We start from the raw sequence: 277,726 nt of genomic DNA on the forward strand, positions 1-277,726 counted from the left end.
AGGCCAGAATACTGGAGTGGGGAGCCTTTCCCTTCTCCAGGGGATCTTCCCAACCCAGGGATCAATCCCAGGTCTCCCACATTGCAGGTGGATTCTTTACCAGCTGAGCCCTAAGGGAAGCCCAAGAATACTGGAGTGGGTAGCCTATCCCTTCTCCAGAGGATCCTCCCAACCCAGGAATCAAACTGGGATTTCCTGCGTTGCAGGTGGATTCTTTACCAACTGAGCTATCTTCTGGGAAGACAGACTTCCTTCTATCACTAGACACAGGCTTTATTTTTTTTTCTTTATGGAGAAAATATGCTTTACTCATGATTTAGCTGACTGGGATTAGCAATTTATTTTTTGAAGTTTATTTTTATTTTCTTATTATTAATTAATTTTTATTGGCGTATAGTTGCTTTACAGTATTGTGTTAGCTTCTACTGCATAATAAAATGAATCATTATACATACAACATATACCATACGTATACGTATACCCCCTCTCTTTTGGATTTCCCTCCCATTCTGGTCACCGCAGAGCACTGAGTAGAGCTCTCTGTGTTACGCAGTAAGTTCCCACCAACTGTCTATTTTACACATAGCAGTGATAGTGTGTATGTGGTACTCCCAATCTCCCAATTCCCCCCACCCCTGCTTTCCCCTAGGTATCCATATGTTTGTTTTCTGCCTGCAGGCGCAGACTTTAAAATAACTTGCAAGTTTTCTGACAGGCTTATATCTGCAACACCAGAAAGTTAATATTACACGTGCGGAAGAATGACCCGTGAAATTAGGTCAACAGTAAACGAGTTCCCGTGATGGGGAGTTCTGTTTGTCGGCAAATATTTGCTGAGCACCTTTGTGTGCTAAGCTGTGCGGCTGCAGAAATCCAGACAGCTTTCAGGATCTCTAGAATCCACTCTCCTTGGGAGGGAAGCTGAAGAGAGATTGCAGGGTGACAAGGGAGATTAATGAAGGACCAAAGAAATAGAACCCACTCCAGTGTTCTTGCCTGGAGAATCCCAGGGACAGAGGAGCCTGGTGGGCTTCCGTCTATGGGGTCGCAGAGTGGGACATGACTGACGTGACTTAGCAGCAAAGAAACAGCGTCGGGGGCCTCTGGGCCAGCTGGGAGTCGTCAGTGGAATCTAACCCGGAGCGGGTGGGCAGAGATGACCTTCGAGCTGTTATCTGATAGTTAGGCAGAGAAAAGACAGGGGCAGCGACATCAAATAGTGAGCAGCTTTAATAGCGCTAGAGGGGATCGCAGGAGCTAAGAGTTCCGGCAGACCGGGTGTGGCAGGTCAGATGGGGGAAGCCAAAGCTTCCTCTTGTGGCTTCCCTTCCACAGAGCTCTTAGCTCCCAAACACCAGAGATGACTGGATATGCTTCGTCTGTTTGCCCAAAATGGATTTTAGAATTCCTAGACATTTTTGAAATTCAGCTCCCATTCGCTTAGGTTTTCCACCTCTTTCCCAAAGACACAGCCCATCAGTGTCTGTGTCTTTGGGACACAGTGTTTGTGACCAGTGTTTAGAATATCTCCCTCAGACTCAAAGCCTCTAAAGCACCATCAACAGAGCACAGCATGGAACATGAGAGGCATCCTTTCCCAGTGAAATGAAGAACTTGAGGAGGTCTTATCCATCGCCTTTTTTTTAAAAAATTGATTTATTATTTTTTAATTTATTTATTTTAATTGGAGGCTAATTACAATATTGTTAAAAGACGCTTACTCCTTGGAAGAAAAGTTATGACCAACTTAGATAGCATATTCAAAAGCAGAGACATTACTTTGCCGGCTAAGGTCCGTCTAGTCAAGGCTATGGTTTTTCCAGTAGTCATGTATGGATGTGAGAGTTGGACTGTGGAGAAGGCTGAGCACCGAAGAATTGATGCTTTTGAACTGTGGTGTTGGAGAAGACTCTTGAGAGTCCCTTGGACTGCAAGGAGATCCAACCAGTCCATTCTGAAGGAGATCAGCCCTGGGATTTCTTTGGAAGGAATGACGCTAAAGCTGAAACTCCAGTACTTTGGCCACCTCATGTGAAGAGTTGACTCATTGGAAAAGACTCTGATCCTGGGAGGGATTGGGGGCAGTAGGAGAAGGGGACGACTGAGGATGGGATGGCTGGATGGCATCACCGACTCAACAGACGTGAGTCTGAGTGAACTCCGGGAGTATATGATAGACAGGGAGGCCTGGCATGCTGCGATTCATGAGGTCGCTAAGAGCCGGACACGACTGAGTGACTGAACTGAACTGAACTGAACTGAACTGACATGAATCAGCCATGGGTTTATATGTGGTCCCCATCCTGAACCCCTCTCCTGCCTCCCTCCTCATCCCACCCCTCAGGGCCATCCCAGTGCACCAGTGCTGAGCACCCTGTCTCATGCATCAAACCTGGACTGGCGATCTATTTCACAGGTGATAATATACATGTTTCAATGCTATTCTCTCAAATCATCCCACCCTTGCCTTCTCCCACAGAGTCCAAAAATCTGTTCTTTACGTCTGTGTCTCTTTTGCTATCTTGCATATAGGGTCATCGCTACCATCTTTCTAAATTCCATAGATATGCATTAATATACTGTGTTGGTGTTTTTCTTTCTAACTTACTTCACTCCGTGTAATAGGCTCCAGTTTCATCCACCTCATTAGAACTGATTCAAGTGTATTCTTTTTAATGGCTGAGTAATATTCCACTGTGTATATGCACCACAGCTTTCTTATCCATTCATCTGCCAATGTACAGCCAGGTTTCTTCCATGTCCTGCCTATTATAAACAGTGCTGCGATGAACACTGGGGTACACGTGTCTCTTTCAATTCTGGTTTCCTCGGTGTGTATGCCCAGCAGTGGGATTGCTGGGTCGTATAGCAGTTCTATTTCCAGTTTTTTAAGGAATCTCCACACTTTTCTCGATAGTGGCTGCACTAGCTTGCATTCCCACCAACAGTGTTAACAGGGTTCCCTTTTCTCTGCACCCTCTCCAGCATTTATTGTTTGTAGACTTTTGGACAGCAGCCATTCTGACCAGCGTGAGATGGTACCTCATGGTGGTTTTAATTTGCATTTCTCTGATAATGAGTGATGTTGAGCATCTTTTCATGTGTTTGTTAGCCATCTGTATGTCTTCTTTGGAGAAATGTCTGTTTAGTTCTTTGGCCCATTTTTTGATTGGGTCGTTTATTTTTCTGAAATTGAGCTGCATGAGCTGCTTGTATATTTTTGAGATTAATTCTTTGTCAGTTGCTTTGTTTGCTATTATTTTCTCCCATTCTGAAGGATGTCTTTTCACCTTGCTTATAATTTCCTTCATTGTGCAAAAGCTTTTAATTTTAATTAGGTTCCATTTGTTTATTTTTGTTTTTATTTCCATTACTCTGGGAGACGGGTCATAGAGGATATTGCTGTGATTTATGTCAGAGAGTGTTTTGCCTATGTTTTCTTCTAGGAGTTTTATAGTTTCTGGTCTTACATTTAGATCTTTAATCCATTTTGAGTTTATTTTTGTGTATGGTGTTAGAAAGTGTTCTAGTTTCATTCTTTTACAAGTGGTTGACCAGTTTTCGCAGCACCACTTGTTTAAGAGATTGTCTTTTCTCCATTGTGTATTCTTGCCTCCTTTGTCAAAAATAAGTTGTCCATAGGTGCATGGATTTGTCTCTGGGCTTTCTATTTTGTTCCAAAAATATGGAACGCTTCATGAATTTGCATGTCATCTTTGCACAGGAGCCGTGCTAATCTTCTCTGTATCGTTCCAATTTTAGTATATGTGCTGCCAAAGCAAGCACCATCACCTTCTTAATCAAAAGTGATTTCCCATTTTGAAGAAGGTCCTTCCACTTACAGAAAATCTTTATCTCTTAAACTGTTGCTTCTTACAATAGCTAGCAAGACAGCATTATTGGTGGGTTTGTTTCTGTGTTTTGTCTTTGGAACTCCGAATGGCCCTAAAAATATAGCATATCTTCAACAGTTCAATGGGAGAAAAGGGGGTATGGGTGGTTCACAGAATTAAAAATATATGAACATATTTATGGATTTCCCAGGCGGTGCTAGTGGTAAAGAACCAGCCTGCCAATGCAGGAAATGTAAGAGACATGAGTTCGATCCCTGGGTCAGGAAGATCCCCTGAAGGAGGGCATGGCAACCCACTCCAGCACTCTTGTCTGGAGGATCCCATGGACAGATTACAGGCAGGTTACAGTCCTTAGGATTGCAAAGAGTTGGACACGACTGAAGCAATTTAGTATGCACACACATGCAAGAACACATTTATAACTTGAAAAGAATTCAAATACTTTGATCTGCCTGCTTGATTTCACAATGCGGAATGGCTTTGCCAATTATGTGATGAATATTTTCCGTAAGTTGAATGAAATAATAACTTGAAATAATCAACTTATTTTCCATAAGTTGATTACAGGATTGTTTTAAAATATATTTATGACACATAATTAGATTAAAGTATTTCATAAAAATAAAGTATATGAAAATTTTGAGACTACTGGAATTTTTGTATCTTGGGCCAGAGACTGTCTGAAAGAAGTAGAAAAATTCTGATTTTTTTTAAGGAGTGGGTAAAAGTCTGATAATACCTGTGGATAGAATACTTCAGTTGGATTCAAAGGGGCCAGTTCTCTTTGTATAGATAATAAAAGGCATACAAGGAATGGAAAAATTAACCATAGAAAGAAAGATGAGATGTTTAGGTTGGCAGACTGGTTCTTTACCACTAGCACCGCCTGGGAAATCCATAAATATGTTCATATACTTTTAATTCTGTGAACCACCCATACCCCCTTTTCTCCCATTGAACTGTTGAAGATATGCTATATTTTTAGGGCCATTCAGAGTTCCAAAGACAAAACACAGAAACAAACCCACCAATAATGCTGTCTTGCTAGCTATTGTAAGAAGCAACAGTTTAAGAGATAAAGATTTTCTGTAAGTGGAAGGACCTTCTTCAAAATGGGAAATCACTTTTGATTAAGAAGGTGATGGTGCAGCTGCTATCTCTTTGTATAGATAATAAAAGGCATACAAGGAATGGAAAAATTAACTGTAGAAAGAAAGATGAGATGTTTAGGTTGGTGTCGCCACAGGACCTACGACAAAGAATAACATCAACTTTATCTTGCCAGTCTTCTGTTTGCTTTGTAATTATGCCTTTTTCCCTCCTCTGCTTGGTACTGCTCAGTGCCTAACTCTGGCTTAAATTCTAAAGGCAGTAATTAAGCCCTCGAAACGTCTGGTGCCAAAGCTGTTCTGCAGTGCTGTTAGTATAGTAAATCACCACGCTGCCCGCTGGGGCTCCTTCCCAGAAGCTGTCAGAGGCAACTCCAGGTTTATGGGAGAGGTTCTCCATGCTTTATTCTCATTGAGATAAAATTAAGTCAAAGAACATCCCATTAAAATGGCAGGGGTAGTAAATGAGCTGTACTGGGTCTCTCCATTTAACTAGCCTCAAAGACTTCGAACTGGGGAATTAAGGATGCCAGAACCATGTTCTTGCTGAGCAATTCTGGGCTATAGCCGGTAAGAGTTTGCTCCTTAGGTCAGAGAAGACTGGAAATGTGTCATCCCTTCTGTGGATGGTTAAAAAATAACACAGGGATTTAGGGGCTCTTATATCAGCCCCCAAAGTGGGCAAGGACTGATGGAGCACCAATAAGATAATATAGTCTTGATACCTTGCAGGAGATGCAGAGAAAAAAGAACACATGTGGTTTGTGGCAGGAAGCAGTAACAGTGAAGGTGAAATTAGCAGCTGCAAGGCACATCTCTGTGCTCACTGTATCCCTCATGAGAGGAGCTCCTGGTCTTCAAGCAGAGAACACTCCTCAAAGCCTTGTTGAATAAAATGAATTAATATTATCGTCCCCACCAGGATCAGATTTCCATATCATATTCCACAGAAAAGCATGAGGAGATAATCTTATTAAAATCATATCAAGATTGTAAAAATATTTCTGGCAGAATTAAAGTTTCATATTTCTTTAGGACCAAGAGTGCTATGTATCAGAATAGGCTGAAAAGACAGGATAAAACCTAAATGCCCATTGACAGATGAATGGATAAAGATATAGTATATATAAACAATGGAGTATTATTCAGCCACAAAAAAGAATAAAATAATTGCATTTGCAGCAACATGGATGGACCTAGAGATTTTCATACCAAGTGAGGTAAGTCAGACAGCAAAAGAAAAATACCATATTTCATTTACATGTGGGATCTAAACTATGACACAAATGTGAAAGAAAAGTGAAAGTGAAGTCGCTCAGTCGTGTCCAACTCTTTTCGACCCCATGGACTGTAGCCCACAAGGCTCCTCCGTCCATGGGATTCTCCAGGCAAGAATACTGGAGTGGGGTGCCATTTCCTTCTCCAGAGGATATTCCTGACCCAGGGATTGAACTCAGGTCTCCCACATTGTAGGCAGACGTTTTGCCATCTGAGCCACCAGGGAAGTCCTATGGTTACCAAAGGAGAAAGGTAAATTAGGAGTTTGGGATTAACATATATATACAAGTACATTGAAAAATAGATTATCAATAAACACCTACTGTATAGACAGGGAACTTTACTCTAGTAACATACATGGGAAAAGAATTTGAAAATAAATAGACACATGCATATTTTCAACTGAATCACTTTGCTGTACACCTGAAACTAACCCAACATTGTAAATTGACTCTATTCCAATATAAAATAAAAACTAAAAGAAAAAGAAAAAATAGGCTGAAAGCAGATTAGAAAAATTTCCTGATATAATTAAGAGTTAGCATTACCATGGGGCTTCCCAGGTAGCGCTGGTGGTAAAGAACCCACTTGCCACTACAGGAAACATAAGACAGGTGGCAAGAGAGTTCCAGAAAAACATCTATTTCTGCTTTATTGACTATGCCAAAGCCTTTGACTGTGTGGATCACAATAAACTGTGGAAAATTCTGAAAGAGATGGGAATACCAGACCACCTGACCTGCCTCTTGAGAAACCTGTATGCAGGTCAGGAAGCAACAGTTAGAACTGAACATGGAACAACAGACTGGTTCCAAATAGGAAAAGGAGTATGTCAAGGCTGTATATTGTCACCCTGCTTATTTAACTTATATGCAGAGTACATCATGAGAAACGCTGGACTGTAAGAAACACAAGCTGGAATCAAGATTGCTGGGAGAAATATCAATCACCTCAGATATGCAGATGACACCACCCCTATGGCAGAAAGTGAAGAGGAACTAAAAAGCCTCTTGATGAAAGTGAAAGAGGAGAGTGAAAAGGTTGGCTTAGCTCTACATTCAGAAAAAGAAGATCATGGCATCTAGTCCCAACACTTCATGGCAAATAGATGGGGAAACAGTGGAAACAGTGTCAGACTTTATTTTTTTGGGCTCCAAAATCACTGCAGATGGTTATTGCAGCCATGAAATTAAAAGACGCTTACTCCTTGGAAGAAAAGTTATGACCAACCTAGATAACATATTCAAAAACAGAGACATTACTTTGCCAACAAAGGTGCGTCTAGTTAAGGCTATGGTTTTTCCAGTGGTCATGCATGGATGTGAGAATTGGACTGTGAAGAAAGCTGAGTGCCGAAGAACTGATGCTTTTGAACTGTGGTGTTGAAGACTCTTGAGCGTCCCTTGGACTGCAAGGAGATCCAACCAGACCATCCTAAAGGAGATCAGTCCTGGGATTTCTTTGGAAGGAACGATGCTAAAGCTGAAACTCCAGTACTTTGGCCACCTCATGTGCAGAGTTGACTCACTGGAAAAGACTCTGATGCTGAGAGGGATTGAGGACAGGAGGAGAAGGGGACGACAGAGGATGAGATGGCTGGATGGCATCACCAAGTCGATGGATGTAAGTTTGAAATCCGGGAGTATATGATAGACAGGGAGGCCTGGTGTGCTGCAAGTCATGGGGTCGCAAAGAGTCGGACATGATTGAGTGACTGAACTGAACCGAAGAGAAGTGGATTGGAACTCTGGGTCGGGAAGATCCCCTGAAGGAGGTCGTGGCAACCCACTCCAGTATTCTTGCCTGGAGAACCCCATGGATAGAGGAACCCCAGTCCATAGGGCTGCTCAGAGTTGGATACAACTGAAGTGACATAGCACGCATGCAGTATGACCATAACAAAGCAGTGTTCAGAAGAAAAATGCACAGATATTTTTCAAGATTTATTTAACGGGTTGCTAGAGCATTCTGGTATTTCCTGATGGTGCTTTATGTAAAAACTAACCTTTAAATTTTTTAAATATTTATTTTTAATTGGAGGGTAATTGCTTTACAATGTTGTGTTGGTTTCTGCAGTACATCAACATGAATTAGCTATAGGTATACACACATCCAGGAGAAGGCAATGGCAACTCACTCCAGTACTCTTGCCTGGAAAATCTCATGGATGGAGGAGCCTGGTAGGCTGCAGTCCACGGGGTCGCACAGAGTCGGACACGACTGAAGCGACTTAGCAGCAGCATACACACGTCCCCTCCTTCTTAAACCTCCCTCCCACCTCCCACACATCCCACCCCTCTAGGTAGTCATGGAGCACCAGGCTAATAATCTCCCTGATCTATATACAGTAACTTTACAAAAAATTTTATAGTTTATTTTAAACTTAAATCTGTGCATTCATTATCAACTGAGAAGCATGCAATCGTGATAAAATAGCTTGCTAACTGTAGCTACCAAAGAATTACACAGACTCTATTGTATTATGTAGTTGTTCCTTTGAATATTTCATTTACTCAAGGGAAAAATATTATAATTTGTAATTTCCATATTGCCAGATTATTGTGCACTCTCCAATGATTACTCTCTCTGTTTGGAATCTGTCAATTTCTGCACCATTTAATAAGACAATTTGACTTCCTGAACACCAGAAGAATCTCCGAGGGATGCATTTCCATGGAAAATTCCTTTTTTAGGAACCCAAGCTAAGCGTTACTGTTTGACTTCACTCCTCTCCCCTCCGCTGAAGCTTAACTTTTGGATTTCATCTTGCAATAATACCATTTCCAAGAATATCATCTTATATATTACTTTAAGGCTGAAATAAGAGATGAAGGTGATGCAGTTATTACACATTTGCTCTCTGTTGCAATCGCATCGCAAATGCGCAGAGATTGATAGGGAGATGGGATGCAGTCACTGTCTTGCAAAGACACGAAAACAATTTCCACAGCGTTTCATGTACCAACCGTGTAAACAATTTCCAAAATTATTAAGTTAAAGAAATTCTATTTGGCCCTTGCCTGCGTGTTGTCCTCACTTAACAAGGTTCCCTTCAGTGGCCTTTCAGTCCAGAAACCAAGATGCTCAAATACCGTGAGAGTGCCTTCACATCACCCCATTTAGTTTTGTTTTCTTTCATCAAGTTGTTCCTCAAATAGGTTTTGCAATTAGGTTCCATGTTGTGTCAATCATGAACGTCTGTTTATTTGATTCCATCCAATCAGTAAGTATGGGTTGAAAGTCTACTCAAAGATGGGTGATGAAAATACTCTTTTCTGTGATCTTGTGTGCTTGGCTCCTTTAAGGATTTTTTCAGGCATGTTTAAGCTCTCAGTTCTTCAAATCAAAGAACACAGATTTTCTGTGCTTAACAATGAGCTTTAGTTAACTTTATTTCTCATGCCCACTAGAGTTGTTTAGAGTAATTTTCCTGAGTTCAACACTTTGCCGAGGCAGTGTACAATATATAGGATATAATAAAATTATGAATATATACAAATGGAGAAGCAATCTATTAGACTGAATCTATATGCCAATATATCATTGAGGTCAAGTGAAAGAGCAGGAGAGCTGAACTCAGGTCCTGACCTGTCAGTTACTGGCTGATGACTGTAAACCAACTTAGTTTCTCTAAGTCTCAGTTTACCATCTGTAAAATGGACATAATAATAGAGAATGCCTCAGAAGGCTGTTGGGGGCTGAGATGAGATCATCCCTACAATGCCCTGGGGTGAGATTAGCTAGTCTGGATGCTCTGGAGGCTTACTGGAGTCCTTAGACAGAAACCCTGGCTCTGGGTGGTCGAGTTAACTCAGCAGAGGAAGAGCTGATTCAATTGCTCGTCTCCAGAGGGTCCCCCAGGCTGAAGAGCTTCCATTGTCACCCGATCACATGGTCACATAGCTTTTAGGGGCCCAGAGCAGTAAGTTTGTGGACCACACTCAGGGCAGGCCTTCCTTCCCTTGTTAAACAGTGACCAGAGCACACAGTCCATTGATGCCTGATCTAAACCATAGATTAAGACTTCAAGAGGTGGTGTGTTCTCATTCCTCTTTGCTTGTAAATATTTTATATTTCCGTCTTAATGGGCAGATACTGTGTGTGCATCATCCTTCAGCCAACAAGAAATCAGCACAGAATCTGGCACACGGTAATGCTTGACAGATGTCCCTATGATGTCACCGATGTTGTTGAACATGATATGATGATGTCTTTGATGATGATGATGATGATATTATACTTGTTCAAACTCTGGGTCCTAATATCTTAGGACCCAGGAGGACTGAGTTGCTGTCTGTATAAGATGTGCAATTTCAAACAGACTGAAAAAACATAAACATATTCAATTACTCCAGAGGCTGATGTGAGTGGTATTAAAAAATATTTTTTAAATAAAACAAACAATCAGAATTGGCCTTTGTAAAGTGAAAATGACCCCCTATGTTTTTATTTTTTATAAATAATGAACAGGGAGACCTAGCGTGCCACAGTCCATGGGGTTGCAGAGTTGGACGTGACTGGGCAGCTGAACCACAACATGTTTTTATTACAATTATACTGAACTAGACATTAGAAGACTATCTTATAGATCATCTTATATCTAATTTTTCCATTAAAATGTACATGCCTTGGGGTTGAGGATTGTTACTGTTTATACCCAAATGAGTTTACCATATATCACAAGCATTTGTAACATACTGAATAAATGAATAAAGAAGTAAGTCTTTCCAAATTTAGTCTCAGCCCATGACAATCCTTCCAGCCTTTGAAGTCTTGGCTTCTCAGAGCTTGTACACCACAAAATAAAGCATTGGACTATAAACTATCTTGGATTATTTTCCAGCTCTTTCATGTACATGATTGTCTCATTTCTCTAACTTTTAAAACCCTCTAGGTTAGCTGAACTCCATTTTCCAAATAGGACAATACACAACAAGTGATTAATTTACATTTTTATAGCATTATGTTGGACAGACAATGTGCTGGATCTGGAGAGTTCTTAGACAAGGAAAAATACAGCATCCACCTTCAAGAAGTTCCTAGTGCAGTGCGGAAGATGAGGCAGGAGCCAGAATTTGAAACGCTGTGGGTCAAGCTAAGCCCAGGGTTCTGGCGAACACAGAGGAGGCAAGCTCAGCCGCAGTGGCAGGTTTCACACGGGTGTTGTCAGAACTGGATGATGTCATAAACACCACGCACCGGGCACAAGTGTCTGCTCCACAGATCTTCATTCACAGAACCTTCTCCTTCCTTCTCACCTATCCTTGCTCCCAAGGACTCTAATGCTAGACTAAATTAAGTGTGTTTATGCTGATTTTAAGATCACTGGTAGATGTGACTGGTATTTCAGGCTACATGTAGGCTGGGCTGTATTCAGTTCACTATATGCCTCCCAACACAGTTTGATCATCCTGAAAATGAGGTGATAACATATCTCTGCAAGAGTCTGTTGATTGATTCTCACACCAGCTCGTGTTCCCCTAGCTCATGACTCTTGGAAGAGTGAGCAAGAGCATTCTGGACTTCAGAGACTCAATTTCTACATCCTGACACTCTGGCACTTATTCTTCCTCATCACGGTCAAGTTCATCTCCTAAACCCCATATTCCTCGGGTGTAAGTGGCTGAAAAACAGTATTCAGCTCAAACAATCTTGATGAGTCAAGAAGATAATTCTTCAAAACTGGAAATTTGCCTTCCAATGCAGAGGGTGTGGGTTCGACCTCTGGTTGGGGAGATAAGATCCCACATGACTTGTGGCCAAAAAGCCAAAACATGAAACAGAAGCGATATTGTAACAAATTCAATAAAGACTTTAAAAATGATCCACCTTAAAAAAAATCTTTAAAAATCTTTATTAGAAAAGAAGATAATTTATGTAAAGAGCTTGACTCATTTATTCAGTCAATGAATATTAATTGATATTTGCATTTTAAAAATCTGACAAACATGAAACAAATTGCCACAATGTGATTTACACTTTTTTAAATGTATTTTTTTTATTGTGATAAAAGTTACATAATGTAAAACATACTATTTACAGTACAATCTGTTGGTAGGAGATATATTAAAATAACCTTAAAATTCATTATAATACACATTAGGTGCAGACAAATATAGTTTTATTCCACTTATACGAGGTACCTAGAATAGCCAAGTTCATAGAGTCAGAAAGTACATTGGGAGATGTCAGGAGCAGGGGGAGGTTGAGGAGGAGGGTTTAGGGAATTAATGTAATTTACTCTGGGATTGCAAAATTGTGATAATTTTTGTTGTCTGGAAAGATGACAATTATATTTCTATTTTAAAATGATATACAAGGAGTGTGTTAATTCTTAACAAACACACACATGTGCACACACACACACTCTGTGACAGGTCTGCAGAGACAGTCGAGCCAAAAATCTCCTATTTTGGTACACATTCATTACTTTAGCATTCCAATCTTTAATTCGTCTTGAATTTATTTCAGTTTAATATCTATACATGGACTCTCCTGATGACTCAGTGGTAAAGAATCCGTCTGCCAATGCAGGAGACGTGGGTTTGATCCCTGGGTCGAGAAGATCCTCTGGAGAAGGAGATGGCAACCTGCTCCAATATTCTTGCCTGGGAAATACCATGGACAGAGGAACCTCACCGGCTATAGTCCATGCGGCTGCAAAAGAGTCAGACATGACTGCGTGACTAAACAACAACATCTACACATATATGTATACGTAAGACTGCTTTAAGTAGGAAAATGTATGCAGTATCTTGGTAAATAAAAATGTAACCTTTATCTAACATTTTATTATTTTCAAACACTTGTACAGATAATCTCTTAATCTTTACAATACTTGGAGATTTGGCTCCATATCTTTACTTATAGAAGAAAAAATTAGACTCATAATGATTAAGAATATTAACTTCTACTTCCAGACATGGGGTGGGGGAGGAAGCTATAGGCTCAGCCTCCCACTGGAAGCAGTTAGAAGGTAACATATGGTAAATGGTTATTTTCAGAGGTAGGAGATGAAAGACATGATCCCTGTGGTCACAAGGACTTCCTGTTTGGAGTCATGTCCAGACTGACTACCAGGAATCAGCTGTCCCAGTTTACCCAGGAAGTTGCCTAGACATCCCAGGCAAACTGGAATGGTTGGTCCCCTCCTAGCCTCAAAGAAGGATCTCCAGTACAAACCACGACCTCACAATGTTGACAATACAGAGGTCAAAGTTCAGGAGACCTAGAAGTCTATGATTTATGGCGCATCATCATTCTGAAAGCATTTGAATTGAATGCCAGCCTCGAACAATTTAAGATTTCCCGTAAAACTCTGGATTTCCGGTTCCCCTGGGAAGAAGAGAAGACAAGGCAGCCGCTGGTCTCCAGTCTCTGCAGCTAAGAGGACAGATGCATTAGCTCTGGTTCCCAGCTGCGCACCAGCTCCTTGCAGTCATCTGTTCTGCTGATCCTGTGGGCACTAGAGTTTCAGTCCCACTTTACAGCTAGTAAGAAACACTAGGACCTTGTACAGGAATCTGGGAGTGCATAAATATCCCTTCTCTCCTTAGATTCAGCCTAAACTCCCGTTGTACACACATCAGCTCCGTTTTCCTTGACAGGGATTTCCGGATGTGGTCTACCCACCTTCTAGATGGCTTCTGCCCTTCAAAGAGCAACTAACACAGGGCTGTTCTTTTTCCTAATGGGCTAAGCTCAGTACATCCACTTAGTAGGTATGAAATATTTCTGTTACATGAATTCATGTTTTCTTAAATTTCTCAGTGATTAGCTTCATATACGGTTCAACACATCATAAAATGTTTCCATTTCTGCTCATTCACATGAATTGTTGGGATAGCATCAATCAGCTATTTACATATTAAGGATGCTCTGTTTCAGGCTGATCAGTTAATAGGTGGCAGGTAACACCAACAGCTGTGTTTGACCGTGTCCATACTTAATCCTTCATGCCAACAGTGAGAGAGAAGAGATCGCTTTGCTAAAATTGTGGTAGATAAAAGCACTATTAGCGTGTGGTCTAGAGCAGAACAGAATACTCTTGCATCTAACACCACTTCAATTTCACATCTTTCAGCCACAGGGATTTATGACCAAAAAAGTCACAGGGGATAAAATGTAAAGCAGTTTTTTCAAACGATTTGTAGCAAACTGGGGTTTTACTAGAAGCTAAACTATGCAGAAGAGACATTTAGAAATGTCAACTAGCTGAGTGTTTTGGGAACTGTAACTTAAATGAACCCCATATGAATTTTCATATGGGCTAAAGATCTCATTTCTAAATAGTCTGAATAATGCAAAAATTAGCTTCCTTCTCAGAACATGCTCTAATACCACCTGCTGCTTGGAAGAATATTTTTGAAAGGTGATATTGGACAAAGTTTTAGTCAAGATGGCTCTGGAAGTTAAAACTTGGACACACACCCTCTGTTCAAAATATAGAACAAAAGACGGATAAACTAGGAAATTGAGCATGCCTGAGTTGTCGCTTCAGTCGTGTCTGACTCTTTGCAACCCCATGGACTGTAGCCCGCCAGGCTCCTCTGTCCATGGGATTCTCCAGGCAAGAATACTGGCGTGGGTTGCCATGCCCTCCTCCAGGGAATCTTCCCAACCTGGGGAGCAAACCCACGTCTCCTGTAGTGCAGGCGGATTCTTTACAGAAAATCGTGGCTGAACTCAAAATAAGATGAAGATCTCCACTGACCAGAAAAGGTGAAGACACATATCTGTAAACTTGAACTGTGACCCAGGGGGTGTGGCAGGTGAGTGGAGAAAGCAGAAGTTCCTGGGCAGATAGAGAAGGGTAATTTATCTGCCTTACTCTTCGCATCACCACTCCCTTTCCACACCCATCACACTGGCGATTACTAAAAACATTCCCAAGCACAGGTGAGGATGTGCAGCAGAGAAAACTGTTGTAGGGCAAGACTGGCAGCAGCGCTTTGGATAACACTGGGAATACCAACCCTCACCCCAAAATGAGATAGGAAAAAGGAAAACATACTGACTTTTAAAAGGAAATAAAAGGAACCATCTTAATGTCTTCAAGGGAATAAAAGTAAGAATCATAAAAGAAAGGCGTGATATAGTGAAGGAGATTTAGATTAAAACCTTCCTGGATCACCAAGGACAAAAGGAAGGAAAAGAACAAAAATGGAGTGGAAGAAGGCACTTGCAACACGGGGAACTGATATGGGGTTAACATTATGGAGCTGCTTTTTAAAACCTTTATAGAATAAATCAGAGAGAGCGAGGAGGGAAGGAGGGAGAGTAAGAGCCGCCAGGTACAGGGGATAAGCAAGCGTTCACAAGAGAAAAAAACATAGATGGCCAATAAGCAATCCTAAAGGAAATCAGTCCTGAATATTCACTGGAAGGACTGATGCTGAAGCTGAAACTCCAATACTTCGGCCACCTGATACGAAGAACCGACCCACTGGAAAAGACCCTGATGCTGGAAAAGATTGAAGGCAGGAGGAGAGGCGACGACAGAGGATGAGATGGTTGGGCGGCATCACCAATTCAATGGACATGAGATTGAGTAAGCTCCTGGAGTTGCTGATGGACAGGGAAGCCTGGCATGCTGAAGTCCATGGGGTTGCAAAGAACTGGACACGACTGAGCGACTGAACTGAACTGGCCAAGAAGCATATGGAAAGATGTCCAACTTTACTAGTTAACCACTAGTAATTAACTGAGCTATGCCAATCAAAACTATTTCCACACTCATCAGATGGGCAAGAATGAAAGCCTCCCAGGTACAGACAAGGACGTGGAGCAAGGAAAGCTCTCATCCACTTCAGTTTTGGAGCCTTTCTTTAGAGACTCTGCAACATGTGCGCATAGGAATTGTATGAAAGCTTCATGGCAGAGTTCTTGGAGACAGCAAAAGAACCGAGAATGTAAATGTTCACCCATAAGAGAAAGGATAAGCTAATTGCCATATAGCCAGTGGGATTTATGACACACTGAATATGAATGAATGAGACATATTTCTATTAACACACATAAGTTTCATAAACGTTTAACAGTGGACAAAAACTTGCAATAGGGTGCAAGAAGCATGGTAACACTGAAGTGCTGAAAACTCACAAAGCAGTGGTGAGTGCTGTGGCCATTTTACATTACTATGGCCATATTAATATGCAGTAATAATGAAAATACTGTGCCCAAGAATGGAAAAATTGGAATTGTGGTTACTTCCGGTATACGAGGGAGGGAAATAGAGCTGATAAAGGGGCTTTCAACTCTATCTGTAGGATTTTATAAAATACATAAATCTGAAGCAAATATGGCAAAATGGTAATAATTCTAGAAGCTGGGTGGATGGTGCAAACATATTTGCTGTGTTGAATTATTTAAACATTTATCAAAACATTAAAAATATTAGCTAGATATTTAACTCCACCCCCAGAGAACATGATTACCAAGTAACCGCTAGTGGGAGTTTTTTAAATGGTATGAACAACTGGGTTTCAACATTGTGTTATAAACACACATGGAAACACAATAAACTGGTAATTGGACAGAGTGAGATAACAGGGCAATTTAATAACTGTCCTTTACTTCCCAAATTTTCTTTAATGCACACATATTACTTTAATAACCAGAAAGAACATTTTCAATTTAAACTTTCAACCCATGTCGTAAAGTCATTCCAAGAGGGTTCATGTTACAAACAGTCCCAATTACACCAGGCTGGTAGGCTGCCTGGGCTAGATTATAGGAGCGTATTTTGTCTTTATTATTTGCACATTGGTTGTGCAAGTGTAATAATAGCTGCCTCCTGTCTCGGGCCTGTTCCCTAGAAAACTGATCCAGAAGATAAGCTTACAGACTGAGGCTTTATGGGTGGATTCCCAAACTGTGGGAAGGAAGAAAACTGGGTGCAGATCCCTGCGTTATGGAGCTGGCCACGGTCTCATGAGAGCAGGGGTAGTTGTTCAGACATGAGGGATGTCTCTAGACCACCAGATGCGGCGAAGTCCACCTGGGGGAGGGCAGGAGGGGAGTCTCCTTGCTGGCTACATCCTGTCTCCTATGGACCACCATTCGCCCATGAACCTGAACTCTGAGCACATCCAGGTTCCATCGTCTGAAGCAGCCACAGTCCCCATCCCCGCACTTCAGCTGGGTCCAGGAATCAAAGCTTTGACGGGTCTGGGGCAATGGACCCCAAGTGCCAGAGGGCTTGCCATCATGACAGCCCTCACCCCAGAGGCGGCCATGACAACTGGTGAAGTAACAGCAGCAGAGGCTGGATTTATCCATATGGGACAGCAAGCCTGGGAGAAGCGGAGGAACCAAACCTGGGGAGTGGCATTATCTTGATGCGCTATTTTTTCCACCCACCATTAAACATCCAGTCTTTATCCTGCAGTCACCGAAGGTCAAGTCCATATAAACAGTATTTTTAATGTAGTCTTTACATCCTCCTTAGGCAGGATACTGTCCCACAGGCGTGCATGCCGAGTTGCTTGAGTCATGTCCGACTCTGTGCGATCTTATGGACTGTCCAAGGGATTCTCCAGGCAACAATACCGGAGTGAGTTACTATTTCCTACTCCAGGGGAACTTCTCAACCCAGGGATCTCAGTCTCTTACACCTCCTGCATTGGCAGGTGAGTTCTTTACCATTAGAACTTGGAATGAAATAGTAGCAGCACCAAAAACCAGTTCAAAGGGGAAACAGCTTCTAGCAGACTGGGAGCTGTGAACAGCAGTGTGACATGGTGATGAATTAGAAATAGGCTTTTGGAGGCAAAATGGAGAAAAATGCACATTTTTTTTGGCATTAATTCATTCAGTTTAGACATCTGGAAAAGTGTTTGGCTTCCCTTATTATATATTTGGCTTCCCTTATTATATATTTGATCTGTAAACTTATCATCAAACATCTTCATCACAAATAGAAATGCAATTGTATGTATGCAGCCATATAATCCTGACCTAGATGCTGCTAGAATATTTTGGGAAAATGAACCATATGCTATTAAATCTTTACTAAGAGCAAAAGCTCCCATAATTAAAAGCAAAATAAAAAATTCTATAAGCAGAATTTGATTGCCAGCAGGGTAAATGAATACATTTAAAGATGTATTAAAGATGTATGTATGCATTAAAGATGTTCTAACTGTAAGATGCTGAACAGTTAGAACTGGACATGGAACAATGGACTGGTTCAAAATTGGGAACATCAATTGAGAACATTGATTGAGTACATCAAAGACATGAGTCTGAAGAAACTCCGGGAGATAACAAAGGACAGGGCAGGGAAGCCTTGTGTGCTGCCGTTCGTGGGGTTGCAAAGAGTCGGACACGACTAAGAACTGAACAACAAGATGCTGGAGACAGGCTGCGGTTGGAAGCAGAAATTGCTCAGCACTCCCCCACCTCCGTTCCCTAAAAGTCTCTCGTCCCCTCACCTTATATGTCCCTCAGTGATGCTCCCCAGGCAGTGGTAGGGGAGGAGAAGGGACATTCTAACCTGGAGACAGAGACCCCAGGATCTGTGCAAAAATCTCTTCTTGCGACCTGGATGCTTGTACCTATCTGTGTCACTGAAGGGCAGTGAAAAATTTAAACATAGTTGCTTACTTATCACTCTCACGGCCATAAAGCAGTGTCCCTACTAATGCACAAGGTGATCATAAAATAACTGAAAGAATGGAAAATGGGAAGGCTGGAGGCGATTGTGTGAGGATATAATGTTTTAATTAAAAGAATAAACACAAGTTCCTGAGTAAAAATATCCAGAACAAGCAGGCGACCTTGAGAAGTAACACAGGATTTTGAGAGCCAAGGTTACTAAAACCCTATAAACATTTGCTTCAGTGCATGGTGGGAAATAAAACATGAGATAATCTTAACTCAAACCTTAAAAATAATATTTAATAACTTTCCACATAAAGACACAAACAGAACCATAGAATTTATTCTTACTTTATTAACAAGGTGGCTTACAATTTTTTCAAGTAAAAAGGGGTTTTTTTCATTTAGAATAAAAATTAAAATATAACTCTGATATAGATTTTCATTTATTTACATGAAAACATATATACAGAATATAATCTTACAGCAAATCAATGACATGCCCTTTTGTCCTGCAAATTTCAAAAGTAAAAACACCAACTTTTCTCTTCTACGCACCAGAACAGACACAAGATATGAATCAAGTTCCAATACAAACTATTCAAACCGGAATTCAGAGCAGTGAAACAGCTTTCGATGTCACGACTAGGGGTGGTTTATGCTTCTAGACCTCATGCAGGCTCCCATTCTGAACAACAAATGAGATGATCTTTTTTTTCTGTCATTTAAAACACTTTTTGTTTTCCATCTCCCACTGTAAAGTGGTTTTCAGCAAATGCCGATTAGAACTTTTTCTTCAACACATCCCTCTGGTCCACATGAAGCACCCAATCTGTCTGGCGATGCAGCTATTGACCTACTGGTCCTCACTGGTACCCAATCCTAGCCATTTTTAAAATAAAACCAGTAAGACAGAAAGTCTGCAGCTCAGGATACTGTGTTATTAACTGATCCTCTAAACCAGAGACGCTTTTCTTAACCAAAACCCAAGGCAGCACCGTGTCAGCACTTACAATTTTTAGGTGAATTCAGTGGGTCAAAAATAGCACAGATGGAGACTACTGCCTTGGGTCAGGATCTGTGCAAATCAACCCTAGTGATAAAAGCTCTGAGAGTTGCCGAACGTAAAAACCACCCAGCTGAAAGGAGTAAAGCAATTTCCAGAGAACTCTTGAAAGAAAGAACAAGTGAGGGAAGAAAGAGAATCATGACACTGTCATTGTTGCCAACGGACCTTCTCTTGTTATTTAGTTATTTCATAAACCGTGTGTATGTCTCCGTAACAATTGTTTTTTCCTTAAAAACTACAGATACCTGAAAATTAACTATTTTTACCTTCAAAAAACTGTAGCTTTGATCTCAGTTTTCTAAAGACAAAAGGATAGAGCAGGACTTGGAGCCTAGATTCACCAAAAGAACAACAATACTGCTCAAATCACAAAGACTCTACTTAACGCAACTGTGTCTACAGTTCTATCTACAGAAATAAACACAAATGGGTGTTTGACAAAAGAAGTATGAAACTTCTAATGCTTCCAAAACGAAGGGAGAAGACACCCTTAGATAGGGACATTTGGTTTAAGATAAAAAGCAAGGCTCAGAACTCGCCTGATAACAACACTCCAGATTCTCTGACACCAATTAAGGAAACTGAGACCAATCTTCAAAGGCTGATCAAAACCAACCTTCCAGAGACTGTCGTGTGGGCCAGAGGGGCCAGTGTGAAAGGTCTGAGTCACTCTAATTCATTGAGACACAGATCAAACACAGGAAATCATTGTTCAAATATGATCAAATAAGGCAAAGAAACCTAACAGCTGTACAGCGCAAACTGTGAGTCAAACTTTGATCAAATGAACCTAATTTTAAAAGTGACAGATTTCTCCATACTATGCAACTTTGTGGTGAAGGAAACTGGGTTTTTGCCTTTTTTTTTTTTGATAAGCAAAAAATGAGTTGTTCTGTAATGGGGGTCATACCTTACTTACTCTTTCTAGGTTTACATTTTTGTGGGAAAGAGATTTTCCTAACACAGGACACAAACAGTCAAGAGGTCAGAGGTCAACGGAAGCGTCCTCAGCTTTAGGGTGGGACTGAGAGATGGAGTCTCAGCCTTCGAGATGAGGTGGTACACTGCTCAGACTGAAGCCTCTGCATCTCAGGCAGTTCCCGAAGGGACCAAGCGGTGTGGTGCACACAGAGGAGAGGACTCCGGTCCCAAAGCATCTTCTGGGAGACTGCGGGGAGATGGCAGCATTTGGAGATGAAGAGGGAAGGGGGCATCGCTGGGTGGAGCATTTCAACCAATACGGGTTTATCCCAGGGGCCGTGGTACGCTGGCGGCTACAGGTGTGAGATGAACTCTTCCCGCCACAAGGGACAAAAACACAGTAACGACACAGTCACGACAGGCAAACGTTCCTCAAAAACTGGCCGTTTCTCTGAGATGGAAGCTGGTGAGCGGTGAACCCTACAGAGACATGAACGCCACCTGACACTCTGCAGCTCAATCCTGCTGACTCGAAGGGGCACAGAGCCAGCAGGGAATTCCCAGAGAATCGGAGCCGGAGGGTGCATGAGCAGCACTCAGAACCAAAAAACACATCTTCTTGACCCTGAAGAGTCTCCCGGCTCCTAGCAGGGCGGGCTGACAGCACCTTGATGGCCCCAAGCTGCAGCTGGACCTCCCCTGGCCCAGCACGGCCGGCCCCTCACCAGGCATGTGGGTTGACAGCGCTGAGCCCTCAAAGAGGATGAGGGGGGCTCTGCGCACCTGGCCCCTCACGAAGAGGCCGCGTCCCCAGCGCCAGCAGGGTGTCTTCCTCGGCTGCCAGGTGGGAGGCCTCCAGCTCCTCGGGGTGGACTCCAGGGCTTACCCCTGTCACGGGCACCAGAGAGCACCTGACTCCAGAGCAACCCGCCCCAGTGCCACTCAGGGAGGACACGAGAAGGTGACACGCATTCTGAAAGAGTGAGTGTCCCCCGCTTCATTTGCACCACATGTGCAATGGGACGAGCTCAGCTAGAAAAGGCCACAGTGAGGATCACAAGTGTGTCCGAGGCAGGAAAACACCCAAGGCCTTTCAAGGAAGCCCTTCTCAAGCAGCTGACAGAGCTGGACAAAAGCCCCAGGACTAAGGAGACAAGAGGTGAAGAACAGAGAAGGGGTGGAAACTTGAGCCCGGAGACGAAAAATCAAACCACAGGCCAGGCCTGACTCCCCACGGAACTGCCCGTGTTCATGGGCTGAGAAGACGGGGCTCTCGGCCGAGGCGCCCAGGCAAGTCCATTGCCAAATGTTTAAACCTGCCTTAGGGTCAGTCACGGGGGAGACGACAGCCTCAACCACTAAATGCGTGTTTCCCCTTTTCATCAGTATTGGTGACAGATGACAACAGAAGGTTAGCCTGCGTGATTGAGCCTCTCAACATCTGACAGGACGCCGGGCCTCCGTACGTTGCAGAAATACAAGCAGCTCATCAGCCCGCCCAGGACGTTATTCCTGGAACTGTTGACACTCTCATCAAAGAGAAAAGGTCAAGGTAATAAAGGAAGAGAAGGCTGTGCACCCCCGCTTCTCCTGGGCAACGTGGAGGCTGAGCTTCCGCGCACAAGTTGAAAAAGACATTTGAGCAACAACCAGCACAGAAGACAATGGTCCATTTGGGACTGAAAAAAATATAACAGCTCCTTGCAGGGTACATGTGGACAAGCGCCTGGTTCCAGAGACCAGCTGGCTCCTGGAGTCATGGATCTTTCTATAAATGACGAGCCCCACTTAATGAAAACTGCCAAGGGACATCCTAAGTAAACCAGAGGCAGGGTGGGCTGCAGCATTACACGGTCCGTCTCTTTGTCTCCTGGCCAATCCAGACTCTCCTCTGGCAGCAGGAGTGCGCTGGGGACGAGGGGACCCATGTCCCTGCCACATCGTCAGAGTTCACACCTGTTGCTTCACCAGGAGGAGGTCCAGGGTGATTCAACGTCAGCCTAGATGATGGGGTCAGTCACTGGCTGACCCAGGGGCGCGAGTGGCTCTGCAGGGGTGACCAAGCTGGGGCTCAGAGGGGACCTCCCCGGGAGACCCGGAGCAGCGACCCCTCAGGGGAGGAGCTGGTGCATCAGCAGCTTTCCCCAGTCTCCCCCGGCCTTGCTCTCTGGAACGAAGCTCTCTGCCTTCAATGCACAAGGCAAGATGCCCTAAGGGATGCAAGAAGCCCCTCTCCCATCTGGTCGCAGTTATTCAGAATGCGGGGGCCCTTGAAGGTTCCATACAGGATGGCAAGCATGCCTCCTCCCTGAAGGCTGCCTGGATGCCCACCGCCCCACCACGACATGCTCCTTCTTCCTTCACTGCCCAACAGGCGGAGTCCCTTTTCCGCTGCCATCCAAAACATCGCCCAGAGCCGTGCGTGAGACCAAACTACAGCGACAGCCACGCATTTCAACCTGAAAGAAGCACCTAGGGAGGCACTTGGGGTAAAATGACTGTGAAGTCACCGGAAGACCTCCTCTTGGGTCACGACGGAAAAGTCATCACCTGCGCCTGGGTTTCTGAAGCATGGGCCTTGGCTTAGGAAGCTGCCTGGTTTGGGGCAGGAGAAAATTGGGGTGTGGTCTACAGAGATGCAGGTCCAAACCCGTGGGGTGTGAGCGGTAACTCACACCCTGCAGGACCACTGCTGTGGGCTCGGGTGCTCTGCAAACACGGAAATGTCGAGCAGGCTGGTGGGCGGAGGAGGCCCTCATGTGGACACCTGTTGGACGCACCATCACACACGTCTGGGGAAAATGGAAGTTCCAGCCCGGGAAACCTCCTGAGACCCAAGACGTGGCATTCGTTGGGCCGGCTGGCAGCCTGGGACCAGGAGGGGTCAGTTGGCATACTGGGCGTAGAAGGCCACCTTGACCCGCTCAATCTGGTGGCAGAGTTTGATGGCGGGGCCCAGCTTCAGCTCCATGCACTCCTGTACCGTGGGGAGTGTCAGCAACAGCAGTGCCTGCCCGTCGATGTCCTGCTGGGAGAGAGAGAGGGTTAGAGCCAAGACAGATGGGACAGGACTCAATGGGGTGCCTGGGCCGTGGCGGGCTTCATCCCCAGCCCAGGGCAGGAGGGGTGGCTCTCGTCCCCTCCGAGCCTGGTGAGCGCTGGCCAAGATGGTGATTTGGCTTAATGGCTGCCTAACCCCTTGTTGAGAAAACCTTTCTGCTAAGAGAACACTGGCTACTGTGAAATTCACTAGCCTGGACCGGGAGGGACAGAGGGCTGGACTGGGCTGTCCCCAGGGTCCAGCCCTTGGGGCTGTGGTGTGCGAGCTTCCCTGAACCCCAGGTCCAGCCCTTCCTGGGCTGTGGTGTCCCCCCGCTGCTCTGCTGTGACTCTCTGAGCCCTGGAAAGGGCTCTCCACCAACAGGACACCAGCCCTGACAGTTCCCATCAGGAAGGGAGAGACGACCTTACCACACAACACGATCCTCCACGGGAGAACACATGCACGTGGACATGTGTGTGCACACACACCCTCACATCTGTAACCTGCGCCACCCAGAATGAGCCCTGAGGCCTGCCTTATTTAGCTTTCTGCTGAGTAAGCCTCTGGGCTGTCTTATTTAGCTTTCTGCATCCATACACAGGGGCCCCACAATGGAGAGATTCACTCAATGGTGGGTGAACCGCAGTCACTGTAGAAAGAAGAGCAAGAGGGCTCAGCCTGAGGCTTTAGGACCACCCCCATCGGGCAGCTCTGCCTCTTGACCAGCCTGCTTCCTGTAAGGACTGGGTCTATTTATCTGGATGCTGTTTGACTGGGTTACTGACTGTCACTGCAACCCCTTCCAGGGCACCAAGCCTTCACATTCGGAGGAAATGGGTGAGGGTCCGAGAGCCTGCAGGCCCGAGGTAACGACAGAGGTTGTGGTGGGCAGGAGCAGACACCCTGGGCTCCTGCCAGCTGGAGGCGCAGGCACCCCGGGGCTGCCAGGAGCCCCAGCACTGACGCAGGCAGGCACCTCAGCAGGGGTCAGGGAGTTTCACAGAGGCAGCGTTTGTTCTTAAACTGATGGCTTATTTAGCTGTTCTGTAAACCTCTAAAGCAAAAAAAAAAAACAAAAAAAAAAAAAACCCTAAATTCATAAATTAATTTTGGGGGAGGTGCTATAAGCCTCTTGGCTTCCCTGGTAGCTCAGCTGGTAAAAGAATCCTCCTGCAATGCAGGAGACCTGGGTTCGATCCCTGGGTCGGGAAGATCCCCTGGAGGAGGGCATGGCAACCCACTCCAGTATTCTTGCCTGGAGAACCGCCATCGACCGAGGAGCCTCGTGGGCTGAAGTCCATGAGGTGGCTAAGACTCGGACAAAATATATATAGAACTAGTTGAAGTGTCAGCACCCCGAGAAGTTGCAGGAGACACAAAATGAGTGAGACCGGCTTTCTCCTGCAGCCTGGGAACAGACACACCTGTGCAAGGAGCCACCCAGGGCACAGATGAGAAAGGTCCCCAGAGCTGGAGATGCTGAGGGGCCAGGGACAGCCTCGTGCTGAACTGTCTGTCAAAGCAGCGAGCCAAGCAGGGCGCGGGGTCTTTGCTGCCCCTGCTCCACTCTCAGCACCCAGAGCAGTTCCCGCTGGCACATAACAGGGGCTCACTGAACACGTGCCAAGAGAATGAACGGGAAGAACTGGCCGTGGTGAACACGGAAGTCCAAAGATGGGGAAAGGAAATGATGAAGAATCTGGAGGGTGAGCAGAAACGGAGGAGAAGGAGTTTGGGCAGTTTGCTTACTGCACGGCTCTGATTCACAAAAGGTGAGTGACTGGCAAAATTTTATGAGTTCTGTGTTTTTATACATGTGTGGCGGTTTCCTACATAATGTACATGTTTGCAGCATGAAATTATAGAGTATAGGTTTTTTAAGCAGCTGCTGTAACATTTCAGAATTAAAAAGCATATATTCTGGTAACAGGAAACTTGTAATTTTTGTAAAAGCTCCTGGTGATTATGACAAGTCTCTGAATTTACCACTCAGAATCAGGGGAGGGAAGGCATGTGGCTGTGATTCCATGTGCTGTGAACTCTCACACAGGCTAAACCCCCAGCTCCTCCTTGTTCAGCTAAAAACTCATCTGACACCTGAAGTGACCCCCTGGAGGCCTCATCAAATCAGAGCTGTGGCATTTGGGCTCAAAGGTGAAAGAACAAATTAGTAATTGAAGGTCTGAGTGAACAAAACACCCACAAGTGCCCACAGACTTCAGGTAGCCCCACGACAGCCTTCTACTGTGACAGAGGAAACAGCCTAACGTAGAAGCTAAATACAAGTAAGGCTGCAATCAACTGAATTCTACCTATTTTTCTCTCTATAAGAGAAATAAATAGGGACACAGGGCCGAGTCTCTCAGTGACATGCGAAGATGTACCTTGTTGATCCTAAGAGAGGCCAAGGGTCAGGAATGTTTCAGACGTCTTAACTTCGGAAGGCACGGAACTTTCTGACATTTTACTATAAACAGGGGTTAAAGTCTAATGCAGGATGACTCAGGATAAGCAGTATTTTAGCCTTTTCCTCATATCAGCTTTGTTTTCGCTTCCTTGCTTATTACCAGATATTTAGGGAAGGAATCAACACGGCTGAAGAACGGTGATGAAAGCAGTGCTCAGTAAAACGCAGTGTTCAGTAAAACGCAGAAGCCTGAGGGCTTCTGCCTCTGGGAAGATCAAGTCGACTTTTCTTTGTTTTCCCTGAAAGCCCTGGGGGTTACAAATAAGATAATCACAGGAAGACTCGGGAGGGTGGAGAGAGGAAGACTGGCCAGGGCCGTGGGGCCCCAGGTGTGACTCGGTGGCCGGAGCTTCAGGCTTCTGTCTGCCTGCTGCCCTCCTGTGACTGTGTCATCCTTGCTGGTCAGCCTCTCCGCCGTGTCCGACTCTCTGCGACCCTGTGGACTGCGGCGCGGCAGCCTTCTCTGTCCTCTACCATCTCCTGGAGTTTGCTCAAACTCATGTCCTATGACTTCACTACTCAACAAGCGGGCAGCCCGGAAGTGCCAACGGGCACCAATGAAGCAACCAACCAAAGCCTCTGCTCTCTCTCCTGGAAGGTGGAGCTGGGAAGGCAGAAGCCTCTCAGATGACAACTGGTCGAATGGGGGACAGAGCGTCCCCCACCCGCCAGCAAAGGCAAAGCCGGGAGCACTGACCACCAGCCTGGCCAGGCCACCTAAGACCCCCCAGCGCCTCCTCTCCCCCACCAAGGGGAATCCGAGAATGCCCAGGGGAAACCCGAGATGTCATCTCCATCAGATGTCAGAGCCCCCACAGGCGTGCTGGTGGGACCACGTGCGGAGCCCTGGCTTCCTGCTCTCCTGCCCCCAGTGGCGACAAGCCCCTTCCCCCTGGCATGGCCGACTCCAAGCCAGCTGACACAGAAGACCCAGGACAGAAGCCCGTACCTGCTCCTGAAATATTTTGGCCAGGGGCGCGCAGTCCGTCAGCTTGATGAACCTCACCACGTCTGTCACCGACCACTCCAGTGGGTTGCTCTCCAGAACCAACCTTTCCTCCTCCTCCTGCTTCACATCCTGCAGACAGAAGGGAAGCGAGAGGTCTTTTCATTGCTTCCCAGATGGTGGGACACTCCCAGCGGGCTGCATCCGGACTTCCTGGACTGCACGCGGCCTCCTCACTGGGCACCCGGGCAGACACAGATACAGCCAGTGTCCAGGGAGGCGCTAAGCAACTCGTCTGGGCTGTGACTTCGCTCCTAAGACTTGTGCGTCTTTAGAGGTAACTGAAAAAAGGAAAAGGCATGGCGATGGTGACAGTGACTCCCACGCTCAGGAGGTCTGGGGCCAGCCCGTCACTGGCTCCATCCCTGGGGGAAAAGAAGTGGCAGGAGACAGTGATGGTCCGAGAGGCTGCTCCCCGTGGACATGTGTGATGCTGGTGCCGGCGACCTGCCAGCTGACTGTGTAACACGTGCGTTCAGGGGAGACCTGACACCCCGATTACACATTTTATAGCATCATAAGGTCTCCTAAGGAAGGAAAGCCCAGGGTTTAACGGAACCATGAGGACTTGCTTTCTGTTCCCCTGACAAGAGTCCCTGTGGCTTTAAAGTCTTCCCCAGAACCCCATCTTGAGGCTCACTGCTCCCTTCATTGGATGCGGAGTACCAGGATTTCTGGGCCCGATTCAGGAACTCAGCGGGAGCAGCTGCTAGAGATTTATCTTAAACCAGGGGCCCAAGTGCGCCCGGAGTTGTCCCCACTGGGGACACCAGACAAGCCAGTCCATGCGACCCACGCTTCACCTCTGCTGCCTCCTGGCTGGTGGCTGGGCTCCGGGGGGCTCCTTCGGCCTGCGGGGTGGCCGGCGCCCTCCGGGCCCTGCGCGACCTCTCCACAGGGGCCCGGCGCTCGGCCTCCACGCTGCTCCGCAGGGTCACGGCCCTCCGGGGCCGGGTGGAGGGCACCTCAGCTGAGGACGTGTCTGTCTGGTCATCACGGATCTCGGAGCCAGTCTCCTCACTCCCAGAGTCATCATCCATGGCGTCTGCATCCTCCTCTTCGCTCTCCTAGGGGGATGGGAGGTGTGCTGAGTCGGCAGAGGAGGCAGGAGGGGGCCTGCAACTCCCCCCAGACCCTCTCCCACCTGGCACCTGTGCTGCCCTGCTGGTGAGGTCTGTCCAAGGAGGCCCAGAAGACGGACCCCAGGGTCCCACCCAGGGCCCCAGTGGCACCTCTGTCTGCCAGAGACGCTGCAGTTTTAAGTCTGTTCTACAAGTAAGACAGGGTACCAGCTCATGATCCCCACCACTCAGCATCAAACCACGGCCTCGGCAGCAGCAGTGAAGCTGTGGCCCTGCTTCCCGATTGATCGACGGTCAGCAGCGTCCGAGCCGGACGTACCTCTCCGGAGCCTGCGGCCAAGTCCACTGCGGACGACCTCCGCTTCTTCTGCACAAACATGGATTTTCGTCGCTTCCTGCGTCTGGCCGGTTTAGGGTGTCCACTCTCAACGCGGCTTTCCCCAATCGGGGGCTTGCTAATCTTCCTTCTCTTCCCATAGTAATAAGCTACAGGGAGAGAGATGGTTAAAGTCGTTGTTAAAAGGTTACATCCAGGGCATATGTGGAGGAAGAGGGAGGGAGGAGAGATGGAAAAATGAAGGGAGAGGGAGGGAGGAAGTGAGATAGAGAGAGAAACACTTGAGTTGAAGCTTCACATCCCGTTCTCATCTCGGGGAACAAGTCTGACAAAATAGCTCACAGGGAGGAACCCTGTCTCAATGCCCTTGTGGTCACAGGTATCAAGGGCAGAAGTGGTCCCTCTCAGAACTGGTGGTGAACACACAGGCCAAATTAATGGGGCATCTTTCTCCTTTTCAAATAGTGTTCCTTACCGGTTATTTACTCATTCAGTGGACACTCGCCTTACTTCTGAATTCAACAGCAGAGCTGTATGTCTGTGTTACCCCCTTAGAGTGCTACTTAGAAAATTTCTCACCAAATTTCAATAATATTGATGTATTTTATAAGTTGAATGTCTAATCAACTAATTAAAACCAACTGCGATCCAGTTTCCAATGATGATCACCATCCAGAACACTTCCCCAATTAACTGAAGCTTCAACTGTTCCGTATGGAGCTCTCAAAAAAGAACCAAATGCACCAAAGGAAACTTCATCTAACGGCTGGAGGCATCAGAAAGAAAACACCCAGGTGACAGAAGGGGGTCCACACATCTTCACGGTGACTGTGTGGCAGAGGAAAGTCACCAGCCTCCAGACTGCAATTTCCTTGGATGCAAAATGACCAACCAAAACTGTTTATTTCCAGTACCTCCCACTAAGTCCATGAAGATGGCGTTTATAAAAACCATCAAGAAACCCCCTGGGGTAAGTGAACAAACACTTATACATTAGTGTCTGATACCTAAAGAGAACCATGGTGCAGCTCATCCAGGGCTGTGGTCCCCAAAGAACCAGAGACAGCCCCTCCCATTCTTTACACCAGGAGAGAAACGCACAAGTATCTACCAAGCAAACCGTAAAGAATTCTCCTGCAGCTATTCCTATGAAAAGCTATTTGAAAGGTCTGGGGGGCAAAAAAAGAAACACAGCCCACCAACTACATCACCCTGCAGTGCAGACCCACAGGTTCCTTTCGCTTGCCACTTACTGTACTTGGTTTTGGTGTGAATAGAGCAGTTCTCCGGGCAGTTTTCAGAAACCAGCACAGGACTGAACAAATTTGGACAGCACTCGAGCTTGGCACAGACCCGGCGGCAGAAGTCCGCTACTTGGTCGGAGGTGCGGACGATCTTGGCCACAGCCCGGTACGTTTTGCCTCTGTACCTGGAAACAGAAGGAACGGTGATGAAGAGAGCACGGGCTCGCTCAGATCTCTTCCACACAGTGGACTCCTAAGCAGCACATTCGCTCTCTAACAGCGGGGTGGGTGGTGTGTGGTTTCTCTTCCGTCTGCTTCCATTGTTCCTTATGAGCTCACAGAACTGTTTTTAAGAAATGCCCAGTGCTGTGGGCAACGCTCGTGGTGACCCCACACATGGTCACTGACACCCAGAAAGAACCTGGGATCCTGAAAAAAAGGCTTCCACTTGGTGCATTCTCACTAGTGAGTGAAGTCAAAGTCACTCAGTCATGTCTGACTCTGCGGCCCACCAGGCTCCTCTGTCCATGGGATTCTCCAGGCAAGAATACTGGAGTGAGGAGCCATTCCCTTCTCCAGGAGATCTTCCTGACCCAGGGATCGAACCCAGGTCTCCTGCACTGCGGGCAGATCCTTTACAGTCTGAACCACGTGGGAAGCCCACTCTCACCAGGGTATATGTGACTGAACACTGCTTCAGAATGCTTCTGGAATCCAAACAGTGTCATTCATGGCTCAAGACTCTTGAGAAAAAAACTTTCTCCTGCCCCAGCAAAACCGTATGAAATCACCAATGCAAAACTAAAACCCAGTTCTTCGGAAAAGCAGGTTGGATGGCTTCTTGTCTTAAAAGTAGGTCCTGCAGCCCTCATTCAAATGCTGTAAATCACCCTGGCTGAAAAGGTAAGTTCTTGGAAACAGGTTTGAGTCACCTTTCAACACAGTTTTTACAACTATCATTGGTACAAAATGATTATAAGTCTTTCAGTTGGCAACAGATCCCAGGTCTTCATTTAATTCACATCTCACTAAACTTAAGAGTCCACTGAAATGAGGACCCATCAAAACAACTGGGCCTATTAAACTCTGCCCTTGAGGAACCCCCTAATTGTTAAGAGGAAATCCTGAATAATAATTGATTTTCCAGGAAAGATGCACGGAGTGGTAACTGGCTGAGAACACTTGTGTTACTTTTAGGAAAAACTGCCCGAGAGAGAAAGAACCACCAGGGAAGGCCGGCCTTGTCAGTTTCCACATCAGCAGGGCCCAAGTGCCCTTTTATACACTTGTGTACAGATCTTCCTTGACTCCCGATGGGGACTGTGTTCAGCCCCTTGGTCGTGTCCGACTCTCTGTGATTCCATGGACTGGAGCCCGCCAGGCTCCTCTGTCCATGGGATCCCCAGGGAAAAGTCCTGGAGTGAGCTGCCACTTCCTTCTCCAGGGGATCTTCCTGACTCGGATCAATCCCGGGCCTCTTCAGTCTCCTGCACGGGCAGGTGGCTTCTTCACCACTAGTATTAGCAGCGCAGTCATGTCTGACTCTGTGCAACCTCATGGACTGTAGCCCGCCAGGCTCCTCTGTCCATGGCACTTCTCCAGGCAGGAATACTGGAGTGGGGAGCCATTCCCTTCTCCAAGGGATCTTTCCGACCCAGGGATCGAACCAAGAACTCCTGCACTGCAAGTAGATTCTTTGTACCACTCAGGCTACCTGGGAAGCCTCTGATAAGAGGTTATATCTCAATAAACCCATTTTATGTTGAAAACATCCTACATTGAAAATGCAATGTATTAATAATACATCTAATGTACCAAACCTCACAGCTTTACCTGCCCATCATAAATGTGCTCTGGAAACTTACATTAGCTTATGGTTGGGTAAGACCATCTGATATAAAGCCTATTTCATGATAAAGTGTTGACTATCACGTGTAATTAACTGACAACGGAAGTGAAAAACAGAAGGGCTGTCTGTGTCCGGGACAGCTGGAAGAGTTCGGGTTCACCCTCGTGGTCTCGTGGCTGACGGGGGACCGTGGCCTCCGCCCACCACCCCAGAGGGCAGGGCAGCACAGAAGCCGGGGGACGATCAACAGTCTCACGTCCAAGTACAGTTTCAGCCTAACGTGCGTCACTTTCACATCGTAAAGCTGAAAAGTCAAGTTGAACCATCTTCAGTTGGCGGGGTATCTCCAACAGTCAGCCTCAAAACACGGCAGGGACCACGGGCAAATTGTACAAAGGAAAGTACAACATGAGATCGTCACTGCTGCAATTTGTGAATTAGATATTTCATGTTCAAAACCTAGATCTGGTTCACTAAGAACAATGGGATAGATAAGCTGCCTCTGAGTTTATGTCAACTTGTTTTCCCTTCCTGTTCTTCTGAAGGCTCAGCAACTGTATGCCAGTGACATCCTCCTTTAGGAAGGGCATGTGGCTGCAGCTCCAAAGCAGGGGCCAGTGCCTCTCTCTCACTTTATCCCAGTGTGAGTCCAGACGGACAACACTTCACCTTGGGAGTTTATTCAGTGCCCAGCAGGGCTGCTGTAAACCTGAAGCACACAAGACAAGTTGTCTGAAGAAAAAGGGGGAAATGTTGAATGAGACCGTCAGGCAGGGCGCAGCAGACACTAATAACACTCCTGGAAGGAAGGAGGGAATGAGGAAAAGGTCTCGGGGGGTAAGGGATGAGGTCCAAGGATAATGAAAAAGACGGGGGAGGAGAGAGCCGCAGGAGGACACTTGGGGGAGAGCAGACCCTCGGGTCAGATGGTCCTCAGAGAGGAGTGCTGGCTACATTTCTGCTTTCTCAAGACCTCTTCCTCTTTCTCCCACAGCGCGGCTGCATTACCAAGGTTCTAGAGAAATCCCAGTGTGAGAAAGGAATCTGCTGAGGGGAGCGGGTGATGAGCTGACATGGGAGTCAGATGCACACTGTGAAACAGGACAGGAAGGAAGAGGACCTCAGAGGGACAGGCTCCCTGATGGCCACGTGGGGACCCACGCAGACCCCACAGTGCACAGAAAGGCTATCTTAAGAGGAAGATGGCTCACCATTCAACAGATTCAGAAAGAAGCTTTTTCGGAGATTCCATTATCGGACTCAAAGCAGAAACTTCTGAGAAACAAGGATCATCATAAATCCCCTCTTTGGGGCATAAATCCCAGGGGTAAACCTACTATAAATCTCCTGGAAAAGTTCCATGGCCTTGAAGAAGACAGACCACTCCTGCCTGCATAAACTATCCTGAACTTTCTTATCTCCCAGGTTTTCTCTTAAAAAACCCATTAGTATTTCCCAAAGAAACCTATTTGTCTGCCCCTAGGAGAAGGCGATGGCACCCCACTCCAGTACTCTTGCCTGGAAAATCCCATGGATGGAGGAGCCTGGTGGGCTGCAGTCCATGGGGTCGCGAAGAGTCGGACACGACTGAGTGACTTCACTTTCACTTTTCACTTCCATGCATTGGAGAAGGAGATGGCAACCCACTCCAGTGTTCTTGCCTGGAGAATCCCGGGGACGGGGAAGCCTAGTGGGCTGCTGTCTAAGGGGTCGCACAGAGTCGGACACGACTGAAGCGACTTAGCAGCAGCAGCAGCAGAGGCCTCTTCTTCCCATTCCGTTCCCCCTACCAGGTTATGCCTGACTTAGGTGTAAGCTCCAACGTCAGCATAGAGCACTCTTGCGTGTGCGTGCATCCTGCCAGCATAGAAATGGTTTTTGTATTTTGCTATCTTTTGTCAGTTTAGTTTACAGGACCCTAGGCACTGACCCTAAGAGGGCAAATGAAGAGGATTCTCCCCACCCAACATCAATAAGGAAGTGTGTGGCCTTCCAATAACTTCCCACCAACTAAAGAGTTACATCCATGTGTGAGTGCAAAATAATGCTCAAAGTTCTCCAAGCCAGGCTTCAATGGTACATGAACCAAGAACTTCCAGATGTTCAAGCTGGTTTTAGAAAAGGCAGAGGAACCAGAGATCAAATTGCCAACATCCTCTGGATCATGGAAAAAGCAAGAGAATTCCAAAAAAACATCTATTTCTGCTTTATCGACTAAACCAAAGCCTTTGACTGTGTGGATCACAACAAACTGTGAAAAATTCTTCAAGAAATGGGAATACCAGACCACCTGACCTGCCTCCTGAGAAATCTGTATGCAGGTGAAGTAGCAAGTTGCAACTGGACATGGAACAACTGGTTCCAAATTGGAAAAAGAGTACATCCAGACTGTATATTGTCACCCTGCTTATTTAACTTATATGCAGAGTACACCATGCAAAATGTCGGGCTGAATGAAGCACAAGCTGGAATCAAGATTGCCGGGAGAAATATCAATAACCTCAGATATGCAGATGACACCACCCTTATGGCAGAAAGTGAAGAGGAACTAAAGAGCTTCTTGATGAAAGTGAAAGAGGAGAGTGAAAAAGCAGGCTTAAAACTCAACATTCAAAAAATAAAGATCATGGCATCCAGTCCCATCATTTCATGGCAAATAGATGGGGAAACAGTGGAAATAGTGACAGACTTTATTATGGGGGGGCTCCAAAATCACTGCAAATGGTGACTGCAGCCATGAAATTAAAAGATGCTTGCTCCTTGGAAGAAAAGCTATGACCAACCTAGACAGCATATTAAAAAGCAGACATATTACTTTGCCGACAAAGATCTGTCTCGTCAAAGCTATGGCTTTTCCAGTAGTCACGTATGGGTGCGAGAGTTGGACTATAAAGAAAGCTGAGCACTGAAGAATTGGTGCTTTTGAACTGCGGAGTTGGAGAAGACTCTTGAGAGTCCCTTGGACTGCAAAGAGATCCAACCAGTCCATCCCAAAGGAAATCAGTCCTGATGGTGAAGCTGAAGCTCCAATACTTTGGCCACCTGATGTGAAGAACTGACTCATTTGAAAAGACCCTGATTCTGGGAAAAATTCAAGGTGGGAGGAGAAGGGGATGACAGAGGATGAGATGGTCAGATGGCATCACCGACTCAATGGACATGAGTTTGAGTATGCTCTGGGAGTTGGTGATGGACAGGCAAGCCTGGCATGCTGCAGTCTGTGGGGTCGCAAAGGGTCAGACATGACTGAGCGACTGAACTGACCTGTGAGCGCATGTGACGAGTCGGAGAAAGACACACGAGATAAAGGAACAAGAGTTTTGGGCAAAACAGTCTCTTCTCTTTCAGTTAAGAGTTGAGAAAATCCAAATGGGCCTTGAGTCAAAAAGAAATACAGAATGGAAACACCAAAGCGAGTTCAAGCAGAATGACTTCAGTGTGGTCTAAGTTCTATCATCTACAAAATGACCCATATTGGGACCTTTAAAAAAAAAAGTTTGTGATGCAAGATTTACTTGTGACAGAAATATGACAACGGAGAATAAGGTTCCAGTCTGTCAAGCTGAATTTACCTTCTGAAATATTTAAGGAAGAATTAAAAGGGAAAAAAAGATGATGACTGAAGAAAATAAGGATGCTTGGCAAGCGATGAGAAAAACCACTCTTCTCACTAGAAGTAAACAGTAAGGGATGACCCCACCTTCTTTCAAAGCAAAGCTTGTACTTCCTAGGTCATGTCTTCTTACTTGAGAACTCAGGTCTAGAAAGTGCAATGCTGGCTTTCAGTCTTAAGATACTCAGCTCCTCAGAAATTTCTCTCTTCTTTCTTGATTCCTGTCTTTCAAGTTATGGGAACTCTGAGTGATAAACGGGGTGTGTATTTATTTTACAAAAGACGATTCTGATTCAGAACACCCTCAACTGGTCTGTGTGACCCAGGAATGCTGTGCCCAATCGTGATGAATTTATTACACATCAAAATTTCTGTCTTTTCTTTAGAAACTGGCTCACCTGCTTATCATAATGTTTACAGCATACATTTTCAGGAGAGCAGATTTCTCAAGTCTGAGCGAAGTAAAAATGAACATGAACAGACAAAATCTTTTTCAGTGAAAAATCTCTCAGGGAATCCTTTTTCAAATAATTCTCCTTGATAGCCAAGTATTACATCTTACCATTCACAAAGTATGGGCATGAATAAATGCCAATAAATGAAAACACATGCAAAATTAGTCATTGCTTGTGGAAAAATGAACCAAAACATCATTGCCATAGAGCTGAACATGACTCACCTAAGGGTAAAGATTTGACTTTTATCCGATTTTATCCCCTTGTTTCTGCCTATGTGATTAAGAAATATAATTCACTCAAAAATCAGGATATTTCCTCTTAAAGTATTCTGCATAATTGTAACAAAAGACTGGGACAATCTATTAAAACTCCACCCAGCTTTTATAAAGACTGTCACAAAAGTCATTCACACAAGAGCTAACTGTCTTTTTTCCCCCTCAGGAAGATCCTATATACATTTTGGAAAACATATGTAAATGTCTCTAAATGCAGAGGATAGGAATTCTTTTAACTCCTCCTAAGGTATAGCCAAGCATAGCCTAAATTCTTTCTCCTAATATTCAAAATAATGTAGGTTGATTTAGTAATGTCATACATCAGAAACAAGCAACTTTCTCATCTAGAACTGCTGAAGTGAGCTAACTAGTATGCCTGTTTCCCTTTTCCACAGAGCTATTCCTGGTTTTGCCTTTCAATCCATGTTGTAGACTCACTGTATCATAGACTCACACAGTCTTCAAATAGTTCAATAATCTGTTCTCGTATAAAAGATACGCAGGCATGCTAAGTCACTTCAGTTGTGTCTGACCTTTTGTGACCCCACGGACTGCAGCCCACCAGCTGTTGGATAAATAGGCAAAAATTGCTGGGGGAAAACAACAGATGACAGTGCTTATTTTTCTTCTATTTATGGGTCAGATCTTGTCACTACTGTCCATGCGGTTCTCAGCAGTCACGTACAGATGTGAGAGCTGGACCATAAAGAAGGCTGAGTGCTGAAGAACTGATGCTTTTGGACTGCGGTGCTGGAGAAGACTCTTGAGAGTCCCTTGGAGTGCAAGGAGATCCAACCAGTCCATCCTAAAGGAAATCAACCCTGAATATTCATTGGAAGGACTGATGCTGAAGCTGAACTCCAATACTTTGGGCACTTGATGTTGACGACTCACTGGAAAAGACCATAACGCTAGGAAAGACTCACACTAAAAGGAGAAGGCGGTGGAAGAGGTTACAGATTCCATCACCATTTCAACAAACATGAATCTGAGCAAACTCCAGGAGATAGTGAAGGACAGGGGAGCCCAGTGTGCTGTAGTCCACGGGGTCACATAGAGTTGGACATGACTTACGGACTGACAACCACCACCTTGCCAATGCCACCCCCACCTTCTTAACAGGTCTTTACAGAAGAGGAAAAAACCAATCAGAACTCCCAGATGATAAGTGCCAGCATTTGCAAAATCCTATGGATGAAGAGCTCATATTATTTCTTCTTGAGAACACTCTCTGTGATGTTATAATTTGAGGACCACAGCCAAGACAAGTAAATGCATTAAAGCAGCTCTCCCCCTCGCTGAGTTAATTTATTCATGACAAAAAGCATTTCAGCCTTTCAGCAAAATGGGAAGAAGTCATCTTTCCTCCCATTCGCACCGGCGAAAACATCAATGTTATCCAGATCTAAAAAAGTTGTCGTTTTACATCAGAAGGAAAGGGGTGAAGCAACACAGTATTATAAGGGGTGTTCCTGCTGACTATAAATCTGTCATCATTAGCAGCTGCTTTGAGATGCTACTCTGATTCAGACGCTTGAAACCCACTTCAGACGCACATTTTCTCATTACAAGTTGCTATGTAAGATTCTGCTAAGGCACACGCTGTCGTGTTTGATATAATCGGTAATACACTGCCTTTACAAGGCAGCAAGACTGGGTCACACTGTGTCTGTTTTGATTGTGTCAGGCTGGTTTCATAAAAGCTCTGATCGACTTTGGGAACATGAAAATGAGGGCAAACAGTGCAAAATAAACTCTCCCTGTCATTTTGGGAATTTGGAGCGAGTTTCTGGCTTGCTTATGGAGCCGGGGAGATCTTAACGGAATTTAAGATTCCTGTACTTTTACTATTTCAATATCCTTATGTATATTTTAGAGGTATTGAATTTTACAGAAAAAATTTAAAACTAGAAACAAGGGTTTTCTGTGTAAATACTTGCCCGGGTTACCTGCCACCTCTACCAGTAGGAACTGACCTTGCAAGAAAACATTTTACTGTGGCTGCTGTTGCTGCTAAGTCGCTTCAGTCGTGTCCGACTCTGTGCGACCCCATAGACGGCAGCCCACCAGGCTCCCCCGTCCCTGGGATTCTCCAGGCAAGAACACTGGAGTGGGTTGCCATTTCCTTCTCCAATGCTAAGGACCACCAACTTAAATATAGTAGAAAAATAAAAGATTATCAGATTTGAAAAAAACATGTTTTGTTTTTGGGGGGGCTATAGGTGAAGCTCATTTAAATATTCCTTGGAAAAGAAGGGAAGGGTGAAATATGGTGTCACCCTTTATCAACATGATGCTTCCAACAGCTCAACACTCTCCTTATTTACATGTATTATATATTCACTTTAACTTCTGTGATTTTGCAGAGTATCACTGGACCTTAGATGACTTTTATTGTATCTAAAATTATAGAGATGCTCAAAAAAGACACAAGGAAAGTTTGAGTGGATAACTAACAATGAATGCAACATAACTGCAGATTTCACCACGCCTACACTCAGTCCTCGTGTGCGTTAACTCCGGAAGAAACCACTGTTGGCCACAGAAATTCTTCAGGATTCTTCAATTTTCACTACTTTCTCTAAAAGAGGACTTAGGTATGCTCTAGCCATTGAAAAGTAGTTCACTGTTTAAAACAGCATCATTTTCCAAATGTTACAGCAAGATGCAGTCTTAGGATACCGTGATACAGGAAGGGGACCGGTGAAAATGTATTCCATTGGAAAAGAATTAAGTGAATATTAAAAGCCCTCTGAAACCATCAAAGCAATTATTAAACATCAAGCTATTTTTGAGAAATGGGTCTTTTTCTATCCATCTCCTCAGGAACTGAGTTCTCACATAGGAAGCCAGTGAGTGTGCTCAGTCTGAGTTCCAGAAACGTAAAGAAAAGCAAATTAGCACCTTTCCAATTAGCCTGTTTCCAAATTAAGTTAGTAACCAACTATATGTCCACCCACTGTGTTTTAAGCAAAATCAAACAGAGGTACTGGTTCTTCCTTTTCTAAAATTCTCAACTCTAAAGATAAGAACATCTGTGCCTGCCATGGATTTGACAGTATCAGATATTAAGGTCTGTTAATGAAAAATGTATAATAATGTTAGGAGAACTCCTCTCTTTATATAAATGCTTCCCTTTGGATTGAACAATTCATCAGCACATTTTTATTCTGAATATTTAACACAATAAACTGCGTGTAGCCAGCACAGCTGTGCGGGGCACCCAGAACTGCGGAACAGTCCTGTTGATTCCACTTCTCTGGGCCACGCCAAAAACAGGAAGGACCAGTTTCAAACCGGCAGATAAAGAAAGCTGAGAACCCACGTCTTCCAGAATTGAAGACACTTACTTGGCCTTCAGCGTCTCCTCCTGAAAGTTCCAGTGTGGGTCTTCCACCAGCTGTAATTCCCGTAACACCCTCCCAGGCTTGTAAGCTGCGTTGATGAGCATGCTAAGAATCTGTTGGAAAAAACAAGGAATGGCCATGAACTTCAACTGCATCCATTTCTGCTGAAACGAGAAAGCACCCTGCTGACACTTCCGGGGTGTGTGCCCTGCACCTCTATTCAGTGATAGGCTGGATGGAGTCGGAGACAATATTTCGCAGACTGGCACCAACGATGTCTCCCATCAATGGGATAGGAAGGCAGTGAAATCCAAGGCCTCTGCCTGGGAGAGTGTGTGTCACTGGGGGGCAAGAGGGGTGGGGTGGTCAGCTCTCGCTAACCTTCCAGATTGCAGAAAAACTATACTGTTTTCTCCAAAGGTTCACTGATCATCCTTCAACTAGATTCCCCTTCAATACGAGTGGTTACTAAGAATTCCATCTTATTCTTTAAAATATATTTCAAAAGGAATCACTAAAACGGAGATGATAGATTTGTGCCCACACTTTTGGAGCCTGATGGGCTGCCGTCTACGGGGTTGCATTCAGTTGGACACAACTGAAGTGACTCAGCAGCACCAGCAGCAAATATCTATACAGAGGGTTAACAAATTATTTGAAACTCACCTAATGCTGACCCCACTTATGCATATTTAACATTAGGACAATTCTCAGAGATGAGAGTGTTTCGAAAGGAAGTCTGAGTATCTAATGTCATCTGACAGCTTTCTCAAACTACCCCTTCGGTCCCAAGTCCCAAGTGCAAGAAAATAAGCATATGGCCAGAACCACTGCAATACGCCCAAGGACCAGCTGCTGCTAAGTCGCTTCAGTCGTGTCCAACTCTGTGCGACCCCATAGACGGCAGCTCACCAGGCCCCCGCCGTCCCTGGGATTCTCCAGGCAAGAACACTGGAGTGGGCTGCCATTTCCTTCTCCAGGCATGCACGTGAGCCATCACTACTGGGATACAGAGCGCAAAAAGAAAGTGAAGGGGCAACACAGCACATAAAGGAACCCTGAGATCTCGGGGGCTTGTTCCATGAAACGCCCACTCACTGAAGACCTGCGCTGTGCTGGGTCGCAGAGCGCAGAGACAGGACACGGAGCCCCTGCTCCCGAAGTCCCTGCCCATCCAGACGAGGAATGAGCCAGGCTCTGCGTTCACGCGCTGTGTTTCGAGTAAAAACCCAGTACAAGAGTGAGAAAAATCTCTCCCTGAGGTGGGAGGACACTGGCCGTACTGCTGAAGCACCTACCACTCTGCGGAGGAGATCGGCACACTACCTATGGGAAGGGAACAGAAGACGCGTGCACGTGTGCACGCGTGCGTGCGTGTGTGCGTGCTCCGTCGCTTCAATCGTGTCTGACTCTTTTTGACCCTATGGACTGTAGCCGACCAGTCTCCTCCATTCATGGGATTCTCCAGGCAGGAATACTGGAGTGGGTCACCATGCCTCTCTCCAGGGGGTCTTCCCAACCCAGGAATTGAACCCGAGTCTCCTGCAGTTCCTGCAATGCAGGTGGATTCTTTACCACCGAGTCACCTGGGAAGCCCCCAGCTGAAAGGTATGCTGCAGAAATGTTCAAGTCTCAGTTTTCATGTACCTGGAGTGTTCCAGGATGTAACTGGCATGGTCTGCACCCTGCTTTAATTCTGAAAGACAAAGCTTTCTCATCACTGAGGATTTGATCTTAAAATATTCTTCACTCTCAGCAGTTAGCCTGGCGAGTGTCTTTTTCTCATCTGGGCAGCATTTTGCTGTGTTCCAAGGTGCCTGTAAAGCCTCACCAAGAGAACACAGCTCTGCCAAGCACTCAACGGCCAGAACACAGCAATACAAGCAGTTCTGGTGTGTTTATGCTTTCTCTATTAGAATAATCATCTGGTTTTATTATTTATTGTCAGTACAATTTACAGAAACTGAGTTTAAAAATAAATCCAATTGGCACTGGCTGAAATCACACACCAAGTGTTTATCAACAGACAATAAAATTTCACCCCAGTCTTGTCACTGTGCTTCACTGAGAAAAACCCCAGAGCTACATCTTATTTGTACATCAAAATGCATTTTGTGACTGTGAAAAGCAAATGCCTTCCAGACTTCAATTCAGAGTGGAAACCGCCAGCAATTAAATCGTAAACAGCATGAGATATTGAATAATTTTTCCTATGGCTTCTCCCCATGTCACATCATATGTCTCTAAAATTCAACAAGCTCTCTACAAAACCTTGGAATTGTGAGCGGAATAATTTGTGTGTACCTGACACAGTGGTGCATTAGAGTTCTCTCCATGAAAATAGTGAAGTTGACAGCTGTTACAACGACCCAAGTTAGCCTGAATTACTGAACCTTGCAAAGCATCAGAATTCATGCCACTGTGCTCTTGACCACAAAAGGGAGCACACAACTTGTCCCCAGATAACCAACAGGGTATTCACTGTGAAGCCGATGAACACTATTCCCAATAAACTGGCGTGAGACTGGTCTGAGTAGCTCAAGGAGGAAACTGGCGCTACAGCAACGTCTCACAGGATTTCTTAGGGTTCATGAGGTGTGTATTTATCATCACAGAGAAGCAATAGCCTTTATACAGCTGGATGGAGCTGGGATGGGAGCTTTCCCTCCCTCTCAGGCATATGGGGACACAGCAAGAAGGTGGCTGCGTGCAAACCAGGAAGTGAGTCCTCACCCACCTGCCGGGCTGGCCCCCGATGGAGGACCTGGAGCCTCAGACCCGTGAGCATCCATGTCTGCGTTCTGAGCTGCCTGGTCCACCCCACTGTGCCCTGTGACAGCGGCCCCAGCCCACTGGACGCCATCCCCTCCCACCTCCTCCTCCCCTCCCTCTCCCCTGGACTGTCACCCTCTGTGTGTGCACTGGGCTTCAGCCTCCTGTCTTAAAGGAGGAAAATTACTCTCTCCATCTCTCATCTTCGGCGCCTCGCCTCACTCCTGTCTCCACCGAAGGTAAAACCCTCAAGAACTGCCTACACCCACGGACTCCTCTCTCTCTCCTTCAGCTCCTCAGCGGCACAGTGCAATGGGGCTTCCCGGAAACAGGTCTTACCAAGATCGCCTGAAATGCCGGCTTTGCCAAGAAGGAGTCCTTCTTGGCCTTGTCCTGTTTCACCCCGTCAGCAGCTGGTGGCACTGCCTCCTCTGCAGACACTTCCTACCCTTACCCTCAGGACCCGAGGCTCTTCTGATCCTTCTGTGCCCCCCCCAAATGACAGCGACCTCAGGGTGCAACTGCTGGACTGTCCTCCTCCACCTATACTCACCCCACGGTGCACCTGGCTGCAAACACTGTCCACACACTAGCAAACCCATGGTCACCAAATGTGTGCTGGACTCTCACACCCATCTCCAACTGGCTGTACAACAGGCAAACCTTCACTTGCCCGAATCATTTACCCGGTCCCACGGCTCCCTCCCCTTGCTGTTAACGCCTTACTCTCACAGTCCATATCTAGGTCAATAGGAAACCCTCCGTGTATCCAAAACATGTTGATTTATTTGTTTACCATCACTCTCTCTAGAACCTAATCCTCGAGAAATCAGGATTTTCAGTGAAATCAGGGGCTTCATTTTGTTTGTTGCTTGATTCATCGTAGCTAGAACCATGCCTGTGCTCAATAAATAATTTGGGGGATTTCTTCAGTGAATTTCAAGATGGGCACTGAAATCAAATTATTCGGCACACCTAAAAATTAATGAATGATTGATTCACGCCAAAAACTTGTTTGGTACCATAAAATCTACGTCAGTAGAGGGAAGCTCAGGAGGTAGCACTTGCCACTGATTTTCTTTCCTACAAAATCCTACCCTATGGTACAATGAGAAAATCCAACAAAGGTATCTTATCTTCTTTATAAAAAACCTTAATAAGAAAAAATTACATTTTTCCCGACCTTCCTGGACACTGTCTACTTAATTCCTGCGTCATACATTACGTATGTGCTACAGTTTCCATCACCCACATGCTTGGTACACAGTTCTCAGTGGTCAATGTTCAGTATAAAATCCAGAAAATATCGTCCAGAGGCACGTCTGCATCTCTGACTTTGTTGACTGACTTAACCAGGTGCCACGTAGGCAGGACTTTTCCTCTTTCCAGTATAACCTGAAATGCCTAAGTCCTTGCTCTGAGGCCGTGGGCAGGGGGGAATCAACTCACCCGGGGGGCACAGCTCCTGCTCACCTTGACCCCCACCCCTAGCTTCCAGCACAGCACCCACCAGCACATGCTTATGACTCCTGAATTGCTTTGGACCTGTCTAAATGGACAGAGGGATCGAGGTACGATGTTTCATTCTCTCCTCGGTTCCCACAGCTAGCAGACTACCTGACATGACAGTAGCTGCTAAGTGTGCAGTAATGGATCGAAAAATCCTCGGAAGGTGTAGATGGGCAAAAAGAAATATACATGGGCCATTCAGTCCCCACACCGACTTCTGCACTTGCTGAGGCTAGAGCGCTACTAAGCCCACAGACGCAGACTGAAGGAGATCAGTCTTTGGTCCACCGCCCTCTCAGCGCTCAAGACCACACCCCCCTCAACAAATGCCAGCATGGCGACCACATGCACAGACCTCATCTACCTCTAGAAGAAGCAGGGGGAAAACAGCCATCAGCCTACATTTTCCAAAGTCTGAGAAACCTGTAACTATGAACACCCCTGATGGCCCGATAAAGCACATGCTCTGTCTTTGCTCCAATGATCTCATTCTCCATAAGTGAAACGCAACCTGAAGCCAAACACAGGTCCAGGGCAGGACTATTAGCATAAAGCCTGGCTTGGCAGACTCACCCTTTTCTTGCACTCACAGAACTAAAGCGCTTGCTTCTTTTTTCTCGCTCTTTCCTGCCTCATGCATTTTCTGAACATCAGCAAAAAACTAGTTTTGTCATCAAAAACTGCTCTGGCCTGGCTTTTAAACTTAGCTGCTGGCACCTCTCAGAGAATCGATCGGGGCTAACTACTGTTGACCAAGTATGTAGCAAAGCAAACTAGTCAAGCCTCAGAGAGAGACTGGGCTCTAAGGTCCCCATGTTTGTTAACAGGGCCCCCAGGTGGCCACGGACCTCACAATCACGTGGGTGTGACATGGCCTCACAGGGACTTTAAACAAGTACCAGGTTTGTGCCAGTCTCCCGTTCCATTCTGATCGCTGGCAACAAAGTCAGGCACAAATACAGGCAGGGGACAAGGCTGTGGCAAGGATGACCGCTTGGCCTGAAACTGCTGGGGGACTTGGGAGCCCATTCCTGGTCTAGGGGCCTTATTTTACACTGTGACAGAATTCCCGTGTGTAAGTTGGGCTTGGTTTCTTCCCTGACCAAGTCTAACATCTGCAGGGTCTACAGTCTGTGTCAGCTTAACACAGCTGGAGCTCACCTCCCACCCGCATCTCCCTAAGGCCCTTGAGAGGGGCTGCCCTCCCCCCGCCACCATCTCCCTTTCACTATCAATTTCTCTTCAATGGGGTCCACTCGCCACTTAGGCTGGGCCAGGCCTCCAGTAATTTGGGGATGTAAAACATGAAGGTGATGGGTCTAAATAAAAGCAGGCCTAAATAAGAACACAGGCCAAGCGCCAGGGACAGGGTCCAGGCCCCAGGACTCTCTGGACTCAGATTTCTGCACTTTCCAGGCCCGGCCCTGTGGTCCGCACGTTCAAGGCGCTTCAAGCGTTCCTTCCCATGATTCCGCTGATGCTCCAGGCTGCTCAGACGGCTTTTCCGATCCCTAGAGTGGGCGGCCCCCTTCCCTGAGCCCAGGCCCCTGTTCTTGATACAAAGCCCAACTCACGGAAGTCTGTTCAGTGGCTAAATGGATGGATAAACAGACCCCTTGTGCCCAAGGAATTACAACACACTCATCATGGTGCAGGTGATGTTCTGGACATGCTTTTTTGTCACAAAAACAGGAATGGGACTATACGAAGGTTCAAGACAGGTCACCTTTTTAAACAAAAAAGTGATGACCCACCAAAGATTTTACTCAAATGTAGTGAGCGTGTCCGCTGACTTGGGGAGGGAGGAGCACCCCCTCCAATAGAAGGGAGTGTTCTCCCTTCCCGGGCTAGAACACTGTTCCCATCTGTGTATGACTGCCTTCAGCGTGCAGGATGGAGAGGAAGGGGGTGTCTGGCACATGAATGGACCCCAACTCCTGTGACTCCCTCAGGGACCGTGCCCAACCCCCCACCGCCCCACCGTCTGTGGCTGTGGACGAGCTTTACCTCCTTAAGGACCAGCACGCATTTGCCTGGCCCCACCGACTGCGGCAGCTCGGCGATCCTGCCCTTGTTGAGGTAGGGGCCCGAGAAACACCGGTGGTTGATGAAAAGCTGAGGACAGCAGTACTTCCCGTTCACCGTTCCTACGTGGAAGAGAAACACGGTCAAGGCTCCAGGACCCACAGCTTAGCCCGCCACACCAACCGAGTTACCCAGAGGGGCCCTGAGACCCCCTATCAGAATGCTTTACACCCACCATGCTCTGCGAGTCCCCAGTGTACAGCACAATGACTCAGCTATCCACATACATATAGCTGATGTTGTTGACCCGTCACTAAGTTGTGTCCAGCTCTTTGCAGCCCCATGGACTACAGCCTGCCAGACTCCTCTGTTCATGAGATTTTCCAAGCAAGAATACTGGAGTGTGTTGCCATTTTCTTCTACAAGGGATTTTCCCGACCTAGGGATCAAAGCCATGTTCCTGCATTGGCAGGATTCTTTACCACTAAGCCACCAGGGAAATCATATATGTATATATATATATATATATATATATATATATATATATATATATGTTCTTTCTCAGAGTCTTTTCCTTAAAAGTTATTACAAAAACTGAATATAGCTCCTCGTGCTCCACAGTGTCTGTCAGTTACGTACTTTACATATGATAGTGTGTATATGTTCACCATTGCCCCACGCCCAGGCCAACACCAGATACGGCAGGGCTTCCTCATTTTGCCAGTCCCAGGGACATGAGCTGTGCCTCCCAGGGACTTGAATATGCATTTCCCTCATTGGTCTTTCAGCTTAGAAGGTGAACAGGCAAGGTGTTGATTTAGTTGTGTCTCAAGGTGCCACAGGGAAAAGCAGAACTAAATGGTAAGGTGTCAGTGGAACCCATCGGCCATCTACACACACGGGATGTGGTCACAGGACCAGCTGAGGTCCACTCTCTCCTACAGCTGCTCCGAGCCAAGCTGCACTAACAGTGGTCTTTCTGTGCAAAAACTTGTTATTGAGGGAGTAAGACTGACATATATATACAAAGAAGGCTGAGCGCCAAAGAACTGATCCTTTCAAAATGCGGTGCTGGAGAAGACTCTTGAGAGTCCCATAGACTGCAAGGAGATTAAACAAATCAGTCCTCAAGAAATCAACCCTGAATATTCATGGGAAGGACTGATGCTGAAGCTCCAATACTTTGGCCACCTGATGCAAAGAGTTGAACCACTGGAAAAGACTCTGATGCTCGGAAAGATTGACGGCAAAAGAAGGGGGTGGCAGAGGACGACATGGTTAGATAGCATCATTGACTCAGTGGACATGAATTTGTGCAAACTCTCGGAGATAGTGAAGGACAGGCAAGCCTGATGTGCTGCAGTCCATGGGGTTGCAAAAAGCTGGATGTGACTTAGCAACTGAAAAACAACAAATTAACATATACACACATATATACATGGAGAACCATGTGTAAAACAGAGAGCTAGCGGAAAGCTGCCGTACAGTTCAGGGAGCTCTGCTCAGCGCTCTGTGATGACCTAGAGGTGGGATTGGGGGAGGAGTGGAGGGAGGCAGAGATGTATGTATCCATATAGTGGATTCATTTCACTGTACAGCAGAAACTAGTAACACTGGAAAGCAATTATACCCTAATTAAAAAATAAGTTTTAAAAACCTTGTTATTCATCTGGGATGGTGATTTGATAGTCCAGGAAGCTTTGTTCTCATAGGACTTTAACTGAGAACCAATAGGTGAGGGGGGAGATACGTTATTTTTCCAAGACAGAAGGAGTCAAATAACAATTACCAACTCTGAAAGATGACATGGTTCTTTTAAAACAATTCTGAAGTTTGAATTTTATAAAAAAGGCAAAAAAAAAAAAAAAAAAGAAGTCCACAGCTACATTTACATGGAAATTCGAGGGTAGGATTACTCTGCCCAGCTCTTTAGAAAAAACAATCTTAGTAAATCTACTCATAAAACTGCTCTCTTTACTGCAAAGAAAACTTTGACTAATAGGATTCTTCCATGGTACACAAGTTTTAATCTTGGGTTCAGAGCAGACTTCCTTTCGGCTGGAAAATAGAATACTTAATCAAATATATTACTTAATGTACAAACATGTCTATAATCAGATTTGTAATCCAAAGGTAATTCACATTTATGTTTTTAAAAGTTACTGTAAGACACAGGACTTTATACATTAAAAAAACATATTATTCCCAACCAGCCACTCAAACAAGGTTTTAGGGAACAATTCAAAAGTCTATGGGGACTTAAGGATTAACCACTAGTGTAAAAATGCAAGGGTCACTGGCATAAATGATATAAAATGTCCAAAAAGAAATGCCTAATAATATTTCCAACTCTTTTCCAACATGATTATTCCTGATACACAGTTCTAACTGGACATGTAATTTCCAAGTGATGCGTGGACCCAGCTTCTCATGCCAAGCTCAGTGTCTCTAGCTACTGACCAAGAAACAAAAAGGGAAAGACACCGAGAATACAGCTTCCAAAAAAAATTTTAAAGGAGTAGGTATCTGTAAAAAAAAAGATAGTTGGCTCGAAGTTGAGTATTTTCATACTGACCTAAAAATATATCAAAGTTGAGTATTGTCATATTGACCTAAAAATATACCCATGTCTCCACTCACAGTAACGCACTGAGAAGGGCCAGGGCATCCTGCTGGTGCCGCTAAGCCACATCAGTCATGCCCGACTCTGTGCGACCCCACAGACAGCAGCCCACCAGGCTCTGCTGTCCCTGGGATTCTCCAGGCAAGAACACTGGAGTGGGTTGCCATTGCCTTCTCCCAGGGCATTCTAAGCAGCTGATTTACCTGTGGCGTCCAGGTGAGGGAACAGACAAAGGTCGTGAGGTATTTTCTCAACAGGCACTGTGGATGGTGATCTGTGGATAAAGGAGAAACGCCCGTGGGTCCCAAGCTATAGAAGAAACCAGTACCTTCCAAAGTCTTTTCATAATTTACAGGAATCTAAGCTATAAATATGTAAGACACAATGCGTGCATGGATAAGAACAGGTAAGATCATCGGGGGGCAATTCTTAACAATAATTCCAAGGAGCCTGTAGGTCACCCGCCCCTCGAGGGGGTCATCACTGATCTCTGAGGCTCCTCTAGGTCACTTCCTGGGCATGTCGCTTGTTAAAGAATGTCCTCAATCATATTTAGGACACGCAGAAACGTCAGTTTGCACTGACTTTCATTAAAGTCAGATTTTCCCTTATTAATGACTTTCTTCTGCTGACTTTTGATTTCTGGGGTCCGTGCGTGTATGGGTTGAGGCCACACTGAAAAGTAGATCCTCAAAGAAAAATCTCAAAATTGACGATTCTTAAAATGTGAAGTAGGCTTATTAGTCTAGGACAGAAGTCTGTGCTGCTGTTCAGCAAAAAGTTGCTGAACAAATATAAAAACTTTCACTCAAGGGGAAAAAGGCAAACTGGGTTTCCAGGAGATGTACAGGTTGATTTCACAGAAACTGCACAGATGAACAGTTATGTAAACTCCAAGTAAATAGTAATAAGGGCTCTTAGTGGGATCATCTATGGCGCTGGGTCTCAAAGCGGGCTCCCCAAGCTGTCAGATCAGCATTACCTGGGAGCCTGTTACACGTGGAGAAGCTCAGGCCCCATCACAGACATCCTGAATCAGAAATTCTGCAGATGGGGCCTGGAGACCTGTGTTTTTTAATGAGCTGTCTAGTGATAGATGCAAGTAAAGATGAAAACTGCCAATCCACAGGCTGCAAATTTAGGAGTCATGAATTCAAACTGAGATTCAATGAGAGGGACTGTTATTTTAGCTTTTACCTCTCTATTTCAATGTTATCCACATAAAACTGGAGTCAGATGATTAGCCTGATACACTGTTAGAAACATACTCAGAATACCCGTGAAACTGTTATTCACATCAATAACAATGAAGCTATTATTTGATTTTAAGTTTAAACTTCAGTACATGAAAAAAGAAGCTGCTTTCAACTCCCTTTCCATCAGTGTATTAAGAAAACAGATTCACTCGGTAAAGGATGTTTATCATGGTGTATTCCAGACATTTATAAACGTGGTACTAACAGTGACAATTTTCCAAAAATATATAGCCAGTAGGTCCACACACTATAGAACATCCCCTTCCTCATAAACTTACAATTGAAACGTGGAGTGACCTGCATTTATTTGGCAATGGAGGGCCCACACATCTTCATGTAGACTCTAATTTAATCTTTCTAAAACTCCCCAAGAAATAGGTGTTTTACAAAGGAAAGCACTGAGGTACGGAGTAATAAAACAACCTGCTCCAGCTCACCGGGCTGGAAGGGGGCAGAGCTGAGGCCTGGACAGGCAGCTCTGTGGGGGCCCTGGGGCATTAAAGACCCAGAGAACTGTCGCAGAGCACCCTGACCAGAACGCAGGACCGTGGGCATCCTTCAGGTCAGCTACGCTGGGACGAAAGTGAGAGGTTACAGTCTGGAAAAGAAATTCCTTAAGAAGCAGACCCCACGTGTCCTGCACAAAACAGACGCTCAGTACATGTTTTCCTGTCGCCCTGACTCCTGTGCTAGGCCGGGACCAGTTCTCTAACAAAAGCAGCCCTATTTCCATCCTCTAAAGATACTTCATAGATTATCATGGAGTTTTTGTGAAAAAACACTTACTGTTTTTCTGGCTGCACAACTGCGATCTTCCTCTTCTTTTGTGCTGTAAAACAGGCAGAAGGGGGGAAAAAAGAAAACCGGCTTTAACAGCGAGTTGGGAATACGCATTTTTTTTAATGGCTCCATAGGTATAGAACTGTGTCTGTTTTTAAAGGAACAATTTGAAAACTGAAAAGTTACTTCATTCCGGCCACAATTTTATCTTCATCTCTTCCAGCACAAAACAGACTTTGACTTTTCAGAAGAAATCTAAAGAGAATTTAGTACATTTTACCTTATCACTACATGGGCTACTTTATTCTAAAATGTGCTTCTAATAAAAAGAATACACATATCAGACCTCCCAGGAACACAGCTGGTGAAATGGACTGGTACAAACACTGATTATCCAGATGACTTTTCCCCTCAGAAAGCGTGATAAGGCAAATAATTTTACCATTGCAGCATTCTCCCAAATTAGGATTAGAGGCATGTTTATAAACGACAACATTTTATCATTAAAAAGCAGATTGGTACCTAGCAAATACATACGTCTGTCAAACAGTGACAGAAACCAGCCAACAATAACCTGAGGTTAAGAATATCTCCAGGTTACATTTACAACTGGTTGGAATCACCTTCACAAAGACAGACCAGAGCTTTTGGCATCTACTAACTCAGACATAGATAATCCTGCATCTTCCAACATTAGGAAAAATTAATGCTCACAGAATTTCTAAAGCTGTCGGAGTTTGGCAGGTTTAATTAGACTTTGCGTCTTCAAAGCAAAATGCGTGTATGAGAAACACCACGAGAACACAAATAAACAAGAGAAATAGTGATTCAAAATTTCATCTATTCTTGATTTTATTTAGTATCCAATTCCAGGACAGGCAGACCTCAGAGATATTGTGGGTTTGGTTCCAGACCACCCGATAGAGTGACTATCACAATAAAGGAGTCACGGGAATTTTCTGGTTTCCTAGTGCACATAAAAGTTATGTTTTATAAGTCTACTATAAATCTGCAGTCTATCAAGTGTGTATCATAATAATATTCTGTCTAAAGAACAGTGTATATATATTAATCAAATATACTTGATTGTTAAATGCTATCATCTGAGCGTCACTGAGTTATAGTGGTGACATCCAAAGGTCACTGATCACAGATAATGACAACAAATACAATAATGATGAAAAAGTTAGAAATACGGCAAGAGTTACCAAAATGTGACACAAAGACACGAAGCGAAAAAGTATTGTCGGAAAAGTGGTATCACAGGCGTGCTGGATGCAGGGATGCCTGAAACTTTCAATGTGTGAAAATGACCTGTGACAACAAAGTCTGCCTATAATTCTATGAGAAAGTACAAACTCTGTGACCTCTAGAGGGAAAGATGAGTGCGCAGACCGTATACGTTGCCTAAGTCGGTCTTTGTTAATTAGGGTGAGATGCCCAAATTGTGTGATGTCTTGATGAGAAGCCAAACACAACAGTCTGGGGAACAGAGATGAAACGTCACTGCGTTCACCTTAACCTGCGTGGGCTTTCACCCAGAAAAACTGAAAATGCTCCTCCCCTCCCAAAGCCAGTGAAGGAGGAAGGGAGAGGGTCAGGACACGAATTTCTGTCTAAGGTACAAGCAGGCACGGAGGATTGGATCTAAACCTGTAGAGCCTGGGGAGGACCTGCCCAGGGCTGTGGGGGCTAACAGCCAAGGACCCAAGACATTTTAAGTGAGAATAAAAGGCAAAGAAGGCCCTCAACGCTGAAATCATTATTCTAAGCTCATAATTTTAGAAGTATTTTAAACTGACGGCAAGACGTTACTGTCATTGGATGAGATTCAGTATGCAGTACTGGGCACAGGGCAAAAGAACCTCTTAGAATCCACCTCTCTCTATAGCTTGGGCCCCTACTTTATTCACATGAATAACCCCATCTGACGCTTGGTAAGAATTGTTAAGTTTCTTGTGTCCTTCAAAATTTCTCGACCTCAGGAAACAGGAGGCCGGCAATGGCAGGGAACTCTCTTTACAGCAATATTCTGAGCATCTATGTAAATGAACCTCACGGGAGGGTGCTAAAAAAAAAAAGTTAGCCAGCATACAAATTAATAAAGAAAACATTAGAAATATCTAACCTATTTCACAAAAAATTAAAAGCCTTATATTTAAGGACAAACAATTTTAAATACTACTGTTGACACATTAGGGTAGAATTATAAATGCTAAGATTTATTATTGAATGAATTATCATATACTATAAATTAATATTTTTTTAAATGGTTACCATTTCAGGATAATGACCTACAACAATTTATATTAAAACACACACTTGTATATATTTAAGTGGTATGTTTGTGAGTGCATGTATGTGTGTATGGGATGCTGGGTTATTTTGACTACTAATATTGGTTTGATTTGGTACTTTTGTGATCAGAAGGATGTAATATAATGCCCCCTTCAAAGTCCAACTGAAATCTCACTGGTAATTTAATGCCAAGAATCAGTTCAGGTCAGTCTCTCAGTCGTGTCTGACTCTTTGTGACCCCACGGACTGCAGCACGCCAGGCTTCCCTATCCATCACCAACTCCCGGAGCTTGCTAAAAATCATGTCCATCCAGTCAGTGACGCCATCCAACCACCTCAACTTCTGTTGTCCCCTTCTCCCTCCTTCAATCTTCCCCAGCATCACGGTCTTTTCTAGTAAGTCAGTTCTTCGCATCAGGTGTCTAAAATATTGGGGTTTCAACTTCAGCATCAGGCCCTCCAATGAATATTCAGGATTGATTTTCTTTAGGACTAACTGGTTTGATCTCCTTACAGTCCAAGGGACTCTCAAGAGTCTTCTCCAACACCACAGTTCAAAAGCATCAGTTCTCTGGCGCTCAGCTTTCTTGATAGTCCAACTCTCACATCCATACATGACCACTAGAAAAACCATAGCTTTGACTAGATGGATCTTTGTTGTCAAAGTAATGTCTCTGCTTTTTAATATGCTATCTAGGTTGGTCATAGCTTTTCTTCCAAGGAGCAAGCATCCTTTAATTTCATTGCTGCAGTCACCATGTGCAGTGATTTTGGAGCCCAAGAAAATAAAGTCTTGACTGTTTCCACTGTTTCCCCATCTATTTGCCATGAAGTAATGGGACCAAATGCCATGATCTCAGTTTTCTAAATGTTGAGCTTTAAGCCAGCTTTTCTCACTCTCCTCTTTCACTTTCATCAAGAGGTCTTAAGTTCTTCTTTGCTTTCTGCCATAAGGGTGGTGTCCTCTGCATATCTGAGGTTATGGATATTTCTCCCGGCTATCTTGATTCCAGCTTGTGCCTCATCCAACCTGGCATTTTGCATGATATACTCTGCATATAAGTTAAATAAGCAGGGTGACAACCTACATACAGCCTTGACGTACTCCCTTCCCAATTTGGGACCAGTGTTTTGTTCCATGTCCGGTTCTAACTGTTGGTTCTTGACATTCATACAGATTTCTCAGGAGGTAGGTAAAGTGGCCTGGTATTCCCATCTCTTGAAGAATTTTCCATAGTTTGTTGTGATCCACACAGTCAACAGCTTTGGCATAGTCAATAAAGCAGAAGTAGATGTTTTTCTGGAACTCTCTTGCTTTTTCAATGATCCAACAGATGTTGGCAATTTGATCTCTGGTTCCTCAGCCTTTTGTAAAACCAGCTTAAACATCTGGAAATTCACAGTTCATGTACTCTTGAAGTCTGGCTTGGAGAACAGTATTACTTCCCTAGCATGTGAGATGAGTGCAATTGTGTGGTAGTTTGAACATTCTTTAGCATTGCCTTCCTTTGGGATTGGAATGAAAACCAACCTTTTCCAGTCCTGTGGCCACTGCTGAGTTTTCCAAATTTGCTGGCATATTGAGTGCAGCACTTCCACAGCATCATCCTTTAGGATTTGAAATTTCTCTACTGGAATTCCATCACCTCCACTAGCTTTGTTCGCAGTGATGCTTCCTAAGGCCCACCTTGGCTTCTCATTCCAGGATGTCTGGCTCTAGGTGAGTGAGTACACCATCGTGGTTAAATGGGTCATGAAGATCTTTTCTGTACAGTTCTCCTGTGTATTCTTGCCCCATCTTCCTAGCATCTTCTGCTTCTGTTAGGTCCATACCATTTCTGTCCTTTATCGTGCATGTCTTTGCATGAAATGTTCCCTTGGTATCTCTAACTTTCTTGAAGAGATCTCTAGTCTTTCCCATTCTATTGTTTTCCTTATTTCTTTGCACTGATCACTGAGGAAGGCTTTCTTATCTCTCCTAGCTAGTCTTTGGAATTCTGCATTCAAATGGGAATATCTTTCCTTTTCTCCTTTACCTTTAGCTTCTCTTCTTTCCTCAGCTATTTGTAAGCCCTCCTCAGACAACCATTTTGCCTTTTTGCTTTTCTTTCTCTTGGTGATGGTGTTGATCACTGCCTCCTGAACAATGTCACAAATGTCTGCCCATAGTTCTTCAGGCACTCTATCTATCAGATCTAATCCCTTGAATCTATTTGTCACTTCCACTGTATAATCATAAGGGGTTTAATTTAGGTCATACCTGAATGGTCTAGTGGTTTTCCCTACTTTCTTCAATTTAAGTCTGAATTTGGCAATGAGGATTTTATGATCTGAGCCACAGTCAGCTCCCAATCTTGTTTTTGCTGACTGTATAGAGCTTCTCCATCTTTGGCTACAAAGAATATAAGCAATCTGATTTTGGTGTCGACCATCTGGTGATGTCTATGTGTAGAATCTTCTCTTGTGTTGTTGGAAGAGGGTGTTTGCTATGACCAGTGCACTCTCTTGGCCAAACTCTGTTAGCCTTTGCCCTGCTTCATTCTGTACTCCAAGGCCAAACTTGCCTGTTACTCCAGGTATCTCTTGACCTCCTACTTTTGCATTCCAGTCTCCTATGATGAACAGGACATCTTTTTTGGGTGTCAGTTCCAGAAGGTCTTGTAGATCTTCATATAACCGTTCAAGTTCAGCTTCTTCATCATAACTGGTTGGGGTACAGACTTGGATTACTATGGTATTGAATGGTTTGCCTTGGAAACGAACAGAGATCATTCTGTCGTTTTTCAGCTTGCATCCAAGCACTGCATATCAGACTCTTCTGTTGACTCTGACGGCTACTCCATTTCTTCTAAGGGATTCTTGCCCACAGTAGTAGATATAATGCTCATCTGAGTTAAATTCACCCATTCCAGTCCATTTTAGTTCACTGATTCCTAAAATGGCGATGTTCACTCTTGCCATCTTCTGTTTGACCACTTCTAATTCATCTTGATTCATGGACCTAACATTCCAGCAGCACTGGACTTTACTTCCATCACCAGTCACATCCACAACTGGGCACTGTTTTCACTTTGGCCTCATCTCTTCATTGCCAGGAATAGTTAAGTGTTTATGTCAGTAAATTATTGGAACCAATTACAACTGGTTTTGGGATAAACCTTTGGGGTAAACCTTAGGAGAATAAGCTCTTTCTCAGATATAATCATACAAATGTATAGTACTTAGCTTAAACTTTTTCATGAATACAAACAGGGAGTAAAGATCCCAGACGCTCATCTCCACCTTGTCACTGGGACTTGGTTTCTCAAGCTGGGAAGTGCCTGCAGACATTCATCTCACGCAGACACTTACAGGATGAATGAGACAGAAGTCCTGGTGTTCTGTGCAAAACTGAGAACACTTTGATTTTTACAGTTTGGCTCCACTCTCTTTACCAAATTGTCTATTTATTCACCTAAGTCCCAGAGATGCCCAGCAAGGCTCCGAGTGGGGCAATACTCACAGGCTGTCTTGTGTGGTGTAGTCAGAGGGTAGGAGTTGGCCTCACACCAACCCACAGGGAAGATGTCCATAGATTCAACGTCCACGATGAACTCTGGAGCCGGGCTCTGCAGGCCTGTGGGGAGTCGAGACAACAGGTGCGAACAGGTGTTAACAACAAAGACACAGGAGGAGGGGGAATCAGAGCGGCTCTGAGTGGGGAGGGGGGAGACTGTTCTGAAAGCTGAACCCAAAGCCATCAGTATTTTACGACAGATAGAAGCGCCAGAGAGGTCCGGTAGCAGGAGTTCACAGGATTCACAAGAAGGGGGGCTTGGAAAAGACATACTTTCCCCTGAAAACAAGAGGAAGGGGAAGGATGATTGGGGACAACTGTAGCATCTTTCTTTCCTAAGAATGGCTCTGAAGCTAAAGAAGGTAGTCCAGCCTGTGGGGTGGGGGCACCAAGACATTCTTCACCCAACACCAAGCAGAGGTCAACCTTCAACCAACGGAAGTTAGATGTTCCAGTTAAAAGGAACTGGGAGGGTTCAGTGACGCTGGTTATAAGCAGTGAGCATCAAAGCACAATTCCCTAGGGGACACGCTCCTTTATCCTTTGACCATGTCACTTCTTCTGAACTCAGACTCTTGCCGTGTGACACCGAAGTCACTTAGGCAGGAGAGTCTCTTTGGTGGGGATCTGCCTTCATATCATAATCAAAACTATGCCTTGTGTTAAGTCAGCAAAACAGCTGAGAGACTCTGAGAGAAAAGATCTGGATACAATATGAGCAGAGGTTCCAAGGAACTCTGGTTACTGAGAGAATAAATTTGGAACCCTGCAAACTGGTAAAGAGAAGGAAATTCTACACCAAATCAACAGTTCTTTAAAAACACCCTTTGAGGAAAGACTCCTGAACCAAGAATCAAAAGGTAAGAAAGAGCTCTATTAATGGAGTGACCCCTGGCCATGACCACTTAATCTTGCTGTGCTTTTGGTTTCTTCACTGGGAATCAAAACAAAAGTTAACACTCTTAGAAACTCCATCACACACCAAGCGATCACACATCACCTGGTGAATTCTGAATCGCACTTCCCCTCCAAAACTTAGCTTCTGGAAGCTCAATACCAGTAAACATAAAATCTCCCCACTATTTCAGTGACACTGGCTCCCAGAGTCCATTATTTGACAAACCTAGGTACCAGATTTAGCGCTAAAACCTAACTTTGGTGTACACAAAGCGCCTGGAACACGGACAGCAGATGCTTATACACACGTTATCACCTCCAGTCATCACACTGAACTTTTGATGTGTTCTCAGAGAAAGTCATTACTATGGTTATCAATCCTAACTTCCTTTTCACTGAATTCTCCGATAATTTGGAAGATATATAACCTACAAGAATGCAAGCAGGTTTATAGGGCTTAGGTTCCAACACAGCTGAATGACTAGAAAGCATTTCCACCCTGCATTAAATGACTCAACCAACATTTAACTAATCTGCTAAAGAAATCATCAAAACTGCCAAAACAGACAAAAACTAAAGAAACTCCCCAACTAGCTTCAAATACAAAACTGATCTTTTCTTGTTGAGAAGGGCACTGGATTCGGCAGACGGGCCAATGAAAAAAATGAAAAGAGTCACCGAGCTGTTTCCCGTTACACAGGGCACTCCCTCATCTCCATGCTCACAAAAATACAAAGATAGAGCCTATTTCTTAGCTACTCAGCAATTTTGCTAACAGGCTGAATTCATCCACTACATACAAATAGTAGATGTGTTTAGGTACAAATCAGATTTTCAAGGTCAAAGTCATACTTCAAGAGGGAGTAGAAAGTGACCTTTATAGATTACTTCTTCCCATCTGCTAGTTCAGACATCACATCATATTAGAGTGCTTTAACATACACACTTCTGTAGCAATATAAACATTCATATATTTCTTTTCCTAAGAATCATTTTGCTTTCTATCTTATTTTTGGCTGTGCTAGGTCTTCACTGCTGCATATGGGCTTTCTCCAGGTGCAGCTAGGGGAGCCTCCTCTCTTGTTCTGGTGCCTGGGCTTCCGCAGTTGCAGGGCACAAACTTAACTGCCCAACAAAAGGCATGTGGGGTCTTCCCGGATCAGAGATCAACCCACATCACCTGCAATGGAGGGTGGATCCTTAACCACTGGGCCGCCGCTCCTCTGTCCATGGGATTTCCCAGGCAAGAAATACCTGAGTGGACTGCCATGTCCTTCTGCAGGGGAAGGACCCCCTGCACACTGGCCGGGGGGATTTTTGACCACTGCGCCACCTGGGAAGCCCCTAACCTCGTCTAGCGCTGACACTAATAGTCGGATGGGTCAAGTGTGCAGTGAGAAGGATGAGCACTGAAAGACAGAAAGCAGGACCTGGGTCCTGGAAGCCCCGCCCAGCATCCACTCCGCACCGTCCATCTGCAGATGCTGCCCACAGAGCGGGATCTCAGAGAAGCCCTCACTCGTCTCAGCCCTGGAGCTGAATTCCTAAGGAATCAACACACAGCAAAACTAGCTGACAAGAGCGACACAGATTAGGAAACCATCAGAAAGAAAACGACAGAAACGGGATTAAACGTGTAAGTGGAGGGAGAGAGCCATGGATGGTGAACTCTTAGGACACTCAGTCTCGTGCACGTACTTTTCAAAGAGTTTTATCCTTACGACCCTAAGAGATCAGACGGTTTCACTCCCATTTTACAGATGAGTAAACTAAGCTGAAGCTCCAATGCTCACACCTGATGCAAAGAGCCAACTTATTGGAAAAGACCCTGATGCTGAGACAGACTGAGAGCGGGAGAGGAGGACAGCAGAGGGTGAGATGGTTGGATGGCATCACTGATTCAGTGAATGTGAACTTGGGCAAACTCGGACAGACAGGGAGGGACAGGGAGGCCTGGCGAGCTGCGGTCACGGGGCCACAAAGAGCTGGACGAGGCTCAGTGACTGAACGACGACGACAAACTGAGGGTCAGGAAAACATCAGACGGCTGGTAAGAGGGGATCTAGGGCTCAAACCCAGGCAATCTCGCTCCGGAGCCTAGGAAGGCATTCAAGGCAGGTTCGTGCGGAGAACACGGTCAGTCAGAAGTCACACTGAGCACAACAGCAGCCTGAAAACCCAAACTCGCCTCTGGTTCCTACTGCAAAGCCTTCTAGGGAGTGATCTCCCTCCTCAGCCTCCCATCAAACTCTTCCCCCAGTATCCCCATCTCGCTTAAGAAAACCAGAGCCAGGGCTGTTGCTGCCCACCCAGAACCTTTGTAGCTGACTGGCGGTCTCCAAAGCCTGTTCACAGAGAGCGGCCCCTGCCTCCTTCCTCAGATGTGCAAGAATATAGGTCCTCTCCCATATATACATATATATGTGGATATATACCCCATGTATACACATATATACACCCATATATATATCCATATATATACCTTCATGTATACACATATATATATACACACCCATATATACATACATATATATATACTCACCTATATATATATACACCTATATATATATATACACACACATAACCATATACATACATATATACTCACATATATACATATATATACCTATATATATATACACACATACATATATATACCCACCCATATATATATACACACCTATATACACACACATACATATATAAACACACCCATATATATATGTACATATATACACACACCCATCTATACACATACATATATACACACGTATATGTATATACATATATACACACCCATCTACACATACATATATATACACATACCTATATATACACCCCATATATATACATATACACACCTATATATACATACATGTATATACACACCTATATATGTATACACACATACACATACACCCATACACATATATATACACACACACACACCCATATATATACAAACACATCATATAAATATACATACCCTATATAAATACATACACATGCACACACATATATATTGTGTGGACCTGCATGTTCAGTTGCATCCAACTTTCTGTAACCCGAGGGACTATAGACTACCAGGCTCCTCTGTCCATAAGATTTCCCAGGCAAAAATACTGGAGTGGGTTGCCACTTCCTCCTCCAGGGGATCTTCCCGACCCAGCGATCGAAACTGTGACTCCTATGTCTCCTGCATTACAGGTGGATTCTTTACCACTGAGCCACTGGGGAAGTCTTATACATATAAACACCCATATATATACACACATATATATACACACAGCCATAGATACACACACATATATATATACAGACCCATATGTACACATACACATATATATACCAAGCCATAATATACATGCATATATATACACACTCATACATACACATACATAATTTACACCCATATATATATACACACACACACACACACACACCCATATATATCTATATATCTATATATATAGATATGAAGACCTACAAGATTTTCTGGAACTAACAACCAAAAAAGATGTCCTTTCCATCATAGGGGACTGGAATATAAAAGTAGGAGGTCAAGGGATACCTGGAGTAACAGGCAAATTTGGCCTTGGAGTACAGAATGAAACAGGGCAAAGGCTAACAGAGTTTGGCCAAGAGAACGCACTGGTCATAGCAAACACTCTTCCAGCAACACAAGAGAAGACTCTTACCCATGGGCATCACCAGATGGTCAATAGTGAAATCAGATTGCTTATACTCTTTGCAGCCAAAGATGGAGAAGCTCTATACAGTCAGCAAAAAGACCAGGAGCTGCCTGGGGCTCAGATCATGAACTCCTTATTGCCAAATTCAGACTTAAATTGAAGAAAGTAGGGAAAACTGCTAGACCATTCAGGTATGGCCTAAATCAAATCCCTCATGATTATACAGTGGAAGTGAGAAATAGATTCAAGGAATTAGATCTGATAGACACAGTGCCTGAAGAACTATGGATGAACGTTTGTGACACTGTACAGAATGCCGTGATCAAGACCATCCCCAAGAAAAAGAAATGCAAACAAGCAAAACAGTTGTCTGCGGAGGCCTTGCAAACAGCTGAGGAAAGAGGAGAAGCTAAAGGTAAAGGAGAAAAGGAAAGATATACCCATCCGAATGCAGAGTTCCAAAGAATAGCAAGGAGAGAAAGAAATCCTTCTTCAGTGATCAGTGCAAAGCAATAGAGGAAAACAATAGAATGGGAAAGACTAGAGATCTCTTCAAGAAAATTAGAGATACCAAGGGATCATTTCATGCAAAGATGTGTACAATAAAGGACAGAAATGGTCCTAACAGAAGAAGATATTAAGAGGTGGCAAGAATACACAGAAGAACTATACAAAAAAGATCTTCATGACCAAGATAACCACGATGGTGTACTCACTCACCTAGAGTCAGGCATCCTGAAATGTGAAGTCACGTGGGCCTTAGGAAGCACTGCTACGAACAAAGCTAGTGGAGGGGAGGGCATTCCAGGTGAGAAATTTCAAGTCCTGAAAGATGATGCTGTGAAAGTGCTGCACTCAATATGCCAGCAAATCTGGAAAACTCAGCAGTGGCCACAGGACTGGAAAAGGTCAGTTTTCATTCCAATCCCAAAGAAGGGCAATGCCAAAGAATATTCAAACTACCGCACACTTGCCTTCATCTCACACGCTAGCAAAGTAATGCTCGAAATTCTCCAAGTCAGGCTTCAACAGTACATGAACCGTGAACTTTCAGATGTTCAAGCTGCATTTAGAAAATGCTAAGGAACCAGAGATCAAATTGCCAACATCCACTGGATCAAAGAAAAAGCAAGGGAGTTCCAGAAAAACATCTACTTCTGCTTTATTGATTATGCTGAAGCGTTTGACTGTGTGGATCACAACAAACTGTAGAAAATTCCTCAAGAGATAGGAATACCAGACCACCTGACAAATCTGTACGCAGGTCAAGAAGCAACAGTTAGAACTGGACATGGAACAACAGACTGGTTCCAAATTGGAAAAGGAGTTTGTCAAGGCTGTATATTGTCACTCTGCTTATTTAACTTATATGTAGAGTACATCAGGCGAAATCCTGAGCTCGATGAAGCACAAGCTGGAATCAAGTATGTCAGGAGAAATATCAATAACCTCAGATATGCAGATGACACCACCCTTATGGCAGAAAGTGAAGAAGAACTTAAGAGCCTCTTGATGAAAGTAAAAGAGGAGAGTGAAAAAGTTGGCTTAAAACTCAACATTCAAAAAACAAAGATTATGGCATCCGGTCCCATCACTTCATGGCAAACAGATGGGCAAACAATGGAAACAGTGACAGACTTTATTTTCTTGGGCTCCAAAATCACTGCAGATGGTGATTGCAACCATAAAATAAAAGGATGCTTGCTCCTTGGAAGAAAAGCTATGACCAACCTAGACAGCATATTAAAAAGCAGAGACATTACTTTGCCAACAAAGGTCCATCTAGTCAAAGCTATGGTCTCTCTAGTGGTCATGTATGGATGTGAGAGTTGGACTATAAAGAAAGCTGAGCACCAAAGAATTGATGCTTTGAACTGTGGTGCTGGAGAAGACTCTTGAGAGTCCCTTGGACTGCAAGGAGATCTAACTAAAGGATTTTAATTGATTTCCTAAAGGAAATCAATCCTGAATATTCATTGGAAGGCCTGATGCTGAAATTGAAACACCAATACTTTGGCCATCTGATGTGAAGAAGTGACTCATTGGAGAAGACCCTGATGCTGGGAAGGACTGAGGGCAGGATGAGAAGGGGATGACAGAGGATGAGGTGGTTGGATGGCATCACTGACATGATGGTCTTGAGTCTGCACAAGCTCCAGGAGTTGGTGATGGACAGGGAAGCTGGTGTGCTCCAGTCCATGGGGTCACAAAGAATCGGACATGACTGAAGGACTGAACTGACCTGATATATATACACACATACCTATACATACATACCCATATATATATATATATATATATATATATATATATACTTAAATACACACCCATATACATATATATACACACACCCTTATATACATACACACACATACACACCTATATATATATACATATATCTACACACACACACACACACATACATATACACACACCCAACCATCTGCTAAAGCAGCCTCTCCCCAAAATGGCTCCAGCAGCCCATAACCCTTTTCAGAGATTTAAAACCCACCCACACTGGTGGGAAACATAATCACTTTCACATTTGCACTTTCCCTTGTCTCATTTTTGCAAGTCTCTGCAAAACGCTTATCAACCACCTGACTTGATCATTATACAGAAAGGCTAAAAGGGCAGTTTTCTTCCACCTCTTCAGAGGTTAATCTTGCCTGAGTTTCTTGGCACATCTGAGGTCCAAGAGGCCCTGACAAACTCCCCATGCAGAGGAATCATCTGGGGAAGGTGATATGAAATGCAGATTCCCAGACCCTGCTCCCAGGGTCAGAAGGGGTGGGAGTGGGGCAGCCCTGGGAACTGGTACTTGCCTAGGACTCCCACGGATTATGATGTGGAAGGAGGTTTACCGGAACTGAGCCAGGCACACAGCAAAAACCAACCAAGGAGATTTTGAATTTCAGCTGATGAGTAGAAAATATCTCACTATCTCAACATTCGATTAGCAAAAAGCAGTTCTTAAGGGGTTGCTCATATCTTAAATCCCTTTCTCGCTCAGGGACACAGCTTTTATTTATTCCTCGCATCCATTCGACAAGACTTTAGCAAGCAAAGTGCGCGTGAACTCTCATACAAGTATTGTGCTCTGTGAAAATTGGCAAAGACAGGTTTTGCTTGCGTTGGACATCACCTGTGGAATCAGGGACCACGTCCGGGCCAGGCCCCGTGTGTTCAGCGCTGGTCAGTGAAGATGTGAGGTTCACGGTAAAGGATGCAGCTTTTCAAAAAGGTCCCATCCAAAGTGATACACAGAGCAGACTGGGGCTGAAATGTTTACAGTATGTTTTTCTAGCATCGACTGTGGAGAAATTTCATTCTCTCCAGATTTTGTTTCAGAGGGCAGCAACGAGAAAAGACTATGAGATACTACAAGTAACAACCTAAGTTGATGGTTCGAATTAAGCAGTCTGGTACTTCTCCACAGACCTGAGGACTTCTGGGTCATCTCTGTGTCTTTCTGTTCTCTGTATGCTTGTTTTTGACAAACCTGAACGGAAACCCCCAGGTGGTGACAAACACTGGGTGGGCCACCATTCCCTCCCCATGTTCAAGGTGCAAAAATGCTAACCCAGAACTTTCTTTCACTTCTAACAGGGCTCCCAATTTCAAAACCAGGTTTTGTTACTCATGTTCTAAAGCTCGCCACAAAAATTCCTGTAGTGGCAACAATGAAAGAGCTAAATAACCCAGTGGAAATAAGGCCTGCAGGTCGTGGAACTTTTGTAACATAAAAGGTATTTTCTACCTACACTAAAAGGCTGAAACACCTAACATTCACCAGACAACTTCTTCAAAACGGGAGGAAAACAGTGTAATAATGGGAATAAGAAAGACCAAGAAAGGCAATCCAAAGGTGTCAAACTTCTTTGAGAAAATTCACACTCTGAGAACACCCACACCCTACATGTCCCATGAGAAAAAGATGGCCAATAAATACAACGTGACTTGGACTGTGAGATGCGGGTGTAACCACTCGTGAGCTAGTGTGTGGGGCTATGACACAAGAGACATTATACCTGAATGTAAATGCATGGAACATGAATCGCTATTGCTTAGTCACTAAGTTGTGTCCCACTCTTTTGCGACCCCATGGACTGCAGCCCACCCGTGGAATTTTTCAGGCAAGAATACTAGAATGGATTGCCACTTTCTCCTCCAGGGGACCTTTCCAACCCAGGGATGGAACCTGAGTCTTCTGCACTGGTAGGTGGATTCTTTACTACTGAGCCACCAGGGAAGCCCAGAGCATGAATAAATGCTGCTAATCAGAGACGCTAACTGACAGCAGATACTAACACAAGAGAAAGCGCCACAACATCCTCTCCCAAACTCAAAACCCCATTGTCAGCAACTGCCCCGGTTCACTGTCAGCAGTTTTTGAAAACTTGACATTCTTCCCAAATATGAATTCCAAATAATATTACACTCATCTCATGGGTTTGATTCTTCTTTTCCTCTCCAACATTAGCTCCTGTAGAGGCACTTAAGGAAGTACCTGACTTTAAGGGAAGTCAAACACTAAATTAAAATGATCATTTAATTACCTAAACTTCGTGAATTAGCTATGTGTTGAAAATATTTCAAATCAATTTAATACATGAAAATGATAAACTGGTATGAAGGACACAATAAACTGTCACATAAACTGTCTATAATAAGAATCACCATGATCACAGCAATAATTTAACTGCACAAAAGTAAGAAGAGTGAATCTCTAATGTTTTGTCTCCAGGACCGAGGAAAGAAAACAAGATACACAGAAAAATCTGAGAGAATGAGAAATAAATGGCAGCCCACTCCAGCGTGCTTGCCCGGAGAATCCCAGGGACCGGGGAGCCTGGGGGGCTGCCGTCTATGGGGTCGCACAGAGTCGGACACGCCTGAAGCGGCTCAGCAGCAGCAGCAGAGTGCCATTAAGATTGTTGTCACTTTCAAAGGTCAATATCCAGAAAGGGATAACAAATCAAAACAGAACCAAAAAATAAGAAAACCCCAAAAGATCAAGAGACTGAATGAATTTTAAATTGGCTTGATGAGGCAAAGGCATAATTCTGACCAATAACACCAGGTAAGCAATACTCAACAGATTTTTTTTTTTTTTTTTGTAATATGTAAGGTCTGGAAAAACGGACAATCAGTTTTCCGACCTGCTTCCTAAAGCTAACTAATTTTCATTAATCCCAATGAAAGCGCTCAGGAGAGTAAGAACAAGAGCTGCCATGAGCTGATTTACATTTCTTTGCTATAAAACCAGAAGTGGACACCCAAAGAAAAAGATCAATAATGAGGAAAGACTGTCAAAATGTTAAATGTACACTAGATGATGCTCATCATTCTTTTTAAGAATTGGGAAGTTGTAGGGTCTGTTGAATTACGCAATAAAGATGTTAAGAGGGATGAAACCAAACCACAGGCACCTCTTAATGCCTCAGCTAGTTTCTCCATCTATAAAAATCAGGACACTCTTAACTGCTGTCTGTTAGCTGTAAAGCACTCTGGAAGCACAAGCTGCTAAATAAATTATGACTGCCAAAGAATTCTAACCATGATGTGCTAACTAATGATGAGGGAACATGGACTTTGAACTTTACCACTTTTTTTTTTTTTTGGTCAAATTTAACTGCGCAAACAAGACTCTAATCTCTCAATAGTATTAGGCTTAGTATGGTGTTAGGTAACAAGCTCTAGGGATTCAAAAATCACTGAAGGGATCTTGTTTTTCCAACAGTTGTTGATTCAACTTTACAGGCAGTAATGAAAATAAGTTTACATCCTACGTCAGTAACTGCTGAAATACCACCATGAAACCTGCGTCCACATTTTGGCTAATTCCAACTAGAGGCCATTCTACTCAGAATTCTGGTAGAAGTGTAAATCTACTAAAAGCAACCACTTTTTTCAGAATTTCCTTTTAGATTGATTTTGAAATCCCAAACCATGGTTATGTTTTAAACTATTTTCTGGGAATTAGGATTTTCAGCTAGAATCACTGTTCTCTGCCCCTTCCAATCTCTTGGACTATAATATTTATTAGATAATAGGCCTATCAAAGAACACAGTCTTTTTTTAAGACTTGTTTAATGAGGAAGAGGATAAAGATACTGGCACCAATTCCATAACCTTCCAAACTTTCTAGGCCTATGGTGGTTGACCATGTCATAAAATTTAAAATCTAAGCTAGGAAAGCTAACATGATTGTATGACTCATCTCTAACACCTTATTCTTTTCCCATATACATCTGAAATGCTATGAAACTGAAAAACAAACAGAAGACCCAAAGAATTTTAAGTCACAGGAAGATGACAAAACCTTAACGATCAAATGCATTTTAGTTCTTCCTCACTGAAAATATACCATCTGAAAAATAAAGTCCACAAGCTCATCAAACTTCTGCTTAGGAAGTGTACTGTTCTGTGAATTATCTGGATGCTTATAAACAAAATGAAGCTATGAAGAACAGTTTAAACCAGGGGCCCCCAACCTCTGGGCTGATATGCAGTCAAGCCAATATAGTAACAGAAATAAAGTGCACAATAAATGTAATGCACTAGAATCATCCTGAAACCATCACACCCCCAGCCCATGCAAAAACTCTCCCACGAAACCAGTCCCTTGTGCCAAAAAGACCGGGGATTGCTGGTTTAAACATCACTCAACAAACAAGTCTACGTTCTGTTCATTATATATTTGGGGAGACAGTCATGTCCAGTTACTATTTTAAGGAAAAACTAAACATCTGTGAAAGAAACCACAGTAAAGGGTAGGATTCACATTAAAATGCAAATATATAATTCTGTCCTGCTAACAACCAAGACCTCAAATACCAGTTTTAGTGACTCATATTAATTTAATTGTGACATTAGCTTGTATAATCAGAGATGTAAAAAGACCACTGTGTTCCAAACATAATTTCGCACCAGCATCTCATTTCATGAAACCATTAGTCAAGACGAGAGCCTCTGAACGAATTTACATTTGATTCGTTTCACTTATTTAAGAATGCTGAATAATTTAAGACAGCTGAAACACGAGGAAAGCGAAGCGGGCGCGCTGAGCAGTGCTGCGGCCGCCGGCCCCTGCCCCTTCCCGGGGGACCCCGAATTCAGACGATCAGGAACTGCGAGTACCTTCCAGGCGGAGCCACATCAGCCTCCCCTTCACAGCTATGACGGAGGCCACACAGAGCTCGCCCGGGTTCCTGGGGTTCACGGCTTCAAGCTTCATGTTCTTCGTGAACCCCCGACTGAACGATGTCTGGAAGAGAAAGAGAACGGACACTGAGCCAGCAGATGCCACAATGAGAAAACGCTCAGTAAGAGTGGAGCCAGCTGGCACAGCAGAAATAAACACACACGCACCCATGCACACGCAAACGTGCACACGCATGCAAGTGCACAGATCGTACTAAGATAAGTGAGTTCACACGCTTATCTCCCCATCACCCATGAGGAAAGAACCACAGATTCTTCATTTGTGTCCCAGAAGAGAGACGTCTGCTTGGCACACAGCAGGTGCCTAATAATACCCGAACGAGCGAGAGGATGAGTCCACTCTCATTTCCCAGTTCTGTGTGCATCCTTCCGACCCCAGAATCACTGTGACGCCCATCACTTCTCTTCCCTGCGCTCCTCACTCATATCACACTGGGTACACTTCAGGGGGAAAGGATACCGCAGTCTCCACCTGCCATCACCTCCTTCAGCATGATGTCTGTCCTCCAGTTTGTTCTTTGTTGTTGTTGCTTTAATTTTTTAATTTATTAATTATTTTACTTTATAAGATTGTATTGGTTTTGCCATACATTGACTTGAATCCTCCATGAGTGTACATGTGTTCCCCATCCTGAACCCCCCTCCCACCTCCCTCCCCATCCCATCCCTCTAACTGTAGGTCTGCGGGTGCTGACTTCCCAGTTTCCTTTTATCAGAAACGGTCCTTATTTTCCCTTTGATCCTTTTGTTTATCTTTATTTACTTTTGAAATTCACTTTTAAAAATACACGTAGAGGGAAATTCATTCTTTTCAGGGTGATGTTCTAGGAAGGCAGGACTGTCAGAGGAACACATGCTATCCTGCAGCCATACTCACAGTCGAGACACAGAACAGGGCCGTCACCTGCAGAAGCCTGGCCCTGGGACTCTGCTGATCAGTCCCTCCAGGACCCCCAGCTCCTGGACCACTGGATCTATTCTCTGTTACTGTAATTCCACTTTTCCTCGAACACCATCTAAGTAGACTACTGTGCTAGGGAGCCTTGCGAGTCTGGCCTTTTCCACTAAGCAAAGTGTTATCTGAGAACCAGGCATGCTGCCACAGGACCGGCACCTCATTCTACTTCACGCTGACTGGTGTCTGCAGAAGCAGCACGGTGTGTCTATCCATCTACCAGCTGGAGGGCAGCTGAGCGGTTTCCAGGCCTTGGTAGTTGTGAACAAAGCCGCGATGAACATTCAAGGACAAGTTTTTGTGTGAATGTAAGTTCACTAATATGCTCAGGCTGCTACAGCAAATACCACAGGCTGGGAAACTCACACAACAGAAATACTGACTCATGGCTCTAGAAGCCAGAAATCTGACTTTAAGTCATCAGCAGGGTGAATTTCTTCTGGGGCCTCTCCCTTGGCTTGAAGATGGCTATCTTCGCCATGTCTTCACAAGGTCTTCCTGCCATGGATGGGGTCTGTGTCCTTATCTCCTCTTCTTATAAGGACACACGTCATGGTGGATAAAGCCCCATCCACATGACCTCACTCTACTCTCCCTCCAAGTAGTCAACATTTCGAGGTGCTGAGAATCAGGACTGTAACACATGGATTCTGGGGGGACAAAATTCATTCTCTAACACTAAGCTCTCATTTCTCTAGGGAAAGAAGGATTGTGGGGCCATAAGATAAATGCAGAAGTCGGTTAAAAAAAAAAAATGGGATGACCACTCCTGCACGCCTTTCTTCCAGGCACCTGCCTCCCCTCAGAATCTGCCTGCTTATGTTCATTCTCCACGTCTCTCGGGTGCCTGGTTTGGTATTCCATCCAGAATTTATAGTTGCTATCTGCAGGAGGATCAAGTATGAGCTTACTCAATACTAGAAGCAACACTCCCTCCTAATATTTCAAAATAAACATGAAAATTTCCCCAAATTACCCACTACTTACTAGTTTTTTATCTGGTCACAATATTATAAATATATCTAATTTGAAATACATAAACTGAGATAAACAGGTTCCTGTAAGTAAGAGTGATTACATCTTTACGTGACTTCTAGAAGGAAAACAAGGTAATTCATATTTCCATTTTTTTTTAATGGAAGTTAAGTTGAAAATGCAATTAAATCTTTATGTTACCAGAACTAAATTATCCGATGTGTGTGTTAAGAAACCCATTTGCTCCTTTCCCTTATGTTTCTCTGGAAATAAAGAAATTCCAGGTTGGCTATTTTTCTGCAAGTCATCCTGCCAGGTTCATGACTATTAGGTATTGAGCTTCTTTTTGATGACACGATCTGATAGGCTGCCTGAAAAGTCTCTGAGTAAGTTAAAATGCATTTTATCCTACTTAATAAGGGAAAGCTAAAACCGTATAACCTCCTTTCATTTTAGCTCACTGCAGGAGGGTAATTTATAAAGGACCCATAGCAAAACTGTTACCTGTGAGTTTATTCTAGTAAGTATTTAGCTGTGTCGATCCATCTCAGAACCATCTCGGATTTTTAAACATCCCCAGGGCAATATCTTCCACGCACCCACTTCCTCATTACCCCTCCTCTAGTACACACAAGATGTGCGACTGAAAAATGAATTCACAATAAGCACACCATTCAAGACCACGTGTAGCCTGCTAACATCGTCCAGCAAGGTCCCAATAATGCAACGCACATGCCACCAGGCAGATACCCACGCGGTCGATTAAATAAACAGACAACCAGACACAAAGTTGGGGGGGGGGCACCTTGATAGCAAGTGCATTCCTAATTAAAACGCCAGTGTTTTCATTAATACAGATCTCATCTTGGTACGCTGAATCCTGAAAGCTCAGAGGCTGCCTGGGGACACGGCTCCTAACTCCCCATAAAGATCCATTTGAACAACGGCTGGCAGAGGGCAGATAAAAAGATGCCTTGGGGGAAGCACGTTGTCCTGGAAGAAATAACTTGCGAATCCAGAACGAGACGGGGATGTGAAGGTTTTCTTTCCACGGCTAAAAAGTTGGGGAAGGATGATCTCCCGTCTGGAAGAAAGCACGGCCTCAGAGGGGTGGAAGGATGTGATGAAGAGTTTTCACAATTAAACGAAAGGCAGTGAGGCCAGTAGATTCCATGACTAGCGATATCAACACAGCACAGAGCCCAGTAAGACTCCAACGGACTTAACACACCTTCAGGGCTGACCAGCTGCTGTCCTCTGCTGGCTGGTCGCACAGCTGTCTCCATACCCCCCACCACACACACACCCAACCCACCCACCGTACAGCCCTGTCAATGCCGTGAAAAGCGACGTCACCCGGCAGGAGTTTGCCGGATCACGTACGGAGCCCCGATTTCCAGCCCTGCCACAGATATGTTTCTGTATTTATGAACACAAGCTGACCTCATCATCAACCTACTTAATTTCCCCAAATCTGATTCTGATTTATGCTCAGCACTGAGCTTCTCTCTATTAAGCCAGCTCTTCCCAACAGAAAGGGCTGCCAACCGAGTCCCTGGAGGATGAATTATCCTGAGGCAGCAATGAATCAGCAGCTCTAGGAGCACGTGCTGGAAAACACGGCTTTGGCGTGGGAGCGTGACACTCTGCAGTAGGCACAGTCCCCAACAGGAGGGCCAAGTCTTCGTTCTTAGCATAAAAAATGAACTTTCATAACTAAATGCATGTTCAACTTATGAGGCTATACCTTTGTGTCCCATTCTCAAGATGGAGATGATTCACGTCCCTTTTTGGTTCCTATGTTTCAATGAATAGTTTATAAACTATTTTGTACAAGAAACTCCTATAACTAAGCAACTACACACGTTTGAACACACACACACAGTCATTTCATGTGTCACTGTGCCTAAAAGCTCTGTTTGAATAGGTAGCTTAAAGTAAGCACAGCAGAAAAGTGTTGGATTTAGCATCTTATTGCTTTAATCCAATAAAGAAATCTAGGAACATAATTTAACATTATTTCTCAGGAGCAGAGACTCTCCCACTCCATGAACTTATCAATATTACACTCCCTGGCAATCCAGTGGTTGAGACACCACACTCCCAATGCAGGGGCCACAGGTTCGATTCCTGGGCTGGGAACTACGATCCCACAGGTCACACTCTGCTGTTGCTGGTTAGGTGCTCAGTTGTGGCTGACTCCTCTGCAACCCCATGGACTGTAGTCTGCCAGGCTCCTGTCCATGGGATTTCCCAGGCAGGAATACTGGAATGGGTTGCCAGTTTCTTCTCCAGGGGATCATCCCAACTTAGGGACTGAACCCACATCTCCTGCATTGGCAAGTAGACGCTTTACCACTGAGCCACCAGGGAAGCCCTACGTGGCCCAGGTGCACAGTTAATAAGGGCCCTGGTGGCTGGCTGTCCACCAAAATCTGTGCTTCTCCTGCCAGAATCCAGGCTCAAGGTGGCGGACCAGTCGCCCGACCAGGGCACACTTCCCACTTTTGCGACATCATGCCACGAGTGACTAGTTCTCCACTATGGAAGGTGACAGAAGTAATATGTAATGTGCGTCAGTATCAAACTCAGCGTCTAGAACCAAGGTTCTCCTCTCCTGGCTCTCCCTTCCCTGTCTGCTCACTAGACTCAGATGGCCAGGCCAAGTACAAGCCGAGCCCAAGGCTCAGCACAAGGAGAAGAACCACCTGCTGATCGATAACAACCTGGACCATCCACCGGCGAGAGAGAAACTTACAACACGTTTCGTCTCCAGCCTGCTATGAAGGCCCAGCATCACCCTAACCGATACAAGAGCGGAAAGGACTTAAAACCAACATCAAGTTTAGGATGCTGCAGTGCAGGGCGGCACTCTAAGCCCACCACGGCCAATAAACAGGAAGCAACGTGCACAGCGTGTGCAACGCCCGGTGGGTAACATACATGAGAAAAGGAGGAGCATGCAGCAGGCGTCTTACGTTTCTGAAGCAGAAAGGAGGCGCCTCCTCGGTCCCATGCTGTTTGTGATAATCTGCCCAGTCGAAGTCCTGGCCGGAGTAACCTGTGCGACAAAACACAGATCCAACCCGTCAGCCGCGCCGTGTCTCAGACCAAAGAAGAGCGCTGCAGGGCGTTAGGGTCAAGGTACGAAGCGGGGCAACTTTAGCTCCGCCCAAAAGGTGAGGCCCTTTCTCAAGTCCGACAACACATCGTATTTTATGATGAATCGTAAAATGAATGAAACACTGTAGAAAGTGTAAAGTTCTAAACACAGGTAAGGTGCCCCACATCACCATAATTCAGGGCCTGAAATCAGATGAAGGAGGGTATCTGCCCACATCATCACAGGCAGAGAGGGAGACTTGCTTTGGGGAGAACAGATGAGAGTGTCACACAAAACACGCGCGCACGAGGCACTATGCAAGAATACAGGAACGCGCCTTCATAGCAGCTCTGAGCTCCCGTGAGCTCACATCTCGACATCTTCATGGAAACCATGGGATTCTATCAGAAAACACCGCTAGAGAGGAATAATCTTTAAGGAGCAGCAGAAGGTGAGACAAACAGCAAAAGAGTAAGCTGAGATTGTAGCAAGAAAGCCTCCACGGATATGCAAAGCGGGAGGAATAAACCTTCCCTCCGAATTGATGAAAGAGGAAGGAAAACGGGGACCTGAGAAGGTGGGCCTCTCGGGGGGAAGTTTTGCGGGCACATTTGAGATGCTGGGGAGTTTGAGAGCCAACTATTCATATGTACTAAATTTAATGTGTTTCTTTATTCATTTCATCTGCGGGTGGGGAGAGCTACATAATTATACAATGTATATATAGATCCATCATGACCACCAGGACAAGACATGTGAGAAGTTTAGAACGTAAAACAAGAAATGTTGAGTGTATGACTGAACCTAGAGAGGAAAATCTCTCTCAATGTAGTGTCATCTGCATTTCCTATAAACTCAGGAAGACAACTGGAAAAAAAAAAAAATACAGCACCAATCTGGATTAACTGAAAGGGTACAAATGTCCCTATAACCATCATTTTCAATTCTCTCTTCACTGGTCCAAGTATATATAAAACAATCTGTAAGGGATTTCTTAAGTATATTCTTAACCCAAGCCCCCCTGATTTCTTTGCCCCATATCATCATAAATTCTGCACCTGCAAATTCACTTAACGTGGGGAATTCTGTTACTAAATCCCACAGCTGCAGAGACTACAGAAATTCCTACATTGAAGAAACTCAAGATACTGTTTGCTTCCAATTTACATGTGTACAAAACAGTATACTTTTCATTAAGTAAGCTCCAGTTACTCAATTGTTTTAAAGATGAGGGTGAGGGTTAACCAAGAAGGCAGCCATCTTCCTGGTCTGGGGACTGACCCTTGACCCTCCCCTCCCCACCATCAGCGGCAGAGCCTCTTCCCGCCCACCTTGTTCCTGAGACATCCCTACAATAAATGATAGTTCCTCCAGCAAGAAGATGAGACGTCTCAGAGTCCTAAGACGCTGGGTACTCTGCAGCTAGTTATGAAGATGCTCTGCACGTTCTTCCACATGCCCTTCCCCCCAGAGCTGCCCCTCCAGCCAGAGGGCTCTGGCAGTAGAGGTTTCTGGAAGCAACCAAATCCACTTTCTTCTGACTATTCATAAACAAAACGTGTCTTAAGTAAGGCACTGCCAGTTTCTTTACCATCAAGGTAATCTTCCACTTCGAGTACTTTCTCTGGGACTGTTCTGGATCAAATCCTTGCATGAATATATAAGAATGGAACAATTTACCAAAAGATGCTTAAAAGCTGGTGAGAAGTCACTAAAAGCGGATGAGACATCCCCTCGCTGAACAAAAAGTACTGAACCAGAAAGGAGAACTAGATTAAGATCCAGTTCTAATGGGACTGGAATGAACCAAGGTCAGAGTAAATTAAGTCTTCCATACCTGACTTTCCCTACCTGCTAATCCACAAAAGGAAGAAATGATCGTCAAAGTCTCCTCGGGTGGGGGGTTAGTCATTAGGTCGAGTCCAACTCTTGCGACCCCATGGACTGCAGCCCGCCAGTCACCCCCACCCACTGGATTTTCCCAAGAATGCTGGAGTGGGTTGCCATTTCTTTCTCCAGGGGATCTTCTGAACCCAGGGCCTGAACCCCCACCTTCTGCACTGCAGGTGGATTCTTCACTGACTGAGCCACCAGAGAAGCCCCACGTCTCCCCTAGCTGTAGCATTCCCTGGCTCAGAGCCACTAGCACTACTTATTACTGCCACTCAGGACACTCTCCCTTCCCTCTGTGGTGAATTTCCATCTCTTCTCCTAGAGAAAAGTGCAATGGGTTGAAGAGAGGTTCCATAGCAAGACATTCCCCAGAAGAGCTCGCACCCGAACAGCTGGAGACAAGCTGAGCCCCGCAACAGAAGGGCCCTGCCTGCTCAGGGCCAGGGCGGACTGGCTGTGTTAAAGCCAAGATCTCCTTTCATTCCGTTTCTCTTCCCTGGATCTCTGCTGCACTCTGGGTCTCAGTTTGTGAGCAAAGGAAAATCTCATCAAGATCGTGGGGTAAAGGGAGAAGGGAGAAATGGGGGGGGGGGACTTATAAATGAATAGCTAACCATTTTCTGAAAGAACATTAAATTTAGGTATTCTGTTTGGTTAGCATCTTGTTCAGATAAAACTTTCCAACTTAACAGATCTCCTCTACTCCTCGAAAAGATAGACTTTTACCTGGGTGTTCTATCACATTCATAACCACCAACTTCTAATGGATTTCAATCCTCTCCATAAACCCTGGGCTCAAGGTTTCTTGGACCTGCAATCAGTCTTTCTCTACCCAGTTGCCAAGACTCTACAGGGAGCGATTTTTATTCTACTAATTTCAGGATATATCCAAGTTTTGCTGGGTACCCGAGCAATAAGTCGTTGTTGTTACCCTGCCCCCAGAACTCTCTCCTTTTCTTGAACATTTGAACAGCTTCAACTTCTCCTCCTCCTCCTTCTCTTAAGAGACCTTCATTCACTGTCTCACTTGAAATTCTTCTCCTTGGAACTGATAATGAGCTCGCTTTGTAAGGCATTTTTGTGACAGCTCAGAAAATAACTGCTACATTAAAAAACAAACTGCTGTGGCTCGTATAATAGAGACAACAGGGGTCAATTATACTCATTAATCAACAAAGACAGAACAAGAAGTACTAAGGCTTAACCACAGCCAGGAAAGCGTGTTTTAAACCCAGGAGGGAGGGAAACAGCAGAGAGGAAAAGAAAATAAAAGGAAATCAAAACCCCCTGGGCTATTAAATTTTGCAATGAGCTGCCATCAGAGACTGTTGAACCTCCACCACTAGGGTTATTTAAGCTTTAATTAGTGTTTATTCTGTATGAAGTTCCAACTGTTACAGGTCCAGAAGGAAACAGGTCGATGACCCATTTCCTTATGATACAAATTAATTGACACAGAACAGCTCCGCTTGCAAACATTGACTACTGGCTGTGCAAGTGGACAATTCTTCTGAAATAGAACTCAGCAGTAAAAACGTCCAGGAACGTTGACACAACTATTTCATTTCTGGGAATGTAGCCCATAAAAACAAACCCCCTCAAACTTATAAAATGTGATACATGAAGATACAATGGCATTATTAGTGATAATTCTGAGGATAAAAAAACATTTTTACATCCAAAAACAGAAAATAATATGAAACTTAGCTGAGTCCGTGGAAATTCATGCAGGCATGAAAACTGCACCTAGTTTACTTAAAAAAAAAAATCATGAAAAAATGATTATTGTGAGTTTAGATGAAAAGACTGCTATAACCATATACAGAATTATTAAACTGACATTAAAATATGCAAAGAAAAGGACTAGAGGAAATGTAAGAAAAACTTACTAGGAAATAGCAAAATAATTATCTGAGTGGTAGGACTTCTGGATACTTTTTCTTTTACCTCTTTGCGTTGTCTAAATTTTCACTCATGTTCATGAATTATTTCAATAATAAAAACATGTTGAAGGCATAGCATCTTTGCTCTATTTTAAAAGATAATCAAAGCACTAACCAATTCAGTAATACAATGGGTCAGTCTTCCACTTCTCCTTTACTAACAGAATCTGGACTGTATCCAATTACAAGAGAAAGTTACCTCTCTCACCACCGCCAGGAACTGAACCCCGAGGCAATCATGGCGGTCTTCCGTCCCTTGCCAGTGACTTGGGATTGGGGGGAAGGGCAAGGCTTTAAAAAAAGATCTCTCTCTCTCAAAAAAAAATTTTTTTTAAAAAAGGGACCACAGGAGTAAAAGCTCCTATTCTGTGTTCTTTTTTAAAAAAGAGCAATCCCTGCCTTCGAAATCTACCACCTCCCTCCATATTTTCAGTTGACATTCATTTCCACAACCTTTCAAGCTGCCAATCTTGAAAATTTACACATTCATTTCCAATTGAATTAATCTGTTTTTACATTCATGGAATAGCACAGAAAAAGAAAAAAGAAAAACAAGGAAAGATGGGGAAGGGAAACAAGTCCAGTTAGTATAAACACCAGCCTTACCCAAAGTCCTTATCTTTTAGAATAAATGTTGAAAGTATTTAATGCATGGAAGGCCACAGTGTGACATGCACACCCCTAAGTAGGGAGTCAGGCTCAAAGTGTTATTCTGATTCGTAAACAATGTTAGGAGATATAGATATGTCCCCAGGATGGAATCTGATATCGTATAAACGTCAACTGTCAAAGGCAAAACTAGCTTAAGAATCCTAAAGAACAGAGTAAATTCAGGGATAAGTGAGCAAGAGGGATGCTTAGCTTGCAACAATCAGGAATGTTTTCAGATGTTAAAAATCCACCCAAAGAGTGGGGAGACCTGACGGCAACCAGGATGAGCACGGTCATGATGGCACCAAGTCAGAACTTGAGAATATGGACTGGATTCACGACAGATCACATGGGGGTGTGAAATAGAAGAGTCAAGGTCGACTGGGTCCCCAATAATACCTACAGTGCTCTATTTCATTGTTTAAAAAGCAGAATCAAATATGGCAAAATGGTAGCCCTCTTTTCAATCAAGGTGGGAGGTCCATGAGTGCGTTTATTATTTTCTGCCCCCATTGGAATGTCTGAAATAGGAGACAACAGTCAATGTCTGAGGAAAAGAGAATACCAATTAGGGTTCATCACCGTGTGTCTTAATTATCATTGAAAAACACTTCTACTTCTTAAACTGTGTTCTGTGTCTACTAAGATGGCCAAATAGGAGAGACGAAGTACAAAGATAATTGATTTACTTGAGCGACTTCACTTTCATTTTTCACTTTCATGCACTGGAGAAGGAAATGGCAACCCACTCCAGTGTTCTTGCCTGGAGAATCCCAGGGACGGGGGAGCCTGGTGGGTTGCTGTCTGTGGGGTCGCACAGAGTCAGACACGACTGAAGCGAGTTAGCAGAGGCAGCAGCTTTTGCTTGCACATTTTACAGCGGAAATATACAGGCTTCACATGCTCTGCAAAGATCCCCTGGGGGGTGTGATTCTGTGCCTAACCTTGGATGCTATGCACCAAGGAGGTTAATGAAATGATTTAAACACAGCAAGTCACGGTTGATAACCTATATGCATTTTTCCCTTCTTGATTTATTTGTTTGATCCCCTTTCAAAGTGGCTGTAACACTGAACCGCTGTTTGTTGGGCTGCAATGAATGCAGTGAAATTGCCCAGATTCTGTCCTTTGCTTACGAAGAAAGCACCTGCTCAAATGGAGACAACGCTAAAAAATTTCGATCCATTCTGGCCTAGACTATTTATATCTGGAATCTGGCGACCGATTTTTTTAAACAGGAATGGAGTCAAAATAATGTGAGCAGGGACGTATGTTGTCTGCACATCTCCTGTATCACCAGGTGTCTTGTTTCATCAGCTGTTTCATACTGGGGAATGAGTGCATTACTGTCTTTTGGGATTCAGACCTGTTGTAATTCAATGCAGTGTTTATGGTTCTAACAGAAATCTAAACAATGTAATGCTTTCATGAAAAACATACCGACAAGAACACATACGAACTCGTTTTCAACATGTATTATAAATCTTGGGCTTCCATGGTAAAGAATCAGCAGTAAAGAATCCGCCTGCCAATGCAGGAGACGGGAGTTCGATCCCTGGGTCAGGAAGACCCCCTGGAGAAGGAAACGGCAACCCATTCCACTATTCTTGCCTGGGAAATCCCATGGACAGAGGAGCCTGGTGGGCTGCTACAGCCCATTGGGTTGCAAAAAAGCGACTAAACAATGACAACAAAAGTAATAAATCCTACACACTCTCAGAATTCAAGTTAAAAACAACAAACTTTCATACATTATTGAAGCAAATAAGGGTGCTGGAAAGCATCCAACAGCGTAACTGCCAGATTAGATGCTGATATATAAGGCTCGTAACAAGTTATCTCAAGCAACCATAAAATCACCACTACCGAGACCACCAGCATCTCTCAATTTTAATTCACTTTAATTAAAAAAATAAAAACACTTTACTACATATATGACACATGTAAATACATAGTCAATATGGTGTCCCCAAGTGGTGTTAAGTGTTAGTCACTCCGTTGTGTCCAACTCTTTGCGACCCCATGGACTGTAGCCTGCCAGGCTCCTCTGTCCAGGGAAGCCCCAAGCGGTAAGGGAGTTCAATAATTAAAGCTGTATCTTTGTTATAACTGCAAACATTTGGAACTTTATTCCCTAGAGCTGAAATTCTCCAAATGCTTTGACCCAAAGACCATTCCAGTCAGGGGAAAGTCACGGTCCACTGACATCACTCAGCCCTGCACAAGGCCACCAAAATGCCCTCAAGTTACTGAGAAGGGCGGATTTTACAAAGTATCAGGGAGAGAAAACAGCAATAAAGGGTGGTTACACAGAAAACACATTCAACTTGGGATCTTAAGAATGGGATTTTATGCCAAGTTCAGCCCCAAGACTTATAAAAAACTTAAAAAACCATTTAACACAACTAAACTTCAATTTCCCAAATATATAATGATTGGAGGTGATGAGATAATCTCTAATACCACTTTCAGTTATAAAAACCCTTTTATAATAACATATGATCATTTTTGAATAAATAAAACATTCATGTAGAGCAAAGAGAAAATAAAAAAGAAAAAGACTTAAAAATTATTCTGTTAAAAGTCTGGTTCCCAGCTGCCCTGGTTGCCACCTTCATACCCTAGGCTCCCAAATACAAGTCATCATTTTCATTAATTTCTTACATAATCTTCCAGACTCTCTTTACAAGACTATGTGCAAACATAAATACACATCCTGGAACTTCCATGGTGATCCAGTGGTTAAGAAATGCAGGTGAATGTGGGCTCAACTAGGATCTCGCATGCCACAGAGCAACTAGACCCGTGCTGCACAACCAGAGGAAAACGTGCTCACTGCAACCAAGACCCAACGCAGCAATACATAAAGAAACAATATATACCCTTACTAGCCTCTTTTCTAGCAAAAAAGGCATGGTGCTGTGACCCACTGATCAGCCCACTCACAGCACACCCTGTAGAGCATCTCAGGTCAATGCAGAGAGATCTGCCTCATTCTTTTCAACAGCTGCACAGTGTTCACTATATAAACACCTAAAATTGAGTTAACCAACCCCATACAGAGAGACACGTGGATTTTCTCAAGTCTTTTGCTATTACACATCATGCTGCAAAAATAACCAAACTTTTATGCATATTATCAGTACATTGTAAGTTTAGGAGAAATTCCCAGAAATGGAAATGCTAAGTCAACAGCTAAATGCATCTGTAATTTTGGTAAAACTTCCCAAACTGCCTTGCATACAGTTGGCACCTACCTGCATTCCTGCCAGCAAGTCTGAGAGAACCTGTCCCTCCATACTCCATCAAAACAGACCTGCTTCTTCCTTTCTCTTTTGGATATCCACCTCATCTGAGAAATCCGTGCCATCTCAGTATGACTTTACTGGGCATTTCTCTTCTTATGATGAGTTCACATAAAAGGCATGATTCTATTACCATTAAGTATCTACTCGTATTTATAAACCTATGTAAGTTTTTGCTTTTCTTCTTACTGGATTATATGTAAAAGCTCTACCATCTCAAGACAACAGTCCTACAGCCAAAGGCAACCCCTAAAGATTACCTCAGATATGCAGATGACACTACCCTCATGGCAGAAAGTGAAGAGGAACTCAAAAGCCTCTTGATGAAAGTGAAAGAGGAGAGTGAAAAAGTTGGCTTCAAGCTCAACATTCAGAAAACGAAGATCATGGCATCTGGTCCCATCACTTCATGGGAAATAGATGGGCAAACAGTGGAAACAGTGTCAGACTTTATTTTGGGGGGCTCCAAAGATCACTGCAGATGGTGACTGCAGCCACGAAATTAAAAAACGCTTACTCCTTGGAAGGAAAGTTATGACCAACCTAGATAGCATATTCAAAAGCAGAGACATTAATTTGCCAACAAAGGTCTGTCTAGTCAAGGCTATGGTTTTTCCAGTGGTCACGTATGGATGTGAGAGTTGGACTGTGAAGAAAGCTGAGCGCCAAAGAATTGATGCTTTTGAACTGTGGTGTTGGAGAAGACTCTTGAGAGTCCCTTGGACAGCAAGGAAATCCAACCAGTCCATCCTAAAGGAAATCAGTCCTGCGATTTCTTTGGAGGGAATGATGCTGAAGCTGAAACTCCAGTACTTTGGCCACCTCATGCGAAGAGTTGACTCATTGGAAAAGACCCTGATGCTAGGAGGGATTGAGGGCAGAAGGAGAAGCGGACGACAGAGGATGAGATGGCTGGATGGCATCACTGACTCAATGGACATGAGTTTGGGTAAACTCCGGGAGTTGGTGATGGACAGGGAGGCCTGGTGTGCTGCGTGCAATTCATGGGGTTGCAAAGAGTTGGACATGACTGACCAACTGAACTGAACTGAACTGAAAGATTACTGATGGATCACTTCTTGCTTTAAGGGTTTAAAAAATGATTATCACTGAGATTTTCTTATTGGAAGATACTAATCACCATTACTCAGTAGTTTACAAATGATACATAATACCAATAGAGAAACATTCCTCCTAGAAAAGATATGCTTCAATTTCAAAAGTGGAAGGAACGGTCTGGAAGACTACATGAAGACAATTTCATTTTACCAAAAATCACAAATACTTAGGTGACAGAGAAGTCATAAATATGGCTGAAGGGTAGGTATAAAAAGCTTAAGATATAAAAAATATTTAATATTATAAAAAAATTTGTACCATCATTTCACTGCACATTTAAGAGTTCAACCATATTAATATAAAACGATTTTCTTAGTATCATAAAATGCAATTATCAAAATAGGCACATCCATTTTACTAGTAAAGCTCCAAGCTATGTGAATAATCTCTTTTTGGAAACATATTTAAAAATTCTCAAGACCTTAGTAAATGTTAAACCTCTACCATCCATCAATCAAACATCCAAATTGCAGATATTTTAAATGTTTTTCCTATTTTTTTAAACTATGTGAGGAAATACCCAACTCATTTTTTAAAATTCTTAAATAGATCCTATTTTTCTAGGAACACACTCGAAATTTTTCAAGTCCAACCAAGCCACATTTTAGATATCTGTGACATTTTTCTTCAATGACAAGAGACTCATCTGCACACACACACTTTGATTAGAAGTTGGGAAGAAACAGAGATGGCCAGAGGGCTTTCCAGCTCTACAGCTGGCCAGCTGCTGACATTTCACAGAAGGAGAAGACTTCTCTTGCCTGAACCAGTAGATGGTTCATAACAGAGCTTGGGGGGGTAGCACTGCTGGTAAAGAATCCGCCTGCCGATGCAGAAGACGTAAGAGATGCAGGTTCGATCCCTGAGTCAGGAAGATCCCCTGGAGGAGGGCATGGCAACCCACTCCAGTATCCTTGCCTAGAAAATCCCCATGGAGAGAGGAACCTGGTGGGCCACAGTCCACAGCATAGCAAGCAGTCAGACACGACTGAAGCAACTTAGCATGCACACGCACAACACAGAACTTGTCCTGTCACGTAAAGAGTTATAAGAACACTGGGATTTGTATCACGTCTTTGATCCTATACAGCAGAGGTCCCCAACCTTTCTGGCACCAGGGGCTGGTTTCATGGAAGACAGTTTTTCCATGAACCAGGGGTGGGGGAACGGTTTCTGGATGACTCAAGTGAATTACATTTATTGTGCACTTTATTTCTATTATTATTACATCAGCTCCACCTCAGAGCATCAGGCATCAGATCCCGGCAGTCAGGGATCCCTGCTATAGAATATCTGTGGAGTACCAGGGGTGCCCCCATTTACCAGTCTAGAAAACTGAGGCACACTGATTTGCAGAGTCATCCACAGGCACCCAAATGGACACAAAAACAGAGGCCACGGGATCCTAATCTTCACCACCCATAACTGAGCAAAGAATCAGGAGCCTGACCGCCTGTCCTGTTACTAAGTGTCGGGTCCTGGGCAGGTTACATAAACTGCCTGGAACTAAGTCTCCTTGTAGGGAAATCTTCATTTTGAAGACTCGATGAATTTGGCACTGGAAACATTGGAAGCAGTGTTTTGGAGAAACATTATAATCAGGCTGAATTCCATTACTGCAGAACGTCAATGAGAAGCAAGGGCCGAGATGGAAATAATTCAAAAGCATCTCTTCCGCGGGGCTGACACTGGAGGATGAATTAGGATAAAAGCCCAGCAAAGTACAGTCATTCCACAATAGTGAGGAGCAACACGACTGATGTACACATAACCCAGCCTCCGGAGATCTGAAGAGATGAGCACAAAAGCCCTGTTTCATTTGAGATTATCTGTCAAAATCTCCCCGGAACTTAAGTTCTCTATTCTTGTTTTTTTTTTCTCTTCCTTCATTCCCCTTCTTTTCCTATCCATCTTCTCACCTTTCATCTCTCTGCATCCTCCCTGGAAAAACCTTAGAATTACAAGGACAAGAAATCACATCTGTAAAGTACAGCACGGTACTCAGTCATACTATGGTTTATGGGTCTCAATTCAAGAGGACTTGAATGCAACCTGGTTCCCAACTTAATTACTGTCATGTCTTATGGAAACAAAGTGCTAAAAATCTGAGAGCAACTGGGCTCTAGGGAAAAGTCAACTTACTGGAAATACCGTTTTAGAGAAATGTTTCGTTAGCAGGTTGCTGCCTTTTTAAAGCCACAGCTCAGACACGTTCCAGTTTTTAATCCCAATCACTTGGCAATTCTGTACCCTCTCTCACCACACAGCAGAAACACAGCTGTCAATCATACAGTAACAGAAGGCTAGCAATGTTTCACAGAGGAGCCCAGGGTCACATGCCTCCTCCGGGGATGGAGCTGTGTGTGTGTGCACGTGTGTGCTAAGTCACTTCAGCTGTGTCCAACTCTGTGTGACCGCATAGAGCCCGCCAGGCTCCTCTGTCCATGGGATTCTCCAAGAAGGAGTACTGCAGTGGGTTGGACGTACTCCTCCAGGGCATCTTCCCGACCCAGGTATAAACCTGCATTTCTTCTGCGTCCAGCACTGGCAGGCGGGTTCTTTACCACTAGCACCACCTGGGAAGCCTGAAGGAGCTGTAACAGACCCTATGTCAAGCTAACCAAGAAACACACTGTTTTCCCACTGTGTCCGAAATGTTTATGGCATAAACGTTTCCACATCAACAAAGGCATCACTTTGCTGACAATACAAGTCCTCCTGAACCACCCAAACACTGTCAGTTTTCACAAAACACAAACCTTTGGGAGGGGTGAGATTGACTCCGTTTTTAAGGCACCACTGAACTGGTAAGATCCCCAGAGAGTCCGCATGGCACAGCATCGAGAGTTTACTAGGCTCTGGTCTGAGGTCGTCAATCGTCACTTGAAAAAAGTGATTGTTAAAAACCTGAAAGAAAAGACAACAGCGCCCGGTGTTAATTCCTTAAGATGAACAAATAATGCTCTGGAGGAAGACTGGCACAGCTTTCAAATGAAGTACATATATTTCACCCAAATGGTCACAGCAATACCTGCTGTTTCAATACATATTCTTAAAGTGGTTCAGTCATGAAAAAGTTTAAGTTGATCGTTTCGGTCATACTAATGGAACTAAAACGCATGTTGGCTAGAATCTAAATGTGCTGGATTCTTCCACCATTTATAAAATTATATAAATAGTGGATATGCTCAGTCCCTCAGTCATGTCTGACTCTTTAGTGACATCATGGACTGCAGCCTGCCAGGCTCCTCTGTTCATGGAATTTCCTGGGCAAGAACACTGGAGTCGGTTGACATTTCTTCCTCCAATAAATAGTGTGTGTGTGTGTGTGTGTGTGTGTGTATGTACGTGTGTGTGTGTATATTTAAAGTAGAAACACATACTGGGCAAGAACACTGGAGTGGGTTGACATTTCTTCCTCCAATAAATTGTGTGTGTGTGTGTGTGTGTGTGTGTGTGTGTGTGTATTTAAAGTAGAAACACATACTTTAGATGTTAGGATAGGTGAGTTGACTGAGACGTCTTTGATGGGGAAGGGAAATTATAATCTTAAAAGACTATCAGCTCGTTAATAAAAATGTCTTTACATGAAATGGTACTTTCATTTTAAATCTGCGAACTGTAGATGTATGACTTTTCCTTTAATCGGTGAAAGCAGATGAAAGAAAGGAAGTGAAGTGTTCTCTGCCCCCTCACTCCGGAAACAGGACTTTGCTTATCACCATTTGCAAGTATTTTCAAAATAGATCACATGGGCTATAATCAGTGTGGCAGGAGGAGCCCAATTATTAGTACAAATACTACGTATGCAAACTTATCAGCAGTTCTTTTCATGAGCACAGACAAATGGTAGGCTCAGTATCATGCGGTTAATAAGAGAAGGTGGCACATATTCAGTGGTTGAGTTCACTGCTATAAACTCAGTTTCTCGTCGGCAGCTTCCTCTAGGACACAAGCATCTGCATTCTGCACTATCAGAGGACAACTGATGTTCACCCACCCATTACAAGAGGAGGCACCTGATCAAACTCGCTCCATGATGTAAGTGACCAAAACAGGAGCTTAAGACAGGGCTGGGCTGCAGAGGAAGCCCTCTTTCCTGGGTTTACGTGGCACTGAGCCTATTCCCTCGGGTTGGCTTCGGAATAGAAACACTTACGATGTGATCCACTCCAGAGGTGGAGGTCAGGAGCAGATGAGGGATGCTCACCTTGGTCACGGATGCAGGGCAAATGTGACTCATGTTCACGGTCTCTAGCTTCATTCCAACTGTGAAGAAATGGCTTCTCAAATCTGCATGGTCCTGCAGGGAAAAGACTGAGACTGTTAAAAAGACCTTGGATTGTAAATTAACTCGGTAACTGTCCGGATGCTTGCTTTGAATGTTTTAGTGGGCGACCTACAACAGACTGAAATAATTAACCCTCTCCAGCCTCTAATTATGGCAAGACATCACGTGTTTGGGGCTTCCCTGATGGCTCAGACAGTAAAGAATCCGCCTGCAACGTCTGAGACCTGGGTTTGATCCCTGAGTTGGGAAGATCCCCTGGAGAAGGGAGTGGCAACCAACTCCAGTAGTCTTGCCTGGAGAATTCCATGGACAGAGGAGCCTGGCAGGCTACAGTCCATTGGGCTGCAAAGAGTCGGACACAACTGAGCAACTTTTGCTTCACTTCATCGTGTATTTAATTATTTTCTGCAGGCTTCATTGCTTTTCCAAGGGAGAAACAAGCCTTGGTGGCCATACTGAAATTTGTCCTACACAATTTAAAAAAAAACACACCACATGGCTTTGATTTTCCTATCATGGACAGACATGTAGCACAGTAATGGAAACCACCAGTCATGTAAAACACAGCAGGGGCATCCTTGGAAAAGGTGGCCTCTTGCTACTGGAGTTACTTCGCAGACTTCGGGGAGGATCTGGTGGGGGGATACAGCTTGTCTTCTCTGCATTCAGTATCAGTGATGGGTACTGATACTGGTTCTTGGAAAAGTGGAGACAACACACCCTGAAACAGCCCAGCACCCAATCAGAACCTGCCTCCTGCTCTATAAAGATGAGCTACACCCCCCACTTAATAGGTGTCTGGCAGTTTTATAGACAATTCACCAAAGCCTTGTGTGTGTGAGCAGAGCCTTCCTGCCTTCTCAAGAAAACACATTTCAGTCACTGCTTCAGCTACCCAGCAACAGATGAGGCTGGTGGGACTCTGGCCACCAGGATTTATCTTGCCGAGATGGAGGTCACCTCGTAACTCACGGTCTTTATAAACAGCAGTGGATAAATAAATGTCTTTGCAGGCTGTCCCTGAGGAAATAAGTGCTGCAAGTAAATCCTGCTGTGCCTAAATACATCAATTGGGTGTGAGAAGTACAAACGCAGCTGGGGACCTATGACTTCCTTTGATCTGCCAATGTAAAGTGGATTTTAAAAAATTTTTTATTGAAGTATAGTTGATTTACAATGTTGTGGTAGTCTCAGGTGTACAGTAAAGTGATTCAGTTACACATACAAACACATGCGAATTCTTTTTCAGATTCTTTTCCATTACAGATTATTACAAGAAATTGAATATTGTTCCTGGTGCTATATAGTAGGTCCTTGTTATCTATCTAGTTTATATACAGTAATGTGTATATTTTAATCCCAAATGTCTAATTTGCCCCAAGCTCTCCGTGTGACCTTGACCACTGACCTGAAGTCTTCAGCCAATTTCACATCCATCCCTGTCTCGGCTCCAAGCCCCACCAGAAGGTTGCTCAATCACAACTCCCAATGCTGGGGTGGAAACCTTTTAATGCACAGGAACCCTACACTAATAACTGCCCCTTACCTGCTTCAATACTTTGGCCACTTGATATGAAGACCTGACTCTTTGGAAAAGACCCTGATGCTGGGAAAGACTGAGGGCAGGAGGAGAAGCGGGGAGCAGAGGATGAGATGGTTAGATAGCATTGCGGACTCAACGGACATGAGTTTAAGCAAACTCTGGGAGAGATTGAGAACAGGGAAGGCTGGCATGCTACAGTCCATGAGATCGCAAAGAGCTGGACACGACTTGGCATCGGAACAACCGCAACAACCTGCTGCCCCATTTTACTAATAGGTGTCTAAAGGTACCTTCTGCTCCTTAGAAATAAAGCATTAAGTCTTAGACAGAAATGTGGTCCACAGACAATCTTCTCTCTCCAAGGCTGTGGATTCTATAATAAATCCTTATTCTCAATGATTTCAGTGCATCCTGAATTAAACTGTGCATCTAGGTTAAGAGGGGATCCCTCTGTGTACATACCACACTCTCATCTTTCTAGAGTACCTGTATGCCTCTGTGAACCTCTGAACACCATCCCCTCTGTTCATACTTAAGAAATATCACCCACATCAAAACCATATGTAGTCACATGAGGGATGAAAATAAATTATTAATGACATGAACATTTTTTAACAATTAAAATACTGTTAGCAACACTTTGTCTTGATGACAAAAAAATATTTTAAAATAAAGCTTAGTGAAAAAAGGTTGAGAAACAAGTTTTCCTTTGTGAATCACAACTTAGGTTTCCTACACTTAAATTTCTTTTACTAGGATTCAGTTGCGAGCACACAAATTTCTTACTCATGGAAATCCATCTGGTTTTGTTCCAACCTATGTGAAAACTCTTGAGCTTTCTTGTTTAATATATTGCAAAAAAAAAAAAAAGGAAGAAAGAAACTGAATATTTTGAGGGGCTACTTGCAACCATAAGCAGGTCATTTATATTCTGGTCTCAAATATCCATGTCTATTGGTCACAGCAAATACCTGCTTCGAACAGTACAAGAGAAAAGTCTACACATGGACATCACCAGATGGTCAATATCAAAATCAGATTGATTAGATTCTTTGCAGCCAAAGATGGAGAAGCTCTACAAAGTCTGCAAAAACAAGACCGGGAGCAGACTGTGGTTCAGATCATGAGTTCCTTATTGCCAAATTCAGACTTAAATCAAAGAAAATAAGGAAAACCACTAGACCTTTCAGGCATGACCTAAATCAAATTCCTTACAATTATGCAGTGGAAGTGAGAAATAGATTCAAGGGATTAGAACTGATAGAGTGCCTGGAGAACTTGGGCAGATGTTCGGGACACTGTACAGGAGAAAAGGATCAAGACCATACCCCCACCAAAAAATGTGAAAAAGCAAAAAAAATGGCTGCCTCAGGAGGCCTTACAAATAGCTGTGAAAAGAAGCAAAAAGCAAAGGAGAACAGGAAAGATCAACCCATTTGAATGCAGAGTTCCAAAGGACAGCAAGGAGTGATAAGAAAGCCTTCCTCAGTAATCAGTGCAGAGAAATAGAAGAAAACAATAGAACAGGAAGGAACAGAGATCTCTTCAAGAAAATGAGATACCAAGGGAACATTTCATGCAAAGATGGGCACAGTAAAGGACAGAAATGGTTGGAACCTAACGGATGCAGATTACATTAAGAAGAGGTGGCAAGAATACATATGCAGATGATATTAAGAAGAGGTGGCAAGAACTATACAAAAAAGATTTTCACGACCCAGATAATCACGATGGTGTGATCACTCACCTAAAGCCAGACATCCTGGAATGCGAAGTTAACTGCGCTTTAGGAAGCATCACTATGAACAAAGCTAGTGAAGGTGATGGAATTCCACTTGAGCTATTTCAAAACTTAAAAGACGATGCTGTTAAAATGCTGCACTCAATATGCCCGCCAATTTGGAAAACTCAGCAGTGGCCACAGGACTGGAAAAGGTCAGTTTTCATTCCAATCCCAAAGAAAGGCAATGCCAAAGAATGCTCAAACTACCACGCCAACTGTACTCATCTAACACGCTAGCAAGTAATGTTCAAAATTCTCCAAGTCAGGCTTTAACAATACATGAACCGTGAACTTCCAGATGTTCAAGCTGGATTTAGAAAAGGTAGAGGAACCTTAGATCAAATTGCCAACATCCACTGGATCATCAAAAAAGCAAGGAGTTGCAGAAAAACATCTATTTCTGCTTTATTGACTATACCAAAGCCTTTGACTGTGTGGATCACAACAAACTGTGGAAAATTCTAAAGAGATGGGAATACCAGACCACCTGACCTGCCTCTTGAGAAACCTATATAAAGGTCAAGAAGCAACAGTTAAAACTGGACATGGAACAACAGACTGGTTCCAAATAGGGAAAGGAGTACGGGAAGGCTGTATATTGCCACCCTGCTTGTTTAACTTATATGCAGAATACATCATGAGAATCGCTGGGCTGGATGAAGCACAAGCTGGAATCAAGATTGCCGGGAGAAATATCAATAACCTCAGATATGCAGATGACACCACCCTTATGGCAGAAAGTAAAGAAGAACTAAAGAGCCTCTTGATGAAAGTGAAGAGGTGAGTAAAAAGTTGGCTTAAAACTCAACATTTAGAAAATTAAGATCATGGCTTCCGGTACCATCACTTCATGGCAAACAGGTGGGGAAACAGTGGAAACAGTGTCAGACTTTATTTTCTTGGGCTCCAAAATCACTGCAGATGATGACTGCAGCCATGAAATTAAAAGACGCTTACTCCTTGGAAGAACAGTTATGACCAACCTAGACAGCATATTAAAAAGCAGAGACATTACCTTGTCAACCAAGGTCCGTCTAGTCAAAGCTATGGTTTTTCCAGGAGTCATGTATGGATGTGAGAATTGGACTATCAAGAAACCTGAGAGTCGAAGAATTGATGCTTTTGAACTGTGGTGTTGGAGAAGACTCTTGAGAGTCCCTTGGACTGCAAGGAGATCCAACCAGTCCATCCTAAAGGAAGTCAGGCCTGAATATTCACTGGAAGGACTGATGCTGAAGCTGAAACTCCAATACTCTGGCCACCTGATGGGAAGAACTGATTCATTGGAAAAGACCCTGATGCGGGGAAAGACTAAAGGCAGGAAAAGAAGGGGACAACAGAGGATGAGATCGTTGGATGGCATCGCGTACTTAATGGACAAGAGTTTGAGTTAACTCCAGGTTGGTGATGGACAGGGAGGCCTGGCGTGCTGCAGTCAATGGAGTTGCAAAGAGTCAGACACGACTGAGTGACTGAACTGAACTGAACTGAGTTATTGATTATATCTTATTAATAAACATGAGCTCCAAATTTCAAAAAGGAACTTGGAAATTTTAAAACATATCCTTTTCTGCTCAGACGTAACTTTCACTTTGTTTAGGTCATTTTGGGGGATGAAATTTTACAAATTTCAAATTCCTTTTTTAAATTTTATTTACTCATTTTTTGGCTGTGCCAGGTCTTCATTGCTGTGTGTGGGCTTTTGTTTAGCTGCAGCGAGCAGAGCCAACACCACAGTTCAAAAGCATCAGTTCTTCAGCGCTCAGCCTTCTTCACAGTCCAATTCTCACATCCATACATAACCACAGGAAAAACCACAGCTTTGACCAGACGGACCTTTGTTGGCCGTCTCTGCCAAAGTAATGTCTCTGCTTTTTAATATGCTGTCTAGGTTGGTCATAACTTTTCTTCCAAGCAGCAAAAGTCTTTAATTTTATGGCTGCAGTCACCTTCTGCAGTGATCTTGGAGCCCAAAAGAATAAAGTCTACCACTGTTTCCCTATCTACGTGCCATGAAGTGCTGGCACCAGATGCCATGATCTTAGTTTTCTGAATGTTGAGTTTTAAGCCAACTTTTCACTCTCCTCTTTCACTTTCTTTGCTTTCTGCCGTGAGGGTGGTGTCATCTGCATATCTAAGGTTATTGATATTTCTCCCAGCAGTCTTGACTGCAGCCTGTGCTTCATCCACCCCAGGTTTCTCATAATGTACTCTGCATATAAGTTAAATAAGCAGGGTGACAGTATACAGCCTTGACATACTCCTTTCCGTATTTGGTACCAGTCTATTATTTCGTGTTCAGTTCTAACTGTTGCTTCTTGACCTGCCTACAGATTTCTCAGGAGGCAGGTCAAGTGGTCTGGTATTCCCATCTCTTTCAGAATTTTCCACAGTTTGCTGTGATCCACACAGTCAAAGGCTTTGGCATAGTCAATAAACAGATGTTTTTCTGGAACTCTCTTGCTTTTTTGATGATCCAATGGATGTTGGCAATTTGATCTAAGGTTCCTCTACCTTTTCTAAATCCAGCTTGAACATCTGGAAGTTCACGGTTCATGTACTGTTGAAGCCTGACTTGGAGAATTTTGAACATTACTTACTAGCATGTTAGGTGAGTGCAATTGTGCGGTAGTTTGAGCATTCTTTGGCATTGCCTTTCTTTGGGATTGGAATGAAAACTGATCTTTTCCAGCATTTTCACAGCATCATGTTTTAGGATTTTAAATTTCTCAACTGGAATTCAATCACCTCCACTAGCTTTGTTCGTAGTCATGCGTCCTGAGGCCCATTTGACTTTGCATGCCAGGATGTCTGGTTCTAGGTGAGTGATCACACCATCGTGATTATCTGGGTCATGATGTTCTTTTCTGTATAGTTCTTCTATGTATTCTTGCCACTTCTTCTTAATATCTTCTACCTCTGTTACATCCATATCATTTTTGCTCTTTATTGTGCCCATCTTTGCATGAAATGTTTACTTGTTATCTCTAATTTTCTTGAAAAGATCTCTAGTCTTTCCCATTCTATTGGTTTCCTCTATTTCTTTGCACTGATCACTGAGAAAGGCTTTCTTATCTCTCCTTGCTCTTCTTTGGAATTCTGCATTCAATGGGTGTATCTTTTTTCTCCTTTGCTTTTTTCAGTTCAGTTCAGTTCAGTTCAGTTCTGTTGCTCAGTCGTGTCTGACTCTTTGTGACCCCATGAAACGCAGCATGCCAGGCCTCCCTGTCCATCACCACCTCCCGGAGTTCACTCAGACTCACGTCCATCGAGTCAGTGATGCCATCCAGCCATCTCATCCTCTGTCGTCCCCTTCTCCTCCTGCCCCCAATCCCTCCCAGCATCAGAGTCTTTTCCAATGAGTCAACTCTTCGCATGAGGTGGCCAAAGTACTGGAGTTTCAGCTTTAGCATCATTCCTTCCAAAGAAATCCCAGGGCTGATCTCCTTCAGAATGGACTGGTTGGATCTCCTTGCAGTCCAAGGGACTCTCAAGAGTCTTCTCCAACACCACAGTTCAAAAGCATCAATTCTTCGGCACTCAGCCTTCTTCACAGTCCAACTCTCACATCCATACATGATCACAGGAAAAACCATAGCCTTGACTAGACGGACCTTAGTCGGCAAAGTAATGTCTCTGCTTTGGAATATACTGTCTAGGCTGGTCATAACTTTTCTTCCAAGGAGTAACCGTCTTTTAATTTCATGGCTGCAGTCACCATCTGCAGTGATTTTGAAGCCAAAAAAAATAAAGTCTGACATTGTTTCCACTGTTTCCCCATCTATTTCCCATGAAGTGATGGGACTGGATGCCATGATCTTCGTTTTCTGAATGTTGAGCTTTAAGCCAACTCTTTTGCTCTCCTCTTTCACTTTCATCACTTCTCTCCTTTCCACAGCTATTGGTAAGGCCTTCTCAGACAAGCATTTTGCCTTTTTGTATTTCTTTTTCTTGGGGATGGGCTTGATCACTGCCTCCTGAACAATGTCACGAACCTCCATCCATAATTCTTCAGGAACTCTTATCTGATCTAATCCCTTGAATCTATTTGTCACTTCTACTGTAAAATTGTAAGGGATCTGATTTAGGTCATACCTGAACAGTCTAGTGGTTTTCCCTACTTTGTTCAATATAAGTCTGAATTTGACAATAAGGAGCTCATGATCTGAGCCACAGTCAGCTCCCGGTCTTGTTTTAGCAGACTTTGTAGAGCTTCTCCATCTTTGGCTGCAAAGAATATAATCAATCTGATTTCAGTATTGACCATCTGGCGATGTCCATGTGCAGAGTCTTCTCTTGCACTGTTGGGAGAGGGTGTTTGCTATGACCTAACACCCAAAAAAAGATGTTGTTTTCATCATAGGGGACTGGAATGCAAAAGCAGGAAGTCAAGAGATACCTGGAGTAACAGGCAAATTTGGCCTTGGAGTACAGAACGAAGCCGGGCAAAGGCTAATAGAGTTTTGCCAAGAGAATGCACTGGTATACCAAACACCCTCTTCCAACAACGCAAGCGAATTCAGTCAGAGAAACATCAAAACTACATGATTTCCTGATATCCATTCCAATTCTGTGTTCTGCCCTTCATCCTTTCATTTGATCAGCATCTGTTAAAAACCACTGGGGCACCACACACTGAGTTTCTCTGGTGGCTCAGTGGTAAAGAATCTGCCTGTAATGCAGGAGACCCGGATTCAATCCCTGCATAGGGAAGATCCCCTGGAGAAGGAAACGGCTACCCACTCCAGTTTGCTTGCCTAGAGAATTCCATGGACAGAGGAGCCTGAGCCTGGCGATCTATAGTCTTTGGGGTCGAAAAGAGTCAGACATGACTGAACAACGAGCACTTTCACCCCAGACCAGGCCACCAGATGATACACAGAATACACACAATGAAAACTGCCTTTGTAAAAGGCGGAAGGAAGAGACTCACAGAGAACAACAACGGAAGATGCAGGCTTAGGAAAAAAATTCAGAACAAACACTGTTTTTATCTGTAGCATCAAAAAGCATACCCACCAAGACACTGGCAGTCCAGGGATTTAAAAGTGTGAAACTTAATTTTGAATATAAAAATCATGAGACTTCGGATGACAGTGAAATGATTCCGGGAAGGTGGGACAGTAAATTCAGTTAGAGAGGCTGGGTCTTAAAATACTGCAGAGGTTTTTAGGTCTGATCCAAGAAGCAAAAGGAGTCATTCAGCACTCCTAATACATACAGAGATTTTTATGGTAAAAAAAAAATTCAACGCCAGTGGATTTCCAAATAAGCCAATACACAGACCTTCTGAGCTCAGTGTGTGTGCAAATAAATGTAGATACACGTCAATGTATGAGAAAAGGCAAAGATATTCTCATTGGAAAACAAATTTAGTTCGAGCCCACTTACCTAGGACTATTAACACAGTCAGAGAACACACGTTCATTTACAGACATCAGCTAATCATTTTTGATTCTAAGGAGAGACTAAGGGGAAGTGTTGCTGACCCCCGAAATGATTCAGAAAACCGATGATCTGCTGAGAGATAATGGGAAATTCACTGTGGGCTGAAAGATACATCCTGGCCTTTGCAAAGCTCCAAAGAATCCTTCACATCTCTCAATTACTGAACCAAGAATGATGCTGCTCCTGAAATGAGGAGTAAGTGGTAAATCCTCAGGACATTTACAGATGTGCCTGTCACATTCACGAAACACTGTTTATTCAAACAAACCAGAGTCCAGTTCAACTGCTTATGGAAAATCCCCTTTCTCTTAAGACAGGCTGGCGATGTCATTCCCATTTTCATTAATGGCTATACATTTTATTTTTGCCCTGAAGTAGTTTTATACTGATGAGAAGTAAAACACCATTCATTTTACTGAAGGGCTGTCTTACCAGCCTACCTTAACAATCACTCTTCAGGGAATCTTATTTTCAGTTGAATGACAATGTAAAAGAGATTTTTATACACATCAACTTCCATAACCCACACGAACTTCATCAGCTTTACTTTTCCTATACCCACAGAGCTTTCACTCTCTCAGGAAATCAGTCCTGAATATTCACTGGGAGGACTGATGCTGAAGCCGAAACTTCCAATATTTTGTCCACCTGATGAGAAGAACTGATGCACTGGAAAAGACCCTGATGCTGGGCAAGATTGAAGACGGGAGGAGAAGGGGACGACAGAGGATGAGATGGTTGGATGGCATCACCGACTGGATGCACACGAGTTTGAGCAAGCCCCGGGAGTTGGTGATGGACAGGGAAGCCTGGCGAGCTGCAGTCCATGGGGTCGCAAAGAGTCGGACACGACTGGGCAACAGCTGAAGAGTCAGAGATTCTGTACTGACACTGACCCTAGCTGGGTCTGGAGTGAAATATTCAATCAGGGAGAAACAGTAACAGCAATGAACATACTGTAAATACTCGTGAGCACTTTCCTTGTATTATTATTTTCCCCTCATAGCGGACTATGGGGTATGATCCATCTCACAGACAAGAAACTAAGACATTTAGACGTTAAGTTACCTAAACCAGGACACGCAGCTGACAAGAGGATGCATGCGTGCCTGCTAACTCTGTGCAACGTCCGCCAGGCTCCTCTGTCCATGGGATTCTCCATGCATGAATACTGGAGTGGGGATGCCATTTCCTTCTGCAGAGGATCTTCCAGACTCAGGGATCGAACCTGCATCTCATATGCCACCTGCACTAGCGGGCGGGGTCTTCACCTCCAGCGCCGCCTGGGAAGCCAGGATTCAAATCGACGTGGTCTGAGGCTAAGAACATGATCTAGCCATCAGATTACCTAGTCGTCTGTGAGTAGCCATGGAACAGACTGAGAAGCAAAGACCAAAATGGCTCTTTTCATTTTTCAACTGCTAATAGCTAAGCAAGCAAAAAAATAATAACAACAAATAAAACCCTTATTTACAACCTATACACTCCTAAGATGCTATTTCAAATAAAGATATTGCCAAATTAAAAAGTGATAGCTATTAATACTGACCACTTACTGCAAACCTCCAATTACTGCTGTCAATTCACAGCACTTGTTGATGGCTTAAGAAAAAACTGTCAAGATAAAATTCTGACACTAGAATTACCTCCCAATGGTTGTATACAATCAGTCTTCATCAACAATGAACCACTATTTTTTTTACTAATTGCTTTCATGTTCTTTAGGGCGTGGAGATTGAAGAAATGTGTACAGCGAATGCCTACAATGCTCTACAAGTTATCAGTCATCGACACCTATCTGTCATATAACGGTATCAGTGCTAACCCAGACGGGTTCCTCTGATAAACGGAGTTCATCCAGGAAACGTGCCCAGCTGCCAAGTCCACAGGAGCCCCAACCTGCTGGTGGTATTTTCAATACCCTGTGTTAAGTGCTAACCTGGGTATAGAATGAAGTAAAAAACATGTGGTTCCCGACACTGAGAATCTTGGAATTTAATTAGCAGATGACTGGAATGTGATAAAGAAGGCTGGAAGAAGAAGTGTGCATAAAACACAATATATTTGGCATTCTGCCCGATGTCTTCCTTTATTTCACCTGTGAGGCAGAGGACATCAGATGACCTCAGAGCACCCCAGGTACACGCTGGTCCCTGAGATCCCTTTAAAGGGAGCCCCATGCCTGGGAAAAAAAGCATGACCTGAAAGAATCAAATATCACCATTTAAGAAACACCGCTGCACAGAGCGGGCTTCCCAGGTGGTGCAGTGCTGAAGAACCAGCCTGCCAATGCAGGAGACGTAAGATATGTGGCTTCAATCCTGGGTCGGGAAGATCCCCTGGAGGAGGAATTGGCAACCCACTCCAGCATTCTTGCCTGGAGACTCCCTTGGACAGAGGAGCCTCATGGGCTACAAAACGTCAGACATGACTGAGCGCACACACTGCGCAGAGCTGCCTGAATATTGGTCACTGGCAGAGCAACAGAGGTTCAGGGTGAACACTGAGGATCTCTAGGACACAGCAAGTGCCAGAGGATTAGCCTACAGAAGGAGGTGAAGAGTACTAACTGAGAGGCAGAAGACAGGGAAAAATAAAGACCATTTTAGGGTCACCTCATTTCCCAAATGCCTCCTTGATCTTAACCCACTGATTGCTCTCCATTTACTTGAGGAGCTGGGAACGCTTACAGTTTAGCACGTGTAACACAGGTTCTCCAAACGGCCAATGCTTCTTGCCAGCCCTGCTTCGTTAGATAAATACACCCCACATGGTACAAAAATAGGAAGAATGTGGCATGGGGGAGAGGGAGTTTAAACTAATTAACATGACACAATTAAAATGTACTCAGTGAAGACTTTCATGTAAGAAAAGCAGTGCCTCACTCCCTGTACAGAAACCAAACTTTTACAGCCCCAGTTCCACAATTAAATACTCCAGGAATTTCCTTCAGCAGTGGCCATTTGAGCCTCAATCTTTAATCCTCTGGTTCTAGTTTTGCTCATGAGGATATAAAAATGGACAAAAAACAATATGCAATTCAGTCCCCTTGCATATAAGTATCAAAATCTTTCAGCACATCATACCCAAAAACACTGCCATTAGACCCAGCAATCCCACTGCTGGGCATACACACCAGGAAACCAGAATTAAGAGACATGTGTACCCCAGCGTTCATCGCAGCACTGTTTACAATAGTTAGGACACGGAAACAACCTAGATGTCCATTGGCAGAAAAATGGATAAGGAAGTTGTGGTACATATACACCATGGAATATTACTCAGCTATTAAAAAGAACTCATTTGAATCAATTCTAATGAGGTGGATGAAACTGGAGCCTATTATACAGAGTGAAGTAAGTCAGAAAGAAAAACAGCAATACAGTATATTAACGCATATATATGGAATTTAGAAAGATGGTAATGATAACCCTGTATGTGAGACAGCAAAAGAGACACAGATGTCAACAATAGACTTTTGGACTCTGTGGGAGAGGGCGCGGGTGGGATGATTTGAGAGAACAGCACTGAAACATGTATACTACCAACTGTGAAATACGTCACCAGTCCAAAACGACGCCTGAAACGGGGCATTTAGAGCTGGTGCACTGAGACAGCCCAGAGGGATGGATGGGGAGGGAGGCAGGAGGCGGGCTCTCGATGCGGAACACGTGTACACCCGTGGTGGATTCATGTCAGCGTGTGGCAAAAACCACCACAATATTGTAAAGTAATTAGCCTCCAATTAAAATAAATTAATTAATAAAAAAGAACACTTCCCAGTATAATTTTTTCAGTTGCAACATGCCAGTTTTTTTTGGTCTTCAGGGACCTCAAACATTGCATAAGCATCTTTTCAAAGGCTTCATTTAATTTGCATAATTTCTAAGAATAGGCTCCAGAAAAGTCCAAGGGGGGTTTTAATTAGTCTTATACTCACATATATATTATCAATACACAATGCCCTAAGCTTTAATTCCTTTATTCACATCAGCATGTTCTGTTATGCTAAAAAAAAAATTCAATGCAATATATCACACTGTTCCTCTTTTGTCTTACCAAAGACCTAGTTCTCATACGGTCATTAGATAATTACCCTCTTTACATTAGTTTCATCTAAAAATGGACATTAAGATGCCAGCATTAATTAAATCAATAGCATTATTGTATTTCAATTCCATTGCACTTAATTAAACTTACCCACGAAGTCTTTATTAAAAAAAGTAATAAAAAATCTATAAGCTGAACACTAATAAGCGTTTTCATTTTTTACTTACAGCTGTAAATACCAATTTTTATCAACTAGTCCTGCATTCAATCAAGTTAAAAAGCAATCATGAGAAAACCTAGTACCACATACTTCAACCCCAACCACAAAAATTTGTTAACAGGTCATTGTAGCAGGACTATTTCCGAAGTTAGTTCCCAAACTGATACACTGGTTGTTTTAAAACAACAGGGGCAAGGACAATGCCTTTCATTGATTAGTACTTAAAACACCACAAAAACACTAAGTGGCTAGAAATTCAACCTTACTTACAGCACCACTATAAGAAAAAAAAAAAAAAAAAAAAACAGGAACACACACACACATAGGTAAACAGTGATTACGGGCTTCCATAGAGGTTCAGCAGCAACGAATTCACCTGTCATGCAGGAGATAAGGAGAAGGCAATGGCACCCCACTCCAGTGCTCTTGCCTGGAGAATCCCATGGATGGAGGAGCCTGGTGGGCTGCAGTCCATGGGGTAGCAAAGAGTCGGACACGACTGAGCGACTTCACTTTCACTTTTCACTTTCATGCATTGCAGAAGGAAATGGCAACCCGCTCCACTGTTCTTGCCTGGAGAATCCCAGGGACGGGGGAGCCTGGTGGGCTGCCGTCTGTGGGGCCAGGAGAGTTAGAGACGACTTAGCAACTAACCAACAATGAAGTGTGGCAAGTGGGATCCTAGTTTCCTGACCAGGCAAATCACAGCAAAGATAACCAAGATGGACTGTAATTCTTCAGTGTTTAGAATTAAAAGCAAGACACTACCTAGCAGCCTGCAGGCAGCAGCGCAGGGCCCCACAATCAAGACATCACTATTTTTTTTTTTTTATCGTTTCTTTACTTTGCCCGCAAAGGTCCGTCTAGTCTAGGCTATGGTTTTTCCAGTAGTCATATGGATGTGAGAGTTGGACTATAAAGAAGCTGAGTGCCAAAGAATCGATGCTTTCGAACTGTGGTGTTGGAGAAGACTCTTGAGAGTCCTTTGGACTGCAAGGAGATCCAACCAGTCCATCCTAAAGGAGATCAGTTCTCAATATTCATTGGAAGGACTGATGTTGAAGCGGAAACTCCCATACTTTGACCACCTGATGTGAAGAGCTGACTCAGTTGAAAAGACTCTGATGCTGGGAAAAGCAGGAGAAGGGGATGACAGACAATGAGATGGTTGGATGGCATCACCAACTCGATGGACATGAGTTTGAGTAGGCTCTGGGAGTTGGTGATGGACGGGGAGGCCTGGCGTGCTGCAGTCCATGGGGTCACAAGGAGTCGGACACGACTGAGCGACTGAACTGAACTGATAGTTTCTTTAAAATGCTGTGTTGGTTTCTGCTGTACAATGAAGTGAGTCAGCCCTAAGTATATAGATCCCCTCCCTCTTGAACCTCCCGTTCCACCCACTGGGTCATCACAGAACAACGAGCTGAGTTCCCTGTGCTAGACAGCAGCCTCCCACTCGTGAGCTGTCTTACACACGGCAGTGTACATACGTCAATGCCACTCTCCCAACTCGCCCCACTGTCTCCTTCCCCAATGGTGTCCACACGTCCACTCTGTGTCTCTATTCCTTCCCTGCACACACCTTCATCACCACCGTTTTTTTCAGAGTTGGTATATATGTGTCTATACGATGTTTGTTCTGAACTCTCGACACAACTGGGCTTTGAGATTTTCACCGTTACCTTTCCTGTTGGACCAAGCTGCCCTCTTCAGCAGGTCTCACAAGATTTTTCCCAACACACGTAAAAACAGGTTGTCCCCACTGTGTTCTGAGCTCTGTAACGCACGGGCTACAGTTCAAGAAGCCAGAACGTGTGAAAAATAACACACACAAGCCCCTCCTCTGGTTTCTCTAAGTGGCAAAGGACAAGCATTACATAAACTGATGTGATTCACCATCCCAGAGAGGCTGTCCTGCCTGAGTCTTTAAAGAGATGAGAAAGAGCAAGATGGTAGGGGAATTGCAGAGACTGAGCTCCCAGGCCTGGGTGTGCGGGACCGGAGTCCACGTTAGGGCAGCCCTGGGCCCACCACTGGGCAGAAACTCTGAGGTCAAGTCAGCAATACCAGCAGGATCACAGGGCTCCAGCCCTCAGGCCAGTGAGAACATGACCTGCTGTGTAAGACAGGCTTTCTTTCAAAGAACCACTGGGTTTTAGTTGACGAGAAAGAAAGAGTCACGATGCGTCACACAAACATTTTGTTGAGTTGCTAAGTCATGTCTGACTCTTTGTGACCCACGGACTGCTCCTCTTTCCTTAACCGTCTCTCAGACTTTGCTCAAATTCATGTCCCTTGAGTCAGTGATGCTATCTAACCATCTCATCCTCTGCCGCCCCCTTCTCCTCTCACCCTCAATCTTTCCCAGCATCAGGGTCTTTTCCAATGAGTCGGCTCTTCACATCAGGTGGCCAAAGTACTGCTTCACTATTTGGTATCAGACATGCTGCTGGGTGGAACAGGGACTGTCATGCTCAAGAAATTAAGTTCGGGCCCTACAGAGGGGGCCTCGAGCAAATTCTGGAAGAATCCAAGGGTCCGACCTGAAGGCCAAATTCAGCTATGAGTCTTACAGTGTTGCTGAATTCAGCTTGCCCAAGAAGGGAAGAAGTCGGTCGCCATAGAAACCATAACCTGACAACCTGAGGTAAGAGCGGTTCACACTGTCTCTTACCCCTTCGGCCGGACCAGACAGAATGAGAAAGGAAAGCTCTCTTGGCTACACTTGACCTTCTCTCTCTGGCCTGTGACCTTGGTCTCAGATGAGAAAACAGACGAGGGTTTCTCTCCTAAGGGTTAAGTTGACAAGCGCACCAACAGGTACATAATTCAAAGTTGGAAAGAGCTAAAGAATAACAGATGGGGATTGTCCCATGTGTTACGAGCACAGCCTGTACACTCTGAGCGGTGAAGAAATACGTGCATGGAATGTCTGTCTTTATGTGTATGTGGGGAAAAAAAAAAATCACAATGGCCACACAGAGCATCTTTTTTTCTCAATTAGCCTTTTCTCAGTGGTCCCTCCTCTCTGTTTATCAAACATGAACTTACGGGAAAACAAGGAGCAATGAAAATGAGACAGGCGTCACCTGAGATGAAACCAAACTAGGCTTAACTTACCACTTCGTCCTTAGCAGAGGCCCCTTATTTACAGATGTCAAGGGCACTGAACATCTATAACACGGTATCAGTTACAGATACCTAATTTTGGATCTGTTCAACCGCTACCCAAGTCAGAGACGACAGAGGCTGAGCTGTGAGGGGGACACCAGGAGACTGGGAATCTTACCATGCACTGCACCAGGCACACCTTTTACCTGCTGTGAGTCCTGACAAAGTCAAAGCCTCAGCTCTCATGACCTTGACCCCTTTAACCTCCACCATGGCCACATGTATTGATGGGAAACTGGTCAAGGCGGCCACAATGGATGGGAACTTTTATCCAAGCTGAGACTTGTACTTATTTCTTCACTAACCTACTCAAGAAGACGTACTGAGTGCTTCCTATGGCTGAAGTGTTCAAGGTGCCAGCTCATGAAAATAGAAGCAGTCTGCTCTCATGGAGCGTACATTCCAGGGAGAAGAAACGGAGCAGACCCAGAGAAAGCAACCTGATGCAGACGGCGTCAGGGGATAAATGCCAAGCATGCTGCAAGGCTGGGGAGGTGGCATGAGGATGCTTTTTCTGACTTTAAGCAGAGACTTGAAGACAGTGAGGGGCGTGAGTAGGGGAAATCACGCTCCAGGTAGAGCATCACTGCAAAGGCCCGTGAACAGGCATCTCTGTGCCCTGGACGGATGGCAGAAGCTGGTGGCAGAGCAGAGCCGATGGGGCCCGTGAGCAGCAGAGGCGCTCAGAGAGCTGGTGGGGACCCCAGCATCACACGGGAGTCCCATCAGGAACCACAGAGCAGAGGAGTGACATGATCTGAATCCTGTTTCAGATCGATCCGTGTGGCGGCTCTCAGAACAGTCTGCAGAGGGGCTGTGAGTGAACAAGCCCGGAAGCAAATTCTGGGATGGATGCAGGAGTCCAGGGAGGATAGAAGCTTGGACTGGGGTGGCGGTGGCGGACACAGTGAAGGGTGGGTGGACTCGGGATTCTGGATTCTGCTGGTAGAGCCAAGAGGCTGATAGACGAGTGGCATGGAGGTGTGCAGACCAGAACTGGCACAGGCAGCAGGCCTGAAAAAGGCCTGCCTCCAGGGTCAGGAGGCAGATTAACAGGACCCAACAAGGACGTGAAATCTTCCCTAAATGTAAGAGTGGCCCACTGTGCCCACACAGTTTGTACCAACCATACAGTTTATACCAACACCCCTAGTTTCCCTCCAGGCAACTGGAAGATGGGTGCCTGCTGGGCAAAGGGCACCTACAACTGCCTGCCCCCACGACCGCCCCGGACACTCTGAGTCTCTTCCGAGCATCCCCAGGACGTGCTGGGCCAACATGCTGTGGGAGGAATTAAGACCATCCTGTGCACTTTCTCTGGAAGAGGACTCTAGGTGAGTAAGCGTGTGTGTGTGGTTTCCAGCATTCACTGCATTCCCTGTCTTGGCTGATTTTGCCAGCTATCTTTTACTCTTTTTAAGGAAACTTTTTTTTTCTTCCGCAATTTTACTTATTTTTGGCTGTGCTGGGTCTCTGTTGTTGCGTGGGCTTCCTCTAGCTGTGGGGGGTCGGGGCTGCCCTCTAGCTGAGGGGCGCGGGCTTCGCACGGGAGTGGCTTCTCTTGCAGAGCACAGGCTCTAGGGCACGCCGGCTTCAGCTGCAGCTGCTGGACTCTAGGGCCCAGGCTCAACAGTTGCGGTGCACAGGCTTAGTTACTCCTGGCATGCATGATCTTCGTGGATCAGGGACGGAACCCACGTCTCCAGGACTGGCAGGCAGATTCTTTATCATCGAGCCGCCAGGGAAGCCCCTTGCCTGCTGGGTCCCTCACTGTAATAAACTGCAACCGTGATCACAGCAACCTTGAGTCCTGGTGAATTACCAAACCAAGGAGGGGGTAGGGGGCAGATCCAAGGACCCTGACCTGGGAAGCACGCTGGGGTTTCCGGCCCCCACCTCAGTTCTTAGAGCTCCCTTGACTCTCCCGCATGTCTCTAAATAGCGTCTTCGGCATTTCACATTGAGGATTTAAGCTTTTTTTGTTGCTGTTAATGAATGGAAAAAAGTCTTCAGACAATTTCACTTCTTTAAGAGTTAAAAATGAAGAATGGACCTTAGTGACACTCCAAAGAACATACTTCTCTTGCAATTATGAGGTGTGGTCACGAATGAGGGGCTCTGAAGAGCCCCCTTTTCCTGGGCTAAGCATCTGTATTCCTCTAAGGAAAAAGGCCTGTTTTTCAATCACCTGGCAAATTAGGAACTGCTGTTTCTCATTTGCAGGTCTTTTTGATGTACATGGGAGTTGTCCGTGAAACCTCTGTAATGTAACATTTGCAAACAAGAGGGGTCACCATGGCAGATTACGACTTATTTATAAGAACTGCAGAAAATGAAAAGCAGCAGTAATTATAAAAGGCTTCCAAGTGTCTCGCATATGAAACACATTGATAATTACATTGATTATACATTAATTAATACATTGATTATCATTAGATTCTTACGGTCTAGTCTCCCTTGGCCCTATTTTAAAACCTTAACTAAATTCCCTCAAATCCACTCTTTATATTTTAATAAATACTTCCTGAATTAGAACTGAAGCAGGTAAGAAATCACTGGCCAAAAACTGGTTTAGCCCTGTCCTTCATTTTTCATGACAAAAAAACTCTTAAGAGAAACCTACCCTGGTAGTCCTTTGTGAAGACAAAAGTAAAAAGTTTTCACTGAAACTGGGGCATTTCACTTTATTTGACAGTGGGGTGTATCCTACGTTAAGTATATGATGGCTTACAAAAGTAACATAAAATGTTAAAAAAAAATAGCCAGTGAGAGGCTTTGCTGATTTGTAGTGCAGGAATATATACCTAATATTTTCTCTCAAATAAATTAGTATTGTTATAGATTATTCTTTATCAAATCTATTGGGTCTCTAAATGATGAGACTGGTTTTCAAGAAACAAAAGTTCACTATTTATTTTCCAATAACAAAAAATATTTTTTTAATCCCTTCCCCATTTTTGGCACCCATTTCATTAATTTATGTTTCTTCTGAAGATAACGTTTTGAAATTTGTCTGCACTTTTCAAATAGGGAAGTCAGAATTCTCAGTAAAATATGGCATCTGAAAATCATTTAACGTGCTCTCTCAAATCAAGGGCAATAAATTGTCTCTTGTTTTAATTCAACTGCTAAGAGAGTCTGAATCTCATCCCATGCCCCCATGTAACATATATGAATAATTTACCTCCACGCATGTGGAATTACTCAGTAGAAAATACTACTCGGTGGTTTCTGAGATTAATGTACATACATGAAATATGGTTGTCCTGGGTGGAACCGCATCTCTTTTTAAAAAAGGCACCTCCACCAAGAACCTGTGAATCTGACCTGGTTTGGGAAAAGGGTCCCTGCTCCTGCTCTCAAGCGAAGCGGAGGTCACACGGCGTCAGCACAGGCCCACACTGAAAGATCGGTGACCCCACAGGGGAAGTCTGGACAGACACGCAGGGAGAAGGCCACACAGAGAGAGGCAGAGACTGGGCTGCTGCTGCAGTCACATCCAAGCAACAGCAAGGACCGTGGGCAACCCCCAGAAGAGAGGACAGACTCCAGGGACCGTTTCTCCCTCAAAGCCTTCCGGGGGCGCGCTGCCGACCCCTGGACATCACTGCAGCCTCCACAACCGCGGCAAAGTGCATATCTGTTGTTTTCAGCTACACAGTTTGTGGCACGTTACTACAACGGTCTTAGGAAACTAACACGGTGGTCGTTCTCAGGATTTCAAAATTAACTGCACAAACATTCACTGCATACAAAATCTGTTTCAGAAAATTTCCCCTTTCTTTTCCACCAAACTGAAATAAAAGGTAACATTTATAAAGTGTTTCATAAGCTTCAAGAACACAGAATTTTCAATTCTGCCAATTTTTATTTATTAAGTGCCCACTCCATACACCCTTAGACCCTGTGAAAAACAGAAAATACTCAGTATCTACTCTTTAAAGCAGCGACTGTATAGCACAGGGAACTCTGCTCAATATTCTTTAATACTTTAAGTGGGAAAAGAATTGTAAAAAGAACAGCCACATGTGTATGTGTAACTGAATCATTTTGCTGTACACCTGAAACTAATAGAACATGGTTAATCAACTATACACCAAAATAGAATAATTTTTAAAAAGCAACTCAATTATAAACAAAATATTGAGGAGGAGGACAATTCTCAGGTACTCCATGGAAATAACATGGTTTCTAATAGAAAACATTAAAGGGAGAGAAGGAGGCAACTGCTGTTTTTGAGAAAAATATAAACAATTATGAAACCTTGGAACCAGGTCAAGAGCACTATGCAGAGTAGCTACTCAATAAACAGCTAACAAATTAGTTAATTATTAGTTAGAAATATACATGTGTGCTGTGTTGCTTCAGTCATGCCTGACTCTTTACGACCCCAAGGACTGCAGCCCGCCAGGCTCCTCTATTCATGGGATTTCCCAGGCAAGAATACTGGAGTGGGTTGCCACACCCTCCTCCAGAGGATCTTCCCGACCCAGGGAAAGAACCCATGTCTTTCACACCTCCTCCACTGACAGGCAGGTTATTTACCACTAGCACTACCTGGAAATCCCCTAAAAATATATAAGAATTATTAATGTTTATATATTTTGAATCTTGGTATTCATAATTCTAAATAATAAATCTGCATATCCAATGACTCTGTGACTATTCATATATTATTAACTCAAAATATTTCAAATCAATGAGTAAAATTAATCTGTCCATTCAAGAATTCATTCCATATTTGAGAAATATTTACTGAGTATGATTATAGCCAAGGAGTTATGTTTCACTGAATGAATGATTTGAGAACTTTACCCTACAGTCTAAGCTACAAGACTTTTAAAAAAAAGGGAGTCTCGGACGGTAGATTAAAAGATGGTAGATTAAAAACCCACATTAATTTCACCTCTTCCTATATGCTAACCAAAATCACAGTAAAGTTTTTTAAAGACACAAAGCCACTAAGGATCTCCCTGGCAGGCCAGTAAGACAGAATGTGGTTATGACTCCATTGCAGGGGAAGTGCGTTCAATCCCTGATCCAGGAACTAAGATCCCACATGCTGCTTGGCACAGCCAAAAGAAAAAAATAAACAAGAGAAGATAAAACACACATGAATAAGAAATAACTAAACTTATTCAACAGAGCCAAATCTCAAGCCTCCTGCAGAAGAGCTGAGATGCAGTCCTATGAACAGGGCAGAACTTTCAGAAGGCTCAGAAACCAGTAACAGCAGGTACGTCTGAAACTGCGGATGAATGGAAGGTGATAAAGCAAGAAGCGTGGCGGGCTGTCTGAGAGGCAGTCAGATCCCAGGCATCCTTCCCTCTCCAACTCTACAGACCAGGGGTCCCCAAGTCTCCTGTGAAGAGGATAAAGTAGGTGGCCCCTAGTCTGTGGGTGCAGGTACAAACAAACTCAAGGTGGAAATCCCAAGCCCTGTTCCTGCCACTCAGCTTTTAGTGACGCGGGCAGCTGGACCTGAACCCCTGGTGGGAAGCTGAAATTCTCCTCCTCGGAAATCAGCTAAAGAGAAAAAAATCATCACACAAAGAAGAGGCTCCCGTACTACGGAGGTCTCCCTGCACGGCCCAGCCCCGCCCTCAGCGCTCACATCTCCCTCTTACCCCAGAGCACGGGGAAGGATTCTCAGACACCCAAGGACAGCCTCGAGCGAGAATGACAGAAACCAAAAGCAACGTGGAGAAAGCAAACTATTCCGGAGAAAAAACAACTTGACAAAAATCAATACTTCCAACAAGAAACACTCGTGCTTCCAGGCTGAAAGAACAGGAGCACTCACAGAAAAAAGTGCCGAACGAGAGCTCGTGAAAGTCCAACAGCACACTGAGTGGAGAAAACGTCTGACAGCAGAGCAGACGGAGCAGAAGATGAAACATTGAAATAAACAGAAAAACACTGCAGTGCCAGGCCGAGAGCCCCACAGCCACACAGTCACAGGTGAAGAGAACAAGAGAGACGGAAGACAGGACCTGAGAAGAAACATCTCCAAAATTAAAAGCCATGAGCGGCGGTCACCCAACGTACCCTGCCCTCTAGATGGACATAGACACCTGCAAAGGTCAACCATCGTGAAATTTCACAACAGTGGAGAAAAAGAATATACGGTTTCAGAGGAGGAAAGGAAGAGTGAGTAACTCCGGATTCTCGACGAAAGGGACAGCCGACCTAGAATTCTAGACCCAAGCCATCAGAGACGTATGCAGACAGAATCACAACTCTCTCAGTCCCTCAGGATGAGGGCAGAGCAGGCTGCCAGGGCTAGAGGCTGCGCTGTTTTATCATCTTCGTAACCTGAGGACAAAACGCCAGAGTAAGTCAGCTCCAGATTGTTAATGACACCTGGCTCGCCCTGGCCATGCTCTGAAGAAGGTCCCAGGGGCCCCTTGAGGCCCCGCCGCCCAGAGCAGATGGGAAGCTTGGAGTCACTGCACAGAAATGTGGTGCTGGGTGTGTTCTGAGAACCGGAGGTGGACAAGCAGAGACGGTAAACCCACGGACTGCAGTCTGCGTTACTAAGGGATGGCCAGCACCCGGAGCTCAGGACGCAGTCTGCGTTACTAAGGGATGGCCAGCACCTGCAGTTCAGGACGCAGTCTGTGTTACTAAGGGATGGCCAGCACCTGCAGTTCAGGACGCAGTCTGCGTTACTAAGGGATGGCCAGCACCCGGAGTTCAGGACGCAGTCTGGCTGATGACCCAACCAACTCCCCAAGGTCAGCTCAGGACTATGCCTACCTAACTTCCCTGAAAACTCAGTGGAAGGTGAGGCCCGTTTAGTACCCAGGCCACGTCCGGCTACCTCCACTCCAGAGAGCAAGAAAATGCCACCTCCTGCAACAATCAGGGCTGGTCTCGCTCCTCATGTACACGTCAAGAGTAAGATGTATGACATTAAGGAAAACATACGTAGGTAGTAACACGACACAGACAGGCAAGGACATGGTTAACACCAAAGTCAGGGATCTGGTTACCCAGAGGCAGGAGCTGTCTGAGCCATCATGGGAAAACATCATTTTTTTAATCAAGCAAATAACAAAATTAGATTGCTCTATTTTCTTTGGTTTCTTTGGTAAGGAGTGAGAGGGTGAAAATGCAATTTCTATAATCTCATATGATGGAAAAGAACTGTAAATCTTGAAAAAAAATTTTAGTCAGATTCGGATTATCTTATAATATCCTTATTAATTATTTAATAAAAAGGGTTTAAGCATTATCTTGGAACGTGGGTATTTGGGAAGATTACAAAACTGAGCAAAATGGAATAGACAGCGTTTTAAACAGTTAAAATGGACACCAGTCAAGAAGGTAGCTTTTTAAATAGCGGGACGTACTGGGAAGCAGGCAACTTCTTAACAGGGTTTATTCTCAAAAAGAGCAGATAAATTGCTAGGAATCAACATCTTACCTTAAACACTTCCATTGGAAGAGGAAACTTAGCAGCGTCAATAAGAGATTTCTCCAGAGCACGTTTCCACTCTGAGTCCGTCTTCAAAGGATAGATTTCTGTATCAACAGCAAATCACATAAGAGTTTAAGGGCTGAAACGTTCTACCGGGTGGTTCTTTGCTCAATTTTATCTTCTCAGGGTTTCATAATAACTTGGCAGGCTCAGCGGCTGTAAGCATTCGCACCCTGCCCGCCATAAAAAGCCACCTGCTAAAGAGATTTCCTTAAGTTAAATAGCAACTTGGGATTCTGCGATCCGAAATAAAGAATCGACTTAACAGGGCTCTTCTTCAGGGACTACCTGCATGCATTCTGTATGGAATTTGATGGAATACGTCACGTTCATCACACCTTCATCCATCCTCAGCCCCAAATTCCACACATCACCGGGGAAGTCATATCCAATGATGAAGAACTTATTACCTGGTAAGTTTCTAAATGAGAAGACTCTTGTCTGGCATTTTCAGTTATTACAGCCTATTTCTCACTAAATCTCTAAGCTCTCATATGCTAAAAATAGTCCACATAAGCCAGGAAATTATGAAAAGGTAGATTAAAATTTACCAACCAAGTTTAATATTTGCACTTGAAATATTGCTACCACATCACATGTTGCCCAGCTTTCCACCCACGGTGGGGAGAAGGGATTTACGAAGGGAGGTTACACTGTCTGAATACAAAATTAGAAGAACAAAATTGTTGAGAGGTGTTTTTACCAGTTGCTGAAACTGCAGGGGAATTTTATGATCTGATCTCAACAGATTTAAGACCTTATCAAAATAGGATTTGCAGAAGCACTCACTTGCAGGAGATATGTTTATACCTTCGCTATATCAACTCAGGCTACTTCAGACAGATAGCTAGGATATGAATATCAATTTAAGCACAGTTAAAAGGCAACATTAAGCCTTTGGGGCTGTATTTCTAATTTCTTGCATGTCTGCTTTTTAGCAGGCAGCCATATATTTTGATGCTCATAGCGTCTGAACTCACCTTGAGCTTGAACCGCCTGTGTTTTAGCAGTTTATTTGGTCTTTGCAGACTATCACAATTATCGTGGGCAAACGGTGCTGCCGGAAGGGGCCAGGTTATCAATGCCCTGCCCACCATCACTCTTGTCAGCTATGTCAAGTCCCATAAAGGATACTTAATGACAAGACAGACTCTACTTGTATAAATTGTCTATAACCCTCTCTAGCCTTTTATTTATGCTCTTACACCTCTGCGGAATTCTTTCCCCCAATTTGGTATTTCGTTATCAGAGCAAAAATAGAATGAGATTCTTTTTGGTAGACACATTCAGGGGAATATAGTAAGCCACTCCCCCAATAAACACCTTTGCAGAGAATGGTCCCTCCAACGTCCACAGGTGAGAAGGCGGGGGGCCAGAGGGAGAAACTACTTATCACAAGGTCCCACAAAGAAGGAAGAGGGACCAATTCACGGAGCCTTATGAAGTGTCCCGGGGTGGGGGGTGACGGGGATTCCCTGGGATGCACTGGTGCTCCAGCTCAGGGTGCTGCATCAGAACCTTGGGAAAGAGGAAGGCAGTTCAGGTTTCTGGAAGCACAGCCCAGAGGACCCCAAGCGAGCAGCTCAAGAGGGGGTCAGGTGCGCCAAATGTGCTCAGCGCTCAGTCCTGTCCGTCCCTTTGTAACCCGATGGACTGTAGCCCACCAGGCTCCTCTGTCCATGGGGATTCTCCAGGCAAGAATACCGGAGCGGGTCACCATGCCCTCCTCCAGGGGATCTTCCCAACCCAGGGATGGAACCCACAGCTCCCACAATGCAGACGAATTCTTTACCAGCTGAGGCACCAGGGGAGCCCAAGAAGGGGGGCAGGAGGGAACAACAAACAAGATCCTGGACTTCCTAAGTAAAATAGGAACAAACCCACTTTTCTAGGGTTCTGGAAGCAGGTCGACATCATAACAAAAGGAGAACCAAGTCATAACAAAGGAGGGTGACTCCTAAAGACAAGGTTAAAGGAAGGTCTGCAGACACACAGGGAAAGAAAAAAGAAGAGAAAGCACCGCTCCCCGAACTCCCACAGTCTGTAACTGAGGACTCTTGAGTCAGGAGGAGCCCCCGAGACAGAGAGGAGGGTGAAAGAAGAGCGGTCAAAATTACCCAAGGCTGAGTAACTAGACTCCAACAAAAAAAAACTAAGATAAAAGGGCTGCTGAGTATCACCAAATAATATGCTGAAACTGAACGAGTGGGATGATGGTCTGACAAATTATTATATAAGTTAATGCAATTTTTACCTCTAAAGAGAAAGGTAAGAGAAACCATATTTAACCAAAGAAAGGTAAAGAGAAACCATAATTCACCAAAAAATTTAAAAAATAATTACTCAGGACCAGAGCAATGAAAACCCAACATGGTCAGATCCAAACTCAGATCTGAGCACGGAGATGGGCAGCGATTTCTCTGGGGCTCCGAGAAACGCTCACAGCCCCTCCTGACAGCTGGCAGAGCAGGCCTGGACCAGTCGTGTCACCCTAGGGGGCTGCATCCACCTGATGCCATGTCTGTTCCAGCAAACCAGAGAGAAGTGTCATAAAGCGAGCACTTTGATCTGAATGCAGGTCCCCCTAAAATTCATGTTGAAATACTCAAGGTGATGGCCTTAGGAGCTGGGGCCACTGGGAGGTGATGAGATCATGAGAATGGACCTCCCAGGATGGAATCAGTGTCCTTTTATAAGAGAAACCCCAGAAAGATCCCTACCCCTTCCTCCAGGTGAGAACACAGTGAGAAGACACGGTCTATGAACCAGGAAGTAGGTCCTCATCAGACACTGACTCTGCTGGTGCCCAGATCTTGGACATCCAACCTCCAGAGCTGGGAAAAATCAATGTCTCTCGTTTATAAGCCCCCCTCTTTCCCATCTGTTACAGCAGCTGGAATGAAGGAAGACACCTAGGAGATCTCGCCAGACTTTCATCTCTATCCTACAATCTCAAGATGCTTTGTCTTCATGCTGAGAATATTAAATTCTAATACAGAAGTTAATCCCACGGCAGGGCACACTCTGTCTTAAAAAGTGAAAAAATAGCTGCAGTTTTGTCAGTACCCTCGGCCACCTGCAGAAGCTAAACACCTCCTAGTTTCAACAAGCAAAGAACAATAGTCTGTGTGTGTGTTTCATTAGACCGAGAGGTGCTTGGTTACACCAGCAAGTTTATGGACAATAAATAGCACCATTAAAAGAACATAAAACATGTTCTTAAAGTGATCGTGTTGCTGGTAATTAAATAGAGTGTATCATGTCCACTTCTGTTGGTAAGAAGTTAAGAGGCAATTAAAACCCGTCCTGACTCATCTTGAACTAGAAACCTAAGAGAAAATGAGGTGTCTACCTCTGCAGACTGGCCATCCATCTCATGGAAAGTGCAGGAGGAAGAGGGGCAAGCAAAATACTCATCTCACAGGCTGAGGTGAGTGCAGGCCTGGAGGGGCAATCCTCTTTATTTATGCACCCCACAGCCCCCCTCCTTCCTTCTCCGCCATCCTTGGACCAGTGAGGAAAGGCTTGCCTATGCTCCTTCATAGACACTGGGAAGTACTGTGGACTGAATGCTTGTGTCCTCCCAAAATTTGTATGTTGAAGCCCTAACCCCTTGATGTCACGGAGCTTTGGGAAGTAATTAGGTTTAGATGGGGTAAGGAGGGTGGGGGCCCCATGATGGGATTAGCGCCCTGGCAAAAGAAGACACCAAAGAGCTCTCTTTCAAGTGCATGCTCGCTCGCTCTCAACATACAGATAGAGATATGCATATATACACATCTCCATGCACACGTGGAGGAGAGGCCAGGGGACTTCTCCGGTGACCAAGTGGTTAAGGCTTCATGCTTCCAGTGCAGGGAATGTGAGTTGGATCCTTGGTGGAGAAATAAGACCCCACATGTCATGCAGCATGGCCAGAAGATTAAAAAGGAAGAAGAGGCGGCCAGGTGAGGACCCAGCAAGAAGGCGGCCATCTACAAATCAGGAAGAGAATCCTCACCAGCACTCAACACTGCTGATGCTCTAACTTTGAACTCCCATCCTCCAGAACTGTGGATTTGTGTTTTCCAAGGCTCAACCCCTCAGTCAATGGTATTTTGTTAAGGCGGCCCAAGCTAAGATAAAAAATAATGATTGTTTTTGGAATAAGAAACAGTTCATGTAGGAAGCATCTTAATTAGATTCAGAAATGTCTAGCTGCAGGCACTATCTAAAATAAAAAGAAGGCGGGGTGGGGCGGGGGATGGTTGACATAAAGATTTTGAAGGGAAAAGATATACACAAGAATATAGAGATGAGGATTTAAGGATTTTTCTTAAACCTCAGAAGCTTCATCTCTTTAGTTTCTGCAAAAACATGTAGATTCTATCTGCTTTCTAAACCTCCAAAAACATAAAAGCAGCTGGTGGCGGGGGAGGGAGGTGAGAGGGGGGTTCAGGATGGGGGGACACAGGTATACCTGTGGCCTACGCATGTTGATGTATGGCATAAACCATCACACTACTGTAAAGTAATTATATTCCAATTAAAATAAATTTAAAAATTAAAAGCAGGTGGGGCCTCTAAATGACTCCTGGACCTCAACAGCCTACTTACATTTCTTAGAAAATCAAATATAACCTTAATACTCTAATCACAGATTGAATATTTAGAAAATACCAATCACCGGAGTAAGAGCAGCAAAGCAAACATGGGGCGACTCCCATTTTACAGATGTGAAAACTGAAGTTCGAAGTAGAGGAACTCACCCAGAGGCTCTGTGGCCAGTGACAAAGTGGAAGGAGAGGCCCACTTGGACCCTGACTCCAAGCCCAGGTTCCTTCCCCTCTGTCCGGTTTCTCAAACTCGAGTCACGTGGGGACCTTTTTAGAGGAAGAAATTCCCATCCTGAACACCACAGACCTCATATCCTGGAGCTGTCCCAGGTGTTAAAGAGATCGCATCTCTACTTGCTCAGAAGCTCCACTAACGCTTCAGGGCAAGGTGAGCAGCACAGTCTAGGGGTATCTCCACCAGGCTCTCCCCTCCGAACTGGCTTCCAAACTCCCACCAATGATTTGGCTCCTGGGAGGTGGACTTGGCTAGTTCCTTCCTTCTGTCTAGACACATCTGAATTTTTATTCAGTCACCTCACTTGGCACACAGTTACTGAGCACCTACTACGTGCTGGACAGGGTGTGAGGGGGCACAGCAGAGAATGGGTCATGCACTTTGAGTTCAGCATCCGAGTTCTGGATGAAGTGAGGGCATGAGAAAGCAGTGTTCCAAAAGAGGAGACACACAAAGAAAAGTTTGGGACCACAGAGGAGGCCGCACGCCAGAAAATAAGCATATGAGGGATGCGTGAGGGATGCAGGGCTGGAAAAAGAGCTCCAGGTCCGTCAAATCATGCTCTGCCTTCCATTCAGCACTGAAGAAAAAAGGCACCTCTGGATTCCCCGTCCCGCCCTGATAACACCTGAATCACTACGGATGCAGGAAACCACTGCCCTCCGATGATTGCTGGCATTTCACCAGCTTCCGTTCCCTCGTCTGGTCTCTGCTAAAGCTGGGCTCCTGCCCCTCAGCACCTGCACCCCTGATGGGTGGAGTGGGGTGGCTGCACCCTCTCTCTAATCTCCCATCCACCATCCCGTGTCCTCTGATTCCATCCAGAAATGAATGGGATGCAGGCTTCTCGCTGGCAGACAGCCTAACAGCCAGCACCTTCTCCTCCAGTGTTTGAAGACCTACGCGCCACGTACTATCTACCACCTATTTCTATACCTCTACCTGCTCTGAACAGTTGAGAAATACTGTGTCCTTTAAGAAACAGAAAGTATCAGGGAAAGAAAGGAGTCGTTGCCAGCACAGCAAAGAGGACAGGGTGACCTGGCACAACCTCACTCTCAAAGTCCAGGCAGCCCTCCAGGCCTGCAGTTCCTGAATATTCCACCCTTGGCAGAAGGACCCCCGAGGACGGTAGAAACTGCAGATGGAGAAGCCTGAGAATATGGAACCTGCAGATGGGAAGATGGCGGATGCAGAACATCAAACCTGCGAGTGCAGAAGGTCAACTGTACTGCGCTGTTTTATATCTGGGACTTGAGCATCACTGGTCCCTCACATGTGCATCTCTGGCATCCGTGGGGATCCTGGGACCAATCCCCTGTGGATACCCAGGGATGACTCTCTACCCAAAGTGCCCCTTATCTGCACTCCTTGCCCACCCTTCCATCTCAACTTCTTACCACCCGTTGTGATGAACATTCATTTACTTAAGTGTGTTTGGGAATAAGAAAAATGGTCTAGTGCTCTCTGTGCCAGTCTGAAAGCTCACTCCCACCTAGACTTCAGTCAAGGAAAGAGCACTGCCATCTTAGCTTAACAAGTCACACCCGGTCCCGAAACTAATTTATAGAAACCCAAAGGACTGGATTCTGTTCCCAGGTGGTGTTCTGCTGAATCAGGTAGAAGTCAGAGTTCATCTTGTAACTATTCATCTGAAGAACTCAAAATCATACTTGGGGTGACCTTTCATCTTTTAATTTCTTTCCATCCACAGCCTTTCCTGTTGACAGTTTACATGTTGAAAACACAAGTACTTGATGAGGAATGCCTTTCCCAAAGGCTTTAACTCTTCAGTGAAATGAGCAATTCATGGTCAGAAAATTACTATGAGTAAATACAGTCTATTCTTGTCTTATAAAGACATCAAATTATCTTAAAGAGAGAGAGGGGTCACTTTCTTTATTCAAGCATTTCCCTAGCTTCTAGAGGGACAGTTTCCATTCTGGCCATTGAGTATGAGCATAGGAGAGGGACATTACACAGAGTCTAAGAGCTATTAGTCATCCTTTGCTTTGCTATAAATTTACACTGGCAACTATATATTGCTCTTAAAATTTTACAGCAATTAGATACTAAGATTGATACACCCAACTTTCTGCATGAAGTAAATTTCTCCTGTTAGGTTATGAATCCCAAGGCAAACCTTGGGAGCTAAGGCCTCTCCTCACAAAACCGACAGGCCTTTCATTTGTAATCATATCCCCAAACTACTCAGAGTATAAGTGGATTTCTTGCCTGCTTCTCATAACACTGACAACAACAATACTAATGAAATACCACGTTACAGGTTTATACGCCTGTCAAATCCAACACAAATGCAAACACGTGACATGGAGAACCAGGACACTTTTCAATTAAAGCCCTTGACTGACGGAAAAGGGAAATATGACTCCTCTGCTTCACGTCCTCAAGACGAACTCCGGCAACTAAGACGGGAGGGGAAAGGCTCTGGCAATTTTACAGAAGGAAAGAGCCAACTCTTAGCTTCCAGTAAACCTGTGAAATTGACCAGAATGAAAATCAGCAAATTTGGGAAGATGTATTCCTTCCTTTGGAGAAGGCAATGGCAACCCACTCCAGTACTCTTGCCTGGAAAATCCCATGGACAGAGGAGCCTGGTAGGCTACAGTCCATGGGGTTGCACAGAGTCGGACACGACTGAGCGACTTCACTTTCACTTTTCACTTTCATGCATTGGAGAAGGAAATAGCAACCCACTCCAGTCTTCTTGCCTGGAGAATCCCAGGGACGGGGGAGCCTGGTGGGCTGCCGTCTATGGGGTCGCACAGAGTCGGACACGACTGAAGCGACTTAGCAGCAGCAGCAGCATTCCTTCCTTGGCATCTTTAATTCCATGAGAATCCAACATTTTTGTTCTACAGCTGTCTATCAAAAGGTTGATAAGCCCAGTAAGAGGCAGCAGGGGAAACTGTGTGGAAGAAGAAGGGGACCTGGGAATCTGAATTTCAGCACATTCCTCCGAAAAACTGTGCAATCTTAGACATGGAGCTTAAACTCAGTCTCAAATTTTCTCTGCTGTAAGAGGAAATATTCACACGAAACACGCAGCACTTTTTTGGAATCAAAATAAACAACGTAACAGATGTAAAATCACCTGGCAGGTAGAAAACATTCAAGAATGGTTATTTTTGTAAACTCTTGAGTTTTTGCCCAGTTGGGTATGTGAGGAAGCATGATGTAGTCTTCTACCCAATTAAATCTCTAGAAAGGCATTTGTCAAGGTACTTGAAGCTATTTAAAAATCTATGGTGCACCAGGGGAAAAAACCACGGTGGTTTTTTTTTTTGCTATTTCCAGGTCAGGACAGATAATGCGACAATAAGCATTTCATTTGAATCTGCATTGTACTTGAACGTACACATGGATGAATGGGTGGGCAGATGAATCTATGGGTAGAAGGCTGGATGGGGGAATGAATGGACGGATGGATGAGCGGGTGAGTGGGTGGATGGGTGGATGGATGGATGGATGGATGGCCGTGGGTAGAAGGGCAAATATTTCAGAACCTACTTGCAAGACTATCAGATTCCTAAAGAAACTCAGGGAATATCGCCCCGTCCCCATGCACTGCATCTTTTATTTCCAAACCAGTGACTCCAAAGGAACCGGACCCGCTTTCCCACAGCTTCCCGCTCTGCCTTCTCGTTTCAGAACACTATTTATTGAGGTCTTGGGTTCCATTCACAACAGAGTGTGTGAGGTTAAAACACTTCCTGTGCACAAGTACAAATGGGAAAGACACCATGGAGCTAACACATCTTCCAGAGAGACATCCAGGCAAATAATCACATCTCTTCCGACAGCACTTGAGAGCGGCGGAAGCTCCCGCCCCTTACCTGAAGGTGGGTCCATTCTGTATTCATTCTCTTGACACCAACCCACTGGTCGAAGTCTGTAATCCAAGTAAAACAACCACTGGTCATAGGATTCAGTGTCCTCCAATCCCACATAGCGAAGGCGTAATCTTCCTCCAGCATTCTCAAGCACACTAACTATCCAGAACTGAAAAGGGTCCTGAGAGTCCTGCAGCTCTATTAAGGAATCAACTGTAATGAGGTCTATAGGGCCTTTCCCTCGCAGAGGCTGTTTAAACAGAAGCAAAACTCCTTATTTTAAACTTTATTTTCAGGTGCTCATGGAAACAGATGACAGCAGAAGATAATTTTTTTTTTTTCCCCACACCATCATCCAAGCTATTGGCAAACAGTCTGGTGTTTCCCCTCCACCCCCACCCTCCTCTCCCACCCCCCGCCCCTCCCGCCCCACATCCATCTTTCCCAACTCTGTATGCAAGAACAAAACCACAAGCAAACAGAAAAGAACAGTTTATGCTAAGTTTTCACCAAACAAATCACCCTTCCCAGATACAACTACACTTGTGAGGAACGAGGGTGCTTTGAAGACGTGTTCCACCAAATTTGCCTCAAACTGGAAAACAAGTGGGAACAAAACGTCTGCTTTCCCAAGAGATGGATCCATCTGATATGGGGCCATCAATTTCAACCTTGACTCAGCAGACGTCTGTCTTACGATGGCCCTGCTCTCATAATCAGCACCCTCTCATACTTGTGACGATATGCATAAAGCATATCACATGCATACGCCATACACGTGTGGTGGACATTCTTGATGAATGCCTAATACACTAATAATCAGCTAAGTTAGACTACTGGGTAATTTGCACACTTCACCCCACAGTTGGTTTGGAGAATGTATATAATGTCTGCCCCTTCTAAGCAACCTTCTTAGCACATGTTTGCATACGAAAAGGGTGTTTGTTCAGCCAGCCCTGTAGGCCAATATGCTTAAAAAATTAACAAAGTAAGACAATCTGTCCTTTTGAAAGGGTGAGCAACCATTACTTTGATTTGTCAACCAAACAATTCAATTAGTAGCCACCAAGATACAAAACTACATTAGGCAAAATCATCACAAAACAAAACCAGACAACCCAGTATGAGTCTGTGGTGTTCCCAAATTTCAGTATCATTTATGAAAGGCAGGAAATTTATGGTTAATGTTAAGAGAATAATGAGACTGTCAAACTCTGTATCATATTCTTGGTCATTAATCGTGTTTTCCCCTTTCTCAGGGGCATTCTTCAAAAACAGATTTGGTAACTCAATAATTATTTATGACAGTGCAGTCCTCTTATATACTGTTCTAGGATATAAATATTAAAATGTATCAGAATAAAATTATTTTCAAATAACCCGTTTTTTCTTCAGTACCTTAAAACCACCTTAACCACATTTAAATATGGTTAGTCATTTCTCCTCTTGTTTTACAAGGGGGACTAATTCAAATATGATTTAACACATGTGTTTAAAAACTGGGGCTATGCATAAATAAAACAGCTAATCACTTATCAACACACTTTGAGGCTACACCCCAGCACATGAATGCTTAGTTGTCACTTCAACAAAATAGTTTCTCTACAGGATTTTATAGGCATTCACGAACATAAGATAGACTCTTAAATGTACAAGATAGTAGGTAACTGTCCTACCATGTTATTATTTTAAAATATGTTCCCATAAAAGCAAATTTTCCACTTATGGATTGGACCACAGGTGAAGACACTTCGGTCCCATTAGAATCAGTCATCTAAGTGATTCGGGAAAAGACATGACATTACGCTATTTGTACACCAATGTCCGTGTGGACTCGTGCACCCATAGAAGGATATATGCAAAGGTGCTCTTAGCTGTGAGCTCGTGTTAACTGTGCAGCTTCAGATGACAGAGAATAGCTGGATAACAATACATACACCTTCCAAAAGGCTGGCGGGGGCCGTCCGGGAACCAGTCAAATCCCGAATGAGAAATTCTGTCCAGTCTGTGTACTTCTCTTTGATAGCTGGTGAGACAAAGGAGAAAACACACACACACACTTTAACAAAGCAATGGAGCATCCCAGCACCTTTCCGTACGTACGAGTTCTTTCATGATGTTTCTTCATTTCAGATACTGTGCTTAAAGGAAGAACTAAAATGCCAACGACGGACCTGCCGGCGATGGGTAACGTCTCATCGAACACATGCCTCGGTTTCGCTGGGCATCAGAAAGGTGAAAGAACATGAGACCCTGAAGTCTGATCATCTGTTTAGAAACTTCTGTAAACAACCAACGAGATGTTTCACAGCACAGAATTTAGGAGGCTCCAAGAAGAAAGAGGGAACAGAAGAATTGGAGAAAGTTTTCCAGGTACAAAATAAAGCCAGGCTCTAAATTATAATAAAGACTTATTACTGAGGCAGAGAAGAGAAAGGAGGGATTTTCAGGCTCAGAGGAACAGCATCTACTAATGAGAGCAATGAAGGGAGGGAGGAGATGGAGAAAGAACGTCCCTCAGTGGCACACGGTCTGGCTGGAGCACAGAACGTAATGCTAGGTGGCAGGAACAAAACTGCGGACAGGCCAAAAAGGCAGCACCCATGTTTAATAAACAGGAAATCTCTATGTGGAATCTAAATTTAAAAGATGATATAAGTGAACTTATTTACAAAACGGGAACACGCTCACCAATTTCCAAAACTCAGTTACCGAAAGGGAAACGTGGCAGGGGGTATAAATTAAGACTTTGAGATGAAACACATACACACTACTATTAATACATATAAACCAACAAGGATCTACTATATAGCACAGGGAACTCTACTCAATATTCTGTAATAACCTATATGAGAAAAGAATCTGAAAACGAATGGATATATTATACATATAACTGAGTAACTCTGCTGTACATCTGAAACTAACACGCCATTTGTAAATCAACTATTTTGTTGTTCGGTGGCTAAGTCATGTCCAACTCTTTATGACCTCGTGGACTGAAGCATGCCAGGCTTCTTTCCTGCCCTTCACAATCTCCCAGAGTTTCTCAAATTCATGTCCATTGAGTCGGTGATGCCATCCAACCATCTCATCCTCTGCTGCCCCTTTCTCCTTCTGCCTTCAATCTTCCCCAACATCAGGGTCTTTTCCATTGAGTCAGTTCTTCATATCAGGTAACCAACGTATTGGAGCTTTGGCTTCACCATCAACTACATGCCAATAAATAAGTTTTTAAATCAGGAAACCTCTGCATAACATCAATCTGGAAGCAGCATAAAGGCTTGAAGGGAAACAAAGAAAGCCGGTGGCAGAGAAGTCAAGGTGGAGGCTGCTGTTCTCTTAGTGCAAATGTGATAGGGCCCCAAACAGCACAAAAGAACACTGCATTTAAGACAGCTTTCCAAAAAGACGGGCTTCCAAGGTGGCTCAGATGGTCAAGAGTCTGCCTGCAGTGCAGGAGACCCAGGTTTGATCCCTGGGTCAGGAAGATGCCCTGGAGGATAGCACAGCAACCCACTCCAGTATTCTTGCCTGGAGAATCCCATGGACAGAGGAGCCTGGCGGGCTACAGTCCATGGGGTTGCAAAGAGTCGGACATGGCTGAGCAGCTTCCACTGCACACTACGTTCTTTCAAAGCAAGATGCAACTATTTAGCTGAAACCTGAAGGAAACAAGGCCGTAAGAGTGGTGGGAAAGTTCATGGTGTGGGGAAGACCTGGGCTCCGAGCTGGGCTCTGCCATCTGGGCTGCATGACTTCAACCCATCCAACTTCTCTTGTATTCTTCCCTCTGATGCTACCTGTTGCTTGTCTGATGCCATAAGGATTAAAGAAGATACACTTGCTGGTAAAATATAACCGTATCTGGCACACTGATGCAATTAACAGCCTCTCTAGTTCTGTTACAAGTGTATATTAAATTATTACACATTCTCACCCAATGTTTATTACTGAGTCCCACAAACTCCAGACTGAAACTTTCAACGTGCTTTGGCATGGTCCCACTTGCTAATGCAATATCACATGGGACATGAGGATTCAGCAAATGAATTTTGGGGACTTCCCCGATGGTCCAGTGGTTAAGCCTTCTCTTCCAACGCAGGGGTATGTGGGTTTAATACCTGGTCAGGGAACTAAGATCCCATGTGCCATGGGATGTGGGCAAAAAAAAAAAAAAAAAAAAAAACTGCGAAAAAGAATAATATGTGTTTTTTAAAAAATGGATTTTGGGGGCAACACAAACATTCAGCGCGTAGGAAGGGCTGATTTAGAAACGGCATTTCCTTTTCAAGGCGATCTTCCCAACCCTGGGATTGAATCCATGTCTACCACATTAGCAGCCATGTTCATTACCGCTAGCACCACCTGGGAAGCTCCTTGAGCACAAAGTGTAGTTTATCAAAGAAATGAGGCGATGGAGAATCCTGAATTATAAATGGAAGCACCTACACATGCTATTAAGAATAAAAGACCATAGAGGTCTCTCCCTTGGAGATTTTTAAAGGAAAGAAATCTGTATTAATATTTCACAGAGGGTCCAAATTAAATTGTTCCTACAATCCAAAGAACAGATCATAAAATGATTCAACAGGGTTAATAAGCTCCTTCTATGTGCCGCGGACCACAGCACATACTACTAGGGTTCAAACGTAGAGATAACAGTATTTCTGTCTAAAAACAGCTTAGAAGACGATACAGCTTGTAAAGAGTGCCATAAAAGTCATCTATACATATTCCTCAGAACTTAAAATATACAGAATGGAGAGAAAGTTTCTATTCAAACTTTCAGAACTCTTTCCACTGCATAAATATACTTGAATAATTACAAACAAAATGCCCAAGAGGGTAACTGGTGGGTGGTAGGGGAGTGCAGGTTCCACTAGACAAACTGCCAAACTGAGCTGTCTTCCGAAGTGGCTGCACACTGCCTACTGCACACAGTGGCAGCTCTGAGAGATGGAGATGCTCCCCCACGTCACGCCCAACCTCCCACGTCCCTGGCGCCACCCCGCCCTGCTCCCCTTTTCTCTCTGTGCTGGTTTTCTCTTCCCCTGTCTCTTCCAAAGGGCTGAGTTATGGCTCTGCACCTTCTCTTCCTTCTTCACAGAAACACTGTCCCCGTCTGTCCCCAAACGACCCCTCTTCATCTCACATCCTCCCCCATCTTCCTTAACTTCCATGATAAACAGCTATCCTCTCCTGGGATCCCACATTCTCTCCCCTCATAGACCTAGTATAACTTATAATTACATATTCATACTCATGTGTGCAATGACAGTCCCCATCTGATGACTCCATGAGCCTGGGAACCATAACATCTCTGCATTATCACTGTATCCCCTGTAACAACCGCATAGCAGGTGTTTAATAAAATGTGGTCACTGGAGGGAAGGACTGACCGGTTAATGGTTTTAGAAACTGAGTCTTCCTTTTTTGCTTTGAGCCACGCTGCACAGCATATCAGATCTTAGTTCCCTGACCAGGGATCAAACACCACGCCCCCCCTATGCTGGAAGCACAGAGTCTTAATCACTGGACTACCAGGTTGTTTTTTAACTAATCCTGGGATGCAAAAGAATTTGCTGAATTCAGATAAGGAACCCCTGTTACCACGGATGTTACACAGACCTTTCAATAAAAAATATGATTTAGCCCCACAGCACACAGTATTGTTGCCGTTCAATCGTTAAGTCATGTCCGACATTCACAAAAGAACTGACACTGCATTTTGCTTCTTCTTGTGTTTGCCTGGCTTGAAATTGCTTACACATGATGTAAGTTATCAAGCAAGATTTTAGTCTCAGCACACATCACCCAGAAAGCAGCAAAGTGTTAGTCACTCAGTCGTGTCCAACTCTTTTTGACCCCATAGGCGGTAGGCCACCAAGCTCCTCTGCCCATGGAATTCTCTAGGCAAGAACACTAGAGTGGGTTGTCATTCACTTCTCCAGGGGGGTCTTCCCAACCTAGGGCTCCTGCATAGCAGGCAGATTCTTTACCATCTGAGCCACCAGAAAGCCAGAGATCATTCATTTAATTGAGTGGGCATTAAACACCTTAGGAGAGTACAGAAATTTAATATTTCTCGAGTTCTCTTTTTGGGTGAATACACGCTATTATGCCACTAGGCAACACTGATACTGTTCATTTTAGACAAGGGCATCACCCAGAGATTAAAGAAACTCAAGATATTGTATATTCATAGCTTAATCCCCAAGGGACCAGCTGCTTTCTCTGAAGTGCCCTAGGACCTCTGAGCCCTAGAAATAGCCATAATTTACACAACAAAAGCCATAAAGATAAGACCTATTTATAACATTCTCAAGGTATAACTCATATTACTCTGCATCATATCTTTAAGAGCCTAGAAGATAAACAGCCTCTGAAACTATTAGAAGATATTTAAAACCTCATCATTGTTCACTAGTTAGAGATTTTTATCCAACAAAATATGGAATTTCACTCAGTATTGTACATTTTCTTCTCTAGCTGTCCTATCCCATTTATAGACATTTCTGCTCTTGCTTTAAACATTTTCTTGCTTTTAACGAATACCCTTCCAAAGAGACAGCGATTTTTTTTCTCTCCAATAGGACAGATTTCCTGCAGCTCTTTTATTGGCTATCACTGCAGAGAAAGTGTCAAGACTGAACTGATATATCCACAAGGGTCCAGGCCTCTAAGTTCAATGGAATAAGACACTTTGTTTATTAAAGATTTTACTCTCATATTCTCTCTCTCTCTCCCTCACACCACTTGTTTCTTTCTATAGTTACTTTCTTAGCTAAACAGCTTCTAAATTTTTCTCAGGGCTCCCCATGAGAGTACATTTTAAAAAGAAATAAGCTTGTAAAAAATTTAAACTCACCTGCCCTTCATATATATCTGAGTACATGAGTCAGTCTAACTTTCAACAGCTTTCACATTACTGTGCGTAATGGTTAATTTTATGCGTCCACCTGGCTGGGCCATGGTACCCAGTTATTTGGTCCAACACTATCCTGTCTCAAGAGGATATCTTTGGAGATTTACATTTAAATTGGTGGATTTTTTAGTAAAATGGATTCTCTGGTGGCTCAGATGGTGAAGAATCCACCTGCAATGCAGGATACTTGAGTTCAATCCCTGGGTCAGGAAGATCTCCTGGAGAAGGGAATGGCAACCTGCTCCAGTATTCTTGCCTGGAAAATCCCATGGACAGAGGAGCCCGGTGGGCTACACTCCACAGGGTTGCAAAGGAGTTGGACACGACTGAGCGACTGACACTTTCACTTTTGATGCTTTCTGAGTAAAGCAGACTGCCCTCCTCAATGTGGTAGGCCTCATCTGATCACTTGAAGGCTCCCCTGGGCAAGCAGAATTATGAAGAAATCAGTGGAGAACTAAATAAACACATGAATATTCTTGTTCACGGATAGGAAGACTCAATTTTATCAAGATGTCAGTTTGCCCAATCTGACAGATTCAATGCAATCCACATCAACACCTCAGGAAATTATTTTGTGGATACTGAAAAAGGGACTCTAAAGTTCACACAAAGAGAGGCAAAATCCCAAACAGCCAATACAATACTGAAGGAGAGCGAAGTGGGAGGGTCTTGTGAATGCTAAGTGAGATCACCCACAGGAAGTTCTTGGCAGAGGCTAAGTGTTACTAAATAACAGAAATGGGGGGAGAAAGGGGGCAGGGGAGTTGAAATGGGAGGAGGGGAAGGGACAGGGTCCTAGGGACCAAGAGGAGTGGTGGTAACATGACCACACCCCATCTGATGCACTGTGATGAGGAAATAATCCAATTTTCAAAATGAATCAGATTTTCATTTGGAAGCTACCTTTTTAGATTTCCAAACTGAAACTAAAGCATCACCAAAGATCACATAATTGCTTACTGCAGACACAGAGAACTGAATCAAATTTTAAATCAGTTGTAATTATTTGAGAGTCTTCCTGTGTGCTTGATGGGGCTTCCCAGGTGACTTGAGTGGTAAAGAACCTACCAGCCAATGCATGAGATTTAAGAGATGCAGGTCTGATCGCTGGGATGGGAAGATTCCCAGGAGGAGTGCATGGAACCCACTCCAGTCTTCTTGCCTGGAGAACGCCAGGACAGAGGAGCCTGTCCTCATGGAGGGCTGTGGTCCATTTAGTCACAAAGAGTTGGACATGACTGAACTAAAGCGACTCAGCATGCACGCACAGTGCTTGATGACTACAAGAATCAACTAAGGAGAGCGTGAGACTACGGGGGACAGATAGAGGAGGGTGGTATTGGCAACAAGTTTCTCCACATGCTGCACCCCACCCCACACACACAGCTGTAATCTACTCTCTGGACTGTACACACTGATATTCCCAATACAGAACATGCTCCCTTTGGCCGGGCAGCTGAATCCACCCTAAATGAGGTTAACAGGGAGGTCTGTGGTTGGTCACACACCCTACATCCAGAGGCCTCACTCACAATAATCCATGATTTGTCTTCAACCACAAGGAAGTACATGAGTTTTGCTTCATAAAATAATTATGGGCCTTCCCTGGCGGTCCAGTGGCTAAGACTCTGTGCTCGCAATGCAGGGGGCCCAGGTTCGATCCCTGGTCAGAAAACTAGATTCCGCATGTCGAAACTGAGAGCTCACATGCAGCGACTAAAGATCCCACGTGCTGCAACTCACACCGGGACACAGCCAAGTAAGTATTTTTAAAAAGAAAATAATAGAATTAGGAGTCCAGGCAATCTGGAGAGACCCAGCCTCTCAGTGACACCCACCAGCCATTCTCTTCAGGAGCTTTGATAGGAGCCAGACGATTAACATGCTCTGTGCTTTGAGCCTCTCCTCAGAGCCTTGTTCCAAAGCCAGACCACTCTGTCTGCATTCAGCTTTTTGGAGCAGCCCTGAAGGCCCTGCTAGAGATGCAAACCCACCCGCCACGTATGACCCTGGTCCAGCTAGTGCCGGCTTTTCCATCTCTTGGGTTGCCATGTTTGTGTGGACTGCTGGGACTGCCACTCAACCAAAAGCCCGGCAGCCAGGTCAGGTCTCTCCTCCCAGACCCAGTCACCACTCAAGTCTCTGACTGACTGTTTGTTGTATCTCCAAAGCAAAGATTCTTAATATACAGTGTGTGACTGCTCTCATGGCGTTCATGAAACTGAGTACAGCGAGACTGTAAGTGCATTTCACCAAACTGAAAGCTCCTAAAACTGAATACAAAATTATGCTCGCGTGTGTACACGTGCCCATGTGTTGAAGGCCTCTTCCAAGAACTTTCGTCGAGTTCATCAGATTCTCAAAGGGCTCGATGACCCCAGCAAGACTAAGAACAATTACAGACTTCAAAATCAAACTTATGGTTACCAAAGAGGAAATGGGGGAGGATAAATAAAGAGTTTGGGAGTAACACACACACGGTACTTCCCATATATAAAAATGATAAGCAACGAACTGAATAGCACAGGGAACTCTATTCAATATTCTGTAATGACTTCTGTGGGGAAAGAATCTAAAAATAACTGAGTCAGCTGCTGCACACCCGAAACTAACACAACACTGTCAATCAACTCTACTCCAATATAAAGTAAACAGGGAGTTGAAAAAAAGAACAGAGACAATACTATGTTAAAACGCGGCTACGATGTAAGTCACTAGACTGAGTTCCTTGAGGCTCTTTCTTACCATCTTTGCTGATCCTGCTGCCCAACACAAAGAACCCCACACAGCTGTCCAAAGTGAAGCAGCTTATATCACCTTTCTCCAGCTCAACAGGTTTAAGATACCATTGTTCTGATCACAGACACCCAGTGAGTGTTTCTTATGTACCAAGTACCTTCTCATATAGCAACTCAGTGCTTCTGAAACGCCAATGAACTAGTTATTTTCATCCACATTCCACAAAAAAAAAAGATTCAAATAGACTAAGCAGACCTGTATCACAGTTGGTGGCAACAGTATTCAAAGAGTGCATTTATAACAGTCAGATTTCCATTAACTCACATAATATACATAGAAGTTCTATGTTTAGAACAGTAACTCCTCCAAACACATATATAATTAAGGAAATAAAACAAATGTGAAACACACATTATTTCAGAAATTAAGAACGTGAAACACAGCTACTCAAAAAACCTTTAGATCCTGATCAGACTTCTCAAAACTACTTTTTGTATTCTTTAAAAGATTGGTATCACTAGGTAAACAAATTTTAAATAAGTAATTGGAAAACTGCCAGCAATGACACCTCATGAAATATTTCCCTCAGAATGAAATTTTTTAAGAGTAGTACTTTGTGAGAAGTCTTAACTGAGTACTGCTTTCTTAAGAGTCAATGACATGCTAATTACAATCATTAAAAAAGGTATCATCTTTAAATGCATCTCACTGAAAGTGTGTTTCCACCTAGGATGAGCAAAACCCAGGAAGAGAGATGCGATGAATGCAATGTAAGTATTCAATGTGAGATGTGACACATTTACGATATGCAATGAAATTCCCCTTATTAAAGTCAAGTTCAAGAAGATTCAGAACATGTTCTTCAAGAGAAGAGTGTGATTCATACATTATGAGTCAGGTCCAACTGTGAGTGCCAAGGGCTTGCAGGCATTCTACAAGTAATGGACAAACCCAGTGACCTGAGTCATGCCTGAATATAAAACATGGCCCCGGGGCTGCTTAAACTCTCTAAACCTGCCATGTGTGAGAAGACGAATAAAATACAAACTCTCTTCTACCAAAGCGTCCTATAAAAACACTGAGATTCTGTCTCTCAAGTACTAGAAAACTGAAGTGTTAGTCTCTCGGTCGCGTCTGACTCTCTGCAACCCCATGGACTGCACCCGCCAGGCTCCTCCGTCCATGGGATTTTTTTCCAGGCAAGAGTACTGGAGTGGGTTGCCATTTCCTTCTCCAAGAAAAAGGAACTTGCTAGCAAAATGGAGACCCTGGAAAACACATTCCTGAAAATGTATTTATTATCTAGCTATTGCAGTTTAAGTCCTTTCCATCCCTACATTCTACGAGGACATTATTCAGTTCAGTTCAGCTCAGCTGCTCAGTCGTGTCTGACTCTTTGCGACCTCATGAATTGCAGCACGCCAGGCCTCCCTGTCCATCACCAACTCCCAGAGTTTACCCAGACTCATGTCCCTTGAGTCGGTGATGCCATCCAACCACCTCATCCTCTGTCGTCCCCTTCTCCTACCACCTTCAATCTTTCCCAGCATCAGGGTCTTTTCAAATGAGTCAGTTCTTCGCATCAGGGGGCCAAAGTATTGGAGTTTCAACTTCAACATCAGTCCTTCCAATGAACATCCAGGACTGATCTCCTTTAGGATGGACTGGTTGGATCTCCTTGCAGTCCAAGGGACTCTCAAGAGTCTTCTCCAACACCACAGTTCAAAAGCATCAACTCTTCGGCGCTCAGCTTTTTTATAGTCCAACTCTCACATCCATACATGACTACTGGAAAAACCATAGCCTTGACTAGATGGACCTTGGTTGACAAAGCAATGTCTCTGCTTTTTAATATGCTGCCTAGGTGGGTCATAACTTTTCTTCCAAGGAGTAAGCATCTTAATTTCATGGCTGTAATCACCATCTGCAGTGGTTTTGGAGCCCCAAAAATAAAGTCAGCCACTGTTTCCACTGTTACCCCACCTGTTTGCCATGAAGTGATGGGACCGGATGCCATGATCTTCGTTTTCTGAATGTTGAGCTTTAAGCCAACTTTTTCACTCTCCTCTTTCACTTTCATCAAGAGGCTCTTTAGCTCTTCTTCATTTTCTGCCATAAGGGTGGTGTCATCTGCATATCTGACATTATTACTGACCTGTAAATTTTCTCACCATGTAGCAAAATCTATTACTGAATTTTAACTTTTTTTTTTAAACACATCTTGTGTGAAATGAAAAGAGTCACTAACAACTCAAAATTACAGAGGTGGAACGGTATCTAAATTATGGGACTGCAAACCGGAGAACAATCTCAACATATAATCTCCCTCTTTCACACATTTTTTCCCTTAAAATCTTTCTGCTCTGAAAAACTCTACGTAGCAAGGTTCAAATATCAACTTTTTTTCTTCGAAGGCCAAGGGCAAAGGGTGCAACAGAAGACAACTGTCTGATGCCAGGATACAACTGGGCTTTCCAGGTGGCGCTAGCGGTAAAGGACCGCTGTGTCAATACAGGAGACACAGGAGATGAAGCTTTGATCCTTGGGTAGGGAAGAGTCTCAGGAGGAGGGCACGGCAAGCCACTCCAGTATTCTTGCCTCGGAAATCCCAGGGACAGAGGAGCCTGGCAGGCTACAGTCTATACGGTCACAAAGAGTCAGACATGACTGAATTGACCTAGTATGGGCATGCAGGACAGAACTATCTGGAAATAGGTTAAGCAAGTGCCAGGAAGCAGGTAGGGCCAGACTTGCAGGGTACAAAGCAGAGTGGAAAAGATTAATAGAGTGGAGGTTAAGATTGGGACTCCTCTGGTAGTCCAGTGGTTGTACTCTGCCCTTCCAATGCAGGGGTGTGGGTTCAATCCCTGGTCAGGGAAGAAGATCCTTCATGCTGTGCAAAGCATCCTCCCAAAATAAATAAATAAATAAAAACCAATGTCTTCCATATTGCTGAACCCAATGGCCAATTCCCAATCATATATGTACTTGACATAATCAAGAGCATTGGATAAGTAAGATCACACTCTCCTTTTTAAACATTCTTCACTTAGTGTTACATTCTGAATGCTTTGGTCCAGCCTCCCCAAAAATACTTATGCTGAAATCCAAACCCCCAATGGTGTTAGGAGGTGAGGCCTTTAGGAGGCGATGAGGTCAACAGGATGGTGCCTCCACGAATGAGATCAGTGCCCTTGTAAGAGACCCCAGAGAGCTCCTGAGCCCCTTCCTGCATGTGAGAAGCGGGTAGTCTGCAGCCCAGAACCCAACCACGCTGGCCCCCTCATCTCAAACTCTCCAGAACTGTGAGAAATAAATATGCTGCTTATAAGCCACCCAGTTTATGGTACTTTGTTAAATCAGCCCTAACCAACCATAACATTGAACCTTACCCTTAGTGTTCCCCCGAAGTTTCTGAACAGCATAAACAGAATTCAATGCCTATTCCAAAACCAGAGATACCTAGGCAATTAGCTCGATTCCTATTATAAGAAAGGAGAATAAAAGTGACTGATTAAAAAGAACCTTCCAAAGTGTGGGAATCATGATTTAAAACTATAAACCAGTTCGTTATTAAAGACAGACTGTTCAGAAAGAACTCAAATTCCTACGTGCGGTTTCCTCCCAGTGAAGAACAACGGGGCAGTCACAGTGCCTCAAACGAAAACTATAAATTTGGTGGGTGGGCACCGACAGTATAGAAGGGGGTGTATTTCAGCGTATGTATCTCTCTCTCGTGATCCTCAATAACTGAATAGGAAATTTCAAAAAAATTAATCCCTTAGGATTTTGTCCTCTGTGATTCTTAAAACCAACCAAAAATGCTCCCATAGTATATCACAAAACATTTCAATAAAAATTTGCAAAGGGGTCAGAATTCATCAAGGAAGAGTCTGTCCCAGCAGCTGGGCAGTAATTCATTCTGTGTGCTCGCCGTAAATCTGACCCGCTCTATTACATAAACAGAATTCATTTGTAGTACTGCATGTGGCAATTCTTGAAACAGTCAGCTGTCAACAGAGCCTGGACAAATTCTCCCAATTTTTCTTCTATCAATCACACAGGTCAAATGATGTCTGTAGAAATGAAGCTTTACTAAGTAACAATTATTTTTAAGCAATAAAACCTAACAGATATAAATTTACGGTTTTCTTCCTGTTACCACTAAAACCGTATTTAGATGAGATTTATAGCTATTTAACAAAACAAAAACTTTGGGTCAGCTCTGGAAGTAGCAATTCATCAACTTTTGTGGGGCAGACAATCCATGCCAGAGTAGAGAGGAATAAATTTCCGGCTCATTTTGCAACCATGATTCCTTCCACAGAAGGAAGAGAAGGCAATCTGAGATTTTAAAAGAAGGGAGAGTACAGTGAAACAGGCTTTCTATATAGACAGTGACTGTCACCTCATCCTGGAACTGACTTGCCAAAAACTCACAAACTCAAAGAACTAAAAAAATTTAAAAAACGATTGGCTATATGTATACCTGATTTGTTGTACATCCAAAACTAACGTAACACTGTAAATCGACTATACTCCAATAAAAAAATTTTTAAGGAAAAAAAGAAAATTACAAGTTCTTGGTAGTTTTTGTCATTTCATCCAGAATTTTGATAACCCCAACCACAATAAACTGCTGGGATTTTAAAACCTAGCCCCGATCTGGAAACGTATCTCTTTCAGTAAACATTCCTGGTTCCAACTCTTATTTTTTAGACTCTTTCAGCAAGAAAAGAAGGGAAAGGGAATGCTTGTAGTGCCATCATCCCTCTGCTTAATATAACGGCTTGATATTAGCATGGCCCCAGAGAGAAGCTGGATGGGAACCTATCTCATCTGACCACAGGAGGAAGGCAATTATGTGGCATGCAGAAAACCACAATGTTTACATTCTTCTCTCACTTCCTGTGACAGAAGGTCCTCTTTCCTGTGAATGACGGTCCTGCCTGGTCCAACAGGAAGTGCTGGGAGAAATGAGGATGGATCACAATTACGGGCATCTTCTTTTCATAAATGAGTGGGGACCACAGAAACGCTTTTTCCACTGTAGGGAGTGCAAGGGCAGAAGGTGCTGGAACAAGTCATTAAAGAATCACTTTTCTTATGACCGTTACAGGGAGTCCCCAGCCTACAAACAGGCTTTGCTTCAAGGGCCCATTAATAATCTGTTCTAGAACTCCCTAATACATTTTGAGCAATTGCGAAGTTACCAGGAAGAATGGTGTACCAGGCCAACCAGTAGGAGTCTACATATACAAAATATGCTGATGGAATCTGAACGATGTCTAAATATCATGTAGGTGCCATCCATCGTTAAGAACACTTCATTTCCAAGAATTTCCCTGGTGGTCCAGTGGTTAAGACGGTACACTTTCAATGCAGGGGGCGAGGGTTCAATCTCTGGTTGGAGAATTAAGATCCCACATGCCACACAGTGCGGAGCAAAAAATAAAATACAAAATACCTGTCTATCCAGCAGTATTTACACAGCAAACATTTTTCAACAGTGTGAGAGAAGGGAAAGCATTCTGAGACCAAAAAAAATAAAAATAAAAATTGAATTTATCAATAGGCCCCGGACACTGCAGAGGAAATTCCAGAACACCATACTTCATACATAAAAGGAAAGTGACCCCAGAAGGAGGATGTAAGATCTAACAAGGAATTACAAGAAAATAAAGTGGTAAATCCATGAATAAATTTTAGGGAACACTGACCATATAAACCGTGCTACCAGTCACTTCAGTTGTGTCCGACTCTTTGAGACCCTATGGACTGAAGCTCCCCAGGATCCTCTGTCTGTGGGATTCTCCAGGCAAGAATACTGGAGTTGGTTGCCTTGCCCTCCTCCAGGGGATGGTCCTGACCCAGGGATGGAACCCGCATCTCCTATGTCTCCTGCATTAGCAGGCGGGTTCTTTACCACTAGCACCCCCTGGGAAGCCCCCGATCTTATAAACTAATCACCCAGAAATCAGAAGGAAACTGACTAACCTACTACCTTCTACGCAAAGCATTTTAGTTAGGTAGGCCTCTCTCAAAGTGTTCAAATGAAGAGAACTAGTGGCACCAATGATAAAAGCGTGGATAATCCAATAACTGCTGACACTGAACTTCAGCAGCATCGGCCTGATTTTCCCTAAATGCTTCTTCCTGAAAACTTTATTTTAGAGCAATACTAAGTCGCATTTCCCAACTTCACACTAACTCTGGGGAGGAAAACAAGAGATCACACACACACTTGACAAAAGAAGGATGTCAGCCTCGGCTGCAAAGCTTTCTCTGATAAAAAATAAAATCCCACGACACCATCTGCGCCATTGTACCCGAGACGAAGGTCTTCTTCCTAGCCTATCCAACAAGTGAATCACTAAGAATGCAGCTGCCTTCTTTGCACTTAACAAGAAGTATCTCGAGCTAGACGCTGCCCGTGGCTATTCCTCAGTGGTTTATCTCTCATTGTGACACTCAATTGGCCACACTCTGCTCTGCAAACTGGCAGATTCCTCCACTGAGGGAGACTCCTCATTTTCCTATTTGCAAATCCACCTGCTAAGAATATAAAGTGCTTTTTAAAAGAGAATTTCACTAATATATCCATCACATCATCCACTGTTATCCAAGAGGCACTAACTCGCCTGGGTTTAATCTTGATTGACTCACAGCTTTAACCAGCGGTCACTCAGTTCTGCCAGCAATAAAATCATCTCCCCCGCACCTCCCCGAACCCGGCTGTGATGAATCACCACCCTTCAAGCAAAGTCAATATCCAGCTCACATCATATCACATCTTGTTGACAACAAGAAAAATTTAGTAAGAAGAAATGGCTGTGCTTTATCTAGCCTGGCGATATATAAATTACAATCAGATTATGTAGATAAAATACATGACCTAAATTTATCTGCTGTAATGACACTTGTCACAGCCCTGTTTAATGCCTCTAAAAAAGGATTTAGGTTAAGTGCTGGAGGCAGGGGACAGTTGAAGAAAGGCTAGTACCACCATTTTTGAAAAGCTCATCTGTAACTCAAAACGTATTTCTCTACGCTGCAGAAATCATTAACTGAAGTCGTTTCATTTTCTTTTTCTAAAACTTTATTGGAGCTGATTTACAATGTTGTGTGAGTTGCAGGTATTCAGCAGAGTGAATCAGATATATGCGTGTGAGCGTATCTCCACTCTTTCAGATTCTTTTCCCACATAGGTTATTACAGAGTCTTGAGTAGAGTTCCCTGTTCTATATAGAAGGTCCTTGGTGGTTATCTATGTTTTATATAGTCGTGTGTGTATGTCAGTCTCAATCTCTTAATTCATCAATTCCTCCCCCAAAACTCCCCTTTGGTAACCATAAGTTTGATTTCAAGATTTGTGAGTCTGTTTCTGCACTGTGAGCAAGTTCATTTGTATCCTTCTTTATTAGAATTCACATATAGGGGTATCATGTGATACTTGTCTTTCTCTGACTGACTTCACTCAGCATGATAACCTTTAGGGTCCATCCATGTTGCGGCATTGTACGCAGGCATGCTAAGCCCTGCCTGACTCTCTGCAGCCCCACGAACTGCAGTCCACCAGGCTCCTCTGTCCATGGAAATTTCCAGGCAAGAAAGTGGGTTGCTATTTCCTCCTCTAGGGGATCTTCCCGACCCAAGGATCAAACTGGCCTTTCCTGCATCTCCATGTTGCTGCAAATGGCACTATTTCATTCTTTCTCAATGGCTACGTAATACACCGCTATATATATAAATACCACATCGTCTTTATCCATTCCTCTTTCAATGGACATTTAGGTTGCTTCCATGTCTTGGCTATTATGAACAGCGTTGCAATGAACATCGGGTACACGTATCTTTTTAGATTATAGTTTTCCCTGGATATAAGCCTAGGAGTGGGATTGTTAGGCATTTATTTTCTTGGCCCAGAATTTGTGTACTGAAACCACTCACAAAAATAGTACTATCCTTAAGGCATCAGCCATAAGCCAAGCACACTAGTTAGTCTGGGTCACAGAAGTAGTAAATTTATCTACTAAAGGGTCTCTGGGGATCTGAAGGAGCCACAGGCACTTTTCAAAGCAGCCAGCTTTCTCATGGACAAGAGCAGGAGGACTTGCGAAAGCTGAGAGACAGGATCCACACGTCCTGTGATACGAAGGACACTGCAGTGGTATGTTCAGGATGACTGGCAGTGCTGAGGCCCAAAGTAAAAGGGATGAAAGAGAGAAAAGAAGAAGATGGGACCGCAGACAGTATGTCCTTCCATCCTGCACACGGCACAGCGGCCGCAGGTCTCAGGAGCTCCGGTTACAACACTTAAAACACCTGCCAATAATCGGCAAATTAGCCGACTAGAACCACTTTGGTGCCTCTATTCTCAGCTGAGTGGCCTATTGAGGTTACAGCTTGTGTCTGTCTCCATCAGAGGCCGTGAGCATATCAAAATGATATTTCCCGAACCCCACAGAGTAGAAAGTTAGGCTGGGGTTGTTTTTCTTCCTAGGGGTTAATTATAAAGCTCTGAAACGGAGGTTCTAATGACTGGTCAGGTAAACGTACTGCAGAACCTAACTTCAGAAGATGACAGCATTATTACGGTCAGAGTGCAAAGGGCACAGTCTCCTGGAATCCGGGGGATCCCTGAGCTTGGCCTGGTCAAAGAGCTGACGGGAGCATGCAAAGCCCTCTGCCTGCCTTTGGAGAACTTCCCTAAATAAAACAATGACTTCTGTTCCTAAGCACAACCTGAGGTCAGGACGACTGGAAGACATATCCACCCCCCTCACCTTATCAACCAACCATTCACATCGCTGCCCTGTAAGGAAGAGAGCCTGCTGTCTTATACTTAGTTAAGAAAATGAATTTTAAAATGGGTCCTGTTACAGGCAGGTCTGATTTATACCAGGAAGACATACCCACAACGAGACACACAATGAGCACATTCATGAGGGTGCAGGGGGCATCCATGGGGAAGTTTTTGCCTGTTTTTACTGATCTTCTCAGCCTAGAAACCCCAGGGGTTTTCACCCTTCTTTCCCCCCAATATCCCTCCCTAAGGAGCCCTTTCAGACGCTTTTTCCCAAATCATATCCTCATGGCATTTTAAAACCACAAGGAGGGACTGCCCTGGAGGTGCAGCCCTTAAGACTGCATTTTAATGTAGGGGTGCGGGTTCGATTCCTGGTCAGACAGCTGAGATCCCAGACGCCTCATGGCCAAAATGCCAGAACATGAAACGCAAGCAATACTACAACAAATTCAATAAAGACTTGAAAGATAGTTCACGTCAAAAAAAATCTTAAAAATAAAAATAAAACCAGAGGTAAAGTATATATCTCTTCATGTATTATTTGTGTATCTACTCTTTACACATTTTTAATATTTTTTTTTCACCCCCTTAGAAATATCTGACTCCCCAGGGCACCCATGGCTAAGTTCTCGGACTCTAAGCAGGACCACTGGCTCCGTCATGAATTTTATGACTTGAATGAGCTCGGTATGTTTACTTTTCATTAGTAGAAGTTTAAACACTGACTCTGCTAAATACGTCTTGAGCCATAATATGACTTATTAATATGACTTATTAATCCAAGGCTATCTAATCAACCTTTCGTTCCATAAACACAGAGCCTCAAGGCTAGGGGAACTGCAGGGAGCAACACTGAGAAGTTCTGGTCTTTACCCTGACATTCTGGGCTGGGGGAAGACAGTCAGCTGGCAAACATGCAGCATGTCAGACAAGGATAAACGCTTAAAAACAAAAGAAAAAGAAGTAAATCTGCCAGCATCGGCCAGATTATTACACGGGGAGGGAGGGCTCGCTTGGAAAAGTGGTACTGCAGCAGAGACTTAAAAGAAGCGAGAGTAAGTCGTGTGATTATCTGGGGTTCCAGGCAGAAGGTAAATGTAAAGGCCCTGAGGTGTCAATGAACTTGGCATGTCTGTGGATGATGGGAACAAAGCAGCCAGCCGAGCAAAGCAGAATCAGAAAGACTGATCTGCAGAAGACAAAATCAGAGCGGAGGTGGGAGGTAGAGAAGGCTATGCTCTGTACTCGCTAATTTTAACAATGTTAATTCTTCTAATCCAGGAGCACAGGACCCTCTGATCCACCCTCCTCAGTTCCTCTCATCCAGGTCTTGGAGCTTTCAGCGTTCAGATCTGTCATCTCCGTGCTTAGATTTATTTCTGAGAATTTTACTGTTTTGGATGCTCTTGTAATCAGGACTATTCCTTTTATTTCTTTTTCAGATGTTTTCTTGTTGGCGTACAGAAACACAACTGCTTTCTCTATGTTGATTTTGTATATTGCAACGTTCCTATATTTGTTGATTAGTTTTAGCGGTTTTTTGACGGAGTTTTTAGGATTTTCTGTATGTAAGATCATTCCATCTGCGAACAATTTTACTTCTCCCCTTCCTAGTTGGATGCCTTTTCTTTCTTTTTCCTGTCTGATTGCTTTGGCTAGGATTTCCAGTCCAATATTGAATGGGGTGGTAATGAGGGTGGGCATCCTAATCTTTGAGGAAAAGCTTTCAGCCTATCACCACCGGGTGTGATGCTGGCTGTGGGTTTGTCACATATGGCTTTCAGGAGGTTATATTCTTTCGATACCCAATTTGTTGAGCAGTATCATAAAAGGACGTTGCATTTTCTCAAATGCCTTTTCTGTATCTACTGAGATGATCATATTACCATCCATTCTATCAATTTGGCACATCTCACTTATTTCCATATGTTGAACCATCCTCAAAACCATGTGCCTCAGTTTTGAGGCAAAGTTATCAATATGTCAATGAAATACATAATAAGACTGCTTTTAAAGAACTTGAGTGTATTACTCGCTCAGCCGTGTCCAACTCCTTGCGACCCCATGGAATATAGCCCACCAAGCTCTGTCCATTAAATTCTCCAAGCAAGAATACTGGAGACGGTTGCCATTTCTTTCTCCAGGGGATCTTCCTGACCCAGGAAGGACTGAACCCATGTCTCCTGCATTGCAGGCAGATGCTTTACCATCTGAGCTGCTAGGGAAGCCCTTTAAAGAACTTACTACACCAAAATCATTCAGCTCAGTCATCCTAGCGTAAGATTACAGAGCTAGGAACTGTTCAAGCTGTCTTTCAAAATCTAGCAGCAATTACTTCCTCTGCACCTGCAAAAGCATTCTTTGTGCTCATTCAGGTGAGATAAATCCAAAGTATAAAATTGAACACTGTCACAATGCTGCCCATGGGTCCCAGAGAGAACTCAAATTGTACAGGAAGCAAGTCTGGTCTTCATTTGACCTTGAACTTGGGAAAAATATAACATTCTCCAGGAAGGTAAGTTTGTTTCTAGGTATCTTAAGAAACCCCAAGAGTCCCAAGTATCTAGTTTTGGTTATTTGTGTATTGTTGCTGTATCTCTCTGTGATACATGAACTGCAGGAATTAAACTAGGTGTTCCCAGAGAGAAGGAGAGAAAGACAAAGCACAGCTTGACAACTCCATGTTGGGAAGATGAATTGCCCTCATTACTCTAATATGCTGTCATACACGGGAGGCAATTTAAATTCACTGAACTTGTTTTCCTTTCTTATCAAACTAGATGGCTAAGTGTGCAGCTGCTGACTCTTTAAAATTAATTAATGGTGCCCTTTTTTCAGTTCTTCCTCAAAGGATCTGAAATCACTTTTGTAGTATTCTCAAACATCCTGCCCTGTGGTTTAAATGAAACAAATTGAGGATCCCCTAGAGCTGCAGCCACTCGTCTCCGTTCAGAAAACAAATCAAGAGAGAACCAAGGCAGAAATGCTGCTTCTCAATGATGGAAACCTTCTTTCCTTAGAATTTTTTTTCCCCAGAGAATCCTTAAGAAACTATTTCACTACAGGAAGATAAACAATCGCAAGAGAGGCAGGAGTCGTATCTGCTGAGAGCCCGGTCCATTACAATATATGGAATTTCTTTTTCTCCATGACACCACCCTAAAATATCATCTGCATTTTTCAGATAAAGAAAATGAAGCTTAGAGAGTCTAATTTGGGGTTCACTCGGTTTGGGGAGGGGGAGTTGAACCAGGGATTCCACGTTGGGGTCTTTCTGACCCTGAAGTGTCAATTGCTCAGTCGTGTCAAACTCTTTGCAACCCCATGGACTGTAGCCCACCAGGCTCGTCTATCCATGGGGATTTTCCCGGCAAGGATACTGCAGTGGGTTGCCATTCCCTTCTCCAGGGGATCCTCCCAACCCAGGGATCGAGCCCGGGTCTCCTGCATTGTAGATGGTTTCTTTACCGTCTAAGCCACCAGGGAAGCCACCAAAGTCCACTTTTTTTTTTTTTTTTACTACATCATGCTAATTCCAAATGCCACACTTCATTGGGAAATTAACATCACTGATTTTGTCAATGCAAACTGCCCTATTATTAGAGCCAGCAATCCCCATTTGCCAGCATAGCAGCCCTGCCTAGCACCAGTTCTTCTACTGGTTCTGACAGCAAAGAGAATGAAATAAATTACCTAAAAAACACTCTTCAAAAATCTCACTGAACACTCTTCTTTCATCTGATTTCCCTCAGGACCCAGTGTGGGTTCTTTTTAATTAATAATATGACAAGTTTTATTACAGGATCACTCGTATATAAAGCAGATTAACAATCTTCCTGGGAGGGAAGAGAAGAAAAGCTTTTACTTAAAAAAAGAAAGTGGAGGACTTTCCTGAGGGTCCAGTGGTTAAGACTCCATGCCTCTAACGCAGGAGGGAGGGCTTGATCCCTTAATCTCTGCACTTTTTCTGAACATGCGCTATAGTCCCCAAAACATTTTTTTTTAAAGAAAATACAGATTGACCGAACAGTTCCTTGAAACAGAGATACTCAGAGACATGTTCCAAAAACTTTGCATAGAAATGTTATTTCTTTGTAGAAAGAAAAAACATTGATATGTAAATATTCGGAGATATTTGCATGTATATTCTAAAAGTCCACGGGGTAGAGACTAATTATATCCACCATAGTAAATCCATACTATGGAATTCTACATGGTATTTTAAATGTTATACACGCATCCCTATTACTGCTAAGAACATGCAGGGACAACCATTACAAAGCAGTTGACCAGATAGCAGCTGCGGCAGCACCCACGAGTGTAAAACTGTCAGTCCGTGTACACTGGGGTGTGGGTGTGTGGCCTGCGCATTCACGGGCAGCTGTCTGGAATGACAGTGGTGTCCTCTGTAATGTGTAACCTCTCTTCATATAGCCAAACAACGGAGGTGACAAACCCTGCCGCTGTTTAGTCACCAAGGCATGTCTGGCTCTTTGGCGACCCCATGGACTGTAGCCCACCAGGCTCCGCTCTCCACGGGATTTCCCAGGCAAGAATACTGAGTGGGCTGCCATTTCCTCTTCCATGGAATCTTCCAGACCCAAGGATAGAACCCGCATCTCCTGCATGGGCAGGTGATTCTTTACCACTAAGCCATCACGGGAGCCCAACAAAGCCTACCATTACATGTAAGTTTTTCTTTTCTCTTAAAAAAAAAAAATCAATAAAATGCCCTAATGTTAACAAAAAAGAAAACCAAGTGGACAGCAATTTTTACCAAATTAAGGTGAGTTTCAGAACGTATTCATAAATGCTCGGGTAAAATTCTACCAGAGGTTAGATCGTGGGAGTCAAAACTTCCACCTATTCACAAGTCAGCTGGAATTTAAAAGCAGAGAGTATTAAACTGCACGTTGCTGACACCTTTCTCTGCGTGACATTTTGAAAGAAGCACAAGTATATTCACATTTGTTGTCACATGTACGTGCTGTGCACTTGGTCGCTCAGTTTGAGACCCCACGGACTGTAACCCTCCAGGTTCCTCTGTCATGGGATTCTCCAGGCAAGAATACTGGAGTGGGCTGCCATGACCTCCTCCAGAGGATCACCCCAACCCAGGGATCAAACCCAGGTCTCCCGCATTGCAGGCAGACTCTTTACCATCTGAAACCCCGCGGAAGCCCTACCACATATATGAAAGACAGTGAAAGTCTCTCAGTCGTGTCCGCCTCTTTGTGATCCCATGGACTATATATATAGTCCATGGAATTCTCCAGGCCAGAATATTGGGAGTGGGTAGCCTTTCCCTTCTCCAGGAGATCTTCCCAACCCAGAAATCGAACCGGGGTCTCCTGCATTGCAGGCAGATTCTTTACCAACTGATCTATCAGGGAAGTCCCTTATCATATGTATATCTGCCCTTATTTCTTTTTAGAAAAAAAGTATATTTATATATGATATATATATACAAGTATATTATACAAAGTATATTTTATATAAATACAAATATACAATTGTCACAGGTGCAGAGGCATTCTTATGTGTTTCATTTACCTGAATATCACCAGTGCAAAGATGATGTGAGAACGAACAACTCTTGTTAAGGGTCCAGATAAGCAACAATCTTCCCTTAATACCAGGAAGCCACATTCCTGAAAAACTGACACTGTTTTAAAACCATACAAACTCTAAAAAAATGACCAGGGTCCAGGGTCCATTAATTACACCCATGTTTCACCTTCATGTCCACCTGGACATTCCAAGATCATGGGACAATTCTCCACTGCATATGGAGGTCCTATGTGCCACAGGACATTCAGCATCTGTGGCTCCTGCTCCCAAAATGCCAGCTGCCCTTCCCCATCAACCCTCCCCCGCAAATTCTCAAATCCCCGCAGGCTCCACAGGGCACCCGAGAAATCAGTGATCTCGCCTGCTCAATGGCATCAGCTCTCAACTCCTATCTGAAATCAGCTTAGGCAGCTACAGCTGAGAAGACCCAGGTGGCATACCGGGTAAATATTGATATTAGTCTGAACACCAAAGATCACTATTTGCATTGTCTCAAAACAAATCTGTCTTCCAATCTCACAGACTGAGTTTACCCTTTAATTTTCTGAGCAGTGCATGGTAATTTAATTGTATGACACTGATTAGCTGTGATTTTGAATCACAAAGTTATTTCTCTACCACGCGCACTAAAGAGGAAAATTTTAAATTTCCCTCTCTTCATAAACATCAAGTCAAGTGCCATGTCCTGGTGCCAAAGGAATCTCTCTTTCTCTTTTAAATATATCCTTAAAACAAAAGCAGATATCCCCCTTTTTTGGAGAGGGAGATTTCTGGATTCTCCATGTATTTCTTTGGGTAATATTTAACTTGTGTATGTGTATGCAAGTGTGTGTGGGTGTGGGTGTGTTTGCGTGCACGCTCAGTAGTGTCTCCATGTATTTCTTTGGGTAATATTTACAAAGTTAACACTTGTGTATGTGTATGCAAGTGTGTATGTGTGTGTGTGTGTGTGTGTGTGTGTGTGTGTGCGCGCACACGCGCACGCTCAGTCGTGTCTGACTCTGCAGCCCCATGGACTGCCAGGATCCTCTGTCCATGGGATTCTCCAGCCAAGAATACTGGTGTGGGTTGCCATGCCCTCCTTCAGGGGATTTTCCCAACCCAGGGATTGAATCCGAGTTTCTTGTGTCTCCTGCATTGGCAGGGACATTCTTTACCAACTGAGTCACCTTCTCCATGCATTTCTGAACCTAATAGTTAAGGAAGTTAACACTTAAGACAACCTTGGGAACATCACAGTGAAAGGAAGCATCACCTTCCTGCGACCCTCCAGCAACCAGTGCTCCTGTTCAAGGCTTCGCTGTGGACCACCAGCTGCCAGCGAGAAACGAGGTCTCCCTTGTAAGGAGTAGCCCTCCTCACACCGCTCTTCACCAACCAAAGGAGTTATAAGGATTGTTTCTGTCATTTTTTCCCCTTGTGAGATAAAACTGACCTTTGGAGGTTGTCATATAAAAATTGGCACTTGCTATCTACCTCTATAAGGATTAAATCGTGTACTATTGCACCTGGTGCTTTTCAACACCCTCTGAAAGGAGTTCAGGGTGGAGAGCAGGAATGAGGCACTCAGTGCTCAGGGGAAACTGGCAGGACAGGTCTTCAGATAGTTAGACACTTTCAGAGGATCTAAAGCACTCTTTTTCTTATGAGCCTAAGTCTCACATCTAGAAAAGCATTAAAACCCTGCATGGTGATGACCATTCCTCGTGACTGGAGGAAAGCTTCAGCAGACTAGCAGAAACCTTCTGGAAAAGTATGTGCTTGACTGCACGCACTCTGCCTTCACCAAAATCACATATATACTCATCTCCCCGCTGCCTCTATGGAGCAGCTTCTCAGAGATATCTGAGCTGCAGTCTCCCAGGCTGCACCAGGTAGAACTTTTGTCCCAAATGAAACTTAACCCACAACTCTCACCTTGTGCATTTTTTTCAAGGCGACAGAGTATACACTTGTATGGATTTTAACACAGGTATAGATTCACACTATCATATCCACAATCAAGATACAAGACAAGGTTCCATTCCCCCTACACACACACATACAAAGATCCCTTTCTGGGTCCCTTTGTAATCACATCCTCCCTTGACCCCACAGCCCTGCCCAGAATGATGCTCTCCATCACTGCAGTTCTGCCTTTTAAAGATTCCATATAAGCAACAGGCTTCCTAGGTGACTCAGAAGTAAAGGACCCAAATGACAACTCAGGAGACGCAGGTTCAATCCCTAGGTCAGGAAAATCCCCTGGAGAAGGAAATGGCAATGCACTTCAATATTCTGGCCTGGAGAATCCCATGGACAGAGGAGCCTGGCGGGCTACAGTCTATGGGGTCACAAAGAGTCGGACACGACCTAGCGATGAACAACAGCACACGTGGAATCAAACAGTACATAACCTTTGGGGACCTTTCCGTATGGCCTGGTGTCCTCTCAGCCAAGGAGTCCCACATGCTCCGTGGTGGCCCCGAGTCCCAGGGGCTTGTGCTCTAGGCAGTACCGTGCTGGCCACATCACCTTTCATCCTTGGCCTTGGGAGTCACATGTGGTCATCTGGGCTGCACTCTATAGGTCCAGACGGCTACACATCTGCCCAGGTTCCAGGCGAGGGGACACAGACCCCGCCCTCAACAGAAAGGAGGACAAAGAAATCTAGAGTCTGATTTTAAAAAGGTCTCCAGAGGTGATGGAGATTCCTCACCAAGCTCTGCAGCCCCAGGGACCACTCTCAGCATCCAGAAACCTCTTATTCTGCCCCCCAAAAAACGGTGCATGAAGGCTTTCTAACGAGGGTAGCTCTGTTACTCCCCTTATGATCACGGAGCAAACCTAGTCCTGAAGACTCTGCTTCTCAACAACCCGAAAGATAAGTCAGTCCCTTCCGCTAACTTTGTAACACTTCTCATTATCTTTAAAACATAACTGGTCCAGCCAGTTCCAAGGGTTTTTCATGACTCCCTAGAAAAATGCCTCTGTGAGGCCCCCTCTCTTCAGGGAAACCTCGTGATTAATCTTGAATTCCATCACCCGACTTCCAAGGTCAAACATCCACCCCCGGTCCCAAATGCCAGGATGAAGCAGGTACATAAGCTGAGCACCCTGGTACCCAGCAGCCTTATGGACAGAGCCCTTCTCCCCATCTAGTCCTGTGAGTGAGCACAGGTCACCCCAGGAGGTGTGTCACCCTGTAAGTACAACCCGTTAATTGATAATCACCATAATTACCTAATCAAGACAGGCTCCACCAAGCCAAGCCGGACTGGCTCAGTCCCTCCCCTCCCCTCCCCTCCCCTCCCCCCATCCCTCTCTCCTTCCCCAGCCCCTCCCCTCCCCCCTCCCCCATCCCTCTCTCCTTCCCCAGCCCCTCCCCTCCCCCCTCCCCCATCCCTCTCTCCTAACCCAGCCCCTCCCCTCCCCCATCCCTCTCTCCTTCCCCAGCCCCTCCCCTCCCCTCTCCCCCATCCCTCTCTCCTAACCCAGCCCCTCCCCTCCCCCATCCCTCTCTCCTTCCCCAGCCCCTCCCCTCCCCCCTCCCCCCATCCCTCTCTCCTTCCCCAGCCCCTTTCCTAGTCAGATGCACATTTTAAATCTGTGTCGCTGCCACTAAACCACTTTCTGACTGAAACACCATTTTTCCTGCAAGAACACGGGAGCAATGATTTCTGATGCCTTTTTCGCTACCTGCCTCCTTCCAACAAAGGGCGCCGGGTGACAGGTGACTGTCAGAACGCCGACATCGTTTTCACAACATCGTCCCAGCCCAACCCCGGTACAGCAAGCCTCGCATGGAGCAAAAAAACCTCAGTCCCTCTCTCACCAAATCTGGGCACAGTCCAGGGTAGAAGGTTTTTTGGGTTTTGTTTTTTCCTTGAAAACCTCGGTGGATACTCCCCTGGGCCTTCACTTGTGCTCATATTCTGACAGGAATACTCCAGCCAATCCAGCCTTCTTTACAAACTAAGCTATCATACAGAAATAAAAATTATGCTGTGAGCTCTGGCTAACACCCTGCCCCTGTGCTAAGCCTACCCTCTTTCTTCCGTCACTCTGCAGCACGTATTGACATGCTGTCTAACCGCGCATCTGTAAACATGGTATTTTTCAGTAAGAAAAGAATTCCCATGATCCATGTGGAAAGGAAAACTGGGTGAATACTGTATTACAATAATGTCAATAAGCAACCTTTAAACGTACGTATCCACGAGGCTCCTCAATTGAATGGTCTTCACCTTCGCCTTGAGCTTCCCTGGTAGTTGGTAAAGAATCCGCCTGCAATGCAGGAAATCCCAGTTCGATTCCTGGATTGGGAAGACCCCCTGGTGAAGGGATAGGCTCCCCACTCCAGTATTCCTGGGCTTCCCTTGTGGCTCAGCTGGTAAAGAATCCACTTGCAATGCAGGAGACTTGGGTTCGATCCCTGGGTTGGGAAGATCCTCTGGAGAAGGGAAATGCTACCTACTCCAGTATTCTGGCCTGGAGAATTCCATGGACTGTGTATAGTCCATGGAGTTGCAAAGAGTCAGACACGACTTTGCAACTAAACAACACAAATTTCTACCTGAAACATTTGGGACTATAATGCCTTATGGAACGAGGCATAACCAAAGCTTCTGCAATACATTCTCAGTCACTAAATAGGAAATAAAAACCCTCCATGAGAGGACAAACACTTCTTTAATGAGTATTTCACCTGCTAGTGTAGAATATCAAACAGACACACATAAAAATCAAAGACATAATAATTCAACCCATCTGAACGCACTCTGTTCCAACAGTTTCTAAAATCCTTAATCATTTGTAAATGAAAAACTGCCTTGAAATAAAACAAGGTCAAATATGCTCAAGGAGTCATAAAAGACTGTTTCCCTGCCGAATTATGGTTCACTTTTCTTCTCGCCAATTTCTTCACAGCAGAATTAGCTAGGGCTTCCCAGGGGGCAGTGGCAACCCACTCCAGTACTCTTGCCTGGCAAATCCCATGGATGGAGGAGCCTGGTGGGCTGTAGTCCATGGGGTCGCTAGGAGCGGGATACGACTGAGCAACTTCACTTTCACTTTTCACGTTCATGCATTGGAGAAGGCAATGGCAACCCACTCCAGTGTTCTTGCCTGGAGAATCCCAGGGACGAGGGAGCCTGGGGGGCTGCCGTCTCTAGGGTCGCACAGAGTCGGACACGACTGCAGTGACTTAGCAGTCCCAGGTGGCGCTGTAGTAAAGAACCCGCCTGCCAATGCAAGAGACGCAGATTGGATCCCTAGGTTGGGAAGACCCCTGGAGTAGGAAGTGGCAACCCACTCCAGCATTCTCGCCTGGGAAATCCCATGGACAAAGAAGCCTGGCAGGGTACAGTCCACAGGCTGCAAAGTGTCAGCCAGAACTGAGCGACTGATCAGGGGCACAAGAATTAGCTAGAACTCTATCTGAATACAACAGCAACTCTTAACTCATGACAAATTTTACAGATTGTAAAATGGAGCTGAACACAAGGCATGAGCAACGTGGCCAAGGAAGGAAGGATAAACACTCGGGGGTCATAATGGCACAGCTGGAACCCCGCCTCATCCAAAGTACTTTAGGGGAATGTGATGTTTTATCTGGGGGCTTCCCTGGTGGCTCAGATGGTAAAGAATCTGCCTATAATGGGGGGGGGTGGACCTGAGTTCGATCTTCAGTTGGGAAGATCCCCTGGAGGAGGGCATGGCAACCCACTACAGTATTCTTGCCTGGAGCATCACCATGGACAGAGGAGCCTGGTGGGCTACAGTCCACGGGGTCACAAAGAGTTGGATGATGTTTTATTTTATCCTCTGTGATGTCAGCAAATTTAAATGTGGTGCCATTAGACAGAAAACCTGGGAATTGGATGCAAAAATACTATCGAGAGAAAATGACCAGGGAAACAAAAAAAACATTTTTTAAAAAACAGTTGGGAAAATGAGGGAAGAACAATGTTAATACAATCCACTTCTGACAAATTTCACAGAATAAGACCACTAAGAGTTGCTGGTGCCCTGAAAGTGTACTTTTAGCATAAGAATGGACAGAAAATTGAGCATCAAGGAGAAAGCAGATGGATAAAAAGGAAATGGAGACAGGATGTCAGAAGAGAAAAATTTAAGGACCCGACACAGACAACAGGGTCTTAAATGCAACTGTTTTCAGTATTGACGTACAGGGTACTTTCTCTATCCAACTGGACTGAACCCCATGAAAGATAAAACAGTTCATTTCTTTTCACTGACACATGTACCATAACTTACGACCGTGGACTGGGCACGCACCTTGATTTAGAGAGGGGGTGTCTCCACTTCCCCTTGAAATGACAGTTTTCAGGAAAGCTTGTAAACATGCAAGGGACGTGAATCAAGGATCCTACTTACTGTATCGTTACTGACAATCCTACTTCCTGAACGATACTGTACTGGTGTCATTCAAAACTGCTACTGTTGGACCAAAGGTATGAAAAGTGAGCTGCTGCCCTTCACGAGACAAGGCGCCTCCACCAGAATGTAGTTTTCTTCGATTGGAAGGTCCTTCAAGGACCTGCAAGGCCGTCAGGGCCCCCTGCCCCTTACGGCCTCATCTTGGGTCCCAGGCACCTACCCATCCTGAGAACACCCAGGACCAAGACGGCAGTTTTCAATCTTTGACACTGAGGGTCACAATCACTCATGTTCTCCAGCTCATTTCAGGGTCCATCTTGAAACGCTTTCTAGACTACAAATCCTTGAACGTCCCTGGCAGTCCGGCAGTTAAGACTCACCCTTTCAATGCAGGAGGATTCAATCCCTGGGGAACTGAGATCCCACATGCCTCGCAGGGAAAAAAAAATTTAAATAGAAAGAAGTCCTTGTCCATCTGGACCTCTCAATTAAAAGGATTCCTCACAGGTGTTAAGACCACAGTCAACCCCATTTCACTGTACTGGGCTCAAAGATTTTCCACTAATACTTTTCAATACTCTTAGGTTTCCACATCCAGGACACACACATAGTCCTAAGTCAACCTAATTTCTCCCACTGTCTCCCACAGTCCAGCAATGACAAGAGCTAATAGCAATCAATATAATAATAATTAATTCATCAACATTTTAAAAACCTGGCTTATCCTGCCCAGGGCTAACCAGTGAAGAAACCTACCAGGTGGGAAAAGGCATTCGTCCCACAAAGATGACATTTCTCCCCTAAGAATAACTTCACAATTATTTCTAATCAAGGTTCACATGCTCTTCACCAGAACCGCTTATTTTTCAGATGTTAACACCTAACTTTCTGCTCTGTTCCTGATTCTCCAGCCAACCACTCTCCACACATCACTCTGCTCCCCATTCTTCACTTGTTATCTTGCCTCTCAACAATAATTCAAGAGGATACCCATGTTTGACACAGACTGCTCAGGTTTGGTGGAGAAGGCAATGGCACCCCACTCCAGTACTCTTGCCTAGAGAATCCCATGGACGGAGGAGCCTGGTGGGCTGTAGTCCATGAGGTCGCTAAGAGTTGAACACGACTGAGCAACTTCACTTTCATTTTTCACTTTCATGCATTGGAGAAGGATATGGCAGCCCACTCCAGTGTTCTTGCCTGGAGAATCCCAGGGACGGGGGAGCCTGGTGGGCTGCCGTCTATGGGGTCGCAGAGTCGGACACGACTGAAGTGGCTTAGCAGCAGCAGCAGCAGTTCACGTTTAGGGACACTTGCCTAATTTTAAATTTTATGTAAAGACCAAACTGACTTTTTGCTTCATGCTCCAGCTAAATTCAGGACAAGGCGTGTCATCCTTTGTTGGTTCTCTTTGGGGAAAATCGAGAAATAGAGATGCTCTTCAGTTGCCAGACCTTTGGTTTCTCCTAGTTGAAGACAACCTCAATTGGAGTTTGGGATAACATCTCTTCCAACCAAAATTTTATTTAATAGGCAGGAAGAATAGGATTCTCTCTAGAGCTCTAAAAGGTTGGGGGGAGCACCAGACAAAGAGTTTGGGATTTACATATATACATTCAGGTCAGTCGCTCAGTCGTGTCCAACTCTTTGTGACCCCATGAATTGCAGCAAGCCAGGCCTCCCTGTCTATCACCAACTCCCGGAGTTCACTCAAACTCACGTCCATCGAGTCGGTGATGCTATCCAGCCATCTCATCCTCTGTCGTCCCCTTCTCCTCCTGCCCCCAATCCCTCCCAGCATCAGAGTCTTTTCCAATGAGTCAACTCTTCGCATGAGGTGGCCAAAGTACTGGAGTTTCAGCTTTAGCATCATTCCTTCCAAAGAACACCCAGGACTGATCTCCTTTAGAATGGACTGGTTGGATCTCCTTGTAGTCCAAGGGACTCTCAAGAGTCTTCTCCAACACCACAGTTCAAAAGCATATATATATGCTGTATAGGACCTCCTATACAGCGTAGGGAACTTTATTCAATATTCTATAATAATCTACATGGGAAAAGAACCTGAAAAATAATGCACATATGTATGTATATAACTAAATCACAGTGCTGTACACCTAACACTACCACAACATTCTAAATAAACTATGCTCCAATAAAAACTGAAATTTTTAATTTTTTACAAAGCAATTTTAATTTCAAGTTGTTAAGTTTATTATCACTCTCCCATGTCCCACAAATTAGCCTAAGTCCTTTAAAGTCATGACACAACAGATTTTCTAGGAAGGGAAGTGGGCTCAGGAATTGCCTACCATGGGACCTGCATAATCTATGAGCAGGAAAACGCTAAATAAATCTCCACCTCCTACAAAGGCAACAAGCTGCTTGGCTGTTGACAGCCAAGAATAAACCTTTGAGAAGTCTCAGTGTTCACGGGCTGCCCCCATTTGCAGCATCTGGGTTTGTGCCCCCTTTCCCCACAGCGGCGTCTCCTCATGCAGATGCTGAACACTGACTCAGAAAGGCCGGTCGCAGATGGGCTGGTGGCCAGAGCTATTGTCACTCAGATGAACACGGACAATGAGCCTTGTCGGGTCCTGCAGGTGACCACCTTTCCTCGGCAGTCACAGGTGAAGGCACAGCGGGTTCCTGGCAGCTCCACTTCCAACCATCAGCAACCACTAACAACAACAATCCTCCTAACAACGTCACTGGACAGGACCTCAAGGATTCTTTAACAATGGTTAAAATAAGAAGAGGAAACCGGTACAGCTGAGTGGGTGCTCCACACATGACCACAAGCCACTTTCAAAACCTCCACAATAGAATAAGCTCGTCTTTTCTGCAGAGCTAACTTCTCAATACCATAGGGGAGCTCCGTGCTTTACACTCTCAAAATTTCCTCTTTAAAAATCCATTAGAAACAGTAATGTCAGGGCTTCCCGGAGGGCTCAGGGGTAAAGAATCCGCCTACCAAAGCAGGAGACACGGGTTCAATCCCTGGTCGGAGAATATCCTACATGACTCAGAGCAGCTAGGCCTGTGGCACCACAACCACTGAGTCTGTGCTCTAGAGCCAGGGAGCTGCAACTACTGAGCCCAGGGGCTGCAAGTACTGAAGCTGAGTCCTACAGCCTGCGCTCCACCACTGGAGCCACAGCCATGAAAAGCCCGTGCGCAGCTGGAGAACAGCCCCTGCTCGCCGCAGCCAGAGAAAAGCCTTCTCAGCTACAAAGCCCAGCACGGCCAAAAGTAAAATTATTCTACAAATAGTAATGCCAATACAAACACCTAAGCAATTTACTTTGGGGTGTGGAAGTTCACCCCCAGGGCTCACCGCCACCTCAGCTCACTCCAGGATCAGAGCTAAGATGCTCTTATCACATCCACGATGGATTAGTGTTCTTCTGATGACGAGTTTGAAAAGGCAGAACATGGAAACTCCGCAGCTGAGCAGTGGCACAAAGCCACATTCACCCCGACAGTTCAGTGCAAACCTACTTCATTTAAACCCAGTGTTTCTTCTGGGTCAACCAAAGGAAGAAAAGATGCAAATTTTCATCATTGTCAGTGGGAATGTAAATTGATACAACCACTATGGAAGACGGTATGGAGATTCCTTAAAAAACTAGGAATAAAACCACCATATGACCCAGCAATCCCACTCCCAGGCATATACCCTGAGGAAAGCTAAATTGAAAAAGACACATGTATCCCACTGTTCATTGCAGCACCATTTACAATAGCTAGAACATGGAAGCAACCTAGATGCCCATCGACAGATGAACACATAAAGAAGTTGTGGTACATATACACAGTGGAATATTACTCAGCCATAAAAAGGAGTGCATTTGAGTCGGTTCTGATGAGGTGGATGAACCTAGAACCTATTATACAGAGTGAAGTGAGTCAGAAAGAGAAAGAGAAATATTGTAGTCTAATGCACATATACGGAATCGAGAAAAATGGTGCTGAAGGATTTATCTACAGGACAGCAATAGAGAATCAGACATAGAGAACAGACTTATGGACATGGGGAGAGGGGAGGAGAGGGTGAGATGTATGGAAAGAGCAACATGGAAGCTTACATTACCATATGTAAAATAGATAGCCAACGGGAATTTGCTATATGGCTCAGGAAACTCAAACAGGGACTTTGTATCAACCTAGAGGGGTGAGATGGGGAGAAGATGGGAGGGAGGTTCAAAAGGGAGGGGATATATGTATACCTATGGCTGATTCATGTTGAGGTTTGAAAGAAAACAACAAAATTCTGTAAAGCAATTATCCTTCAATAAAAAAATAAAAAGAAAAAGAAATAAATAAAACATAATAAAAGCACTATAAATTCCTACCATGTTTAAGGCAAAAGAAAGGCCCTGAACACTGGAACCCTGTGGTCTTTACCTCCCAAATTTCCTCACTGATACTTAATTCAAGACCAAACTCCAAAACGGCAGGAGCTGCTGGCTTAACTTTGAGTCTAACATTTGACTACATACCGCAAAGAACACACACCTGACAACCTCCCCTTTTTATCTTTGTGCAAAGTAACTGATTCAAAATTTTAATCAACAGGCTGCATATAATGTTTTTTTTTTCTTTCTAGACACTTGTAGGATGTTTCTGACTTCTGCATTCTAAATTTGTATGATGCTGTGGATTCCCTAGTAGTCCAGTGGTTAAGACTATACCTTCCAATGCAGAAGTTGCCAGTTCAATCCCTGGACAGGGAGCTAAGATCCCACATGGCTCACGGCCAAAAAGCCAAAAAGTGAAACAGAAACAGTGTGCAATAAATTCAACAAAGACTGTAAAAATGATTCATATCACAAAAAAATTCCTTAAAAAATAAATAACTTGTTGATGCTATATCATGGTGGAGGGTCTTATACTGAGTACTTATCTTAAACAGCTGAAAGCACCTTGAGAAAGAGCATTTTGCAGGATGTAAGATACTGCTAATTTTTTTCAGAAGTGTTTTAGAACCATTTGTCTCTAAAATATTGTGGGTATATTAACTGACAGGGCTTCCCCCGTGGCTCAGTAAGTAAAGAATCTGCCTGCGATGCATGAGACCTGGGTTCGATTCCTGGGTCAGGGAGATCCCCTGGAGAAGGGAATGGCAACCCACTCCAGTATTCTTGCCTGCAAAACCCCATGGACAGAGGAGCTTGGAGGGCTACAGTCGATGGGGGTCACAAAGAGTCGGAGATGACTGAGCAACTAACATTCATTCATTCATTCATATTGACTAATAAACTCTAGCTTAAAAAACAGAATCTAAAAATGAGAAAATTAATCTAGGCCCAAGATATAATGTTTTAGTACATAAACAGGAACCCAGCCGAAGCGGCAAATGATTTTAAGGACTGTTCCAGATGGACTGCAGTTTAAAAGCACGGTGAAAAGCGTGGCTGATGAGCCCAACTATTAGAAAGGCAATGATATCGTGGGCCATTAATCTCCTTAAAAGTTAATACCAGGGAAAGCACAAGTCCTATTAAACGAACAGCAGATACTGCCAGTTAGAAATTGAAAGGTACTGTATCAACTACAGAAAATGCATTCTGAGTCCCGAAGGAAGAAAAAAGTTGTCTGGTTCTATCTTTGCAGCATTTGGACATTCCCCTGACATGTTCGGTAAGGCTAAAATAGCCATCCTAAAAAAGATTCTGCGAGCTACATGAATTATGGTAGACACTGCTGTGTCCCCAGACCTCTTTGTCCCCCTGATTCTTCTAGGTAAAGAAGCCTCAGGACTTCCCTGCTGGTCCAGTGGCTAACACTCTGAGCTCCCAACGCAAGGGGCTCAGGTTCCACCCGTCGTCAGGCAGCTAGATCCTGCATGCAGCCAAATAAACAATTTTTTCTTAAAGGAAGCCTCCTACCTGAGAGTTCTGGCTACAAAGTTGAACCAAACTGCGGCTACTTGGGGACATTTCCCATCATCCCTTACGACGACGTACAGACAGCCAAGTTCTGGCTGATGGGGAGGTGAGCCAAAGACTCTGAATGCTCCCTTCCTTCTTTGTGATTGCAGAGGCTAATTTTTAATACATTTTACTGGAGTATAGTTGGGTCAGTTTCAGGCGCACAGCAAAGTGATCAGCTATACATACACATATATTCATTCCTTTTCAGATTCTCTTCTCTCCAGTTTGCTCTGCACCAGTGGGCGTCTTCCAAATCTCTGTGGTGGGAACTTGATAAATAACCAACAGGGACCTACTGCGTAGCACAGGGAACTCTGTAACAACCTGGAGAGAACCCAGTGCCTGACAGATCCAATGGAAAAGAGGCACCACCACCCCAAACTGCTCCCCCTGGCCTGCTGAAGTGAAGAGCAGTAAGCGCGTAAGTCTATGTGAGCCCTGGTATTTCAGTCTTTCCATCACAGCTGCCGAGGTTGCACCCTAATACATCAACCATGTGATCAAGGCCCTCAGATGAGCTGGAAGCAGACAAACAAAAAAAAACAAACACCTCAGGAAAGAGAAACTGTGAAAACGAAAAACAGAGGGTACAGGAAGAAAGAAGAAAGGTAACCATGAAGGCGAGTTGAAAATTTGAAAATGACCAAATTTCTTTGCTTCTAAAAACCACTTTAAAATCTTTGTAACACTTTAACATGCAATATTCAGATGTCTGGGGGCTTCCCCCATTTTGCAGTGGTAAAGAATGCGCCCACCAATGCAGTTTGGTCCCTGGGTGGGAAAGATCCCCTGGAGAAGGAAATGGCAACCCACTCCAGTATTCTTGCCTGGAGAATCCCATGGACAGAGGAGCTTGGCAGGCAACAGTCCACGGGGTCTCAAAGAATCGGACACGACTTAGCAACTAAACAACAACAAAAAACAATTCAGATGTATGCAGTTTAGACCTTTACTTCTGAAATGTAAAATAAAATATTCTTCTGCTATAGGAGAAAGATGAGCTACTTTGGGAAGCTAAGCAGGCAAGCATCTCCCCCTGAATTAAATTTAATCTAAATATACTTAAATATTTGTTAAAGGACTCCTGCCAGTTACGTTAATAGAATTTTTAATTGACATTTATTTGCTGCTTGGTTATTTATGTGAACATCCTGCCTGCAAAAAATGCTTCGGAGAACTCCACCCAAGCAAAGATACATAAATACATACACTTTACTGAAACAACCATTAGCAGAACTTACAGCTCTAAAACTCCATGTACATTAGGGACTGAAAATTAATTTTGATGCTAAAAAAAATTATACACCTTGGATATAAAAATGAAGAATCTGAAGACAGGGTTGCTTTACAGATTTCACAAAACAAAGCTGTGATTACCTGTTGCTCCACATAACACACAAGACATATACATCATCCCATGACCTTTACAGGGCAAGAAAACATTTGAACCCAAAAGTAAGTTTTAAATAACTATTATTTTCTTTGGAGACTTTCAAAACAGTTTTGTTTTGCTTATGATTGAAGGTGATGAGGGACGTTGGTGTGATTTTGCTTTATGACAGACCCAAAAGATACCCAGCACGTAATTTTCTGAGAAACAAGCTGAACGGATGCTAATGATTTGACATACTGTCTAGTCGAAAAAATAATTACAGATTATTTTAATTTTTAATGGCTACAACTTGTTTGTACAATCCACGATGGGCTTTTGGAGGCTGTCATCTTTTTATTTGTATTTTTTAACCAAATATGCTTAATAGCTCTGTCAGTTGATAAGAGATAATGACAAAACACTCAAGATCCTTGTCTCGGGGGCTCACTCCCCCATTCTCCACCTCTCAGATCAGAGTGTTCCCTCTGACTCTGAGGTCTCAGAAACCTATGGTATTCACGAATCTCCCTGTCCATTTTTCACTCCCAGGGTGCCTACACGTGGCCTTGCGAAGCCTGCTTTATCCTAGGAATCTGTTCAGGGCCCCAGGAAGTAGTGTACGGCCCCATGTTAGCTCCCTCTTCCCACCTCTGCTAACCCATTTATGAGGTCAGGTCATGCTCTGACCCTACCTGGTAAGCTTCCCAGTCCAGGGCCTAACACTGCTGTAGGTTCTAGCTTTTCTTCCAAGGAGCCCATCCCGTGGATCAGGGTCTTGCTTTGTTCTCAGGCTTGGAGTATGTCACCTGGACCTCTCATATGGATGCACCATCCACCAGAGAGGACCTGTCTGTGTCATCTTAGAAAATCAATCTCAATCGACAGCTGAATGGTCACATCCTTTGCCTTAACTGTGGACCCAGCCAGCCGTGCTCCAGGCTAGCCTGAGGCTCAGCCCAGCAGGTGTCCCCAGTCCAGGTCCTATGTCTGTCCCTCTGGTTGACCAACACAGCTCACAATATCTCGAAACACAAAAGTCAACAGCATCTGATTTAAGTCTGTGCGAGCAGCAGGAAATGGGAACCCATTCCAGTATTCTTGCCTGCAAAATCCCATGGACAGAGGAGCCTGGCAGGCTACAGTCCATGGGGTCGCAGAGTCAGCCAGGCCTGAACATGCACACGAGGCACTGTGTAATAACCCCAGAGCCTCCAGACCTACGGCTGGGCTATTTGCTCAGCGGTCCCTGGCGTGACACCGCCCGTGGGTTGGCATCCACTTTTCCCCAGGTTTCTCTCTCCTCCCTTGCAGATGGGCTGTTGGTCACTTATCTGTGAGGTTGTGCGACTCACAGCTCTCCTCCCCACCTCTCACCACCAAAAAACTGGCATGCAAAGTCGTCAAGATCAAGCAGTGTGACTGGAGTGCGTGAGCGTGACTGTATTTAAAGGCTCTTCAAAAAACAACATACATGCGCTCCTACCAATCAGCCCCTGCTGTCGTCGTGGTGGTGGCTCAGAGGCTTTGCTCTTTACCCACATAGCAAGGACAGAGCTTTAAGTCTGTGCGAGGTATAAAAACAAGAGGCTGTGTGATTCCAGCTATACGACAACACGGAAAATGCAAAACTATGGAGACAGGAGACAGATCAGTGTCGGCCGAAGGCTGGGGTGGGGAGGGATGCAAAGGTGAAGAACACAAGATTTTCAGGGCCGGAGAACTGCTCTGTGCGGCACCGTCATTACACTTTTGTCCAAACCGCACAGCACCAAGAAGTGCTGAAGAAGTGTTGGTCACTCAGACTTCCGACTCTCTGAGACCCCATGGACTACAACCCACCAGGTTCCTCCGTCCATGGAATTCTCCAGGCAAGAATACTGGAGAGGGTTGCGATTCCCTTCTCCAAGGTATCTTCCCGACCCAGGGATTGAACCTGGTTCTCCTGCATTGTAGGGGGATTCTTTACCATCTCAGCCTCCAGGGAAGCCCTACAATAGCAACGATGACCCCTAATGTCAACTGTGGGCTCTGGGTGATGATGACGTATCGATGTGGGCTCATCAATAGTACCAGAAGTGCCACCTGGTGGGGATGTTGATGGTGGGGATACAGTGGAGGTGGTCAGACAGGACGTTCTCTTCCTCTGGCTGTGAACCTAAAACTGCTCAAAAACAATAAACTGCTCCACAGCAATAAATAAACAACTTGTAAAAGACAGAGAAGATACCACCCTTAACTAGAAGGATGAAGGAAGGAAAAACCAGCATTTCTCCACCTCCTCCCACATTCTCAGCACGGCTCTGACGCGGTCATACAAAGCCCATTTGATACATTACACAATCCATGATAAGACAGCTATCATGATCCCCAAGTTGCAAATGAGCACACTGAAGGTCACAAAGTTTAGAAAGATTGTACCCAGCCCAAGTTCACACACTTAGTTAGGCAGTAATATCAGGGTCCAAGAGATGCATTTCTAGGTTACACAATGTTCACAAAGTCTTACTTTTGTCATCAAATGGGTGCCATCACAGATCCATAAACAACTACAACACAGGCAAAGACGATGGTTTGAAAAGAAATGTGACCAAAGTTCTCCGAGATCACGGGGAGGGAAATGCCATTCCTGCTCAGCGTCCTGGGGCCTGAGCACAAGTGGGTGAGGGCTTCCAGCTAAGTGAGGGGCGTCTGCGCCTTTGGAGCTGTTTTTCCAGATTCTTCATGCTGGATACAGACACATCCTCCCTCTCATAGCTTCCTCTGTCCCCGGGCTATTTAGAGAAACCTATATGCAGGTCAGGAAGCAACAGTTAGAACTGGACATGGAACAACAGACTGGTTCCAAATAGGAAAAGGAGTACCTCAAGGCTGTATATTGTCACCCTGCTTATCTAACTTATATGCAGAGTACATCATGAGAAACGCTGGGCTGGAAGAAGCACAAGCTGGAATCAAGATTGCCGGGAGAAATATCAATAACCTCAGATATGCAGATGACACCACCCTTATGGCAGAAAGTGAAGAGGAACTCAAAAGCCTCTTGATGAAAATGAAAGAGGAGAGTGAAAAGGTTGGCTTAAAGCTCAACATTCAGAAAACAAAGATCATGGCATCTGGTCCCATCACTTCATGGGAAATAGATGGGGAAACAGTGGAAATAGTGTTAGACTTTGTTTCTTTTGGCTCCAAAATCACTGCAGATGGTGACTGCAGCCATGAAATTAAAAGATGCTTACTCCTTGGAAGGAAACGTATGACCAACCTAGACAGCATATTGAAAAGTAGAGACATTACTTTGCAAACAAAGGTCTGTCTCGTCAAGGCTATGGTTTTTCCTATGGTCATGTATGGATGTGAGAGTTCAACCGTGAAGAAAGCTGAGCACCGAAGAATTGATGCGTTTGAACTGCGGTATTGGAGAAGACTCTTGAGAATTCCCTGAACTGCAAGGAGATCCAACCAGTCCATTCTAAAAGAGATCAGCCCTGGGTGTTCTTTGGAAAGAATGATGCTAAAGCTGAAAGTCCAGTTCAGCCATCTCATGCGAAGAGTCGACTCATTGGAAAAGACCCTGATGTTGGGAGGGATTGGGGGCAGGAGGAGAAGGGGACGACAAAGGATGAGATGGCTGGATCACCGACTCGATGGATGTGAGTCTGAGTGAACTCCAGGAGTTGGTGATGGACAGGGAGGCCTGGCGTGCTGCAATTCATGGGGTCGCCAAGAGTCAGACACGACTGACTGACTGAACTGAACTGATCAGAGCTTCTTCCCTTTAAGATAGCAGAAAAAAAAACAAAAACAAAAACGTGATGTGCCCTAAGTGCCCTTCCGACTTCACAGTTACAGAGAGGTTTTGCATCTGCCATGCAAGCTGCTGCTGACACCATCACCAAGGTCAGGTATTAATTAGCCATTTTAAAGATACAGGGAGTGTGACGCCAAGAGGTTACGTGACTTTTTTCCAAGGGTCCTACTCTCAGCAAGGGGCATAGCTGAGCCACTCACCAGGCCAATCCACGCCTCCATTCAGACCTAAGGAGCACTCTTACTGCACAGAAGTCAGCCACAGAAACACCAACTTATTTTACTGAAACATCAGCAGAATCCAGTCCAGAGGAGCCCCTCCATTTAGTTAGTAGCACATCACCCCCAGAAGTCAAGGGTCAGAGTCCCATTACCAAGCAGGTTGATGTCCGGCTCTCGTCAATTTCCACGGCAGGCTAGCCACCCTTTAAAAATGCCTAGCACAGAACTTCCCTGGTGGTCCCATGGGTAAGAACCCGCCTGCCAATGCAGGGAACACAGGTCCAATCCCTGATCCGGAAGATTCAACGTGCTGAGGGGCAACCAAGCCCAAGCACCACAACTACTGAGCCTGTGCTCTAGAGCCCTAGAGAGTGTGGTCCACAAGAGAAGCCACCTCAGTGAGAACCCCTCGCACCGCAACTGGGGAGCGGCCCCCTACTCTCCAAAACCAGAGGGAGCCTGCACGGCAAGGAAGAACCAGAGAGCAGGGAAGAATCAGAGCAACCGAACAGACATAAATAGTAAGTAATCCGTTACATGCTTATCACAAAAAAAAGATAAATTTTAAAACTGGAAGAGAAGTGGCTCTCAGAAAATCTCCCACCCAAACAAGGAGAGAGACGATACCCATGCTTCCTCAATTGCAAATCAACTTCTCATACCTCTGAGCCAGACAAGTGAGAGCCTGAGGAACGAAAGGCCAAGCAGAAAGGACTGAAAAATAAATCATTACGTCAGCTCTGCACGAAACATCCTTTCCAAAAATAAGTTCATCATGATGAGTCCATGCTGTCCGCCAAAAAGCTGACTGCATTACAAACATGCTTCATACAAAATGCTTAATACTAACCGTACTGTATATTCAAACAAACAAAAAAAAATCAGGCACACAGTAGGACCTCAATAAATAACCTTTCATAGATGGATATAAAAATCATTCCATTCTAGGACCGCAGTATCCTCTGTGGACCAAAGTGGCTGCTGGCACCCCGATAGGGTCCTTGCCCATCAATCCAAGACCTTCCTCTGCCAAGTCCTTTCCCCATCAGGGAAGAGCTTCAATATTTGTCCTTTATCAGGACCAAAGAAATTCAATGACATACATATAAACCCATAAAAGTCCCATGATGGTAAGCATTTTTGAAGCCCTGAAGACTTATAATTATCTAAATTATAAGAAAAACTGTCATAATGAGTAGACAAGATGTGAGAGAGCACAGGAGAGTCAGGGAGAGAGAGGGGTCCGAGGTGGTTTGAGGGCCGTCAGATCTCACCCCATCCTGGATGGATACAAAGGGGCAGGAGTGGGAGGGAGACGGGAGTTCAAAACATTCAGAGACCCACAAGGCCCTGAGCACAACTACTCAGAACGAACGGAAACCTCCAAGGCTCTACTTTTGAAGATCTGATGGCTCCGCTTCAAGTGTTCTCAATTTGGCATTCTAAAATTTGTCACTGGTTTAAACAGTTGCAAAGGATGTCATTTCCTACGTACTGCTGACATGACATTTTGAATAAAACTGCTCTATCACTCCCATAAAATATATTCAACGGAATAATCTGATCTCTCCTATCATGCATTTTCAAACAGACATAAATAAGCTCCTTACCAGTTAATTTGTGTAGCGTTCCTTTTTCTCCTTGAAGTCACAGATCCTCAGACTCTTACCCTAACACGCACTTAGTCATGTCCAGCTCTTTGCGACGCCATAGACTTCAGCCTGCTAGGCTCCTCTGTCCATGAGGATTCTCCAGGCAAGAATACTGGAGTGGGTTGCCATGCCCTCCTCCAGGGGATCTTCCCAACCCAGGGACTGAACCCAGGTCTCTGGCATTGCAGGCAAATTGTTTACCATTTGAGCCACCTCCCCACAGTCTGCGCTGGGCCTTAGCCACAGCACGCAGAATTTCAGCTGTGGCACTGGAGCTCTTAGCTGTGGCATGTGAGATCTGGTTTCCTGACGAAGGGTCGAACCTGGGCCCCCTGCATCAGGAACACGGAGTCTCAGCCCCTGGACCACCAAGGAAGTCCCTCCCCAAAGTCCTTTACGGTTCCTCTGACTCTTCTCTGAAACAATCACAGAAATTCATACGTGATAAAACCTCTAAGACATAATTCAACTTTTCAAGATTTCTCTGATCACAGAGTAAGAATTTCCTTTGGGCTTAGGCCACTGCCAATTGTTTTCAGTCGTGAGCAAACAACCATCTGTAACATTACGAACGTCTGATGATTAAGCATAAGAAGGTAATTGTCATATGTTACTGTTAAGGGTGGAGGGTCAGGGTGAGGCCCTGAGAAAAGGAGGAATCGCTGCAAACAGAGAGTCTGTGTCTAGTGTCACAAAGCGATGCACCCTAGGGACGCATCCTTCCCCAAAGTGGACAAAGGATGGCTGAAGCGGGGGGCGGGGGGTGCACAGCGATGGGGACCCTCCAGGCAGATGGAAGCTGATTCCCCCAGTAGACCCGTGCACGGCAACCCTTGCAAAGATGCCGGTGCACAAAGGACTTAGGAAATGCCACTGGAAACCAGAGGACAGGTCTGCTGGTAACAGGTCTGGGGCCCAGGGCAAGAGCACACGTTCAGGTCCACAGACATGGACCATTTCCACGTGGAAATATTTTTAACTTATTAATCAAAGCAAACTGACTGTGAATTACGTTCTATCTGCCTACACTGACAAATACATCTTCAGTGGACAGAATCAAAAGGGATGTAAAAATCTGTGGTTTATATATGACTGCAGGCTGGAAAAATGCCAAAGATTACTAAATTTAATTATGATCACTTGTCTGGGTGTTCTGCTGATGGGCTAGCAGTGTTTGGATGAGTAATAAAATAAATCAGTAAACTGTTTTATATGTGTGTATATATGTGTGCATGTGTGTGTGTGGAGAGACAGAGAGTCCATAAAATCTGAAATCTGTTTCTGCCTTCAGTTCAGCAAAATCATATTTAGTTAAAAAAATGAGAGAAAACTCCAGACACATAATTTGTCTACTATTCACAGAAATCATCTGAGAATAAATCATACAAATATACTAACATGAGGGCTTCCCTGTGGCTTAGCTGGTAAAGAATCTGCCTGTAATACTGGAGACCTGGGTTTGATCCCTGGGTTGGGAAGATCCCCTAGAGAAGGGAAAGGCTACCCACTCCAGTATTCTGGCCTAGAGAATTCCATGGACTGTAGAGTCCATGGTGTTGCAAAGAGTCAGACACAACTGAGTGACTTTCACTATCTTTCATTTATGTGCAATCAAGTGGGCCTTAGAAAGCATCACTAAGAACAAAGCTAGTGGAGGTGATGGAATTCCAGTTGAGCTATTTCAAGTCCTGAAAGACGATGCTGTGAAAGTGCTGCATTCAATATGCCAGCAAATTTGGAAAACTCAGCAGTGGCCACAGGACTGGAAAAGGTCAGTTTTCATTCCAATCCCAAAGAAAGGCAATGCCAAAGAATGCTCAAACTACCGCACAATTGCACTCATCTCACACGCTAGTAAAGTAATGCTCAAAATTCTCCAAGCCAGGATTCAGCAACACGTGAACAGTGAAGTTCCAGATGTTGAAGCTGGTTTTAGAAAAGGCAGAGGAACCAGAGATCAAATTGCCAACATCCGCTGGATCATGGAAAAAGCAAGAGAGTTCCAGAAACACATCTATTTCTGCTTTATTGACTATGCCAAAGCCTTTGACCGTATGGTTCACAATAAACTGTGGAAAATTCTGAAAGAGATGGGAATACCAGACCATCTGACCTGCCTCTTGAGAATCCTATATGCAGGTCAGGAAGCAACAGTTAGAACTGGACATGGAACAACAGACTGGTTCCAAATAGGAAAAGGAGTACCTCAAGGCTGTATATTGTCACCCTGCTTATTTAACTTATATGCAGAGTACATTATGAGAAACGCTGGGCTGGAAGAAGCACAAGCTGGAATCAAGATTGCCGGGAGAAATATCAATAACCTCAGATATGCAGATGACACCACCCTTATGGCAGAAAGTGAAGAAGAATTAAAAAGCCTCTTGATGAAAGTGAAAGAGGAGAGTGAAAAAGTTGGCTTAAAGCTCAACATTCAGAAAACAAAGATCATGGCATTTGGTCCCATCATTCCATGGGAAATAGATGGGGAAACAGTGGAAACAGTGTCAGACTTTATTTTTGGGGCTCTAAAATCACTGCAGATGGTGACTGCAGCCATGAAATTAAAAGACGCTTACTCCTTGGAAGGAAAGTTATGACCAACCTAGACAGCACATTAAGAAACAGAGACATTACTTTGCCAACAAAGGGGCATCTAGACAAGGCTATGGTTTTTTCTGTGGTCATGTAAGGATGTGAGAGTTGGACTGTGAAGAAAACTGAGGGCCAAAGAATTGACGCATTTGAACTGTGGTGTTGGAGAAGACTCTTGAGAATCCCTTGGACTGCAAAGAGATCCAACCAATCCATTCTAGAGGAGATCAGTCCTGGGTGTTCTTTGGAAGGAATGATGCTAAAGCTGAAACTCCAGTGCTTTGGCCGCCTCACGCAAAGAGTTGACTCATTGGAAAAGACTCTGATGCTGGGAGGGATTAGGGGCAGGAGGAGAAGGGGACGACGCAGGATGAGATGGCTGGATGGCATCACCGACTCGATGGATGTGAGTCTGAGTGAACTCCGGGCGTTGGTGATGGACTCGGAGGCCTGGCGTGCTGCGATTCATGGGGTCGCGAAGAGTCGGACACGACTGAGAGACTGAACTGAACTGATACAATTGTATTTTCATCAAAAAAACTAACGTGCAAAAATAAAAGTTGTAAACTGCTGTGTCTTCAGAGAAGAATCTGTGTGAAGGGTTGACCTCTCCCAGAAAGAGGGAATATCCAGCAGGAAGCTCTGGACTTCCTCAGCAACCCCAAGTCTTCCTGTCTCTCCAGGAAACGGCCACGGGACTAGAATGGCAGCTCTGCCCTGGGTCTGCAGCCTGCTGGCCTCCCCCATCAGACTGTGGACTTGCCAAACCTCCACAACAGGGTGAGCCAATGTGCTTAAATCTGGGTGGGTTGGGTGGGGGATGTGTGTGTGCACGCTTCTATTCATTCTGAGTCTCTGGAAAACCCTGATCAATACAACACCAAACTCTACTCTGAAATCCCACTGTCTAAGCCCCCAGGATTTTGCATACAAGCTGTATTTGCCCAGCTTTCACAAGGTTCTAGGCTCAGGACACAATCCATGCACACATCAGTCACTTGCTGAGAACTGGAGTCAAACAAGGCAGACTGTCCCAGAGACCAAACAGAAGGATGCAAACTGGAGGCACGACCCTGGAACAGAAGCACGGTCACGGAAGGAGGGCACAGCCCTGGAAGGTCGGCAGGGCCCAGGAACCGTGATGAGAGACTTCATAAGAAGCAGTGTGAGGTCAGCCGGCTTCTTTAGGAACTCAGGGGGAAGAGAAACTGAAGCGCACCTCTCCAACAGGCTAGAAGGAGGTAGAAGCGTGACGGAGACCAGAAAGACAGCACTGAGGTCTCCTAGATAGACGACACTGGGCAGACGCCCTGGACAGAGGACACTGAGGGCCCCTGGACAGAGGACACTGAGGGCCCCTGGACAGGGGACACAGAGGGCTCCTGGACAAAGGACACTGAGGGCCCCTGGACAGGGGACACTGAGGGCCCCTGGACAGAGGACACTGAGGGCCCCTGGACAGAAGATATAGAGGCTCCTGGACAGAGGACACTGAGGGCCCCTGGACAGAGGACACTGAGGGCTCCTGGACAGAGGACACTGAGGGCCCCTGGACAGAGGACACTGAGGGCCCCTAGACAGAGGACACTGAGGGCCCCTGGACAGAGGACACTGAGGCTCCTGGACAGAGGATACTGAGGGCTCCTGGTCAGAGGACACTGAGGCTCCAGGACAGGGGACACTGAGGGCTCCTGGACAGAGGACACTGAGGGCCCCTGGACAGAGGACACTGAGGGCCCCTGGACAGAAGATATAGAGGCTCCTGGACAGAGGACACTGAGGGCCCCTGGACAGATGGCACTGAGGGCTCCTGGACAGAGGACACTGAGGGCCCCTGGACAGAGGACACTGAGGTTCCTGGACAGAGGACACTGAGGGCTCCTGGACAGAGGACACTGAGGCCCCTGGACAGAGGACACTGAGGCCCCTGGACAGAGGACACTGAGAGCCCTGGACAGAGGACACTGAGGGCTCCTGGAGAGACGACACTGAGGGCTCCTGGACACTGACGGCTCCTGGCTCAGGGTCGGAGAGCAGGGAGGATCAGTAGTCAGCGTCAGGGCTGGGGAAAACGGCAGTCCCCAAGGCCCCATCGTGCCAAGGGGGATGAAGGTGCCTGTCTGAAGGTGAGTGGAGGCTTCTCTTACAGGCTCTACACTAGGGTCATGGTAGTAAAGGGTCTGCCCACAGCAGGAACAGGGTCCAGTGAGAGCTGAGAGGCCCCCACAAGGAACCACCCAGACCAAAGCCCAGTCGGGAGCATCCGGAGGCCAAGATCCCTAGGTGGGCAGTAGGGGACCAAGGAAGAGAGCTGATGGGTGGGCTTGGGACTCCAACAGCATTAACCATGTGGAATAGGGACCAGACACACAAGGCAAGAAAACCCACAGGACTAACCCTCACTTCCACACAGAATTAAACACTAGCCTGATTTAAAGTACATATGCTGCAGGGTTAGGAAGCAAAAGAAAATAAACACATTTATGTCTAACACCAAAAAGGAAAATCTCATAGTCCCGCTCTGTGCTTACGATTTTCCCATGGTGCAGAAAAACCCAAATAGCATCTGATACAATTTACATAACTTTACATAATCTCACGATTACCATTTGGCAAGGAAGCTCCCGAACAGATCTCTTCGCTTATTTGCCTCCAAAAAATGACAAAATGGAAAACAATCTGGACGGAAGTTTTCTATCCTCTTCTTAAAAACCTCAAAAAGCCAAATCCACCACTTTTCTTAATACTAATTTTCTTGAATTTTTCACATTAAACCATCTAACATTTAGTCAACTCCAAGAGTCCACTTAGATTTACCACTTCTGAGTCTATAGTATATATATTTAATTTTCTTATTAGTGTACAAATCAAATTCCAGTTACCGTATTAGACAGCCAGTGAAAACCATGTGATTGTTTAGGTTTTGCTAGTATTAGTAAAATGTCATTAAATTTTTTTTTAAATAGGAATTTTAAATGCTGATTGTCTCATGTAACACAAACAAAGTCTAGTTTGCATCCACAGCTAAACAAGGGTTACAGACTGATAAGTTCTGTCACCCACTCACATTAGGGTCTTGTGTACCAACGGCCACATCTCCTATTTCACAATCAACTATAGCAAAAACAATAATTCCCCCAAACAGTCCAGCACCAGCTTCACAACCAGGCAGGATCCAGTCCCACAACCTAACAGAAGGCCACAGTCACACTTTCTCCCAACACTTCATGAATAAACATCCCTGTATTCAAATAAGTTACCTATTAACTAACTCCAGTCATTCTAATTCAACCTCAAACGGCAAATAGAGTCATCCTGGCAAGACTGCAGAGTTTGCAATTCAAGTTATGGAAATTTTAATAATGGGGAAAATAAAAATTAGTGGCATGAATCCTAAGGCACCAGAATTCCAATACTTTCCTTGCAACAGTAGAAAGCGCACATAAATATAATACCTCTCAATGTATAATATAAGCCAGGGGCTGGGAAGGGAGGCATTATTTGGATGGGCATCCTCGAATGTGTTTACCTGCAATCTCACAGGAGCATTCCTTTCCGGGATTCTGCGGGTACCTGCCAGGATGCCAAAGCTCCCCAAGCCCAGACGTTAAGAGGCAATGTTGTTACTTCTGAACAAATAACAATGAAACAATCATTGGGTTAAATGATTTCCTTACATTATCACCATAAACAATAATTATTTGGCAGCTGCCCTTTGCAAGCGTGAACGTGCTTATGAATAAATCGAGATGTATTGATTCAGCAAGCCGAAATGCTTTACATTTTGCTTCGGTATTAAGAGCTATCATCCTCCACTGCACTTAGTGAGGCTTTAATGTACTGTGCTTCTTAATACTTTTAATAAGAAAGATTAGTGGCAATTAGCTCTGGAGCAGGAACACTGCTCTTGAAATGGCCAGTGGGTCACCAAACCCAAGTCTCTCTGAACCTGTCTTTATTAAAGGAACTCTCTTAACAAACTACCCCGGAGTTGTTGCCATGCTGTTTCCTTCCTCCTAACATCAACGGTGTGATGATGGCCTGCACTGATTCAAAGACTAATTTCACTTAAAAGGGCAAGGCAGGGACTTCCCTGGCGGACCAGTGGTTCAGAATCTGCCTTGCAATGCATGGGACACTGGCTCAATCCCTGGTCAGGGAACTAAGATCCCATATGCCACGGAGCAACTAAGCCTGCATGATCAACCAGGTACAGTTGTGGGATGTATTTGGTTCTCTGTACGCAAGATTTCCACCGACTCAGCCCATACGCCACAAGTAGAGAGTCTGTGCACCTTGAGGAAGTTCCCATATGACTCAACAAAGATGTCACATGCCACAGCTAAGACCCAAGGCAGCCAAATTAAATAAATAAATGCAAACAAACAAACAAGAAAAGAGCAAGGCAGGAACATACAGGACTGTGAGAGATGCCACATGCTTGGTAAAAGATCATCTAAAATTTTTAAAAGGACCCGTTTTCAGGGCGGTGACTTTAGAAGACAGAAAGCTACTTGAATCCTAAAATGACCTGAAAGACTGGGGCCCTGCACCCTACATGTGACCAGAGAAGGCAGTCCTCTCCCTTCCCCATTAATAAAATCACCCAAAACTCCTGCCCTCTCGCTTGATCCAACGGCATGTTGAAACTGTCATCCACGTTCTGACCAGTCTCTCAGAAACTGAGCGCTCCGCTCTCAGATCTCAGGGTTCCAAAGAGGAAGCAGAGTCTACAATTCTGTATCAAGTGAAATTCTATCCATGGCACGCAACAAAGGACTCAAATGCTCATCATGATTTCCCCACTGAGTCTGCTCCCTGATCCACCGAAACATCACCAGCCCCAGCAATCACAAAGAAACCTGACTTCTGTGCTCTGCACAGACTCCCAGGCTGGAATTCCACCGATTCTAATCCCAAAGCAAACTCCACTCTTTGCACACCCAATAGCAAAACCCGTGCCCTCCTCCTCCTCTCCTTCCCAGGGATCACAAACCAAGGCAGGTCATGCTGGAAAGCTCTTTAGAGATTATACACCATCACCTCTCATTTCAAAGAGGAGAAGATGGAGGGGTCTCACCCAGGTCCCTACAGGAAATGGCAGACAAGAACCCCCACCTCTGGCTCCACCTGCCATGTTCCTGCTTTTCCCACCCCGTGATTCCTGGGATCAGTAACAAAATCTTTCACCACGCAGCATCTCAAACAAATATATGAGGTGTCATGGACCACTTTCACTCGTGTTAAATAGTCTGGGATGCCTTTCAAGTTTAACCATGACAAAGATCAACCAGGTACAGCTGTGGGATATACCGTGTGATGAGCTCTGCAAGACAGAAAACCACACCACCAAGAATCCTTGGGCAAAAACACAGCCCACGATTCCCTCTGGAACAAGCTGCTATCTCTGGCTACAAAGCAATGATTATCCTGCACTACAGCAATCAATAAACCTCTTGCCCTGTGAACCTGCGACTTCCTGACTTTGTTCTCTGTACGCAAGATTTCCAGGCCGTGTATCGATCACCTACTCAATTTTGTTAAAAGTTCTCTAAAACGAGCAATAAAGAAATTCTCCAATTAGCCTCACTTGGGATGGTCTGAACAGACTTCAGATCTTTCAGTCACATTAATGGTGTCTCCTTCTCACGGGGTTTCCCCATTTTTCACTTGCAATTTGTCATTTTAAGTGTGTCTGGGTCTTGCCTAAGAGCACCAAGTCAAGAGGATACAAATTTGATGGTGTTTCTGAAACTAGGGCGGCTGCCACGTTTTTCACCCAAGCAAGAAAGAGAATTGATTCATCAACTCTGCCCTCTTTTCTAAAGCTACAACATGAATTTTTTTTTTTTTTAAACTCAATGAACCCATCAGCTCTTAAGAGTATTAAAATTCTGTATCCTGGAACTTCTCTCTAAAACGACCCACTAGAGGATGTATTATAAAGTGAAGAAACCCACTTACTTCTTCTCCGAACGTTTTAAAAGTGTCAAATTTTAAGAGTAAGTCTTGAGATAAGCAAGGACAGCAGAAAGGCAAGATTTCACCCAGAAACAAAGCAAGGTAACCCATCAGCAGGAGATAGAGGGTAAGACCTCCACTGTCAGGATCACTTCGGCTTTCCTTTTCCTATCTCCAAACACCCGCACAAGGACTGATTAAGCGCAAACGTTATAAAGGGCCACGGTGGGTTCAGCCATTAGGTTCAGCTCCAGCTCTTGAAAACACACCCAGCTCCCCCTTACTCCAGCTCCCTCAGGCTGAAGCCACTCAAGAAGAGATGGTGAAAATGGTGGATCTTCCGAGGAAATCACAGTTATCAAATCGCTACAAGGTTTCTCTCTGAGCATCACAAGTGATGCCCGAGAGCTGGGCCAGCCCATGCTCACCGTCCGGGGGCATGAGGGTCTTGTTGTTCTGTGTGCACCACCCCACGGGGTGCAGGTCTGCAATCACCACATCACACCAGAAGTCAGCCCGGCGGTCCTCCCCGTAACCACAGTAACGCAGCAGCAGCAGCTGCCCACAGGTGGTAATGACTGTGGCCACCCAGTATGTGTCCGGGTTCTTCTTGTTGGCCACCTCCAGCTTCATCCCCGGCTGGAAGTTGCTCTGAATGCTGATCTCAACCTGAAAGAACCAAAAACACAAGAAATCCATCACACACTAGACACATAACATCCAGAAAATAACAAGAATGATTAAAAACCTAACGCTTAATATTTGTTTCCTGAGACCGTCACCGCCTAAGAGAAATATAATGTGAGCCACTGGTGAGTCATTAAATTTCCTAGTAGCCACTTTAAAAACGGATTAAACAGATGAAATTAATCATAGTAATGTGTTTTATTTAACCCAAAGAATCCCAAGTAGCATCATTTCAAGATGTAATCAACATAAAAAAATAGTAACGAGAAAGTTTTCCTTCTTATTTTCCAAGGAAGCCTCTGAAATCTGGTGTGCATTCTACACTTAACAGCACATCCTGTTACAAAACAGAACTTGGGTCTGTTAGTCAGACGTCCAGTAAAGTCAATCAACAGGCTGGGCTGTGGTGAAGCAAAGTACAGCGTTTACTGCAGGGCCAAACAAGGAGAATGGGCAGCTCATGCTCAAAAGACCCAAACTCCCTGGGTTTCTAAGGCAAAGTCAGGGATGTGGGCCACAAGCTGTGAAATCAGCTAATGCACAATCCTCTGACTGGTTGGTACAGAGTTAACAGGGTGATGTGTTCAGAAACTCAGTTATCAACCTGGTTCTGACGTGTCTGGGGTCCACATGCTGCTGGCTGCCATGCAGTTAACCTCTTCCAGCTGGTGGGGGTTTTGGTATCTGCAAAACTACTCAAGGATCATGCTCAGGATATTATCTGCAGCCCATGAGGAGGAATTAAGGGTCCTTGACTTTGTTTTATGGCTAAACTATCATTATTTGGGGCTTCCCTGGTGGCTCAGTGGTAAAGAACCTACCTGCAAATGCAGACGACAGGTTGGATCCTTGGGTTGGGAAGATCCTCTGGAGGAGGAAATGGCTACCCACGCCAGGATTCCTGCCTGGGAAATCCCATGGACAGAGGAGCCTGGCAGGCTAGAGTCCATGAGGTCCCAAGAGTCAGACATGACTTGGCAACTAAACAATTATTATTTTGTCTTGCTTGACAGCTTTCCCTTGTTCATTTTTCCTACTTCTCTGATTAAATCTGCTCTTTGAAACTCAGAGAAGACCTTAGGAAGCTAAAGCTTTGGAATTAGGAACATGGGTATTTGTCCCCAGCAAGGTCCTGTAGGGTCCTGCTCACTTTCATTCTCAGTTTCAACGACACACTTTCCAAGTGCTAGATGGCTCGTGGCTAGATGGCATGTGAACAGTGCAGCCTCAGAAAATGGATTTTTTCTTTTTTTTTTAATTAAGGGTTATCATCTATGAAGGCGCTCCCAGATGGTGCTAGCGGTAAGGAACCCGCCTGCCAATGCAGGAGACTTAAGAGACAAGGGTTCGATCCCTGGGTCGGGAAGATCCTCTAGATGGCAGCCCACTCCAGTATTTTTGCCTGGAGAATTCCATGGACAGAAGGGCCTGGCAGGCTGCAGTGCATTAGGTTGCACCATGCTGGACATGACTGAAGCAACTTAGTACACACACACACACGTGTCTATGACTATTTGCTAGCTCTCCCCACAGAAGAAAACTTTCCACCCTTGCAAGCTACAATATTCTAGAGCAAGCACATCAGATGTCCCTGAGTATCTGCTGCACAGATGATGGGATTATAAACTGTTCACCCATGGGTCCTCTGCAGGACAGGACACTATACCATGACTGAAAGGCAGGGAGGGGAACAGACTGGGTGAAAGAGAACAGCACTGACTTCATACAGAGATGTTGGTAACTTCCCGGTACAGAAAGGAAGGAAAAAGCTGTCGATCAATTGTTATTTAGTTGCTAAGTCATGTCTGACTCCCAGTGATCCCATGGACTGGAGCTCGCCAGGCTCCTCTGTCCATGGGATTCCTCAGCAAGAATCCTGAAGTGGGTTGCCATTTCCTTCTCCAAGGGATCTTCCCAACCCAGAGATAGAACCCGCATCTTCTACACTGGCAGGCAGTTTCTTTACCACTGAGCTTCCAAGGAAGATCTACCTCATTCCTAAAGTGCCTGGAGAAATCTACCAAGTCCTTCTGGCACCAGACAGGGCTCCCGTTACAACCGCTCTGGCAAAACGGAAACCACTTGGTATAGGCGAGTTTTAGTTTTGTTATGTTTTAATATTTGCCTGCTGGTTTCACTAAATGGCCACAATCCCATTCATAATAAGCCAGTAATCATAACAATCTAAGTGTCACTGTTAAAAAGCAATCAGGAATGCAATCCACCTTTAACGAGGTCATGCAAGTTTAATAAGGTCTTAAACTCTTTTTCAAAAGAACACTTCACCCCCAAAAAGGATAAAATGTTGCATTAAAATAAAGAAAATGTTTTCCTAATTTAGCAAAAGAGCCAGAGGGAAGACCAGGTAGAGAAAGTCCCCGTTGTTTATGACGGCTAAATCTCTGCCTTGGGAAGCCTGGTATGGGGGTGGGGGTGGAATGTCTCTCATTATCAAATTTTCATTTCCAGTAAAGCAAAGAGTAAAACCCAGGAACTTGCGTCCTAGAAAGTTACTCTTTTTCTTGCTAATGATACAGCACCAAAATCTCCTGTCTAAGCAAACACTGGATAAAAACATTTTTTTTTTTTTACTTCCTGGGACTTGCCCTCTGCTTGGCACACTATTTGCATTGTTCAAAAAAAGTACTGATGAGGGTGATTTTTTGGTTTGATCCAAATATTTCCTGAATACTTCTGGCATTTCCTATAATTAGGCTCATCTGTCCACAAATGGCTAGATGGCTTTTTAGGTGTCCTTTCAAAGTAAAAATATCAACGGAAAATTAAAATATCCAGTCCTTACGCCTCCTAAGAAGACACGACTCATAACACCTACTTGCCTAGATGCTTTTATTTGCTCACATCAACCTTACCTGTCTCCGTCCCCCAGACGGACGGGAACACAGCCTTCTGCTCTGGCTTTCTGAGGCTCAAAACAAGGCTGAAACCCGTGAGCACCTGCCCTGGGCAGGATCAGAGCAAGGCTCACCCCCGCCACTCACTTCCTCATCTCCTACATATTTCTAAGAAACTGTTAGTCGCTCAGGTGTGTCCTATTCTGTGTGAACACATGGACTCCTCTGTCCATGGAATTCTCCAGGCAAGAATACTGGAGTGGGCAGCCATTCCTTTTTCCAGGGGATAAATCTTGGCCAAACTTATCTTTCCCTTTCATTCCCTTTCGCAGAACAGGTGTGGCATCTCCCACATCCCAAACGCAAACCAGAAGGGACGCCACCATCACTTACGTGTTTGAAGGATGTATGTGGAGCCGCACTAGCTCCTGTCTCTTCCAAGTACTCCCCCCAGTTGAAGCCGGTCTCCTCCAAACTGGAGCCTTCTTCTGCGGAAAGACCGAACAAAATGAAAATTTTTTAACGTTTAAAAGAAACACTCAAAACATAAACCAACCAACCAAACAAACAACAGAAAATCAGTACTAGCAAGAAGAATGGAAAGGCACTGGCCTTCCATGAAAATCAGAAACTCTTTGGTGCGAGAGAGGAACAAATTCAATGTGTAGACGGGCAGTGCTGAATTCTTTTTCAAAGTTCCCATTTGCTGGTTTTAGAAAGAGAAGACTGGAAGGAGACACAGAAGCAACCTAGGAGTGTGTCTATGTGCGCTCAGTCACGTCTGACTCTTTGCGACCCTGTGGACTGCAGCCCGCCAGGCTCCTTTGTCCATGGGATTTCTCAGCAAGAATCCTGGAGAGGGTTGCCATCTCCTCCTCCAGAGGACCCTCCCTACCCAGGGATCAAATGGTCTCCTGCAGCTCCCGCAATGGCAGTCGGGCTCTTTACCACTCAGCCACCCAATGTCCATCAACAGACCTATGGATGAAGATGTGATACAATCGAATATTACTCAGCCATTCAAGGGGAGAAACGGGCTTATTTGTAGAGATGCAGATGGACCTAGAATCTGTCACAGAGTGAAATAAGTCAGAAAGAGAAAAACAAATATCATCTATTAAGGCATATACGAGGAATCTAGAAAAATGGTACTGATGAACTTATCTGCAGGGCAGGGACAGACAGGAAACGGACATATGTACACAGAACAGGAAGCGGGCACAGATTAGGAGGTGGGGATTACCGTACACACACCTTTGGTGCTGTCCAGGCCTGACCCTAAGAAACCCGCGTCAGAACCAGAGGAGACCTGACGGCTCTGGTCCCTGGAAGTGGCGGGGAGACCACAGCCAGGGCTTAATCTCAAGTTCAAGTCTGAACCCACTCCCCAGAACTCCTGATCCTCCATAAGATTCTCACCTACACTGTCACCAAAAAGGCTGCTTCTGCCCAATGTGAATTCATTACAAGCTACGTTTCCACTCTCCTCTCCCACTAAAACAGGCCACAGCAGCTCTGGCGCTCACCCAGGCATTCACACCCATCAGTCAAGAAAGGACAGGTATAATTGGGCCCCTCCTGATCAGTGAGATCAGTGCTCGGGAAAGCACAGGCGCTCTCTATCATCTAAACAGATTTCTGAGGGACTCCCTAGAGGTCCAATGGTTAAGAATCTGCCCTTCCAATGCAGAGGGTGTGGGTTCGGTCCCTGGTCGGGAAGCTAAGATTCCGCATGCCTCTGGGCCAAAAAAAATTCAAAGCATAAAACAGAAGCAGTATTGTAACAAATTCAATAAAGAGTTTAAAAATGGTCCACATCCAAAAAAAAAAGTTTTTAAATAAATACTTTAAAAAGCACCCAAGAGCCAGACTTCAGTGCTGTTAACTCTTAAGTATGCTATTTTGGAAGGTCTTACAGGTCTTCACGGGATCACGAAGAGTTGGACACGACTAAGTGACTGAACAACAATGTTGTTTTAACAATAAAATCATGTACAAAGTTGAAGATTACCCACAAGACGGCCTCTTGGAAACTGTAGCAGTGACACTTCCTCAGCCACCTATGCCCTGAGCAGCTGATTCTCTAAAGACATTTCAAAGAGCAACAGATAAACACACAATGTTTATGAGCGGAGGTCTCATAAACCCACAGCAAATATTTACAGCTGATTCATAAACCTCTTAAACCCATCCACATTTTATCAAGGAAACTCTATAGACAATCTCTCTTCTCTGCACGAGAACCGGTGGGAGGCATTCCCCATGATGTAATGCAAACAGATTATGACGAGCTACTACGGAAATGTCACGATTTAAAAGAAAGGAGCGCTTATTGATGGTGATCCATTTCTAGAATACAGAACGCTGGGTATGTGACCAGAATCACTCCTATTAACTAGAAAAAGAATACTGAACACTTTACTGAAAAGTGGACATGCAGACAACTTTACAGTGAAAAATGGAATCAACCCAGGACTCGCCCATCTTTTTTTAAGGGATCAGATCTTGGGTTGTAGAATATTACCATCTGAAATAAGACTAACTTTACAAGGGAAAAAAAATTTTGGGGGGGGCCATGAAACGTGGAATCTTAGTTGCCCAACCAGGAATCGAACCTGTGCCCCCTACACAGAGTCTTAACTAGTGGGCTGCCAATGAAGTCCTTTGCAAGCGAAATATTAAACCTATTTCCAGTACCCAGTCAAGGAACAGAAAACCAGCAGGTTTAGAGTAAATGAAATCTTACAGGGCACCTTCTTGTGAGCTAGATATTTAAGTGGAAAGAGAAAGGAAGAAGACACTCAATCTTTATCATTCTAACTGCTGGTAGTCCCTAGGATCACAAGGTTTAAAAAACAGTTCTACCGTTGCAACGAGCCAACTCATCGGAAAAGACCCTGATGCTGGGAAAGATTGAGGGAAAAGGAGAAAGGGGTGACAGAGGATGAGATGGCTGGATGGCCTCACCGACTCAATGGGCATGAGTTTGAGCAAAACTCCAGGAGATGGTGAAGGACAGGGAAGCCTGACGTGCTGCAGTCCCTGGGGTCACAGAGAATCAGACGCGACTTAGCCACTGAACAGCCGCCACTGTAAGCACACTGGACAGACACACGGCATGGATGGAACGCAGCAAGGACTAGCCAACATCCATCCTGGGCCTGAGTTCACGGCCGCAGGCTGCACCTGCTGAGTTCACGGCTGCAGGCTGCACCTGGGAAGGGGCACAACACAAGGCCCTCAAGGCTGTCTCAGCTTTCCAGACCCCAAGAAGGCCAGACAGACTCTCCAGAAAAAAAAAGAAACACACCTATTCTCCTAGTTAGGGAGGCAACAACTGTTCAGAGAGTCTCTAAAAGGGGAGGAGGGGGAATATTATTGAGTCACACTGAACCAGTCCCCAGCAGGAAGAGTAAGAGATCTGGAATTTTCTACAAAGAATGTTGATTCCTTTCCTTCCCAAATAGTAGAGCCCATGGAACTCTGGTTGTTGTTTCGCCGCAAAGTCGCGTCCAACTATTCACATTGGTATACCCGTAATACAAAAAACATATCCATCAAGCCCACATTTCCAGCATAATTCTTTCCCTCAGTGGCTTGCCCCGTCTGAATGTGCAATGCCACTCTATCTGCAGGCTTCATCAGCAAATTACATTGAGCTGGTCTGAAAAAAGAATGTCAAGGAATCTCCATCAGCACACTGTTTTGCCTGCTTTGCAACTGAAGAAATGGAGCAGGAATCCAATCCCGACCCAACTTCCTTCTCTGAGCCCTGTACCAGAGCTGCCCAGGCTGTCTGCTGGGGAGGCCTCAGAGCATCCATAGGGCTTATCCTGGGGGTGGCCTCAGGGCCCCTGGGAGGAGGAGAAATTTTACATGGTAACCCTGAATATTCTTTGGAAGCACCGTTGCTGAAGCTGAAGCTCCAATACTTCGGCCACCTGATTCAAAGAGCTGACTCATTAGAAAAGACCCAGATGCTGAAAAAAACAAAAGGCAAAAGAAGAATGGGATGGCAGAGGATGAGACGGTTGGATAACATCACTGATTCCACCGACTCAATGGACATGAATTTGAGCAAACTCCAGGAGATAGTGAAGACAGAGGAGCCTGGCGTGCTGCAGTCCACAGGGCCACAAAGATTCAGACGTGACTTAGCGACTGAACAACAATTTCATTGAGGGGACTCGAGTGTCATGGGCCCCAACTACTATTTGAGCCTTCCTTAAAATGAGGCAAAATGAAAAATAAAAACGCTGTTTATGAGACAGAGAGTCCTCTGTGTGAAGCTGGAGTTTTCATAACAAAAAGTGGATCATCACGCAGGAAACTGCAGCAGCTGGGAGTGAGGGTGGGGGACCCCCAACTACACAAACACCCAGGAGCAACCACGTTAAGACTCATGGTCTCATTAAAACGCAAAGACACATCTTGTAACTTTTCAGATGGAGGTCAAATCTCCCAGAAGCTAATGGTCATTTTTCAATGAATTCTCCAGAGCAATGTTTATGATTCAGAGCCAAGCTGTCCTTATTAAAAGTTGCTGTTATGTAAATATCACAAACCTTTATTTTTTTTTAATTATCTTTTTAAAATAAACTCTTTATTACGTCAGTAGTTAGAAAAAGATGCGTGTATAAATTCATTGGTTAAATAGAAAATTCAATCAGAGATATCCATTGCTCTGTTTGGGATTTCTTAAAAAAGAGAAATATCTTAGCACAAATTCACAGAATCTAAATATCTTTCACATTATGCTCTTTAGGACTTGGTGCTTTTCCTGCCGTGCTCCAGGTCCAGTCCCTGATAGGGGAACTAGGATCCCTCAAGCCTTGAGGTACAGCCAAAAAAAGGAAAAGAAGGATAGAAAGGGTCTTGGGAAAGGGCATCCGACAACTGGGCAGATCACCCTGGCCCTCTCTTTCTGGGCACATGGGAGACAATTTTACTTGGCCGCCTCCCTTGCAGCGGCCAAAACCCGCGACTAGTTCTAGTCAAGAGACTGGGAGCAAAGGTCTCCTCCTCTGGGCTCGAGGATTTAAGCGCTGATTCAAGCCCCTCCAGCCCAGCTCACTCCTGTGAGGACAGACCTCGGAGCGTCGTGGAGAGATGGCAGCCCTAGAGAGGGTGTGGGAGGACTCACCAGACAGAGCCTCCACTGGCCCTGCTCAAACGATATGGCCAATTTATAAGCTCTTACTGTGTTAAACTACCGAGGTTTTATTTTCTATTGGAGCACAGCTGATTTGCAATGTTGTGTTCACTTCAGGTGTACAGCAAAGTGACCCAGTTACACACACACACACACACACACACACACACACACACACCCCCCACACATATATATACTTTATCAGATTCTTTTCCATTATGGTTTATTACAGAATATTGAGTAGAGTACCCTGTGCTATATACAACAGGATGTGGTTGTATCTATTATATACATAGTAGTGTCTATATGTTAATCCCAGCCTCCTAATTTATCCGAGAGGGATAAACTTAAGCTTGTTTTCTGTCTGTGAGTGCCTTTTTTTTGTAAATAAGTTCAATTTGTACTATTTTTTAATTCCATATAAAAAGTGATATCATACGTATTTGTCTTTCTCTGACTGCCTTCACTTAGTACGATAACCAACCTCTAGATTCATACGTGCTGCTGCAAATGGCACCATTTCATTCTTTTTGTGGCTAAGAGTCTATCTGCATCTGGGTACCACATCTTCTTAACCTATTCATCTGTCGACGGACACTTAGGCTACTTCCAACTCTTCACTACTGTAAACAGTGCTGCACCAACAGTGGGGTGCATTTATCTACAGTTTTGTCCAGATACACACCCAGGATGGGGACTGCTGGATCACAGAGCCACTGAGGTTTTGCAGTGACATGTCACCTTATTATAACCTAGCCTAGTATTTTGAACTACTAACTCTGTCTAGTATTTTGAACCCAATTTTCCATTAACTTTCAAGCTGCTATATGCTTATAAATATCCCTGCAGATCTCAGAACAAGCAGTATGTAAAGCCTCAGAATACGCCCCAATGTTTTCTAAACATTCTCAGGAAAATACCGATCAAGACGTCAAAGGGCCACACTCGTTTAGGAAACAAAATCGCACCTGAGTCAAGATCTCCATTACGATCAGCGGAGCTCTGATGTTTTTCCAAGGGTGAGGATGAAGGGTCCTGCATACTGGAAGCTGACACACTGCCCTCCATTCTCAACGGCTGAGATCGTCTTCTCTTAATTCATCCTGCAGGAAGAGTTACCTAAGGGAAACCAACAACAGCAGAAGTCAGAGCACGGCAATCGTAACCACGAATTTCTGAACCCTCCGACACTAATGACAGCCCATCAAAGCGGCTACCGATCATTACAACATGCAGGGAGTGACGTCACGTTAGCAACAGAAAATACCAGGACTGAAGACTAAAGAGCACATACCCACACAAGGTCAACAACAAGGTCACAGCACAGCAAAAGCATCCATTTTCTCCAGGTCATCATCACCAGTAAGGGACACATTTTTCATCAATCAACAGAAGTGTCATTCAATCAACAAAACTGCCATTTCAACCCCCAAATCTACCTTGGCGGCATTAGTAAGACATTCCGAGATCCACCTTCTCCCTCCTCTCCCGCTGGAAGCTACGAAGCAGGAACCGCACCCATTCCCCATCCCCTGCCCAGGCCTCAGCATCCCCACACACAGGGAAGGTAACTGGTGTCTCACAAGTGATTTGTTACTAAAACCAGACAAAGCATCATTGCATGCCAATAACGTGCTTTCTGACCAACTGCACTTTTCCTGTAATAAGATGGTGATTCCACACTTGCATTCTGCTAGAATTGGTGGGAAAACAGGCAAAATTACAGTCGATTCTCACAGAATCCTACAATCTGGTTTGTGTACTTAACAGCCAGTGAAATACCCAGGTGCTATCATTACTAAGAGTCAGCCAGTCAGGGCTGGTTTGCCAAAATAGAGAACGGATCCTTGCACTTCACTCTGCAGGCAGAAGTGGGCACTGCAGGGCTTCCTTCTAAGAAGCAAAACGATCAGGTTTGTTTCAGAAAAATCATTAGGGCGGCTGCATGCCAGATAGATGGACAGACAGGGAGAGACTGAATGGAAACAGAAAATAAGAACATGTTGAGTGATAGGGCATCACCTGATAAAGAAAAAACTGAGAAATTACTACCTAGTATTTTGTATATCTTGGTTTCCCTTAGGTAACTCTTCCTGCAGGATGCATTAAGAGAAGATACCTAGTATCTTTTGGGCTCCATAAAGGACAGAAATGGTATGGACCTAACAGAAGCAGAAGATATTAAGAAGAGGTGGTAAGAATACACAGAAGAACTGTACAAAAAAGATCTTCACGACCAAGATAATCACAATGGTATGATCACTCACCTAGAGCCAGACATTCTGGAATGTGAAGTCAAGTGGGCCTTAGAAAGCATCACTACGAACAAAGCTAGTGGAGGTGATGGAATTCCAGTTGAGCTATTTCAAGTCCTGAAAGATGATGCTGTGAAAGTGCTGCACTCAATATGCCCGCCAATTTGGAAAACTCAGCAGTGGCCACAGGACTGGAAAAGGTCAGTTTTCATTCCAATCCCAAAGAAAAGCAATGCCAAAGAATGCTCAAACTACAGCAAAATTACACTCATCTCACACGCTAGTAAAGTAATGCTCAAAATTCTCCAAGCCAGGCTTCAGCAATACGTGAACCGTGAACTTCCAGATGTTCAAGCTGGTTTTAGAAAAGGCAGAGGAACCAGAGATCAAATTGCCAACATCCGCTAGATCATGGAAAAAACAAGAGAGTTCCAGAAACACATCTATTTCTGCTTTATTGACTATGCCAAAGCCTTTGACTGTGTGGATCACAATAAACTGTGGGAAATTCTGAGAGAGATGGGAATACCAGACCACCTGACCTGCCTCTTGAGAAATCTGTATGCAGGTCAGGAAGCAACAGTTAGAACTGGACATGGAACAACAGACGGGTTGCAAGTAGGAAAAGGAGTACCTCAAGGCTGTATATTGTCACCCTGCTTATTTAACTTATATGCAGAGTACCTCATGAAAAATGCTGGGCTGGAAGAAGCACAAGCTGGAATCAAGATTGCCGGGAGAAATATCAATAACCTCAGATATGCAGATGACACCACCCTTATGGCAGAAAGTGAAGAGGAACTCAAAAGCCTCTTGATGAAAGTGAAAGACGAGAGTGAAACAGTTGGCTTAAAGCTCAACATTCAGAAAACAAAGATCATGGCATTTGGTCCCATCACTTCATGGGAAATACATGGAGAAACAGTGGAAACAGTGTCAGACTTTATTTTGGGGGGCTCTAAAATCACTGCAGATGGTGACTGCAGCCATGAAATTAAAAGACGCTTACTCCTTGGAAGGAAAGTTAAGACCCACCTAGATAGCATATTCAAAAGCAGAGACATTACTTTGCCGACTAACGTCCGTCTAGTCAAGGCTATGGTTTTTCCAGTGGTTACATATGGATGTGAGAGTTGGACTATGAAGAAAGCTGAGTGCCAAAGAATTGATGCTTTTGAACTGTGGTGTTGGAGAAGACTCTTGAGAGTCCCTTGGACTGCAAGGAGATCCAACCAGTCCATTCTAAAGGAGATCAGCCCTGGGTGTTCTTTGGAATGATGCTAAAGCTGAAGCTCCAGTACTTTGGCCACCTCATGCGAAGAGTTGACTCATTGGAAAAGACTCTGATGCTGGGAGGGATTGGGGGCAGGAGGAGAAGGGGACGACCCAGGATGAGATGGCTGGATGGCATCACCGACTCGATGGATGTTGAGTTTGAGTGAACTCTGGGAGATGGTGATGGACAGGGAGGCCTAACGTGCTGCGATTCATGGGGTCGCAAAGAGTCAGACACGACTGAGTGACTGAACTGAACTGAACTGATTTTGTATATCTTAAGCCCCTACTCCTAACTTGCCCCTCCCTCATCCTCTCCCCACTGATAACCACTAGTTTGTTCTCTATGTCTGTGAGTCTGCTTCTGTTTCATTATATCCCTTTGTTACATTTTTTAGATTCTATATATGTGATAACATATAGTATTTGTCTTCCTCTGTCTGACGTATTTCCCTAAGCGTAATACCTTCCAGGTGCATCCATGTTGCTCAAATGGCAAATTTTTCATTCTTATTCATGGCTGAGTAATATTTCTTTTTATACCTATTTAAATCTGGAGAAGAAAATGGTAACCCACTCCAGTATTCTTGCCTGGAGAATCTCATGGACAGAGGAGTCTGGCAGGCTTGGAGTCACAAAGAGTCGAACGTGACTTAGCAACTGAGCATGCATGCATATCTATTTTAAAGCCTTATGTGATTAGCAGCTGCCATACTGAACACCCAGACCACTGCCTAGGTAAGCAGAAGTTTATGATATTTGAGTTTGGAATATGCCCTAAATCAGCACCAATTCTTGCGTCTCTTGGTAGTAATATATAGCAAACTAGTTTAAAGAGCATAGGAATCTTAAAACCTAAAGAACTTCAAAAGCAGACTGAACAGTTTCTCCACAATATTTCAAAATCTTTCACTGCAATCTTCTTAAAGTAGTAGGTTTTCAGTGAATGTGCTGTTTTTATACCAAAACAATTTCAAAAGAGAAGCAATCTTAGCAGCTAAGTTATGCCACTAAGATTATAGCTTCTTTCATTCATATACAAATTAAAGAAAATCATTCCACCTCAGAAATGTAATCAGGCAGTTTTTCTTCAAGGAAAAGTCTATGAACCTAACTACTAGTAAATTAGTCAAATATCAGTAGCTTCTATGCCCTTATTAAAGGAGGAAAAAGTCTGCTCAAGTTTTTAAGATTCCTATTGACTCAACTCTGTCTGCGTCTAACTACATGCTGTAAAAAGGTAATCAGCAACTGTAAAATAAGTTCAACTTAATGAACCAGACCCATCATTTTGAATAGAAGTCAAGAGCAACAACATTTACACCAAAAACCCACACTGTTCTGTAAGGACAAGTAACACGTCTTTGTCTACTCAGGCAGCCGCAAGATTTATTTATTTTGGTAAATGACATGTCACCATTTGCTTTTTCACAATGTTTACTTTTTTCCTTTCCATAAAAGATAACCTTTCCCCTTTCTGCACAAGTCTTGCAAAATAAAATTTAAAATGGACAAACTAAAATCACTTGTAATCCTAACACTCAGGGACGATCTCTTTTGTACTTACAGTGTCTCCTCCAGAGACTTCTCTGTGGGATTTTTTTCCATACGGAATTTAGAATTGTAATTCATTTATATTTAATATCACCTAGAAAGCATGTCTCCCACATCATTAAACTTCTCTGAAAACATGACTTAAAACGGTTGTATGATTTTCATTACAATATGAATACATTATTTATTTGCTATCCCTCTCCCACCACTGGCCATTATTTTGATTTTTTAATTTTTCATTACTATGGACATCATAATTTGCAATTCTCCCATGACATCTCAGCTCTTTTCCACATTTTAACTTTGTTGGTATTTTTAATGGATCTATAAGAGCCCTGCATATCTTATCCCACAAAACCCTTGCAGACATTTTCCCTTAACTCTCCCCTTAGTGATACCTTCTGATACACGTATGGAACATGCGGTCTTTTTCAACTTAGTCTGATCCATCGATCCACTTTATGTCTTCTAAAACTTATATTCATAAAATGTCCTCCCCAACTGTGAAGAGGTTAATAATCCATTCCTACCCCATTGGGTTTTTAACAGCCTGTCTTTACCATCTATTAAATGCTTACACATACAAGGCTATGGTTCCATGCACCAACTTTCCTTTATTTATGAGTCAGCAAAATAGGAACTGTGACTACTACTCACCCATCCTCCACTTAGCTCAGCACTCACTGAACTTGGGGCCAGTAAGGCAGATTTATAGAGGGGTGACAATGGTACTGCCGGGCTGGGAACCCAGACAACGACCTGATCATCACAAGCGGCCCTACTGTGGACAGAAAGTGCCAGAAACTGCACCCAGGGAGAAATGACCGGGCACCAGAGACCCCCTCCCCCACCAAATCTCCACTTTCTGCTTTGTCTGCAGGGAGGAGGAACTGGTTATCCAAAACAAACATTTCTGGACCATCCTAAAAGTTGGATGTGGTCATGCCACCGCATTCCGGCCCGTGAGAAGTTTGCCGAGCGAATGAGCTCAGCCCGCCTTCTCCACAAAAGGCTGTGACCTCCTGGTTCTGCTGTCAGCTACAGATGACTACTTCAGAGAGAAACCAGCTGCGTGGTTTCCACCCCTCCATCTGAGGGTCCCCTGATACACAGCCAACCCCAATAAATACACCCGAAAAGGACCGTGCTCCTTAGTAACATGCTTGTAATGAAGATGACTGGGTGGTCCTCTAGAATTCAGGGTGGGTGCTGTTTTTATCTGAAAGCCTATCAATAAGGCCCAAAATGGGCGGGGGGGGGGAGGGGGCTTCCCTAGTGACTCTGGTAAACCATCTACCTGCCAATGCAGGAGACACAGGTTTGATCCCTGATCCGAGAAGATACCACATGCTTCGGAGCGACTAAGTCGGTACGCCATAACTATTGAGTCTGTGCTCTTGAGCCCAAGAGCCACAGCTACTGATCCCGTGTGCCACAAACACCGAAGTCTGTGCTCTGCAACGAGAGAAGCCCGAGCAGCTCGGCTGAACAGTAACCCCCTCACAGAGAAAAAGCCCGCGCGCAGCAGTGAGGACCCAGCACAGTCAAAAATAACTAACTACATAAATTTATTTAAAAAATAATAATAATGTCAAATGCTGTCTCTGGTTTCTCCACCCTTACCCCCCAACAGCCAAAAAAAACCTCAGCTCGGTTTGTTGTCACTCTTCAGTTGCTAAGTTGTGTCTGACTCTCTCCAATCCCGTGGACTATAGCCCGCCAGGCTTCTTCCTCTGTCCATGGAATTTCCCAGGCAAAAATACTAGAGTGGGTTGCCATTTCCCACTCCTGAGGATCTTCCCAACCCAAGGATCAAATCTTTGTCTCCTGCACCAGCAGGCAGATTCTTTACCACTGAGGGATCAGGGAAGCCCATTAATGAAGCTTTCCATTGTGGATAAAGAATCCACCTGCCAATGCAGGAGACACAGGTTCAATCTCTGGGTCAAGACGATGAGAAGAAAATGGCCATCCACTCCAGTATTCTTGCCTGGGAAATCCCATGGACAAAGGAGCCTGGTGGGTTACAGTCCATGAAGTCCCAAGTTGTCGGACATGACTGAGCGACTTAGCATTAAAAATCATTCTTACCTGCATTCATCAAAAGGCAAAGTTAAAACACATACCACTCTGAAGGCCTTACTCCAGTGAGCGTTACTATACTAGCAATAAAAGAAACGTTGCATCTCTTTTAAAGTTACCCAATTATCTAGCCCTTTCAAAGGGATCCACTTAAAGTAGTTTAAGAAACGGGCAATTTTACTACCTATTAACATGCTTACCATTTCAAGCACGTCATTCTGAAACGGGGAAATGGTTGGCAGCTGTTTTTTATGTGACTCCAAAGAAAGACTCTTCTCCAGGTTGAAAATTAAAGGCAAAGACCTAAACGGACAGCTTATGAAATTCCAGACAGGCCCTGGCCGCCCGTGGAAACCTAGCCATGTCTAAATCAGAGAAAATGGCCTCATTTCACACTCCAGGAACTTACTAATGAGCACAGGACACCTCATCCGAGCCAAGACCTTCCCAAACATTTCCATCAAAATGGAAAATCTCAGAGCATTCTGAGGGAGGCACAGAGTTGCGACCCAAACCTCATCTCTGAAACAATCACTGCGTCCACCTTCCTATGAAGCAACATGCAAATACCAGCCTGGGACCCTGGGGGTTATCTGCAAGAACCACATTTACAAATGGCTCTAAGGATGAAAAGAGGTGTTAAGTATCCAGGCACTCATCAAGGAAGGCTCCCTTCTGTTTACACCCACCCTGTCACCTGGATCACTCTACTAACCATGCGTGACCAAGTCCATCTCCCCCATGCTCACCAGCCAACACTGTTTCTCCGAGAAGAGGCAGGCCTTCCGATTCCGTCATCCAGGGAGATGACCTGATTCCTCGGGACAGAAGATTTCATGAAACGTTGCCATCTGCCATGTGCTCCAGAGCTTGGTTTACACCTTGATTAGGACCTCAACCTCCTGGCCACTTTGCAACCAGTATGCATCCAGTTCACTCTAAATGGATTGAAATCTGACACAAACAGCTCCCCCAGCATAAGAAATGCTAACTTCTCACATCCCGATTCATACCTCTGTCCCAAGAAATTAGATCTGCAGAGGGTAAGAGAGGGTCAAAGAGTACATCGCAAGGCCAGTGGCAGCCAATGATCCTCACGACAGCAAACTGGGTCGTCTTTTTTTTTTAAAGAAGTTTTTAAGCTGGGGGATAGCTGTGTTACACGTAGCGTTAGTTTCTGCTGCACAACAAAGTGAATCAGCTATGCCCCCTCCTTCTGGAGCCTCTGTCCCACCCTCCCCCCCATCCCACCCCTCTAGGTCATCCCAGAGCACCAAATGGAGCTCCCTGCGTTATACAGCAGCTTCCCACTAGCTGGCTGTTGTACACACAGGAGCATATATATGTCAAAGCTATTCTCTCAATTCATCCCACCTTCTCCCCCCCCCCCCCACTGACCTTCCAGGTCCATTCTCGACATTTGCACCTCTATTCTTGCCTTACAAATAGCTTCCTCAGTACCATTTTTCCTGATTCCTCATACACGTGTTAATATACAATATTTGTTTTCCTCTTACGTCACTCTCACCTAGAGTCTGTCACGCAGAGCGTAGCCAATTGTGTCTTCTGATTCACAGTCTTAACTGTCACCTCTTAATCTCCCATCCCAATCAAACAGCAAGTGTGTTACTCCAGATAGAGCTAAATCAGCCACTCAAGAGCGAGAGCGTGGGCAAAATGAGAAAGGTAACAGCCCTCCACGTTACTTGCTCGAGAGAAAGGAAAACCCAATCAAATCGCAGACTAGCTGTGCCACCATCCTGGAAGTTCATTTATTTGTTAACTATTTCCCTTCGAATTATTTATGTACAAATCTCTACTTATTTCCTATCAAGATAGACTAGGTCTTGAAAGACGCAATAGTATCGACTTAACCATTGGTCTTTGCATCAAGGTAGCTCTCTAGGGCTTGTCACACCAGAAACTGACTTCCAAGCCACAAAGGTGAACACCATCCTTACGTCAGCATACGACGGACAAGAAATACTTGACACAGAAGAGCTTGGCTGTAAGGCCTTATCAAAGCGTGACGTTCAGAATTAACACAGACATTCCGTGCTAGTAACTTGGACAAACTGCAAACACAGGATTTCCCTGCCATCTGCAAATATTAAGAGCGATGGAGTTAGAGCACCATCCGAGGCTGCAGCAAAGTTATCACGCTCCTGCTCAGTCTGGGCACAACCCCACCAGGCTCCTCTGTCCGGGGAGTTTTCCCAGGCAAGAAATCCCTGCGGAGAGGCCTGCCATCTCCTCCTCCAGGGGATCTTCCCAATCCAGAGATCAAACCCGTGTCTCTTAAGTCTCCTGCATTGGCAGGTGGATTCTTTATCGCTGAGCCACCTGGGAAGCCCCCGTAACAAAGCTAAGTAACCTCACATTCTACAGGAGACGTGCATCCCACATCACACACCTGTGCACAGGGGTCAGTTAGGGAAATGAGCCTGTGCGTTGTACGTACAATCATCAGAACTCAGGAAGTACACCTGACAGGGTCCCCTTCAGTGAGCACGCGTGCGTGCAGTCACTTCAGTCGTGCCTGACTCTTTGTGACCCCATGGACCACAGCCCACCAGGCTCCTCTGTCCATGGGATCCTCCAGGCAAGGTTGCCATGCCCTCTTCCAGGGGATCTTCCCAACCCAGGGATTGCAGCCACACCTCTTCAGTCTCCTGCATTGGCAAGAGGATTCTTTATCACTAGCACCACCTGGAAGGCCCACTGCAAGCGTCTAATCATCAGTACCTAATTTTCTGAGGGGGTTTTCTGAATGGATGACTTCAAGGAGGACAGACGCACAGATACTTCAACTGATTTGGACTCTGCAAGCCCATCCCTGAAGGATGTGACCCCAGGCTGAGCTCTGGGGATCCACTTGAAGAGCATTTCAGGTTTTGACTTTAAGCCACAGATATCAAATGGCATGAGAGGTATGATCTAAATGCAGAAAGGAAATTTACTAGAAACAAGTCTTCCCGTCCTAGGGATCAAACCCAGGTCTCCTTCACTGCACGCAGATTCTTTACCATCTCAGTCACCAGGGAAGCTCCAGAGGAATAAGAGAATAAATAAGACAGTAGTAAGTTGGGCCCCATCCAACTGCCAAGTCAATAAAAACACCCTAATTTACTTTAGTTATAAAGAACTTGGGAAATGTAACCAATCCTGTGAAGAGCTGGTTTAACCCTGCAGTGTAACCATCACTTAGCAGAAGGTACTCTGGGCCTTTTAAACCACAACAAGCAACAGTTTTCACGAACTGTAAAACACAGGGACTATTCTAGAGGTCTCCAAAAGTCTCTCTCTCAACCCGCTCACACATTTCAGAAGATCTGGATTTTCCTGAACCTTCCTAGTTGAGAATGGATGTGGTAGGAAAGAACAATACACAATCCTCTCAAACGGAACAGAGACTCAAAAAAGGAAGTAGTCACCATGGTCTATGCTGGATCCCAAAAGCCTTCATTCAAAAGCTTTCAAGAGATGGGGTTAGTCCCAAGTGCCCAGCTGGCTACTCAGAGTGGACAATCTGCTACACTGCCCTGAGCCGCACTAGTTCACAGTACAGGGAGGAAAGAGGAAAAAAGGCATCTGAATTCTGCAGCTGGCTGGGAAAAAGAAAGCATATTTAAGCTAAAGTTGTAAAGACAATAAATGGTAAGGACCAAGACTCAAGGCTCCAAACACTCTTACTCCACTTAGAGCCTGTCTCCTGCCTCCAAGCAGAACATCAAAGAACACAGAAAACCAGAGGGCTAGGTTTCATCCCAGAGTTGGCTGTTTCTTAATAACAGCACTATGGGCTATTAGGGACAAAGGAGAGGGGAGGAGAGAAAAACGGGATGCTCCAGAACCATCAGCCTTTATTAAAATGATGGCAGGGACTTCCCTGGTGGTCCACTGGCTGAGACTCCTTGCTCTCAATGCAGCGAGTCCAGGTTCAATCCCTGATCAGGGCACTAGAGCCTGCAAGCAGCAACTAAGACTTAGCACAGCCAAGTAAATAAGCATCTGTTTAAATGACCTTTCACACGAGGCTTTGTAGGAACCTGTACTTGGCATTTCAAACGCTCATGCTGCTGCTGCTGCTAAGTCGCTTCAGTCGTGTCCAACTCTGTGCGACCCCATAGATGACAGCCCACCAGGCTCCCCCATCCCTGGGATTCTCCAGGCAAGATCACTAGAGCAGGTTGCCATTTCCTTCTCCAATGCATGAAAATGAAAAGTGAAAGTGAAGTCACTCAGTCGTGTCCATGTCCGACTCTTAGCGACCCCATGGACTGCAGCCCACGAGGCTCCGTCCATGGGACTTTCCAGGTAAGAGTACTAGAGCGGGGTGCCATTGCCTTCTCCGATTTGCCCAACACTAGAGTTCACTGAATATAAGGCATCAACCAAAATGCGTCACTGTTTTTTTAAAAAAATAAAAAAAAATTGAACCTGAAAGCACAATGGATTCTTTCTTTAAATCAATGTCTAAGACATCCATCTTATCACAAAAATAGAAACCTAAAAAAAATAAAAATAAAAATAAAATAAAAAATAAAAAAAAAGAATAGAAACCTACAGGACAAGAGAGTAAAACTTTTTGAATAGCGAGCATCATAGGTAACAGGAATGACCCTAACTGCTGATGTACAGCAAAGTATTAGCATGTTTTAAAATTCTCTATGAGAGACTTCCCTGATGATTCAGTAGTTCAGACTCTGAGCTTCCACTGCAGGGGGTGGGTTCAAGTGCTGGGAGGGGCACAAAGATCCTGAATGCGACGCGGCACAGCCAAAATTATAACTAAAATTCTCTACAGGCTAACGAGATAGGGAGTCAAGGGTGGTACCTTTCAATCAGAACACCACTGGGCTGATCATACAAAACCAAACCTTAAGAATTGTATTTGGTAATGCTTCCCTGGTGGTCCAGACAGTAAAGAATCTGCTTGCAATGCGAGAGACCTAGGCTCAATCCCTGGGTCGGGAAGATCCCCTGGAGGAGGGCATGCAACTGGAGAATCCCTATGGACAAAGGAGCTTGGCGGGCTACAGTCCATGGGGTCGCAAAGAGTCGGACACAACTGAGTGACTAAGCACAGCACAGTTCATTCCCTGTTGGACTGCAAGCTCCAAATTGAGTATCTCCTCTTACCATACACCGTCCTGTCTATAAACATCTTGTTTACACTGACCTCCAAACAGAGAACGCTTGGCTTAGCCAACAAGATTAAGTTTCCTGTGAACTATCCCAGGACATTCTCAGTCTTACAAAGAGAGGAAGGACGTGCCTAGTGGCCCAACCTGAAGGGTAGGTGTGGAAAACAGAGGATCAGGTTTCTGATTCCTTCACTGGCTGAGTTATGTGGACGCTGCAGTTATCCCCCCTTCCCCTTGCCACACACAAACACACATATCATGAATATCATCAGATAAAGTCTAAGCAGTCACCTTGTGTGGGAGGGTGGGGTACAGGGGGCTATTTGGAATGGTCCGTTATAGTCTAGGAATTATTAGAGCAAGCTCAAATCAAAGTTTTCTCTATGGCCTGTATTCAAAGGCAGGCTGACCTGGCCCGGGGCCTGCCATTACTGGATTATATGGGAAAACTACAGTGGTATGCCTCAGTTTTTCTCTACATCTCTCCTTTTCCAGACCCTAAGTGAAATCATGACCCCATGTGCACTTGTATCACTTAACAACAATACCGTTACTTCTGGACAGGGATCTGCATTCACAGACATCCTCTGTGATGATGGCCAGTCCCGTGTCCACTCCACCTCCCAGACCACAGTCTTAAAGATGAATCACGTGGGCAGGTCTGCACAGATGTGCTGAACCAAACATTTTTTTCCCCAAATAGAACCACGGAGATGTTTGAGTGAGTTTCTACTTTAAAGTACTTAATCTTAGATATGGAAGCTGATTCTCAGAAAGATGACGACCAGTAACTGGTCCACGGTCACACAGTGAGACAGAACCGTCGCTGAAACCAGGTCTCCTCTGGATTCTGTCCTGGCCTCCTCTGTCAGGAATCCTCCTCACAAAACAGAGCTGTCAGGTCACGAGTCACCACTGCAAAAGCACAGATTGGTTTGCCATCACAGAGGTAATTTCCCTAACTAGTTTTGCTTCCCCAGGGAAATGTCGATTGAAGAACAGTCAGAAAATAATACTAAGTATGTCTTAAACTGTGGATCCTAATTTCTTTTGGGGGCAAGAACTTTTTACAAGCTCTTAATTATTTTTTATTTTCTTTTTGGCTGTGCCCCATGGTGTGTGGGATCTTAGTTCACCAATCAGGGATTGAACCCATGCCCCCAGCATTTGGAAGCACAGAGGCTGAACCACTGGATCACCAGGGGAGTCTACCAAGCTCTTCTTTATGGCCTCCACACTGTTACAGGAACTCCAAAACGTCCCCAGAAAGTGAAATACTAAAAGAGAAATGGTATCTAATACTAGAACTGGAGATGATTCAAATTCCACATTGACTATTTTTGTTCAAATCACTTAAAAAAAAAAAAAAACCTCTTTTAACTTTTAAGTTCTCTACATTTTCACTGCCTGAGCTTCTTGTATCCCCAAAGCACCCTGTATCAATTCCAGGGAGGCTGCATTCTCTTACTGCTCTGAGCAATGCTTCCATCACCCAGCATTTCTGCTCGGATTTGGCAAGTCCTCTGGGAGAAAGGTGGAAACTGCCACCTCAGTCAGAGAACATAAAATGGAATCTGATGAGTGGTCAGCCTTGCTGACATAACTTCATAATCAGTCCATAATCTCTGCAAGAAAACATTAAGAGGAAAAGCCCTCTCTGATCAATTACTCCCATCATTAGAGAAATTCAGGGTACCATCAGTATGGCCTGTTTGAGGTTTAGGCTGTGGGTAATCCAATGGGAAAGGGGAAATACTCTTGTCACCCCTGCAGGTCTCTGCCAGCACTTCTAGAACACCACACATCAACACAGACTGACTGGCGCAGTTGTCTAGAGTAAGGGTTGCTGAATAGCCCTGCCAGTGGGCTGCGGTTTCCACTGGCCAGGGGAGTGTCTCCTGCGCTTGAGTAGGGGACTGGAGGGTTTCTGGTGCCTATGGGTGTATTGTCCATGCCCCCCACCTTCCAGGCAGCGGCTGGGTCTCAGCAATGAGCTACGACAGACATCTGAAACAGTACTTGCTCATCGAAGGGAGGAAGCAGAGTGTGTGCAAATGTAACGCTTTGCAGGGGACGAGTAGCAAACCTCCTACCTCCAAGGAGCGCCTCGCCAGCAATTTCTCGCGCCTACCGAGGCCTCGCCCCTCCCCTCCTTCACCTGCTCCCTCCCCACCCCCAACCGCCTCCCCAGGAAATGGGGCCGAATTTGCGCCGGTTTTCCCTTTTTCTCTCATCTGGTGAAACCCGGGTCCATTTGCTTGGTGCAGACACACCAATCGATCCCCCGGGTCCCTCGGCAAGGGTGCGAGGGTGGAGGGATGAGGGAAGGTAGCAGGCGGCGCCGATGGGTCTGGATTCGGACACGATCTGCGGGCATCCGAGACAGTTTCCCACCCGTGGGCTCGGATCCGCCGCGAATGCACCGCTAGAGCGGACAAAACGCTGAGCCAAGGGGCGAGCGCAGGGCCTGAAGTCCCGGACCCTGGAGGAGCGGGGGTCCAGGGAGGCAACACAGGGGACACCAGGGTGGGTGAGCAACCTCACTCCTGCGCCGAAAGGAACGAGGACCCGCTCGGCCAGCCCCGGGCGCCCTGCCCTTCCCGGAATCCCACCCAACTCTGTCAACACGAAGATCCCGAAAATTCCGAAAGCGAAACTGCAAGCCGGTCTCCAGAAGTTTGGAAACGGCTTCCCAGGCTCCCGGCGTCCGGCCACCACGGACGCAGTCAAGGATGAGCGCCCCAGTGAGTGGTCATCGCGCCGCAAGGTCGCCCTCCGCTGCTCCCGTGCACCTCCCGGGTTTTTCACGCGCAACAGTCTCCAGTCTAGGTTCCAGGAGGGGGGTCGGCGGTGCTCCTACTTCGTCTCCATTCCGCCCTCCGCCCGCTCCTCCCCACAAGAAGGGAAACTTGGGCCCCGCGAGAATCCTGGGGAATGTTCTGTGTAATCGGTTGTGTGTCGACTTCCACCGCACAGCTCCGTGCAAAATCGCAGGTTTCGGGGCGTTGGAGTGGATTGTGCGCTTGTCAGCAGCGACGTCAGGAGGACGAGGGGAGGGGTTCCCGGCTGAAACTGCAGTTTACAAGCACTGAGCCATTTTAGGCTGGTTTCCCCTTGAACGAAGCCCACGAGGAAGCAGTCGCCGAGGGGACGCGCCACGCCGCGCGCTCAGCTTGGGGATAGCGGGTGCAAAACGCCTCTGGGCCTGAGGGTCAGCTTCATTGCCCAGCAGGAGGAGAAATCTGCCGCGGGGTCCCCAATTTGGGGAATGCTTGCCCCCAAGCCCTACCCTGGGGACGTCGCAGGGGGCAGACTGTCCGAAGGCGCGGCGACCGTCCAAGCAGGACAGTCGACCCCCTCGATCCTTCCTCGAAGCCCCTGCGAATGCCCAGAGCCCACGTCACTGTGGTAACTGCAGACCTGGCCAGCGCTTTTTAATCCTGACACTTAAAATCTTCTGGCGCACTAGGCAGACGCGCCATCAGGTTCTCGGGCCCAGGTTAAGTCCCCCGAACCTGCCCCAACCTGACCCCGGGGATGGCGCGCGGCTGCCGTGTGGCCCCCATCCCCCTGGTCCACCCTGCAGGCTGCGCTGCGCGACCATCGCTCCGCGGCTGCATCCTGGCCACTGGCGACCCCTGTCGGGGACCCCTTCCAGCTAAGGAAACTCCGTTTGCTCGCTTACCCTCGGGCTCCACTTACAAGCTCCGACTCTGCCCTCAAACTCTCAGGCCCTCTGAGGACCCAGAAGTCGGCCTCTCCCCAGCACCTCGCCCCCCTCTTCAACCCCAAGGCAACATCCCCGCTCGATCGCCTGGAAGGCTAGCCGATCCAACAAGGACGAGGGGCACTTTCTTCCGCGAACGCTCTCCCCATCCCCCACCTTCCCTAGAGCTCAACTCCAAAACCAACTCCGCCGCTCCACCCCACGCTCTGCAGCCAGGGCCGTGCGCCCCCGCCCTTCCGCCAACGTACTTTCACACACCCCAACTCCACCCCACCCACCAACGCCCCGGACGCCGCCGCCCCCCACTCCCACTTTCTACCCCACCGCGGCGCAAACTACATGGTGTCCTCCACTAAGTACGGCGCGCCCCCTGCACACACACACAGACACACAACCCCACTGGCGTCTGCAGCCTGATTGCCCCCGAAACCCTGGATACTGAGTCCTTTAAGCGGCACACCGCTGCACCTACCCGGCTTTACCCACACAGGATCCTGCGTACAGAGACAGAAAGAGAACTGGTCTCCTAGAAAGCTGAAATAAATCACTCCCTCTGCCCTCATGCATTTTGCACCACGTGTCAGCAGTTTGTCACGTCAAATCAGGGCAGGGTCTGGTTCGGAGACGCACACACGAATCTGGGGCGGATCTCTTGGACACTCCCACCCAACTGCAAACACAGGTATGCCCACTGATTCAAAGGCACGCAGAGCAGTCCTGCTCCGATGCCCCGGTCCGGGCCAGTTGTACCCCTTTCCCCTTTAGCAATGGAATGGACACACGCAGATTCTAACCACGGAAAAAACTAGGGCAGCTCATTCCTTCTCTTTTTTCCCCTTTAATTCGCTCAAGCAGCTACTAGAGTAGCCAAAGAGAGCTTAAACTAACAGATGGCAACTCCGGTTGGGTTTTTTCCCACCTCAAAATCTTTATTTTCAGTTTTTAAAAGCCACCTTAGCCCGCCATATTGAAACTGGCAAGGCTTCTAAATACTCCTCCGCCGCGGCTTCCAAGAAAACACCAGAACCGAGCGGCTCTGGGCGCGCGTCTGGCCACCGCAAATCAACCACTTCCCTCGGCTAAGGCTCCCTTTCTCCAGCTAATCGTGTCCTGCTTCTCCGGATCAAAAATCCACAAATATATCTAACAGTTCCTACAGCAGTTTTTTGGTGTTTTTTTTTTTTTTTGCGGATTTTGCTAATGCACACATTTTTTAAAAAATAATAAACTCCAAAGCCAGATCAGATTAGTAATTGTGAAAGGAGGTTATATGAGAGTAGACAACAGGAAAGCCCCAAGGGACAGGATGTGACTTTAACGCTGAAGAAAAAAGAAAGAAAAAAAGAACAAAAAGATCATCCATGCCGGAGCACGCTCCGAAACTACTACTGACAAATTCATTTCAGCTACACAGGCAAATGTTTCTAAGGGGGGCGGCGATTCCAAATATGCCCACGATTTTTAATCCCTTTGATGGCTGGTCTCCAGTCCTCACCCCACCATCTCCCCCAACCACCACCACCCCGCCACCCCGAACACACACACACCATCTAAAAAAAAAAAGGAAGAAAGAGACCCCAACGCGGGGTAGCAAGGGCGGCTGCGTCGCCAAAATGAGCGCACAAATGAGGAAGGTGGGCGGCGGGAGGGGACACTGTGCACCCGGAGAGGAGTACGCTTTCCAACTACGGACAGACTCCCGTAAGGCCGGGCTTTGCGAAGCCGAGGGACCTGGAGGAAGGGGACGAGGGGGAGCAAAAATGACAACCCGGAGCACAGAGCGGAGTTTGGGGATCTGCTCCAGAGCTGTCGCCTTCTCCCCCAGCCCTGCCCTTTCGCTTCTCTCCCATTGCACCCCCTCCTTCGGCCCCCCCACTCCGAGCCCAATCCAGCTTCCCTTTTTCTCGGAGCTGGAAAAAGAGAAGCTGACCGGCGCACTCAACCTGCGGGCCGGAGGTCCCCTCGCGGGGCGGGCTGGGCGCGGGGACAGCGGCCGGCGCGGGGTCCTACCTGGTGAAGTTCGTCCTCCCCGCGGCGTGGACAGAGGCCGGGGCGCCGCCGAGGCGGGGGACGCCGGCCTCACCCGCTCGCTGCGCCTCGCTCGCTCCCCGCCCGCCGCCTCCCTCGCGCGCCCGCTCCGCGGCTCGGACTCCCACTACAGCCTCATTCCAATATGGCATCCTCTCTGTGCGCATGCCCGGCACTCTTTTTTAAGATTATTATTTTGTGTGTGTGCGCAGCGAACTCCTTCAACGACCTTTTCCAAGTGCTTGCGGCACGTCTTAAGCCAATTAGCCGGAGGGACGTTGCGCCCCTTCCCCCACCCCCGCTGGGACGCCCCCGCGCCTGGGCTCATCGCCACCGCCCCCCACACACACACACTCACATACAAACACCCCACGTTCCCACTGCCCCTCCCCGTCCGACTCCCCTCGCTTTTTCCCTTTAGCTCCCTCCATACCCGATCTGCAGAAAGTTCCCATCACAGGCGCTTTCGCAAATCCATCTGCAGGGAAATCTAGACAAACTCCGCAACTCACGGGACACTTTCGGTTCTGTCGGTTTACAAACCCTCCGTGGAGTAAATGCACAAACTTGCGCTTTATCCGCGGAAGGCTGGTAGCCAGCGGAAAGAAATTCAATCCGCTCCGAGACCCGGGACCCGCCCACTGTGCCCCACCCCGCTCTTAAATTGTGCCTTTTCTATGGAGATTCAGATATTTTCTGAGGCCTTTAGGGGTGGCGGGAGGGGGCCGGAGAAAGGTTTTTCCTGGGAAACGTGCCCAGAGGAGTCGGAAATTCAATCAGGGCTGTTTGGATTAGCCTTGCCGCCGAGATCGGCAGGACGCAGGTGACGAGGGTCTCCACGGCGTCTCCGGATGTCCAGGTCCGGGGGACAGCGAAGGGCACCTGACCTAGGCTGGCTCTTGGAGGGCGGGAAAAGAATCCTGCCCGAGGAAAGCGTGGCCCTCGGCGACCGAGGGAGTGAACTAGAGACATCTCACCTGCGCGGGGCAGGGTTTCCGTGCGGCGCGTGCGGGTCGGCGTGCACTTTGCCTGGGGCGTTGGGGGTGGGGGGACGACAAAGAGCATCTCCCTGGCCGGAGCGGTGGCAGGACAGAGACCGAAAGGAATGTCCCAGTGAGGAAGTGCTGGTGACGCCCGAGTGGGTCAGACCGAGAACTTCCGAAGGTGGGCTTTGCTGTACTGAGGAGCGAGGAGATCTTGCTGGAGGCTAGAATTTATTTCCACGGGAAATGGAGAACCAGCACTTTGGGCAGGGTTTTTGCTCTCTTACCACAGGGGGTAAATCTCCCCGCCCCCCCCCCCCGAGTCTTCCAATTCTGTGTCCATCTCCTTCCTACGGAGCTTCTCTCCGAGTCCCTCCCCTGGCCCAGGGGTCGGGAGGCTCTCTCACCCTGGACACTGCCACGCGTTCCCAGCTCCGCCCGCCCTCCCACGCCCGGTCACCCCGGCTAATCTCGAGGACCCCTGTGCTCAGGCACGTAGGGTCCCCGAAGGATAAGTGGATGCTCCCAAGGGCGAGGGACAGGGCAGGGACCAGGGGTGCAGAGAGGAAGTCAAGAGTTTGAGCGCGCGCGGGACCGGCAGGGGTCTTGCCCGCTGGGTCCTCTCCCCGACGGCGGGACCCGAGCTGGTGTAGAAGAGCCACTGGAGGGATGTGCCCGGAAACTCCTCCGGCCAAGCCCTGCGGTCGCGAGTGCCCTTGCACCGAAATGGTGGGTGGAGCTCGGAGATCCTGGGGGACTTCCGCGGCGGTGAGAGCCCTCGCGTTTGCAGCCTGGGCAAGCGGCGTCTCCTCACGTCTTGGTGAACGCTCTACAATAGCTCTTGGAGGGAGCCTTCGTCTTGTCACGCTGAGTGCCCCTGAGGCTCAAAAAAGGAAGGGCAAGCGACTCACAGGTCATACTCCATCCAGAGTCTCCTTCCCAGACCAGCTTCCCGGTCCCCACCTCTTTGGGACATTCGACCTCTTTCACCTGAAGGTCACAGAAGGCGGAGCATCTCCAACCACACCCGGCCGCCTGCAGCCCCAAAACCGCCTCCCTCGGTGCCCTGAGATGTCTCCTAAATGAGACCGTGGATGCACAGTGGTTCCGAGGAATCCTGAAGGAGGACTCCAGACGGCCTCGGCTTTACCCCGGGGTCTCTCGACTTCTTGAGCCTTCAACACACAGTTTGGCCCAGAAGGGGCAGGGTTGGGGGAAGGTCCTGTCCCAGGTGGACTTACAGCGAGGGGAGATCCCCCATTCCCCTCACTGGGATCACCTGCTCCCGCGCCACGGATGCGCAGAACATCCGCCGCAGAGAGGTCTGAGGCCGTTCCCCTCCTCCAGCCCGTCCGGCTCCCCCCGCCACGTGCTGCGCCCTCCGGTGACCGCAGCCCTGATGGGCGCCCGCGGCAGCGCCCCTTCCTCGAGGGTCTCAAACCTAGCTGTGGGGCCCGGGCCGGAGAAGGGGCAGAGGATCGCTGCTCTCGCCTGGCGCCCCAGCACTTCCGGGCGACTCCAGTTTACAAAGGGGATGCACTTTTCGTCTCCCAAAGGCAGAGGCGACGTGAGCTGCAGCAGCCATTGCGCCGGCTCTGGGTTTGTTTACCAGTTTCAAGTCATTATTATGCACGGAACGTTATTTCATCAAAATAAAAAACGATTGCAAAAAAAAAAAAAACACTTAATCCCCAACTCGATGAACTGTCTCTACTTTATCCTACAGTTCCTCCAAAGTAATGGAGTCTTTTTATATTTTTGGAACTCACAGGCTTGCATAACTTTGTCAGTGGGTCTGGAGAGCAGTGTGGAGGAGTTTGAATTTTTGTACTCACCGCGGTTAAGACATAAAATCATAAAGCCACAATACACAATGGTCGTCACATTGTTCCCTCCAAGAATCTTCTCGACTTTGTCCAGGGTAAAATTTCTCCAACTTTGGCTTTCATATTGCTTTTCCCACGTAACTTCTTGACCGTTCCTTGGCTTTTTATTCTATATCCTGCCTCCATTCTCCTCTATCCAAGGACACCTATGAGACAAAAGAAATTGGTTCCAAGATTACCTGCTGTTATTAAAGGGTCCCTTCATCCCATTCCAATACCTTCCCACCTTCATTTTTATTTCAGAAGCAGATACTTTAGGGATGTGAGTATCCACGGGTAGAATCCACCCTAGATCTATTAAAGGTGAAGTGGATGTGGGACCAGCAGAGTTAGCCAAAGATAAAGCCTGGGACTGTTTCAAAGTAAAGAAGACATAATATTAATACATTCCAAGTCAGGAAATTCAACCAAGTAAATCTCATGATAAACACCATGAGGTCTCTATAAATTAACATTTTCTAAAAATCTTGGCAAAAATAAGTTTTTGCTCACACCAACTGACTATAACTTATTTCATGTCTAAACAATGGTTAAACCATGAATTATATCACATTCAAAATGCACTTAAACGTCTAAGTTATGCCTTCTAAGGGACTTCGGAATTCTTTCCTACAAATGAGGCTACAATATATAAAATATTAAAATTATATTTGCTAATTGGAAAATAGGATTAAAAACAACAGTTGAAAAGTTTCTTATATTATGGGCATTTCTAAGTATGACAACAAAAAATATTGCAGATGAGTCAAAAATTATATGCGTATTATTTATCTTATTTATTCTAAAGGCATATGATTACTTAAACCTTGTTGCACTAATCTTCACACCAAGAAAAATATTGGGCAATTGGCTCATAATTACTCCATGTTGACATCATTGTATAAGGAAATGCCCTAAAGAAAATGAATCATTTTGCTTCCTTAACAAAGAGAATCTCTGAGATATTAGACAAATTAGCTTAACATAAAAGTAGAAGGGTGGAAAAGTGTCCTCCAAAAGCCTCTCAAACAAATATTTGTGATTTATGTTGAGGTTTGATAGAATACAACAAAAACAATTATCCTTCAGTTAAAAAATTAGAAAAAGATTAAAAAATAAAATAAGCAAATATTTGAAGAATGTATGCAATCTTCTTTTTACCAGAGGCTTGAGATCTAAACACGTCTCTTAGCTGGGGTGAGACTGTGTTTTTCCATCACTCTCTTAAGGTCACTGAGTGTGAAATCTGAAGACACTTCCCTTATTTTTCACCCTTTACCTCTATCCCTGTTCCAGCACCTAGCTCCTGGGATGCAAATCAAATGACCTTATCAGTGCTTCATCACTAATTTTCTCTGTGACCTATGTAAGTTCAAATGACCTCTCTGAGCCGTCTTTTCTCTAGGGTAAAGAAAGGGAGAGGATTGGACTAGAAGTTCTATAAGGTCCTTTCAGACTCTAAAAAGTGCTTATCCATCTACCCCACCCAAAGCCACAGTTTGCCTTCTGTAATATCCTAACACCATCTCTGCAGACTAGAAATAGCCCAGGTGTAAATTCTGAGGTCACAAAGAGGAAAAAAGTAATGAACAGATCTGCAGGGGAAGGGCCTTTTTTGCCCTCCTAGCCAGCAGTAAAGTGTTGTTTGAGTCATATTTCTGCCTTGTTTAGATCATTAATTTGTCTTTATAATTACTGTATGTGTTTCCCCACCTTCCCCTTCCCTCCCCACTCTCCTTCCCCCCCTCCCCACCCCCCGCAGAAGTGTCTTAGCTGAGAATCACTGGGAAAAGTCTGGGTGATGGAGTTCATTGTTTATGTGGGGAAGTGAGCATAGTGATGAATAGGATATTCCACAAAGATAGCACCTATCAGAGGATATCTCCACAAAGGTATCACCTATCAGAACACTTACTCATCCATTTCTAAAAACTCCAGAACCCCACTGTTGCTTCCTGTATAATTTGAAGAAGTGTCAGACTTCCTTGACAAGAGAAAAAATAACAGTGAACACAGAGGATGTATTAAAAAAAAAAAAATTAGTGATGTCCGAACTCCCCTAGGACATTGATTTAAAGAACAAAGATGGTTTCGCTGTGGAAGTGCCCGTTTTGACTGATGGCTTCTTTCTCACTGAGGAAGACAAACACCATGATGAAAGTCACATCCAACTTCTGAGGCTACCTGTACGGGCTGCCTAGTATTATGTACTCGGCTTGTAAGTCTTGTTTTATATGAGGTAGAATATTCTAGATCTTGCAGCCTGGCTCCTAGTCCTTTGGAGAAGTGGGGAAGTCATAGTCCAAGGAGGTGAAATGACAGATCTCACCCAGAGCTGCAGAGCAGCGCCTGACCTTTCCCTCTTCCGCTCCATTAAAGAAGGAGAAAGCCGAGGGAGGACTTATTTAGCTTCTATTTTACACCAGCCGCTCCTCTGGAGTCTTTACATATGTAATGGTATGTACTGTCTCTAGCACATACCAGTACATTCTAGCCTCTATTATGTGTAATGTCTCATAAATGGCTTTTAAATACGTTTTAAACATATTCTTTTCCATACAAAACTAGACTCTGATCCACGGTCATCAGAACATTTCCATGTGTCATTTTTTCTGGCAGAGCTGGAGTTGTCTGGAATTATTTGCATTCTCTATAACTGAAGGTATTTATCGCCACACACACACACACACACACACACACACACACACACACACACACACACAAACACCAGCACAAGTCAGGGTTGTGGTTTATGGTCCTGCTCAGTTTCACCTCTGCAAGTTAACTAGCCTTAGTGAGATTGAATCAGACCCTGTGCAGAAGTATAAAATGTCCCCTTGGACTCATAACGTAACATAGACTAAACAAATTAAAGTGGGCAACAAAAATCCCACATCAAAAAGTAAGTTTCCTGTAAAAGCAAGTAGACAGATTTTATTCTATGCATCTACCACTTTAATAAATCCCAACTCTGCTAAATAGAGAAGAAATATCAGTGTTTGGACGCTGGACAATGCAGCTTTATTGTAACCTCAACCTGATCTGCTCAACTAGTAAAATTGAAAATTTCATTTTATAAGTTGCTTTAGTAGACCTCGTTATAGAAAATAATTATCCTGGTCAAAGAAATACTAGGTAATAGACCCATAAAGACTTGATTTGCAGTGCCATCTACTGGAAACAAATATTGACTTGCTTTCAGATTTTTTTAAATATAGTTTTTTGTTGCTTTTTAATGGAGTATTGTGATTTCTGGGATAAAGGAAGATATCTGGGGTAAAGAAAGATTTCCTGGTGGCTCAGGCGATAAAAAGAGTATGCCTGCCAAACAGTACACATGGGTTCGCTCCCTGGGTCAGGAAGATGCCCTGAAGAAGGGATTGGCAACCCACTCCAGTATTCTTGCCTGGAGAATTCCATGGACAGAGGAGCCTGGTGGGCTACAGTCCACAAGGTCGCAACAGTCCGTAGGGTCCCCAAGAGTGGGATATGACTGAACAACTAACACTCACACATATTTCATTAGAGATAACAGTTTGGACAAGTTGTTATCTATAATCAAACGAATCTACTTTTAAGTAAACTGAAATATATTCGTATGAAACCATTCAGTTTTTGAATAACATAAAGAGTCCTTAACATGTTTCTTTAGAAAGTAAGACCTCTTCCATTTTTTTTTTTAAAGGGTCATTACAACTAACTTCTTAGTAGAGTGCTATGATTTCTTTCTTATCCCTGTAAAGATTAATTTTTACACTAGTAAGTGCCTCTGGAATAAAGTTGATGGCTTCTTAGAGGTTTTCCTTTTAATTTTATACCTTATAGGGGAGGAACACGAGGATTTTTCAGGGTTTTCCAAGCCAGGTGCTCAAGGAGGTAAATGTATTAAAAATTAGATATAGGAGATTATTAGTTCTTATAAATGAAAAATTAACCTCAAATATTTATTGATCATTGCTTATATTTGAGTTAAGAGGCAAAATGGCTTTTGCTGAAAATGGGGCTGCACTAGGTATTACTCTAAGCTAACGGGCATCTTGTTGCCAAACTCACCAGAGGCCTGCAGAAAACTCCCTGGTGGGACTTGCCCTGCGGTCCAGTGGTTAAGACTCTGAACTTTCACTGCAGGGGACACAGGTTCAATACCCTTGGTCATGGAATTAATATCCCGCAAGCTGTGCAGTGGGGACAAAAAGAAAGAAAGAAAATATGCTTGATTAAGAAAAAAGAGAGGCAGTATGTTCGATTGGAAAGAACTGGGACTGGAAGCCAGAAGGACTAGCAGTTAAATACCAGCTCTGCCAAGACTGGTTTCCCTTTTGGTCTCTGCGTCTCTCCTTCCTCCCACTCTACCTGTATCTATGTAAAAATGGATTAAATTTCTCTTTCAGGGGAATGGCCTGGTACATAGGAGAAGCTTAAGAGGTACTCCCTGCTCTTGCTCCATCTCCTCCCATCTTCCACTTGCTCAAAGTACACATTGTTCATAAACTTCTAGTACAGTCTTGCAGTATTTTAAAATTTGTGCTTAATAACTGCAGGTTGGATGACTGTGTCAAATCATATCCCAAATCTGTTTTCTGCTTGCCACATTCTTACATCCTATGTCATCATTTCAGCCTCTTCTTCATTGACCGACTTCTATTATCTTTATCCTTACACCACTATTCAGTGGCTTCCTCTCCTGAAAACACAAATAAAACATTCCATCACAAGAAGGGGGCTAGCAAATGATTCATATGATACTGTTGTTGTTCAGTCGCTAAGTTGTCTGACTTTATGCGACCCCATGGACTGCAGCACAACAGGCCTTCCTTTCCCTTCACTGTCTCCTGGAGTTTGCTCAAACTCATGTCCATTGATTCAGTGATGCCATCCAACCATTTCATCCTCTGTCGTCCCCTTCTCCTCCCACCTTCAATCTTTCCCAGCATCAAGGTCTTTTCCGAGTCGGCTCTTCACATCAGATGTCCAAAGGAATGGAGCTTCATCTTCAGCATCAGTCCTACCAATGAATATTCAGGGTTGAGGCTTTAAGTTAGATTCTTATTGTAGGCAAAGTCTTCATAGATACCAAGGCTGCACAACCCTGTGAAACTTTGTCCACGTCTAAAGGACTTAATAAATTTTAATGCCCAGTTTGAAAAGCAGACACCACCACAAATATCCTGCTTCTAGACAAATTGTTTTAAATTTCACGTGCAATAGGACATAGAATAATACTTCAGAGCAAAATAGTGGGGAAAAAAAAAGTATAAGGAATGAAGAGACTTGCTTTCAACTCCCAGTGGTGTTCCCTAGTAGATTCTTCATAGGTCAATGGATTTCTCTGAGCCTTGGATGTACCAACTGTGAAATGGGCATAATAATGTCTTCAGTCAGTTCAGTTGCTCAGTCATGTCCAACTCTTTGTGACGCCATGGACTACATCACACCAGGCTTCCCTGTCCATCACCAACTCCTGGAGCCTACTCAAACTCATGTCCATTACATTGGTGATGCCATCCAACCATCTCATCCTCTGTCGTCCCCTTCTCCCACCTTCAATCTTTCTCAGCATCAGGGTCTTTTCCAATGAGTCAGTTCTTCACATCAGGTAGCCAAAGTATTGGAGTTTCAGCTTCAGCATCAGTCCTTCCAATAAACATTCAGGGCTGATTTCCTTTAGGATTGATAGGTTGGATCTCCTTGCAGTCCAAAGGACTCTCAAGAGTCTTCGTCAACAGTGAAGTTCAAAAGCATCAGTTCTTCGGTGCTCACCTTTCTTTATAGTCAACTCTCACATCCATACATGACTACTGGAAAACCATAGCTTTGACTACATGAACCTTTGTTGGCAAAGTAATGTCTCAGCTTTTTAATATGCGGTCTTAAGTTGGTCATAGCTTTTCTTCCAAGGAGTAAGCTTCTTTTAATTTCATGGCTATAGTCACCATCTGCAGTGATTTTGGAGCCCCCCAAAATAAAGTCTGTCACTGTTTCCATTGTTTCCCCCTCTATTTGCCATGAAGTGATGGGACTGGATGCCGCAATCTTAGTTTTCTGATTGAGTTTTAAGCCAGCTTTTTCACTTTCATCAAGAGGCCCTTTAGTTCTTCTTCACTTTCTGCCATAAGGGTGATGTCCTCTGTGTATATGAGGCTATTGATACTTCTCCTGGCAATCTTGGTTCCAGCTTGTGCTTCATCCAGTCCAGCATTTCTCATGATGTACACTGCATATAAGTTAAATAAGCAGGGTGACAATATACAGCCTTGATGTACTCCTTTTCCTCTTTGGAACCAATCTGTTGTTCCATGCCCAGTTCTAATTGTTGCTTCCTGACCTGCATACAGATTTCTCAGGAGGCAGGTCAGGTGGTCTGGTATTCCCATCTCTCTCAGAATTTTCCGCAGTTTGTTGTGATCCACACGGTCAAAGGCTTTGGCATAGACAATAAAGCAGAAATATATTTTCTCAGGAACTCTCTTGCTTTTTCGATGATCCAGAGGATGTTTGCAATTTGATCTCTGGTTCCTCTGCCTTTTCTCAATCCAACTTGAACATCTGGAAGTTCTCAGTGCATGTACTGTTGAAGCCTGGCTTGGAGAATTTTGAGTATTACTTTGCTAGCATGTGAAATGAGTGTAATTGTGTGGTAGTTTGAGCATTCTTTGGCATTGCCTTTCTGTGGAATTGGAATGAAAACTGACCTTTTCCAGTCCTGTGGCCCCTGCTGAGTTTTCCAGATTTACTGGCATATTCAGTGCAGTACTTTTACAGCGTCATGTTTCAGGATTTGAAATAGCTCAACAGGAATTCCATCACCTCCACTAGCTTTTTTTTTTAATTCATTTCCTATTGAAGGATAATTGCTTTACAGAATTTTGTTTTCTATCAAACCGAGACATGAATTAGCCATCAGTTCAGTTTAGTTCAGTCGCTCAGTTGTGTCCACCTCTTTGCAACCCCATGGACTGCATCATGCCAGGCCTCCCTGTCCATCACCAACTCTCAGAGTTTACCCAAACTCATGTCCATTGAGTCGATGATGCCATTCAACCATCTCATCTTCTGTCATCCTCTTCTCCCGCCTTCAATCTTTCCCAGCATCAGGGTCTTTTCTAATAAGTCAGTTCTTCACATCAGGTGGCCACAGTATTGGAGTTTCAGCTTCAACATCAGTCCTTCCAATGAACACTCAGGACTGATCTCCTTTAGGATGGACTGGTTGGATCTCCTTGCAGTCCAAGGGACTCTCAAAAGTCTTCTACAATGCCACAGTTCAAAAGTGTCAGTTCTTTGGCACTCAGCTCTCTTTATAGTCCAACTCTCACATCTATGCATGACCACTGGAAAAACCATAGCCTTGACTAGATGGACCTTCATTGGCAAAGTAATGTCTCTGCTTTTTGATATGCTGCCTAGGTTGGTCATAGCTTTCCTTCCAAGGAGTAAACATCTTTTAATTTCACGGCTACAGTCACCATCTGCAGTGATTTTGGAGCCTCCCAAAAATAAAGTCTGCCACTGTTTCCACTGTTTCCCCACCTATTTGCCATGAAGTGATGGGACCAGATGCCATGATCTTAATTTTCTGATTGTTGAGTTTTAAGCTAGCTTTTTCACTTTCATCAAGAGGCTCTTTAGTTCTTCTTCACTTTCTGCCATAAGGGTGATGTCCTCTGCGTATATAAGGCTATTGATATTTCTCCTGGCAATCTTGATTCCAGCTTGTGCTTCATCCAGTCCAGCATTTCTCATGATGTACACTGCATATAAGTTAAATAAGCAGGGTGACAATATACAGCCTTGATGTACTCCTTTTTCTCTTTGGAACCAATCTGTTGTTCCATGTCCAGTTCTAACTGTTGCTTCCTGACCTGCATACAGATTTCTCAGGAGGCAGGTCAGGTGGTCTGGTATTCCCATCTCTCTCAGAATTTTCCACAGTTTATTGTGATCCACACGGTCAAAGGCTTTGGCATAGACAATAAAGCAGAAATAGATTTTCTCAGGAACTCTCTTGCTTTTTCGATGATCCAGAGGATGTTTGCAATTTGATCTCTGGTTCCTCTGCCTCTTCTAAATCTAGCTTGAACATCAAACCTCAGCATGAATCAGCCATAGGTATACATATATCCCCTCCCTTTTGAATCTCCCTCCCGTTTCCCTCCCCATCCCACCTCTCTAGGTTGATACAGAGCCCCTGTTTGAGTTTCCTGAGCCATACAGCAAATTCCCATCAGCCATCTATTTTACATATGGTAAGGTAAGTTTACATGTTACTCTTTCCATACATCTCACCCACACCTCCCCTATCTCCATGTCTGTAAGTCTATTCTCTATGTCTCTTTTTCCACTGCTGCCCTGCAAATAAATTCTTCAGAACCATTTTCTATGTTCCATATATATGCGTCAGAATACAATATCTATCTTTCTCTCTGTCCGCTAGCTTTGTTCGCGGTGATGCTTCCTAAGGCGCACTTGGCTTTGCATTCCAAGATATCTGGCTCTAGGTAGGTGATCACACCATCATTGTAATCTGGGTCATGAAGATCTTTTTTGTGTAGTTTTCTGTGTATTCTTGCCACCTCTTCTTAATAGTGTCTTACCTCACAGGATTGAGAGAATTTAAGGTGATGTGATACTGAGCGACTGAACTGAACTGAACTGAATATACTCAGTGATACAGAACTTTGACTTAGGTGCAAAGAAATAAAAACACACTTCCTTTCATCCTCCTTTTCTGTTTGATAATAAACCAACTTTTTAAAGTCTAGCTCAAATCATGAGTCAAAGAAATCAGAAAAAGCTGTTTTGTAAGGCAATGCTATAATTCAAGTCATTGTAAGTTATTGTCTGTTATATTCCAGGCATTGTGCTATACGCTATTTGCTTTCATATTTGTACTAGTTTCAATCTACTTTGGACTCTTAGAAGGAACAGACCTACAGAATGGAACATATGGCTCTTATTTCTTAAGAGTCTTTTGTTGGTGTGCCTTCAGCTGCTTTTCAGAGCAAAAGAAAGAAAGAATCTGTGAAACCAGGAGTTCTTTGAGACGGAAATACCTCCATCTTCCTTCTCTTGACTCAAAGTAGTATAAATCACATTGTAAGAGCCAATATTTTCTAGTTTTTGAAGAAAAAGTCAGGTTTTTTTTCTCTTCATTCCACTTGTCAATTCAAAGGAAGCTTTTGACAAAATTTTAGTAGTGAAAAAATACGTGTCTGAAGATCTCAACCTGAATCTGACGTTTACCATGGTCATTTGTCCACAGAAAAGGCTCAGTGTGTGTTTGTGGGATTTGGTCAGGACTGTGGCCAATGTAAACCATGGAGGGAGGCACCTCCCTTTCCCCTTCCGGAAAAGAAGTGTGATGTCATCATGCACACGCTTTGGGAAAGATTATATGAAAGTCATTGCAGTTTTGTCACTTTTTTAGCTTCTTGGAAGAAAAAGGATGATCAAGATTCTGCTCCTTTGCAAGCGAAGATTGTTTGCATAGCTTCGGAGAGGTCCATTGTTTGCACCATTGGGTTTATTTACGTTCAGTTTTGTTGTCCTGGAACAAGAGGGGATATCCTGCTGCGGAGAGGCCCCAGCAACAGGCCGCTGATGCTTTTAATAAGAAAATTATTTTTATAAACTGAATTTTAGTGACAAAAGAATGTGAGGATGCTGAGCCCTGCCATGTGGTCTGTTTACTCTTAAAAAGCTAAGGATACCTTACTTTCAAACTGGAGAACCTGAGAGGTGTAAAGACCTCAAAATCTTTCTCATCATCCACCTGCAGTGGCATTTTTGCCAGCTTCAAAGGATAATGCAAATTTGAACCATTGTGAATATTGTTCTTATTCTATTGAGTGTCAGTGTGGGGCTCTTTTGAGAGTACTTGCTGGTATACTGGCAACTTCATCTCGACACAACCCTGACAGTATGGTTTTAAAAAGTAAGCTGAGGGAAATTCCCAGTGGTTGGGACTCTGTGCTGTCACTGCCAAGGACCTGGGTTCAATCCCTGGTTGGGGAATTAAGGGCCCGCAAGCTGTGCAGCACGGCCAGAAACTGGCACCACAATGGAAAGTGAGTGACCTTGACAGACATCTTAACAAGAGGGATAGTTGAGAGAAAGAAGCCTTCCTCTGCACAAAAAATGCAAAATGTCTCCTTTTGTTTTCCCTAGAGAGGCAATGAGAGGTAAACTTGCCACTGTTCCTGTTTCTACTGTGGCTTGTTTTAACATTCACCTGGCATTCAATGTCATGGCCTCCGGCCACGAATTTTAATGGTAAAAAGGTACTAGGCAGTCTTGGATTCGAATGGGGGGCGGGCAGGGGGAGAAACTGGTGAACTTTATTGATCATCACCAGAAAAGTACACACATTCATTTGCAAATGCAGTTATGAAAAAAACGGTAGAGCCTGAGACCACCAGCTTGAGGGGCCCACCAAGGAGTAAACAAATAGCGCCAACATTGCAATGACGTCATACCTCACCTTTCTTCCCTCTAGCAAAAGTGTGAGTGTATTGAAGTTGGGGGTGGCACTATGACAGTTAATGTTGTGTGTCGTCTTGGCTGGGCCACAGTGCCCAGATATTTGATTACACATTATTCTGGATGTTTTTGTGAAGGTGTTTTTGGGGATCGGATGAACATATGAATCAGTGGATTTGGAGTAATGCAAGTTATCCTTATCATGTGAATAGGCCTCCTCTGATCAATTGACAGCCTTAACAGAGCAAAGGCTGCCACCACCACCCCCCACCAAGAATGGGGGAAATTCTGCAAGGGACAGCCTTGGACTTGCCCTGATACATCTCAGCATCAATGACACCAGCCCGGAGACATTGCCACAACTGGCTGATCCTTAGCCAGGTTGGAACCCCTGGGTGTGGTGTATGGCCCATTTGATTCCAGTCTTCTTTTTTTATATATAAGTATAGTGAGTCTTAGATGTTCTTTTTTTAAAAAATATATTTATTTGGCTGCACCAGGTGTTAAGTTGCAGCACATGGGCTCTAGTTCTGACCAAGCCTCAAACCTGGGCCCCCTGCTTTAAGAGCTCAGCGTCTCAGCCGCTGGACCACCAGGGAAGCCCCCTGATTTGCTGCTCTGATGTTTCTTCATAGTCTTTTATCATAGCACATTATTATTAATCCCTAAAGATATATGTAGAGTACATAATGAGAAATGCTGGGCTTGATGAAGCACAAGTTGGAATCAAGATTGCCAGGAGAAATATCAATAACCTCAGATACACAGAGGACATCACCCTTATGGCAGAAAGCAAAGAAAAACTAAACAGCTTCTTGTTGAGAGTGAGAGAGTAAAAAAGTTGGCTTAAAGCTCAACATTCAGAAAACCAAGATCATGGCATCCGGTCCCATCACTTCATGGCAAATAGATGGGGAAACAATGGAAACAGTAACAGACTTTGTTTTGGGGGGCCCCAAAATTCCTGGATGGTGAGTGCAGCCATGAAATTAAAAGACACTTGCTCCTTGGAAGAAAAGCTACGACCAACCTAGACAGCATTCTAAAAAGCAGATACATTACTCTGCCAAAAAAGGTCCATCTAGTCAAAGCTATGGTTTTTCCAGTAGTCATCTATGGATGTGAGAGTTGGACCGTAAAGAAAGTTGAGCACAGAAGAATTGATGGTTTTGAACTGTGGTGTTGGAGAAGACTCTTGAGAGTCCCTTGGATTGCAAGGAGATCCAGGCTGTCAATCCTAAAGGAAATCAGCTCTGAATGTTCATTGGAAGGACTGATGTTGAAGTGGAAACTCCAATACTTTGGCCACCTGATGTGAAGAACTGACTCATTGGAAAAGATCCTGATGCTGGGAAAGACTGAAGGAGGGGACAGAAGGGAATGACAGAGGATTTGATGGTTGGATGGCATCACGGATATGATGGACATGAATTTGAGCAGGCTCTGGGAGTTGGTGCTGGACAGGGAGGCTTGGCATGCTGCAGTCCATGGGGTTGCAAAGAGTCAGACACAACTGAGCAATTGAACTGAACTGAACTGAAAGATGGATGGATTTTTAAAAACCCATCATTATATTTGTAAACTGCCGGTGACAGTCGGTGACAACTAAAGCTGAGTCTCCATTTCTGATACTCTCATATTTTATCGAGTAGGTTTCAGTTTTGTTTTAGTGAACAGATCGCAGTCTCACAGCCCCTAGGTACTGCAGCATGCTTCAGGCTACCTTCAATAAATAAACGAATGCATATGGTCTGAAGCAAGATTTGAGCAGCAGCGCTGACAAATGCCTCCATGGGACTCACAATGTGCCAAGTATTGTTCTAAGCACTTAACAGGCATTAACTCACTTCATCTTCTCAACAATCCTAGGAAAACTTTAGCCTGTTTTACAGATAAGGAAAACAAGGGATAGAAAGAATAAATATCTCACCCAAGGTGGTCCCCTAGGCTCTGGGGAGGTGTCGCTTATGTTTGTAAGCCAGTACTCTTCACCTATGCTATGATCTTGGTTTTTTGAATGTTGAGTTTTAAGTCAACTTTTTTACTCTCTCACTCTCAACCTCTTTAAGCCTCTTAAAGTATTTTATTACAGACAAACAGAAATAAACTGGTGATTCAATAAGGCACTTAAGGTTGTGGTTTGTTGTTATGCCTAAAATTAGTATCTTCACATCAGGATGGAGCTGGGAGCCCTGAATCTCTGTCACTTGCTCTAGCTAGACCACGCTCCCTCACCTGCAAGAGTAAGAGATGCCTCTTTTACAGGCGACAGACCACAGTCCAAGAAACTGAAAGGAAAGGTGATGAATGTGTGCCTTTTAAAGGGGTGGTCACTGAGTTTTCAAAGAACATTGAAAGGAATCAAAGGAAAAGTGATTGGCGAACGAGGGCCTTGTATCAGTGCTAGGCTCTGATCTTACACTCAGGGGAGCTGAATTCAGTCTTTTGCAAACTTGTGATTTTTCTTAAAACTTGATTACATCCAGTATTTGGTGGAAAATGAAAAAAGAAAAAAAAAAACACTGTAAATAATCAACAGTAAAACCTAAGGTGGACCTTTTATTTCAGGATGCTGAGAGTGATCAAGTTACTGAGCGTCCTAAACTCAGTAGACAACTCAAGCAACCTGATGACGAGAACAGGAATCCTTGGGTTATCTCATGAAAAACAAAGATGAAGGGAGAGGCGTGAAGCACCATCTTTACTCAAAACACGGCCCCTGGACCAGCATCCCTGGCATTACTTTGTAGCTGTAGATGCTCAAGATCCCCACCCAGAAACATCCTGAATTCAAATCTGCACTTTACCAAGGTGGTTCAAATGCACCAACAAAGCTTGAGGTACACTGATTTAGTTTAATTCCATTATTTGACAGATGAAGACACTGAATGAAGGAGCCAAGCTCACATGGCTCATGTTTAACATAAACAAGATGAAAATGCAAGTGGAAAAATATAAAGGCACTTATGGGGACTTCCCTGGTGGTCCAGTGGCGTAGACTCCTTGCTCCCAGTGCAGGAGGCCCGGGTTCGATCCCACATGCTGCAACTAAGGTTAAACATCTGGCACAGCTAAATAAATAAACAAATGCTTAAAAAAAATAAATAAAGGGACTTAGAAAAAAATGTTTTACTCATTGAGTTCTAAACTGACCACTCTGTATACTAATATTTCTGTGGTTATAAGTGGGAATTAGAGGTGATATTGAAATAGGAAGTAACTTCAACTCTTCCATAACCAGTTGAACTCAATAATCAATATACTGCTGGCCATCATCATCTGTACAAATGGGATAAAATGTCTTGGGTTAAATATATTTCCTTAGTGAAGGCAGTTTTCCCAACATCAATTTTTTTTTCCCTTAGTCTTTAGGACCAACTATGAGTGACTTCACTTTCACTTTTCATTTTCATGCATTGGAGAAGGTAATCGCAACCCACTCCAGTGTTCTTGCCTGGAGAATCCCAGGGACGGCGGAGCCTGGTGGGCTGCCATCTATGTGGTCGCACAGAGTCGGACACGACTGAAGCGACTTAGCAGCATAAAAAATAAAAAATTTTAGACTGTCTTTTCCATGATATGATAATTACTGTCATATTTCAAATGTAACCACCTTCTAAAAATATAAATGTGAAAGGCTATGTCTTAGCTGTACTCTATGGTTATCCATCATTTCCATTACCCAATTGATTTCCCAAGAAGTATCAAATCAGCTAGGTATTTATTAGAATTTTGTTCTCTTTTCCTTTTGGAAGAAAGAACCATTTGTGTTTTCATCCACGGGAGAGACAAAGCAATTATAGGTTATTTAAACATGGTTAGTCCCAATTCTAACTTCTTGGGAGGGGTTCTAACTTCTTGAGAAGGGTTCATTATTAATTAGAATGTAGAAGCAGATTGAAAACTGAAGTAGCTCCCTGAATGCTTAGACATAAGTAATTAGGTACAACAGTTCATCTGAAAAATGTGGCACCTGTTAGTTTTTCCCAAAGCCCAACAGAAGAACGATGGTCCACATCTGTCTTTGTTCAGGCTGTTAAAACAAAAACACCACAAACTGGGCGACTTAAGCATGCATTTCTGGACAATGACTTCTGGAGCCCCCAAGTCCAAGATGAGGGCCTGATGAGGGCCAAATTTGTGTCTTGTCGATGACAGCCACCTTCTCTGAGTCCTCACTCGGCCCAGAGTGAGCACAAACTAAACCCAATGAAACTCCACCCTCACGACCTACTCACTTCCCAAAGGCCCCATCCTCGTTGGGGTGAATTTCAACCTGTAGACGTGGGGGAGACACAAACATTCCATTTGTAACAATACCCAGCTCTGCTGCTGCTGCTGCTGCTGCTGCTGCTGCTAAGTCTCCTGAATTCACATCCAGACTGTGTACGAGTTTGGTTGGATTATTATATCACATAATAGGTTGTTACCCATCTCTTTTCTCAGCACATTTCCTTCTGTAGGAAAGATTCCTGTGGAATATTTTTGGCTTTTACTGTGACCCCTGGCGAAGGAAGATCCCCTGGAGAAGGAAACGGCAACCCACTCCAGTATTCTTGTCTGGAGAATCCCGTGGACAGAGGAGCCTGGCAGACTACAGTCCATGGGGTCCGGAAGACTTGGACGCATCTTAGCAATCAAACAGCAGCAGCAGCGAACCCAGCAACGTAGTAAGTGCTCTGTGTACACGGCCATGCTGACTGCTCGGTCCAGGTTTACCTCTTAAATCAACTGTGAGTTTCAAGTTTCTTTAAAAAAAAAAAAGCAAAGAACCGTGAGTTGTTTTTATTTATTTTATTCATTATTATTATCATTTTTTATTTTGGCTCTGCTGAGTCTTTGTTGTGGCACGTGGGCTTAGTTGACCTGAGGCATGTGGGATCTTTCTGGACCAGTGAGGGTCCAGATCTTTTCTGTTCCCTGCATTGGAAGGCAGACTCTTAGCCACTGGACCACCAGGGAAGTCAGAGTCTCAAGCTTCTGAAAATGATGATCCTCTTCTGGGATTTACTCCAAAGAAACTTTTTCCCTCCGTCAAATGACTTATTATCTGGAAATTCCTGATGGCCTCTGGATTTTAGAAAAGGATCAGCACCACTGGAAAAATATTCAAGACCAGAGACACTTCCAGGAACCCATGTTCCCATCAGTCTGCCATCTCCTGCTGTTTTACCATGCATGTCTTTTTGCAGAGAATGGTGGATGTCGTGTTAGGAAATTGCCTACAGACAATTCAGAGCTGGAATCATCCTGGAGCCAAACTCTCAAGTTCTTCTTCAGAAAGACTCTTTGGGCGTCTGTTATTTGTCCCTGACAAAAGAAAGCATAGTATTTCCCAATACTTTGCAAGTGTTGGATGCTGTCCGCACAAAATGGACTGTATATTGAAAAAAAAGTCAAGCAGTTTTTTGAGGGAAAGTTATCAAGTACAAAGTGATGAGACAGAAGTTCTATTTGAACTGAAGTTATGGAGACAACCATAGGACTTTCCTGGTGGCTCAGATAGTAAAGAATCCACCTGCAGTGCAGGAGCCTCGGGTTCGATCCCTGGGTTGGGAAGATGCCCTGGAGAAGAGAATGATACTCCAGTATTCTTGCCTGGAGAATTCCATGGACATAGGACCTGGTGGGCTACAATCCATGGGGTCACAAAGAGTCAGACATAACTGAGTGACTGAATACTTTCACTTTACAGAGACAACCATACATGGAATATTCCTCTCTTATCCCTTGAAACTCCAGGCAGGGAGACCAGGGACGAAAGAGTGATGGGAAGAGAAATTCAACCTACAGCCCTCGATTATCCTGCTATTCAGGTCTATAAGCAAGGATGGAAAGGCTTTTCTGAGTCAATAATGAGGCATCAATCATGGTATGTCAACACAAGGAAAAACTGAGTCATTGATAGATTTGTCGGGATTACTAGAAGCCTTACATTTAGGCTGTAATTTGACCACTCTCACTTTATTCAGCCTTCTGGATGATATTTGATTTAGTGTTTGTACAATGTGAGTCTTAGCAGTCTTGCCAATGACATGGTGCGTAATTCCCCAAAGGCTTCATCAAACTCCTTCTTAATGTATCTTTCATCATTGTATTATAGTCTGCCTGATGATAGATGTCTTTCTGAAGATAATTATATCCCTCTGGTATTTTTTTTTACTCTTCAGCAACTTCCACAGTGTTTGAAATCTATGGTCTTTGCTCTTTTATGTCATACAGCTTCATATTTTTCCTCATGAAGAGTTCTTTCATACAAAACCCTTAAAATTCTTTACGAGATAGTAATTAATTCTCTCACCAGGAAGTTACCTATTTTGCATCCTTGGGAAACTGAGGCAGAAAATGAAGTGATGCGTTGAAATCATGTAAAGACTTGACTTCAATGATTATCCAGGAGATAAATTCTCACTCTTAACTTCAAAAAGGAATCATATTCTAAACTAAATATAAATAACAATGATCCAGAAAAATCACATCATAAAGTAGAAGAGATCTGCATAATTTCACTTCACTGACATACAAACCTGCAGAGGAACTAACTCTTAATGAAGATTTAACTGCTAAGGCTTACAGTGGAACTCATATTACCAAGATTTTATTACCATGAGCATACACACACCCAGCAGGATTTTTAGTACCCTACTAAGAAGTGTTATTTGAAATCATTAAAACTAAACTGCACCTGTCAAAATAAATCAACCAATACACTTAGTGATTCAGAATCCATGACTCTTTATCTTTCCTATATATTCATTAATCCTTAATAGTCTTTCCTATCGTTAGCGTTTCATATCCAAGTACGCCCGTCCTATAAAAATGGTGTATTAAAATGAAATTGGGTATTTAACGCCCGATTCCGTCGTGGGTTCACCTGGGTTGAGCTTTGTCCCTCAGCCTGTGCGTGCCCTGCCGCTCTAGGATTTTCCTCCTATAAAATGTTTTTACAGCTTTATGCTGTAAAAGTCAATCCAGCTGACAGATGTTGACTGCTGCGTGTATGCATGTCTGTGTAATATAACATGTTTATGATTAACAATGGAGTTTCCTGATGCTGTCAGAGTAAGTGAAATATGAAATGCCTTTCTAGAAATGATTGTTTTTTAAAAGAGAGATTAAATAAACAAAGCCATCCTTGCTAGTAAAATAACTGATTATGTTGCTGACTATTTCATACTATGTTTAGCCAGAACTCCCTGGGGACAGTTTATTACATTAGCGTAAACAAAGGGAGACCGGGAAGGGGGACGCCTAGGACTCCAGGAGGGAAGCAAAGGGAAAGAGACCATGAAGACCGAACAAATGCTTTCCTTGCTGACATCACCAAGAGACTAGGTGAAAACACACACACAGGGTCCAGTGTTGCCACCTCACAGGCACCATATTGAAAAAGGGGAAATAAGCCAAACAGTGTCTGATGATGGGTGCAATTAAGAAAGTGGTTTGCTTGATAAAGTGTACAATCCTGAATTTAGCAGGAACCTCGCTGGTTAGGGTTACGGTTTCAGTTTTCATCTTGTTTCGTTACAGTCCAGTTGTGTTTTTTACTTTCTGGCTAAATCTATGAACCTCTTTTCCATGGACTCTTTGAGTAGAGGTGTCAGAAAGAGAAATTGATTCAGTCTCCAAGCCTCCTGTGCTGAGTTAGGCATCAAATTTATTTTCAGAAAACACAGGCTAGCCACTACATGGTATCATGATTATAAGTATATGATCTAAGATGACTCTATAATTTTTTGTGCGTGTGCTTTCATTTTGGGGTTAGGAAATGTTTGTTTTTTCTGCTATAGTGGATGTTAAGAGAAAGAAGGTAGTGTTAAAAATCTACTGTATCAATGTCGTGTATTAATGTGTGTGTATGTGTATATATATATACATATATATATGGAATCTAGAAAAATGGTGCAGATGAACCTCCAGGGCAAGAATAGAGACGAAGACATAGAGAATGGATGTGCAGACATGGGAGTGGGGAATGAATTGGGAGGTTGCAATTGGCATATATACACTGCTGCTGCTGCTGCTGCTGCTAAGTCACTTCAGTCGTGTCCAATTCTGTGTGACCCCATAGACAGCAGCCCACCAGGCTCCCTTGTCCCTGGGATTCTCCAGGCAAGAACACTGGAGTGGGTTGCCGTTTCCTTCTCCAATGCATGAAAGTGAAAAGGGAAAGTGAAGTCACTCAGTCATGTCCGACTCTTTGCAGATTACCAGGCTCCTCCGTCCATGGGGTTTTCCAGGCAAGAGTACTGGAGTGGGGTGCCACTACCTTCTCCCATATATACACTACCACGTTTAAAACAGATAGCTAGTGGGAAGCTGCCCTATAGGACAGGGGGCTCAGTTCAGAGCTCTGTGATGACCCAGAGGGCTGGGACTGGAATGAGGAGGACTGAGGGGGGGAGGCTTAGAGGGGAGGAGATATATGTATACCTATAGCTGATTCACGTTGCTGTACAGCAGAAACCAACACAACATTGTAAAGGTTGTAAAGCAATTATAATCCAATTAAAATTTTTTTTTCAATCTACTCTGTTCTCTTTTTCTTTGTGAAAGCTAAGAGTTTTACAAGCATTCTTTTCTTGAATTTTCCCCCAGACCATGTGCGGGGGTTATGATCTGCTCACTTACGGCGGAAGAAACCAGGACGGAGTGAGGGTTAGTAGTTCACTCAAGGCCGCCAGCTAGCGAAAAGCAGTGGCCTTGATGGCAAAGCCGAGGGCATTTCTCGTGCAGTGTCGTGTCCAACACTTCCTCTCTAGATCCCTGGGGGAGAAGGAGGCAGGAGAGGAGGCTGGATGTCCCCTGACCCCCACAGTGGGTGGAGTCAATCAGTCCGTTGAGCTCTGCTCCTCCATCAAACCACCCCCTCCAGTCTCTGTTCGGACTATTATCTAATATTTACTGACAGCACCAACGCCACCATGGTTCCTCTCATTTTCAGAGGGATTAATTAAGACAACACATAAAAGCCTTCATCACACAGTAGTCACCTAATAAGTAGTGAGTGTAGACATAACAGCTAATATTTATGAAGCATTTTAAATACTCCAGGCAAGGCAGTAAGTATTTTATAGGCATTATTCTTTTTGTTCCTCTCAACAGCCCTAAGAACTAAGTATTATATGCATTCGTTATTATACTCATTTTACTGACAAGGAGATGAAAGCATCGAGCATTTACCTGACTTATTCAGGGTGCCACTTCCAGGTAAGTGGCAGGTGGAGAAGGCCACTTCCTGTTTGTATAAGCCTGCTCCATTTTAATTAAATACATCAGGAGTTAACCCCCCAGGCAACCATGAGATTTGTATATGATTTAGAGCTTCCTAGAGAAAGTTGCTATATGATTCTTATTAATAAAAGAGTATTATTGCTTAAATAAAGAAGCAAAGTGACATTAACTTGAATTGTAAAAGTCAGTGGGTATAAATGTATTTGCAAAACAGAAACAGACTCACAGACATAGGGAACAAATTTACAGCTACCAAAGGGAAAAGAGGGGTAGGGATAATTTAAGAGTATGGGATTACAATATATATACTACTATACATAAAACAGATAAACAACAAGGATTTACTGTATAGCATAGCACAATATATGAATATATTCACATATTGAATAAAATATATTCAATATATTTTAATAGTCTATATGGAAAAGAATTGAAATATATATGTATATACATACATATATGTGTATGGCTGAATCACTTTACTGTATACCTGAAACTGGCTCAATATTGGAAATCAGCTATACTCCAATTTAAAAGTGAGGGAGAAAAGCCAATGGGATTTTTCAGCACCTGCTTTACTGTGTTAAGTTAATTCCAATTTCAGTAAATGCTATTTAAATATCAAAATAATGCTGAGTATAGTGGGATCAATCCAGGGGAAGGTTGAAATGGAGAGAAGGTACTAGTCCATGGGAAGACAAAATTTGGGGCTATAACCTATTCACATTATGAGATAACCATTGACCATCATTCAAATCAGCTATTATTTGCATGCAGCACTGGAATTCAATTTCCAGCTAAATTTTTAGTAGTGGATGACAGCTTGTTTGTAGAGAAATTATGCTTAATGATGAAAGAGATAAGACAGGTGTTTTATGTGTATTTTTTGAAGAAGAGAGTCTTCAAGCTCATTGAATGGGACCTGCGACAATTGCAGACCAAGAGGGAAACATCCTAATGAAGAAAAGAGGGAAAACTGCCTATAAAAATGTGAAGTTTAATGAGGTAAAAGTGGAGTATACATGAGGAAAGGCAGCCTGCGCTAAGGAATTAGAGAAAGAGCGTTTCTCTTCTTTAAGTGTTGGAGGGTGTTAAGTAGTATTGTAAATTGCATTCCTGTAATGTCCTGGCTACGGAGGCCTAATGTCCACTTTAAGTACCATCTTGAGCTCGAGCAATTGAAAGATAATAAGAGGAAAATGAGTAATGAATCCTTTTTATTATCCTCTGTAAATGGGCTCCATTGAAACAGTCTGTGTTTAGACTAGTAATAAAAATGAGTGATGAAGGCAGACGTTTAACATGGGAATTGGTTCAAGCAAGGAACATATTTTCTATATTAAAAAAAAAAAAAACCTCACAAATAACTTAGGTTACAGAGAAATTCCGTGCTTGGAAACTTTCTGCAAGGACTGTGCAGTTTTTATAAGGCCTGGCAAGGTATATGTGTGGGGTTTTTTCCTTTCTGTGGCTTGCAACATTGGCAAGGACTATAGCAGTAGCTAAAGAGTTTATGTGTTAATTTGTCAGGTTGTAGACCTTTGTTTCTTCATTGGCAAACACAGGAGCATCGGGAAAGATGACCTTCATAAAACATGTGCCATGTTAGGTACCAAGGACCTTGCTAACACAGAGATCTGTGATTCAAATACTCAAGCTATAGCCTTATCTAGACCCTGAAATCATTAAAAAAAAAAAAAAAGTGGATCAGTTTTCATGCGTACTCTCCCTAAAAAAAAAAAAAAAGATTTATTTTCTTACCCATCACAGTGTAAGAGTCTGAAACATGAAATCTCTCATTTCCAGAGAATGTATGCCCCTCACACCCCTCACACAGAGCAACAGCCCAGCGAGCAGGGATTTGTATCCTTCTCTTAGGGATTAGAAATTACGGCTCAGAGAGTGTGTCTGATAATAAGTAACAGAGCCTGGAATTCAGTGCGGAGTTGGATGAACTCCGGAGGCCAACATTCTTTCTACTGCACTGCACTGCACTGCCCTGCCTCTCAGACTGGGTGCTGCCCAAGGGAGGGTAACGCAGGGCAGCCACCGAGCTAGAAACCACGGTGATCGTAGAGAACACCTCAAGGCGTGTGTTGTGTAGCTGTGCGAGCAACAGTGCGCATGTGCGCGCACGCGCACACACACACACACACACACACACACACACACACACACACACAGCTCTCAATCTCTTCCTTGGCTCTCTCTTCGTAAGCCAGCCCCCTGGTTTGCTTTTGCCCTGGAAAGTATCCTCCTAAATTATAGAAAAAGTGTGATGAGGAAGATGGGGAATGATGTGTGAGATGGGACAAAGATGAAATTAGAACAGAGACTGGGAGGGGGAAAACATAGGGGCCCCCTCCTCCTCGACTCCTTGCCGTGAAGCGATCCATCAGGGGTTTACCAGTGTAATTTACAAAGCTTTCAGGCCGCGGAGGCAAGCCGCTCCTCACCATTGGTCTTTGTCGCAGGGAAATGGAGGTGATGGCATGGAAGAAAAATGATGCTCTTCCCAGCCCTGTGTGCTGGTCTCGCGTTACGATTACATACACCATCTCCTAGGGTCACTCGGGCTTCTGGGAACACTTAGCAACTGCAAGGAGACACAAGATTGCTCTCGGGTGATCTATTCAAAGTGAAACTGTTAGTCGCTCAGTTGTGTCCAACTGTTTGCGACCCCATTGTCTGTCCATGGAATTCTCCAGGCAAGAATACGGAATGGGTTGGCATTCCCTTCTCCAGGGGCTCTTCCAGATACAGGGACCCAACCAGGGTCTCCTGCATTGCAGGCAGATTCTTTACTGCCTGAGCTACCTGGGAAACCCATTCTGCTCAAGGTTTGTATGGTTTCTGAGACTGAAGAAGCAAGTAATACTTAGGTAAAATGAGTAGTTTTAAAAAAATGGATTCTCACTTCTAAGCAAAAATCAAAATAAGACCAAAAAAATCCTCACTGGCCAATGTTTTATAATAACTGTAAATGGAAAATAGCCTTCAAAATGGTATTTTTAAAAAGTTCCTTGTTGTTGTTGTTCAGTCGCTAAGTCATATCCAACTCTTTTTGACCCCATGGACTGCAGCATGCCAGGATCTCCTGTCCTTCACTATCTCCCAGAGGTTGCTCAAACTCAAGTCCATCGAGTGGGTGATGCCATCCAACCATCTAATCCTCTGTCGTCCCCTTCTCTTCCTGCCCTCAATCTTTCCCAGCATCAGGGTCTTTTCCAATGAGTCAGCTCTTGGCATCCTACTCAACAGGCAAAAAATCTAGACATCTGAGCACTTGGGTGTGTTAGAACCCAAAGGATGCAGAAAACACTTAATTATTTCCTCCAGGCTGAATGTGACTTTCTTGTGTTCTGAAAAAGGCACTTGGTTTAGGAATCATGTGTGAAATGTGAATATGCCATAAACTAGACAGGAAATGTGACCACCTATGGAGAAAATCAAATAGTCCACTTTACCCAAACTGTAAGCCTGCAAGGACTTGATCCAGAAAAAATTATAGTGGGAATAAGAAACAGCAGCATAAAACCCAAACGCCTGACCTAGCCCCCACCTGTCAAAAAGAGAGCCCAGGAACACCTCATTGCACCTGGTAGGTGTGGTCAGTGCCACGTGTCCAGGGGCCGCCCCACGTTCTTGCTGCTTGAACCAGTACCTGGCCCCAGTGACTTTTGTGTTCATGGTCTCCATGCCCAGAGCTGACAGTAGCTCCATTTATCAGCTTCTCTGAAAGAAACCAAGCTTTGGTTTTGCACACGTTGTGTTCGGCCTCCCTGTTGGACGTCCTTCCCAATGGAGCTTTCCTTAAACGATTTAATCCGCTTGCAGACCTGGGCTGCGCCTGGACCGAGGAGGTGACCTCGGAAGGTCTATAGGGAGTGAGGAGGTAACAGCTGTGAGAATTGAGTGATGGGGAGTCTGAGAGTCACCACTTGTTGCAGGAAATGCAGGAAGGCAAAACGGAGAGCATCAGAGTAGAGAGGAATTGATGCCTTGATACACAAGAAGAAGTCCTTGGGGCCAACTGTGCTCTGCCAATCAGCTAAACTCAGGCTGTGTAGACAGCCATACCTGCTGGGGGTGCCATCCACATGCTAGGCATGTCTCACAACTTCATAGTTCATCCTTCATTTCCCCTGCTTAACCCAAGGGAGAGTTCAGTATTTCCCTGATCAGTTCACCCAGGCCATTATTTAGAACTTCCAAACTTTAGCAAGAAGCTGAAACAAAGCATAAGTTCTTTCTTTCATACCTTGAAACGAGGGTCCCCAGTGACTCTGGGGAAAAGCCCTTCAGTACCCGGGTTTTTAATGTTCCAGCAAATAACTGCTGAACTCTGCCAATTTGCTGCGAAACCACATTGATCGCCCAGCCTGCTGGTCTCTGCACTGGGTACATAGTTAAGATGAACGGTGATTCCTTCCAGGACTTCGTTTGGCTCTGAAGCTGGAAAGCGAGAGACTATTTATCAGCAGGTGAAACAGGACTGTCCTGGATCAGAGCCAAAGGGAGTTCAATTAGGCAGAGACAAATCTGAGAAGGGCGGGATGGGGCTGCATGAGAGCACTGGAAGCATCTCCTTAGTAACTGCCTTCAGTTACAGGCCAGTTAGCATCAAAGTGAAGACAACAGACGCCAGACTCCTGATTCTGGGACCAGAGGCCCTTGATTCCCAAAATGCTGCTACAATTCAAGCAAGACAACAGAGCCTTGTTTCTTCTGGAACGACAGCTCAGTCCCACCCAAAAGCAAAAGTTAATTTTTCTTTTTCCAAAGCCTTTATGACAAACAACTCTGAATTCAGGTCAGCAAAATAAGCCACTACCTGGTCAACTGAAGGAGATTTGCTAAATCTATCAGCATTTTAATGTTATCAGCAGACTCTGCGAACTTGCCTGTTTCCCACATACTGTCCAAAAATTCATAGCTTCATTTTTCATTCATTCACACGTTGCTTTTCTTGTGTTCAAGACTCTGCAATGGACTCAGAATATTCGTTAGTATGATGCGGTCTGTAACACAATAAACCATATAGGTCAGTTGCTAAATACACTATTTCATAGCATAGTGATAGCTTCCTTCCTTTATTTTATAAAAATAACCATGCTCCTTGAGTTTGGAAAAATCTGAGTAATAATATGGTTTAAAATTAAAAATAAATCCTTCAGACTCAGATCCACTCATCAATGATTCCTTGTGTACCTTCTGGATATATTGTCCTGTACATACATATCCACAGATCTTCTTATTTATATACACTAAGGAGGACATAGGAATCATATTATCCTATAACTTGATTTTTACCCTTGACTGTATACCTTGGCCATCTTTCTATATTAGCACACTCAGCTCTATTAATTTCCTCCTAGTTATGAAATATTCCATTAAGATGATGTACTATATATTATGAATCAGGCCTCTGGTATGAATAGTAAAGTTATTTTCAGGTTTTCCTCGTGTAAACAATACAGCAATGGTTCCACTTTTGCATACATGCTCATGTGCATTTTCAGGGTATCTGTAGGATAAATTGGGCATCCCAGGTGATGCTAGTGGTAAAGAATCTGCCTGCAATGAAGGAGACCTGGGTTAGATCTTTGGGTTGTGAAGATCCCCTGGGAGAAGAAATGGTTACCCATTTTGGTACTCTTGCCTGGAAAATTCCATGGGCAGAGGAGCCTGGTGGCCTATAGTCCATGGAGTCAGAAAGAATCAGACACAGTTGAGCAACTGAGCATACACTTAGCACAGAATAAACTCCCAGAACTGAAATTGCTGGGTCAAATGCTGTATTAATTTTCTAATTTTGTTAGATGTCACCAAAAAGCACTTGAAGATAATAAGAAGCAAACCTGTTTAAGAATGTTGTGTTAATCTCCACCCCATTCACACTGTGATTGCTGGTTTCCGCAGACGCTTGCTAGCACCTAATCTTGTCAAGGTGATGGGCAAAAATAATGTCTCAGTTCAATTTGTAGTTATTAATTTTCAGTGAGTGTGATTGTAGTTATTAATTTTCAGTGAGTGTGAGCATCTTTTCATCGGATACTCTATTTATGATGATTTTATGTTAAATACCTCATTTTCTTTTTGAAAATATTTACTTCTTTAAAAATCCCTTAATAGCTTTTGAAGTCATTTTTGTCTTATATGGTACAAATATTTCTTTCTGACTTTGTCATTTCAATCTTTGGTACATTTCACTAATACTACACTGAAGCTTAAGAGAGTTATAGGAACATGTTTATATGTAGCTCTTGATATATATGTATCTCATATGTGTGAGAGAGAAAGTAAATCATTTTCCTTATGACTTGTGAGATCCTGAGGGTTGGGTCTTGCTTGGGAAGGACTTTCTCACTCCAAATTTTAAAATACAATAGTCTAAATTTTCTTTTAGTGATTTTAGGGTTTCACTTTTAAAAATTCAAACGTTTGACCCTGACTTTCACTTCAGGTTAGAAGGACATGAAAGACCTTTGTTCTCATGGCAACACCAAAAAAGGCCCAGACATATAAAAACCATACTTTCCCAAGGGGCTGACAAAGACTGGGGACAGGGGAAAGCTTAATAAACTGAATTTCAGAGAAATGAACCCTTCACTGGCAAAGGGGAAGTTTGAACAACATACACTCACAGGGAGGAACTTCTAGTGTAGATACGGCAGGGCTGGCCTAGAGAGGTTTTGCTGAGATTCAGACGGTCTTGGTGCCCCGAGACGGGAACCAGAATACGGAGGAGTCCCAAGTGCAAAACCAAATTGGCCCAATGACTCCCACATCCCACCCTCACCCTCACACTTTGACAAAAATAATCAGTGAAGAAAGGGCAAATCACAAAGACCGCTGCATTCACCTCGTGCTTGGATTCCAGGGATTCTGAATTGAATCCAAAGTAAACAAAAACTATTTTAAAGGGAAGCCCATCAGCCCAAATACAAGATTTCAAAGATTTCAAAAAGATTTGAAGGTTTCAAAAAGACAGAAGCTGTGTGGGAGCTTGGGGTTGGTCTAAGCATAGGTCATCTCAATCTAATTAAAACTTCAGCACAGACCCAAGCCAATTAGACTCCAGAAGGAAAATAAATACTCAGTGTTTTGCCCTGTCAACCGAAGAAAAGAGCCTGCATGCTCTGAGAAATAAAATCAAAATATTATGATACTTCAGTTTTCATTGTCTTTGAATGTACGTATCTTAGATCCAGTAAAAAAATTATGAGGCATGCAAATAAGCAGGAGACACTGACCAGTAACTGAGAGAAAACATAGTTAATAGATGTAGACCTACAGCTCACAGTAGGTCTGCAAAGACCTACATCTTTAAAGACCTAATCTTTAAAGACCTACATTTTTAATGCAGACCTTCAGTTAACCCAGTTATTGGAATTAATATCAAAAAATTTTAAATATTATTTTAAGCATTTTTTATAATTTATAGAGAGACTTCCCTGGCAGCCCAGCTGTTAAGACATTGCCTTCCAATGCAGGGGGTGCAGCCTCAGTTCCTGGTCAGTGAGCTAAGATCTCCCAAAAAACCAAAACATAAAACAGAAGCAATATTGTAGCAAATTCAATAAAGACTTTTAAAGTGTTCTAAATCAAAACAATTAAAAAAAGAGAGAACCGACAGAGAAAGATGAATATAAGGGTTAAGAGAAAGGAGTATTTCATGAGAGCAAAGGGAGTTCTGACAAACGACCAAAATGGAAATTCAAAGACTCTGAAACGCACGCCTGAAATTAGATGCGCACTAGATGACATTAACAGCGGTTTGAATCTTCAAGAGAAAGCATTAGTGAACTTGAACACTAGATAGAAATTACCCAGTTAAGTCAGAAATTGAAGATTTTTTTTAAATGCAGTGTTGATAATAAGAATGATGACTAACTTCTCATTAGAAACAATCAAGTCAGAATGCAATGAAATGATAACATTAAAGTGCTAAAAAAAAAAAGAAAAACGAACCAAAAAAAACCACAAACAACAACCCTATCAAAGTCTGGAATTCTATATAGAGTGAAACCATCTTTTAAAGACAAAAGATGGGCAAACAAGATTCGGAAGATACGAAGTCCCAATAGCAATCCTAAGTAGGGGGTGACAGCTGTCCGGGTCTGAGGACACAAAAGCTCTCTGGTCCCCAGAGTTCTTGCCCACTGTTGCTATTACTGGGTCCTAATGGATAAAAAGCCTTTGTTCTCTTTGCAGAGTGGCTATCCAGTCATGGATGTATTTTCCTGATTCCTCTGTTTCATTCCTATTTAACAAGAAGTCTATCCTCTGAAGTAAGAGACAGTTTCTACTCCTTGCAAACTGAAAGAGGAAAATTAATACAATTCCTTGAGACAAAATGGTTTCTCATCTAGATTTTCAGTACATTTCACAAACATTTTATATGAATTCACAGGGAAGAAGCCAGCCAGACCGAGGAAAATGTATAAGACTGCCTCCTGGGGTCCCAGACTCTTTCTAGTCCAGCGTTTCCTTGTCACACGCAAGGACTAAATATCTTTCAATTAAAATTATGCACATTTTCACAAAACTCTCTTCAGGGAGAATGCAAAGAGAATGAAATACCACCCACTGATTTTAAAAAAAAAATCAAAGAGAACAGATTGTTGGCTTTGGTGAGTCTGTCCAAATTTTTAATGAAGATGGTAGACAAGTATCTGGGGGAAAGTCCGCATAGAACTATCAGGAGAGGAACAGTAAAGAATATTTTCACTGATTTGTGCATTCTAAGTCAAAATGAGTTTATGGGAGTCTTTTCTAAATTACCGTAATTATAATAAATGGTCCCCCCCGTAGTTACCAGTTAGCAGGGTGTTTTATCTACAGTTTCTATGCAACAAATAATAGTTTAGCCACTACTGGGAATACTTCCTTCAGGAAACATTAGCCACAGTTCCTCCACTCCAGTGGGACGTCACCAGTTATTTTTAGGGCTGTGTTGTTTTTAAAATTGTTGTTTGGATTCCATGTATCCTCTGCCAGGAGCTGATCCAAAATTGGACATCCTTCCTTTGACTCTTAAACCTCCATTTTACATATACTTGAAAGGTCTCCTTAAGGAAGGCAAGAGGATTAATGATATTTGACATTCACAAACTCCCATCAGCAATTTCTAGAGTTAATCAAAGATTGTTGTTCAGAATTCTAAAAGCTCTGGCTGCTCCCTGGGGGCTTGTTAAAGCACAGCTCCCTGAGGGGGGTTTGGTTATCAGTATGTAGTCCCTCTAGGTGCAGGAAGGTTTTTTTTTTAACAACAAATATAGTAATCTGGGGACTTCCCTGGTGGTACAGTGGATAGGCATCTGGCTGCCAATGCAGGGATGAGGGTTTGATCCCTGATCCGGGAAGATCCCACATGCTGCGGAGCAAATAAGCTTGTGCTACTACCGCGCCTGAGCTCTGGAGTCTGGGAGCTGCAGCTATGGAAACCCGTGTGCTCTAGAACCTTGCTCCACAGCAAAAGAAGCCAGCGCAATGAGAAACCCGCACACTGCAACCAAGAGGAGCTCCGCTCGCTGCAACTAGAGAAAGCCTGGGAAGACCTGCTGCAACCAAAAACAAAAACCCTTATATCTGAATTACTTAAAAATGCACATACACAGTAATCTGACTCAAACTGTTTAAATGATAGGGACGTGTGTTTTCCCACCTAACCAAGAGTCAGCGTGGTGGCAGTGTCATTTCTTTGGATTTGTCTTGGTGCTTCTTCCTCTTCTCTGTAGCAGGCTGTCGCCTCTCAAGGTTGCAGTGCTAGCTGGTTCCTGTTAAAATGTCAAATTCTTGTAGCTGAGTTTCCTGGAATTACAGTCCTTCCCCCGACTGCTTTGACTGTGTCAACCTTGCTGAAAAAAAAGACTTCCCTGTCCCTTGGTACCGCGAACTGTTTTGTTAGCTAGAAAATGTCGCCTTTTCATCAGTATGTGGTTTACTGGTCTCTGGTGTGTAATAAATAGCCCGAGCCCCCTCCCCCTTAGCACTGAGAAAGGCACATGGCTTTGCCAGGCTGACTGCAGGGCTGCGCTCTCCTTGGGTTTCTCAATAGCTTCTGTGTTGTTTCTACCAGCAGAGCCCATGGGCTGGGGACGAAACCCCCAGCTGCCGTCAGTATACCCTCCCCTCTGACGACACACACCTGCCTGGCTGGCCAGGGCCCCACGGGATGAATGCATCTCTTCTCTGGGGGGAGTTGTTGTTGTTGTTTAGCCGCTAAGTCATGTCCAGCTCTTTTGTGACACCATAAACTGTAGCCCACCAGGCTCACATGTCCATAGGATACCCCAGGCAAGAATAACAGAGTGGATTGCTGTTTCTTTTTCCAGGGGATCTTCCTGACCCAGGGATCAAACCCGAATCTCTTGCTTGGCAGGTGGATTTTTTATCCCTGAGCCACTGGGAAGCTCCTCTCTGAGGGAAGAGGAAGACAATAAAGAGATGGCATAGACCGAAAGTGGCATGAGAAAGTGTCTTGAGAAACCTGTATGCAGGTCAGGAAGCAACAGTTAGAACTGGACATGGAACAACAGACTGGTTCCAAATAGGAAAAGGAGTACATCAAGGCTGTATATTGTCACCCTGCTTATTTAACTCATATGCAGAGTACATCATGAGAAATGCTGGGCTGGAGGAAGCACAAGCTGGAATCAAGATTGCCGGGAGAAATATCAATAACCTCAGATATGCGATGACAGCACCCTTATGGCAGAAAGTGAAGAGGAACTAAAAAGCCTCTTGATGAAAGTGAAAGGGGAGAGTGAAACAGTTGGCTTAAAGCTCAACATTCAGAAAACTAAGATCATGGCATCCAGTCCCATCACTTCATGGGAAGTAGATGGGGAAACAGTGGAAACAGTGTCAGGCTTTATTTTGGGGGGGGCTCCAAAATCACTGCAGATGGTGATTGCAGCCATGAAATTAAAAGACGCTTACTCCTTGGAAGGAAAGTTATGACCCACCTAGATAGCATATTCAAAAGCAGAGACATTACTTTGCCAACAAAGGTCTGTCTAGTCAAGGCTATGGTTTTTCCAGTGGTCACGTATGGACTGTGGAGAAAGGTGAGCTCCGAAGAATTGATGATTTTGAACTGTGGTGTTGGAGAAGACTTGAGAGTCCCTTGGACTGCAAGGAGATCCAACCAGTCCATCCTAAAGGAAATCAGTCCTGAGTGTTCATTGGAAGGACTGATGCTGAAGCTGAAACTCCAATACTTTGGCCACCTCATGCAAAGAGTTGACTCCTTGGAAAAGACCCTGATGCTGGGAGGGATTGGGGGCAGGAGGAGAAGGGGACGACAGAGGATGAGATGGCTGGATGGCATCACTGACTCGATGGACGTGAGTCTGAGTGAACTCTGGGAGTTGGTGATGGACAGGGAGGCCTGGCGTGCTGCGTTTCATGGGGTCGCAAAGAGTCGGACACGACTGAGCGACTGAACTGAACTGAACTGAAAGCGTCATGGCCAGCGTGCACACGTGTATAAATCCAGGCCCGCTCAGCAAGTACAGAGCCGTCGAGAGTGCTGTACTCCGTCCCGGTTCTAAGCCGGCCTGGCCCTATTCTTTATTTATTAGTCAGGGCTCTCCAGGGAAACAGAACAAGTGTCTATGCAGAGATTTACTGTGAAGAATTGACCCACACGGTGACGAAGGCTGAGGCATCTCACCAGGAGACTGCAGGCCAGGAAAGCCAGTGGTGTGGTTCCAGTCTTGAGTCTAAAGGCCTGAGATGCAGGCAGCTTGGGAGGAAAATCCCTGTCCGAGGGCAGAAGACCTATGGCCCAGCCCAGCAGGTAGGCAGGAAGCAAAAGGGGCCAATTTCCTCTACATTTTTGCTGTATTCAGGCCTTTGGGGTATTGGATGAGGTTCCTACCCCACCTTTCCTCCCGTAGGGGAGGGTGATCTTCTTTACCCTTTACTGAGTCCATTGATCCAAATGCTAATCTCATCTCAAAACACCCTCCTAGACACACCCAGAAATCATACTGAATCTGGGCCCACCTTGGCCCAGTCAAGTTGACATATAAAATCAACCATCATAAACATGCCCGATGCTTCCCTGGTGGCTCAGATGGGTCAGTGGTAAAGAAGCTGCCTGCAACACAGGAGACGTGGGTTCAATCCCTGGGCTGGGAAGATCCCTTGGAGGACGGAATAGTTACCCACACCAGTATTCTTGCCTGGGAAATCCCATGGGACAGAGGAGTCTTGCTGGCTACCGCCCATGGGGTCACAAAAGAGTCAGACACAACTTAGCTACTACACACACACAAATATGCATGGTTTTTTAATGTGTGTATATATGTGTGTGTATCAGTGTAAAACTGTAGATTCTTTAAATATATACATATAAACAGCTACTTAGCTTAAGCAATCATAGAATATTACAAATATAAGGGATGTTATTCTTTTTCCGATCAAGAGGCTGCTCATATGTCCAAAATCACATGCCTTGTCCAAAGCAGGTCTACCATGAGCTCCTGTTCTGTCTTCCAGTCTAAGGCACTGGCCACACTAGACCCATAGTGTCTCTTCTGTGCCTCTCAAATCTAACTATGAAATTGAATTGCTTGCATCTGAAATAACATATATAAAGTTCCCAGGCTCATTTTCAGAAAGCATAGAGCATCCAGTAAGAACCAGATATTCAGAGAGCTCTCACGGGTTCAGCAAGGAACTGAGACTCGCATCCAAGCCTTGCTGGATGCTCACTGGCAGCAGAAAGCAGGTGCTTCCGAACCTCCTGTGCAGTTCGGAGGGGGCCAGACAGCTGAGTTTGGGGAAATGGATCACAAACAAAAGTGGCTCCCTCCCTGCCAGGTGGGGCCTCCAGATAGCCTTACCATGCACGACCTTGCTCCTGCCGGGGAGCAGGGGGCTCTCAGGAGCGGGGAACTGCACCGTGGAAGGGATGCTGATGAGCAAAAAAGAGAAGCATATGGTGTTGAAACACTGAGATTTTCAAGTCGCTTAAGCCTTGTGAGAAAAATGAAATGCCTCCATCATCCCATGGTTGCTTTTAAAATTTAGGTGTACAAAGATAAATATCATATGATACCACTTATATGTAGAATCTAAAAAAAAATTGCACAAATGAACTTTTATACAAAACAGAAATGGAGTCACTGATGTAGAAAACAAAATTATGGTTACTAGGGGGTAAGGATAGGAGGGATAAATTGGGGGATTGGGATTGTCATATACACACCACTATATACAAAATAGATAACTAATAAGGACCTACTTACTGTGTACCACGGGAACTCTACTCAGTACTTTAATGAGCCTATGGGAAAAGAATCTATAAACGAGTGTATATACTTATGTAGAACCAATTCACTTTGCTATACATCAGAAACTGACACAACATTGTAGATCAACTGTACTCCAATCAAGATTAATTTTAAAAAAACAAAATAAAATAAAATTTCAGTGTATAGCCTTTTGGCAATTTTTTCTATGCAGATATGTTGGAACAAAATGGGATCCCCTTGTAGAAACAACATCATAATGTGATTTTCTCATGTACTGAAAACCAGATACGCAACCTTGCACGGAACTGCAGGTATATTTTAGGAAGTGGATTATCTCCATCAGTCTGTAGATTCAAACTGTGCCAGTGTTGTATTGTAGTCTCTCCCAGGCCCGCTTGATATTCTCAAGTGAAAATGTCCGAAGATCAGGAAGAATTCAAATTTGCTTAGCACACTCCATGAGGTTAGAGATTTGATTGTTTCCATGTTGCTATCTCTGGGGTCTAGAACAAGGCTTGGCACAATACAGTTTCAATAAAATACCTGCTGAATAAAGAAATGAGTAACCCAAGCAACTGACACCGCCTTAGCGATTGGATTAGGCCCTCTGCGTAGTCATCTAGGAAGCAAAACTCTGCGTTTAATAACCACTATCTTAAGCAGCTGGTTTCTGGGATAACTGTGTATTGCATTTGATCTACTTTATCCCTTTATTCCTGTGTTAGACTCTAATCACATCAACACCTGCTTTTCTAGAACAACCTAAAACCCCGGAGCAGGAGTGAGGTTTCCCACCGGCGGGTGAGAGGGGCTCATCGTTCCTACTGCAAGAAGTTACCCCTTTTCTACAATATCACATCCTAGCAAATCATTCACACCAGGCTGCATTTGTCGAGAAGATGCTTGAGAGCATTTTACGATCCATAACCTAGATTTTATCTCTGTTGCCAATCAGTGATGTGGCGTATGCGTGTAGTGTCACTGACATTTAATATCCTGAAATCATCAGAGGCCTGAAAACAGAACCTTGGGCAGGCTCTTAGTTTTCTCCCTTGAGCCAGATAAGATCTTCACGATTTATACGAACATTACTTTTAACATTCAGCTTATAGACTTTTGAGAAGTATGGCATAGCCTTGGAGACCATCGCCAGGACCAGTTTCATGCAACTGACACCATTCCAGCTATTAGGGATTTCAGGTGTCACCTGGCTGAGCCACCACCTGGCTGAAAAATCTTACTCTGAATGGTACTTTCATCGTATTTACACACTGGCCCTCAGATGCTGTATTCCACACCAGTAGTGCCTTTCAAACCCTCAGTGCCCCTCCAAGCTGAAGGAGACACAGACTGGCTCAGGTCCCAGGTAAGCCTTCTTATTACTGCAAGGTGCTTGCTTGGAAAATCCCATGGACGGAGGAGCCTGGTGGGCTGCAGTCCATGGGATCGCGAAGTCAGACACGACTGAGCAACTTCACTTTCACTTTTCACGCTCATGCATTGGAGAAGGAAATGGCAACCCACTCCAGTGTTCTTGCCTGGAGAATCCCAGGGACAGAAGAGCCTGGTGGGCTGCCGTCTCTGGGGTCGCACAGAGTCGGACACGACTGAAGCGACTTAGCAGCAACAGCAGCAGCTATCTCATTTTAGGTGGTATCTGCCATTTCCTTCCGTGGGGGAAAAAAAAAAAAGCTTCCTGGCATAAGATGGGGGTGATCCCCAGAGAATGGCAAGGGGGTCATTTAGAAGGAAAATACATCCATGGCCTTGTCAGCAGCATCATCCCCATCACACCCACATGCGTGTTTCACCGTAGCTGTCACAGATCCCACCGGCCGCAGGGTGTGCCCAAAGAAAAGGACATCTATCAGGTTTTCAGATCCTGGTATAAAAGCAAGCGCACGCTCTGGGAGAGCAAGCGACCTGGAAAAATCCCCCAACAAATATTTATTCAGCATCTGTTACACACCAGGGACTATAGGAAGCTGCGTGTTTCAGAGAACTAAAGAAAAGAGTTCACAGTTCAGAGGCTGAGACCACAAGTAGCAACCAAGGGGCACCACGTGGTGTGAAGTGGGAGAGAGTAAATGCAGGCTGCTCCGCTAGCTTATGAGTTCGGGGGATTGTCACAGGCATTATCCCATGGGAAGTGACCATCATGCTGAGAGGGACAAAGGAGGGTGGGGGTGAGGGTGGGTCCAAGTGCTGGTGTTGGCTCCCAGCTGGAGAGGACTATAAACGCAGAAGCCAGAAGACAGGCAGGACCACCACCGCCCCCCTGCTCCCCATCCCCGGCGAGCTCTGGGACAGTTTTACCACACCTCCAGGCCTCACTTTTCTCGTCTGTAAAATGAGTTGGACAAATCCAACTTTTATTTATTTGGATCACTTTCATTTATTTGGATCACTTTTATTTATTTTTTTGAGCATGCAGCATGTGGGAACTTACCTCCCTGACCAGGGATCAAATCCAGGCCCCTGCAGTGGGGAAGGCAGTCTTAACCACTAGACCGCCGAGGAAATGATCCCAAATGATCAGTTTTAGGTGCAAGTTTATAGGAAATTCCAGCAGATATTTCTCAGGTCCTTTCTTTGAATAATTCATGGGAATTGTTTTGCTCTCTCTCGTTCAACATTTGATCGCTTGCAGTGTTTACTTTAAAAATGAAAATTAGAATTGCTTTAAGGGAAGACGTCATGGGAGGGACTGGGAATTTAGGACCTACCTAAAACAACAAACAAATCTGAAGTTATTTATCAGAGTGTAGAACGTGCTGTTTATATAAGGAAATTACATTTTTAAATCGTTGTTTAGCTTTATAGATGGGGGCATCTTGCCAAATAATCAACCAAAAAAAAGCTGGTAAAGTGATTCTGGGGGAGAAAAGCCTTATACAAATTCCAGGACATTTTGATACAAATTAGAAAATATTATCTGGTGGGTTATCTTGGGTGGTTTACTGTGTAGGTCAATTTTTGGAAAACACAACTTTGACTTGGAAAAAAAAATCTGGAAAATGTATCGAAGAAACAGCGAAAGGATGAAAACCAACCAAAGCTGAAACTATTGTGGGGCTTGAGGTTGGGGGAGGGGAGTGGATTTGTGCCATGTCTTGGAATTATTCCTCGGTGTCTCATTTCATTTTTACATTTCTCTTCTCCCTTCCCCATCACAAGACTTTTCACAGGTTTCAGAAGTAGGGGCAGCTCAAGACAAAGAGTCGGACACATAGAACTCAGGAATAGAGAGGACCGATGGCAAAAATGGAAGTGTGTAAAGGAGAATTGATTAAAAAGGGCAATTTGGAAAAGGAGGGAGATTAGGACTGTGGCTGGAAGACCAAAATATTAATACTGAAAAAAGGCTAAAATACTGTGGGCTTTGCGGTTTTTAAATAAGGGGTTTGGGGGTGTTTTTTTGCCTAAAAATAGAACAGAGGTGTGGATATGCGTGCCTGGGATGGGGTTCACGGTCATCCACGGAAGAATGGATTAAGACGATGTGATGTATGTAGGGAATGGAATACTACTCAGCCATTAAAAACGGTGAGATCTTGCCGTATGGGACGACACCAAAGGGTATTATGCTGAGAGAAACGTCAGACAAAGACAGATACCATATGATTTCACTTATATGTGGAATCTAAAAATGAAACAAATGAACACGCACAACCTAACGGAAGCAGAGCTACAGACGCGGAGGACAAACAGGTAGTTACCGGAAGGGAGCGGGTTCCGGGAGGAAAGGAACAGGCAAGGGAGATGAAGAGGCAAAAAATCCCAGTTACAAAATAAACGAGTCAAGAGGATGAACCGTACATGTGGGGAATTTTTCTTTTTATTATTATTATTATTATTTAAGAAAAAGGAAAGAAATAGAGTCTGGATGTGGCTAGGAGTGCCACGGAGGGAGTCCAGGGAAGAACGTGGCGGACACACGTCTCCTGGACTCTCCCCCCGGGCAGGGGAAATCCGTACTTCCAGAGTGCTGAGTTGCACCAGATGGCATTTTTATGCTTGGACTTGGGGGGCTTTTATAGGACGTGTACATGTTGATCACTGGGATTTATCAACTGAAAATCTTACAGTTTCTCTTGGCTTCCCCCGTGGAAGGCGCACCGTCCTTCACTTGTTCCCATGTATATGGATGTGTGTTTCTATTTCCCCTGAGGTCTCAGGAGGCCAGTGGGCGGGGGCGATTACCCCTGCTTCCTCAGACCACATTCTGAAGGTTTTATCAGAGCCCGCCTCCTTCTCAATGGAAGTTAAACATTTCTTGTCCTAACTTACCCTTGACCTGCTGGAAATGTGTTCCGACAAGGTGTTAAATCTCAGAAAGTGAGTTAAAAAAAAAAAAAACAACACTTGAAACTCATAAATGTACACACTCAGATGCCCTGTATGATTTCCTGATTTTTATTCTGAAGGACTTTCTTTGCCTGAAGCTCTTGACTTGGTACCTAAGGAAGAGGCAGATGGTAGGGATTTAAAGCCCATTATTCCCTGAGAATCAAGTTCTTATCCTTGATCTCCTGCAAAGGAACTTCATACATATGAATCGTCCTTATCATGATTCCACGTGCCAAAAATAAAATGTCTGTCTAGTACAAGTGCCTATGTTATCAATTTCACATTTCATGAAATGTGATAGTTAAATTCAGTTTAGTTAATTAATTAGTTAATTAAACAGAAATAGTTAAATCTGTTCTGTCTGGGTCTGTTTTCTTGTGGCCAAAGGAATAAGAATATTTGGGGCTTCTTGCTGGTTAAGTCCTGTGGCCATTTCTCAGTCCTAGGCATGTTTCCCATGAACAAGATTTCTTTATTTCCAAAGGATCAGCCTTTTTCTTCCCAGAATATCCAGCATTAATGGAGTCACTGTCCAGCTTAAATCCCCTTGTGCTTTGCTCCTTTTAAAGAGCTTGGAGCTAAACTCTCCAGCCTTATTGTTTCAAGCCTCTTCTGTTCATCGCTGTAGAGAAAGAGACAAAGGCAGCTGAAATAACAAACACAGAGCAGCTACAAAAGCACCGAAACCTCAAAAATTTTTACGTTGCATTGACAGTTCCCAGAAACCAACCTTACTGTTACCTTTCCCAATGAACTTTTTCTATTTGTATTTCATTTTTCCAGAATTCTGATTGTGAGCCACTGCATTGATTTCAGAGCCCCACGGATGGTTCAAATCCTACAGCTTGAAAGTGTGGGTCTATCAGCTCCTGACTCCCTTAAAATGACCCCAAAAGCTGCCATACCCTTCTAATTCCTTGATTTTCAGAGTAGGTGTGGTACTGAAACTTCCTCTGAACCATAAGGCTCTTCCTCCAAGGAGACCCCTCTCCAGCTATAGACTGGAATAAACACTTAGGTAGATGAGTAGATAGGATGCAAGAGACCACCCGAGCATCTTAGGCTCATGTGGAGTAGATTAAACCCCAAAAGAATGGCACATGACTTCATTCCCATGTGGGAGACACATTACCCCAAAGATGATAAATAATCTCCCAATACTTCTTCATACCAGCTTCAAGAATCTGAATGGTACTTGACTGAGGCTGGAGAAAAAGTCTGTGGTCATTGAACTGGAGAAGTTATCTGGACTTTGGAGGCCATGCTCCATCCTACAGACGTAAGCAGCCCAGAAAAGTGTGTGTACACTAATGGCGCCACACCCAACTAATTCACTGCCCAGTACTCTTGACTAGACATGTCAGTCACCCTGCCTGACCGTTGCTAGGTAGGCAGGTCCATATTGGAGACATGTCTTCAGAATTCAAGGCTGTCAAAGGATTCAAGGATGTGTCTGTGAACTAGAAGACTGTTTAGATGGCAGTAGGGCTTCCCAGTGGCTCAATGGGTAAAGAATCTGCCTGCAGTGCAGGAGACTCAGGTTTGGCCCCGCAGTTGGGACCCCGAGGTTGGGAAGATCCCCTGGAGGAGGGCATGGCAACCCACTCCAGTATTCTTGCCTGCAGAGGCCCACAGACAGAGAGCCTGGTGGGATACAGTCCAGAGGGTCGCAAAGAGTCAGACACGACCAAAGTAACTGAGCACGCCCGCATTCTCCAAGTCAATCTTCAGATTCAGCTCAATGCCTACCAAATCTAAGCCAACTTTCTTTTGCAGAAATCGACAAACTGATCCTAATACAAAGGGCTCCAAATAACCAAAACAATCTTGAGAGAAGAAGGAAGTGGGAGAAGCCTCATATGCCACAGTTTCACAACTTGCTACAAAGCTACAGTGATCAAGAGGGTCTCATCTGCCATCCATGTCAGTGAGTCCAAAAATAAACCCTTGCATTAAGGGGCAATCGATTTTCAGTAAGTGTGCCGAGACAATTCAATGGGAAAAGAGTAGCCTTTTCAGCAAATGGTCCTATAACAATGGGCCATCCATCTGCAAAAGGATGAATTTGAGCCTCAACCTCCCACCACACGTAAACATTAGCTCAAAAGCGATCAAATACCTAAGTGTAAGGGCCAACACTATAAAGTTCTTAGAAGGATGGGATGAGACAATGGTTTCTTTTCACCCCGTTCCCGAAACACTGTGGTTGACCTTAAAAGCTTTTGCTTCACAGGCTCTGAAGATCTTAGTCAGTGCATCCTTACTCTTGTTACAGTTTAGAGCTCCAGACGCCAGCTTGCAAATGCAGCTAATGGGGTAGCTGAATGTTTGCACACAAGCTTGGATGGTGCACACACGTAGACAGTGTTCATTGCCACTCACAAAATCCGGATCAGTCTATTCCAAGTTTGGGCTCCTAGAAGAAAACAAAATCCTGTACATGGTTCAGTTTGGGAGGGGAAGCAGCTTGTCATCAGAGCCATTTCCCAGGGTGAGCCCAGATCGTATAGTCAGGAGGGTCTTTAAACTGTTTTAAATATAGCCTGGAGGATTTTCTACCTTCACAAACAGAAATGAAACTGTTTCAAGAACCACAGAACCACCAAGACCAGATGGTATGAAAGTTCAGAGACTCTGAAAAAGGAATTAAAAAAAGAGAATCCTTCCCAAGGGAGTATGTGTGCTGGTGGGGTGAGGGAGGAGGGGTAGGGGGAGGATTTCCCAAAAGGCAAACACATTACAGCAGCAGGCATCTGTTGAGGGTGAGTGCTGAGAAAGCCCATTTTCTAGATTTTTAAACAGTGACTGTGGTTGCAGCAGGAGCTGTCCGAAACCAGCAATAGAGAGCTCTCAACACAATCCTAGCTCCAGTATTTGCTGAAATATGCTACAAAATATTATATGAATCAACTAAAATGTGTTGAGTGCTAGATGATGTTCCTCCAAGAATATCGTCTTGAAATAAAAGAGTTGATTCCAAGTTAATACAAGAGTTACTTGTATTAACTCACGTAATCCTTACAGCCGCCTTATGAGATGGATCTATTTTACTAAAACTGTAAACTGAGACCCATAGAAGTTACCTAATGTACCCAATTCATAGAGCTGCTTTCTAGGGTTTGGGCTCTGGCCATCTGACTCCCAAAGTCTGTGTGTTCAACCATCCTTCTCTTTTGCCAAACAGCCCAAATAAAACTGTCCATTCCCAGGGTTATTTGTTTTCTGAGGTTGCTATCACAAATGATCATATATTTTGTGGTTTAAAACACCACCAATTTATTATCTTACAGTTTGGGAGGTCGGAAGTCAGACATAGGTCTTCTGGGTCAGATCACATTGATGGCAGTGTTGCACCCCTTCTGGGGGCTCCAAGAGAGAGTTTCTTTCCTAACATTTTACAGCTGCTGAAGACTGCCTGCATTCTCAGGCTTGTGGCCCCTTCCTCCCTCTTTGAAACGTATCACTCGCTTCAGTTTTTGCTCTTGTTGTCACATCTCACTTCACCTTGTGCATCCTGCCTTCCCCTTACAAGGATCAAAGGAATTGCATCGGGTCCACTAGGTCATCCTTTGTCTTCCTAAAACACCCTCCACCCATTCTCTGACACTTCCATGGAAATCGGTAACCCTCTTACTATTTATTATACACTATCTCAACTAATGAATTAATTCTGCCTGTGTTTAAGCACTCCCTGGTTTCTCACAGGTAAAGAATCTGCCTGCCCATGCAGGAGACGTGGGTTCAAGCCCTGGGTCAGGAAGATCCCCTGGAGAAAGAAATGGCAACTCGTTCCAGTATTCTTGCCTGAAGAATCCCATGGACAGAGGAGCCTGGTGGGCTACAGTCCATGAGGTCGCAAAGAGTCAGACACAACTTAGCGACTAAACAACAACAGCAATGGATAGGGAGGTGCTTGAAAGCAAGCATCTTGGCCTGCTCTGTACCCCTAACATGCTCTGCAATGTACTCATTGCAAATACAGGTTAAGTGAGCTGGAATACCTTTTAAATACTGTAGACTTCAACTAGGCAGCAAAATATGAAAATCCCCAAACTCTGTTGCAGCCAATTCAGAGCAGTGTGTCCTAAGGATGCATTTCAGCCAACACAATCATGAGGAAGCCGTCCCCTGGCTCCTCTGAGTCTAATTAGCCATGAGCTCAGCTGGGTGCTAAAACACTACAAGAAAAATAGCTGTGGACGATACCTTCATAGCAACAGGTTAAGACGGGTGATTTATGACTCTTGGCAGGAACAACTGGCCCTATGCCCGGGGACACCGTAGTGACAGCCGATGGACCCATTGGTGACCCTGCTCCCCAACCTACCCTACTGTGAGGACAAAGCTCCGGGGTCACCCACGGATCTGGATTTGTGTAAAGGGAATGATCAAAAACTCCGGAGATTAACTGTAACGACAAGGGGCACCTCTTGGGAAAAACCCAGAGTTAAATCAACACTTTGCGATTTTGCCTTTGAACCTCGACTCCCCAGTCTCCTGCCCAGTGTAGACGCCTGCCAAGTGTCTAGTGCCTGCCTGCTGATCCCAGCTGTTTCTTCCTAGAGGCCGCCTGGCAACCATTCAAATCTTGGATTCTTTTCTTTAAAAGGCTATCAGTCTCCCTCTTTTTCTCGGGGCCATGGAAGGGGACGGGACAGCATATCCTGATAAAAGTATCCATGCTGAAGTGTTCACGGTTAAATGCATTCCCTTCCAAGGGCCTTTTGAATCTTAAATCCTGGTTTCTTGGCTCTACATTCACCCAAAGAAGTGAATCTTTAATGGATATTTATTTTCCAGGAAGAATGGAGTGGAAGTGGGGAGCTTTGGCATCTGTTAAGAATTCACTTTGAGGTAAACATTCCTATAAAGTCAGGTCTCTCTTGCTGGCAAACTGTGAGTATATTGGGAGAAATATAGAGGCTGTTATCAAGCTGATCTTCAGGGTATAGGCTTGGGGGCCAACAGACAAGTGAGGGAATTGGAGAGAAAAGTGTGTTTTTAAACAATAGTATAGTTAGTTTGTAAGAAAAAGGGTCTTGTCCTAACTGCTAGAGCATTTAATAGGTTCTTCTCTAAAGTGATACATTCCTCGGTGCTTTTTAGATCACTAACTGTAACAGATATATATAAATGTTTAGAAAACTTACCATGATGGAAATGCAAAATGGTACACACGCTTTTGGATGTTGCAGCTTCTTATAAAGCTAAACATATTCCTATCACACGTGCCTGCTCAGTTGAGTCTGACTTTTTGTGACCCCACCAGGCTCCTTTGCCCGTGGGATTCTCCAGGATCCTACTCCAGGGGATCATCCCGACCCAGGGATCAAACCAGCAACCCTTGCTGCTCCTGCATTGACAGTCAGACTCTGTACCACTGCGCCACCATCCAGCAATTACACTCCCTGGTATTTAGCCAAGTGACCATGATGTCCACAAAACCCTGCACACGGATGCCTATAACAGTTTTATTCATAATTGCCAAAACTTGGAAGATGTCATTTAGTAGGTGAGGGGATACTGTGGTGCATCAGACAATGAGATAATGTTCTGAGCCAAAAAAAAAAAAAAAAAAAAGTGAATTATCAAGCCAGGAAAACACTTGGAGGAAACTTAAATGCATATTATTAAGTGGAGGAGGCCAATGTGAAGAGGTTGTGTATACACCATATGATTCCAAACATATGTTGATGTTCTGGAAAAGGGGAAATGGTGGAGACAGTAAAAACATCAGTGATTGCAGGTGAGGTGATGGTGGAGGGAGAAATAAGTGGGCCAGAGAGAATTTTCGGGCAGTAAAACTACCCAATGTGATACAACAAGAAGGGGACCCTTGGATTCAATGCAAATTATGGACATTGGGTGATGAGGACGTGTCAACGTAGGTTCATCAGTTGTAGCAAATGTCCCATCTGGTGCGGGTGCTGATAATGAGGAGGCTAGAGCAGGTGGGGGATGCAGAGGGGAGATGGAAAATCTCTGTATAGAACTGCCCTTTCAAAAAAGAAGTCTTTCTGACTTCCCATTTTGGAGAGTAAGTCAGATGGGCAGGTATTGGATGACTCCACTCACCGCTCTTGCCATCCCATCTTGGAGGAGGTGCCTCATAGATGCCCCCTGGAACCCTGGGGGAGGATCCGAACTTCCCAGATTTACAACCATAAAAATACCCTCTCAAGCCAGATAACAGGGACTATCTCAGTCACTCTAGCATGATAAACCAAAGGTGAGGGTCAAGTTTCTGTTATTGTTCAAAGACTGGTTAATTGGTTAGCCTGTTTTAATTATTCTGAAATGGTTCTGCTACCTATAACTAACACTGATACGTTATTGCTTACCTTATTCTGTCCCACCCTGCATTAATTTTAATTAGGAGTATTCAAGCCTACATCCTTGAGCTTATGTTTTTAAGAGTGATTCTTTAGCGAGGCATGAATCTTTTGAAACCCTCGAGAAATGCCAGGACCAAGGGTGGTGATCAGACTTAGAAGCTCTGAACGCAGTAGAACAGTGTTTGGTGTTCTTGCACACACTGAAGTGTGTGTAGTAAGTGTTACTTAGCAGTCGCTTCGCAGTCGGCAAATGAGGTGCCCAAGGGCCCCTGGCTGCCCCGCTCTGCAGTTGCCTGCCAGATTTCAGCGAAGCTGGAGACCATCTGAGGCTGCTTGGGCGTGGCTATCCCTCAGGAAGCTGGGGATCAATTCTCAGCCAGATGTCCTTCAGGGTAATCTGAGGATGGGGGTAAGGAGGCAGGGGAGGTGTATGAGTGAAAAGGTAAACGGACTGAGTAATCACAGAAAACTGTGGTGGAAATGTGAATGTTCACAGTGCTATTCCTTCTACTGTTGCCTCTGTTTGAAAATTTCTATAATAAAAAGTTTAAAAAGTGAAGCAAGGTCTTAAAAAAACTTCCCAGTATTGATTCCAATCAGTGAATATCTACCATTAAATTAATAATATAATCCTATTGTTGACATAACCCAATACTATAATATTATAATCATATTATATTGTAATCCTACTATTGATGTTTATAAATCCTATAGATTAAGCATAGTCTTAAGCGTTCACTGCCCACATCCACCAAGTAGAAACATAGTGAATTTTAGGGTAAAAGGGCTCCTTACCTTGAGATACTCAGAATATTTCCCCCTATAATATTGTTATCTGCTGGATTATAAGTAATCACCCATTAATGAGGGTAATTATCTTTTCTTAAGAGTGAATTTAGGATCCTAATCTCTTTGTACATTTAAAATTTGTAGCACTTGCTATATTTATTTTCTTTATTAAAAATGTATTTTTTTCTTAACTTATACTACTTTGTTACAGAAAATACAGAAAACAGAAACATTAAAAAAGAAAATAAAAGTCTTCCATTATTTCAATACCAGGGACTCTTCTACTATTTTTTCTATGCATATTTATTTTTAAAAATCAGGATTATACTATACTTAATGCAATCTTTTTTACACTTAGTGGAGTTTGAACGTCTTTTTACATCACTAAATATTCTTCTGTGTAATAGACATGCCAAGTTCATCTGGAAAGACCCTAACCTCTCCCCCCATTTTAGGACTGGAAAAGGTGACCTTAGGGATCACATGATCACAGTTCATAACACCTCTTCACTCATTCTATAGCCAGCATCCCCCTACCCCACCTTAAACACATTCACACATACACTCCCCTGATGGGGCCAATCGGATTCTCTTTTCTAGTAATTTGGAATTGGGCTGTGAAAGTCTGGTCATTAAGATGACAATGAAGGTCTTTGAACAGTCTTATGCGTTGGCTGAAACTAGTGAAATCAAGAGAAAAGCCACCTGCAAACAGAAGTTATGCAGAGAGATCTTGAGTAGCACAAGGAAGCTGGTCTACAAGTAGAAGCAGGGGAGCAGAGTGACTTGTGGAGAGGCAAGAACGGGAGATCACAGGTGTCTGTGGGTGAAGAGGTGTCTGATTGCCACTTCCTGCTCCTATGTGACCTGGTTAAGTTTGTTTCCTTTGCTTCAGTTCAGTTCAGTCTCTCAGTCGTGTCCAACTCTTTGTAACCCCATGGGCTGCAGCATGCCAGGCTTCCCTGTCTATCACCAACTCCCGGAGCTTGCTCAAACTCGTGTCCATTGACTTGGTAATGCCATGAAATCATCTCACCCTCTGTCACCCCCTTCTCCTCCTGCCCCCAATCCTCCCAGCATCAGGGTCTTTTCCAATGAGTCAACTCTTCGCATGAGGTGGCCAAAGTATTGGAGTTTCAGTTTCAGCATCAGTCCTTCCTATGAATATTCAGGACTGATTTCCTTTAGGATTGTCAGGTTGGATCTCCTTGCAGTCAAAGGGACTCTCAAGAGTCTTCTCCAACACCACAGTTCAAAAGCAACAATTCTTCAGCGCTCAGCCTTCTTTATGGTCCAACTCTCACATCCATACATGACTACTGGAAAAACCATAGCTGTGACTAGATGGACCTTTGTTCGCAAAGTAATGTCTTTGTTTTTGAATATCCTCTCTAGGTTGGTCATAGCTTTTCTTCCAAGGAACAAGCATCTTTTAATTTCATGGCTGCAGTCACTACCTGCAGTGATTTTGGAATCCAAGAAAATTAAATCTCTCATTGTTTTCCCATCTATTTGCCATGAAGTGATGGGACCGGATGTGATGATCTTTGTTTTTTGAATGCTGAGTTTTAAACCAGCTTTTTCACTCTCTTCTTTCACTTTCATCAAGAGTCTCTTCAGTTCCTCTTCACTTTCTGCCACAAAGGTGGTGTCATCTCCATATTTGAGGTTATTGATATTTCTCCTTTAGGTGTTCATTGGTTTATTTTGACCTTTCAATATTTTACCTTTTTACTTTACTTATTTAAGGGAATTTCAACTGAAACGCATTGGCTATCTATCAGTTCAGTTCAGTTCAGTTGCTCAGTCGTGTCCGACTCTTCGCGACCCCATGAATCGCAGCACGCCAGGCCTCCCTGTCCATCACCAACTCCCGGAGTTCACTCAGACTCATGTCCATCGAGTCCGTGATGCCATCCAGCCATCTCATCCTCTGTTGTCCCCTTCTCCTCCTGCCCCCAAGCCCTCCCAGCATCAGAGTCTTTTCCAATGAATCAACTCTTCCCATGAGGTGGCCAAAGTACTGGAGTTTCAGCTTTAGCATCATTCCTTCCAAAGAAATCCCAGGGCTGATCTCCTTCAGAATGGACTGGTTGGATCTCCTTGCAGTCCAAGGGACTCTCAAGAGTCTTCTCCAACACCACAGTTCAAAAGCATCAATTCTTCGGCACTCAGCCTTCTTCACAGTCCAACTCTCACATCCATACATGACCACTGGAAAAAACATAGCCTTGACTAGACGGACCTTGGTTGGCAAAGTAATGTCTCTGCTTTTGAATATGCTATCTAGGTTGGTCATAACTTTTCTTCCAAGGAGTAAGCGTCTTTTAATTTCATGGCTGCAATCACTATCTGCAGTGATTTTGGAGCCCCAAAAAATAAAGCCTGACACTGTTTCCACTGTTTCCCCATCTATTTGCCATGAAGTGATGTGACCGGATGCCATGATCTTCGTTTTCTGAATGTTGAGCTTTAAGCCAACTTTTTCACTCTCCTCTTTCACTTTCATCAAGAGGCTTTTTAGTTCCTCTTCACTTTCTGCCATAAGGGTGGTGTCATCTGCATATCTGAGGTGATTGATATTTCTCCCAGCAATCTTGATTCCAGCTTGTGTTTCTTCCAGTCCAGCGTTTCTCATGATGTACTCTGCATATAAGTGTCCTTCTAATAGCTGAATAATTTTCTCTTGTATCTAAAATATCATAATTCAATTATATCCTTATTGGTTATATATTTTTTAGCTTCCTTTCCTTAACTATTCTAAAGAACACTAAAGTAAATATCATTGCAGCCAGATCTTTGCAAATAATTCATTAGGTAAATTATTAGATGAGGAATGATGGGTTAAAGGATATGAATATCATCCCTAGTAGCAATGTGTATGAAAATTGCTGTTTTTTGAAACTTTACCAATAAAAAGTTGACAACTGAAAAAAAGAAACCATTCTGCCAATTAAATTAGTTAGAAATACTGTCTCCCAATACTAATTTATGTTTCTTTGACTGTTGTAGTTGCACATACTTCCATGTGTTTATTGCTCTCTCACTCTCCTTCCTTTGTGAAGCGTTCTTCCTTGTCTTTCACTCACTTTATTCCATTTATTTATGTCTTCTTGACTTGTGAGTGTTCTCTCTATTTAAAATTAAGAATATTAAATTTCTGATTCTTATATACTTTAAGATTACCTTCTCTTCATTTATTACTTGCCTCCTAATCTTATATATATGTTGATACACATTAATACATATTAATATGGTCTATACAAATTTATATGGTCTATACAATATTTGTGTAGTAATATTTTCCCCTGATAGTTTATTCTTTCAGTGTCAGAACTAGAAAGTAGTTCACCTACTTAGGATTCATATACTTATATACTTTCATTTTTAAGTGGCACATTGGAAAAAAAATTATGAAATACCATAGCATTTGGAAATCAAATACCTAGATGACATAAAACGGAGACACAAAGCAATATATACATATACATATATACACACACACACACATACATACGAAAGACAAAATCCATTACTAAACTCTTTTCCAATTGTTTAGGCAGACCAAAAGTTACCAATCATAAAAAATTCCTTCTATGGGAAAACAAAGCAGGAGTTTTATCTCAGATTAAATTTATTTAAAAAAATTTCCCTCCTGGTTACATTCACCTGTATTATTTTAAGCCTTTAAAAATTACTAGGGCTAAAGTAAGACAAGAAAATATTGCGTAACTCAGGGAGCAAAGACTTTATCTATTCCTCTAATACCTGTAGATAAAACTTATCGGAGGCAATGACGAGAAAATTCACTCTATCACCCATCCTTCATGTAGTAAGAATAATTCTCATTTGAATGTGAAATGTTGTCATCTAGTGGACTGCAGACTTCATCATCGACCTGGCTTCTGTTCGGAAATGTCCCTGGAGAGTCGAACTGTCAGCCACAGAAGTCTGCAGCCCGTAATTCACATGATTATTCTTATCTCTTTTTTTTTTTTTTTTGGTTTTGTGCTAGAGAGAGAAGTAAAATGCATTGGAAGTCAGAGGAGCTGTTCAGTAACAAGATACAGGAGAGACAGTGCGGAGAGGGGCAAGAGAGGAAAAGAGGAGGTTGAAACCCACTGTCGACGGTATGATGCAAACTAGCTCTTGCGAGGCGTTCTGCTTTGGAAATAGAGATTATAACCCCAGTTTATAGATGAGGAAGCCGAAGCTCAGAGAGGCCTAGCGACTTACTGTGGTCACACAGCCAATGAGTGAAGAAGCTAGGATGTTGGAAATAACAGGAATAAGTGAAAATATCAAGAAGGGTCAAATCTAGCCTCAGGTGGGTGATGAGGTACAACTTTTAAATTGACAGATGGCCTGTGGATCTCACATCAGTCATCATGGGGAGCGTCCAGCCCAGCCAGTTTAAAACTGAGCTCTGAATGCTTTCAGTTCAAGCATAAAAATACGCATCTTAGTAAGAGTGCCTTCAGTTGGTATGTTCACATTCTCCTTACAAAGGTGTTTTCACTAGATGGGTAACCAGGACTTTTGCTCAGAGTCAGAAGTGCTAGCTAATTGATTTTATGTAAGAAATCCTACAGATGTGTTGCAGTTCCATGCCCTGGTTATCGCATGAGACCCAGGCCCCTATTGAAAACTGAGAGATGTGGCTTCTCAATAACGTGTGCTTTTCAGGAAGGCTGTGCATCCTTCCTGATGTCATAGAGCTGCTTCCTGCAGCCTCAGCTTATTTCTATTTGAAGTGTATGCTTTGCTTTTCTCCCAAATAAAAGCATTTCCAGGTGGACCGAGCACATCTCTTTTGTTATAGACTTCCTCTTGGCAGGACTGGTAGGGTTGATTTATAAATTACCCGCAAGTGTGCAAAACAGATCAAGGTTCACAGATAGGAACCCATGAGCTACACCTTCCGGAAGATCAGATGTGCCCTTAATTCACAGCTAATCGCTTCTGCAAACACAGTTAGTTCCGGCCACTGGGGCCACTCGGGCCACTGGAGCCGCTTACTGGATCAAAGCAGCGTTAGCCGTCCTCTTCTTGGAAAAGGGGAAACGAGGTCCTTAGTTTTGCAGATGGTTACCAAGGGGAAAATGGAAGGAGGGATAAATTGGAAAATGGATTGACACGTATATACATACTACTCTATGTAACATAGGGCGTCCCTGGTGGCTCAGATAGTAAGGAATCTGCCTGCAAGGCAGGAGACCCGGGTTCGATCTCTGGCTTGGGAAGATCCCCTGGAGGAGGGCATGGCAACCCACTCCAGTATTCTTGCCTGGAGAATTCCATGGACAGAGGACCCGGGCGGGCTACAGTCCATGGGGTCGCAAAGAGTTGGACACGACTGAGCGACTAGCACTTTTTCATCTGTAAAACGGATAACTAATAAAGACCTGTTGTATAGCACAGGGAACTCTATTCAATACTCCGTAATGACCTCCAGGCAAGAGTACTGGAGTGGGGTGCCATTGCCTTTTCCTATATGGGAAAAGAATCTAAAAATGAGTGGATGTATGCGTATACATAACTGATTCACTTTGCTGTACACCTAAAACTAACACAACATTGTAAATCAACTATTTGCCAACACAATTCAAAAAAAGAAAGCAAAACTCAGAAAGATGAAGATGAGTAGATGAGATGGAACTCAGCCACTGCTGACCCCAAGTCTGAATTTCAGAGGACACTGCTCTGATATTTTCCCCTCACCATTATATATCCCTTGACAGGGCTAAAAATGAAGCGATCTTACTGTATAGGCCAGGGAACTATATTCAATGTCCTGGGATAAGCCATAATGGAAAGGAACATTTTAAAAAGTGTGTGTGTGTGTGTGTGTGTGTGTGTGTGTGTGTACATAACTGAGTCAATTTGCTGTACATTAGAAACTAACGACAACACTGTAAATCAACTATACTTCACTTTAAGAAAGGATCAGTCTGAAATCTGGCTCTTGTTTTATATATTTTGAAGTATAGAGATACGGACACATTCTTTCAGAGTCTTTTATCTGCAAGGAGAATCCATTTCAGTAAGTGTCTGTAAACAGGGGCAGTTGTGGACCAGAATCTGTTAATGGGCAAAGCTGGACTTTTCCATCCAGTCTGTTTGAACTGATAAATCTCCCCTGAGCAGAAACCAGAGCCACAAAGCATCACAACAGGGAGTGAGACATTGTAGGCTCTTTGTGACTCAGAAGTGATGGTGTCTCAGCCCCACGGCAGCAGCAGCTCTGCTAGCTTTGCAGGTTGGTGAGATTTTCATGAATAGTATGGGGCCCCAGGATGTGTTTTACAAGCTCTTTGGCGGGGCCTGCCTTCCTGTTATCTGCCTCGGTAGCCTCTCCTAGAACATAAGATTCCAACCACAAGTGGACGTCTCGTCCATTACAGTGGGGGAAGGAGAGAGGAGGACCAATTGAGAGAGTAGCACTGTCATACCTACACTGCCCTGTGCAGAAAAGATGGCCAGTGGGGAGCTGCCGTGCAGCACAGGGAACTCGGCTCGGGGCTGCGTGATGACCTAGAGAGGTGGGCTGGCTGGGGCCAGGGATGAAGGCTCTGGAAGGCGCGGGGGATGTGTCTATACTTGTAACTGATTCACTTCATTGTACAGCAGGGACGGATGCAACACTGTAAAGCAATTATCTTCCGATTAAAAACTAAAGTAACAATGACGACCCTGTATGCAAGACAGGGAAAGAGACACAGATGTGTATAATGGACTTTTGGACTCAGAGGGAGGGAGAGGGTGGGATGATTTGGGAGAATGACATTCTAACATGTATACTATCATGTAAGAATTGAATCGCCAGTCTATGTCTGATGCAGGATACAGCATGCTTGGGGCTGGTGCATGGGGATGACCCAGAGAGATGTTGTGGGGAGGGAGGTGGGAGGGGGGTTCATGTTTGGGAACGCATGTAAGAATTAAAGATTTTAAAATTTAAAAAATAAAAAAATAAATTAAAAAAAAAAAACAAAACTAAAGTAACAAACACAAAACCAGACAGGACCAGAATATTTTAATTAGGTTGAAAATAAAAAGCATAGCAGCTCTGGAAGGTACATTTCCCTAGCCCCTTTCCTCGAAGGCTTTGATGTAGCACATTGACGGGAAAACTCAGCCTCACCACCCAAGAAAAGGGGGGATGTGAACTCAACTATTTGGTGGTCAACTCCACCCCTCAAATAAGTGAAACCGCAAAGCTGTCTTCACCAGAAGCCCAGGCACTGACAGAGAACTGCATGACCAGAGGTTCGTGGCCATCCCCTCGGGGCGTGATTTAAACCAAGAAATCTGTCGTCAGGAGGCAAGTGGGGACCCGCTCCAGGGACAGCTCAGGAATGGTGGCGAAGCATTTCTGTCTCCCTCTCAACCCTGTAAAACTAAGTGAAACTGATCTCCAATTGATTATTAAACACTTTGCATTAAATAGCTGGGGGATATTCTGCTCATTAAATCCATGATTTTCAGCAGAGCTATTTCTGCCAGATTTTATCATTTTGGGGGTGGTGGTCCGTGGGGAGGGAGGGATGGATAATGAGAACGAAGTAGTGGTGGAGAGTTGGCAAAACTCCAGGGGAAGTTTTAAAAAAACTTTCGTCAGTAACATCACCGGTAAAATGAATGCCATTCTTTTTGATGTTAAGGAACCAGGTGAACAAATACCAGTCAGCACCTTTCCTATGGAATGCAGTTCCTCACTAAGGGGTGCAGAATAAAGATGGAATTGTTTCCTTCTCAGAAGAGGCAGATATACAGGACATAATTCCTCATTTACTTCATGTGGATTTTTTGGATTAATGCTAATTAAGGTTAATGTGTTTCTCTTTGTTTTGGTTATCAATTATAAATATTTCTGGCATCATTTGTTTCTACCTTTTGGAAGATTTTGCCCACATCAGTGCCTATACCATGATATTTAATATAAGGGAGGATCCCTTGGTTTCCTATAGTACAGCTGTTGGGGCTCAATGGTGTGAGTTTAGGCATCAGCAAGATGCCTTTATTTTCTAGATGTATTTTCTTTCCAGTCGCATGTTTTTTATTTTTTCCCCCCACTTTACTTAAAATCACATTATTTTTTATCTATCTTGGGATAAAAGATGATTATCTTTTTGTTCAGAATCCACTAAACTAATACAGTTATTCTGTTGTTGCTAAGCAACAGAGCTGGGTTACCTAGAAGAACCTCACTCCACGCTGTCAGACCTGTTTTCCCTTTTTGATAATTGACCAAGGAGAGAGTGTGCTGGTGGAAAGAAAGAGCTTGTCATCTAGAGGCTTGAGAAACTGAAAAAATTAACTGTCTCAAGTTTTACAAAAAAGAGCTGCAATCTTAGATAAACAAATTGCAGTGTCTTCATACCTTGGGATGCATGTGAATGTACTTGCTAAGGCGCTTTAGTCGCGTCTAACTCTTCGTGACCCCATGGACCTTAGCGCACCAGGCTCCTCTGTCCACGGGATTCTCCAGGCAAGAATACTGGAGTGGGTCATCAGGCTCTCCTCCAGGGGATCTTCCCGACCCAGAGATCAAACCTGCATCCCTTACATCTCCTGCCTTGGCAGGCGGGTTCTTTACCACTGGTGCCACCTGGGAAGCCCTCCTACTGTGGGACACTCTTCAGTAATAAAAAGAACAGGCTATTGATACCTGAAACATCAATACACATTAAATGCATCAGAAGGAAGCCAGACACAACAGTATGTACTATGTGTATTTCACTTTGTGTCTATGAAACTCTGGAAGAGACAAACCTAAGTGACAGAAAGTGGGCAGTGGTTACCTGGAGCTTTGGGTAAGAGTTGTCTGAGACGGAGCCCATTAGGTGTGATGGAAATGCCCCATTATCTTGTTTGCACTAGAAGTTGCCCAGATACAAATCAAATGAAGTTTAAATGGGTGTATTTTATTGTATGTATATATTACCTCAACAAAAACACCATAGCTATTAGCATAGTTATTAAGCTTAGATTTAGTTGTGTTATTTTTGGCACTAGGAATATATTTTTCTACTGAGACTCTTTCTTCTAGGGGAAGGATATTCATGTTGCATGAAGAAAGTGCAACTTAATTTAAGAAAGAGTTTTCTTTTTTTTTTTAATAATCTTTGCTTGAGAAGTATTATAATTAATATTTCTCCCCTGGTGCTTTTCCCCTTTCATTTTTATTTTTATTAAAGTTATGCGTGTGAATAATTTCGAGAGTCTCCTGCTCCACAGAAACAATGACTTTCAACTGTTTCTCTTAGAATTAATTTCGCATTTCCAGAAAAATCATGAAGCAGCAGTGTGAGCATTTTGCTTCTTGGCTTCTCCAAATGCTGGCTTAGAATATTTCTTAGATCTGTACTTCTTTCTACCAAAGAGATACTTCCAGCTTACAAACTCGCCCCTCCATTGCCTCTCCTCCTGTTCTCCTTATCTGTGTGGATTTATACTTCATGATGATCGTTTGCTTTTTCATAACATTCTTTGAGTTGCTTGAAGTTTTAGGCGAGACCAGAGATGCATGCAGGAGATTCACCTGCCATCTTTAACTGGAAATAATAATTTTTAAAAAGGATTTTAATTGTACATTTTGGATCAGAAATAGAACAAAAGGAGTTAGAAACATGTACACGTGGAGACAAAGTAGATATGGAAAAACACACAGATAGAAGGAGAAAAGGTTGACAAGCAAGACATACAACAGAGCGGAACAGGGAGATCAATGAAAAGGCAGAGACAGGGGACTTCCCTGGTGGTCCAGCGGCTAAGATTCCATGCTTCCTATGCAGGAGGTACAGGTTTGATCCCTGGTCAGAGAACTAAAATCCCACATGCTGTGAGGCATGGCTGAAAAAGAAAAAAAGAAAGCCACGCTTACAAATATGAGATAGCAAGTGGTAGAATATTATTGCTGGTCATGTAATGTCCCAGTTCCATGATGGAGGACATCAGGGATGAAAGTCTTTATATAATCGACTCTAGCTATCAAACAGAGACCACGGTAGGATGATTCCTTGTTACACATAACGACTGTGGACTTAAGCCTTCCATGCGATTGGCTTTGACCCCTAATAAGGTAAACATTCTTGCTCCCACATGCTTGCACTCCATAACCAAAGGGAAGAGACCCTGCTGGTTACCAAGAATGTGAAGTTCTAGGTCCAAAAGGCCCACAAGATCCAAGGTGACCCTGCTATCTTTGGGTTTTATTTCCTCTATTTTATTTTCACATTCAAAAATAAAATATGGATAAACAGTGCCTAGGAAAAAAATTTTAAAGACAGAAAGAAGGAAAAAATTGTCTGATCCACACAGAACTCATAAAAAATTACAAAACAAGTATTTACTAATGCAAAGATTAGTAAATGAAAATTGGATTAATAAAGACCTCTTTCATTTTATATTTTAAGTGGAAAAATGTTAAGCACTTAGTTGCATTTTCCCCCTTGAGGTAATGCAAGGGAACCCTGCCATCTTTGGACTGAAGAATCTATCAGCTACGAGATAGTTTGGTCTAAATATTACTTAGAAAAATGAAATCACCCCAAACAATCAAATATCCAATGCTGGAGGGACAACGTACAGGACGTTATATTTTTACACTTTAGATCTTAAACTTAAAACTTCCCAACAAAACAGCAAGATTGATATTTGCATCACCATCTTAGAAATGATAAAACTGAGGCTCAAAGAGGTGAGGTGATTCTCCCAAAGACATTTAAATTTGCTTCCCAAGTCAAGTACTTATTTTCTTATATCATGCTGCAAGAGACGTAAGGCACGCTGTTCAGACCTCCTCTTCTGGGAGTATGTGTTTTTGTTCCTCGAGCTGATTTAAAATAAGCAGGAATGTCTTAATTATTACAAACCAGGGAAGCAAGAAATTGCCAGGTTCGAAGAGATGTTGTGGGGAGGGAGGTGGGAGGGGGGTTCATGTTTGGGAACGCATGTAAGAATTAAAGATTTTAAAATTAAAAAAAAAAATAAAAAATTAAAAAATAAAATAAAATAAAGCTTCACCAGCCAGCGAGAAGCATTTCAAACAGGCAAAGGGGCAGCTACTTAGAAAACCACTGAGCTGCTGACACTGTCAGAATTTCCAGGCCCGTGAGTTACAGAGGAAAATAGCACAAATCTATTGGCAAGCAGCCAATGGTTCTATCTGCCCTCCTGGAGCTAGATTTGCAGAACTCTGTGCCCTTGACTGATGGAAGCCTTGCAGAATACCTTCTGCGTATCACTATTTTGGAACTTGAGAAGACTACAGAAAGAGTCAAAGGGTTCTTTCTCAAGCGAAGTTTCCAGATACCACAGAAAACATAAGCGCCCAAATGCGGGGATTTCCTATTTAAAAAATGTAGTGTGTAGCAACTTGTGACATTAAAAAAAAAAAAAACTCAGCAAAACAGCTATTTCTTTGGCCATTTCCTAACTGAGGCTCAGTGGAAGAGACTTGTCTTCACAGGTTTGCTTTGAAATCAGTCTCATGTGAACGGAGACCAAGATCAGAGAGCCCACAGAAGACCTGGTTACTATCCTTCAGTGTTTCTGCAGCAAAGGTTGCAGTCTTCTGCAAACCATGTGAGCAGGCCTTTGAAGGAGAGCCCTCACTGTGCAGAAGATGAAAAAAAATCAGCCATCCTTTGCCAAGTTATCTGCATTATCAGTGATAAGCCAGGAATGAAGATTTCACAGCTTTATTTCATCACAATTCTAAAAATAAGTCACAGTGAAATGTAAGCTACTGAAAAACGCATTATGAGGCCACCCTCTCACGGCCATGTGCTTTTAACCTGGAGACAAGGGAGGGAAACTGAAGGCAAAGATGTCCAGGATCTTGGGGCCGGAAAGGACCCAAAAGATGATTGGCCCCCATTTCCTCATTTATTGAGACCTGGCCATAAAGATGCATGTGACTTTCTGGTGTTAGAACTCAAATTCCAAAATTCTAGTTCTGAGTTCCATCCACTTTGCCAGGTTCTCTCTTTCTTTGTGGGAAGCTTTGTAACAGAGGGACTCCCTGTGGATCCACAGGACTGGACAACTGACTCTGCGTCTGCTCAGGGAAAGCCCTCCACGCCTCCCAGGTTTCATCAGGTGGGTGAGGTAGGGACGGGGTGGTGACAAGTCTCAGGGAGACATCCAACACAGAAACGTTTTCTGAAGATCATGACCTTCCACACAGTCTTGCACAAGGTGGTAAATAGAAAAGGCTGTAAAAACAAGTCTTTATTTGTTACAATAGTGCTTCTGTTTTATGTTTTGGTTTTTTGGGCCACAAGGCATGTGGGATCTAAGCCCCCCAACCATTGAAAGAGCACTCCCTGCACTGGATGGCAAAGTCTTAACCACTGCTCCAGAGAAGTCCAGGAAAGGCCTTTCTGAAGTAGCATTTGGGCTGTAAGGACCTTGATCTGTGGGCACAAGAAAAGGCTTCCTTGCAGCGTTAGTGTTATTACACACTCCCTTCTGGAGTCTTAGATCCGTAACCCTCTCTGTCCCATCCGGAAGGTATGTCTGTGCCCTGGGGTCTGAGTGACTCCCTCTCCTGCACACCCATCGCCCACGCAGGTGGATGGCAGAAGGGGCATTTTGCAAAACAGCCAGCCCTGAGGACCCTCCTCCCAGCTACGCCCCTCTCCTCATAGCCTTCGCTATGACCCCACCCTGCAGCTGCAACAGTGAGGTGCTTTGGGACCATCTGGGGTCCCCTTACATAAGCCCTCCTGTCTGTAGGCACCTCCAGCAACCTTGACGTGTAAATGCAGAGTTCTGGTTTATCTTCCTTGGGAGGCCTGCTACTTTAAACCCAAACTCAGAAAATCGGTCTGTGAGTTTATTCTGAGTCCCACTCAGACGTGGCTGTTGGCAACCATGTTCCCAAGTGGTAGGAGCTCTTGGTCAGATTTGCTTTAGGATTAGGGTGACAGCTGCGTGACATCAGGATGGGCAGTGCTGGGGTGCTGCTTAGCAAGTTTCCCTTGGTTCAAAGGATAAAGAACCTGTGAATGGTGAGAAAATGCTTGGACTAGCAGGATTCCCTCAAAAGAAGGGGTTAAACCAAAAGCTTCCCTTCATCAAGCATTCTGAGTCCGTCAGTTGGTTTGTGATGTGAATGAAGAAATGGATGCTTGGAAAGTTTACTACAAAAAAACACAGACTTATAATCTCTGGGTCAGTCTATGATTTCCTCTTGCGAGAGGAGAGCTTTCCAGTTCAACCAGGATGAATAGATCTGATTACTCTTGTTGTTGCAAGTGTTCACATCTCTTGTTCTTAGTCCTGTGATTTTCTAGGTCAATAACATGACATCCCAAACTGTGAATAAAAGCCAGCTTTTAAAAAATGGGATTGAATGCCTATGGCTTAATATACCCTATTCTACTGAATTATGGCTATTGAGTTCCATCTGAGAGAACGAGAAAAGTCAGAAGTGATTTTTGTTCTTTGCAGGCTGAATACAAGGCAAATTATTGACCAGATCTCCGTCATGACTTTGCAAGATTAACTTGGTCTTAAGGTCTGAAATGGAAGGAAATGGTCCAATGATTAGAAGTTAACGCTGTCCTGTTATTTCTTCGGGGTGGGGGAGAGAAAGCTAGACTCCAGGGCCCCGGTAATGAGGCAAAAGCAAGAGGCTATAAATACTTGGGCTGACAGAGCAGCAGATGGTTGGGTTGGACGGGGATGGTGGGGAGGGTAATGTGCTAAGTAGGATTGGCATATGTTTCCTCAAGTCTTTGACCTGCTTGTTACTCTAAAGACGTTATTAAAGTCTTGAAATATAGATGGAAAGTTATGACAGCAAAGTAAAGTTGGAAAAGAAAAGGGGGGAGAAAAGAAAGATTCCCCGAGGCATGAGATTCTCTCTCCCCTAAGTGATTGATTTGTATTATAAGTAATTGTTTTATTCATCTTGAAAGATGTCAAAGCACCACCCCCAACTTCCCCTCCTGCTCCCGGGTCATCATCCCAGTGGCACTAGATTGCAAAGCAGAAAATCGAGAGAGCAGTTGGGCTGTAGACCTGCCTGAGGCCTAGTGCACAGCTGGTTTGCGCCCATAGGAATTTCCTGTTGACTGTCATCTTGGGACCATCCACAGGGTATGGTTAAGCAGCCCTGCCCTGTGGGTGAGAATGGCCCTTCAGTTCTGAGCCCTTTATTCAATGAAGTAATTCAGTTCCAAAGTGTGATACCAGTTTTGCTCATGTTAGACCAAGACTTGGGTTTCTGTTTGTCTCAAGTCAGTATTTCCTTTGACTGAGACGTTACCCATTGACCTTTGTTTTTCTTTGTTTTTATTTTATACTGAAGCATAGCTGATGAACAATATTGTGTTAGTTTCCATAACAATGTTGTGCTATGATTTTTTTTTAAGAGTTTTTTTGATGTGGACCATTTTTAAAGTCTTATTGAATTTGTTACAATGCTTCTTCTGTTTTATGTTTTGGTGTTCTGGCCACAAGGCATGTGGGATCTTAGCTCTCTGACCGGGGATCAAACCCACCTCCCCTGCTTTGTAAGGCCATGTTTTAACCCCTGGACTGCCAGGGAAGTCCCCTGTAATTTATCCTTGGTTCATTACATTGTCAAGTCTCAGGGAAGGACCTCCTCTTCCCTGCACTGAGCATCAGGCTTCTGGCTCAGGGCAGAAGATGCTCCTTCATCATCCAATCACATTGTTTGTAAATGTCTCACTAGATTACACATTCTCTGATGGCACAAGTCACGTCTTCTCTGGTTGTAAGGCTCCAGGGCAGCTGGCAAGGCACGCTGTGCTCCCATCCCACTAAATGTGGAATCGGATCGTCTGTGGGGCACGAGCCATTCTCTGCTCTCCACCAGGGAAGAGAGGATGGAAAATGGGCAGTGCTGGATCCGCCTGTACCAGGATACCAGGCCCAGGGCGCAGAGGGTCAGACTGTGAGGCCAGTGTCCATCTCACTGTACGGCGCAGGCAGAGGAACCCTAACACCTTACTCAGGAGCCCCGTGCTGTATGGAAATAAGAAGCCCACATCTCCCGAGCAGGGTCTTGGCGCCTGCGGAGCAGGTCAGGGTCCTCGGAGTCCACAGGGTGCCAAAGGCCGGTGTGAGGCAGTGAGTGAAGCAGAAGGACCCCGAGGAGTGCTGAGATCCCCGTCTTCCTTCTCCAGGCCACTTGCCCCCTCCCTGGAGGTTCAGTCCTACGTAGAAGAGCTGAGCTTTGGACCGGCCGCTGGAGAAGAGAGCAACAGAGGACGAGACGGTTGGATGGCATCACCAACTCAATGGACATGAATCTGAGCAAACTCTGGGAGATAATCAAGGATAGGGAAGCCTAGCATGCTGCAGTCCGTGGGGTTGCAAAGAGTCAGACACAACTTAGCAACTGAACAACTGGAGTGTTGCTTCCGATCTAAAGCGGGCATCTGAAGCCCTGCTAGCAATACCCCAGGCCTCCCGTTGGTAGCCTTTGGGTGCTGAAGATCTGCATCTTCCTTTCGTGTGTGTTTGTCATAGCCTTAGATTTCGTGGTGTTGTAAGGATCTCAGAGAAGGTCAACCAGTAAAATCTGGCAACGAGAGAAGTTTGTCTGAGCTGCAAGATAGAAAATATAAGTACAAAAGTATCTTGAAACAAACAAAAAATATACACTGAAATTTCCTGTACTGAGTGAATTTAAAGCAATTTTGTGGTAAGTCACTCAGTTGTGTCCGACTTTTTATGACCCATTGGGCTGTAGCCCACCGGGCTCCTCTGTCCATGGGGATTCTCAAGGCAAGAATACTGGAGTGGGTGGTCATTTCCTCCTCCAGAGAATCTTCCCGACCCAGGAATCAAACTGTATCTCCAGCATCTCCTGCATCACAGGCAGATTCTTTACCCACTGAGCCATCAGGGAAGCCATGTGTGTATATTTACATATGTGTGTATATGTGTGTATATGTGTGTGGGTGTAAACCAGGAAATTAACTCTTGCAATTCTTCATGTTTTTCTATTCTACAGTAATGATATAAATCAGCACAATTATCATAGTATGTTAACATTTAAATTTTCTCTTATTAGATGCCATTCATTTATTTATGAATTTTTAATAAGTTTGGTAGAGAATAGTGAACAAGACTGGCCTGGACTCCATTCTCCAAACCTGCTTAAAGGATGCTGCTAATATAAAAACGTATTTGAAATGGTTATCTATTCGGACAGCATGTCCAACAATTAAAAGCAAATGGTTTTCCCTCTTCTCCATTGTTGGCTGGGTGTTCAGCATGTCCCCAGACTGTTCAATACAATGTCTTGTTTCTTACTGCTGATAAATACCCCTCTTTTTAAAATATCATGTTGTTAGACCCTTAGAGATCTTCAGCTTCAACAATGTAAGTTGTTTTTTTTCCCCCCTCTAGCCAGGGCCCAGATCAATGAAGTTAAAGCATAATGACTTTCCCTGCTTTATTTTAGTAGGTTATCTGATACTATTTGCTTTCTTAGTCTTAGTCAATATCGTTGTCTCCTGGGAGGCAGAGATGCTATCTGTTCACTCAACCCATTTTTCCACCATCCTAATAAAAAGCCAGACAGGACGATGGATACTGAACCGTGCTGGTAATTTTTAAAGTGATTCTTAAGCGGATGAGAGCGCAGCCTAATTTCTATCCTTTTCGTTTCCTTTGCTAAGACTGTGAGCCACGGTGGCCACACCTTTCACCTTGAGTCCTTCTTAAGATCAGGACTTTTTTGCAATAGGGCAGCGCGGCCACAGGGCTCAGCGGAGGCGCTGTGCACATCGCTGACCGCTCAGCAGCTCATTTCCGAGCTGAGGCACGACTGTGCTGCCTTACCCAACAGGAGGGAAGAAAGTCATCTCTTGCCCACAGTCCTGTTTTCTCAGGCTGTAGGGAGTTTATAACACTGTGGGGGCACCGCCTCTCCTCCTTTCTTTTCTTAAAGTGTTTATTTATTTGTCTGTGCTGAGCCTTAGTTGAGGCGTGTGAGATCTGGTTCTCTGATCGGGGATTGAACCCAGGCCATCTGCATTGGCAGCGAGGAATCTTAGCCACTGGGTCACCAGGAAAGTCCTTCCCTCCTCGTTTCTTAAAACTGCTCCTTCTTCTCCTCCCTCCTGAGAGCTTTGACGGCTCCTTTCAAATGATTAAGACCCTCAAAGACAAGTTTTGGAGCTGCTTGTAATGATTAAGAAAATGAGATTCTACACAGAATAATTATCTTCAGAGCCTCGGGCTTTTAAGCTTAATTCTGCCTCAAAGGAGCCACATTTGTAGGGGCATTTCTCCTTCCAAACTGAACTTTCACATCAACTGTGACCATGGTACCCAAGAGAACTGGTCAATAACTCCTCATCTAAAACATGACAAATTGCTCACCCGGAAGCATCAGAGTATTTTTGTATAAATTCGCCTCATGCTGTAACTGTGGTACTTGTCTGGGCTCTCATTTTGTCTATGGGTAAACTATGTTCAAGCTGGATTTGAAAAAGGGAGAGGAACCAGAGATCAAATTGCCAACATCCGCTGGATCTTCGAAAAAGCAAGAGAGTTCCTGGAAAACATCTACTTTTGCTTTATTGACTACGCCAAAGCCTTTGACTATGCGCATCACAACAAACTGGGAAATTCTTCTAGAGATGGGAATACCAGACGACCTGACTTGCCTCCTGAGAAATCTGTATGCAGGTCAAGAAGCAACAGTTAGAACTCGACATGGAACAACAGACTGGTTCCATAATGGGAAAGAAGTACGTCAAGGCTGTATATTGTCACCCTGCTTATTTAACTCATATGCAGAGTACATCATGAGAAATGCTTGGCTGGATGAAGCACAAGCTGGAATCAAGATTGCCAGGAGAAATATCAATAACCTCAGATATGCAGATGACACCACCCTTATGGCAGAAACTAAAGAGGAACTAAAGAGCATCTTGATGAAAGTGAAAGAGGAGAGTGGAAAAGTTGGCTTAAAACTCAACATTCAGAAAAGTAAGATCATGGCATCTTGTTCCATCATTTCATGGCAAATAGAGGGGGAAACAATGGAAACAGTGAGAAACTTTATCTTTGGGGGCTCCAAAATTCCTGTAGATGGTGACTGCAGCCATGAAATTAAAAGAAGCTTGCTCCTAGGAAGAAAAGCTATGACCAACCTAGAAAGCATATTTAAAAGCAGAGACATTACTATGCCAACAAAGTTCTGTCTAGTCAAAGCTATGGTTTTTCCAGTAGTCATGTATGGATGTGAGAGTTGGACCATAAAGAAAGCTGAGTGCCAAATAATTGATGCTTTTGAACTGTGGTGTTGGAGAAGACTCTTGAGAGTCCCTTGGACTGTAAGGAGATCCAACCTGTCAATCCTAAAGGAATCAGTCCTGAATATTCATAGGAAGGACTGATGCTGAAGCTGAAACTCCAATACTTTGGCCACCTGATGTGAAGAACTGACACATTAGAAAAGACCCTGACGCTGGGAAAGATTGAGGGCAGGAGGAGAAGGGGACAACAGAAGACAAGATGGTTGGATGGCATCACTGACTCTATGGACATGAGTTTAAGTAAACTCTGGGAGTTGGTGATGGGCAGGGAAGCCTGGTGTGCTGCAGTCCATGGGGTCGCAAAGAGTCGGACACGACTGAGCGACTGAACTGAACTGAGGCACAAAGCAATGAAGGGTTTTTTTCAACTTTTATTGAAGTATAGTTTCTTTTCCATCACGTAACAGGTTATTACAAGCTATTGAGTATAGTTCCCTGTGCTACACAGTAGGACCGTGTTGGTTATCTATTTTAAATATAGTAGTCTGTATCTATTCATCCCAAACTCCTAATTTCTCCCTCCCCCCATCTTTTCCCCTTTGGTAACTGTAAGTTTGTTTTCTATGTCTGTGAGTCTCTTTCTGTGTAGTAAGTCATTTGCGTCATATTTTGGATTCCACATATACGTTATAGCCTACGTTGTTTGCCTGTTTCTGACTTATTTAGTACGATCATCTCTAGGTGGATCCATGTTGCTGCAAATGGCATTATTTCGTTCTTTTTTATAGCTGAGCAATATTCCTCTGTACCATCCATAGGTTCACAAAGAGTCAGAGATGGCTGAAGCTACATTGTAATTTGTAACAGGGGAAAATATATAGGCTGAGGAGATTTGTAAGGAAAACTGCATGGGAGTCACCAGCAAACTATAGCTCTTCAATCTTTATATTTCATGCCTTTCCTACGTGGGGAGTGTTACCCCTTGACTTGTCTCATGTAAGGGATGAAGAGGGTCATTTTCTGAAGTTCCTTTTTTTTTTTTTTTTTTTTTTAGCAACAGTGGTTCCAAATTTTCAAGCTGATTTTTCTAAAACATTGAGCATACAGTATTAACTTCAAAGCTGCTTGGTTTTCTCTTCAGTGTTTATGAGATACATACTCTATTCATTTGTTCTGCTTTGAACATCAAATTATTTTATCCACCCAAAGATGAAAATTTTGCACGCAAGTCTTAGAATAAATATATTACGTTAAATGCATTTTGCTTTGCATGAAACCTTACCTCTCTTTATTTGTAATCAACTCCTGATATATTTCAAACAACAGAATGAAATATAAATTCCTTAGGTGTCTTCTTTCTGGATATTTCTAGATGAGCATTTTGTAACCTGGAGAGAATGGACCCCATTTAAGGAGCTTTCCCTTCAGAATAGTATAAAATGGTTCTGAATCCTCTGAATAGTGTTTAAAAGACTCCGTGTGTCTGTCTATGAAAGTGAAAAAGTGAAAGTGTTAGTCACTCTTTGTGGCCTCATGGACTGTATCCCCCAGGCTCTTCTACCCGTGGGATTCTCCAGGTGAGAATACTGGGGTGGGCAGTCTTTTCCTTCTCCAGGGGATCTTCCCAACCCAGGAATCGAATCCGGGTCTCCTGCACTGCAGGCAGATTCTTTACTGTCTGAGCGATGTCTGTCTATACTTGTAACTTTTGTTAACCTGGGGGAAAATATCAAAGTTTTCCTCTCATACTTAAAAGGAAGCCAGAATTCCAAAAGGATAAGAGTCACTGCTCTAAATATTAATTTAAAAGATTTGACTTGTTGACAATATAAGAATTTGTTTGTTTTTCCGCTTTCTTAGCTGATAGTAGCTAGATGACTTGAATTAAACTAAGGCCTTCATTTGAAATAGTGAGGACCTAGGTTTTAAAAATATTCAAATTTCTGAACTGCCACCTCTGTAGACCAAAACCTCTACCGGTCTGATGTATACACTGCTATATTTTAAATGGACAGTCACCTACTATATAGCACAGGGGACTCTGCTCAATATTATGTGGTAGCCTGGATGGGAGGGGAGTTTGGGGGAGAACGGATATGTGTATATATATGGCTGAGTCCCTTTGCTGTCCACCTGAAACGATCACAACATTTTTTGTTATTTGGCTATACCCCAGTATAAAATAAAAAGGTAAAAAAAATTCTTCCTGTCTGGGGAGATGGAGACGTCTACCTACCTGCTCTCCTCCTGAACATCTCTTTGTGACTCCTTCGGTACAGAGTTAACATGCTACAATTACTGGTCTTAAGAAAATCCTTTTGTGAAATGAATTCACACACGATCATGAATATCCTGGGGCCTGCAATCTTTTAAAAATTGCTTCTCTTTGGGGAAGGTGATTATAGGTCTCTCTTTTCTCTCTTTACCAAGCAAACAAAAGATGTTATAAACCCTCTTTTTTGCTCTACAGTTAAGCTACCAAATCAGGTGGCCCTAGCGCAACTTTACACCGCCTTTTCCTCCCCTTTTCCTCCTTTTCCCCTTTCTGTTCACCAGTTTTGAATTTTGACTGAGATTAAGTGTATAAAATGTCTCCAGGAAAAATACTGGCAGAAATTGAATAAATACAGAGATTGAGTACATCTGACTCATAGAAAATAAAGCAAATTATAGTATGCCGAAACGTTTCCTTTTGTCTCCCCCATCTGCAAAATGAATCACATTACTATAGCTGCAGTAGTCACTGAATCATACCCATTTAAATGGACTTCAACTGCACTCCAACAATGTAAAGGAACAAATTCACATGAAAAAAAATCAAGGTCTTCCTGTAGTGGCAGAAACTTCAATCCCATTTAATTAATGTATTTGCTGGTCACCTCCTGAATGACCAACACCGGGGGAACATTTTGGCCAATCCTATAGTTTGGTGGTTCCTCAAAATATCAAAAATAGAACTACCATGTGACCCTGCAAACCTATTTCCAGATATAAAGCCAAAAGAATTGAAAGCAATGTCTTCTTTTTCCTGATTCTCTTGCTAATTTTTTTTGACTCAAGTAGAGCTGATGTACAATACTGTGTTCATTTCTGCTGTACAGCAAAGTGATTCATTTATGAATATATATATAGATTCTTTTTTATATTCTTTTTGATAAGGCTTATCACAGGATATTGAGTATGAAAGCACAGTCTTGAACAGATATTTGTACACATTATCCAGGCAATAGATGGAAGCAACCCAGATGTCCATCAGCAGATAAATGGGTGGACAAAACCCAGATAAATGGATGGACAATGATCCATCCATACCAGGGAATAAGATTCGGTCTTAGAAAGGAAAGAAGATCTGATGAGTCTTACAACACAGATGAATCTTGAAATAAGTGAAGTAAGACAGAGACAAAAAGACAAAAACAAATGCTGCATGCTTCCATTCACACGCAGTTCCTAGCGCATCACCAATTCAATGGGCATGAACGTGGCAAACTCCGGAAGATAGTGAAGGACAGGGAAGCCTGATCTGCTGCAGTCCATGGGGTCACAAAGAGTCAGACATGATTTGGTGATTGAAAAGCAACAGCAGCAGAGTCAGCTTCAGGGACTGAAAGTACCGTGTGGTGGCCAGGGGCTGGGGAGGAGGATGAGGAGCTGTGTTTCAACGGGGAAAAGTTTCAGTTTTGCAAGATGACAGCCTTCTTGAGAAGGATGGTGGTGATGACTGTACAGCATTATGAATGTACTTATTGCCACTGAAGTGTACACTCAAAAATGGTTAAGATGGCAATTCCCCGTTATGTGCATTTTACCACCATAAAAAACAATTGAAAGAAAAAAAAAAGGTCCGGCCTAAAATGACTAATGTTGCCTGAAGCCCCACCCAGCAGAAGGGCCCCCCTGTGCAGTTTCTCGGGGTCTGATTCCTGGAACAAGTAGCTCATCAGATGCCCTGGTAAGCAGTTAATTATTTCCCTTTGATACTGGCTTTTTCATCTTAATACAGCAGTTTTACTGTCTCTGATAATTACTGTGTCTTGATAACACTTTTTACTCTAATGAGGTGTGGCCAGCTCTGCTTCACAAGATGATGCATCGTTAGCTTCTGGGTCATATTGTGCCCTCCATCACTGCCTCACCAGTCAGGTGCTAACCGGCCATTTGCCATTGGCAGAACAGTGTGAGGTCACTTAGCACTGGTGCTTAATAGCCTTCCAGGACCACTTACAATCCTGTATTTTATCCTACCCACAAACCAGGTTGCAGGAACCTCTCAGAAAAATCCTTTTTCCACTAACCAGGCAATAAGATCTTTAGGGGAGGTCCTGGGCTTCCCTGGCGGCTCAGACAGTAAAGAATCTGCCTGCAGTGCAGGAGACCCAGGTTCAGTCCCTAGGTTGGGAAGATCCCCTGGAGAAGGGAATGGCTACCCACTCCAGTATTCTTGCCTGGAAAGTTCCATGGACAGAGGAGCCTGGAGTGCTATAGTCCATTGGATCGAAAAGAGTCAGACAAGACTGAGTGACTAACACTTTCAACTTTATTATCCTCTGCTCCCAGGAAGTGTAATGTTTTATCTCAAAAGCCTCTGAAGGGTATTCCCTGGCAGTGCGGTGGTTAAGATTCTTTGCTTTCACTGCCGAGGGTGGGGAGCTCAGTGCCTGGACTAGGAACTAAGATCCCACTAGCTCTGAGGCGTGGCCAAAAAAAAAAAAGCAAAGCCCCTGAAAGTAACAGGGAGAAGTTTTGCACTGAGCATGGGGTTTAGTCAAAAGATGTGGAGTCAGTCTTGCTGAGCTGGTGCCTAGTGGCTTCAGGCAAACCCTTTCACCTCTCTTATTCCTTATCCCAAATAACATACTGCTGTGGGTTGTCTACAAAACTACATGAGTTAATTGGTACATATGTTGCCAAGCCACATCAGCCTGGAAGAAGAAAGTAAGATAGCTCCCTTCAGTCTGCTTTTGAAATGAGTCAGGGCATAAATTCATACGGAGTCGAGGTGCAATCAAAATCTACTTCTTTCGGTTGTTTTTCAGTCCCAGACCAAGGTTCCACTGTTTTCACTGTCAAACCATTTTGGGGGTGAGAGAGTGAGCTCTGGGGCTCTGTTTATTTATTCTCTTTGGAGCTCATTCTGAGTCTGCTTCTATAAATGAACCTCAGAGGCAATATCTCAGGCAAGACTTTCCATCTTGTCAGGGTTATTTCTGTGATTTGGAAATGAATCTCAGACACACACCTTGAATAAAAGGTTGGTTTTCATCCGGGCACATGGATTTCTCTTATTTTGGGGGAAGACACAAAATCGAGTCATTGGTCACAGGTATTTTCCAAGTTACGGTCTTAAGAATTTGATCAGTTTATAATGTTAATAAAAACATGATACACTCTGCTTCTATGCTTCCAAGTCTGGAAAGACCACTGCACTGTTACCCTCAAAAATCCTTTCTTAGCCCAAAGGAGAGACCACAGGATCTGTGTCAGGAGTGTGGACCCTTTCTCTGCTCTCCAGCCTCCCACGTTCCCCCATGGTAATGATGGAGAAGGTTAGAATTGGCTGCTTCCTAGTTTTGTAACAAGTGGACTAAAGTCCACTGGAGCTATTCACGTCACCTTACTGTGACAATGGGCTGACCTGTGAGTCCTCGTCTTTTATGGAGAGAAGTTGTACCTATAAATGATCTGAAGAATATAACTGTACCTCAGAGAAATGAAATGGGAAGTCTATTCACAGTGAAAAAAATACAGCCTGAACGTCATCTTCTGCCACGAGAGAAAATACATCATCCTTTCTTCCTCTTTGCTGCTGTTGTAGTTCAGTTGCTAAGCCATGTCCAACTTGTTGTGAACCCATGGACTGCAGCACTCCAGGCTTCCCTGCCCTTCACCATCTCCTAGAGCGTGCTCAAATTCATATCCATTGAGTCAGTGATGCCATCCAATCATCTCGTCCTCTGTCACCCCCTTCTTCTCCTGCCTTCAATCTTTCCCGGCATCAGGGTCTTTTCCAGTGAGTCGGCTCTTTGCATCATGTGGCTAAAGGAGTACAGCTTCAACTTCAGCATCATTCCTTCCAGTAAATATTCAGGGTTGATTTATTTTTGGATTGACTGGTTTGATCTCCTTGCAGTCCAAGGAACTCTCAAGAATCTTCTCCAACACCACAGTTCAAAAGTATCAGTTCTTCGGCACTCAGCTTTCCTCACAGTCCAACTCTCACATCCATACATGACCACTGGAAAAACCATAGCCTTGACTAGACGGACCTTTGTTGGCAAAGTGATATCTCTGCTTTTTAATATGCTGTCTAGGTTTGTCATAGCTTTTCTTCTAAGGAGCAAGCGTCTTTTAGTTTCATGGCTGCGGTCACCATCAGCAGTGGTCTTGGAGCCCAAGAAAGTAGTCTGTCACTGCTTCCTCCTCTTATACTTGATTTTTCCTTGGACTCAGGGAGCCTCATGACAATCATCCACTAGATGGCCCCATCCGTCTGTTTATCCACCAGCCTCCAGCCCTTCCAGGGGTTGAATCCAGTTTTGAGACTAGAAAGCTAGAGGGCAAGATTTCCTTAGAAACACCATATTCATTAAAAAGTAAATTAAATAAAGCTCGCTTTGAAGATAAAGTGCCTATGAAGGTCCCAATCTCCCAGCTGCAAGGCTCAGTGTGCTAAGCAACTGATGTGAGAGGATTTTGTAACAAAGCCCAGACGATGCAAATGGACAGAAGGCACCAAGGATGGGAGAGTGCATGGGACACCCTCTCTCATTTTCAACAAATATTGCAGTTGCCTGGAAAGGGTGGCCCAGTGTTTACTTTCCTGACTGCCCACAGGGCCTGGAGGGTTGGATTCCCACGCTGGGTGAGAGCAGTGACTCCTCCCGTGAGCCTATCCTCATCTGGAAGTCATCAAGCCACTTTGAGAAACATTTTATGCCTCGCCTCTGAACGGCGCTCACGTTTCCAGGTCTTTCCCTGGGTTTGAGCTCCGAGGGCACGTTGGCATGTGGAACGGACATTTCCACGCGGAGGTGTCTTGGCAGCTCCAACTGCAGGCTGAGCTGGGCCTTCTGTCCGGTCCCTGCCTCGACGTTGGCTGCCCGGCGCTTGTCTCACCTCCCTTCTGCTTCTCTCTGTCCCTTTCTCTAATTAGGCTCTGGTTTTCCTGTGACTGGCGACCAGAACAGTTTGCTACTTTCTTTCTTTTTTTTTTCTTTTCAAAGTTTCATCTCAAAGTTTTTTTTTAATTTATTTTTAATTAAAGGATAATTGCTTTACAATGTTGGTTTGATTTCTGCCTAAAAGTTTTTATTATTATTATTAAAAAATAATGATCTGATTATTTCAGATTCACAAAGAACCGGACTTGTCCTTGGCGGGCTGTGATTACCTCCAAGCTCAGGACCACCTCTCCACCTGGAAGTGGGGGCGGGGGTCCCCGAGGTGGGGAGGGGGCGTGCCCTGCTACTGGACCACCAGGCTGATGAGATGCGGGGCGACAGCTCTGCCCAGACCACCCCGTGGTGCGTCCACTTGCATTAACATCAACATTGCGACCTGTCACCTCTTAGCTTCTCAGGAAGGCGCCTGGGACACGTTTGGGGAAGAATTCGGGCAAACAGGCTGTGGCCCCCATCCAGTGCGGACTCACAATGTTAGTCCGCTGCCTGGGGTCCCCTTTTCTGCTCCCTGCCTTCTTCCATCCGAGGTGCCTTTACCATATTTGTTATTTGTTGGGCAGACTTGGTCCAAGCTGTCTAAAAGCACTCGTCCAGGGTGCTTTCCAAAACTGATTTTATTTTTGAAGTTGAAGGAGGAGGAAGGGTGTGGGGAGGTGGGGGTGAGATTTCTACCCTCTGTGGAATCATTGGAAGAGTTGACAGTGTCCATTTTATTTAACCAAAGAGGTAAAAAAGAGACAGGGAGAGCGAGAGATGATTGATATTGATAGATCGGGGAGGATCCCCTGGAGGAGGGCATGGCACCCCACTGCAGCATTCTTGCCTGGAGAATCCTACGGACAGAAGAGCCTGAGAGGCTACAATCCACAGGGTTGCAAAACAGTAGGAAACAAGCGAGCTCACACACACAGCAGATTTGAGAGATGGATGGATGGATGGACGGACAGACTAGGGACACAGAGATCAGTAGAGAGGTGATAGATACGACTGGTGGATGGGTAGATAGATAAGTGGAAGACGGTTAGAGAGATTTTATACTTCAGTTTACTTTACCTTATTACAAAGGTAATCCAAGGGAGAGGAACAAGTAACTTTTTAATTGACGTCATAGAGAAATCCTTTTTGCGTATTTTTGGTGAAATGAGCTGTGGATCCTCCTCTGGTTTGGGATACCCTGGCTGGATACTGCAGGAACACGTTGAGTTGGGACGGCCGTGAGCTCTGCCCACAGAGAAGGTGGGCAGCAGTGGGGGAGCAGGAGGGCCTTTCTCTGCAGCAACAAAGCCGAGTAAGAATTCAGAAGCAAAAGAATAAACACAGCGCTTGTCCTGCCTGGAAATGGCCAAGGTCCTAGGGCACTTCCTCGGCGGGGGTGGGGGGGGGTGGGGGGGGTGGGGGTGGTGGTGTGTGTCTCCACTGTAAGGGCACTTTCTCGGGGTGCGGAGCTGGTGTGGTCCTGTGAGCACTGTTCTCTGATCCAAGCATGCTCTGCAGGGTGAACTCTTGGAGGAAGACAGGCTACTTTGATGGGAGGGCATAGTGTTTTGGCCCTTCCATCCATAAATTAAAATATTCAACTTGAGGTCACACTAGAAAATGCTCTTGTCTTCTCTAGAGGTCTTAGATGTATGGTCAATGACTTATGCAACCCTCAAGTCTGCCTAAGTACCCTGAAGAAGCCACTTTAAAAATGAGGATGATTAATTAAGACCAGGTCCACCTAGTGCTTCTGCTTTTTAAAAAAATTCCGCCAAACAACAGCTTTGTTGTTTTATGGACCGCTGTACATACAATGGGCTCGCTTGATTACAATGCCACATGCTTCAAATATTTTTGCTGAAACTGATCAGGCCCCAGGGGGACCCTCAGTGATAGGGGAGGTTTATGCAAATGCTCCTCAGGGGAGATGCGGAGATGGCTTCAAAGGTTTAGGTCTCGTGATTGATAGCAATAAGAAAAAAGACTTCACACAGCTACAGGGTAGGCTTAGGTCTCTCTTTTTTATATCCTTGTTTACAACTTTTCCTGTCTCGGTGAGTCTGAAAATATTGTGGTGGAATTCTGATTTTTCTTCTGCCTTCACTTCTAGTGGAACGCTTTAAGGAACCAAAGGATGAAAGACACTCTTGGAGACTCTGCTCTGATCTGACCACTTTTAATGTCTCTCTAAAGAACGTGGAAGCGCCCAGTGCCCAGAGAGTTTTCCCTAGTGTTAACTTGTCATCATACTGCTTTTTTCTCCTGGATATTCCAAACAGGACCCATTTGGGGGTATTTTTTCTTAGTTTATATAATAACCTCCTGCACAAAATATGTTGTTATTCCTTTTACCTACCACACATGAGAGTCAAATGAGATAAACCTAAATATTTACCCAAAAAGCATAAAATTACTTCAGAAGTACATTTGACTTTAACTTCAGCTCTTCGAAAACGCCATGGGTTTGGGTATATGGATGTTTTCTGAATTTCTTGTTTATCCAGCTGATTAGTCTGAGGATGTTTCTTAAAGTCTCCATAATTTCCTCATTATGCAAAAATCAAGATGACTTATGGTCAGAGTTATTGTGAACATAAATAAAATATGAATGCTGTCATTGAATTCTTTCATGGAAGTAATTGGGGCAAACATTATAATGTATAAAGAACTGTAAATATTTGCATTTCATGTCCATCTCATTCATTTCTAAAATTCACCCATGTGAATAGCGTAGAAGCAAATACATTTGCAAAAGTATATGAAACAGTACAGAATAGACTATAATCATATAATAAATGGTAGTGTATGAAGAAACCTATTCCTCTGTTCTGTGAAACATGAAAACAAATAATAGGAGCCTTTTTCATGTACCTCACCAACATCTCCCTGTAACATCTTGTAGAACAAGACCCTAATCTCTGTGCACATACAGGGTGCTCTAAAATGTTCCATTGTCTTTGCAACCGTAATTAATTGAATTTTGTCTGCAAATAAATATGCATAACACATGTAATCATCACAAATTGCTGCTTACCTGAAAATGGGCTCTGGTGGGCAATGAGCCATGCTGAGTGACTCTAGGATGGACATTCAGTCTTTCTGAGCCAATCAGGGCACTTTTTCAGCAGGAAAACCTGATGTCATGGTAATAAGCATCTCCTTGTCGTCCATCCTGTTTCTTTGACTGATAACATTTCATATTCCATGAACACGTCTCTGGGAAAACAGCTCAGTTCATTTTTACTGATAGGCTGCATCGCATTTTGCCTCTGATCTATGACACTGGGTTGGTCAGTTTCTTTGAAAACTGTTGGAGAGATGGTGGTTGTCAGAAATGAGACAGGGTAGCACAGTAGCCCTTGATCGGACTGATCACTGCCTGGTGTCTATCACTGCCCATGAGACCCTGTGCTGGGGCCAGAGCTGAACAGAAGTTCATTAGTCTCTACCCTTGGCTGACGGATTTCTGAGAAGCACAGACAGCTTGTTCTCCGGCCGTGTTGGACGCAGGGCCTCCTCCTTTTTTGTCTGTCCCTAGTGTGTCACTGACTTGGCCCTCCTCTCTTTCTAAGTGCTTTCCTTCATTCATTCGTCCTTTCGACTCATCTCTGCCTCGTCTCTACCACGTGCAGGCACTGCGCTGGGTCCTGGGAATAGAGCAAGCTGCAATGCCCGCCCTGATTCCTGTTGGTGGAGCTCACACCTCATTAGGGAAGACCAGTGTCCGGCAAAGAATCGTCCACCAGGGCAGAGACCAAGCTTCTGTCGCCTGGAAAGGGTGGTGTTTGTGTTTTTTTTTTTTTTAGCCAAAGAACTGTGGGAAAAAGCAGGATCATTTCAATAAAATGGGATTGCCATAGCAGAACTGGCCATGGATATAAAGCCTTGGATTTTTTCTTTTTTAAGTCAGTGAAAGGAAAACCGTGTTTCCCACATATGGGCCTTTCGTGATGGTTAGCGCCTGCAGAGTGGGCTTTAGTGTCTCTTATTTCCTTTCCTTTCCTCTTTGCTTAATTACGCAGTAAATTTTGTCTTAGGGGCCACTGTGGGAATGCAACTCATCGGGGCTAGAGTGAGATTAGTGTCCTGGCTAGTGGGATATCAGGATTATTCCTATTGGTGTTTGGAGAACACAGTGAGAAGCAGAAGAAATCCAGCTCAGGGGGGTTTAGTCTCTGCAACAGAGAGACACTGGGGTCAGCTTGCTGTTTGCTCGGAGCTTCTTTTCCCTCCTACTGTGGGCCTTCACAGAAAGTTCTCTGTGGGATCCCTGAGACTCCAGTGTCCCATTAACAACAGGAGTCTGGAGAGTTTCCATATCAGACAGGGTTCCCTGGCAAAGAGCAAAGTCTGCTCTGGTGAGTTTAAGCAGAGGGTTTATCACCTAGGTTACATGACTCCCAGCATCCTCAGTGGGACAGAAGAAATTGAAGAAGTTCTAGGCTGAGCTGACATTGAAGAAACTCCAGGAACTTCTCCCAAAGTCACAGTGCAGAAATGGCCACTGAGGCTCTGTAGGGCTGTCATCATCAGAAAGCCACCTGCCATCTCAGCGAGGAGTCCGCGAGTTCAGCTCTGTCCACCACAGCACGAGGCATGCGTTGCACCCTGCTCTCCCCCTACGTCAGTCTGGTCCTTCCTTGTGATAAGATCTGCGCTGAGAGAGACGAAACTATTTTTAATTTTACTCCCTATGGAAGGAGCACTTTTCAGACAGCATTTCCAGCTTTATCCCTGACCAGGGCTCGGCTAATTTCTGGTCGTCTCCCTGAGCTCAGTGGATACCCACTCAGTCTTTGTCACACTGGTTCAGCTGGCTGTGAAAGTGGGCTTCTGGAAAGTTACAAAGACGTGGGAAAATGCCACACCACCTCCCCTGCCTTTCTGAACAACTGTGTGCCCTCTCAATCACTGACAGACCCCTGCATAGACTTGCTTCGTGATAAGCTGATGCCCCCGCGTGTGCGTGTACCTCTCAACTACATACACACACTGTGGCACCTCTTACACTGAGGAACACAGAGCGGGCATGCAGCAGTTGGTCCTTGGTTAAATTACACATTTGTTAGCTCACTCCAAAGTTGGTCTCCGTGGGCTACACACAACATGGAAGAAAACCGCAGCCCCATGACCTATTGAAAAATGTGACATCTCGTCTCAGTGCTGGGTTGTCCTTCAAAGAAAGAAAACAAATGTCAAATTTGTCTTCTAGCTTCTCTGATTTTCGTGCAGTCCTGGCTTTGTACTTTGGGGGCTGGGAAGGCTGATGTTTCACAACTGCTTAGAATTAAGCATGAAAAGCACTAGGCGTGTAATTCTGGGGGTGGTAGAAAGAAGCTGGGAGGGGTCAGAATTAATGGAATCTGGGGGTGGGGGGGCAGCGCTCCTCACTGACTCCCTTTGTGCAGGAGGAGACCAGATGGCGAGAGGGTGGAAGAAATGACTACTTCAAGTTGCTCCAAAAACCGGGAGTGGGTGGGATTCGAGTCACTGTCAGGTCAAGTGCTTGCTGGTTGGAGTTAGGGAAGTCAGTGACGGTGAGCCTCGACATTCTAAAGAGCCTTCTCCTTAGAAGTTTAAAATTCTCCCAGCAAAATCGTCCAGCTCCACCTGAGGCCAAGCCTATGAAATTTCACAAGTAATTTCCAAGGATTTATTGAGGCTTAGTTTTTTCTACCAATGGGAGGCTATGCATCATTCTTAATATGAAAGCGTGAGGGGAGAGAATTTATATTTGTTCTCCTCCCATCTCTTTGCTTAATAACCCTGCTCCCAGCTGTCTTCAGTAACATTCTTGGCGGAGGGGCAAGCAGGACCACCCTCCTTGGGACCCGGAGGGTTTGTCCTGGTTAGAAGTGAGATGTGTCTGTTTCTCCCATGATGGGCACCCTGGAGGCAAGAAGCGGGGGAAGGTCTCGAATGAGTTGTATAGCAACGGAATGATCATGCTACTTACCCAACAGCGGATCGTCCACAATCCAGCTCTTTCTGGCTTGGAATATACTGCGTTGCTTTTGTGCCATTTCACCGTCCCAGTTGCTTGTTTAATCGGGACAAGCATTTGTTTAATTCCACAATATCTCCGTATTGCCTGCAGCACATGCCAGTTTGTGGCTGGGAAATTCGTCCTGGAAGCACATTAGGTTCACAGATGATGCAAGTTTATACCGATTATCTATTCATGGATATCATTTTTTTGCATCCTTTCATTGACAATTAACAGCTATGTGCTTGATTAAACAGTGAGAAAGTGTTTATGCTAGTAGGCTAGACAGCCGTTTCTCTCCTATATTTTTAAAGCGAAGATTGAACTTCACTTTTGAGGGTAACACCTGAGTGCTGAGACAGCTGCTCTCTTGGGAGAGACCCACATGGCGTGTCCTATGACCCTGTGCAAATAGTGTATGCGTGGGTAGCTGGTGGTGAGCACTCAATAAGATCATATAGAAAGAACAGGATGAAAGTCTGACATAAGTTCTCCTCCTCGTGTAAGGATAAAACTGTATATTATATTCAGATGCAGGCTGAACCGAATCAAGTCTTTTTTCTTTATGGCCCATGATTATCTCTATAGATATGGCCCTTGGGGTTGCAGTCATTCATCATCCAAAGGACATGGAGACTTAATTCCTCCCTAAAATAAGATTGATTCTGAATGTGGCTGGTCCTCTGCCCTCCTATCTTAGACACACATCCTGCTGGCCACGGAGGCAGGCGTGGAGGATGCTGTCCATTCCGTTGCCATGACACCAGGCAGTGTTTCCATAACACAGCCTTCCTGCTTTCTGGGCAAGCCGATTTGGACGGTTTTCCCTGCATGATGCTAGTCAGGCTGGAAGGGGCTCAAGGGCCCTTGGGGATTGCTATGCTGAGTTTTGTGTGTGAAAGTTTAAGTCCTGCTCAAGCCAGGCTTGTACAGAAGCACAGGCTCAGGATCAAAAGGGGAAGATCATGGAGAAAGACACGGGGGTTGAACGGAAGGTATTGAATGCATTGATTCTCTCCCTTCTTTCCTTCTCTTTGTGGGGAGGGCTGAGTGTCTCAGGTGCAGGGTTTACGTGTCCAGGAGATCCAGGCAGCTGCAGAGAGCAGGGTGAGAAAACAAGAAATGAGAAGCAGGCAGGGAGCTGATGGCTAGAGGGCAGGCAACAGCTAACTTCCGCAGCTCAAAGGTTTAGGCTTTTATACAAAAGAACAAAAAGGATTTCAGGTACATAGTTTGTTCTTTAATTATATTACCATTTCTATTTGCTTAATTGGAGGATAATTGCTTTACAGTGTCGTGTTAACGTCTGCTGTACAGCAACAGGAATCAGCTATCTGTACACATATATCCCCTGCGGCTTGACCCTCCCTCCCACCCACCCCATCCCACCTCTCTAGGTCATCACAGGGCACCCAGCTGTCCCACTAGCTATCTATTTTACACAGGGAGGTATAAGGGAATGCAATCCAAACTCAAGT

General features: G+C 44.4%; 1 protein-coding gene across 1 annotated transcript; it reads right to left on the minus strand.

Moving 5' to 3' along the window:
• SFMBT2 (Scm-like with four mbt domains 2) lies at positions 19,177-197,662 on the minus strand. Its single transcript, XM_018056961.1, has 21 exons — positions 197,525-197,662; positions 180,443-180,593; positions 174,716-174,810; positions 171,209-171,449; positions 120,745-120,833; positions 118,811-119,057; positions 110,070-110,167; positions 86,342-86,434; positions 84,891-85,038; positions 73,096-73,178; positions 68,104-68,230; positions 56,318-56,431; positions 50,524-50,566; positions 48,685-48,755; positions 45,841-45,980; positions 39,556-39,665; positions 30,020-30,195; positions 28,749-28,915; positions 28,151-28,414; positions 27,291-27,419; positions 19,177-23,856 (listed from the first exon to the last, which is right to left on the minus strand). The coding sequence occupies exons 2-21, from the start codon at positions 180,540-180,542 to the stop codon at positions 23,716-23,718; spliced, it is 2,676 nt and encodes an 891-aa protein (XP_017912450.1). The 5' UTR covers positions 180,543-180,593; positions 197,525-197,662; the 3' UTR covers positions 19,177-23,715.

Source organism: Capra hircus, chromosome 13 (genome assembly GCF_001704415.2).
Source record: "Capra hircus breed San Clemente chromosome 13, ASM170441v1, whole genome shotgun sequence".
Classification (NCBI taxonomy): Eukaryota; Metazoa; Chordata; class Mammalia; order Artiodactyla; family Bovidae; genus Capra; species Capra hircus.

Excerpts from the sequence above, each read along its gene's own strand:
- SFMBT2 (XM_018056961.1), bottom strand. The coding sequence starts at position 180,542 with ATGGAGGGCAGTGTGTCAGCTTCCAGTATGCAGGACCCTTCATCCTCA. Across the intron at positions 110,168-118,810 it reads CAGAATGGACCCACCTTCAG|AAATCTATCCTTTGAAGACG; the intron begins GTAAGGGGCGGG and ends CTGTTGATACAG. Across the intron at positions 68,231-73,095 it reads CTCCTTTCTGCTTCAGAAAC|ACATCGTTCAGTCGGGGGTT; the intron begins GTAAGACGCCTG and ends TTTCTCTTCCAG.